At 53.5% G+C, this 278,759-nt stretch overlaps 9 protein-coding genes across 10 annotated transcripts in view; 6 read left to right on the top strand and 3 right to left on the bottom strand.

Moving 5' to 3' along the window:
* ATXN7L2 (ataxin 7 like 2) overlaps window positions 1-601 on the bottom strand; it is an 8,713-nt gene extending 8,112 nt beyond the window's left edge. The window contains exons 1-2 of the mRNA XM_058819390.1: window positions 568-601; window positions 347-451 (exon numbers count right to left, since the gene is read on the bottom strand). Of these exons, the coding sequence (XP_058675373.1) occupies window positions 347-451; window positions 568-586 (124 nt within the window). The 5' untranslated portion in view covers window positions 587-601. The remainder of the gene's footprint in view (window positions 1-346; window positions 452-567) is intronic.
* A 4,709-nt stretch (window positions 602-5,310) lies between these two features.
* On the bottom strand, window positions 5,311-11,637 carry SYPL2 (synaptophysin like 2). The gene is made up of 6 exons (XM_058819391.1): window positions 11,488-11,637; window positions 10,861-10,932; window positions 9,102-9,220; window positions 7,586-7,787; window positions 7,314-7,505; window positions 5,311-5,700 (listed from the first exon to the last, which is right to left on the bottom strand). The coding sequence occupies exons 1-6, from the start codon at window positions 11,536-11,538 to the stop codon at window positions 5,572-5,574; spliced, it is 765 nt and encodes a 254-aa protein (XP_058675374.1). The 5' UTR covers window positions 11,539-11,637; the 3' UTR covers window positions 5,311-5,571.
* A 159-nt stretch (window positions 11,638-11,796) lies between these two features.
* On the top strand, window positions 11,797-26,386 carry PSMA5 (proteasome 20S subunit alpha 5). 2 transcript variants are annotated; one of them, XM_058819376.1, is made up of 9 exons: window positions 11,797-11,819; window positions 13,472-13,538; window positions 17,698-17,824; window positions 19,069-19,136; window positions 19,692-19,799; window positions 19,880-19,938; window positions 20,609-20,711; window positions 21,648-21,734; window positions 26,109-26,386. In XM_058819376.1, the coding sequence occupies exons 3-9, from the start codon at window positions 17,776-17,778 to the stop codon at window positions 26,184-26,186; spliced, it is 552 nt and encodes a 183-aa protein (XP_058675359.1). In that variant the 5' UTR covers window positions 11,797-11,819; window positions 13,472-13,538; window positions 17,698-17,775; the 3' UTR covers window positions 26,187-26,386. The 2 variants fall into 2 exon arrangements, with proteins under 2 accessions (XP_058675359.1, XP_058675358.1); XM_058819375.1 differs by lacking the exon at window positions 11,797-11,819 and adding an exon at window positions 12,418-12,590.
* Window positions 26,387-52,629: 26,243 nt separating this feature from the next.
* LYZ (lysozyme) lies at window positions 52,630-55,060 on the top strand. Its single transcript, XM_058819381.1, has 4 exons — window positions 52,630-52,868; window positions 53,208-53,366; window positions 53,603-53,681; window positions 54,096-55,060. The coding sequence occupies exons 1-4, from the start codon at window positions 52,715-52,717 to the stop codon at window positions 54,154-54,156; spliced, it is 453 nt and encodes a 150-aa protein (XP_058675364.1). The 5' UTR covers window positions 52,630-52,714; the 3' UTR covers window positions 54,157-55,060.
* Window positions 55,061-62,626: 7,566 nt separating this feature from the next.
* On the top strand, window positions 62,627-123,986 carry CACNA1S (calcium voltage-gated channel subunit alpha1 S). The gene is made up of 44 exons (XM_058819289.1): window positions 62,627-62,865; window positions 68,485-68,590; window positions 77,475-77,614; window positions 78,617-78,750; window positions 80,860-81,012; window positions 82,148-82,353; window positions 83,420-83,523; window positions 85,322-85,470; window positions 86,924-87,005; window positions 87,555-87,715; window positions 88,617-88,842; window positions 91,071-91,278; window positions 91,537-91,657; window positions 92,066-92,180; window positions 92,305-92,398; window positions 93,107-93,176; window positions 93,419-93,551; window positions 93,810-93,939; window positions 95,326-95,385; window positions 96,269-96,375; window positions 96,779-96,866; window positions 97,093-97,200; window positions 98,009-98,061; window positions 99,118-99,264; window positions 100,274-100,475; window positions 102,601-102,759; window positions 103,047-103,157; window positions 104,304-104,387; window positions 106,707-106,763; window positions 107,364-107,492; window positions 108,430-108,495; window positions 109,404-109,495; window positions 110,337-110,496; window positions 111,731-111,858; window positions 113,513-113,609; window positions 114,121-114,223; window positions 116,995-117,096; window positions 117,223-117,347; window positions 118,854-118,982; window positions 120,292-120,491; window positions 120,919-120,983; window positions 121,848-121,942; window positions 123,186-123,302; window positions 123,537-123,986. Exons 1-44 carry the CDS (start codon window positions 62,705-62,707, stop codon window positions 123,792-123,794), a joined length of 5,535 nt encoding a protein of 1,844 aa, XP_058675272.1. The 5' UTR covers window positions 62,627-62,704; the 3' UTR covers window positions 123,795-123,986.
* Window positions 123,987-129,270: 5,284 nt separating this feature from the next.
* On the top strand, window positions 129,271-179,122 carry KIF21B (kinesin family member 21B). The gene is made up of 35 exons (XM_058819214.1): window positions 129,271-129,422; window positions 142,701-142,923; window positions 144,313-144,495; window positions 147,205-147,354; window positions 148,206-148,340; window positions 148,673-148,840; window positions 149,267-149,382; window positions 149,929-150,124; window positions 152,938-153,127; window positions 153,232-153,295; window positions 154,448-154,672; window positions 154,938-155,019; window positions 155,466-155,583; window positions 156,549-156,740; window positions 157,309-157,508; window positions 157,645-157,752; window positions 158,226-158,294; window positions 159,050-159,279; window positions 160,094-160,241; window positions 160,340-160,534; window positions 161,720-161,821; window positions 161,925-162,090; window positions 162,457-162,517; window positions 162,796-162,853; window positions 163,277-163,482; window positions 163,948-164,022; window positions 164,146-164,259; window positions 164,869-164,907; window positions 166,900-167,036; window positions 167,245-167,425; window positions 172,215-172,379; window positions 175,611-175,728; window positions 176,890-177,060; window positions 177,500-177,699; window positions 178,912-179,122. The coding sequence occupies exons 1-35, from the start codon at window positions 129,271-129,273 to the stop codon at window positions 178,964-178,966; spliced, it is 4,992 nt and encodes a 1,663-aa protein (XP_058675197.1). The 3' UTR covers window positions 178,967-179,122.
* A 10,699-nt stretch (window positions 179,123-189,821) lies between these two features.
* Window positions 189,822-195,081, top strand: ELF3 (E74 like ETS transcription factor 3). The gene is made up of 9 exons (XM_058819493.1): window positions 189,822-189,936; window positions 190,708-190,876; window positions 191,439-191,660; window positions 191,888-191,971; window positions 192,065-192,178; window positions 192,303-192,392; window positions 192,911-193,027; window positions 193,177-193,372; window positions 194,097-195,081. Exons 2-9 carry the CDS (start codon window positions 190,714-190,716, stop codon window positions 194,215-194,217), a joined length of 1,107 nt encoding a protein of 368 aa, XP_058675476.1. The 5' UTR covers window positions 189,822-189,936; window positions 190,708-190,713; the 3' UTR covers window positions 194,218-195,081.
* A 58,610-nt stretch (window positions 195,082-253,691) lies between these two features.
* On the top strand, window positions 253,692-259,112 carry GPR37L1 (G protein-coupled receptor 37 like 1). The gene is made up of 2 exons (XM_058819487.1): window positions 253,692-254,279; window positions 257,842-259,112. Exons 1-2 carry the CDS (start codon window positions 253,722-253,724, stop codon window positions 258,652-258,654), a joined length of 1,371 nt encoding a protein of 456 aa, XP_058675470.1. The 5' UTR covers window positions 253,692-253,721; the 3' UTR covers window positions 258,655-259,112.
* A 1,696-nt stretch (window positions 259,113-260,808) lies between these two features.
* ARL8A (ADP ribosylation factor like GTPase 8A) lies at window positions 260,809-278,094 on the bottom strand. Its single transcript, XM_058819385.1, has 7 exons — window positions 277,807-278,094; window positions 269,642-269,722; window positions 268,678-268,751; window positions 266,197-266,290; window positions 263,617-263,684; window positions 262,675-262,745; window positions 260,809-262,583 (listed from the first exon to the last, which is right to left on the bottom strand). Exons 1-7 carry the CDS (start codon window positions 277,927-277,929, stop codon window positions 262,534-262,536), a joined length of 561 nt encoding a protein of 186 aa, XP_058675368.1. The 5' UTR covers window positions 277,930-278,094; the 3' UTR covers window positions 260,809-262,533.
* Window positions 278,095-278,759: the final 665 nt, after the last annotated feature.

The raw sequence follows: 278,759 nt of genomic DNA, 5'->3' as shown, positions 1-278,759 counted from the left end.
ATGGGATGGGATCCATGGAATGGGATCGATGGGATGGGATTGGGATGGGATCCATGGGATGGGGTGGGATGGATCCATGGGGTGGGTGGGGTGGGATGGGATCCATGAGATGGGGTGGGATGGGATGGGATGGGATGGGATCCATGGGATGCGGTGGGATGGGATCCATGGGATGGCATGGCATGGCATGAAATGGGATAACCCCACTGTTAGCCCACACCAGAGCTCACACTGCTGTGAGCCCCCTCCCTGTCCCTGTACCCCCCCAGCCAGCCCTGGTGGCACTCCCAGTGCTGTTCCCAGCACCACGGGGTGGAACAGCCATTCCCCAAACTCCCTGGCTCACCACAGTGCTTCTGGAAGGCCTGGGGCTTCACCACCTGGCTGCAGTGGTTGCACACCACCAGGTAGAACTCGTCGTGTGCAGGGCAGTGCCCGAAGATGTCCATGTCTGTGGGGAGAGCTCAGTGAGCTGGCACACACCTGCTGCTGCTGGAAGCACTGCAGACAAGGATCCCAGCTCACACAGCCCCAAAATGCTGGGTTTCACCCCAGAGAGGAGCTCACCTTCCTTAATCAGGGTCATGGTGTCCAGTTTCTTGCTGCCATTCTTGCCATTCTCCTCCAGCTCTGACCCTGATCCTGCCAGAGACAAAATCCTGTCAGTGGCTGGCACACGGACGGTCCCGGTGCTCCCACACAGGGGTGGTGCTGGCATCCCTGCTCCTGGAACAATTAAACCAGACAAAATTAGCCCAGAGAGACAGAGCGTCCTGTGAGTGACGTCGCCCTGTGGTGTGTCACCATCTCCAGGGTCCCCATCCTGACAGCCCAGGGCCAGCAGGATGTTCCTGGGGACATCCCAGTATGGGATGTGACATTCCTAGGATGTGACATCCCTGGGATGGAACGTCCCTGAGGACACCCTGGTGCTGGGATGGGACATCCCTGGGGACAGCCCCATCCCTGAGGAAACCCCAGTGTGGCACATGGCACCCCTGGGAACATCCTGGTCCCAGGATGTGACACTCTGGGGTCACCTTGGTTCCCAGACAGTCGTGGCCCCACTGGCTGTGCCTGGGCTCTGTTCTGGGGGGCACTGGTGGCCACTGAGCCAGTGGCAATGGTGACCCGGCCAACTGTGCCAAACTGGGTGCCAAGTCCATCCCCAGTCCTGCCTGGCCATGCCATACTGGGTGCCCAGTATCATCCAGCTGTGCCATACTGGGTGCTCAGTGCCATCTAGCTATGCCATACTGGGTAACCAGCCCTGCCTGCCTGGCCATGCCATAATGGGCGCCCAGTGCCATCTAGCTGTGCCATACTGGGCACCCAGACCCATTCAGATGCACCATGACTGGTGCCCAGCCAGTCCCAGTGTTGAGAGCTCGCTGGGACACTCCCAGTAAGAAGCACCTGGCTCCCAGTGTGCCCTGCCCAGTTCCCAGGGCAGGATATCCCAGTGCCCAGCATGTGATGCCCAGTGCCCACCTGGGGCTCCCAGTACCTCCTGTCTGGTCTGGAGTAATGATGGCAACTAATTCCCAGTCCAGGCTCTGCAGTTACTGCTCTGCTCCCACCAGTGCCCACTGGACTCCACTGGAATCCAGGATGGGGCACCCAGCAACGGGTACAGGGCTCCCAGTGGGCTGCCTGGTGCCACATTGGTGCCCAGTTCATATTGCAGAGATCCTGCTGCCCAGTTCCTGAATCCCAGTGCCCAGCGTGGCTCCCTAGTGCCCAGTTCCTGGTGCCCAGTGTCCAGTGCAAGGTTCCTAATGTTTGGGCAACTTTGGTAGGATGCCCCATGCCAGTTCTCAGTGCTGGGTGCCCAGTACAGGATGCCCTGTGCCCAGTGCTGAGTGCCCAGCTCCTGGTACCAGGTGCCACGTCTGGCTGTGCAGTGCCAGGTTCCCAGTCCCAGTTCCTGGTACCAGATGCCCAGTGCTGGATGCCACATTCCCAGTGCAGGAAGTGCCCATTCCCAGTTCCCAAAGCTCAGTGCTGGGTGCCAGGTCTAGATGCCCAGTGTAAGGTTCCCAGTGCCCAGTTCCTGGTGCCAGGTACCCATTGCAGGATATCCTATTCCCACTGTCTGGTGCCCAGGGCTGGGTGCCCCATTCCTGTTTCTGCATGTTCTGGTGGAGGATGCCACATTCCCAGTGCAGGGTGCCCATTCCCAGTGCCAGGATCCCAGTGAAGGGTGCCACATTCCCAGTGTGTGGTCACCAGTGCTGGGTGCCCAGTTCCCAGTGCTGGCTGTCAGATCTGGATCCCAGTAACAGATCCCAGGTGCCCAGGACAAGGTGCCCCATTCCCAGTGCCAGGATCCCACTGCAGGGTGCCCATTCCCATTGCAGGGTGCCCATTCCCAGTGTCTGGTGCCCACTGCAGGGTGCCCATTCCCAGTACCAGTTTCCCACTACAAGGTTCCCATTTCCAGTGCCACGATCCCAGTACAAGGTGCCCATTCCCAGTGCCAGTTTCCCAGTACAAGGTGCCCATTTCCAGTGCCATGATCCCAGTACAAGGTGCCCATTCCCAGTGCCAGGATCCCAATGCAGGGTGCCCATTCCCAGTGCAGGGTGCCCATTCCCAGTGTCTGGTGCCCAGTGCAGGGTGCCCATTTCCAGTGCCAGGATCCCACTGCAGGGTGCCCATTCCCAGTGTCTGGTTCCCAGTGCAGGGTGCCCATTCCCATTGCAGGGTGCCCATTCCCAGTGTCTGGTTCCCAGTGCAGGGTGCCCATTCCCAGTGCCAGTTTCCCATTGCAAGGTGCCCATTCCCACTGTCTGATTCCCAGTGCAGGGTGCCAGCTCTGGCTGCCCTGTTCCCAGTGCCAGGTGCTGGTACAGGATGCTTCATTCCAGGTGTCCAGTTCCCAGTGCCAGGAACATCCTAGGACATGCCAGGACAACCTGCACCACAAACTGGGCACTGGGAATCCTGCCCTGGGCACCCAGACCCGGCACCCTCTGCTGTGCGCCCAGCTCCCGGTACTGGAGGTCAGGCTGGCAGGTCTTCATGCCCAGTACCGGGTTCCCAGTGCCCCGTTTCCCACTGTCCAGCGTAGGATGCCCCGTTCCCGGTGCTCCGTTCCCAGAGCAGAACGAGCCGGTGCAGAACCCGCTCCTCTCGGTTCCCAGCGCCCGGTGGAGGATGCTCCGATGGCGGTTCCCAGCGCAGGATGCCCCGTTCCCATTGCCCGGTGCGGGATGCCCTGCTGCCGCTTCCCGGTGCCGGACTCCCCTCTCCCGGTGCCGTTGCCCGCCCGCCGCGCGGCGGCGCTCGGACCGGGGGTCGGCGGGCGCGGCCCCGGTCGCGAAGCCCCCCCCGCCGCCGCCGCCCTCACCGGTGTCGGCGGGCGGCCCGGCCCGCTCCAGCCAGGCGCTCCAGCTCTGCCCCGCGAACTCGTCCAGGCCGGGCACCGGCCGCCGCTCCGCCGCCATCGCCGCCGCCGCCGCCGCGGCACCGCCGCCCCCCCCGCGCCGCCCCCGCCCCGCGCATGCGCCGCGCGCCCCGCCCGCCCCGCGGCACCACGGGCACGGTAGTCCCGGAGCGACCCCCGCCCGGCCCGACCCCGGCTGCCGACCGGCTGTACCCCCCCGAGCTGGGACACCCGGTACCGGCACTGCCGGGGGTCCCCAGTGAGCCCTGTGCCAGGCTGGGGTCTGCTGTTATCCCAGCACGGGGATGGGGTACCCGGGATCCCTGTACGGGGATGGGGGTACCCGGTAACCCTACACGGGGTGGGGGTACCCGGTGTCCTTATAACAGGTTAGGGGCACCCGGTGTCCCTGTACGGGGATGGGGTACCCGGTATCCCTATAACAGGTTGGGGGTACCCGGTATCCCTATAGCAGGTTAGGGCACTCAGTATCCCTATAACAGGTTAGGGGCACTCGTTATCCCTATACTCAGTTGGAGTTCCCTCTTGTCAACATACCAGACCCAAAACTCCAGTTATTCCTATAAGGGGCTGGGGTCTCCTGTTATCCCTGTATGGGGATGGGGGTGGGGGATGTATGGGGATGGGTGTACCCTGTATCCCTGTAACAGGTTATGGGCACTCAGCATCCCTGTAACAGATTAGGGGCACTCAGCATCCCTATACTCAATTGGGGTTCCCTGTTATCCCCATACCAGACCCAGAATCCCATTTACTCCCTTAAGGGGCTGGAGTTTCCTGTCACCCCTGTACGGGGATGGGGTTTCCTGGTATCTCTATAACGTGCTGGGGGTAGCTGGTATCCCTCTAACAGGTTAGGGGCACTCAGTATCCCTATAACAGGTTGGAGTTCCCTGTTGTCCCCATATCAGACCCAGAACCCCAGTTACTCCTATAAGGGGCTGGGGTCTCCTGTTATCCCTGTATGGGGATGGGGGTACCTGGTGTCCCTGTAACAGGCTGGGGAACTCAGTCTCCCTATAAGAGGTTGGGGTTCCCTGTTATCCCCACACCACACCCAGAACCCAGAACCCCAGATATTCCTATAAGGGGCTGGGGTCTGGTATGGTTATTTCTATACTGGCCTCTGAGCCCAGAGTATTGTGATACAAGGCTGAGGTTCCAGGTTATTCCTGTGTGGGGGTGGGGACCCCTGTTATGCCTGTACCAGCCTGGGATCCCCCATTATCCTTCCACTGGTCTGGGGTTCCCTATTATCCCTATCTGGACCTGGGACTCCTTGCCATTATTCCCATACCAGGCTGGGGGTCCAGATGATCCCTATACAGAACTGGTGCTCCCGATGTTATCCCAATACTGGGCTGGGGTCCCTGATTGTCCCTATACTAGAGTGGTGCTCCCAGTGTTATCCCAATACCAGACTGGGGCTCCTGATTGTCCCTATACTGGACTGGGGTTCCTGATTATCCCTATACTGAAGTGGTGCTCCCACTTTTATCCCAATATTGGACTGGTGCTCCAATATTATCCCAATACTGGACTGGGGTTTCTGATTATCCTTTTACTGGACTAGGGTTCCTGATTATTCCTATACAGGACTGGTGCTCCCAATATTATCCCAACACTGGACTGGGGTTCCTGATTGTCCCTATACTGGACTGGTGCTCCCAATATTATCCCAATACCAGACTGGATTTCCTAATTATCCTTTTACTGGTCTGGGGTCCTCTGTGACCTGTCTGGGACCCTCTATCAGCCCAATATTGGTCTGGGACCCACAGCTCACCCCATACCAGAGATGGGACGGGTTTATCCCTGCACGGACCGGGGGTGGTGCCCCAGCCGGGGGTGTGCTCAGCTCCGCACCGAGGCAGACACAGGAGCCCCAGTGCACAGCTGGTAGCCAGGACTTTATGCGCCCCACACAGACACGGACCCCGGGGAGCGGAGCCCCCGACACCGAGCGGGACCCCCGGGGTGACACACGGAGCCCCCGACAGCGAGCGGGACCCCCGGACTCCGTGTCCCCCTGCAGCTCCAAGCCCGGGGACAGCGACACCCGGTCCCCGGGCTGGCGGCCGGCGCGAGGTCCCGGGGGCCGGGCAGGGTCCCCCCGGGCAGGGTCCCCCTGGGCAGGGTCCCCCCGGGCTGGGTCCCCCCGGTCACTGCTTGTCGATGGCGCCCTGCTCGGCCGCGCTGTCGCGGGGCGCGGGCGGCCGCAGCCACGGCGTCTCCCGCAGCACGAACCAGCAGTTCCCGGCCCACAGCAGGAAGTTGAGGAACCCGAAGAGCTGCAGGAGAGGAAAGGGGAGAGGGGAGAGGGCAGAGAAAAAGGGAGAGGGTCCCACAGGGCGGCCTTGGGGGAGCATAGCACCCCACACACACCCTGTGCGCCCCATGAGCTCCGAGCCCCCCATGAACCCTGTGCATCGTGTGTGCCCTGTGCACCCCATGAACCCCAAACTTTCCATACATTCCATACACCCTGTGTACCCTGTGCATCGTGTGTGCCCTCTGCACCCCATACACCCCAAACTTCCCATACATTCCATACACTGCCTGCAGCCTGTATATAGTGTGTGCCCTATACACCCCATGCACCCCAAACTTCCCATACATTCCATACACCCCACACACCCTATACTTCCCATAAATTCCATACACTGCATGCATGGTGTGTGCCCCACACACCCCATACCTGCCATAATTCCCGTACATCCCACGCACCCCACTGCACTCCAGACATCCCACATGCCCCATGTGTAACCCACGCCCTGTGCCCCACACACCCCATACTCCCCACCCATGCACCCCAGGCACCTTGTGCACCCCATGTGCCCCACATGTGCCATGCAACCTGTGCACCCCATGGGCCCTATATGCCCCATATGCTTCATGCACCCCATGTGCACCGTGTAACCCCAATGCCAGATGCACCCCATGCACCCCACTTGACCCCACGAGTCCTTATACCTCAAGCACCTCATATGCCCCATGCCCACATGCACATCACACACCCCACACATGCCGAACACTGCCAGGGAATGCATCACCACCCCACACCCATCCTGGCACTCCCTGATGGCTGTGTGCCCATTTCCAGTGCCAGGATCCCAGTACAAGGTGCCCCAATCCCACTGCCAGGATCCCAGTGCACGGTGCCCATTCCCAGTGCAGAGTGCCCCATTCCCAGTGCCAGGATCCCAGTACAAGGTGCCCATTCCTAGTGCAGGGTGCCCATTCCCAGTGCCAGGATCCCAGTGCAGGATGCCCATTCCCAGTGCCAGGATCCCAGTGGGGGGGATACAGTGTGGATCCCCCATCCCGTGGTACCAAGGCAGGTGGCTGTGGAATGTTTTCACCCACATTTCCATGCTGCCCTCTCCTGGCTGAGCTCAGGAATCTGGCACAGGTGTGGCCAAACGTGTATGTACACCTGCGTACCCATGTGTGTGTCCCTGTGCCTTCCTGTGTGTGTGTGTGCCCATGTGTATGTGTGCCCCTGTATATGCCCGTGTATATGCCTCTGTGTGTGTGCCCGTGTGTGTCCATGTGTGTGTGCCTGTGTGTGCCTGTGTGTGTGCCCATGTGTCTGCCTATGTGCTTGTCTCTGTATGTGCCCATGTGTCTGCCTATGTGCTTGTCTCTCTATGTGCCCACGTGTGTGTGCCCACGTGTGTGCTCCTGTGTGTGCCCGTGTGTGTGCCCGTGTGTGTGCCCATGTGTGTGCTCCTGTGTGTGCCCATGTGTGTGTGCCTGTGTGTGCCTGTATGTGCCCCTCTGTGCCCCTGTGTGCCCACGTGTATGCCTATGTGTGTGCCCGTGTGCGTGCCCCTGTGTTTGTCTCTGTGTGTGCCCACGTGTGCCCGTGTCTATGCCCCTGTGCGTGCCCCCGTGCCCTCACCACCGAGATGTTGGCCAGCCCCATGGCGGGCGTGGTGCCAGCGTTGCAGAGCACACCGTCGGCCTGGCACACGGCCATGGCAGCGATGAGGGCCGAGGGGCGCGTGGCCGCCTTCACGTCGCTCAGCCCCTTGCCCCACGCCGCCGCTGCCACCAGCCAGAAGAAGGCAAAGCAGACGGTGACACAGAAATCCTGCCAGGACGAGAGCCTGGCATCAGCTGGCACCCTGGCACGGCGCTGGGCTCGCGTACCCCGGGGTGAGCCTGCCTTACTGTGAACGGGAGCTTCGTGTTCTCCGTGTACAGGGAATGGAAGCGGAGGTAGAGCACCAGAGCAGCCATGGAGTAGAGGAAGGAGAAGACCCCCAGGGTCACGAAAAACTCGGCGGGAGCGGAGAAATCGCCCACGAGGTACAGGGTGCGGGCTTCTGATTCATCCTCACAGTTGGGCATCCCAAAGGGAATCTGGTATAACCTGGGGGACGGAGGAGGTCAGGGGGCTGGGAATGGAGGGGAGGGTGGGGGTGGGTGGTGTGACCATGCTGGGGTGGTCCCATGGGAATGGAGATGGTGATAGGGATGGATAGAATAACCAGGATGGGGTGGTCCCCTGGGAATGGTGATGATGACAGAGATGGATAGAATAACCAGGATGGGGTGGTCCACTGGGATGGATGGATGGATGGATGGATGGATGGATGGATGGATGGATGGATGGAGTAAGTGCTGGGGTGGTCCCCTGGGAATGGAAGGTTTGATGGTGATGGCTACAATAACCAGGCTGGGGTGGTCCCCCGCGAATGGAGAGAGGGAGGGAGGGATGGATGGATGGATGGATGGATGGATGGATGGATGGATGGATGGATGGATGGAAGTGATGGGGTGGTCCCCTGGGAATGGAGATGGTGACAGAGATGTTCAGAATAACCAGGCTGGGGTGGTCCCCTGGGATGGGGGGGATGGATGGATGGAGTAAGTGCTGCAGTGACCCCCTGGGAATGGAAGGTTTGATGGTGATGGCTACAATAACCAGGCTGAGGTGGTCCCCTGGGACTGGAGATAGTGATAGGGATGTCCAGAATAATCAGGATGGGGTGGTCCCTTGGGAATGGAGATGGTGACAAGGATGGCTACAATAACTAGGCTGGCATGGTCCCCTGGGAATGTAGGGATGGATGGAGTAAGGGCTGGGGTTAGGGTTAGGGTTAGGGTTAGGGGAATGGAGGTGGTGACAAGGATGGACAGAATAACCAGGCTGGGGTGGTCCCCTGGCATGGGAGAGATGGATGAAGTAAGTGCTGGGGTGGTCCCCTGGGAATGGAAGGTTTGATGGTGATAGATAGAATAACCAGCATGGGGTGGTCCCCTGGGAATGGAGGGCACAGATCCACTGCCATAACCTGGATTCTTTTCCATGATCTAGTGCCCTGGCATAGGGCTGGCAGCAGAGGAAAGGGGTTGGAACTGTGACTCTCATCTGGCCCAACTCCATCATTGCCTTCTCAGATAAATCAGGATTCCCGTGGACTTCCCTGAGTACTGAGAATTTCCCTCCTTCCCCATCCGGTCTTTTGTGATTTACAAGAATCCCCCTGGGTGGTGTCAGGAAGTGACAGGGATGCCAGGGGATGTCCCATGGGGTCAGGGTGTGGGTGGTTTCCAGCTGAACACAGCTCTGCAGACACCATGGCTGCGGTCCCATGGAGGTCCTGCCAGCAGGAAGGGAATCCAACCCAGCCCAGCACCCCCAGCCTGTGTGGGGCAGCCTGGGGGGCTCAGCACCCCTCACCTGAAGGGGTACCCGAACTGGATGCTGATGGCTGTCATCCCTCCACCTTCACATTTCACTGTGGCTCCGGTCTCACCGCTGAAGGAGCCGCAGGAGCCGAAGGCGAAGATGGCAAAGAGCTACGGGAGAGGGTGAAGGGTCAGGGGGTGAGCTCTGGGGCCCCTTTCATCCTCGGGGGGCAGGCTGCATCCCCTGGCACTCAGTAATGGGCAAGCTGCCACCCCCAGAGGCTGGCCTCAGGGCTTCCCTCCAGCACTGGGATTCCAATGGCGCTGGGATTTGAGGGTGGGGTCATGTTTGGGGGGGTGGGGATACCAAGGCCAACCCCACCCCCATCCCCCTTTAATTTTGGGCAGGGTACTGAGTGCCAGAGTGGGTTTCCAGCCAGCTGGGAGCATCCCCATGGTGGCACCCCCGGATCTGTCCCCTCCCCAGGAGCCAGCATTGCCCTCTCTTGCTGTTGGAGTGACACTGCTTTCATCCCTTGGGTGAGGGTGCTGGGAAACATCATTCCCAAAGGGTTTTCCCACAGCTCCCCCTGGCTGAGCTCCCAACCCTCCCAGGTGAAATGGAGGATCATTGAAATTTAAAATAAACACTGCACTTTTTACAACAGCAGGACCTTATACAACCCACACTGGGACTCAAATAGTTCAGACTCAACCCAAACTTGAACCTGAAGTGTATGAAATAGGCTCCAACATAGTGAGGAATGTGAGTGAACAGCAACTGCAGTTCAATCCAGAATGGTCTCTCAAACGTGTTGAGTTGCTAATGCAAATTAACATCTCAAAAATCCAACCAGCCTGCTCCTCCTTCCTAAGAACATCCTTTGAGGGCTGGACAATGTTGTTACAAAGACAGGTACACCTCAGGAGCAGAATAAGAAAGGATCTAACTGGGATATTAGGGACAAGATTGGGAGTTTTAAATGGAATTGATTCAGAAATACTGATGAATAATCCCCAGCAGGGATGGGCAGCCCGCGTGTGGCACTGAGGGTGTAAGCAGGGGTTTCAGTGGATCCTCCAGGGATTTTCTGCTCGTTTTTGTTTTTGGGCTGTCTTTGCACATGAGGTCTGATCCCATATGGTGGCCTCAATGGCAGGGGGAGCCCAGAGCCCCCGTGGGTGGGATTATGCAAACCAAAGGATTGGGGGAAAGCCCCTCAAGCTGCCTTCTCCCTGTGGGAGATGACCAAAGAGAGCTGAGTCCCCCCCTGTACCTCAGTTTCCCCCGGGAGCCCCCCGGCCCTGGCGAGGCCGAGCTGCAGAAATGCCACCCTGAAACCCAATCTGCCAGGAGCCATTCGTGGCACGGCCAGCACAGGACAGAGCCGCGGGCGCTTGGCTGCCCCCCTGTCCCCAGGGTCCCCCTTGCTGGGGCTCACTGACCCCCAGTCCCCTCCCCACACACCCCCCCACCCCCCCAGTGCCCCCTGAGCCCCTGGCAGTGGCAGGGACCCGGCACCCCGATGTCACCGTCCCCTTTGGCATGGCCGGGCACAGCCACCTGCTCAAGGTCACCGCGAGGGGCTGGTGGCCCGAACCCGTGTGGCCCTGCTCCCCCCTTCCCCCGGAGCCCCCAAAACGAGGCCTCCCCCCCGCTGCTGATGGGGTGCAGGAAACTCTGCGGGCTCTGGGATTCCTTCAGGAAGGAATGGAGCCCCCCAAATGTGGGGGGACTGCGGGCTGTGGGGAGCAGTGCTGGAGCAGGGGCTGTGACGGGGGGTCTGGGGGGACACACGGGGGTCACTCACCCATTCCAGCACCTTGATGAAACCCAGCGGCTCCTGGAGGCGACCCCAGCGCAGCCCACGAAGGACACGGTCCTGCAGGAGAGAGCGGCGGGAGCACCGGGACGGCACCGGGACAGCACCGGGACAGCTCCGGGGGATTGGGGCGCCACCCCGGATTGCCACAACGGGATTGCCCCGGGCACGGGGCTGTAACGGGAGTCAGGGGGCTGGAAAGGGCCCTGCTCCGGGCTGGGGGTTGTCTCGGTGGAGAAGGGTTTACTCCGGGAAACCGGGGGGATTGCCCCGGCGAACAGGAGGGGCCACACCGGGGAACCGGGGAGCTGCCCCGGGGAAACGGGGGGGAGGCAACGGGACTGCCCCGGGCAGGGGCTGCCCTGGGGGACCGGGGAACGGCATCGGCCGCGGCACCAGAGCAGCGGAGGGTGCACCGCGGCACCGGGGCTCGCACCGGCGGCTACAACGGGACAATGTGCGCTGCTCCGGGGATCGGCACTGGAACACCACGGACTCCTCCGGGACAGCACGGGGACACCGGGAGCTGCCCCGAGAAACAGTGCCGGGACACCGAGGGGCTGCACCGGGAGCCTGCCGCGGTCACCGGGAGGGGGGGACGCACCGGAGCCCTACCTGGAGCCGGGGCGGTTTATCACCGGCCGCGGGGGCGCCGGGCTCCGACATGGCCGGGCCGGGGGCGGTCGGTGCTGCCTCCGCCGCCCGCTGGGACGGCTCCGCTGGGGGAGCCGCCACCGGGCAGCGCAGCGCCCCCGGGGCGGGCAGCACCGCCCCGCCCCCGGCAGCGCCCCTGGGCCGGGCCCCCCGGGCCTGCCCCCCGCCCCGGGCCGCCCCCGGGCCCGCCGGGCAGCGCAGCGCCCCCGGGGGGGGCCCGGCCGTGCATCGGACCGGGAATGAGGAGCGCTGGAACGGGACGGGAATTCCGCTGGGGAACGCTACCGGGGCTGGTAAGGCTGGCGGCGTGGCACCGTGTACCGGGCATTGGGGTGCCGGTATGGCCCGGGGAGCAGGGGCGTACAGCCCCTCCCGGTACCTCCTCCCCGTATTGCCGTCCGTCCTGGAGCCCCTTCCCCACACCGCCTCCCGAAGCTTCTTGCCGGTGTCCCCTTCTCAGTATCCCATTCCTGGTGCCGCCTCCCCGACCCCTTAGTCCCGGTCCCCCCTTCCCGACCCCCCAATCCCGGTTCCCCTTTCCCGGTTCCCCATTCCCGGGAACTCCTCCCGGCAGCGCACCGTGCCCGCCGCAGGCCCCGCCCCCTGCCGCTCTGGCCCCGCCCCTGGCACTATAACCACGCCCCTCTATGACCACGCCCCTCAAAGCTCGCCCGGCTCCCGCTCTGGCCTCGCCCCCTCTCCTCAGACCACGCCCCCATCGGCGCCCTAGAGATATGACCACGCCCCAGACGCTCAGGCCACGCCCATCGGCTGTAGCCCCGCCCACCATTCCAATCCCGGTCCCGCCCCTCCCCTCTGCACTGATCCCGCCCTCCCCGCCCTCCCATTGGCCGGCCCGCAGTGCCGCTGTCCAATGAGCGGGCGGCGCGGGCGGAAGTGCCGCTCGGGGCCGGAAGCGGCATTGCAGCCCCCGGTGAGGCCGCGGCGCTCCCGGTGCCCCCGGACCCCCCGAGCCACCCCCGGCCCCTCCGGAGTCCCCGGGATCTGCCGGCACCGCCCGGCCCTGCCGCCGCCATGTTCCTCACGCGCTCCGAGTACGACCGGTGAGTGCCCGCCCGGCCGCGGCTGAGTCACGGGCCTGGGCCCGAGCGGTCCGGGCCGCCCCCACCGGCGGCTCCCGCGCTGGGATCGCACCGGGAGCTGCCGAGCCCTGCCGCGGGACCGGGGATGCCGGGATGGGACAGACTGAGGGCGAGGGGAGCTCGTGGTGTGCGGGGATGTGGTACCCGGGGATGGGAGCGTGCCCGGGGGAGCGGGAGCGCTGGGAACGGAGCGGAGCACCGGGAGCGGCTGAGGGAGCGGGAAGGGGCTCAGCCTGGGGAAAAGGAGGCTCAGGGGGGACCTTGTGGCTCTGAACAGCTCCTGACAGGATGGGACAGCCGGGGGCGTCGGGCTGTGCTCCAGGGAACAGGGACAGGATGAGAGGAACGGCCTCAGGCTGGGCCAGGGGTGTTTAATTTGAATATTGGGAATATTTTCATGGAAAGGGCTGTCCAGCCCTCACACAGACTGCCCTGAGGAGAGATGGAGTCCTCATCCCTGGAAGGGCTCAAGAACCACGTGGAGGTGGCACTTAGGGACAGGGGTGAGCGGTGGCCTTGGCAGGGCTGGGGGAGAGGCTGCACTCCATGATCTCAAGGGGCTTTTCCACTCTCCGAGGACTTTTCCACTCTCAAGGATTCCAGGATCCCATGCTCAAACAGGACCTGTCTGGCTCCTGGTTCACCCTTTTCATTCCAAAGTGTTCCAGGATACCCCACCTGCTTCTCACCCCTGCCTTGACCTGCTGGCTCTCCTGCAGTCCATGACAACCCTGGGGCTGTGGACATGTCCCTGTGTCCCCTGCCCCTCCTGTGCCCGGGTGGCCTCACCCTTGAGCAAGATTTTGGTTTGCTGGCCTTCTCACTGTGTGTTCTTCTTGCAGGGGTGTGAACACCTTCTCTCCAGAGGGGAGGCTCTTCCAGGTGGAATATGCCATCGAGGCCATAAAGGTACTTTAAAAATGTTTCCTTCAGAGTTTCCCCCTCAGGATTTTCCCGAGTTTCCCCCTCAGGATTTTCCCGAGTTTCCCCCTCAGGATTTTCCCCAGTTTCCCCCTCAGGATTTTCCCGAGTTTCCCCCTCAGGATTTTCCCCAGTTTCCCCCTCAGGATTTTCCCCAGTTTCCCCCTCAAGGATTTTCCCCAGTTTCCCCCTCAAGGATTTTCCCCAGTTTCCCCCTCAGGATTTTCCCCAGTTTCCCCCTCAAGGATCTTCCCCAGTTTCCCCCTCAAGGATCTTCCCCAGTTTCCCCCTCAAGGATCTTCCCCAGTTTCCCCCTCAGGATCTTCCCCAGTTTCCCCCTCAGGATCTTCCCCAGTTTCCCCCTCAGGATTTCCGAGGTTTCCTTCAAAAATTTCCAAGTTTCCTTCAAAATTTCCTTTCCAAATCTCCTTCCAACCCCAGGCAGGGATTGCTCAGGACTTGTTGGAACCCTGGATGCTGAGAATTTTAAGTTTTCTGTGCTGAAAGGCACAGATCCACAAAAGAACACTGCATTTGACCTGAGGCTGTAAAGAAGGATTCCAAAATTGATTAATAGCACTGGAATTATGAGGGTGTAGTTAATTACAAGTGTGTAATATCACAGAATAGAAAACTTAAAATTGGGGTTTTAAAATATAGTAATAAATATGAAGGAAAATAGAAGTTTTAGGGTGGAAACAAATTGTTCTTCTTTACCTTCATCTTCATAGATTTGAGTGGTATTTTATAATTAAACAGAAAAGTCCACACTGCAAGCTTCAAGAAATCAATTATTAAGTTAAAAGACAAATTAATTTGAATAAAATTTCTCATTTGGATAGTTTAACCTTAAAAGACCTTATGACAAGAGATAGTTAACCATTTTGTACCTTACTACTGAAAAACTACAAAACTCACAGCTGTGAGACTGTAACATTGATAAGAAACAATGAATACCTAAATTTGAACACAAACTATCATCTCAAGTACCTCCAATCCCTACCCCAATAAAAATTAAAAAAAAAAGAAACAAAGAACCCACAAGGCCTAATCAGGCTGTGTCTGTTTCCTCCAGGCAAACATCCCACAGCTCTGCTCTTTTATGGGTCAGGAAGGACCAAAACCTGATTTTGATTTTGATTTTCCCCAAAATTCAGTGGAATGTTCCCTCTCTGTCCTACCAAGTGATTTATCCCCCAAAAAATGCAATCCAAAGCTGTTTATCCCCAAATCCAACCTAAACCACTTCTTGGGTGGATTTAAATGTAAACTGAAGGTTGTGTAAACTGAAGGTTGTTATGAACAAACCCACCTTTGCAGGGCCAAATGGCCTTTGGGGATTAAACATCCTTAATTGATAAATGTCCTTAATTGATAAATATTCCTGTCTGTTACATTGATAGAATGTGGGTGTTTTGCAATAAGTTTAAATTTGGAAAAAACAGGTCAAGTAGTGAGGGGAAAAAGCTCTGGGGTGTTTGAACAGGGCAAGAAGAGGAAGGGAAGAAGCTCTGAGGTGGTTGAACTGGGGAGAAGGGTCCTGACTTCGCCTTCCCTGTGTTGCTTTGGCTCCTTGGGGCACTAAAAAGAGGAATAAAGAAATAATGTAACAGAAAAAGTAATACAAGTATCAAGGACTCGGGAATTAAAGCTCCCAGGGGGATGTTGGTGGCCATGCTGGCTTGATTAATTAAAACACATCTCCTGCCGTGCCTGTGGCTGTAGGTGCAGCTTTCCAGGGAATTTTGGGGTTAAAATTAAACCCATGCCTTGAAGTGGGTGTTGGGAAGGAGCATTGCACACTGCAGCTGGGACAGTTGTGCCAGGAAATTCCCTGGGGTGGGAGGGCTGGGAGTGCTGGGATCCAGGCAGGGCTGGTGGGATCAAGGTGGGATTAAGGGAGGACCAGTGTGGGGCTTGGTGGGATTGAACAGGATTGAGGTAAGGGCTGGTGGGATGCAGATTAGGGGCTGTAAAATCCAGAAGAGCGTTGGTGGGATCATGGTGGGATGGAGGTAGTTGTTGGTGAGATCAAGGCTGGGTCGTGTTCAGGAGTTGGTGGGAGCAAGGTGGGACCGATGTGGGGGTTGGTGGGATTAAATAGGATTGAGGTAAGGGCTGGTGGGATGCAGATTAGAGGTTGGAAAAATCCAGATTAGGGGCTGGTAAGATCCAAAAAGCATTGGTGGGATCAAGGTAGGGTGAAGGTAATTGTTGGTGCAATGAAGGTGGAGTTAAGGTAGGACCAATGTTGGATTTGGTGGATTGATTTGGTGGAACAGGATTGAGGTAAGGCCTGGTAAAATCCAGATTAGGGGCTGTGGGATCCAGAAAAGCATTGGTTGGATCATGATGGGATGAAGATAATTGTTGATGGAATCAAGGCTGGGTCGAGTTCAGGAGTTGGTGGGATCAAGGTGGGACCAATGTGGGGGTTGGTGGGATTAAATAGGATTGAGGTAAGGGCTGGTGGGATGCATATTAGGGGCTGGTAAAATCAAAATTAGGGGTTGGTAAAACCCAAAAAGCATTGGTAGTATCATGGTGGGATCAAGGCAGGGCTGGTGTGATCAAGGTGGGATGAAGGTAGTTGTTGGTGGCATCAAGGCTGGATCAAGTTTAGGAGTTGGTGGGGTTTGGGGTTAAGGTAGGACCAGTGTGGGTTTTGGTGGGATTAAATAGGATTGAGGTAAGGGCTGGTAAAATCCAGATTAGGGGCTGGTGGAATCCAAAAAGCATGGGTAGGAACATGGTGGGATCAAGACAGGGCTGTTGGGATCAAGGTGGGATGAAGGTAATTGTTAGTGGGATCAAGGTGGGGTTAAGGTAGGACCAGAGTGGAGGTTGGTGGGATTAAATAGGATCCAGATTAGGGGCTGGTAAGATCCAGAAAAGCAGTCGTAGGATCATGGTGGGATCAAGGCAGGGCTGGTAGGGTTAAGGTAGGACCAATGTAGGGGTTAGTGGGATTAAATATGATTGAGGTAAGGGCTGGTGGGATCCAGATTTAGGGGCTGGATTGGTAGGATCAAGGTGGGATGAAGGTAATTGTTGGTGGGATCAGGACTGGATTGACTTTAGGAGTTGGTGGGATTAAGGTAGAACCAGTGTAGGGATTGGTGGGATTAAATAGGATTGAGGTAAGGGCTGGTGGGATGCAGATTAGGGGCTGGTAAAATCCAAAAAGCATTGGTAGGATCATGGTGGGATCAAGACAGGGCTGTTGGGATCAAGGTGGGATGAAGGTAATTGTTGGTGGGATGAAGGCTGGATTGAGTTTAGGAGTTGGTGGGGTTAAAGTAGGACCAGTGTGGGGGCTGGTGGGATTAAATAGGATGGAGGTAAGGGCTGGTGGGATCCAGATTAGGGGCTGCTAAAATCCAGAAGAGCATTGGTAGGATTATGGTGGGATCCAGGCAGGGCTGGTGGGATCAAGGTGGGATCCAAGCAGCTGTTGGTGTGCCCAAGGTAGGATCAAAGTAGGGGCTGTTGGGATCAAGGCAGGGATTTGTGGGCTCAAGGTGACAGTTTGTGCAGTTGAGGTGGGAACCAGGCAGGGCCTGATGGGATTAAGGTGGGATCACAGCAGGATCCAGACAAGGGCTGCCAGGAGCCCCTGGGATCTGTCCCTGTGGCCCTGGTGACACTGAGGTGTCCTGCAGTCCTGGGGTGGAATTGCTGCCTGGGACGCTGGGGAGAACAGGAGATTATGGAAAGCCACGTGCCCAAACCAGAGCTGCAGAGGGATTTGCACTGATGTGGGAAATTCTGTCACCCTTGAAGGTTTTAAAGAATTTAAAACTCTTTTCCCTCTGGCAGAGGAGAATTCCCAGAGCCTTTTACACTCAGCAGGCTCCACAAAGTGCTGTTGCTTGGAGGATGTGCAGCTGGGGAAGGGGCTGAGGGAGCTGGGAAAGGGGCTCAGCCTGGGGAAAAGGAGGCTCAGGGAGGACCTTCTGGGACCCACTGGGTTCTCCTGGAAATCCCATGGATTTCACCCTCCCCACAAGCTTGAAAATCCACCATGCCAAGCCGGAGTGGGTTTGTGTGTGGGTGACACAATTGAATCCAAACCAACTCACCTGCAAATAAGTCAGAGTTAGCAGTGAGATGGGTGTGAGCTGGAGCCTGTGGTGGTGTTTTGCAGCTTGGCTCCACAGCCATTGGGATCCAGACCTCAGAGGGAGTTTGCCTGGCTGTGGAGAAGAGGATCACATCCCCCCTGATGGAGCCCAGCAGCATTGAGAAGATTGTGGAGATCGACTCCCACATTGGTATGGAGGAGGGACTCACCCCTGTGCATCAGATCACCCCTAAATTGTGAATTATTTACGAGAAGAGTCCATCCCCTGGCAATTTGGGGAGTTGTGTGTTGGGATGAGCCCTCCCTGCCAGGAATGCTCATCCCTCCCAGTGCACACCAGCTCCTGCTCACTGGTTTTGCAGGCTCTGAGGCAGCAGAAGGAGCTCCAGGAAGCAGAAAGAGGCAGCTGAAGCTCCATCCCCCTGCCTCAGTAACCTCCCCTGTGAAAGTTCATCCCAAATTTACTGCTGGGAGGGCAGGGAATTATGGTGGGCCTGGCCGGGGCCAGTTTCTCCAGAATCACTGATGCCACCCATGCCCTGAGCAGCCCACAATGGGCTCATGACCAAATATGTCACCCTGAGGGGCAGGAAACCTCCAAAATTCCTGTGTTACTGCTCCATAGGCATGGGAGGAGCAACCTCCAAAATTGCTGTGTTGCTGCTCCATGGGCAAGAGTCCAATTTCCTCCTCCCAAGGAGCTTGTGATGCAATCCCCCAGAGGGATCTGTGCTGGGATTCCTGTGGGGCAGCCAGGGTCCTTCCCAGCAGGTTGTTCTGGAGCAAATCTGGATCAATCCCACAGACTCCTCAAGGCTGGAAAAGCCCTCTAAGATCATGGAGTCCAACCATCCCAACTGATCCATATCCCAAAGTGCCACATCCTCACTTTGAACCCTTCCAGGGATGGGGATTCCCCCAGTGTTCACAGGGCAGCTTTGCCAGGGTCTGACCATGCTTTCCATGGAAAAATAATGTAATATCTGACCTGAACCTGCCCTGGTGCAGCCTGGGGCTGTTCCATCTTGTCCTGGGAGCAGAGCCTGACCCTCCCTGGCTGTCCTCTCCTGTCAGGAGCTGTGCAGAGCCACAAGGTCCTCCCTGAGCCACCTTATGTCCAGGCTGAGCCCTTTCCCAGCTCCCTCAGCCATTTTTGGTGCTCCAGTCCCTTCCCCAGCTCTGTTCCCCTCTCTGTACATGCTCCAGCTCCTCATTGTCCTTCTTGTGAGAAACCCAGAACTGTTCCCAAGTGTGGCCTCAGCAGTGCCCAGCACAGGGGGACAAATCCTTTCCCCACCTTCCCACTCAGGGACCAGCTCCTCCCTGCACCCCTTGGTGGTTTTGGGCATTTTGGAGGAAAACACATCCCAAATAATGAGTGGAATGAAACAGGAATGAGACAGGAATGATTCCTGGTTGTCCTTTCCCTTGCAGGATGTGCCATGAGTGGCCTAATAGCTGATGCAAAGACTTTAATTGACAAGGCCAGAGTGGAGACTCAGGTAAGATCTGGCATCTCTCTTCTTAAATTAGCAGCACAAATCCCAGGAACTCCTGGAAATTCTGGGAAAGGGAAGATCATTCCATCAAAGAAGCTGGTGGGGAGCTGGAGGCTTGGTGGGAGTGTAGGGGCTGAGTGTTCTGGTAAAATATTGGATGTATTGGTTTTCTTTTTATCCCCTTAAATTTCCTGGATGCCTCAGGTGCTTGGAGATCCCAGGTACAGATCTGTGCTGCTGCAAAGGATTTTCCTGGGGTTTTCTCCTGTATATCAGCACTTTTCCACCCTCTGGGGAGCTGTAACACATTCCTTCCAAAGCAGATATTGGGATAAATCCCTTCAGCCTTGCATTTCCCTCTTGGCACCCCAAGCCTTGGTATCCAATTTTCTGTGGATTTTTGTACATCCCACTCTGCCTGATGCTTCCATGGGGGAACTGGCTGTGCCCTGAGTTCCACAGGGAATTTATCCTTGTGTTCTCCACCTCAGCCATGCAGGGGTGGGATATTTTGGGCACATGGGGCTAATGGGAATTTTTATTTGTATTTTCTTGCAGAATCACTGGTTCACCTACAACGAGACCATGACAGTGGAGAGTGTCACACAGGCTGTGTCCAACCTGGCCCTGCAGTTTGGGGAGGAAGATGCTGACCCAGGAGCCATGGTGGGATTGGGGGGGATTGGGGGGTGCTGGGGAACCCCCCTGTCCCACCTTGTCTGACCCATTCCCTCCTTGTCCTGCAGTCCCGCCCGTTCGGTGTCGCTCTGCTCTTCGGAGGGGTGGATGAGAAGGGACCCCAGCTGTGAGTTCTGCTCTCTTAATCCTGGGAAAAGACCAAACCTAATCCAGGGAAAAGACCAAACCTAATCCAGGGAAAAGACCAAACCTCCACTGCAAAATTCCCAGGCTGTTTTAAGGACTTGCTTCTGGGATTTTCCTTGGGTTTATCCCATTATGTCCCTGATAAGTTTGTTAAACCCTTTCCAGAGCCCCACCTGCTTGTTTGGCATGGAAAATCATCATATCTGCCCCAAACCCTTGCCTTTTTAAATTAAAAATGTGGTTTCCTGGGGAGGAGGGAAGTGTTAAAGCTCTCCTCATCTTGAGTGTATTTGTACCTTTCCCTAAAGGAGCGGCAGAGCCACCGGTAACATAATCCATGTGACATTCCTTGGGGGAGGTGTTGGAGCAGCTGTAACCTGAACTCAGTGCTTCAAATGGCCCCACTGGAAGTGGGAAAGGCTTGGCAGAGCCAGACCAGTCAGGGGAAAAAAACTTGCTGAATTTATTTAAAAAAAATGAGGATAAGATGAGGAATCCGAAGGGAAATGGTTCTCTGAGGAAAGAGCCCAGAAGCTCTTGGGAATGAATCCCAGCTCCAGCTGTTCAGGGAGCTCTGGGGGTTGGTGGGAGAGTCCCTGGGGTGCCGTGGGGAGGGATGGGGTGCAGGCAGTGACCCCCTGTCCCCACAGGTTCCACATGGATCCCTCAGGGACGTTCGTGCAGTGCGATGCCAGAGCCATCGGCTCTGCCTCTGAGGGAGCCCAGAGCTCCCTGCAGGAGGTTTACCACAAGGTAAGGGCTGAATTTGGGGTGGGGGTCGCCTCTGTGGGTCTGGGGTACCTCACCACTTCCCAGGATCCCCTCATTCCCTCCCCAGTGAGGATTTAGGGCTGGGCTGGAGAGGAGAGGAGGGGCCTGAGCTGCTCAGCGCAGGATCACTGTGAGTAGGTGCTGAGGATCTCTACTACTGAGAGCTGCTCCCAGCAGCTGCTCTCTGCCTGTGAGATAATTAAGGCCATGTCAGGAAGTTCTCTATAAATAAAAACTGAGCTCTGGGTGCTGCTGTCAGCATCAGGCTCTGTGTGGGTACAGCTGGAAGCATCCTGAGCTCACAGCAGCACCTTCAGAGAAGGGAGCAGTTTTTGTGCTGGAAGTTCTGCTCATGTTTGATATTAAATAGGAATTTTTTCCCCCATGATGAGAGAATTGCACATTTTGGGTGGTAAGAAACCAAACCCTGAGGAAAAGCACAATTAGTGATGGTGGCTGGGAAGACTAATTTGTTCACTAGAATCTTCAAATTACCCAAATCCTGGATTGTGAACCCTTTTTCAAGTGCAGAGTTAGGGAAACACAGCTGTGCTGCACATCCCTCTGGCTCTAGGGATGCCTGGGATTTAGCAGATTAAATGCAGCATGGAGGATTCTGCCTGGAGGGAATCTGACTTTTGGGAGGGAATTGGTGAAGAGAAACAGCCCCTCCTGTCCCAGATAAACCATTTTAAATTTACCAGATTTATGTCCCCAAATGAACCATTTTTAAACCTCACAAAGGCAGGATTTCACTGTCCCTGTGGATATCCCTGCCCTGCCTGCTCCAGGCTCCCAGGGATGCTGCAGATCCCTTGCTAAGCTGCTCCTTTGGCTGCCTGGCTCAGGGGATTTGGGAGAGGGGAGGGCCAGGGGCTGAGCCTGCAGCTTGTCATCCATCAGCCATTTGTTTTGCAGTCCATGACGTTAAAGGAAGCCATCAAATCTTCCCTGGTCATCCTGAAGCAGGTCATGGAGGAGAAGCTAAATGCCACCAACATTGAGGTGAGTCCTGCTGGAGTCAGGATTGCCCCTGGAGCAAGGAATGGAGCAGCTCAGGGCTTCCTGAGGTCCTGCAGGTGTTCCTGCCCTTTTCATCACATCCTCTGGGGCATTTTGGAAAAGTTGAAGCTTTTCCCCTTCCAGAGGTGCAGAACCTGGTCTGTTTTCATGGCTGATCCATGTGGTATTTGCACCTCCTCAGGATAAGATGAGTCTGACTCCATGTTCTTAGAAGGCTAATTTGTTATTTTATGATTATAAATAATTTTATTGTTATAAATATCATATTATATTAAAGAATGCTATACTAAAACTATACTAAAGAATAGAGAAAGGATTCAGACAGAAGGTTTAGCAAGAATGAATAATAAAAACTCATGACTGACTCCTCAGTCTGACACAGCTGATGGTGATTGGTCATTAATTAAAAACAATTCACATGGAACCAATCAAACAATAATCAGTTGGTAAACCATGTCCAAACCACATTCCAGAGCAGAAAACACAGCAGAAGCAATCAGATAATATTGTTTTCATTTCTCTCTGAGGCTTTTCAGCTTCCCAGAGAAGAATCCTGGGCAAAGAGGATTTTTCAGGAAATATGACAGTGACAGATCCAGGATGAGCAGAAGGGATTCTCTGACCTTCTCCAGTCAGCAGAACCCAACATACCACCCAGACTGCTTCCCCTGCATCTAACCATTCTTTTTTGCCTTGCTGCTTGTAATATTAGAAGGAATGAAAATCACCCAGCTCCTGGGCTGCTATATTGGTCCTGGGGCAGTGCCAAAAATCCCCTGGGCAGTGGGAGCAGCAAGGATCCTCCAGGAATGGCTGTGCCCTGTGCCCTGGGGGCAGGCAGCACCCACAGACCCCCAGAGCTGCTCCTCAGGCTCCTTTTTGGGTGGGAAAGCTCCAAACCCCCTGCACTGGGTGGGGTAAGAGGGAGATGAGAAGCCAGGCTGGTGTATAGAGTTTGCTTCTATTTTGGGTGGGTTATGAGACACCAGACCTTTGCAAAGTGTGGCATTCCAGCTCCTGAGCTGCTCTCTCCTCCCCTTCCTTCCCTCTGAGTGCTGGGAAACCTTTTCCCAAACAGCCCCAAGCTATTCACCCCCTTTTTGTGTTAAATTTTGCTGTGGGGCGACCATTCCTGGTGGGATTCAACTTCCTTTGGAGGGGAAGGCCAACAGCACATGGAAACTTGGATACTGTGTCCCAAAATCATTCCTTGGGGCTGGAATCTCCTCCCCAGGTGCTCTCCCAGCCCTTGGCCATACATTTTTTCCTGGTACAGTGCAGGCAGAGGAATGTGTACAGTATCCTGATGTCATGTCCCTGTTTAACAGGGCTTAACTGTGCTTGGCACAGCCCTGCAGTGGGGTGGCATGGTGCAGGGGGAAGGACAGCAGGAATGTGCTGAGGATTAAAAGGTTTCTGTTGACTCAAGGCACCCCCTGGCTGAAAATGTGCCACCTGAATAGCTCTTTGCTTCCTAGAAGTATGTGCCTCTCCCATTCCTTGGCTCTGGCCATGCTGCTGTGGCATTTTCCATCAAGGAACAAAGAGAAGAGGGAAAGTGTGGCTGTGCAAGAGTTAAATCCATTGGTGGCAAAGGTCAGGAGCCTGAAAGGACTTGACAATTTTAGATTAATGACTTCCCTGTGAAGCCTGTCAGGGAGGTGGGGAGAAGGTGAGGGACAGGTGTGGAGAAGCAAAGGAATTGGTGTCTCTGCTGGTTGTAGTGGTCATGAAGGGTTTTTTGGTATTTAGAGCTGATTTTGGTGCATAAATCTGGCTCTGGTTGGGCCCAGGATCAGTCCAGGGTGGTTTGGTGCCCACAGCAGCTGGGGCTGCCCCTGGATCCCTGGAAATGTCTGAGGCCAGGCTGGACAGGGCTGGGAGCCACCTGGGATGGTGGGAGGTGTCCCTGGGGTGGCACTGGGTGGGCTTTAAGGTCCCTTCCAAACTACTCCATGACTGAGGAGCCTAAAGTGGCATCTCCAAGAGTCTCCACCTTGTCTGAGAGGTCTGGGTGAAACCTGGGCTGGCAGCAGCTCTCAGGCTGAGTGTGGGGAAAAACACCTGGAAAACACCTCATGGTACCTGCCTGCCCTGGATCAGGGGTTCCTTGTGCTGGTGAAGGGGGGGATTGTGAGAAATCACCCTGGAAGAGCTCTGGGATCTGCTGGGATGCTCCAGAACTTTCCTGCAGGTTTTTGGTTGCATCCATACTTTGATCCTGGAGAGTCAAACCATGTGCCCAGTGCCTGAGTTCAGGGGCATCCCATCCCATCCCATCCCATCCCATCCCATCCCATCCCATCCCATCCCATCCCATCCCATCCCATCCCATCCCATCCCATCCCTGTCCCTGCTCCCATCCCATCCCTGTCCTGTCCTGATCCCTGCTCCCATCCCAGCTCTGTCCCTGATCCCATCCCATCCCATCCCATCCCTACTCTCATCCAAGCCATGTCCTGTCACAGACATATTTTATGAAAATTTTTATGAAAAAGCTTCACCTTCTCCATGTTTTGCTGCTTTGGAATGTGATTTGGAGAATTGTTTCCCCAGGATGTGAAATTGTTTTTATTTGATGACCAACGACAGCCACCTGTGTCGAGGCTGTGAGCAGTCACAGGATTTTATTATCATTCTTTTTCATTCCTTTCAAGCTTTCTGATGAAATCCTTTCTTCTATTATTCAATATAGTTTTAATATATATTTTCTTTTATTATAATATATATCCTAAAATAATAAATCAGCCTTCTGAAACATGGAGTCAAGATTTTCATCTCTTCCCTCATCCTGGGACCTCTGCAAACACCACCACCCTGTCCTGTCCCCATCCCAGCCTTGTCCTGCCCCATCCCAGCCTATTATGGGATACCCCAGCTCATTCCATGCCATCCCAGCTCTCTCTGGAGCCCTGGCATTTCCACTGGCACAGCTGTGCCTGCTTTGGGCTCCCATCCCTGAGCCAGCTGTGAATATTTCTGCTCATGTTTCTCTTCCAGGTTCCTTCTCTCATTCAAGTATCTCTCATCCCTGGTGCTGCCTCTGGAATGTTTCTGCTGTCTGCCCTGGCTCTGTGCTGTCCCTGTTTTCCTTAGAGACCTCAGCCTCAGTTTCCCTGAGCCCCTCAGCTCCCAGACAGGCCAGGATTTGTCCCCTTGGTTTCTGGAGGAGAAGAATCCTTTGCAGAGGCAGGAATTCTCTCCTTGATGGCTTTTCCTGACTCTGTGCTGTCCCTTTTTTCCTTAAGAGATCCCTGCCTCAGTTTCTCTGCCTCATTTTCCCAGTTTTTCTGAGCCCCCTCAGCTCCCAGGCAGGCCAGGATTTATCCCCTTGGTTCTTAGGGGAGAAGAATCCTTTACAGAGGCAGAAATTCTCTCCTGGGAGGTTTTTGATGGCTTTTCCTGACTCTGACTCTGTGCTGTCCCTCTTTTCCTTAGAGACCTCAGCCTCAGTTTCCCTGAGCTCCCAGACAGGCCAGGATTGGTTCCTGGAGGAGCAGAATCCTTTGGAGAGAAAGGAATTCTCTCCTTGATGGCTTTTCCTGACTCTGTGCTGTCCCTCTTTTCCTTAGAGATCCCTGCCTCAGTTTCTCTGCCTCAGTTTTCCCAGTTTTTCTGAGTCCCCTCACCTCCCACACAGGATTTGTCCCCTTGGTTCCTGGAGGAGCAGACTCCTTTGCAGAGGAGGGAATTCTCTCTGGGATGTTTTTGATGGCTTTTCCTGACTCTGACTCGTCCCTCTTTTCCTTAGAGATCCCTGCCTCAGTTTTCCCAGTTTTTCTGAGCCCCCTGAGCTCCCAGACAGGCCAGGATTGGTTCCTGGAGGAGTAGAATCCTTTTCAGAGGCAGGAATTCTCTCCTGGGAGTTTTTTGATGGCTTTTCCTGACTCTGACTCTGTGCTGTCCCTCTTTTCCTTTGGGATCTCTACCTCAGTTTCCTCACAGACAGGATTTTTGCCCTTCATTCCTGGAGGAGCTGAATCCTTTGCAGAGGCAGGAATTCTCTCCTGGGAGGTTTTTGATGGCTTTTCCTGACTCTGACTCTGTGCTGTCCCTCTTTTCCTTAGAGAAACATTTGTCCCCTTGGTTCCTGGAGGAGCAGACTCCTTTGCAGAGGCAGGAATTCTCTCCTGGGAGGTTTTTGCTGGTTTTTCCCCCATGGAGTGGGAGCAGTTCCCACTAAAATTCCCTGCTGCTGCTCCTCTTGAGGAGGCTGAGTCAATGCAAAGCTATTTGTGCAGCAGGCAGCTATTTTAGGGCACCATGGAGCTGGAATGATCCTGGCAGATCAGCACAAGGAACAGCTGCTCCCTGCTCTCCTCAGCCACATTTAACCCCTTGTTCCTTCTCTTGCAGCTTGCCACGGTGGAGCCTGGCATGAAATTCCACATGTACACAAAGGAGGAGCTGGAGGAGGTCATCAAGGATATTTGAAAAAGAGGGAGAAACCCCCCAAAAGCTCAAAGCCCTGCCCTGACCAAAGGACCTGGTGCAGCTCACCCAGCTCCTGGGATTTCCCTCCCCACAGCACCTGCATCTGCTGCTCTGCCAACTCCAGAGGTTTTTTTACCTTTTCTGGACAGAACTGAGCTTTGCCCAAGGAGGGAATGAAATAAATCATTTTGTTACTCTCACTGGGCTCCTCAGCAAGGGGGGAAAGGTGGGAAGGGAGGGATTTGGAGCCCAAACTGGGGGTGGTGGACTGGGACAGCAGCTGTGCCAAGGGCACTGCCAGGCCTGCTGCAGGAGTGAGTCTCCCTCTTGTGGTGCTGTCCATGGGGAAATCCAGGTGTTATTCCACACTTCTTTTAAAAAAATAGAGAGTTTTAAATCTGTTCAGTGCATTCCTCCCTCTTTCTCCAGTGTTTTTTATCTGTAAAAGAGTTCCTGGAGCTCCATCTGCTTCCCTGCAAAGAAATCTGCACTCAGCCTTGGGGTTTGTGTTTGAAAAAAATCCAGAACAACTGATAGATCAGAGCCCCCCAAGCAGAAACAGGGATAATGGGCTGAGATAACCCCTCACCACTGAAATCCTGCAGGTACCACTGGGGTTTGAGTTAACCCTGTTTTACACCAGAAAATTCCTGCTTATCCCACTTAGTTTTTTGTTCTCCAGCAAAAATCTCTCTGTGTGTCCTCAAAACAGTGTCTGGGAATCAAAGCTGGGTCTGATAAGGGAATAAATTAAGATTAAAAGAGTATTTTCCTATGAAGTCATGGGTGTGGGGAAAGCCAGCTCTGCCTCAATCCTGGCAGCTGGTTCTGAGCAGGGTAGAGGGCTGGAAATCAAATTCCAGGATAAATTACAATTTCAAATTACAATTTCAGGATAAATTAGGGTATTACCCTGAACCAAGCAGCACTGGCTGGTGTGGAAGAGCTGAGTAGAGCTGGGACAGGGGTTGCCCTAGGAAATAGGAATGCTGGAAATGAGGAAATGTGTTTCATCAAATCTCCCCCCATGTCCAGCTCTGCCTTTTCCAGAAGGAAGAATCTCTCTCCTGCTGGTTTTCCCCTCTTTTGCCACTGCCAGATGGATTCAGGAGGGGAAGCAAATCTGGAAAATCAGTTTTTGGATCACCTCAGTTTCAGCATAGCCCCCTCCCTCCTGGGAGAATTCCTGACTCCTCTCCCAGCGCTGTTTAAAGGGAACAAATTGGATCAGGTGCTGCCCTTAGAAGTGGGATCCAACACCTGCCCTGCAGGTGGAACCAAATGACCTAAATTACATTTTCATGGCTTTTTTCTTTTGGGAAGATGTTGGGAGTTCTGGATGCTGAGAATTCCAGACTTTCTGTGCTGACAGTCACTGACCACCAGGAGAACACTGCATTGACCTGAGGCTGAGGAGAAGCTTCCAAAAGGGAATGACAGAACTGGGATTGTGGGTGTGGAGTTTGAATAGAAGTGTGTGATATCACAAGGTGGGAAACTTGAGTTTAAAATTTTGGAATATAGAGATAGATGTAAAGCAAGATGGAGGTTTTAGCCTGAACATGAAATTCCATCTCAATCCTGACCTTGGCAGAGGTAGAGAAGGAAGGAAAAGAAACGACATTAAAGAAAGAAAGACATAAATAATTAAAACTTAAATTATTTAATTATTAAATTAATTTAAATAATTTAAAAATAATTAAAAATTATTTAAAAATTAAATAATTCCTCGGAGCCTGGACATGGAGACTCAGCCTGGCTTTGGCTCGGTGCTGTGCTGCTCCTCATCCCCCCTGTGCCCTGTCCATCCCCGGAGGTCACAGCGCTGTCCCCTGCGGGACCCCCGGCCCCGCCCGCGATTTGTGAATGGGTCGGGCAGGCCCCCTATGGCCTCAGCCAATCAAAAAATCGCTCCGGCGCTCTCCGCCAATCAGAAGCTGTCGCTGGGTAGATTTGAGATCGGAGTGGGGAGGGACGGGTTCAAGCGCTGCCAGCCAGTCACAGGAGGTGGTTGGCGGTGATTGACAGATAAGCGAGCCAATCACCTGGCGCGGATGTGCCTTCGGGGAGGAGGCGTGGGCGCGTTCTGAGCGACAGCTCGTCCAGCCAATCCTCGCCGCCCCGGCTGGGACACGCCCCGATAGACGGACAGCGATAGGCGGATGGACAGAAAGACAGGCCGATAGACAGAACGACAGACGGACGGACAGAAAGCGCGACAGATGAATCGACAAAGATCCCCGCCCCGTGCCCGCCAGCGCACGGGCGGACGGACAAAAAGACATCCCTACTTTCAACGCCTGGGACGGACGGACAGATAGATGACCCTCCCTGCATCTCCCGGGATGGACAGACAGACAGACAGACAATCCCCTCTGCGTCCCCTGGCATAGACACACAGACATCCCCTCTGCATCCCTGGGATGGACACACAGACAGACATCCCCTCTGCATCTCCAAGGACAGACAGACTTCTCTGGGCTTCTCTGGCACCACTCTCCTAACAGCACAGAAACTGAAATTCTCAGCATCAGGGGGGTTCCAGCAGTCACTGTCCTGACACTTCTCTGTGAGACACAGCTGGCTGAACTCTGTGTGAAAGTGATTGCAGCTGAATTGCAGCTGGCCTCTGCTCAGTGGGCAGTTTTCCTTATCTCTTCCACACCTAATCCTTCCTCCAGGGAGACACCTGCTGATAACAGCCATTGAATGTCCCTGCATGGCTGATAAGAACTACAGCATCCCACTGGGAGATGTGAGCCCAGAGGGAGGAGCCAAGCATTCCTACCCGGATATAATCTGGAGATTCTGGAACACCAGCACAGCTTCTGCACTGGATTGCCCAGAGGAACAGCAGCTGCCTCTTCTTCCCCTGGATCTTCAGAGGCAGAGACTGCACCTTTCTCCAGGATCCCTGCTCCAGCAGAACCAGCCCTGACACTGCAGGAGGGCTGAGCCACAATTCCAATGGGACTGCTGCCAACAGCCTGACCCACAGGGTGTCAGGATGGGTTCTGACTCTGGCAGTGTTGGTTTAGTGTACTGCATTGTTTATTTTATTGTTTATTTTCTTCCCTATTAAAGAACTGTTATTTCCTGCTGCCATATTTTTGCCTGAGAGCCCCTTAATTGAAAATTTATAGCAATTCAGTGGGAGGGGGTTACATTTTCCATTTCAGGGGAGGCTCCTGCCTTCCTTAGCAAACACCTGTCTGTTCAAACCCAGGCAGTGCCCCATCCCACCCTGGCAGTGCCCAAGATCCAGGACCCACAGCAGAGCTGCTCCCCCACAGGAATTGGGGCAGGGCCAGGAGAGCTCTTCCCCTTTCCTGGGCACTGCCAGAGCTCCTCACAGCAACCACACGGTGCCGCTGCCGCCCGAGCTGAGCTCCCAGCCCAGCCCAGAAACACCCCAGGGCACAGCCAAGATGCTCTCAAATCTGCTCTGCCAGAACAAAAATATTTCACTGATCTTCCCCTTCCAAGTGCAAATTCTTTCTATGCACCACGTTCAAATGGCAACACAAACTTATTTCTGCTTGTGAAAAATCCCTTGTTTTAAAATTTTAAAAGTAAAATAGTAACAAAATGGTTATAAAAAGAGTAAAACAAATTATAGCAATAAGAATTTGGACAATCAGAGTTAGGACCACAAAGGATAATAAAAGCAAAGAATTGGGAATGTTGGGATATTTTCCTCTTGAAAAGCACACCTTGCTAACAAAGGATTAACCCTTAAAAGCAACAGCCTGCTGCATATTCATTCATCTCATACATGATTCAAAAATTCTTTTCAAACAAAGGGTGTTCTCTGGTTATTGTCAACTTCCCCCCTTCATCTTGTAAATCATGGTCAGACTCCATGGAGTCTGCAAGGACTGGTTCTTCACAATAAGAAGGCAATGATTTTTCTCTGGGATCTCAGTGTCTTGTTGCTGTTATCTCTGTGCAAAGAATTTCTTGATGATCTCATCCCTTTCTTGAGCTAGTTAAAAAAAGTATCTTACATAGCACAGTTTCTATTTTAATATTATGTTATAACCTGGAGCTATATTTAACACACTACTTAAGAGGATTAATACAGCATAACTTTCTAACATGACACATATAATATTCATTTGAATATTTGCAAAAAGCCAATCATATAATACACATTTTTCACATGCTCATAAATTTTTTCATTCTTGCTGAGTGATGCTATGAACTTGAAAATATTTGTCAAAAACCTAGCTCACCAAAGTGTTTACCATCATAATCCTTCTGTCTGACAGGATCCAAAACTGAGCACCACCCCTGACTGCTCAGACACTAAAGGTAGCAGGACAAAAAGCTCAATAGTTTTGGCTTTTGCATTCTCACTGTAATGGTTCAACATGAGAGGAATATTGAATTTGTCTTTACAAACAAGCTGTGGGTCTGCTGGTAGATAAAACCAGCACTGGGAAATAAAAGAAACCATGGGAAGGATTCCACTGATTGATGAATGGAAAAAGATATTTGTTTTTACAAATAAACTTTAGGTTTGCTGATAAATGATATTAGACATTGAAAGATGAAAGAAATAATGGGGAAGAAGAGCCCCTAAATTTTGTAAGAATTAAAAATTAAAAGGGGGGGTTGTACATTAGAGGGAAATCTTTGGGAAATCTTTGGTATCAGGTGTTATGGGAAGTTTGTACCTCTCAAGTACCTCAGAAACGGGGAAAGAGAGAAGGGAAATGCAGCTGAGAAATTGGGATAAAAAGGAGGCTGCATCCTACAAAAATGTGAGAGACCCCAGGGGAATGCCCCATGGCCTCTGCCTTTATGGGAATAAAGCCAAAGGACTCCTCTGTTTCCTTTTTGGACATAAACCTCTGGTGTTTGTGGGTTAATTTTCCTAACAAACAGCTCTAACCAATGCAACATTGGCAAGAGTTTACAACAAATTATTAATTCTTGTATCCTCTAACTGCAAATAACCCTTATGTGTTTATTTATCAGTTTCTGTGCTTTCTTCCTTGCTATGGATAAACTTTTATATATTTATTACTATATTTATTATATATATAAACTTTTATATATTTATTACTGTTAGCTCAGTAGTTTGCCCTGCAGAGCAGCTGCTAAGCCCATCCACACTGCCCCAAGTGTGAGATGTGGATGTGGTGCCCCTCAGGAGAGAGAAAGGGAGTGCAGTGTTTCCTGGAGATTTTCCTTTGTTGGATCTTGGATTTACACACCCTGTCACAGCCCCTTGGCAGGACTTAAGCAACATTTAAAGCCAAGCCAGCTTTGCCCTCCTGAGGTGTGGCTGGAATCCACCTGTGAGCTCCTGCTTTCTCCACAATGGAGAATGCAATGTATTTTTTTTATTTAACTTAGTGATGAAAGCAGCTCAGGAGTCACACTGATGTTCAGCACCTGGTTTAACTCAGCTGCCACCACATCCTTTCCCAGGCTGTCAAATTGTGGGATCTCAGCACCTCAGGATGGAGGTGCAGAGTGGCCGAGAACACCCTTGGGGGGCTCGGGAGTCCTGGAATGTTGCCAGAAGTGTCTGGTGGCAGGATTTTGATCCGACACAGGAGACGACGCCTGTATGAGGACTGGGAAGGTTTCACTGGGTGAATGGTGAAGGGATAAGTTAGTTAAAGTGTAAAACACAGGGTTTAGGATTTTGGTACAGGGGGGTCTAAAGAAGTAAGATGGAGGAATTGGGGCGTGTCCTGTCCTTCTTCTTCTTCTTCTTGGCCTCCATCTTCTGTGGTGGTGGTGGCACTTTGGGATTGGTTATTACTAAAAGTGCACCGGTTAATAAGGGTAGAAGGTATTGGGGAAAAATGATAAATATTGTACACGTAACTTCGGGTATAAAGATAAGTGACCGCCCCGGGGGCTCGCAGTGTGCCCATGGCTGACTTGCTGTGCAGACCTCTGTCGGGCTGAAAGAAAATCTTTTAGATAAACAATTAATAAACACCGAGACCGAGAAAAGATCAGAAGTCTCTTCTCGTCCTTTGAAGCGTCGGCTCTTCAAGGCCATCCCTGGGCCTTTCCAGGCCACCTAAACAGCCGAGAAAGCGACATCAAATGACAGAAGGGATCCATCAAACAGCCCCATAAACTTATCCTGCACCTTTCTTTGACCTGCAATGGCAGCACTTGATCCTGCTGGGCCACCTCTGCTGCTCTGTGTGGGAACCACGCTGGTGCCTTTACATCCCAGGATAAAGATTTTGGTTTTTTTAAGTGACTTTGGAGCCACCCTAAGGCTGGCTGGAGGAAAACAGCACCTCCTCCATTTCCTCTGGTGTTTTCTCATTCCTGTGTATCCCATTTAAATTATATTCTCACAATTTGGCAAGCAGGATCTATCACTGAAGTTTGGGCTTTGTCTAATAATCATGAATATCAATACTGAAAGTCTTTCTGAGGTTTGGCTCAGGGCACTCTATGCATTTTATAAAACTGCTTCTGGCCACTGTTGAAATTTACTTTTTCTCATCCCCATTTATCTTGAGTGTTGAAACTGATAGGGATTGTCCTCCCTCCTTTGTGGGGTGTGTTAATGTTTGTTTCTTGGCTTTGCAGAGGAGAAATGCCATTATCACCCCACCAGACTTGCAAACCAAAGTAAATCTTCCTGCTGCATGACCTTGCAGGTGGCATCTGCTTCTCACTGCATGAGAAGGGTTTGTCAAATCCCTCTCCAGAACCCAAAATTACCCAAAGCAGAGATGCTTTAATAAATACATTTATTTATTTAATAAATACATTTATTTATTTAATAAATACTGATGTGTTTCAAACTCAGTGATGCTGGTATTGAGTCAAGGCTTTAAAGAAACTGAAAGAGTTAAAAGTTTAGCTAGATTTAGTTAGAAGGATAGAAACCATTTATAGTAATTAAAAGTGTACCAAGAAGAGTAGAAGTGATGGGGAATGGTTAATTATTGGCAGCTGGAGTAGTTAAGCTAAGATATAAATCACTTGCTTGTCTGACTGTGTTTGAAGAAGCAGAATAAAAATGTGGAGCTATTGTGGAAATGAAGAAACCGTGGCTTGTACCTGTGCCCTGAAACCAGCCAAGGGCAGGTGGGGAGCTTGGGCTGCAGCCCAGGGGTCAGAGAGCCTGAAAACACACGAGAGAAAAAAGGTCAAATCCAGGAAAACATCCTTGCCTTCATCTTAAGAAGAGCACTCCCCATTTGAAACCCACCCACCCATTTAAATGAAGGACTGTGCAAGCATGAAGGAACTTTGAACTCATTTAAATACATTTTAATACTAGGTGGGGCTAGGTAATGAATATGTTTAGGCATTACATAAATATGTAAGTCTTTTTGGTAAATAAGGTGTTGGATTAAGTCCTTTTCTGACCCAGAGATGGGGCAATTGAGAGGTGTTTTAAAAACTTTTATTTTATTTTCAGTCTCATGACAAGGGTGGGACAATACAGATGTTATAATTCACACCATCACAATCAGAAGCCACTATTTCCTAATTACCATACATTAAAAGGTTTTCTTGGCCTATCAGCTTTTGCCACACCATACCTTAAAACCAGTCACCTAAAATTACCCCTCATGGTCCTACTACAATGCATCTTTCACAGTTCTATTTGTCCAAAGTATTTAGTCTTATTTACAAAATCATCCTTTGAAACTTGTTTCTAGTTCCATTTCTCTCTCAGCAACGTCTGGCAGGTGGCACGAGTGCATTAAGCTTGGTGTTGTATAAGTAATCACTGTGTTCCATTTAAGCCTATTATTTCATATATAACCCCACTATTTTAGACCCCCTGGCTGGAATTGTCCCAGCTTTATTAATTTCAAGGTAAACCCTGCCCTGGGACTTGTCTTAATTTCATCTTGATGCCAATTCTGGCTTGGGTGTCTCCCCAACTTTTTTCATCCCAAGGTTGATTCCAATTCCATGTATCCTGTTTCTCACATGCAACATCCATGAAGACACCCATTTGCTTCATAACACCAATCACATGTACTTTTCCAATAATTTTCCCAAAATATTGATATAAATACAATTTAGTTAGCATGAATCACATCTATTTATCACAATCACATATACTTTTCCAACTATTTTCCCAAAATATTGATATTATTACAATTTACTTAGCACGAATCACATCCTTTTCTCACAATCACATATATTTTTCCAATTATTTTCCCAAAATAGGGACATAATTACAATTTAGTTAGCATTTCTCACAATCCATAAGCCCTGTGCAGAAATCACAGCATGTCCCCAGGGCTGCAGGCCCTGCAGGTTGTTATTACCCACAGCTGTTTCTGTGAATGCAGGACTTCACAGAGAAGATTCACTCAGTGCTGTGCTTCTTTTAAATGGAATTGTTTTTATTCTTGCTAGGTGGCAAGTGCCAGCTGATAGCTTGAGAAGGAAATGATAAAATCATGGAATCTGCTGAGCTGGAAGTCTCAGAGTCTCTGTGGTTGAGAAGACCCCAAGGTGTTGGAAAGTCTTTTTTTCCCAGCCCCACAATTGAAGAAGAAGTTGAGATTCCTCGGTTCTGCTTTTCAGGGTTTATTTTCTCTTATCCATTCCATTCTTTCTCTGACCTGCTGAGATCTGTCCAGCAGGTCGGGTTGTGGCACAGTGGCTGCCCTCAGGGCAGTGTTAACTTTTTATACTAAAAACAACGTGTACTTTATTTACAATAATTTTCCAATACCTATCACCTATGTTAGACAGTCTGTCTCTACTCCAAACCAATCCAAAAGTGTCACCATCACAGCAGGAGATGGAGGACAAGAAGGAGAAGAAGGACAGGACACACCCAGATTCCTCCATCTTGTCACTTGAACCCCCATTCTAAAACCCCAAAATTCTACTTTTTCATCTTGTGATAAATTAACTATCATTCTACTCAAACTCTTGTGGCTTGTAAATCTTTATACAAAGTTGGTAATTGTTTCTATGGGTTAAAATCAAAGGCACAGGTGTCTTTGACTCTGTGCCAAGGTCTCTGAGCCCCGTGCCAGGGTCTCAAATCACCCAGGGCAGCCAGAGGAATGTCCTGGGTTCTGACACATGGGGACCACAGGGATCATCCAGTGCAACCCCTGCCCTGCACAGACACCCCCAAATCCCACCCTGTGCACTGCTGAGAGCATTGTCCAAACCCTCCTGGGGCCCTGGCACCTCGGGGCTGTGCCCATTCCCTGGGAGCACAACCTGGGCTCCAGATTTGATTATTAGTTCAGGTTTACGAGATATAAATTTTGTAGTACAAAAGGAAAATGTTGGTAGCCGTCATATTTTCTGAAAAATCCTTTCCTTAGGATTTTTCCTCCTGAGAAGCTGGGAGGCCTCAGGAACAAAATGTAAACAATGGTTATCTGCTGCTGTGGAATGCAACAGGTGGATTTTGATTAGCCCATGTTGGTTGTTTCTAATTAATGGCCAATCACAGTCAGCTGGCTCGGACTCTCTGAGTCACAAGCCTTTGTTATCATTTTTTCTTTTTCTATTCTTAGCTAGCTTCTGATGAAATCCTTTCTTCTATTCTTTTAGTATAGTTTTAATATAATATATATCATAAAATAATAAATCAGCCTTCTGAAACCTGGAGTCAGATCCTCATCTCTTCCCTCATCCTCAGACCCCTGTGAACACAATCACAGATGTTGATTGATTGCATAGGGTGTTGTACTATGTTTATTAATTTGATATTTACAAAAATATTTTATGGACATCTGCAGTTGCAGGTGCTTCCATTCTTGTGGAGGAATGTACCAGCAGAGCTTTTTCTATTTAAATTGAGAGAAGCATGCTTTAATTTCACTTAAAATGTGCTCTTCTGCCCATTATAGCTTGGAGCTGTGGATTCTAAGTTTTTAAACATAAAAAAAAAAAAGGCAAAACAAATCTTTGACTGTAACTAAGTGTAGGTGGAGCACCTGAGCTGGTGAAAGTCAGATAATCTCTCACTGATATCCACAATTAGCAGAGCTGTTGCAATCAAACCTAGAAATACAGAGACATTAATATTAAACACAGGCAGCTCAAGAACCCAGCAGTCAAGATGGAGAATAATTTTCTTCACTAACACATTTTTAAAATTTTATTTTTGCATTTAAAAGTGTGTAATTTAATAAATACAGATGTATTTGAAACTCAGGTACTACCACATATTTTAAATTTTATTTTTGCATTTAAAAGTTTGTAATTTAATAAACACAGATGTAGTTGAAACTGAAGTCATATCCTGCCTGGTTTATGACAAGTGTGTGTCAGACAGGATTCTTCCACTTAGAGAGATGTTGAGCTGGAGTGGAAAAAAGATTTAATGGAACAAATGTGAAAGAATAAAAAGCAATAAAAGGGCTTCTCTTTTGCCTGTTGGGTGGTATGAAAATTCCAGCAATGAAATCCCTCCTGGCTCTGAGGGAGCAGTGAAATGTCCTTTATTTAGGAATTTTTGATGTATAGTTACAAAATAGAGGAGAACCTCACTGGAAAATGTTTCTCCTGCCATGGCTGTGATCTGTTGGGAGTGAGCAGGGACAGCTGCAGGTACAGGTGAAGGTGAATGTGGCACTGCAGAACCTCCCCTTACAGCTGCAGGGCTCAGGGGCAGCAGCAATTGTGCAAGATTCCCAATATTTCCTGTTTCTGCATCAGGAGAAAGCCAGAAAACCATCGGGGCCAAAGAGCTTTTTGCTGAAGCAAAGGGTGGAAGAAATATCTTGCGAGAGATGTAATTTTATTTTTTTTTAATTTTATTTTAAATTTAGGCTTTTTTAATTTTAATTTTATTTTAAATTTAGGTTTTGGTGGCTTTTTTTTAGGTTTTGGGGTTTTTTGGGGGTTTTTTTGTTTGTTTTTTTTTTTTTTTTAGAAGCTTAATTCTGCACTGAGGTGAAAGTCAGCTGGAAGTCACACCTTCTGGCCTTTTTCTCCTTAGTTCTTCCTCAGTTCCTTCTCCCCTCTGTCTGAAGAACTGCAGGGCTGACCCAGCCAGGGTGTCTGACCAGCCCAACACAAGGTGTCATTCCCAGACAGGTGGAAACTTCAACCAGAGCAAAAGCTGCTGAAAAAGTCATGAATCATATCCCATTCTGCAAGTCAAATTCTTGACTGTTTTCTCACTACTGTTGATTCAGCTGTAAATTACTTTAAAATAGCACTTAAAATGTGTAATTTTCCATACCAGCCATAAGAGAAACTTTGTGCTGAGAAGGCCCTATAAAGATATGTCAATGTTTGCATATATAGATTTTGTTTTCCTTCAGATGAAGTTATCTCTTTATTTCAAAGCTTAATGGAAAGATTTTTGGATTTATGATGATCAGGTGTACAACTGTCAGTCCTCTGCTACAGGTACAGCACAAGGACTCAAATTGTTTAAGCACTAAATTAAAGTTTACTTTCCATTTAGCTGTCATATTCCTCCTCCCTCTTTAATCTTATCTTTAAAATGACAATTTAAATATTTGCTTAGCAGTGCCGTGTTTATCCTGTTAAGATAATCTGCTTATCTGAGAAGGAGAAAGCTGAGATGACCAAGAAATCTGTGAGGAGCAGGAGGCCTCCAAGAGAGCTGGACTTTGAACAAGGACTGAGTGGACAAGGGAGAACAGATTTAAGCTGAAAGATGGCAGATTTAAATTGATTTTAGTAAGAAATTCCTCCCTGTGAGGGTGGGCAGGCCCTGGCACAGGTGCCCAGAGCAGCTGTGGCTGCCCCTGGATCCCTGGCAGTGCCCAAGGCCAGGCTGGACAGGGCGTGGAGCAGCCTGGGGCAGTGGAAGTGTACCCACCATGGTGGGGTGGAATGAGAAGGGCTTGAAGGTCCCTTCCAAGCCAAACCATTCTATAATAAATGCAAAAATCTGCAATATCTCAGAGCTGGCTGCCCCCAGCTCAGCCCATCAGGCCAGGGCTGCTCCTGGGCTCCCCTGGCAGGGGAACTGCTGTGCCCAGGGCTGTGGTGTCCCCTGAGCCCAGGGCTGGCTCTGGGCTCCCCGAGTGTCCCTGGGCTCAGCACCAGCACTGAGCACCCTCACACTGAAGGGGCAGCTGAAGGATTCACACCTGAGTGAGGGGAGCAGAATTTGGGGCCTGGCCACTGCTCCTGCTCCCTCCCGTGTGGGCCCAGCCAAAGAAAATCCTCTGAAACATCAAATAATAAAAGAGATATGAAATAACTCTCCCAAATAATGAAATATAGCTGGTTTAGATTAGATTTTAGGAAAAAATCCTTCTCTTGAGGGTGCTGAGGCCCTGGCACAGGTGCCCAGAGCAGCTGTGGCTGCCCCTGGATCCCTGGCAGTGCCCAAGGCCAGGCTGGACGGGGCTGGGACCAACCTGGAGCAGTGAAGGTGTCCCTGCCATGGCATCATCCCACAAGATGATCTCCTGTGGGAAATGAATTTGTAAAGATTCCCAACACCTGACAGAAGGCTCACATGGAATAGCACAGACATTGCTGAGAGAGAAATTGAACTACTTTCAAAGCATGGCCTTGCAAATAAGACCAGATACTTTGGAGAAATAGAACTATGAAAGATGCATTGTAGTAGGACCCACGAGGGATAATTTTAGACGATTTGCTTTAAAGCATTTACAGCTTTATATGCTTTATAATATATTGTAGTTAGGAAATAATTGGCTTCTGATTGTGATGGTGTGAATTATAACATCTGTATTGTCTCACCCTTCACATGAGACTGAAAATGGAATAAAAGCTTTTAAAACACCTCTTAGTTGCCCCATCTCTGGGTCAGAAAAGGCATAATCCAACAGTCTCCCTGGTCTCTTCCAACTCAAACTCTTCTGGGGTTCTAGTTTATATTTTTCAGTTGGCCAAAGCTGAGGAGGGAGAGAAGAAAGAGAAGCACAAGAGCTCAGCTCCCTAAGGAGGGTTTAGAGGATGAGGAAGACCATCCCAATGAGGTTCAGAGTGGACCCTTGTGCTTTCTAACCTCCACACAAATCCTGGATTCAGCTAGGTCTAATCTTAGCCTCAGACTATGACAATGGTTTATGTTTAATGAAAGTATCTATACAAAATTTATAGTAAATACTGAACAGCTACATGGATTTTTTTATTAATTCAGCATTGCTTCAGTCACTTACTGAGGATCTGTTGGAACTAAGATATCTCTCTTGGGCATGGAAGGACCTCTTATTTTAGGTAAGGGATCTGAAACCTTGAGTGGTGCTCCAGTTCAAGGGGAGTCACTGCTATGCAGCCCAGCTGCCACTCAGGGACAGCTCAAATTTGGCTTATCCTGGTGGCAATATTTATTGGAGTGAAATAGTTGGCTGCTAGTCAGTAGTTTAGAGAAGATAGATGTCTTTGTTTTAGCTCTGTTATCTCCTTCTGTACTTTAGTTATTTTCCACTTTGGGGCTTTGAAACCACCTTTAAAAATATTTTTGCTTCACTTCCTTGTACCTGAGCCAGGAGCATTCCAGGTCTCAAATCCACCACAGGGCGTGGGGCCCTTTGCTCCATAGCTGGTCTGATCCAAAGTACAGCTGAGGGTCAGGTGTATCCACGAGAGGCACCATAATATTTATAAAATTGCCTTGGGGCCTCTTGCCATCTCTCTCTCTGTCACTGGTTATGTTCCTGTATTTCCAAATTTTTTTTTAATAGACAGGAGAGTTTTCTTCTAATGACAAAATTCAGTGTCAGCACATGAATGGTTTACAAATGGAGATGAGAGCTGAGACAAGTCCTGCCTTGACTCAGATTTCTGGCAGTGGCTCTGTTTGAGGTGGTCTGCACCCCAAATGTCTCTCATTTGCAAGTTCTTAAGAATGGCCAGTTAGGGCTATTACAAAATAAATTATTTAGTGAATAGGCACAAGATTAACAGATTTAGGATTTTTAACAGACTGCTTACTGCACAGGATGAAACAAAACCAACTGCTAGTACATGAAAAGATTCCTACATTACAGCTAGTGAAGAAATAGTATAAATCAGGAGTCAATGTAATTTAGCATGGAATTGATGATGGACGACACATAAAGTCCTTTCAACTCAGTTCCTGGGAAAATATCTGCAGAATTTGTGCCCAAACTCTGGGAAGAAATCCTTCACATTTCCAAAGTGTGTGTAGTAGATTTCTGTCTCCATTAAAGTTTGTGCAGCTTTTATAGTTTGTAAATAACAAAGACCGAGAGTCTGAGCCAGCAGACTGTGATTGGCCATTAATTAGAAACAACCACATGAGACCAATCCCAGATGCACCTGTTGCATTCCACAGCAGCAGATAACCATTGTTTACATTTTGTTCCTGAGGCTTCTCAGATTTGCAGGAGAAAAAATCCTGACAAAGGGATTTTTCAGAAAATACATCAGTGACGGTGGTGGGATGAACCATCTCACCTTCAGGCAGAGCTCCCAGTACTGCCTTTTGCAAACCACAATGGGGATGTGCAGAGGCACAGTTCCACCCTGGGCACCCCAATTGTGAAAGCAGAGGCAGCACAGCTGTGAGGTCAGAGCCTGCCCAGCCCTGTGGCAGGGGACAGAACCCAGAGGGGCTGTGTGGCTGTCACACTGGGCACACACCACCTCCTGCTGCAGCTGGGCAGGCAGCTGAGCCCAGGGGGACAGGGAGGAGAAAAGCTCACCAGGAAAACCACTGGAATCATCCAAAGCACTGGCAGAGGTGACTGGAGCTCAGCGACTGCACCATGAGCTGGTACGAAGCGGCTGCTCCTGCCCAGGGTGTCAGGCTGGAGCAGCAGGAGGGATGTGATTGTCACAGGGGTTGGAGCAGCATGGGGAAGCTGACAGGTTTGCTGAAGACCAACCTCTGATGTGTGAAGTCCCCTTTCTGTGGGGATGGAAGAAGAGAAGAGACTCAGGAGACAGGCATAACTTTTCTCTGGTTTCTTTTCCAAGGGATGTTGTTCAGGCTTATCTGGCAGGTGCCTTTGCTCCTGGGGAAAAATTTTCCAAGCCCATGCCATCCTCATAGAGTGCACACTCCCTGTTTCTGCTGTGGGCAGGGGGCAGGATGGGAATGTCTGAGGGGCAGTGCAAGCACAGGGGAGAGCAGAGGGTGTCCCTCACTGCTTGTGCTATGGGCAGTCTCAGGCAGAGCAAAGACCCCTGGCAGTGCCTGGGAGCCTGGGCCTCCACTTTAGCTGCAGAAGCACAAACTGCTGTGGAGCCAAGCACTCAGGGGAGAGCCAAACATCTGCAGGGGAAGGGATTTCCCACCTCTGGCAAGAGACTGTGCAGGTGTGGGAGAGCTCTGGGACGTAAATCAGGCAAAGCTCCTGCGCTTCCTTGTGGTTATTAATTGTTGTGGTGTTGTGGTGGTCTCCAGGATGAAGTGAGAGATGAGAATTGACTCCCAAGTTCTCAGAGGGCTTATATTATATTACATTACATTACATTACATTACATTACATTACATATTACATTACATTACATATTACATTACATTACATATTACATTACATTACATTTACATTCTATTCTATTCTATTCTATTCTATTCTATTCTATTCTATTCTATTCTATTCTATTTAAAACTACACTAAAGAAAGAGAAAGGACACATCAGAAGGCTAGCAAAGAAAGATAATAAAAAACTTGTGACTGACCAGTCCCAACACAGCTGGACTGAGATTGGTCATTAATCAAAAACAATTCACATGGAACCAATCAAAGATGTACTTGTTGGTAAACTTCCAAACCACATTCTAAGCAATCAGATAATTATTGTTTACATTTTGTTTCTGAAGCTTTCAGGAGAAAAATTCTAGCGAAGGGATTTTTCATAAAATATAACAATAACACTTCCTTGCTGTGAAGGGGTTTGCCTAAGGCTGGGTAATTGACAGCCTCAGGACTCCCTCTCTTTCAGGCAAAAGATGCTGCAGCTGAAGAAGAGCATTAAAGTCATCTTGTTGCTCTCAGTGGCTCTTGGTGAGTTTTCATTGGCAAACAACTGAGAGTGACAGCCTGGCTGTGCTAGATCCCAGCTTTCCTTCAGGGCCATCATGTGTGGAAGGTCCTGTGGCCCAGAGGGTGCCCTTGAGTGGCTTTGGGACCACCAGCAAGACCCTCAGGCAGTCTCACAGCCACGCTCTGGCTGCTGGACTGAGCAGCTTGCTGCCAGGTTGGGAGAGAAGGGCGTGGGTACTTCCAAAGCTGAACTGGGGATGCCCAGAAGGGAGTTACAGTGCAAGGAGAGGGGTGGGCAGGTCCTTGCCCAGCCCCTACAGCCAGGTCCTGGTGCTGACTGAAGTGAGGGGAAACAGGGAGTGGAATTGGGGCCACAAGCACTGCAGACCACTCTGCCATGTCCCTGAAGCCTCTCAGCCAGAGGCACATCCTCTCTGCACCCTCACTCCTCACCCCTGAGCTCACCCGCTGCTGACCCCCAGAGCAGCAGGGAGCAGACAATGGGCCCTGGGGCTGGCTGCAAACCCCACCCCAGTGCCTGGTGCTGTGAGTTGCAGGTGGATTCTGTGGGACTGCCCTGTCAGAATGGTCACCATGGACAAAGGAACTCCTGGAGGTTAGTGACTGTGGTGGGACAGGCACCTCCTGCACGGGATGTTGCTGATGGTGGATAAATCTGAGGCTCTTCTGCTCCTACACACCGCCACCCAAAGAAGAAGCAGATTGTGTAGTCTGCCCTGGGAGCCATGGTGGCTCTGGCAGTGGATGTTCTAATCGCGATTTTGGTGGCTCTGGCAGTAAATGTTCTAATTGAGATTTTGGTGGCTCTGGCAGTAAATGTTCTAATTGAGATTTTGGTGGATCTGGCAGTAGGTGTTCTAATCAAGCATTTGGTGGCTCTGTCAGTAGATGTTCTAATCAAGCATTTGGTGGCTCTATCAGTAGACGTTCTAATCGCGATTTTGGTGGCTCTGGCAGTAAATGTTCTAATCGAGATTTTGGTGGCTCTGGCAGTAGATGTTCTAATCGAGATTTTGGTGGCTCTGGCAGTAAATGTTCTAATCAAGATTTTGGTGGCTCTGGCAGTAGATATTCTAATGAAGATTTTTCTCTTTCAGAAGATGCAAAGTCTATTTCCATCAGGACTGACAGCTTTCTGGTAAGAGAGATTTCCTGAACTGGAACTGTGTCTGTGTAGAATGTCAGCTGACCTTGTGCTTCCTGTGCTCAGTTTCCAAACACAAAAGGTTCCTGTCCTTCTTTCCTGCCTTTGCCTTGTGCTCATCTTGGGCTGGAAAGAAGCACAGCAAAGCAGGGAAAGCCCATGTGTCTGTTCACTGAGCTCAGGTGCTTCACAGAAGGAATGGGCTGCTTTGGCAAGATCTGCTTTTCTGTTCCTGCAGGAATTCACACACTTTGATTGAAACCCAAAAGTTGCAGAATCTGCTGGAAGAGGTCACTCAGCTGAGGGTGGAGATCAGTGCTTTGAAGGTGACCCTGCCATTTTGGGGAAAGAGAACAGAAAGAGCCATTTTGGTGCTGGGCAGAGCCCCCAAGAAAGCTCTCCTTGGTATTGTTGGTGGGGTCAGAACATTGTGGCCACAGACCCAGTTCCTCAACCCTTGTGGCTCCATCAGCAGCACAGTTTGCCAGCTCTGTGGGCATGGCTGGCCATGCTCAGCTGGCACTGAGCTCTGCCTCTGTGGGTGCTGGCAGCCTGCTGAATGTCCTCTCCTGTTTACTCATGGCTTTCCCAGGAGCTGAGCCAGATAGCTTTGGAACCCTGTGTCAGGACAAACTGGGCCCTCAAGAGCACTGGTAAGGACACAAGCAGCCCGGTCTCCCTGCCCTGTGCCTGTCTGTGTCCTGCCACAGCCTCCAGAGGGAGGTCTGGGGCTGTTCTGGGGGGATGGTACAGAAATGACAACGTTCCTGTGTGGATGGAGGGGCTCTCTTCCTCTCCATTGCACCTGGAGAAGGAATGGCTGGCTTGTGCTTTGCTTCCTCCCTGCACTCTCAGCCCTGTGGGAGAGGCTGTGGCTGCTGTCATTGTCCCCCAGGGCAGGGTGATGCAGGCAGGACAGGTGGAATTGGAGCTGCCCAGGGGCACCAGAACGGCTGTCTGAGCACCAAGCCCTGCCAGTGTGCAGCTGCTTGCAACCATTTCCTCTCCCTCCCTTACAGGAGCCACCATTGACACACAAAGAACTTCCCAGACCTATGACTGCAAAGAGAGTTTTCTCTGCAGGATTTTATGCTTCTTCTGGGCTGCCAGCCCTCCTGATACTATCCTGCAGGTATCTTAGCAGAAATCACCACTTTTCTTCTCTCCTGTGAGTTTGGGGACCATTCCTGGGGGCTCTCCCCTCAGCCCAGTGGTACTGATGGAGCCCACAGCAGATTGGATTCCTGAAACCAAAGCTGGAGCACGGGGCTGGGCTTCCTGAGAAGCAGTGGCTCCTCTGCAGAGGGGAGTGGAGCCAAACTGAGCTCTGCGGCTGCATTCTGACCACACTCCTTGGCCACAGCTGGCTGAAAGGATTTCTTTCTACCTGGTGAACCTGTCTCCACTGTCAACCCTAAGAAGTGCTTTCCAGGGTAGGAGGTGGGAGGAGGAGGGATGCCCTACAGAGTCCCTGGGCAGAGCCGTTTCTGCTGAGTAGGATGGTTTCATAACCAGTATTCTCTGTTCTGCCATGATGAGGCCACCTTGGTAGGCAGGGAAATCCTTCTCTTTCTGCCCATTTCCTCACAGCTCCTTATTTCCAAGCTGAAATAGAGCCCACAGACATGTCAGCCCCAATGCTTCAACCCAGGGTGGCCCACACATCACTGCTCTTGCATTCTGTTGCAGCCAAAGGTTTTCCCAGGAAACTGCTGGGCTTTCAAAGGCCATCAGGGCCAGGTTGTCATCAAGCTGCCAGCACGAGTCTACCTGACTGCCATCACACTGCAGCACATCTCCAAAGACGCCTCTCCAAGTGGGACCATCACCAGTGCCCCCAAAGACATTGCTGTCTTTGTAAGTCTGCTGGGCCCTTCTGCTGGGGTCTGGCCCTAGTGGGAGATCAGGGCAAGGTTTTGTTTTGGTGCATCCTCTGAGCTTTGTGACTGCTGTGCTCAGTGCAACACTTCAAGGGCTCAAGAGTCTCGGGATTTCTGCTGGTCGGAGTGACCCCAAGATGTGTACAAGTCTCTTCCCTCAGCCCAGCAGTTGAAGAAGGAGTCAGGATTCTTCTGCTCTCATTCTCAAGCTTGTTTATTATTTCTTACCTATAACATCCTTTCTCTGGCCTGCTGAGGGCTGTTCAGCAGGTCAGACAGAGGCTCACTGACCGCCCTCGGAGGCGGTGTTGTCTTTTATACTAAAAACTACATGTACAATATTTACAATAACTTCCCAATACCTATCACCTGTGTTAGATAGTAAGTTTCTACCTTAAACCAATCCAAAAGTGCCAACATCACAGCAGAAGATGGAGGCCAAGAAGAAGGAGAAAGGCTGGACACACCCAGATTCCTCCATCTTGCCTCCTGAACCCCCATTCTAAAAACCCCAAAAATCCATTTTTCACCCCATGACAAACTAACTATTATTCTACTTATTATCTCTTGTAATTCTTCCTATAAAGGTGGTAATTTGCTCCATGGGTCAAAATCAAAGTCTCAGGCATCTTGGGCTCTGTGCCAAGGTCTCTGAGCCCCCTGGCAGGGGCTGGAGCCATCCAGGACAGCCAGAGAGATGTCCTGAGTTCTGACCCAAGAAGTCCATTCTTCTTGAGACTCCTTCTGGCCAAGCACCTAGAAGTTCTTGACCAAAATGCAAGGCAGAGACTGAGCTCTACCCTGAGAGCTTCCCTAACCAAGTGCCAGAGGCCTGGGAGAGGCTGACCCAAGTCTGTACTTTCTCTCTTTGTGGGGCTGAGCCTGACTCACTCTCCTTGTGCTTTGCTGCCAAGGGAGTGGATGCAGACAGAGAAGAGGAAACTCTCCTGGGCATGTTCACCTTCAATGTGGAAAAAAACCCCACACAGACTTTCCCTCTGAAGGTATGCTCCACACATGGGGGCCAGGAGTAAAACAGGTTTGCTTGCAAGTCTGATGCTGGGATGGTGCCAATGTTTCTTCCCTGGGCAGAGAGTTCTGGGTTGCTGATGAAGGAGACCTGGTGTGGCTTGGAGGGCTGAGTAGGATGTGGTTGTGGTGGCTGAAGGACAGGGTCAGGCTCATGGCAACACAGCTCCTGAGAGATCCCTGGCTGCAGGCACTGCCTTCAGAAAAGACAAATGGACATGCAGCCACACCACCAAACAAACAGACCTTGTGGCATGGAGAAATGGGGACAAATGGTGGCAAAAGCCATCAGGCATCACTTTATTTACAAATTTTGTTGTTCCACTCTGTGCCCTGCTGACAAGCTGGACAATGTCACCCTGCACAGAACGCCCCTTCTCTCCCATTGCTGTCAGTCTGCCAGGAGGAAGGCAGGCAGAGGGCATGGTGGGGGCTCAGTGGGGTGACACAGCAGTGGAGTGACACTGCAGTGGGGTAACACACAGTTGGGGTGACACACCAGAAGGGTGACACAACAGTGGGGTAACACACAGTTGGGGTAACACACAGTTGGGGTGACACAGCAGTGGGGTAACACACAGCAGTGGGGTAACACACAGTTGGGGTGACACACAATTGGGTAACACAAAGTGGGGTGACACACCAGCCCCATGCACAGGAGCATGTCCCCAGCCCCTCTGTCAGCACAGAGCAAGGGACAGAGGGAAAGGAGGAGCTGGGTCAGCATGCAGAGGGTGCCAAGTGCCTTCCCTTGCCCCCACCCTCCCCAGCAGCCCTAGTAGCAGCTTTAGATCTCTATTGCTTCTCCCAACTTCTTTTGGGAGCTTGTTCCTGAGCAGAAACAGGGCTGGCAGGGTGACACTGATTTCATTGTTGATTTTAACACCCCCTTTTTCCCTCTTCCCAGAACATGCTGCTCCCCAGAGCCTTTTCACATGTCAAACTTCTTGTGAAAAGCAACTGGGGAAACCCGTGGTATACCTGCATTTACCGAGTGAAGGTTCATGGAAAAATGGAAAACCAGAAAGCCTCAACCCAGGGCCAAGATAAATAAGAAAAGACAAAAGAAGAAGAAAGGGCAGGGGGAAGAAGGGAAATGGGGGGAATGATGTGGCATCCCAATGTTGATTTTAGACTCTGCATGTGGGACTGTGTCAGGTGAGTTTTAGGTAAGATATAAGGAATTATAGAATCATTTAATCCCCTCTGTTGAAAGGGACCCACAAGGATTATCAAGTTCAACTCTAGGTCCTACACAGGAGAACTCCAACAACCACACCATGTGTCTGGCAGCTGGCTCAGTGCTGTGACCAGTTCTCTGGGAAGCCTGTTCCAGTGCCCAGCCATCCTCTGAGTGAAGAACCTGGGTAAAGAACCTTCTGTGTGAAGAACTTTTGGGTGAATCAGAGTCTGCTGAGTTAGAGGGGACCCACAAGGATCATCAGGAGTAAATCCTGCAACTCCTGGCCCTGCACAAGACAGCCCCAACAACCCCACCATGTGTCTGACAGCTGGCTTGGTGCTGTAGCCAATTCACTGGGGAATCTGTTCCAGTACCTGACCACGTTCTGAGTTCTGGTTCTTCACCCAGAAGGTTCTTCATTCAGAAGGAGAAGGTTCTTTACCCAAGGTTCCTCACCTGTTTCTTCTGGACAGTTACAGGCTCTTCAGGACAGAAGAGTTGCAGGGGTTCCTTCCATGTCAGAGGTTCCATGATTCTATGATTCTATGATTCTATGATTCTATGATTCTATATGACCAGTTGTTTCCAACCCATCTCTTGTAAACCCCTGACACAGTGCTGTGTATGTCTCATCCCAGAAGCAGAGTGGAAGCCACAGGTCCAAGGTTTTAGATAATGGCAGAATGCATGGGAACCTCTACTCCTTGCCCATGACACACTAATTTGTGCCAGAGTCTTGCACTATTGACTAAAACAAATAAAGCCATCGATCCTGGGAATTGAACTTCAACCTTTGTTTGATGAGTAGAACTGTAAGCAGTAAATAAGAAAGCAAAGGATGGGGATTCCACCACCTCCATGGGCAGCTCCTTCCAAGGCCTGAGCACCTTTCCATGGGGAAATTCCTGCTGATGTCCAACCTGCCCCTTCCCTGGCACAGCTTGAGGCCGTTCCCTCTCCTCCTGTCCCTGTTCCTGAGAGCCCAGCCTGACCCCTCAGCTGTCCCATCCTGTCAGGAGTTGAGCAGAGCCAGAAGGTCCCCTCTGAGCCTCCAGGCTGAGCCCCTTTCCAGGTCCCTCAGCTGCTCTTCATCAGGCTTATGGCATGTGACTTTTAGCTAGGAATTCTCTGCAAACCCCTTTGTAGCAACCTCGTACTGGTTTATTGTCACTTAGTTAATCCAGTACAGGGATTTAATTTTTTTTGTTACCAAAAATTCAGTAAAATAAAAAAAAAAAAACTCCTTAACACCAACATAGCATTAAAAAGCAGCATTCTTTATTCAGCCAGATGCACAGGGGGATAATTCCTCCCAAAGCTGTGCATGCTGAGTGCAGGAAAGTTTCTGTTTATATTCTGTATTTTTTATACCTATTCATTGATTGTCCCAGACTAAACATACATATGATACATATGATTATACATATGATTTTTATACATATATTTTTTCATACATGCATATGATTTCCCCAAAATCATTAACATATTTCCCCTTCATGCATTCATTCTTCAGTCCTGGGGGTGTCTCTGGTGGTCCCTGGTGGTTGTGGACCCCAATGTTCCAGATGACCTTGCTGAGCTGGCAGGACACTGAGGCTGGTGAATTTCCAGTCTCCTTACACAATGGGCATTGTGCAGTTTCCATAGGCCAGTCATTCTGGAACAAGCTTTGTGTTAGCTCACCAGGTGTAGGCCATTTATCATCTGCTAACAATTTTATTTATGGCATTATCTTCATCCTTCCCGTTAACTCACAGTCTCAAATTTAAAAAGGCAGGACTTTAAAGTGAGGTAATTACATTTTTAGTACTCCCATGCAATAAAAAAAAAAAAAAAAAAAAAAAAAAAAATCAACTCAGAGAAAAAATATTTTTCCACATGACCAATTTATGGAAGTAGCTCACTCTGCTCAGCTGAGCTTCAAGTCTAAGTTGCTGGGGAATCCCCTGGCAGCAAAAGCTCTAACAAGGGCCACTGTCACCGCCCTTATGAATCAGACAAGTAAAGCAATCCTAAAAAGCACCAGTGACTAGTAAGGAAGCCAACTTCAAACTGTGGCACAGAAAGAGCAGTGAACAGCTGAGCAGTGAACCCTGCTGCAACTAAAAGCTATTCAGGTGTTACATTTCCACAAAGAATTGCCACTGTTCCTTCAAATAATGTAGGAAAGCTATTGTTGTGAACGTTAGGCTCTTTTTTTCCATTTTAATTCTTATCTGACAGTTGAATCTCAAGTTGTGCAAAACTTTGTTTAGAAAGTCCAACCTTCTATACAAAGTGGGTCTTGGAAACAAATTCTGGACTATGCAAGGGTAAATAAAATAACAAATACATATTTCACAGTTATTTACAAATTTTGTAATACTTGTCACTCCTTTAAGAACCATTTACTCAAGTGTAAAGCCAAGCATTGAAATTTTACACTAAGCAAACTGTCTCCAGGAAACACATTCTAAAAGTGCCTTAGTAAAGGAGATCCCTTTCCCAGAAACAATAAAAAGTTGCCTGGAATAAACCACAGTTGTCACTAAAAATGTGGGAAAAACATAATTCTCCAACAAAATTTTTAGTGTTAGAGAATCAATGCATTACATCATTCTGGCCAGGATATGCAACAGAAATAATTTCATCCACACAGCCTGGGTTGTGCAGAGAAAATCCATGACATACAAATTTTACCAGATTTTTCACAAACTTTATACAGACAAAACCCATTGGTTCAAGGTTTATTGGTTCCAAGTTACACAGTTTGTAGTATTTGGTTTCTTATTGGTTACAGATCTCTCTGACTGATGCTAATTAGGTCCTCATTCTTATCTTTCTCTTATCTATCTTTTCTCAGACCAGGTGTCTCTGACCATGTTTGGAGTTGATGGTTGATGGAGGGTGATGTTTGGAGTTGATGGTTGTTAAGACAATTCTTGACTGTTGTTACCTTTTGTGTATCTTCTGTGCTACCCCCAGCCTGCTGAGATGTTAAGCTCATCAGGCCTGGAGTGGTGAAACATTTGAAAATAAACTTCAATTCCTTTCCATTTGGGCAAAGGCAAATAAAACCCCTGATTAATGTTATACAAAATATTTTAAACTTGGCATTATTTCCAACAAGAGGGACCCCCATAAGCTCCTCACTGAGCTAGAGGGTTGTAGAGGCATGGATTCCTTACCTGGAACTCATGGCAAATGTGAAGCCTTTGCACAATTTCCTCTAACTTAGGTGTGATGGCTGTTGATGTAATAATACATAAAGAAACCAGTGAAATGATTTCTTCTGCCAGTGTCCTCTGTGACTGCTAGAGAAGAAAAAAGAAGCTCTTATATTCAACATCTCACCCACAATCCCCTCTCAAAATACTCTGTTAACCCTCAATCCTTCCTTCTTCAAAGGTGTGTGGCATTGTTAGCATGAAAGGATAAAGAGCTTGCTTTGGAGCTAGAGGAGGAAATAAACCACAGAGGACCCTTTCAAGGACTGAGAACCTGAAAACATGTAGAGGAATATAATTCCTGCATCCTGAGTTTGTCAGCCAATGGTTGTTTAACTGCCAAGCCCCACACAGACACTCCCTCACTGCCCGCCAGAAGGATCAGGGAGAGAATTAGAAGGGTTAAAGCTGGAAAATTCATGGTTGGGATAAAGACAATTTAATATGGAAAGCAAAAGTTACACATGCAAGCAAAGCAGAGCCAGGAATTCACTCCCTATTTCCCATGGGCAGGCAGGTGTTCAGCCATCCCATGGAGAGCAGGGCTCCAGGACATAGCAGTGACTTGGGAAGGCAAGCACCATCACTGCAAACATCCCTGCCCTCCTTCCTTCTGCCCCCACTCTATGTGCTGAGCATGGTGTCAATGGCCTGGACGTGCCTTTGGTCACTTTGGGTCACCTGTCCCAGCTCCCCACACACCCCCAGCCCCCTTGCCAGCCTGGCAGTGTGAAAAGCAGAAAAGGCCTTGGCTCAGTGTGAGCACTGCTCAGCAATAACAAAAACATCTCCATCATCATCCCTGCATTCAGCACAAATCCAAAATACAGCCCCATGCCAGCCACTGGGAGGGAAATTACCTCAGCCACACCCAGTACAGTCATCTTTTGCTATTTCTTCATCAGACACAAAAATATGAGAGATATCTTGCTATTCAGCTGTGCCATATCTTAGCTTTATGTCTTTGATAGCCATTGCCTCTTTTTATTTTTACCTTTCAAGATCTTTTCTTATCCTTATTTTCTTGAGCTTTTTGATGCATACAGTAGGAGAAAGAAAACTGATGTCGAAGGCAGCCAATGTAGTGGTAGTGACAATCTTGAGGTAGTGACCAATGAAGTTAATGTCCAGTGATCAGCCATGGCTTGTAATATACAGTCCGTGCAAACAAAAACATAATAAATCAGGTTTCTTTCTGTTGTATGTAGTTCGTTGTTCAGAAATATTTTACAAGGGATAGTAGGAAGATGAATTAAGAATATAAAGCTGGCTACTCCCTCTTCACCTCCTTTGCAGGAGGTTCTATTCAAGGACATTTTTCATGGTTGATTCTTAACTCATTGCCATTCCCAGTAAATTCTTTTTATCTCAATTTAGGATTGGAGAATGTGAGAGGAGCAGCTTGTAGACTTTTTAATGGAAGTGCTAAATTGGGGAGTATTATTCCTTGACCATGACGAGGGATGCAGCCAAGACAGCTGACCCCCACTGACCACAGCATATCCCAGATCATGAGTAGTGTCCTGCTCAAAGTATAAACCTGGGGGAAGAAGAAGGAAGGAGGGGGACATTTGGAGTGATGGGGTTTGTCTTCCTGAACCACTGCTAATGTGGTGGAGCCGGGTTTCCTGGAGGTGGCTGACCATCTTCCTGCTGATGGGAAGGAGTTTTTCCTCTTTATTTCCTCTATCTTTTTCTTGCATGTGTGGCTTTTTCTTTCCCCATTAATCTGCCTGTATCCCAACCCAAAAGTTTTCTAACTTTTACCTTTTCCATCCCACCAGGGTGGGAGACCTTGAGTAACTTATCAGACTGCTGGGGTTAAGCCATGACACTCAAACAAGGGAACCATAGCCATGACATTTGGAATAATATCCAACTGAGGATTGCTGGGGTGTCTGGGAAAAACACATGCCCCAGCCTTGAAGGACCAGTGAAATAGGTACTGGCACCTTCCAGGAATTTTGGAGTTGTTTTGGACTTTGTTTTGGAGTTTGGCCCACTTCCTTATCGGCTTCTTACTGTAAAGACTGCCCAGACTTCCCAGATATGCTTGCTCAACCAGCTGATCCCTCCCCCTGAGAGCACGAATAAAAGGCTGGCATTGCCAACAGTCCTGGCAGACAGGCAGCTCAAGCTGCTTTGGCACATCTTGCTGTGGACTGCAAGATGAGCAAGTCAACGCTCTTCCTTGGTTTTCTTCTTGTTTTCCTTAGCCTGGCTCTGCCAGGCACCCAGGGAAAAATAATTCCCAGATGTGAGATGGTGAAGATCCTACGTCGGAATGGCTTTCAAGGCTTTGAGGGCACAACTGTTGCTGACTGTGAGTATAATGAGCTGCCACAGCACCTCTCTGCCTGTACCATCTTTGTCTCTCTCAACTTCTTTTTGATCTTCCAGCAGTACTATTCTGTCCCTCCATTTCTTTGACTTCATATTTTCCTCCTCCCCTTCCTTGCTCCCTTCTATAGTTCACACAGCAAATATCCATCTAGAGCTGTGTCCTTCCAAGAACTTACCCATCCAATTCTCAAGGTTATTCTATCACCAGTTCAATTATTCCTCCAGCACTTCATTCATCCTGGATACTTTCGTATCTTTCCTCTTATTTACCCTCAGCATTCCTTAATGTTCTCCTCTGGGATTTCTTCTCCTCCTGCAGGGATGTGCCTGGTGAAATATGAGAGTGATTATAACACAAAAGCATACAATAACAATGGTCCAAGCAGGGACTATGGCATCTTCCAGATCAACAGCAAGTACTGGTGCAATGATGGCAGGACCCCTGGCTCCAAGAATGCCTGCCACATCAGTTGCTCAAGTAAGTGGTAGGACAGAACAAAGAACCTTTATTTGTTCATTCCATGAAAGCAACGGCTCTGTCCATGACACCTGCCAACAGCTGCTCTGGGCATTTCTGCTGTGCTTCCTCCATCCATCATCTCAGTGTCCCACCCACCCTTCCTTCCTGATGGACACCTTTCCTTCTGCCTGTCTGTCCCTGCTCTTCCTCTGTCCTGCTTTCCTCCACACTGATGTTTTCTCCCTTCTCCACAGAACTGCAAGATGATAACATTGAGGATGACATTCGGTGTGCCAAGAAGATTGCCCGGGAGGCTCATGGCCTCAGCCCCTGGTAAGGATATTTGCAGTTGACACTGGGGCAGAACAGATCAAAGCCAGTCCTGCTACTGACTGAGGGAGGCAGGGGGATCAATGGGTGAGAAGCTGGATTTGGTGGAGTTTGGCACAGTCCTTCTCCTAAAGCTGAAAGGAGAAGATAGGAGTCCTGCCTTGCAGCATCTGCTCTAATTCCCTGAATTTCCCTCCTCTCCCAGAGTTCTCCTTTTTGTTCTCTTCTCTTTCCCCCAGCTCACTTAGATTGAGCTCCATTTATTAATTATACAAATAATTTTCATTTATTTGTAACTTTCAGAGGGATCATTGAGAGTCTTCACCCAAGACTCTCAAAGATTACCCAACTCTGTTGTCATAACCAATTCAATCATAACTTAACTCCTCAAATTACAGAATGTATTTGTTTTTTCAGGTATGGCTGGAAAAACCATTGCCGGGGCAGAGACCTGAGTTCCTTTGTCAGGGGCTGCTAAATCGCTGCACAGGTGTTGATTGTTTCCTCAAGACCACCAGAGATGGAGAATGACAGCGTTTGGAGAGAGGGCCAGGGAAATGCATGGGGTGTGGGGAATTAAAAGCAGTATATTATTAAGATAGAGTGGGTACTGGCTAGTGCTAACTCTGGATGTTTTCACACTGCTGCAATGCAAACAGAGAGCTTACAGCTCACAGCTTAATAAAAACATGCATAGCAACAAGCCACTACAGAGTTTCAGCCTTGATTTACTTGCATAATCCTGACTCAAGATTTTGTTGCCCTAACAGGGTTTAGCAACATTTAGGGTTCCTCTCTCCTTTTGCTTCTTTCTCTGTTCTCCTTCACCCCTCCCTTCCTCCTCTCCTTCCCCTTTATTTTTTTTTTTTTTTTTGCCCATTCTTATTGGAGTGTCTGTAGTGAGGAAATACAAAAATTTCATTAACATTGTGTAAGATGTGCAGAATTATGTTGTGTTATAACCAAGACAGTCACTGATTGAGACAGACTCCTGATAGAGAGAGAAAATTTACTCCTTAAATTTATCTTAGCATCTGCCCCTGCTGGTATGAGGGATAGGCACTGAAACATTTGGGCATCTGGCCTGAGGGAATACAGCATTTCTTATCATTTTTTGAGGAAGTCAATCAAACACAGCCTAGAGTGCAGGCAGCATCTCTGTGAGGAAACAATGGGTTGGAAAGGCTGTTAGGGAAGGGAAATATTTTGCTGTTTAGTTTACAAGTCCTTTTTCCAAATGAAAGCTGGATTCAGAAACAGTGCATGAATGAAAGGTGCTAACACTGAGAAAACATGTTTACTGCTTCATGTGCTTTCTGCTGCTGCTAGGGGAGCAATGACTTCTTTGGTGCTTATGAAATAAAAGGATGCTTAAACTCGTGTCTTGTGTGAGTGTATAAATCAATCATTAAAGTATGTTTGTTTAGATGGCTGCATCTTAAAAAAAAGCTCAAAGTATGCCTTGTCTGAAGTCCTTCTTCCCCTTTTCCCCAGTGTTGGAGGTTAGGATTTTTCCTTTTTATTTTCTCTCTCTCATGGAATTTTTCTCCCGTTTGTTGCCTAAGAGATGGGAGCACAGATTGTCCCGGGGTAACTCAAACTGAGACACAGATATTCAAGAGAGACAAAAGATGTGGACAAAGTGGCCAGGGAAGGGGTGCAGTTTCCAGTCTCTTAGCTGGGGGTTTTCTCTTGGGAAGGGCAAGAATCCTGCAAGATTTTGGCTGGGGGATTGGGGTGAAGCTTAGCTCTCTCCTGCTCTCTCTTGGCATCACAGTGGAGACAGGTGGAGTTTTGGTGCTGGATTTGCTGCCCAGAGGATTTGCTGCCACTGTGCAGATTTTGTCCTGCACTGCTTCTCCTTACCCTGGGTCAGAGTTTGCTTGCAAGAACTGGGACCTTTCCAACACCCAGCCTCACTGGGAAGGTGACCCCAACCCCATCTCCCTTAGTGTGATATATGTTATAAAATAATTAGTGTTAAAGGAAGTGAAACCCACAGCATTTTGTGTACAAAGCCAGTGTTGAGCAACAAGCAATAAAAGGCTTGTTGCAGTAATAGGGTATGTGATAAGAATGGAGATTGCAACACCAGGAGGACACTGTCTCCAGGGATGGGTATTTCAAGGGATTTCTTTCCATCTGACAAGACCCCAGCAGGAGGCATTTGATAGGCATCATCAGAAGTTTGTCCCAGAAAGTTTTCACCTGACAGGATTCCAGGAATTATCCACTGGTTCTGGGAAATGTAGCAGCAAGAAAGAAAAAACTATGATAATAAGCTAAAATATGCTAAAGAAAAGCCCCTTCAAGAGCCCAAAAGACTGTATGAAATAGACCCCTTAGAAATGACATTTTGGAGACCCACAGGGACTTTGGTGCAATAGAGGCCAAATCCCAAGTCTCCCTGACCCTGATCTCTCAGAGTCGAAGTTGCTTGTGGCTTTTTCCAAATTTATACTTTGATTTTCAAATAAATTTCCTTAATTATTAAATTGGAGTATTCCTTATAACACTTAACATCTCCTGGTTCCATGTGGCAGCTGTTTGCAAAGTCTGTTTGCTGCTGCCCAGCCCCGCTGTTTTCCGCCCTTGCTCTGGGTTTTTTCCCTACACTTTAACCCAGCATCCCGTGCCTGCCAGGACACCTGCGGCTCAGCTATGGCTCAGAGTTTCTGCCTCATTTCGTTTGCCACTCCGGGTGTGCCTCTGCTGCTCCAGCCACAGCTCCGAGGCTCCTGATACAGCCCCTCTGAGGGGCACCGGGCCCGGCTGTGCCATGGGTGTGTGAGGGAGCCCCTTCTTCATGTCCTCACCATCCAGAGGGGGGCACCGGGCTCTGCCCTATGGGTGTGTGAGGGAGCCCCTTCTCCCTCTCCTCTGCCATCCCGAGGGGCACCAGGCCCTGCCCCGTGGGTTTGTTTGTGAGGGAGCCCCTTCTCCATCTCTGCTGCCACCCTGAGGGGCACCGGGCCCAGCTGCCCTGTGGGTGTGTGAGGGAGCCCCTTCTCCATGTCCTCACCACCCTGAGGGGCACCGGCCTGGCTCTGTGGGTGTGTGAGGGCGCTCCTGCTCCATGTTCTCACTACCCTGAAGGACACTAGGCCCTGCCCCATGGGTTTGTTTGTAAGGGAGCCCCTTCTCCCTCTCCCCTGCCATTTGGAGGGCACCTGCCCCGTGGGTATGGGAGGGAGCCCCTTCTCCATCTCTGCTGCCACCCTGAGGGGCACCGGGCCCGGCTGCCCTGTGGGCTTGTTTGTGAGGGAGCCCCTTCCTCTCCCCGGCCCGCCAACACCACCTGAGGCAGATGAGCTGGGGCTGGGACTGTGGGGCAGGGAATGGGACTGGGACTGGGACTGGGAATGGGAATGGGAATGGGAATGGGAATGGGTAAGTGGGGCTGGGACTGGAGCTGGGTCAGTAGTTCTGGGTCACTGGATCTGTGGTTCTGGATCTGTGGATCTGTGGGTCTGTGGGTCTGTGGGTCTGTGGTTCAGGGTCACTGGGTCACTGGGTTTGTGGTTCTGGCTGTCACTGGGTCTGTGGTTCTGGATTTGTGGTTCTGGGTCACTGGATCTGTGGGTCTGTGGTTCTGGCTGTCACTGGGTCACTGGGCCTGTGGGTCTGTGGTTCTGGCTGTCACTGGGTCTGTCAGCACAGAGAGTCTGAAATTCTCAGCACCCAGAGTTCCAAGAGCAGGAGTCTTCAGTGACCACCAAGATGGATAACAAAGGATAACTGCTAACAGTTATCCCTGTTAGCCTTGGTAAATCATTTACCTGAGTTCTAACTTGAGTATAATGGTACCATTGTTCCCAACTTGGGTTATGGCCAGGATGAAAACTTGGAATTGATAGGAAAGAGAATTTAGTCATTACTTTATCCTGGCCAGGATGTGCAACAGAAATTATTTCATCCACACGTGCCTGGGTTGTGCAGTGAAATTCATTCTGTCACACATGCCTCTTTAGCATATTTTCACATATTTATACATACAAAGCCCCAAAGAAATTCTAGCTCATTGGTCTTAAATGACACAATTCTTAGTATTTGATCTCCTATTGGTTGTTGATCCCTTTGCCTTCAATGCTGATTTGTTCTTCATTCTTTTGTTCCCTTATCAATCCCCCATCCCTGACACCCCTCAAGGTGCAATCCCCATCTTTGAGAATCACTGAGGGATGTGACACATTTCACTGAATCTAAGGGGAATTTTTGGCAGGTTCCTCTGCACAGATCAGTACAGATGTGCACATCTCTGAATGTGTGTGCCTTGATTATGCTATGAATGCTTTTATCATTAGTCTGTTACTAAGCCACTGTTGAAGTGTAAAAAATGCTATTGAATGTTTAATTGTTAAATCAGTCCATGACAAAGTGCTGCTAAACGCTTTTGCACCCCTATCTTTTTTGTACCCTCACCCTTTTGCATCCTTAGTAAATGTAAAATCCCCTCCATGTAAATTATTCTAAATGAATTCCAATCTGTTTTTCCTACACACACTTCAGCCATGTAGTCAGCAACAGACTGAACATCATAATTCAACTCCCTTAAGTTGTATTTTCACAAATTTGCATTAAAATCAGCTTTTTGCCAGTACCTTTGAGTGCCCAAACCATTCACTGGTGACACCAGTGGGCACACACAACTATACATATGTGTGTGCACGTACAGACACATGGACATACCCATGTGAGAAAGGATACTCACTTCCAAAACATTTAAAAGGTTTATTAAAACCTTATCAAAAATACAACAGAAGACTGAATGGAGAAAATATTATAGTGTTGGGAGCAAAGGATTTTTCCCACCGTGTGCTCACCCACACAATGGAGGTTTCACTTTTTAACCCTTTAGCCCCTGCCAAGTTCTGTTCATCGATTCTTCCTTCTCTGTCCAGTAGTGGAGGTCACTTCCTTAAATTTTGATTGTAGGTCAGCTGTTGCCACAGTAACGATCCAACCCTCCCAAATGTCCCAAACCCAGGTCACTCCCTGATAACAACGCAAGGGTGGTGTAAAACATAACTGTAAAACTTCTCTTAACATATACATAATATTTGCCTTTAATTGTGAGAGTCACCCGTGGCATTCCTCACCTATCACACCCACATGTGTGTCCGGCCATAGGGATGAGTACAGGAGCACCAGCAGCACCAGAGCCTCATCCTGCTCCCCTCTGGCTAATCATGCCTCAGTCCTTGGGTGGAAAAACACACACACAGACACACACACGTGCAGGTCCGTGCACACACACACGAGCGGATCCGTGCACACACGGCTGCAGAGCCAGCCCAGCGCCTCTGCCTGCCCGGCCGCCCTCCCAGCATCTCCCCAGCTGCGGGCGCTCGCTGTCCCCTCACCTCGCACCCAGAGGCCGCCCGAGGCGCTGCTCCGCTCCGGGAGCGAGTCCCGGTGCGGGGACGGAACCGCTCGGTACCGCAGCAGCTCCGGGGCCGGGGGCGGGCGGAGCTGCGGGGCCGGAGAGGGGCGGGAGTGGGGCCGCCAGCGGCACAACGGGCCGGGGAGCAGCTTTTGGCTCGGCACGGCTCGGCTCGGTACGGCACGGCGGCAGGAGATGCACCTGAGGGAGTCAGACCCCCATCCCAGGGGTCCCCATCTCTGGGACCCTCCCCAGGCCATGCCCGCGGTGATGGAGCAGGAGAGGAACATGCACGCCCAGAAGTGTGCGAGGAAGATGAGAACGGCTGTGAGGGGGTTCCATGAGGAAAGAATCTCTCTCTGCCGGGCAGGTAGGGAGTGGCTCCATCGGGCAGAGCGCTGTCCCGTAGGTGCTGGAGCTGTGCCGGGTCGGGTTTGGTGCCCCGTGCCAGTTAGAAATTTGAAAACCTGACAGAAAGCTCACGTAGTGTGCACCTGTATGCTGTCCTTGAGATAAGAAATGCTGACTAAGAAATGCCATGGAATAGGACAGACGTTGCTGAGAGAGAAATGGAACTAGGAACAAGTTTCAAGGGATGGCCTAACAAAAAAAGACTAGATACTCTGGAGATCTAGAACTATGAAAGATGCATTGTAGTAGGACCCACGAGGGGTAATTTTAGATTATTGGCTTTAAGGCATTTGCAGTATAGTGTGGCAAAAGCTGATAAGCCAAGAAACGCTTATAATGTATTGTAATTAGGAAATAGCTGTCTTCTGATTGTGATGGTGTGAATTATAACATCTGTATTGTCTCACCCTTCACATGAGACTGAAAATAGAATAAAAGTTTTTAAAACACCACTCAGTTACCCCATCGCGGGTGAGAAAAGGAGTTAATCCATGTGCCAACAGCTCCCGGCGGGGCTCAGGGCGGCTCGGGGCTGGTTGTGAGAGCCCATGGAGCTGCGGGGATGCCCTGCCCTCCCCTCGGGTTCCAGAGTGTCCCAGGCAGATGTTCGTCCTGCAGATCCCCGCTAGATGGGCCCCGAGGCCTTGCTGGCCCTGCACCGGCAGCAGGGGAACAGGGCTCCTGGATTTCACTTGGGGTTTAGGGGAAATGACGGCTGAGTGAGAAGAGGGATCTGCCTCGCATGGAAACAGGGCTGGACCCCGCAGAAGAAATGATTTCACTCTGATTTGCACGGCAGAGTGGTGTAGAAGGGGGCAGATTGCTGATTTAACCCTAGTGGAAGCTGCTCTTGGCAGGGGCAGGTTAGGATAAAACGGCAGGGGGCTTGGGATGAGATAATTTTACAGATTGTTTAGGTGGGACTTTTTAGCTCCTGTCCAATTGTCTATGCTTAAGTTTGAGCTGAAGTCCCCAAAGTCTTGTGAGGTGTCTTTTCACTAATTGATGAAACAAACTTCTAGGCTTTTTTCCTTTTAAAAGAGACAAAAGATAGTTTTGTCACTTCATCAACAAAGGCTTGGCAGGGCTTGGCAGAGCACAGTCCAGCCTAGTGTTGCCTCAGGTTTAGCTTTTATATTTTTCAGATTCTGTCCTGCTTTAGTGTGTGGGTCTGGGCTTCATGTTTGGGGATGGTAAACTCTTTCCACAGAACAGGTAGACAAAACAATTCCTTCTCTAGCTGGGGACCCAAGGACACTTGATCCAGATCTCAGGCCCAAGAGCATAAACAATGTGGGCTGAAGATAGAAAAACAAGAAGGATGGGACTGCATGAGGTAAAGCTGTAACTGGACAATTAACTCCAATATGCAAATGAAACAAAAATTATAAAAGTTTGAGACCTCATGACCTGTCATCCATTTTATGGCCATTTTGGGTTGTGCTGCCCAAGGTGGATCTATTTGAGACCTCTTAATAAATCCCTACTTTATTTATTCTTTAGGGATTCTCTGTTCTAGGCCAGCCTTCCCAAGGCAACACCAGGCTGGTTGGGTTCCTGCATCCCCAGATATCCTCCACACCCTGCATGCAGGACTTACCTCTGTAAGGCTGAGCAAGTGGTTGTTTAAGTGACCAGTGCCAGCCAAGTGTTTCCTCTGTGCCTCCAGAAAAGCAAGCCTATAGGAATGTGCCTTTTGTTTAAAGAGTGATAAAACTATCTTTTGTCTCTTTAAAAAGGGAAAAAAAACCCCTAGTAGTTTGTTTCTTCAATTAGGTAAAAAGACGTCTCTCAAGACTTTGGGGACTTCACCTCAAACTTAAGAATAACCAATTGGACAGGAGTTAAAAAGTCCTGCCTGAGCAATTTACTAGAAAAAAAAGAGAACAAATAAACGAATTGCTTTTGTGAGTTGTTTTACCAGGAGCAAAAACCTCTTGCACTTAGCTCAGTTTTTCTATGTAAAGAGTTTTGTTATTTTGTCTTTTAATAAAACTTTTCTGTTTCCAACACTGCCACAGGAGCCATCCTGCTGATTTTATGCTTTCTAATGTAGCTGAGCTATCTTGGGTGTGATATAGATCTCCAAGAACTTACGAGACCTGGCTCGAAGAGACCATATATCACAAGCCTGAGAACTTTTTGGGCTCACCATGATTCCCTGGAGCTCAGAGACTGGGGTATCCTGAGTGAAATGGACCCAGCCTCAAAGGCCCTACATGGTCCAGGGCACAGGTGTGCACAGGTGACATCCTGCAGAGGAGGGCTGATGGGATGAGGAGGGAAACTGTCCTTGGGAGCTGGCTGGAGCTAGCTTCTCCCTCTCACCCTGCAGGATGTGATTTGGCAAATGCACATTGCCCTGGGCAGACCGGCTGCTTCCTGGGGCAGGTGGGGACCTGGGGTCAGAGCTGACCCGGGACATGGTGCAGCTGGGGACCTGGGGACAGAGCTGAGCTGGAACACGGTGCAGGTGGGTACCTGAGGACAGAACTGAGCCAGGACAGGGTGCAGGTGAGGACCCGGGGACAGAGCTGACCTGGAGACAGAGCGGAGCTGGGACACGGTGCAGGTGAGGACCTGGGGACAGAACTGACCTGGGGACAGAGCTGAGCTGGGACACAGCACAGGTGGGGACTTGGAGACAGAGCTGGCCCAGGACACGGTGGGGATGTGGGGACAGAGATGACATGGTGCAGGTGAGGACCTGGGGACAGAGCTCAGCTGGGACATGGTGCAGGTGGGGACAGAGCTGAGCCAGGACACAGCACAGGTGGGGATCTGGTGACAGAGCTGACATGGTGCAGCTGGGGACCTGGGGACAGAGCTGAGTTGGGACACGGTGCAGGTGGGGACCTGGGGACAGAGCTGACCTCGGGCACGGGTGCTGCTCTGTCGCAGACAGTGGCCAGCCCGGGCAGCCTGTCCCACCCCCAGCCCAGCCCGTGGCACGCCAAGCACTCGCCCAGCTCCCCATGTGCTGGGTAAAGAGGGAACAGCTGCAGGGGCCCTCAGGAGCCGGGACAGCACCCAGAGCCAGGCCGGGATCTAAATTTAAACTCATGCTTTGTGTGTTTGTACATGCGAGTGCAGGCTCCAGCCCCCACTCCCCCAGCGCCTCCCCTGCTGCACAGAGGGGACAGAGCCAGAGGAGCTCCAGCTGGCTGGGACCTGGGGAAGGGGGGCTCCACTGCAGGCCAGGAGGGGAGCAGACAGCTAGGGGAGCAACATCATGGAGCCCTCTTCTCCCCAGGGTGATGTGAAGAAGAGGCAGCAAAAGGAGAAGTCCAAGAAGCCGGTACCACCCATAGCTCCTCGTCCACCCAGGGCTCTGTTCTGCCTCACCCTGGAGAACCCCCTGAGGAAGGCCTGCATCAGCATCGTGGAATGGAAGTATCCTGTGGCTGCAGGGGCTGCCAGGGGTGTGTGTGTGTGCCTGTGAGCGTGGTGGGCTGCTGGGGAGAGCGGGCAGCCTGTTCCAGCTTGTGCTGTCTCATCAGGCAGCGAGGCACCCAGGGAGCCCTGCAGGATGCATGGCAAAGGCAGTGGCTGTGCTGGCTGGGGAAAGCTGGGCTGGGGAGTGGGTCAGGCCTTGGGTGGGGTGGGACAGGGACAGGCAGGGACAGCCTGGGCCAGGGGACTGGAGGGAGTGAATGTGTTGTGTATGTTGTGTGCTGGGAGCAATGGGGGACAGACTGCTGAGAGGGGAGGGGGTTTGGTGTGGCAGGAGGGGCACAGAGCCTATCCAGGGGTGGGGATGGGGTCAGGCTGGGGACAATGTGATACTCTGGAGGTTTGGGGGTGGTAGCAAGACCCTGGTGAGTTGTTTGGGGTGGCTCTTTGTGTGTATCACAATCTGATTCCACAGCTGTGCTCTGCCCTGATGGGGGGCCTCTCCCAAATCCTTGCTGACTCCATTGTCCTCTCAGCTCCCTTTCCTGGTAGTGCTGTCACAGGTGAAGGCTTTTTGTGGGTGATACTGTTCAGAGGGATAGTCTTTCTTTGTGTCTTTGGCTTAGTGTTGTAGTTTGGGTGTTACTTTTTGACCTTTTCACTGGGGCACTGCAGCTCAGAAATACCAAGATGTCATGTTTCTGCCATGCATCCAAGAACTAGAACTTTGCTCACCCATGTTTTATGTAAAGGAAGAGAATGGGAGATGAAATATTTCACTTTGATTTCAGCAAAACATTTGGGCTGTAGCAAAAATGATGGACTGGGGAACAGAATCGAGTTCTTCCATCACATCTTCTCTCATTTTAATTGCTGAACTTGATCTGAGTGCTCCTGGCTTGGCAGGATGATCCCACCCCTGGCCAGGCTTCACTCTGGGAGGTGGCTTGGTCACCTTAGGCTGGCTGTGTTGCTGTGGGGATACAAAACCATGCCCAGAGATGCTGCTTTGTCCAAAGCCCTGTTGGCAGGCACGAGGGCATGCTCACAGCTCTGGTGCTGCTGGAGGTTGAGACCTCATTCCTTTACTGCAAGGGGGCTCTCTGTCCTCCAGGAGTGGGAGCAGGGCCAAAATTGGGCAGTTCTCATTTTCTGTGCCTCTGGCAAGAGAAATGATGGCTCTGTGGGCACAGAAGGGAACTGTGCCTGTGTCCTAAATGGGCACTGAGAAAGGAGGAAACTTGTGTGAGTGCCTGAGTGGCAGGGGAGGTGTGGCATTCACATGCTCTGAACAGAGAGAGACATCATGCTCTCACAGGATTTTTCCTGGAGAAACGCAGAGAGAAATAGAGAAAATTCTTATCTCTATTCTCTGCTCCTATTGTTTTTACACATGTAAAATGTGTTAAGAAAATCGTTGACCTAAAGAGAATTAGTAATGAAATTCTACTACAGATTATTTTATTTCCTTAACCAATTAAAAAACCACTGTACCTGGCTGTCTAGAGAAGTAATGAGATTTTCCTTAAAATAAGTCTTTTATATAGTATAATATAACATAGAATAAAATCTCTTTAATATAATATAGTATAATATAGTATAGTATAATATAATATAGTATAATATAGTATAATATAGTATAATATAGTATAATATAGTATAATATAGTATAATATAGTATAGTATAATATAATATAATATAATATAATATAATATAATATAATATAATATAATATAATATAATATAATATGACATAATATGACATAACATAACATAATATAACATAGAAATATTCTGTTATATTTATTATATAATAAATATATTAAATATAATGTATTTAATATATTAATATTTTAATAAAACAATTATTCAACCTTCTAAATCAATATAATTACATACCAATAATTTCCTTACATCAGAGGCTCCCTAAATACTATAGGGAGGAGCAGGAAATAGGACTTACATCTTGCAGCATGCTCAGACACATCCTTTTTGCTGGGCCAGCACATGCCAGAGCAAGTGCTCAACACAGGGAGGGTCTTTCCTACCTCAGTGCTCTGGAGGGGGACTGTCACCATGATATTGTCTAAAAAATTCCTTTGCCAGGATTTCTTCTCCTAGGAAGATGAGAAGCCTCAGCTTCTCCATATTTTGCTCCTCTGGAATGTGGTCTGGAGATTGTTTATGCAAATATGTGAATTGTTTTTAATTAATGGCCAATCACAGCCAGCTGTGTCAGACTCTCTGAGTCACAGGTTTTTATTATTCATTCTTGTCTAGCCTTCTGATGTATCCTTTCTTTCTTTAGTATAGTTTTAGTATATAATATAATATAATATAATATAATATAATATAAATCAGCATTCTGAGGACATGGAGTCAATTTCTCCTCTCTCACCTCATCCTGGGGACCTCACAACACCACAGGGGACACAGAGTGGGTGCCCCCCAGCAGGGTGGCATGTGCAGGTGGCTCTGACCTGTGCAGGACAAACGATCCAGGGAATCAGGTTTCTGCAGTGCCTGCCTGTATTTATACCCAGCTGCACCTGGCTGCCCTCACTCAGGGCTCAGGGTATGTGACAGGGTCGGGTCGTTCCAGTTCCTCTGGGTTATTATGGTCTGCAGGGCCATGCAGGCTGCCAAGGGGAGATTAGCTGTGGCCCTCTGGTGTGGGGGTACCTGGGTGTGGTATTTTCTGGGACCCTGTTGTTGGAAGGAATGATGCATCTGATTCCATGTTCTTAGAAGGCTAATTTATTATTTTATGATACTATATTATACAAAAGAATACTAAACTATACTAAAGAATACAAAAAGGATACAGACAGAAGGCTAAAAAGATAATAATGAAAATTCATGACTCTCTTCAGAGTCCAACACAGCTTGGCCCCAGTTTCCTAATGAGTCAAAAAAATTCACAGCAGAAACCAATGAAACAAGTACCTGTTGGATAAACAATCTCCAACCACATTCCGAAGCAGCAAAACACAGGAGAGGCAAATGAGATAATATTGTTTTCCTTTTTCTCTGAGGCTTCTCAGCTTCCCAGGAGAGAAATCCTGGGCAAAGGGATTTTTCCAGAAAATCTGACTGCCACACCTGGGCTGTTGGTTCTGTTTGGCAGTATGTGCTCCTGTTCCCTGGGCACAGCACTGCTGTGTGGCTGCTGCTGTCAGAGCACAAAGCTGAGCCACAGGGGTGGGCTGGGGTCTTTCTCAAGCAGTTGAAGGGTGGGGAGCATCACTCCACACAGCCCAGGGTGGGTGAAAGACTGACTTGAGGCAGAGGATGTTTTGTGCTGAAATTTGCTCACATCTCAAGAAGTATGTTTATTAGAACGAGGGAATTGAATGTTCTGCAGCTTACTGGATGTTGTGTGCAAGGCAGTCCAACAGCCTGATGGTTGTTGGGATGTGTCTCACTTTGTGACACCACCCTGGTGTTTCAGGTCATTCTGTAGCCAGGAGAACCTCAAGGCAGATGGGGGAGGATTTTGGGGACCCTGGAGGACCACAGAGGCCTAATTCCTGCTGCAAGGCAGATGTGGGGACCTTTGGATGCTGTGTGGTGAGAGCATACTGGACAGAAAGAAGTCAGATTGCAAGACAAGGAGATGAGGAGGATGCTGAGGCTCTGTGGCAGGAGACAGAAACACTGTGCCCAGTTATCCACATGTCTGGTTTTGGTTCCCACTGCATTTCTGCCTCATAACTGTGCCAGAATCACAGGCAGCCAGTGGATTTCAGCTCCAGTTACAGGAGCTGCAGTGGAGGTCACCCTTCAAGGAGGGCTTGTCTTACCCTGCCCAAGCAGGCAGGGAAGCTCCAGGCCCTGGGCTCTGCCTCGTTACCTGGACACAAAGGGGAACAGCTTTCCCAGCTGAGTTCAGTTTTTAAAGTGTCATCAGGTTGATTGATAGAAAGGTTCAGAAAAGGAAGCAAAGGCTGTGATGGGCACAGGACACACTGACAGCACTCAGGCTGCTGTGGATAGCACGGTGCCCCTTTGCTCTGTCATACTGGGCTGGACCGTGGTGTGACCACCAGAGCCCAAGGCAGCCCTCAAGGGAGAATGCTGGGGGAAACAGATTGGGGATCCCTGGAGGGAGAGCCTGGTTGCAAATGAGGCCCTGGAGGCAGAGTTTGAGCTCTTTGGAGGCTTCAGGCAGGTCAGAGCTGAAGCTTGTCCAAGAGGGTTCAAGGCCCAGCAAAGCAGTGAGAGCAGCAGGAACCTGGGAGTGACCACGTGCCTGAACCAGGGTCTTCATGGGAAATAGTAAAGTCACCCCTTTCATTCTGAGGTGTTATAGGGCCCAAACAGTCCAGTTTCTATCTTGAAGGGGGTGGGACAGCCCTCAGGCTGCGCTCACTCCTGGAGACAGTCACAGCAGTACTGCCTGTCCTGGGACACCACGGCTGTGAGGACACTTGTGGGTGTTCTGCCACAGGAGCCCCTGGATGAGCTGCCCTGCCCCCAGACACCTTCAGCTGGGGCCATGGAGCCCCTGTGAGACCTGAGCAGCAGGATTCTCCCTCATGGATGCCAAGTGCAGAGGGAGCCAGGGCCTGCCTGCTCTGGGGGGGATGCTTGGGTTCATGTCATAGCAGCGACAGAGACAATACAAAGCAACGCTCCATTTTCATAAGGCTTCAAACTGTTTTTACTCTAGCATGCATGCTTTTTATACATTCTTACAAAATCCATAAGTTTACTCACGAGAGACAAACAAAGTGCTCATTGGAACAGGCAGTTGCAGGTTTTTCTTATTTATCCTTCTTTCTTGGTTTCTGTGGTAGAAAATTCTTTCAGGGGTAAACATCGATCCTCTTCTCAAACTTCCCTCTGGCTCACAGAAGTTGCTGTAAAACCTCTTCCACAGGTTCAGTGCCTACATTCTGCAAAAGGCTCCTGGCCCTTCAGGGTGGTTCACTGAAGGATGAGGAGGGGGAAGCTGCCAGCTCTCCCATCCCTTTGTCCTGTGACAAAGCTGACCTCAATGTCCTGGCCCTGCAGCCCCAAGGATGTGCTGAGGCTGAGCTCTGGCTGCTCTCTCTGTGCTCTACCCCCATGGTGGGGTTGGTTCTCCACACCAGGCAGGCATCACCTTCAATACTTGTTTTTGGTGTGCTGAAGGCTGTGTTTTTGGTAAACAGTCAGGCCTTGATGGGTTTGCCTACTTCCTTTTACAGGTTTTAATCTTTCTTAATGGACACTCCTCTGTTGGGTTAACAAGATATTTAATACTCTGCTTGTTTGATTTGTTGTATGTTGGTGATTTGTTAATAATGTACAGATGTAAGCTTGCTTCATAGAGGGAGGACCCTGGTTACTCATTCTAGCATTAACTCTCCTATTTAAATATAGGTTAGCCTGTTAATGGGGAGGGAGTCATAAAGTTCTTATATTTTTGTAGTGTAGAGCTCTAACACACTCTTTGTTGATGGCTGCTTGAGCCCCACAGAATAACTGGGAAATCAATATTTATCTGCTCATAGAGATTGTATTCTTTTTCAAAGGAGCTGTATCCCCTTTAAATAGCCTTAAATAGGACAGGACAGGGGTGGGGTTATTGTGCTTTTTCTTTCCTGTCTGCACTCCTTAACACTTCCTCCTAGACCCTTCGAGATCATCATCCTCCTCACCATCTTTGCCAACTGTGTTGCTCTGGCCATCTATCTGCCCATGCCTGAGGATGACACCAACATTGCCAACTCCAGCCTGGTAAGGAGCCCCTGGAGTCCTTCCTGCAGCCCTGAGGGCTCTCTGGGGCTGTTGGCTTGGGGTGACACGGCTGCAAGGTGGCACGAGCTGCTCTGGGGCCGTCTGCTGCCCCAGGGGGAGTCAGGCAGTGCAGGTCCAGCAAAGCTGCTGCAGTCAATGGCAGGCAGGGGTGGGGAGAAGTGACTGCAAAATGGGTTTTCAGAGGGGCTGAAAGCACATCTGGGTAGAGATCAAAGGCAGCAGGTTGTGTGTGGAGTAGACATGAAGGAAGAATTGATGCCAATGAAGGAAAAAATTTCCTCTGATTTTTTTATCACACTTTCAAAAAAAACCATCCTGTTCCAGAAAGGGTCAAGTAGTTTGTTGCAGCATTTTGGAATAAATTTTTCTGACCTTTTCTTTCAAAACTCTATTTTAATTTTGTTATTTTTATTTAAGAGGGGAAAAAACCTGTTTCTGTTAGGCAGAAAGGTTACTCCTTTCCAATCATTATTCCATATTCTTCCACAGCTGCTCTAGTTTTCCTGGAATATGATGTTTTGATGTGTCCCAGATCAACAACTTACACTATTTTTAGATTGCCACACCTTTCTACTCTTCAGATCCCCGCTGTGATTCAATCCACATAGATTTCCACTGAGACTGAGTATAATGACTGAATTAAACCATCTAAATCTCCCTTTTAATGAAATGGGGTTCCAGGACACTTCAGGGTGAATGCCCATGGTGGGTTAGATGCTGGGGTGTTCCTTCAGCCTCCTGGCTGGTCTGACCAGCCTCCCTGACCCCTTGGGCTGGTTTGGGGGGCACAGCACCTTTGGGAGGTGCTGTTACCTCAGGGGAGAGGAAAAAGGGGCAAAGCAAGGCTGGGGCAGGCTGACCATGGGGACAGAGGGGATGGAAATTCCCTCTGGGAGAGGGCTTGGGACAGAGCTGGGGCAAGCCCAGGTGTGTGTGGGGATAAGGGGTGTGTGGGTGATCAGAGGGGCTGATGCTGCCCCAGGAGCTTTCCCATGAGCAGGGACCGAGTGATGTAAATTCATTGTATAAATGAAATTCCATCTATTTTTATTTCTTGTCCATTGGATTATTTATGCTATACCCTACTGAGGGATGTTTCAGCCTGTTGCCACAGCAATAGGTGTCAAGAGCCAGGTAGCCCCAGGCTGCTGTTCTTTCGTTCCTGCTTGCTGTCCCTTTGTCACCATGTTCTGATGGCTTTGTAGGAGCAATGCCAGCTGACAATTTAGCCAGGCACCATCACCTGGGACATCAGGCTATGCTCAGCACAGGCCTGCTGCTGGAACCCTGGATGCTGAGAATTTCAGACTTTCAGAATTCCAGACTTTCTGTGCTGACAGGCACTGACCCCCAGGAGAACACTGCATTGACCTGAGGCCGTGGAGAAGCTTCCAAAAGGGAATGACAGAACTGGGATTGTGGGTGTGGAGTTTGAATAGAGGTGTGTGATATCATAGGGTGGGAAACGTAGAGTTTAAGGTTTTAGAATACAGTAATATAGATAAAGCAAGATGGAGGTTTTAGGGCAGAGGCTGCTCCTTCTTCACCTTCTTCTGCATGGGTTTGGGTGGTTTTGTGTAATTGGATAAAAATTCTGCATTGCAGGGCATGGGTGGTTGGTTATTGGGTTAAAAGTAAAAATAATTTAGGTGTCATTTCTTAATTGGACAGTTTATCCTTAAAAGGCCTTGTAGAGAGAGATGGGGCTCCATTTTTAGTTTGCAAGAGTGAAGTGCTGCAGAACTCAGGGTTTGTGAGACTGTGACAGAGATAAGAACTGATAAACATCTGAGTCCCAACAAGAAATACCATCTCACACATTTAATCCTGACCTTGGCAGAAAAAAAGAAGCAAAGAATCCTCAGCCTGCAGGTAGTGAAGAAAGGCTTGTGGAGGCATTTTCCTGCAGCAGAGAGGTGCTGTGATGTGTTTAATCTCTCCTTGTCCCTTTTCTGTGTCTTCATTGTCCAATCCTCTCTGGAGAAAGTTGATTTATAAAAATATTTTGAAATTATTGAGAAGGCAAAATGAGGGGAAACTGAGTCAGGGCAGTGAGGACCTTGCCCCACATTGTTTGTGTGTGGGAATTGGAAAACCAGAAACTTCCACAGACACTGAAGGGCTTGATTTGCAGCCTTGGGAGAAGCTTGGATTGATGCAAAAATACAATACACGGACATTAGGTAGAAAAATCATAAACTTATGTTTCTATAGTTGTAAGTAAGAATATGCCTTAAGTGAGAAACGGTATTGATATGATGGTGAAGAGTTTATAGTGTAGTAATAAAATAGTATGGAGTAGGCTGGGAGTTCAGAAGTTATAACAGAAGCATATGTGTACATGTGAGATAGAGGCCACTGGATAGAAGTATCCACAGTGCAGTAGAATTAAGTAAAGGTGGTAGGTTAGAAAAGCAAAATAAACCCTGTAACAACTGTCCATTGGTTTAAAAAGTTCTGTATTGCCTTGTAACAAAGAAACTTGTGATTGCTCTTGAGCTATGGCTGGCAGCTTGCTCTAAAATCTCACAGCCTCTGAGACTGATGTTTATCTGAGCAATAAATCATTCTTAGCCCCAAAACAGTCCCATCCCTCCATCAAAAGCAGTGACAGTGATATTGGGGAGGCAGGACTGAGGTTCCCTCTGGTCAGGGCTCAGTGCTGAGGGTGTGCAGGGCCTGCCCAGCCCCGGCCTCCTCAGGACAGCCCAGAGCAGGAACAGCCACTCTAAAAAGCTTTAAAGCTGAGAGCTCCACAAGTGATGCCTTGTGGGGCTCCCTAAAAACAGAGGGTGGAAAAAATTAGGAGAATGAAAAGCAGGTATATTTATTGAAGGGCCTTCAGGTACATTTTGGGCAGAGGAAACCCCTCAGGGGCTGCACCCAAAATGGAGATGGATTTTCACACTTTTATAAGTTTGGGCCATTTGCATGTTGGAGGTTAATGTGCTAATTACAGCTTCAGGTAATGAAGTTATTTACCCCAAGTTTGCTCCCACAACTCAATTTTGTTCAATTTCTTGGAGCCTGAGGCAGTGAGGTGTCCTTGATTGCCAGGCCTGGAGGGGAATTGTTATGTCTGCCCAAAATGGGAAAAAAACTCTATAAGGAGTTTGGAGTTATACACCAAAGAATTACAAGACTACAAATAGATGAAAAACATAAAAGCTAAAATCCTAAGACATCACAAGAAGAATCTCAGGAGGAGAGGATTCCTAGGAGAGTTCTGCTGCCGCTGCCTTCATCCAAGACTGGAAAACTGCAGAGCAGCCACACTCTGAGTTTCCAGCCAGGGAAGAGTTGCAGTCAGAGTCTACACTAGGTAAACTTAGAATTAGTCCCATAAAAGCTTGGTTAATCAGATCTCATTTATGAGGGGGTGAAAAAATGAAATACCATAAAAATGAAAATAATGAAATAACTATAACCGCTGAAAATAATGAAATAACCATAACCATTGAAAATAATGAAATAATCATAACCTTATTATTTTCTAAGAATCCATTTTGCTCTGTCCTGGTAGAAGTACAGTTGTTTCATTTTAACACATTTCATTATTACTCTTTCTATATTAGATTTCTTTTGATCCAGAAGGGTTTTTAAAATCCTGTTTGTATCTGATTTTGTCTTTTTCTAATGGAATCACAACATTTTCTTCAACCCTGATGAAATTATTTTGCCTTTTCAACTTGTTCAATAATTCACAGCATTTATTTTCACTTTTACTTGAGTTTCCAGAGTTTCAAATCCCACTGTTTTCCACTGGAAATCTTACTCCAGGAGCAAGCAAATTCAGAATGTGTTTAACAAGGCAGGTTATTCACAGGGATTCACCCAAAAAAATACAGATGGCTGTGTGTGACCTGGTTGCCTGACCTCTGTTGGTGAGCAGTGAGGAAATAAAGTCAAATTTAGAGTACAGTTCATCTCCAGGGCAGCTGAGCCATTTCTGCAGCCCTGGTGGGTGGTGTTTGACATGCTGCACACACTGAAATACCTGGTTTTCATAGAAACATAGAATTATGACATGGTTTGGGTGAGGAGGCTCATTCTATCCCCTCTCATGGCCAGGGACACCTTCCTAATATTTAAATGTACTTTTTGTCAATTTAAAGTCAACTCTCTTTTCAGTTTTAGTGGGACTCAAGGGTGACAGCTTGGAGGGAGGCCACTCTGTCAGAGCACCCAAAAGAGGCTGTCCTCAGCCCTATGGGCTTTTTAGGAATTTCAGGTAGGACATGGGAGTCCTAGGGAATGGGGGACAGAGCTGGAGCTCAAACTGTCAAGAAGACAATTTAGGTAGCACAGATGTGCTACTTATTTAAGTATTTAGGTATTTAATTTAAGTAGCCCTGTGTGCAGGCATGCTGCTGGAGTCACACATTGACTTATTTTTGGGGTTCCCTGTGGCAGGAAGGAAATGATGAACCTGACTCCATGTCCTTAGAAGGCCAATTTATTATTTTATGTACTTATATTATATTAAAGAATGCTATACTAAAACTATACTAAAGAATAGAGAAATTTTGCTTACAGAAGGCTTAACAAGATACTAATTAAAACTTGTGACTGCTTCCAGAGTTCCAACACAGCTGATGGTGATTGGTCATTAAGTAAAAGCAGATCACATAAAAACAATCAAACACACACCTGTTGGATAAACAATTTCCAACCACATTCCAAAGCAGCAAACACAGGAGAAGCAATCAGATAATTATTGTTTTCATTTTTTCTGAGGCTTCACAGCTTCCCAGGAGAAGAAATCCTGGCAAAAGAATTTTTCCAGAGAATATGACAGTGACACACATAATGGCTTTAGGGATTTTAGGTAGCATGAATGTTTGATGGCAAGGAGTGTGCTTCTGAAAACCCCATTTTGGGTTGTATCTCAGCCCTGGGGTTGGGGAATTTCTGTGTTTCCAAAGCCTGGACAAAGCCTCAGGTACAATTCAGTGACAAGAATGAGGATGTGTGATGCAGTTGTAGGGAGTCCCAGCTGTAATTAACTGTAATTAGCTGTGAGTGCTGTGTGATGTCTGTCACCCAGGGCTCTGCTATCTCAGGAGCACTGGAGCAGCTGTTTTTGGGCAGCTGAGTGGTGTCCCACAGTCCCTGAGCAGGGTTTGCTGTCCATTCCTGGTTTTCAGGAGTTACTGGGCTCTGTGCCTGGAGGTTGGCATGGAGCAGAGTCATGATTGCATGTGGCTTTCCTAGAGCTTGGGGTCACCCTGGATCTCCTGGAGTCTTCCAGGAGCTGTGGAAATGGACAACACTCCTGCATGTCTGCATGCACAGACTCAATAAAACTGCAGAAACTGCTGCTGCTCTGGTACTGGCACCGGGAGGGCTGCACATGCAGCTGTGTGAGCTGCCCCTGCCTCCCTGTCTTGGTTTGTAAAGCCAGGTGTCTGCTAAGGAAGGTAGGAGCCTGCCTTGAAATGGAAAATGTAAACCACTCTCCTCTGAATTATTATAATTTTGAAATTAAGAGGCTCTTAGGCAAAGATACGGGAATAGGAATAACAGTTCTTTAATAGGAAAATTAAAAATACAAATCTAATAGTACAAAAAAGAAAACAAACCACTGCCAGAGTCAGAGCAGTCCCTGCCCCCTGTGTGTCAGGGGGTGTCCCAGCCCCATCCATGGGGGCTCAGCCCTCCTGCAGTGCCAGCTGTGGCTCTGCTGCAGCAGGGATCCTGCACAAGGGGGGAGTTTTCCTCTGCAGCTCCAGGGCTGCTGCAGATGGGCCTGGGCTCCCTCTGGCCATGCAGGGCAGCAGAAAGCTGCTCCTCTGGCAATGCAGGGGGCAAAGGCTGCTGTGCTGTGCCAGGCTCAGATTGGATCCAGGTAGGAATGCTTGGCTCCTCCCCTGGGCAGAGCATCTCCCATGGGATGGTGGGATTGGATCAGCCCTGCAGGGACACTCAGTGGCCATGGACAGCAGAGATCTCCTGGAGGGAGGATTGGCTGTGGGAGAGATAAAGAAAAAACTGCCCCAAGAACAGCAGAGAACTGCCCCAGCTCTGACAGATGGTGACAGAATACACATCTCCAGCCACATCTTGCAGCCCAAGACAGGGCTTTATAAGAAAGATTGAGATGAACTTTTTAACAGGATTTGTTGCAATAGGACAGACGATGATGGTTTTAAACTGAAGGAGGGTAGATTTCAATTAGTTATCAAAAAAAAAATGATTTATACATTGATGGTGTTTATGCCCTGGTACATGTTGCCCAGAGAAGTTGGAATTTGCTGTTCTGTCCCTCCCAGGCTGGGGGAGGCTGGCTGGGGGCAGAGGGCTGCCTGCTGCCTCTTCCTTGGCCCAGGTTTGAACCTTGCTGCTCATCACTGGCTGCACCCAATACCCTTGAAGCGGCACTGTTCATCTGCTGTGGGCTTCTCAAAGAGTCCTCTGAGGAATAGAAATTTACCTTTTGATTCTAGGCAAGGGGTTTTCAGAGGAAAATCCCTTCTAGTGAGAGACGAGAGGGTTCTGCTGGAAAATCAGGGCACGGAATTGACTTTTGCAGTGCTGGATCCTGACATCAGCAGCCCAGCAGCTTCATCCCACTCCAGGCTGGGCCCTGACACTCACCAGCCCCAGCACTGCAGGGATGCTGCAGCTTGCAGTGGGCTTTTCTGTTTTCCCTCTGCAGTTTTCCTCACCCCACCACACCAGTGGCTGCTGGCATGGCTCTGCAGCCCCTCCATGCCTGAAATGATCCTCATGGCAGTTGTGTTTGCATGGGATTGCAAGGACAGGCTTTGGGGGAGAGTCTGGGGGGCATTTGTCCCCTCAGGGTGGGAGGTGAGCAGTGTTAAGTTGCTGTAGCTGAAACCTTGAAGACAGAGGCAATGCCAGGATCTCTGCCCTTACCCTGGCTGTCCTCAGATCCAACAAGAAATGGCATTGTGTGGGTGACAGTCATGTGGGGACACAGCACAGTCACTGCTTTTGGAGATGTTAATTGAGCCAGCAATGCTTCTCTCTTAAGCTCTAGCCCTGGCTTTGTAAAAGGAGAGGATTTTCCATTTGGCAGGGCATGGGGACCCCTCAGAGCACTGAGGGGTATTGCCCAGTGAAGATCCACTCCCAGTTTGGTCTCAGAGAGAGGTTTCTGCTTTTCTGAGGGCAATTCCCTGGAGATCCTGAGCAGTGATGCTCCTTGTCCTTCAGGGGGTATAAGCAGAGGAGAGAGACCAGGAAACACCCGAAATATCAATATCCCTCTCCACCTGGCTGCTCCAGGAGGCTTTTAGTCTGGAAGGGACATTGTCAGCAAGGGCAGTGAGGGCAGTGACAGGCAGGGCCAGCTGGGCACAGGCAGCTCTGGGCTGTGCTCCAGGGACAGATGAGCTGCCCTGGCCCAGCAGCTGCAGGGCTGTGCCAAGGCCCTGCCATGGGTGCCAGGTCCTGCCTGGGAGGGGGTGCAGCCCCTCTGCCCAGTGAGCCTCAGACCCATTTCCAGCTGGTCACTGTGAAATACAAAGCTGTGTTTAGTGTCAGGTACAAACAGGCCACGTGTGTATTTGTGATTGTATGTGTGGAAACCAACCATGGGACAGTTATAAAAATGAATTCTAATAATAACTGAGGAAAGTAAAGCATGGAAGAAGGCCTTTGAACCCATCTTTTGTTCACAATTAACCTTAGTTGATTTAGGAGCATTTGAATTAAAGTGTTAAGGATGTTGCATTTGCTTGTAGTTAATCCTTAAAGAGTTCTGCAATAATAACCTTTTGAAGTATAATTTTAGAATATTGCTTGCATCCTTGAAACTATAGCTTTGGAATATATATAAAGGAAACATGCTTATCTCACACCTTAATAAAACAGTGAAAAGCAGCTTGAGAAAGGAAGATGAACATCACCTCAAGGATTTATAGTTTTGACCAAGGGAAGCTGGACATCACTGTTATGAGATTTATAGTCTTTGCAATTAAAAGGTGGATCCACATCTGAAGAGCTGGACCTCACCAGATGGGATTCTTCTTCCTTCTTTCAGAAACCAGACCAGCACCATCTGGGGATGCTCCTTTTGGGATACATCCTGAGAAAAACTAAATCACAATAGTGTATAGAATTGTGACGTAAAAATTTGGAATAGAAACTGCTGATGAGTAAAAATTGGAATAGAAACTGCTGAGAAAGCTGATGAGTACCCCTATAAACACCTGTAAGCCCCAACTATGGGTGTGCAGTTGGAGGGAAAACTTCCCCCACTGCACCCAGCACTGTATTGCTCATACTTTACCATATTAATTAATAAATTGATTGCTGCTTGAATATTGGCCTAGTCAAACTTCTTATTCATAACATCACTTTGCCAGGCAAATGTCTGGCATTAAGCAGGAGCCCTTGAGCCCTGGGAGCTTCCTTATCATCCCAGGCAAAAGAAGAGCCATGGTACAGCTGTTTTGTCCCACAGTGACTGTGTGGGGACTCCAGGACAGACCCAGCAAGCCCTCAGCTGGAGAGGATGAGGAGGTGTCAGTGCTGCCTGTAGGAGGAAGGCTGTGGGGGAATGAGAGGCGAGCAGCAGGGAGGAAAGCCAGAGAGGAGCAGTGCCCTGGGCCAGGCACCTTCAGGTGGCTTTGCTGGAGCAGTTTGGAGGAACCAAAGCCTCAGGGTCCTGGCATGGGACATTAAGGGGCTGGGGGGATCCTGCTGGAGGCCAGAGAGTGGCAGTGGTGGCTCAGCATGCCACCCGTGTCCCCAGGGTCCCCTTGGTGTGTGTCGGGGTGGCAGCAGGGGCTGCTCCAGAGTCACCGGTGGGGATGACAGGATGAGGATGTCACCAGGGGAGGTGACAGTGTGTTCTAATGGAGCATTCTCTCCTGCTTGCCTTTGCAATCCCCAGGAGAAGATTGAATATGCCTTCCTCATCTTCTTTGCCATTGAGGCCATGCTGAAGATCATTGCCTACGGCTTCCTCTTCCACACGGACGCCTATCTCCGGAACGGCTGGAATGTGCTCGACTTCTCCATTGTGACCCTAGGGTAAGGGAAAATGGGATGGCTGCTGCTGTTCAGCTGCTGCCAGGCCTCTTCCACAGCCAGTTTTTGTGGTGATTGCAATGACTAAGTTGACTAAGTTCATGGGCCCCCTGTTCCTGCTCTGACATCCCCTGGGATCCTCTCTGTTAGGAAAATTAATCTACAAACACCAGAGGTTTATGTCTAAAAAGGAGACAGAGGAGTCCTTTGGCTTTATTCGAAAAAAGGGAGAGGCCATAGGGCATTGCCCTGGGATCTCTCATATTTTTGGAGGACGCAGCCTCTTTTTTATCCCAATTTCCCAGCTGCATTTCCCTTCTCTCTTTCCCCATTGGCTCAGGTACTTGAGAGGTACAAACTTCCCATAACACCTGATACCAAAGATTTCCCAAAGATCTCCCTCTAATGCATAACCCTCTCTTTTAATTTTTAATTCTTATGGAATTTAGGGGTTTTTCTTCCCCAAAGAAGTTTCTTCTTCCCCAGAGGTTTCTTTAACCTCTCAATTTCAAATTTTGTTCATCAGCAAACCTAAAGTTGATTTGTAAAAGCAAATATCTTTTTCCATTCATCAATCAGTGGAATCCTTCCTGTGGTTTCTTTTATCTCCCAGTGCTGGTTTTATCTACCAGCAGACCCACAGCTTGTTTTTAAAGACAAAATCCACTATTCCTCTCACCCTCTAACTCTAATTTCTTCCTGTCTTGACTCCTCTGTGCCTCGTAGGTCTCCTTGCCCTGGGGAAAGGGGGTGGCCTGGGGTCCTCCAGGGTTTGCACATGGGGTGGGAGCTCCCTGGCTGTCAGCAGTGGAGCTGGCCTTGCCAAGAGCTGCCCCTGGGCGAGGCTGAGCACGGCTGGCAGTGCTGACCTTGCTTTGCTGCCTTGCAGAGCTCTGAACCCTTAGCTCCAATTTCTCACTCTCCATTCTCACGCCCTTCTCTTTTTCCTTCTCCTCCCTTCTGCCTCTCCTCCTCCCTCCCCTCCCTGTGCCCTGGCTCTTTCAGGCTCATCACCATGACCCTGGAGCAGGTGAATCTGAAGCAGGCAGGGCCCTCGGGGGGCAAAGGCGGCTTTGACGTGAAGGCGCTGCGAGCGTTCCGCGTGCTGAGACCCCTGCGCCTGGTGTCCGGAGTGCCAAGTGGGTGCCAGGCCCTGCTGCCACCCAGGGCTGGGCTGGACAGACCCTCTGGGCCTGGCCAGGCTGGGGGGACATGGGACAGGCTCCTTGGTGTGGCTGGATTCAGCCCAGCCATGAGGAAGGTGTAGAGGATGCACAAGCTCTTGCTTGTTCCTGCAGCTGGTGGTTGGAATTTGCAGGCAACCCTGACAAGGGAAGAGATGAGAATCTTTACTCCATGCTTCAGAAGGCTGATTTATTATTATATTATATTATATTATATTATATTATATTATATTATATTAATCATATAATATTATATCAAAATGCTATACTAAAACTATACTAAAGAAAGGAGACATCAGAAAGCTAGAAAGGAATGAATAATTAAATCTTGTGACTGACCATACTCCCAACACAGCTGGGGAGCCCAGCCACGAGGAAGGTGGGAGGAGGCACAAGCTCTTGCTTGTTCCTGCACCTGGTGGTGGGAATTTGCAGGCAACCCCGACAAGGGAAGAGATGAGAATCTTGACTCCATGTTTCAGAAGGCTGACTTATTATTTCATGACATTATATTATATTAATCACATCATATAATATCAAAAATGCCATACTAAAACTGTACTAAAGAAAGGAGACATCAGAAAGCTAGAAAGGAATGAATAATTAAATCTTGTGATTGACCAGACTCCCAACACAGCTGGGGAGTCCTGCCACAAGGAAGGTGTAGAGGAGGTACTGATACTTGCTTGTTCCTGCAGCTGGTGGCTGTCTGTGGAATTTGCAGGCAACCCTGACAAGGGAAGAGATGAGAATCTTGACTTCACGATTCAGAAGTCTGATTTATTATTTTGTGATATGATATTATATGATAATTATTATATTATAATATTATATGCTATTATATGATATATTATTACATCCTATTACACTATGTTATATTACGTTACATTACATTACATTATATCTATCATATCATATTAAAAATGCTATGCTAAAGCTATACTAAAGAAAGAGAAAGGAGACATCAGAAAGCTAGAAAGGAATGGATAATTAAATCTTGTGACTGACCAGAGTCCCAACACAGCTGGACCTGTGATTGGTCATCAAGTAAGAACAATTGACATGGAACCAATCAAAGATGCACCTGTTGGTAAACCATCTCCAGAGCACATGCCACAGCCGTCAGATGATCATTGTTTATATTTCGTTTCTGAGGCCTCTCAGCTTCTCAGGAGAAAAATCCTGGCAAAAGGATTTTCATAAAATGTGTCAGTGACAGTTGTGAGCCCTGGGGAGCTGCAGGGTGGCACACACCTGGCTGCCTCCATGGCTCAGTGGCACTACCTTGGGGTGGTCAGGATCTCGCTCTGGTATCTCAGAGCAGGGATCTTCTTCTGTAACTCATGTGAATACAGCCAGGATGAGAGCACCAGAACAAGGGAGCAACATGAAACAGCCTTCAGCACTGCCTGGCTCTGTTGTGCCCTTCCACGTGCTTTCCTGTTGGGTAGAAGTGAAATAGGGATCTCCTTGAGTCAGGTCTCATGAGCTCTTGGAGATCTATATCACACCCATGATAGCTCAGCTACCTTAGAAGGCAGAAAACCAGCAGGATGGCTTCTGTGGTAGTGCTGGAAACAGAAAAGTTTTAATAAAAGGCAAAATTACAACACTCTTTACAAAGAAAACCTGAGCCAAGTGCAAGAAGTTCTTGCTCCTGGTAAAACACCTCACAAAAGCAATTAGTTTCTTTGTTCTCTTCTTTTTCTAGTAAATTGCTTAGGAGGGACTTTTTGGCTCCTGTCCAATTGGCCATCCTTAAGTTTGAGGTGAAGTCCCCCAGGTCCTATGAGGTGTCTTTTTTGCTAATTGAGGAGAGAAACTTCTGGGCTTTTTTTCCTTTTTAAGGAGACAAAGGATAATTTTGTCACTCTGCCAACAAGGAGCACATTCCTACATAGAATAAAGGATTGCCTCCTTCAGATATCTCAGCCTTGCCCATGCCCCTCTTCCCTTGGCAAGGGGCATTTCAAAGGCTGCTTGTTGGTGGGCTGGCAGGGATACAAAGTGCACCCAACTCTGTTTAGGAAGTGGTTGACCTGCTCTCCCTTCATGTTTGTGCAGGCCTTCAGGTCGTCCTGAACTCCATCATCAAGGCCATGGTGCCCCTGCTGCACATCGCCCTGCTGGTGCTCTTCATGATCATCATCTACGCCATCGTGGGCCAGGAGCTCTTCAAGGGCAGGATGCACAAGACCTGCTACTACCTTGGGACAGGTGGAGCTGTGCTGGGGAGGGCAGCAGGGCTGTCTCTGTGTGCTGCTGTGAGACCTCAGGGACTCTGTGTTTGGCAGAAAGTGTGCTCTGGCCAGCATCAGGCCTGGGAGTGTGGCTGAGGGGTGTTGGAAACAGGACCCAGCTGGGTGTGAGGGGTGCTGAAAGGGCCCTTTAACTGGTTTGAGCTGTGCAAGAAAAAAGCCTGGAAAAGTCATGTTCTTTTCCCTCTCTCGTTCTTCATCTCTTTTTTTTTTGTTGATTTTGCATGCTTGGAAGCACTGATCTGTGAGTTATTTTTGTGTTAGTGTCCATGGCTTTCTAAGGTTTTAGCCCAACTCCCAACACATCAATCCTTTCCCTGAGGCACAAGCAGCTGTGAGCAAGCCCAGCCCTGGAGCACATGGGCTGTGGTGCCTTCTGCCTGCACACAGAGCAGATGGAGCTGAGCAGGTCTCGGGTTTGTTGTTGCTGAAATGGCTCCTGAGGTATTAAAAAGTCTTTTTTCTTCGCCCCACACTCAAAGAAGAAGCCGGGATTCCTAGGCTCTTGTTTTCAAGGTTGATTATTTTCTCTTATCTAATACCTGTTTTTCAGACCTGAGAGCTGTTCAGCACCTTGGGGTGGTGTTAGCTTTTTATACTAAAAACTATGTGTACTTTATTTACCATAATTTTCCAATACCTATCACTTATGTTAGACAGTCTGTCTCTACTTTAAACCAATCTAAAAGTGTCACCATCCCAGCTGAAGACGGAGGACAACAAGAAGAAGAAGGAGAAAGACAGGACATGCCCAGATTCCTCCATCTTACTTCTTGAACCCCCATTCCAAAAACGTCAAAATTCTATTTTTTCAGCTTGTGATAAATTCAGTATTATTCTATTCAAACCTTTGTGGCTTGTAAATCTTCACACAAAGTTGTGTGGGTTAAAATGGGTTAAAATGGGTTAAAATCGAAGGCACAGGTGTTTTTGACTCTGTGCCAAGGTCTCTGAGCTTCTTGGCAGGGTCTTGAGCCATCCAGGGCAGCCAGAGGAATGTTCTGGGTTCTGACACAGAGAAGCAGTTTGGAGGAGAAGGTGTGGGCTGCTGTGTTTGACCTGACCTGCAGCTCACCCCATGTCTTTTCTCCCAGACGTGATTGCCACGGTGGGCTCGGAGAAGCCAGCCCCATGCACCAACTCAGGCCATGGGCGGCACTGCAGCATCAACGGCAGCGAGTGCCGCGGCGGCTGGCCCGGGCCCAACCACGGCATCACCCACTTCGACAACTTCGGCTTCGCCATGCTCACCGTCTACCAGTGCATCACCATGGAGGGCTGGACTGAGGTCCTCTACTGGGTACGTGTGGGCTTGGGAACACAGGGTCTGCTAAGGAGGGCAGGAGCCTTCCTTGAAATGGAAAATGTAAACCCTCTCCATCCGAATTATTATAATTTGGAAATTAAAACGCTCTCAAGCAAAGATATGGGAGCAGGAATTACAGCTCTTTACTAAGAAAATTAAAACACAAATGAAACAGTAAAAACAAAAAAACTCCACTGCCAGAGTGAGAACACAACCTGACCCCCTGTGTGTCAGGGGGTGTCCCAGCCCCATCCCATGGGGGCTCAGCCCTCGTGCAGTGCCAGCTGTGGCTCTGCTGCAGCAGGGATCCTGCACAAGGGGGGAGTTTTCCTCTGCAGCTCCAGGGCTGCTGCAGATGGGCCTGGGCTCCCTCTGGCCATGCAGGGCAGCAGAAAGCTGCTCCTCTGGCAATGCAGTGGACAAAGGCTGCCGTGCTGTGCCAGGCTCAGTTTGGATCCAGGTAGGAATGCTTGGCTCCTCCCCTGGGCGGAGCATCTCCCATGGGATGGTGGAATTGGATCAGCCCTGCAGGGACACTCAGTGGCCATGGACAGCAGATAATTAATAAATAATGGCCCATGAATAGCAAAGATCTCCTGGAGGGAGGATTGGCTGTGGGAGAGATAAAGAAAACTCCCCATGAACAGAAGATAACTGCTCCAGCTCTGACAGATGGTGATAGAACACACACCCTCAATTCCAACCTAAGACAACAGGAGATTGCTCCAGCTCCCACCCTGTGAAGGGGTATGGGCCAGGCACAGCAATGACTGGTGGGTGCTCCTCCAGCAAAGCCCATGTTTTGCAGTCCTTGGGAGGCAGTCATGCTGAAGCTTAAGCTTGGGGCTGATATTTTAATCTGCCCCCAAAATGTTTTGGTCTGGATGCAAGCCAGAGACAGAGTTCTAGCCAGCCAGGGCTTGGGGCCAGGTTTCTGTGCCACCATCCCAAGCACTCTTTTGGAAGGGGCAAAGATCCCACAGACTCTTCAGGGGCTCTAAGGGGAAACAGATGGAGGACAGTGCCTTCAGAATATTTCATCTGCATCTCTCCTTGCCAGGTAAATGATGCCATGGGGAATGAATGGCCCTGGATCTACTTTGTCAGCCTTATCTTGCTTGGCTCCTTCTTTGTGCTCAACCTGGTGCTGGGGGTGCTCAGTGGGTAAGTGCCGCCCTATCCTTTCTGCCAGCTGAGGAGTTTAACAGGTTTCAACTATACAAGAAAAAAGCCTGGAAAAAAAGCCTGGAAAAGTTCTGTTCTTTTCTCTCTCTCATTCTTCTTTTTTTTTTTTTTTGGGCCGGGGGGTATGGGGAAGGGGGTGTTTGTTGTTTTGTTTTGTTTTGTTTGGTTTTGTTGTTTTTGGGACTTTTTTGCACATTTAGAAGTACTGATCTGTGAGTTACTTTTCGTGTTAGTGTCCATGGCTTTCTGAGGTTTTAGCCCAATTTTCAACACATCAATCCTTTTCCTGAAGCACAAGCAGAGCACATGGGCTGTGGTGTCTCCTGCCTGCTCACAGAGCAGATGGAGCTGAGCAGGGGCAGGCACCCCATGGCTGTGGGTTTGGACATTACTCACCTCCAGCTCCCTCCTGCTGTGAGCACACACAGTTTTGTCATGGCCAGCCCAAGGAGAACATCTCTGATGAGTGCAAGGCATCCAAGGGAAGTATTGTTAGTCTAATTACTGCTACAGCAGTCTCATCCAAGTACAGCAATGAGCTGTCATCAGTCTGTTGTGACAATCTAGGCCAAATTCAATTAGTGTTAATTCCCCCAGTAGTACAGTTAAAACCTGAGATGTTACATTCAACCTACCATGCATTGCTGTGGGACTGCTACCACCCCAGTTTTGTTGCTGGGAAATACGTGTTATCCTGAGGAGTGACGGGGGCTTTTCTCCTCAGGCCTGTGTAGGGTCAGGGTCTTTTTTATGTGTTTCAGTCCTTGTTTTGCAAGTGGATCACACTAATCACCTCTTTTAGTTCACAGTGTTAGTTATACCCTAATTACTTGGATTTGCTAGGCCTCTTTTATGACTAGAACCATGCCAGTGTAACATTAAAACAAATTGTGTGTTGCTAGAGCTAAAACAAGTTTAAAGCACAAGACAAACCACAGGAACCTGATGCTTGTCTAGAGTTGACTGTAGCTGCAGGACAAGCTGGACTATAGTAATCTGATCCTGGAGTAAGTTGCTGGCACGGAAATGTTCTGAAATGTTTTTACCAATACAACTAAATTATGTTTGAGATCAAGAAAATTATTCTTATAGTGTCTGAAACCTGTTACTAACACATGGCAACACCAGCATGGCAAGGTAGCAGGTCTACAGTCCTGCCAGACCACAGTGGAGAAAAGAAATTCATTGAAAGAGAGCAGCAAGAGTGGGCTAGGACAATGGCAGACCTGTCCTTTCCATGTGACCATGACAAGAGTGTCCTGTTTACCTGTTTACCTGCCCTGTGATGAACTCACCTTCTCCCTTGGGGCCTGGGCTCCCTCTGGCCATGCAGGGCAGCAGAAAGCTGCTCCTCTGGCAATGCAGTGGGCAAAGGCTGCTGTGCTGTGCCAGGCTCAGATTGGATCCAGGTAGGAATGCTTGGCTCCTCCCCTGGGCTGAGCATCTCCCCATGGGATGGTGAGATTGGCTCAGCCCTGCAGGGACACTCAGTGGCCATGGACAGCAGATAATTAATAAATAATGGCCCATTAACAGAAGGGATCTCTTGGAGGGAGGGTTGGCTGTGGGAGAGATAAAGAAAACTGTCCCATGAACAGAAGAGAGCTGCCCCACAGATAGGAATAGAACACATACCCCCATTTCCATTTCTAAGACGTGGTGGCAGGGTGTTTCAGGGCTTTCCTACAAGGCCTGGCCTGGCAGTGAGCTGTGGCTCCCGAGAGTTCCTGAGCTCCTCAGGCCATTCCCTGAGTCTCTGCTGCTTGCCTTGTCCCAGCGAGTTCACCAAGGAGCGCGAGAAGGCCAAGTCGCGCGGAACGTTCCAGAAGCTGCGGGAGAAGCAGCAGCTGGAGGAGGATCTGAAGGGCTACATGGACTGGATCACCCACGCAGAGGTCATGGACAGTGACCGGGCCAGGGGAGAAGGTACCAGCTCTGCTTGCTCAGCCTGAGGGTTGGGTTTCTACTGCCTAGAGAGGCAAGGTGGGAGTCTTTGAAGAAGTCACAAAGACTCATTTTGCCTGAAAACCCACCAAACAAAATGCTTCAGCTTTTGCAGGACAGTTTCCTTCCTCCTTTTTTACATTTCCTGAATAATTTGGTTAAATCTGACCCAAACTAGCAATAATTTATCCCTGATGGTAAATCCATTTCAACCACAGTGTTTAATACTTGCAGACTAATATAAAAGCAGGCAACCCCTCGTCAAAGGGAAGAATGATGCATCTGACTCCATGTTTTCAGAAGGCTAATTTATTACTTTATTATACTATATTATATTAAAGAATACTATACTATACTAAAGAATACAGAAAAGATACTGATTGCTAAAAAGGTAATAATGAAAACTCGTGACTCTTACCAGAGTCTTGACACAGCTGGGTCCTGATTGGCCAAAGAGTCAAAACAATTCCCACCAGAATCCAATCAAACAATCACCTGTGGGTAAACAATCCCTAAACACATTCCACATGAGCAAAATACAGGAGAAGCAAATGAGATAAGAATTGTTTTCCTTTTCTCTGAGGCTTCTCAGTTTCCCAGGAGAAAAATCCTGGGTGAATGAATTTTTTCAGAGAATGTGAATGCCACAGCAGACCACAAGCAAGGCCTGAGTCTCCTTTGGCAAGAGGGGCTGAAAAGGCCATGAGGAGTGTGTCATACAATCAGGGCCACAAGCTCTCACACTACCAGATGCATTAATTTCTTGCCATCACTTGACAGTTTCAAGTGATTAAAAGTGGCCCAGGGAAGGAGGTGGATGTAGAGGCATCTAGCCAAAAGCTCAGCAAAGCCTGGGGATTTCTACCCCAGAGCCACAGGGTTTGCTGTGCCACCCTGCCTGGTGAAAGCACTTTTGATGCCTCAACCTGAGTGATGCATGTGTGCAAAGAGCTTTGGGAAACAGTGGGACAGACAAACAGCTCTTCCAGAGCTGTGGCCCATGTTCTGTTCATCCTTTGCTCAGATCCCAACTGGCCCCAGTTTTCTCCATGCTGGAATACTTGCTGCTGTCCCTCTCTGGGCTGCTGCTGCTCCTCCTGCAAGGCAGGAGTTTCTCATGCCTCGTGCTTGGTTTGCACCTCACCCTCAAAGCCCTCTGCCCAAACTTGGGTTGCTGACTCCCTGGGATGGCACTGTTTGGTGGGGATTATTCAATTCTGAACAATCCCACTGCTGACTCCCTGGGATGGCGCTGCTTGGTGGGGATTATTCACTTCTGAATAATCCTACTGCTGACTCCCTGGGATGGCATTGCTTGGTGGGGATTATTCACTTCTGATGAGGAAGCTCTTCCTAGTGTACTTCTGGAAGAGGTTCCCTCCCACGTGTTCTTCCCAAGGGCTCCAAGGGAAGCCTGTGGTGTCATTTCCTCTAGGTATGATGCCATCGGATGAAGGAGGGTCAGAGACAGAGAGCTTGTATGAAATTGAGGGCATGAACAAGTGGATTCTCTTCTTGTAAGTATGCTCTGAACCATCTGCTTGCATGTGCTTCCACTGTCTCTCACCAGCTGGGCCAGGCTTTCCTGGTCAGCCCCCAGTTTTTGGCAGGGACTGGTGCTTGGGGGAAGATGCAAACATTGGGGTAGCAAACAGGGAATTTGGATATGGTACTGGCAAAAACCTCCTCAAGGTGGACAATGTCTTTGCTGTGGGACCAGGCTCTCAGCATCCTCCCATGGCCTGTGCAGCACAGTGTGTAACTTAGGACACTGCAATTCCAATTTTCTCCTCAATTACAGTGTAATTTGCAATTACACTGTGCCTGCAAGCCCCCCTGTGAGAGGGGCTGGAGCCAAAACTGAGCCAGGAGGGTGAATGAGCTGCAGTGCCTGAGTGATTGCACTGAGTTCCAGGCACAGGTTATGGTCCTCATCCCTTTCCAGGGAGGGAGCAGGGGTGGCTTTGCCCTGCAGGCCTGGGTCTGGCCCACTGCTGGCTCTGCTGATCCTTTGCCATCTCTCCTGATCTTTTGCCATCTCTGCTGATCCTTTGCCGTCTCTCCAGCCGTCAGTGGAGGCGTTGGAACCGAATGTTTCGTAGGAAGTGCAGGGATGTGGTGAAGTCCAAGTTCTTCTACTGGCTTGTCATCCTGCTGGTGGCACTGAACACCCTGTCCATCGCCTCTGAGCACCACTTCCAGCCAGAGTGGCTGACACGGGTGCAAGGTGAGCAAAGAGCCTGAGGGAGGAGGAGGGCCCAGGACACCCTGGTTCCCCAGAGAGCTGTGTGAGCTCTGCTGTGGGTGCAAAGCCACACTGGCAGGGCACAGAGGCTCTCAGGAACACACAGAGCCTGCACTGAGCATGTGTGTGTGATCCTTGCTGTCATACAGCTCACACTGACCATGCTCTGTACTCTTAGGGACATGATCTTGCATGGTGAGCACACACAGAGTGTGTCCATTGGCATCTCTGTCCATGCACTCATGCCATGCAGCCACATGCATTTGTGCATGCAGCCCCAGTGACTGCACCTCCACACACCCAGGGGCACACAGAGCACAGGTGTGCACATACACACAGACACACAGACAGACACACACAGACAGACACACAGACAGACACACACAGACACACACACACTAAGAAGCACATGGTGCACAGGTAAATACACACACACACACAGAGGCACACAGAGCACAGGCTTGCACACACACAGAGCTCATACTCAGAGGCACATGGAGCACAAGTGTGCACACACACAGAACTCAGCTCCATGTACACACACACTCAGAGATGTGTGAAACACAGGTGTGCACACACACAGAGCTCACACTCAGAGGCACACAAAGCACAGGTGTGCACACACACACAGCTCAGCCCCACATACCCATGCACAGCCCACGTGCCCACCCTGCATGGAGTCATGTGCACTGTACAAATGTGTGCTCACACACAAGCATGCAGCTGCACATCACCCTCTCATCTTCCTCCCGCTGTGGTCCCCAAAAAGCTGCAGCTCAGGGCTTGGTGTGCCAGAGGAGGGTGAGAAACCCTGCCCTCCTTCCCTGGCTGTCCGGCCATGCTAGGTTGTGGTCCCTGCTCTGACAGGCTCATCTCCCCCCAGACAATGCCAACCGTTTGCTGCTGGCACTGTTTGTGGCCGAGATGCTGCTGAAGATGTACGCGCTGGGGCTGCGCCAGTACTTCATGTCCCTCTTCAACCGCTTCGACTGCTTCGTGGTGTGCTCGGGCATCCTGGAGCTCATCCTGGTGGAGCTGGGCACCCTGTCCCCCCTGGGCATCTCCGTGCTGCGCTGCATCCGCCTCCTCCGCATCTTCAAGATCACCAGGTCGGGGAGGGAGCTGGGTGGGTGGGGCTGAGCTGTGTGTGCGTACACACCTGTGCTCAGTGTGCTGCTGAGTGTGAGCTGTGTGTGTGTGTGCACACCTGTGTTCTGTGTGCCTCTGGGTGTGAGCTCTGTGTGTGCACACCTGTGCTCGGTGTGCCTCTGGGTGTGAACTGTGTGTGTGTGTGTGTGTGCATGCTTGTGCTCTGTGTTCCTCTGGGTGTGAGCTCTGTGTGCCTCTGGCTGTGAGCTCTGTGTGTGCATGCACACCTGTGCTCTGTGTGCCTCTGAGTGTGAGCTCTGTGTGTACACCTGTGCTCTGTGTGCCTCTGGGTGTGAGCTGTGTGTGTGCACACCTGTGCTCTGTGTGCCTCTGAGTGTGAGCTGTGTGTGTGTGTGCGTGTATGTGAGGCTGAGCTCTGTGTGTGCACACCTGTGCTCTGTGTGCCTCTCAGTGTGAGCTGTATGTGTGTACCTGGGCCTGAGCTCTGTGTGTGTGTATGTCAGGCTGAGCTCTGTGTTCACACCTGTGCTCCACGTGCCTCTGGGGGGGTGTGTGTGTGTGTGCGCACGTGGGGCTGAGCTCCGTGTGTGTATGCACACCTGTGCTCCATGTGCTGCTGAGTGTGAGCTCTGTGTGTGTGTGTGCACACCTGTGTTCTGTGTGCCTCTGGGTGTGAGCTGTGTGTGTACATGGGCCTGAGCTGTGTGTGTGTGTGCGCACCTGTGTTCCATGTGCCTCCAAGTGTGTGTGTTTTGTGGAAACAAAACTCCACGACTTTATGAAAGTTGTGAAGCTGGTATGTTTATTACAGTGCTGGATGCATTGGAGATAACTCTCCTTAAAAGACGTGTGTTCCTCTGGGAACTCCAGATCTTTTTTTATCTCTTTCTCAAATACATATGCATACGATTTCACAATAGGATCATACGTATTCATTTTTACAGATTTCTGTGACATTTGCCGCTAATTCTTCTTTATCAGAAAGAATTCTTGGGTCAGGTTGACTTGCTTTCATAGCAGTCTCTCTGTCTATTTGCCCCCCCCTTATCTCTGTCCTTCAACTGAAGCAGTCTCTCTGAGCACAGGCTTTTTACAAGAACATGCAGTCAGACTAAACAGCTATGTTTTTGAACTACAGACTTAACTCAAAGATGTACATTTCACCTAAATCAAAATGGATTTCTACTCTGGAAAAATTTTCACTCTGTCTCATGTGTGTATGTGGGGCTGAGCTGTGTGTGCATGCACACCTGTGCTCCATGTGCATGTGGGGTGTGTGTGAGTGAGTGCATGGAGCTGAGCTCTGTGTGTGTGTGCACACCTGTGCTCCATGTGCCTCTGGTTGTGGGTGAGTGTGTGCATGAGTGTGTGGAGCACGCTGGCTGCTGCAGCTCGGGGCGCCCGGGCATCCCTCACAGTTCTGGGGCATCACTGTCCCCAGGGGAGACTGCAGTAAACAGAGCTGGGAGCTGCTGGGCAGAGGGACAAGGCCAGGCTGGGGTTTGTGTGCAGGTTTGACTGGGAGGGGAGAGTGGGAGAGAGCTGAGGCCCCACTCTAGCTCTGGGTTCGAGGGTGTTGTGGGTGGGGCTGCTGTGTAATGTATTTGCTGAGAAATGTCCTTACAAAGGCAGGAATGATGGATCTGACTGCATGTTCTCAGAAGGCTAATTTGTTACTTTATAATACTATATTATGCTAAAGAATACAGAAAGGATACTTACTAAAATGCTAAAAAGATAATCATGAAAACTCCTGACTCTTTCCAGAGTCTCAACACAGCTTGGCCGTGATTGGCCAAAGAGTCAAAACAACTCACACCAGAACCCAATGAAACAATCACCTGTGGACAAACAATCTCCAAACACATTCCACAGGAACAAAACACAGGAGAAGCAAATGAGATAAGAATTGTTTTTCTTTTCTCTGAGGCTTCTCAGCTCCCAGGAGAAAAATCTTGGGTGAAGGGATTTTTTCAGAGAATGTGAATGCCACAGCTGCAGGCAGCAGTTTTATCTTGCTTGTCACACCATGCCTTCAACTTCATTTCTGCCTCCTGGAGCCTTCCTGGAGCAGTCCCAGAGCCCAGCCTGGGTCCAGAGTCCCCCTTTTTGGGCTGCTGGCACATCACCTTGGTCTGTTTGCCTGGGTTCCCTGTGCCTGCCTGGTTCTGCCCACAGCCTTCCCCATCTTTCACCTCCCACATGCCTCTGTCTCTGCTCTTCCCAGGTACTGGACATCTTTGAGCAACCTGGTGGCCTCTCTGCTCAACTCAGTGCGCTCCATTGCCTCTCTGCTCCTCCTCCTCTTCCTCTTCATCATAGTTTTTGCCCTGCTGGGCATGCAGCTCTTTGGGGGCAAGTTTGATTTCGAGGACATGAAAGTGCGGCGCAGCACGTTCGACAACTTTCCCCAGGCCCTCATCAGTGTCTTCCAGGTTTGGGGCAGTGGGAAGGGCAGCAGGGTCTGGGGGTGTCCCCTGGGGGTCCCCAGGCAGGAGTTGGGGCTCAGGGGGATGTGGGTTTGTGGAGTTTGAGACAGGAAAATGCAGCTGGAGTTATGAGCAATAATTCAGGTTCAGGCTGAGATGAAAGGAGGATCTGACCATGGAGCCAGAAGGGTGGGATCAGTCTGTGGGGTTCTGTCATGCTCTGCTGGGGATGCTCTTAAGTCTTCATTACTGCTCTGCTCCCAGATCCTGACTGGAGAGGACTGGAATTCAATCATGTATGATGGGATCATGGCCTACGGGGGCCCGTCCTTTCCTGGCATGCTGGTCTGCATCTACTTCATCATCCTCTTTGTCTGTGGGAACTGTATCCTCTGCCTGCAAAGCCAGGCCCAGACCCCATAGCATCAACTGCACAGGACTGGACAGGGTCAAGCAGGGGCTTCCCTCAGTGTTTCAGTGCTTGCCTGAAGCTTTTTGGTTGTGAAGAGCAGTGGAACAAACCAGGGCTTCAGGGCTGGCACTGGTGGTGGCTGAAGGCTGGGGGCTGGAGTAAATCACATCTGGAGCAGGTCTGGATGCCTGGCAGGCAGAGATTCAGCCAGAGAGGGCAGCCAGCTCGGAGCTCAGTGCTCACAAGGGATGGATACTGGTTAGGCATCACCAGCCAGGGTTAGCACAAGGGCTAAGCTCCAGGAAGGTTTCTAAGGCAGCCTGGAGACCATGGATGGCTCCAGACAGGAACCATGTCCATGTCCTTAGCACTTTTCCCCAGATATCCTCCTCAATGTGTTCCTGGCCATTGCAGTTGATAACCTGGCTGAGGCTGAGAGCCTGACCTTGGCCCAGAAGGCCAAAGCAGAGGAGCGCAAACGGCGGAAGATGTCCAGGTGGGTGCTGCCATCCCTGCCCTGGGAGCTCCCAAATGAGCTGTTTGGCTCTGAGGGGACACAATGAGCTCTCCCATGGCCCTGCCCAGACTTCAGTTCCTGCTCTGCCCTCTTCTCTGCTCAGAGGTTACCCAGAGAAGACTGAAGAGGACAAGCAGATGCTGGCAAAGAAGCTGGAGCAGAAAGCGAAGGGAGAAGGGATTCCCACAACAGCCAAGGTCAGTTCTGGTGGAGATGAGCCTTGGAGGGCTCCTGGGGGGATGGCCCTGGCTCCCTCCCACCAGCCAGGAGAGACAAAGGCTTGGAGCCAGTCTGGGTCTGGCCTCTTGCCCAGAATCACTCCTTGCTGTAGCATTTGGTGATGGGTGCTCTTGGTGATGGGTGCTCTCAGTGATGGGGCTCTCTGGGGCCAGGCAGGATGTGCTGAAACAGTTCCATTGCTGGGGATCCTTTTCCTCCAGCTCATTCCCTTGGCCACAGCCAGTTCCAGTGGCTGGTGCACACCAGTGTGGGGTGGAGCAAAGCAAGTCAGCAGCATCCCAGATCTCCCTTATGTCCACACCAGCACCCTCCATGTGCAAACCCCTCTGTTCAGCTGTGCTGGCTGTGCTGAGCTGCCTCGGAGGAGCACCTGGCCAGCAGCAACTTTGCTTTCCACTTTCCAGAGGTGCTCTTAGAAGCTCACTCAGGAGTTGCTCTCTATCTTATTCCCCCCTGGCCTATTTGCACAGCTCCAGCACACATTCCTATTTCCAATCCTCTTTGCAGCATCCCCTCACCAGGTTGCAGCCTGGGCCAGCACTCTGTGCTGCTGGATGGGCCCAAGGCAGAGATGCTGCTTGTCCCATGTGGCTTCCAAGATGAGAGGGTCTGGCCAGCTGGCACATGCAGCTGCACATCCTCCTCTCTGTCTCTCCTTGTTTCAGTTGAAAGTGGACGAATTTGAATCCAATGTCAATGAGATCAAAGACCCCTACCCTTCTGCAGACTTCCCAGGTAAGGTTTGTCCCTGGCAGGGCAGCAGGAAGGCTGAGGAGGCACTGCAGAGGGATGGTGTGTGAGGAGCAAAGGATGCAGTTGGCTTCCACCAGCCTTGGGGTGCTGGGGGCCTTCTGGCTTGCATGCCAAATCAGGATCATGGGATCATAAGATTGTCCATAAGATTGTCCATAAGGTCATATTCCCTCTCCCTTTCTGGATGATTCTTTTCTTTCCTCCTTTTCATGGTCACCCTACAGGTGATGATGAGGAAGATGAGCCTGAAATCCCCCTGAGTCCTCGGCCCCGACCCCTTGCAGAGCTACAGCTGAAGGAGAAGGCCGTGCCCATGCCTGAAGCCAGCTCATTCTTCATCTTCAGCCCAACCAACAAGTAGGCACTGCCCCTTCTCCCTGCGCAGACATGGCCCAGGTGTCTCTGGCACCAGCTGTTCACAGCAGGGTCTTGTTAGAGCATGACAACCAGTTCTGAAGGGAAGCAGCTTATGGGGAAAAGCCTTCTGTGTGGAAGGACTGGTACAGACATCCTTCCATGCCCAGGGCTTTCCTGTCCTCAGGGTTTGGCCATAACCATCTGCCAAGCTGCCATGCCCGTGTCTGATGCATCCCTTGGCATTTCTGTCCCTGGCAGGTTCCGGGTGCTGTGCCACAGAACTGTTAATGCCACCTGGTTCACCAACTTCATCCTGCTCTTCATCCTGCTCAGCAGCATTTCCCTGGCAGCTGAGGATCCCATCCGGGCCGAGTCCTTCCGCAACAAGGTGCCCACAGAGATGGGGGGTTTGGGATGGGTGTGAGAGTTTTGGAATTATTGCCAATATTGTGTATGGGACATGCCTGAGCTTGTCTGGCCCTTGGTGCTGAACCAAACAATGGCACTGTGGTGTTTCACCCCAAAGACACTTTGGGCTGGCTGGGTGTGTGGTGTTTCACCCCACAGACACTTTTGCCTGGCTGGCTGCTGCAGTTGGGCCCGTGGGGACAAGTCCAGGCCTGCAGGAGCTCTGGTGGTGCTGGGATGGAGCTTCCCCCCATAACAGGGGCTGCTCCTCAGGTTTCCCTCTGGCAGAGAAGCTTTAAGGCCATGGTGAAGGAAAGGAGTCGGTTCTGATGGAGGGTTTGGATGCAGAGCTTTATTCTGGCCCACAGGCCTCTGAATGCAGCACCAGCTCCAACAGAACTCCCTGAGCCCGTGGTTGCTGCTCCTTTAACCCCAGGAGAGGGGCAGGGAAGTGGTAGGGAGCCACCAAGCAGGGACAGGAGGGGAGGGACAAAGGGACAAAGGACACCTGGATGGCCCAATGCCCCCAGGGGTAGAGGGCATCCTGTGAATCTGCCAATCACTCTGTGCCCTTCTGGAATGCCAGGAGTGACAGACAGTGCTGGGAGGGGAAAGGAGAGGTGACTGACACACCTGGGAGGGAATGATCAGGTTCTGAGGTAAACCCTGAAATCACAACGCAACAGGGGAGACCTCATGGAGACCCCCAGCTCCCCAGTCAGCAGGGATTTACTTCCGAGATGCTGTTCCTAGGCTGGGATGCCAACCCTGCCTCTGTGAGGGCAGTGCACTCTGGCAGAAGATGCTGGATGTGCTTCCCATTCAGGATGCAGCTGGGACAAAGTTTTACTGCTCCATGTCTCAGTTTACTTCTGGGTGAAAAGATCCCCCTGATAGGTGTGCGGGATTATTTTGGTTTGAAACTGTGGTGGTTTATTGGGGAAGGGGACATCCTGTGAGGCAGCAAAGTGGACGTCTGGTGTGTACAGTGCCCTTGAATGCTGCTGGCATGCAGCCACGGGAGCCATAGCTCCTGTCCTTCAAGGCACCAGTGGGTCTGGCAGGGCCTGGGGGGTCTCACATGAGACAGCTTCCCAAGGCACTTGGGGTTTTTGGGGATCAGATGCTTTCAGGTGGAACTCACCTGGCAAGGGAGAGCTTTGTCCCAGCTGCAGGCTGGACCATGCACTGGAGAAAATCAGCAAAGCTGGGAAAAGTTCAGGAGTGTTCTTGTTGCTGGGTTTAGAGACTGTTGAGCTAGATGGCCTCCCCAGCCCACAGAATGGACAGCTTCAGGATGTTTGAGCATACTGAATATTTCTCTTGTCACCCAAGTCTCATCCTGTACTGGTGTCTCTGTCCCCAGATTCTTGGATACTTTGACATTGGTTTCACCTCTGTCTTCACAGTTGAAATCGTCTTGAAGGTGAGTCCCTGGTCTTGCCATGAGCATGGCCTGGCACATAGGTCTGTGTGGATGTCACAGGTTAATCAGAGAGAGAAACAGATAATTTTGCCAGGCATCATCCTAGGAAAGTTGTGAGAATGCTCAGAGAAGGAATTAAAACAATTCTTATCTTAATCTCTACATCTAGTGTTTGTGAACATGTAGAATATTTATACGTGGTGTTTATAAAAAAAATATTTTACCAAAAAGTGTTATTCCTAATTAACCAATAGTATAAAGAGTGTTATTTATAAACCAGTCAAGTTCTAAGTGAACATTCCTACCTATAAATATGCAAAGTTCCTAATAAATCTCGCTTTATATCTTCTAATCATAAGAGTCAGTGTCGCCTTTCCTCAACCATTCCTAACTCAATGGTGACAGGTCTAGACTTCTTAGGCATCCATGTTCCTGAAGGTCTCAGTGGGGAGAAACTTTCAGCTGATCCTCCTGGAGAGTTCCTTCATGCAGTCTGGGCGGTGTGTGACCTGTCCCAGAGGCCATGTGTCCTCTCCATTGAGGTCAGGCAGCTAAGCCAGCTGTGCTGTGACACGGGGACACATCAGCCATGGTACCAGCATTTTTATTAAGAAAAAGAGACAAAGAAATCAGTGAAAATCTGTGGACAAAAGTCACATATTGTTCCACTCCAAGGGTCTTTGCTATTCTCCTCTTTAATTTTCTGACTGTCTGGATGAGTTTTTTCTGCAGCCAGTGCTGCACAGAGGATTTCCACCTGAAGCCAGGTTCCTGCCTGGCTGCAGAGGTCTGAGCAGGACAGGGTCCCTTGTGCCCATTCCCTTGGAGGAACCATTCCCCTGATCCCTGTCCAGCCTCTCTCCCATCTCCTTCTGCTCCTCAGATGACAACCTACGGTGCTTTCCTGCACAAAGGCTCCTTCTGCAGGAACTCCTTCAACATCCTTGACTTACTGGTGGTCGCTGTCTCCCTCATCTCCATGGGATTTGAGTAAGCACCTCCATGTGCCACAGGGTGTGCACTGGGCTGGTCAGGCTGGGGATGGTGGGTGGAGGAGGAGCAGCCAGCCCAATGGCTGCCCATGTGCCCATCATGTCACGTTTCGGGAATGTGGGCACTGGGAGCATGCCCACAAACTGGTCAAGGAGGTCAAAGGACACTCCTTGAGTGTCAAACATCTCTGGGTAGAAATTCAGTTTGGATCTGCTTCCTCCAGCTGCCAGTGTCACTTGGCCTTATGTGGAGTGGTGGCTGGTGACATCTGCACGTCTGCCATCCCTTGTCCCTCACTGCTGGCCCCAGCCTGCCCTCCTTGGCTGCTTGGTGGGGCTGTGCCAGCCTAGCCTGAGCAGGGAAGTGGCCCCAGCTCAGCTGTGCCTTCCTGCCCATCCAGGTCCAGCACCATCTCTGTGGTGAAGATCCTGCGGGTGCTGAGGGTGCTGAGGCCTCTGCGAGCCATTAACAGGGCCAAGGGGCTGAAGGTGAGTGAGGGGCTGGGACAGGGGACCCATCCCATGGCAGTCCCACCTGGAGATTGTGTAGCAGGCATCGTGCCTGTTCCCAATTCCCATCACCCATCTGTGGAGTGGGTCTGGCCAATCCCTCTGCTCTGGCAGGCTCCCGCTCTTCCTGGAGAGGGAGGGTGTGGACACAGAGCAGGGGCTTGCCCCAGCTGTTGTCACATCTGCATTTTTCCCCCCTCTGCAGCACGTGGTCCAGTGCGTGTTCGTGGCCATCAAGACCATTGGTAACATCGTGGTTGTCACGACCCTGCTGCAGTTCATGTTTGCCTGCATTGGAGTTCAGCTCTTCAAGGTGAGCTCAGCTGGGCAGGAGGGACCTTCTGCTCAAGCACATCCTGGCCAGGCTCTCCTGGACATCACCCTGAGGATGGTGCCTGCAGTGCTGGGTCAGCACAGGCTGTGCTTCCATGGTCTGAGAGGGGAGCCACAGAGGAGCCTGCAGTGAGAGGAGAGCAGGAAGCACCCAAGCTACTGTCAGGTCCAGGCAGCACCTCTAAAGGGCTGCCTCACCTCCCTTCATGCCTCAGTTTCCTCTTTCTAGGGCAGGAGGCTCTTCTGGCTGATTTCCTCTGTGCTTTGGTTGTGAAAGGTTTCCTTTCTCACAGCGCTGCTCCTGCTCTATGGGCCTTGGCTGCTCTAAGGCAGAGCTGGCCCTGGCTGAGCTCAGTTTTGTTCCAATAACTGAGCTTAAACTCTGAGCTGATGTGGGAAGAGCTGTCAGGACAGCCTGCAGACTGAGCAGAGCTGCCAGCACACCTTAGCTTTTAGTTAATTCCCTGGGTACTGCTTTCTCCCCTGTTTCCCAGACAGTTGACTCCCAGGTAGGGTGAGCTGGGCAGGCCTCAGATCAAGGCTTTGGAAGGTTTGTTCCCATCTCCAGGGAATGTTTCTTGCTCTCAGCCTGGGATTGATCCCAGGTCTGCCATGCCTCAGGAAATGCCTTGTGAACTGGTTTGTTTGGCAGGGACAGTGGGGAGGGCCAGAGTCTGCATTGAAGTGGTGAGGGGGCATTGACTGAGGGCTGGGAAAAAGTCAAAACTCCCCAGGGCTTCTAAAGTCAAAGCAACACCATGGCCTTTTCTGGTGTCTGTTGAATGCAGGGCAAGTTCTACAGGTGCACAGACCCATCCAAGCTGACAGAGAAGGAGTGCAGGTAAGAGCTCCCTGCGGCTCCCAGCTGGGCAGTGACCAGGGCTGGGAGCTGGGGCGATGTGGTGGGGAATGCTTGTGTTCCTGCATGGGAATGCTGCATCCAAAAAGTGAACCTGAGGTGTCATCCTGTTCTCCTTGTCCCTGGGTATTGGAATAATACCAATCTAGCTGGACAGGACGTGCCTGAACTTGTCTGGCCCTTGATGCTGAACCAAACAGCAGCACTGTGGTGTTTCACCCCACAGACACTTTGGGCTGGCTGGGTGTGTGGTGTTTCACCCCACAGACACTTTGGGCTGGCTGGGTGTGTGGTGTTTCACCCCACAGACACTTTTGCCTGGCTGGGTGTGTGGTGTTTCACCCCACAGACACTTTGGGCTGGCTGGGTGTGTGGTGTTTCACCCCACAGACACTTTTGCCTGGCTGGCTGCTGCAGTTGGGCCCGTGGGGACAAGTCCAGGCCTGCAGGAGCTCTAGTGGTGCTGGGATGGAGCTTCCCCCCATAACAGGGGCTGCTCCTCAGGTTTCCCTCTGGCAGAGAAGCTTTAAGGTGATGGTGAAGGAAAGGAGTCGGTTCTGATGGAGGGTTTGGATGCAGAGCTTTATTCTGGCCCACAGGCCTCTGAATGCAGCACCAGCTCCAACAGAACTCCCTGAGCCCGTGGTTGCTGCTCCTTTAACCCCAGGAGAGGGGCAGGGAAGTGGTAGGGAGCCACCAAGCAGGGACAGGAGGGGAGGGACAAAGGACACCTGGATGGCCCAATGCCCCCCAGGGGTAGAGGGCATCCTGTGAATCTGCCAATCACTCTGTGCCCTTCTGGAATGCCAGGAGTGACAGACAGTGCTGGGAGGGGAAAGGAGAGGTGACTGACACACCTGGGAGGGAATGATCAGGGGAGGGACCCGGGGTTCTGAGGTAAACCCTGAAATCACAACACAACAGCTGGGGTAGATCAGGAACAAGCACAGGGCTGTGTTCCCTTCCCAGGGACCAAGGGGGCCCGACCAGTGGGCCTGAGGGGCCCTGCCTGTGAGCTCTGTGTCCCCTCTGCTGCAGGGGTCAGTTCATCAACTACGTGGACGCAGACCCCACACAGATCGAGGTGCAGGATCGTGTGTGGCTGCACAGCGACTTCCACTTCAACGACGTCTTCTCAGCCATGATGTCTCTGTTCACTGTCTCCACCTTCGAGGGCTGGCCAGAGTGAGTCTGCTGGGGAAACGTCTGTCCTGGGAGCAGGGCACTGCCATGGGGTCTTGGTTTCAACAGACAGGTGACTGCTAATGAGGGCAGGAGCCTCCCCTGAAATGGAAAATGTAAACCCTCTCCCTCTGAATTATTATAATTTGGAAATTGAGGGCTCTCAGGCAAAGATATGGGAATAGGAATAACAGTTCTTTATTAGGGAAGAAAATTAAAATAAAATAGAATAAAATAAAATAAATACATAATAAATAATATAATAAATAATATAAATAAATAAAAATAAAAAATAAAATAAAAAATGCAGTAATACAAAACAAGCCCAGAGGCAGAGCAGGCAATGTCCCCCTGTGTGTCAGCGTGGTGTCCCAGCCCCATGCCATGGGGGCTCAGCCCTCCTGCAGTGCCAGCTGTGGCTCTGCTGCAGCAGGGATCCTGCACAAGGGGGGAGTTTTCCTCTGCAGCTCCAGGGCTGCTGCAGATGGGCCTGGGCTCCCTCTGGCCATGCAGGGCAGCAGAAAGCTGCTCCTCTGGCAATGCAGGGGGCAAAGGCTGCTGTGCTGTGCCAGGCTCAGATTGGATCCAGGTAGGAATGCTTGGCTCCTCCCCTGGGCGGAGCATCTCCCATGGGATGCTGGAATTGGATCAGCCCTGCAGGGACACTCAGTGGCCATGGACAGCAGAGATCTCCTGGAGGGAGGGTTGGCTGTGGGAGAGATAAAGAAAACTGTCCCATGAACAGCAGAGAACTGCCCCAGCTCTGACAGATGGGGACAGAATTCACACCCCCATTTCTAACCTGAGACACATGGGCCTTGTCCAGGGTAAAGAAGAGCTATCAAGGGTGAGAAGCAGGACCAGTCCCCCTGGCTGTGGAGCTGGCAGGGTTACCCAGGCAGTCCCGTCCCAGCATTGTTGGATGTCCCCAAAGCTCTCTGTAACTTCTAAGAGGAGTCATGGTCTTTCCACCCCAATTAGGATTTCTGTTGCCTCAATTTCCCTCCTGTAGGCTGCTGTACATGGCCATTGACACCAATGCTGAGGATGCAGGCCCTATCTACAACTACCGGGTGGAGATTGCAATGTTCTTCATCATCTACATCATCCTCATTGCCTTCTTCATGATGAACATCTTTGTGGGCTTTGTCATCGTCACCTTCCAGGAGCAAGGGGAGAATGAGTACAAGAACTGTGAGCTGGACAAGAACCAGGTAATGGGGCTGCTGGAACAGGGCAGGGAGGACCAGCCCTGGACCTGGCAGTGCTGGGGCTGGCTGATTTGGATCAGCCCCTCTTTGTGGTGACACTGCTGTCACAGATGGGTTGAACCTGCCCCAGGCCTGTTTGCCGCTGGGGCAGGCCCAGCTGCACCCATGTCTAGCACAAAACAAGCCTGAGGGAAGGGCAGAGGGGACCAGAAAAAAGGAATGGGCTTCCCTGGACAGGTGGAGTGCCCAGAGGGAGCTGGAACAGGGCGTTGTACCCAGCTCTGGGCTCGCCAGTACAAAAACAGCATGTGTGTACTGGAGTGAGTCCAGCAAAGGGCCACTGAGATGATGGAGGGTCTGGAGCATCTAAGGAGGGTCTGGGAGTCAAGTCTGGTGCTGAGAAGGCTCATAGAAATCTGACCTATGGGTGTAAACACCAATGGGAAGGCACAGAGAAGACTGAGCCAGGCTCTTTTCAGTTGTGCCCAGTGACAGGAAAAATGTAATGGACACAAACTGAAGAAGACAAGAAATTCCATTTTAACTTTAAAAAACCCTTTTTTTTTAACGGTGATGGTGGCCAAGACTGGAACAGGCTGCCCAGAGTGGCTGTGAAGCCTCCATCTCTGGAGCTTTACAAAAGCCAACTGTCCTGGGCAGCATGCTCCAGCTGGCCCTGCTTTGGGCAGCACACTGTGACTAGAACATCTCCAGAGGTACTTTGTGCTGCCAGCCCTTCTGTGATGCTGTCATGCTGCCATTCTGGTGGGGGACAGCAAGGCTGAAAGCAGCAGAGGCACTGGCAGAAGATGTGGGACATGTGGGGGGGGACATTGGGGCACCCAGGGTCAGCTGCTGGCCCCAGAGTGCTGTCATGCTCCTGCACTGAGGCAGCATGGGCAGCTTGAGCTGGGGGTGCCAGGGTGATGTGAACCACACAGAAACCCAGCAGAGATGGCCCTGGGCTGCTGGGGAGGCACAGGCCTGTGCAGCCATCTCAGTGCCCCCTTCACCCCTCGTTCATGTGGTGTCTTCACAGAATTCACTTTATTAACTTGCAATATATAAAAGAAACACAGAACTCAGAATGAAAACTTTCTAAAAACATTCCTCCTCCCTTCCATCTTGCAGGGGTTTTCATCTCTTTTCTCTGTCCAAGGCCCCAGCCTATCTCACTCTGGCCCCCCTCTCCCACCCAGCCCACAGCTGGGCAAGGGAGCTCTGACCTCTTTCACCAACTGGAACTAAGAGAGTTTTCTTCATGTAGTTCTTTGCTTTTAACTTCCTGTGTTCCCAGAGGCATAGCTATGCCTTCAGTGGCCACACCAGGTGCCAAAATTCAAATTTCAGCACTGATTGGTTTGAACACAAACTCCCAAAAAACTGACTTCCTTTTCAGACTAAGACAGGGGGTGTGCAGCGTGGCTGGGGGTGCTGAGTGTGCCCTGCAGTGGCTCACAGCTGCCCTCTCTGTGTCCCTGTGTGTAGGAGTGCCAGGGGTAGGATGGTGGGGATGGATGGACATGAGAGATCTCTGCAGCCAGGGCTGGGAACTTGTGGGTTATTGCAAAGGGCCTGGGTGCAGGGCCCTGCTGGGAGCTGCCAGCCACAGCTGGAGCAGGGCTGAGAGAAGAGAGGGGCAGAGAGGATGAAAGGGTAAGGGAGTAAAAGGGGTAAGAAAGTGAGGTTCCCATTACAATACCATAAATCTTCTTCTGTGTTGAATATTCTAATTCTCACTAACCAAACAAGATACAAATCCTATACATACACCCTGTAAGAATCATTACTTTACCACACTGTGTTATATTTTAAACCCTAAAACTCCTCTTTGGGCCCCTTCTGCCAAGCTGTAGGGTCTGCTCTGACCCTTGGGCCTGTCTGCAAGCAGAGGGTGTTGTTCCATCAAAAGGGGATCACCTTCAGCTGGCCACACCATTGTTTTCCAGTTGTTCAGTAACTGAGGTATCTCAAAGCTTGCTTTCATTTCAATGTCACTTATAGTTTCCATATTCTCAAAATCTTTTGCCAGGCAATCATATTTATAAGGCTTTTCTGTTTCATCTTCCCCAACACCTGTATCCCTGTGTCCCCATGTCCCTGTGTCCGTGTGTCTGTCTGTCCCCAGCGGCAGTGTGTGCAGTACGCGCTCAAGGCTCGCCCGCTGCGCCGCTACATCCCCAAGAACCCCTACCAGTACCAGATCTGGTACGTGGTCACCTCCTCCTACTTTGAGTACCTCATGTTCTTCCTGATCATGCTCAACACCATCTGCCTGGGCATGCAGGTGAGGGCACAGGGCTGGTGGAGGGAGGGGGTGCCCAGGCTGGCTCAGCCCTGCCATCCCCACGAGAGCCTCTGCACAGGGGTGTGTTGTGGTGTGATGTCTGGGTCAGGGCCTCTGGACAAAAATGGGGCTGGTGGTTTGTGGGGAGCCCACAGAATGGGGTGCAGGGGGGAAATTTCCTTTGTACTGAGTTGTGGGAGGGGGCTCTGCATCCCGCACAGATCTCTGAGCTCACAATGGAGGCTGGATCTGCCATCAGCTAATGGCTCCTTCTGCCTTATCCTCAGCATTACAACCAGTCTGAAGAAATGAACCACGTCTCAGACATCCTCAATGTGGCCTTCACCATCCTCTTCACCCTGGAGATGATCCTCAAGCTCATGGCCTTCAAAGCCAAGGTGAGAGAAGAGCATGATCAGCATGGAACGCAGGCCAGGCCAGGGGGTCCATTTATCCTGCACTGGGCATCTCGAGTACAAGCACCCCCAGCCCTGCAGCTCCACAGAACTTCTCCTTACAGGACCCTTAAGGACCACCATGCACAGGACCTTGGAGTTTCTGGGGGGATTACTGCTTGTCGGGGCTACCTTTGCTGGCCAAATCCTGCCCATCCAGTTGGACATTATTCCCATCCTCAGTGTCAGGGCCATAGTGGGGTCATAGCTCCACTGCAGCCATCCTGATCCACCCTCCTCATCTCCCTGCAGTGCAAAACAGGACCAAATAACTGAGCAGAGGGTGCAGAACTATGACCACCATCCCTTCTTCTGAGGGGCAGAATCACTGAAGAACCTTCTGGTTCCTCTGTGTCCTCCTTGACTTACAACCTTGCATGTTCATTTGCCTTGGTTTGGAAAGACAGGAGTTTGCTAAGAAAATCAGGAACCTCCCCTGAAATGGAGAATGGAAACCCTCCCTACCCCTCCAAATTGCTATAAATTTTCAATTAAGGGGCTCTCAGGCAAAAATATGGCAGCAGGAAATAACAGTTCTTTAATAGGGAAAAGAAAAAAAGAAGAATAAAATAAAGAATGCAGTACACTAGAACAACACTGACAGAGTCAGAGCCCAACCTGACACCCTGTGGGTCAGGGTGCTGGCAGCAGTCCCATTGGAATTGTGGCTCAGCCCTCCTGCAGTGTCAGGGCTGGTTCTGCTGGAGCAGGGATCCTGGAGAAAGGTGCAGTCTCTGCCTCTGAAGATGCAGTGGAAGAAGAGGCAGCTGCTGTTCCTCTGGGCAATCCAGTGCAGAAGCTGTGCTGGTGTTCCAGAATCTCCAGATTATATCCGGGTAGGAATGCTTGGCTCCTCCCTCTGGGCTCACATCTCCCAATGGGATGCTGTAGTTCTTATCAGCCATGCAGGAACATTCAATAGCTGTTATCAGCAGATGTCCCCTCCCAAGGGAGGAGTGATTGTGGTCACTCAGAGAGAGATAAAGCAAACTGCCCACTTGACAAAGGTAATCTGCCGTACAGATGGTAATGGAAAACATCTTGCATGGCAATCTTCAACATCACTCTTCTTTGCCTCCTTCCTGACAGGGCTACTTCGGAGACCCCTGGAATGTCTTTGACTTCCTCATCGTGATTGGCAGCATCATTGATGTCATCCTCAGTGAGATTGATGTAAGTGTCCAGGGGCAGGGGGCTGTTCCCACCCAGGGCTGCCCTGGCACCTGCCCTGGCATGGGGCAGCAGTGCTGGGTGTGCCCAGCCCTGCAGGGGGATGCTGTCCTCTCCTCTCTCCCTGCTCTGCTTGGTTCTGAGGAGGGACAAGCAAGAATCAACACATGGAGAACACAGCTGTGGCCCTTTGAGCTTTAAAGCACAATTTAGATGTCCCCAACTGCCCAGCATGTCACGTTTACCCCTCTGCTCTGGTCTCCTGGATCTGTAGGCACTGGAATCCTGTGGAAAACAGGAACTCAGGACCAACCCATCAGCAGCAGGCTGTGTGCCAGCCCCTGCCCCACTGCACCGGCACCCACACATCCATCCTCAGGTCAATGCAGGTGGGACTAAAAGGGTTCCACAGCTCCCTGACCCCACAGGACTCTGCTGGCCCAGGGGAACCATCAGACCCATCAGATTTCCAGACATTTCCTTTGTGTGTGTCCCTTTACACAGCAGCCGCTGCACACAGTGGTGTGTGTGAGCTCCAGCCATCCCTGCAAGCTCTGGGATGGTGCCTCAGGCAGGGCCTGTCTGGGGAGGGCTCTGCTGAGAGCATTTCCAAAGCAGGGCCAGGAAGCCACCATGCCCCTGCCTTCCCTGGCACTGGCACATCCACCCCTGTGTCCTGTCCTGGAAATGCCCCTCTGCTGTGGGAGCTGTGTGCTTCCTTCAGCAGCCTGGTGGGGCTCCAGGGGCAGCTGTGGAATGGGGAGATGATGGATTGACCCTCCCCAGTGGCTTGGCAGTGTCTCCTCCAAGGGGCAGGGCTGGCTCTGGCACTGCTGCTGCCTCTGGGTCACCTTCCATGTTCTGTGTATGTGAGGTTTCCAGAGACTCTTGAGAGCAGTCACCTTCTCTGTAGGGTATTCCACCCTCACAGAGCTGGGGTGAGCAAAACCCACCCACCTTCCTCTCCTGTGAGACCCCTGTGCCCCTCTCTGCACAGCCCTGCCCACAGTGCAGCCACCCTCTGCCCTCTGGGCTTCTCAGCCTTCATGATCCCCCAGATTTCCTGCCAGTGCCAACAGCTTTTATCTGCCATCAGCTCCTCTTCATCCTTGCACAGTAGCTCTCTGCACCTTGGTTTCCACAGCCTGTCCTTCCCAGCCTGTTCTCAGAACTCAGAATTTCAGGATCCCTGGACTCCACAGTGCCTTTCAGTCCCTCTGGAGCAAGGGATAACTTGGCCATTCACCAAAATCCTGTTGCCCTTGGGGTGGGGATGCCCAGGAGCCACCACAGGCCCCAGGTGGATCCTGGTGCCCTGACTGGGCTGCAGGGGCTGCCCAGGTGCTGTGCTCTGTGCACTGCAGCAGGGCTGTGCACAAAGCCAGGCAGAATTTGGGGAATGTTCTCTGTGCCCTGAGCTTGCCAGGTCCTTTCCCTGTGTCTGTGTCCTTGAGGGTCTGTGGGTGTAGGAGCGTCAGGGGCAGGACAGTGGGGACAGATGGAGATGAGAGATCTCTGCAGCCAGGGCTGGGAACTTGTGGGTTATTGCAAAGGGCCTGGGTGCAGGGCCCTGCTGGGAGCTGCCAGCCACAGCTGGAGCAGGGCTGAGAGAAGAGAGGGGCAGAGAGGATGAGACGGTAAGAGAGTAAAAGGTAAGAGAGCGAGGTTCCCGTTATAATACCATAAATCTTCTTCTGTGTTGAATATTCTGATTCTCACTAACCAATCTAGTACAAGATGCAAATCCAATAGCATTTCCATACAGCCTATAAGAATCATTACATTACCACACTGTGTTACATTTTAAACCCTAAAAACTCCTCTTTGGGCCCCTTCTGCCAAGCTGTAGGGTCTGCTCTGACCCTTGGGCCTGTCTGCAAGCAGAGGGTGTTGTTCCATCAAAAGGGGATCACCTTCAGCTGGCCACACCATTGTTTTCCAGTTGTTCAGTAACTGAGGTATCTCAAAGCTTGCTTTCATTTCAATGTCACTTATAGTTTCCATATTCTCAAAATCTTTTGCCAGGCAATCATATTTATAAGGCTTTTCTCTTTCATCTTCCCCAACATGAGGGGATGCTCAGGACACACCACAGGCACAGGAGGAGTCTCATGGTCTGTGTGGTTCCTTGCTCACCCCAGGTGCTGCCTCTGCCTATCACCAGTCACATCAGTTTGTCCCTGAGTCTGAGGGATGCTGGGGCTCTGCCTGCCCTTCCCCTTCTCCCCAGTTCCATCTGTCTCTTTGTTCTGTGTCTGTGTTCTCTCCTTGTGTCCCTCCCTGCCTCCCCTGTGCTGACTCTCTTGTTCTCTCTCTCCACAGACCATCCTGGCACCCAGTGGTGGCTTGTACTGCCTGGGTGGGGGCTGTGATGGCACTGTAGGTACCAGCTGTGTGTGCCTGCATCCCTGCCTGCCCCTGCCAGCCTTTGCATGTGCCCTGTGTGCCACCGAGGCCACCACAGCCAGCTCCTCCCTCTGGGCTGAGGGGGATTGGGGTGACACCACACACACAGACATCCCTTCCCACCCTGCACAGCCAGGGGATGTGGGCAGCACCCCCAGAGACATCTCTCTTCAGTCCCTCCTGTGGTTAAAGTCCTGCTGTGACATTCCCCAAACTGCCCTTCCCTGCTTAAACAGCTCTCATTAACCCTTCCTGTGCCTGGAGCCCGCCCTACACCTCACCCTACAAATAGGGCAGGACTCTGGTGGGACTAAGGCTGTCTGTGGTGGCCCTGTGGCCCTCGGGGCTCTCCCAGTCCATGTGCCAGCATGCCTTCCTCCCTGAATCATCCCAGTGTGAGCGTGGGGACCTGGGGAGATGGGGAGAGGAGCCGGGGCAGAAGTGGCAGCACACTCTGCAGTCTGACCCTGTGTGCATGGCTGGTGCCTGGGGGTGGGATCTCTCTGCCCTTCCTCCCCCAGGACCTGGAATCCCTGCCTTGAAGGACCCCAGCAGTGTCTGTCTGTCCTGCAGGACCCTGATGACAACGGCCGCGTCTCCATCACGTTTTTCCGGCTCTTCCGGGTGATGCGGCTGGTGAAGCTGCTGAGCAGGGGGGAAGGGGTCAGAACCCTCCTGTGGACCTTCATCAAGTCCTTTCAGGTCTGTCAGGAGCTCTGCTCCCCTCCCAAACACACACATGCCCAGGGCTGGCAGCACTGGCTGGGAGCATGAGCAGCCTGTCCTCACCAGGTGTGATATATGGTCTCCTCCAGCCAGGTCTCATGAGCTCTTCGATATCTGTATCACACCCATGATAGCTCAGCTACCCTAGAAGTCATAAAATCAGCAGGATGGCTTCTGTGGTAGTGTTGGAAACAGAAAAGTTTTAATAAAAGGCAAATTAAAATATTCTTTACAGAGAAAAACCCAGCCAGGTGAAAGAGGTTCTTGCTCCTGGTAAGACACCTCACAAAAGTGATGAGGTTCTTTGTCCTCTTCTTTTTCTAGTAAATTGCTTAGGCAGGACTTTTTGGCTCCTGTTCAATTGGTTATCCTTAAGTTTGGGGTGAAGTTCCCCAGGTCCTATGAGGTGGCTTTTTCACCTAATTGAGGAGAGAAACTTCTGGGCTTTTTTCCATTTTAAAGAGACAAAGGACAGTTTTGTCACTCTGTCAGCAAGGGGCACACTCCTATACAGGCAGAGGAGAAAGCTCCAGTGCAGCTGCTGGCCTGAGGCTGGGCTGGGGGCTGCTGGTGTGCAGAACATGGCCCATGTGGATGGGAAGGTGACAGCTCTGAGTGTCAGAGCTGGGCCAGGTGCTGTCAGTACCTGCTGGGTCCATTTGTCCTGGTCCCAATGATCTGGGCTCTGCACCAGGGGTGTATTCAGGCATGCTCACAGCCTGAGCTGGGCACTGTCCTCAGCCCTGGGCTGTGCTGAGCACAGAGGGCACTGGGGGCTGGCAGGAGGGTGTGAGCGGAACAGGTGAGCTGTCCCCTCCCCTCACAGGGACAGGTCCAGCTCCTTCAGCACCTGCAGAGCCCAGGCCCTGTCCCTGGGCAGTGTCTCACCCAAGCCATGGTCCTTTTGTCACAGGCTCTGCCATACGTGGCCCTGCTGATTGTGATGCTTTTCTTCATCTATGCTGTGATTGGGATGCAGGTGAGGGGCACGGGGGCAGGGGGTGGGAATTGATCTTCATCAGGTGCCCTGAGCCTGATGGCACTGGGGAGGTGGGACAGGGAGGGACTGGTTACTCCCTTAGGCTCTTTCTGGGACTTGGCACATGGTGGGACCTGTTTGCCCTGGTCTGCAAGGGTGTTTGCCACCCCAGCAGCCTCCTCCTGCCCCTGGGGTGCAGCCAGGGCAGCTGGGGCACATGGCACAGAGCACTTTGGGGGTCAGTGGCACAATGCATTGACACAATCCATTGGCTGTCACAGACATCTTTTATGAAAAATCTTTTCTTTAAGATTTTTTCTCCTGAGAAGCTGTGAGGCCTCAGGAACAAAATGTAAACAATGGTTGTCTGCTGCTGTGGAACGCAACAAGTAGATCTTTGATTAGCCCATGTTGGATGTTTGTAATTAATGGCCAATCACAGCCCAGCTAGCTCAGACAGAGAGTCCAAGCCACAATCCTTTTTTATCATTCTTTCTTTTTCTATTCTTAGCTAGCCTTCTGATGAAATCCTTTCTTCTATTCTTTTAGTATAGTTTTAATACAATACATATCATAAAATAATAAATCAAGCCTTCTGAAACATGGAGTCAGATCCACGTCTCTTCCCTCATCCTCAGACCCCTGTGAACACAGTCACAATTGGCACCAGTGCTTGTCCTGGTTCAGACCTTGTCTCTGTGGCCCAGATGAAGTGCAGCTGTAGTCAGGGGTGTTTTCAGCACTGGCAGGAGTGTCCAAGAGCACCCACATCCAATCTCAGTCTCTTTTGGGGATGTCCAAAGCCAAATAAACCAGAGGAAGGGGAGCTCAAGCATCAGAGGTGCTCTGGAGGATATTTGGTGCCAAGGAAAGATGGCACACTGCAGACCTGCCACTGTCATTTACAGATGTTTGGGAAGATTGCCATGGTGGATGGGACCCAGATCAACCGAAACAACAACTTCCAGACCTTCCCACAGGCTGTGCTGCTGCTCTTCAGGTCAGTGTTGTCCTGCTATGTGAGCAGCTCCAGGAGGCTCTGAGCCTGTGGGAATGCCCAGCTTGCAGTGAGGCAGGACCAGCATTTCAGTAGCTGATTTAATTTGTCCCACAGGAAGATCTCCTGCAGCAGGAGAGTGTTTCAGGAGAGGCTGTGGGGTTTCTTGGTGAGGCTGCTGGACAGAGGGGCATTTTGGGGGTTGCTGTTCTGAGTATTTCCTTCCCAGACTAGATTTTAATTTGTGAATTGTGAGGAACTCATTGGAAGCAGGAGCTCAGCCCAAGGCTTTCCTTGACTCCAAACACTTTCTGAAACTTTCAGTGGTCCTATAGCAGCAAGCCCAGAATCCTGACTGCTCCTTTTTTTTTGTTCACAGCCTTTTGCAAGTGATTCAGTCAAAACACCAATTACTAATGTAAACCTGGGTGGCCTTCACCCAGCACTAGCTGTTCTTGTGCTCCACTGGTACCTCATGCCCTTACAGATTGCAGATTTTCCTCCACTCTTCTGGAGTGGATCTGCCATTGGTTTGCTCCAAGGGGCTGCCCACGTGCTTCTGATAATATGAACATTTTATGGGCAGTGTTACAAACCAAAGCTGCTCTTTAACTGGCATTCTGAGGCATTGTTTCACCAAAAGTAGCTGGTGGTTATTAGTTCTGCTCTCTACCTAGTGTTGTGCTAAGGTGGGAATCCTATTTTGTTGATTTTTGGAAATGTTATATATTATGCCAGCGGAGGGTTTGGGTTTCCTTACAAGAGCTTCTGTTTCCCATTCCTCCGTGTGCTGGGCTGGCCTGAGCCCTCCCTGCATGCCCAGGGATGTGTGCCCTGTCCCCAGGTGTGCCACAGGTGAGGCGTGGCAGGAGATCCTGCTGGACTGCAGCTACGGCCGGCGCTGCGACCCCGAGTCCGACTACGCCGAGGGAGAGGAGTACACCTGTGGCACTGGCTTTGCCTACTTCTACTTCATCAGCTTCTACATGCTCTGTGCCTTCCTGGTATGCATCTTCCATAGTTGTGTTTCTCCAAAGTGTCTGGTCTAATTTGTAAGGCTTTGAAACTTGTTTCTGTTTCCATTTCTCTCTCAGCAATGTCTGTCCTATTCCATGGCATTTCTCAGTCAGCATTTCTTATCTCAAGGTTTGCATACTATGTGAGCCTTCTGTCAAGCTTTGAGATGTCTCTACAAACCCATTTCCCACAGTGTGCTGGCTCCCATTGGCACCCCTATCCTGCCTGGGCAGCCATGGGGTTGGTGGCTGTGTGTGCATGGGGTGAGCCCCTGAACCTCCCCCTGGGGACAACACCCCCAGCCCACCTCTCGGGTTTTTGGTTGTTAATTGCTGCCCCGAGATGTGCAGGATGTCTCTGTTTTGGCTCACGTGTCCAAAGAAAGAGTCAGAGCTCTTCAGTTTTCGGTCTTGAGGTTGTTTATTAATTCTTATCTATAAAATTTTCTTTCTGCCCAGCCGAGATCTGCTCAGCAGGGCAGCCACAGGCACTCTGTGTTGTCCTTTTATACTACAAACTACGTATAACATATTTACACTTAATTCCCAATACTTATCACCTGTGTTAGACAGTGCACTTCTACTCTGAACCAATCCCAAAGTGCCAACATCACTGCAGAAAATGGAGAACAAGAAGAAAGGCTAGACATGCCCAAGTTCCTCCATCTTGTCCCCATAACCCCCCTACCAAAAATCCTAAAATCTACATTTTCACCCTGTCATAATTTTATTATTATACTATTTAAACTGGTGTGACGTTCAGGTCCTCATACAAAGCTGGCAATTTGCTCCAGGGGTCACAATCAAACCCCCAGGTGCTCTGGGCTGTGTGCCAGGGTCTCTGAGCCCCCTGGTGGGGTCCTGGCAACTCTGGACACCTGGAGGGATGCACTGAGCTCTGACACCCACCTACCCAGCCATGCTGTAAACTGACACTGCCCTCCTGGAGGACCCAGGATCCCCTTTTAGTGTCTTCCCACAGCCTCTGTGTGCTGCCTTCCAGATGTGTTTGTGCTGGCCTCAGCAGGGGTGGAGAGGGACGAGATGTTGATGTCCTTGTCCTTTCACATGACCTGCTTGGGCAGGAGGCTCCTCTCTGCATGGGAACACCCTCACTCAGCATCCTCTGACTGCAGGACATCCCAGGCACATCTGCCCTGTTTTTGTGGTGCTGCTCTCTCTCCCCTGGCTGGGTCCTTCCCGTGCTTTCCTCTGCCCTCAGATCATTAACCTCTTCGTGGCTGTCATCATGGACAACTTTGACTACCTGACACGGGACTGGTCCATCCTGGGGCCCCATCACCTGGACGAGTTCAAGAGGATCTGGGCTGAGTACGACCCCGAGGCCAAGTGAGTGAGGCTGGGTGGGTGGGTGGGTGGGCAGCATGGAGGGGGTGTGTGGTGTTTTCTGGGTTCCCCCATTGAAGGGAAGAAATGACGAATCAGACTCCATGTTTATAGAAGGCCAATTCATTATTTTATGACATATTTTATTATGTTATGACATTATATTATATTATGTTATATGGCATGCCATGCCATGCCATGTCATGTCATGCCATGCCATGCCATGCCATGCCATGCCATTACTACATTATTTATTATTACATTATTTATATTACATTACATTACATTATTTATATTACATTATTTATATTATATTATTTATGTTATATTATGTAATTGTCATTACATTACATTATATTACATTATATTATAGAATGCTATACCAAAAATATACTAAAGAATAGAGAGAGAATACAGACAGAAGGCTTAAAGATAATAACAAAAACTCATGATTGTCTCTTCAGAATCCAACACAGTCTGACCGATTGGTCATTAAATTAAAACAATTCACATGTTGGATAAACAATCTCCAACCACATTCCAAAGCAGCAAAACACAGGAGAAGCAAATGAGATAATTATTGTTTTCCTTTGTCTCTGGGGCTTCTCAGCTTCCCAGGAGAAGAATCCTGGACAAAGAGGATTTTTCAGAAAATATGACAGTGACAGGGGTGTTCCATAGAGAGGACACATGCAGGCAGGGTGAGCTGTGGCACTGCCTTCCAGCCAGCTCCCAGCATCTCAGAGGTTCATGTGGACTTGCCAGAGTTGATCCAGGTCTGATAAAGCCATCAGGAGATTTGGGAATGTAAGATTTTCAGTTCCCTCTCCATCCAGCTGTGGTGAGGCTGCCTGTGGGAACCCAGGACATCCCTCTGGCTGTTTAGGATGGCCAGGACCCCTGCCAGGGGGCTCAGAGACACTGGCATGGAGCACAAAACACCTGTGGGTTTGGTTATGACCCGTGGAGCAAATTACCAACCTTGTATGAAGATCTGCAAGCCGCAACAGTTTAGGTAGAATATTAGTGAAGTTATCATGGGGTGGAAAAGTAGATTTTAGTGTTTCTGGTATGGGGGTTCAGGGAGCAAGATGGAGGGAACTGGGCATGTCCTGCCTTTCTCCTTCTTCTTCTTGGCCTCCATCTTCTGCTGTGATGTTGGCACTTTTGGATTGGTTTAGAGTAGAAGCTCACTGTCTAATATAGGTGATAGGTATTAGGAAGTTATTGTAAATATTGTACATGTAGTTTTTAGTATAAAGGCATAACACTGCCCTGGGCACAGGCAGAGTGCCTGGAACTGTCCTGCTGGATGGACCTCGGCAGGGCAGGAGAAAATTTTTTATAGATAAGAAACAATAAACAACCTTGAGACTGAGAACTTGAAGAGCTCTGACTCCTTCTTCAAGCACCAGGCTGGGAAAAGAGACTTTCCAACACATCTTGGGGTCACTCTGAGCAGTGAGAGATCCCGACAGCTGCCAACCCTTCCCACGTCACTGCACCCTTCACCTGCTCCCCAGGGCCACAGGAAGCAGCTGCTTTCCCCAGGAGTAGCAGAGAGAAGGGTGGGGATTTGCCCAGGGCTCAGCCCCCAGAGCAGCTCCCCTGGGCACTGCCAGGCAGCTCTGCTGCCCCTCTTCTGTTTCCTCTGCAGGGGGAGGATCAAACACCTGGATGTGGTGACTCTGCTGAGGCGTATCAACCCTCCCCTGGGCTTTGGGAAGTTCTGCCCGCACCGTGTGGCTTGTAAGGTAAGAGCCAAGGTGGTGATGAGGTGTATGAGCCAGGGACATGTAGGAATGTGCCCCCTGTGGATGGGGGACCAAGAGATTGTTGGCCATTTTGTGCCTTCTAATGAAAAGCTGATGAACTCACAGCAGTGAGACTGTTTTACTGATAGAAATAATGAACACCTGAGTCTGAACATAAACTATCATCTCAAATGCCTTCAATCCAGGACCAGAGAAACCCACAACTGGTACCCCACAGTGTCCAATAACCAAATCACTCTCAGTAAACAATCTCCATAACACATTCCACATGTGCCAAACAACAGGAGCAGTGAATAGAGATAAGAATTATTTTCTCTTCTTCTCTGAGCTTCTCACTGCCTTCCCCAGGAGAAATCCTAGGAGGGAGAATCGTGTCTCTCTCAGCTCATAGAATGTGAATGCCACAGCTCCTGGGCAGGCCAGGCAGTGAGTCTGGGGGCTGCCAGGCTGCTGTGGCCCTGCTGACAGGGTTGGTTTGCTGTGTGTGCAGCGCCTGGTGTGCATGAACATGCCCCTGAACAGCGACGGCACCGTCACCTTCAACGCCACCCTCTTTGCCCTGGTGAGGACAGCCCTCAAGATCAAGACAGAAGGTAAGCAGTGATCCTGGTTTCCTCTACAGCTTGACAGAGAATCTTCCTTGTGAATTTCCCTTCTTTGACCTGCACATATGTCATGGTTTGGAAAGACAGGAGTCTGCTAAGAAAAGCAGGAGCCTCCCCTGAAATGGAGAATGGAAACCCTCCCCACCCCTCCAAATTGCTATAAATTTTAAATTAAGGGGCTCTCAGGCAAAAATATGGCAGCAGGAAATAACAGTTCTTTAATAGGGAAAAGAAAAAACTAAAGGATAAAATAAGCAATGCGGTACACTAGAAGAACACAGAGTCAGAACCCAACCTGACACCCTGTGGGTCAGGGTGTTGGCAGCAGTCCCATTGGAATTGTGGCTCAGCCCTCCTGCAGTGTCAGGGCTGGTTCTGCTGGAGCAGGGATCCTGGAGAAAGGTGCAGTCTCTGCCTCTGAAGATGCAGTGGAAGAAGAGGCAGCTGCTGTTCCTCTGGGCAATCCAGTGCAGAAGCTGTGCTGGTGTTCCAGAATCTCCAGATTATATCTGGGTAGGAATGCTTGGCTCCTCCCTCTGGGCTCACATCTCCCAATGGGATGCTGTAGTTCTTATCAGCCATGCAGTGACATTCAATAGCTGTTATCAGCAGATGTCCCCTTCCAGGGAGGTGTGAATGTGGTCACTCAAAGAGAGAGATAGAGCAAACTGCCCACTTGACAAAAGATAATCTGCCATACAGATGGTAATAGAAAACAACTTGCATTGCAATCTTCAACAACATAGATTGAGTTTTAAATGAATAACAACCATTCATTAAATTCAAATAGAAGACATTCAGTGTCAACATTGCAGTGTTGCCTCAAACAGGAGGAAGAGGAAGTGCACATTAGGTTTGGAAAGAAGGATAGAGTGATAGAGCATGATGAAAATTTTCCACTGTGCATGAAAACCAGTCACATGGCACCTTTTAATGGAAATCTAATTAAGCTAAAAGAGAGCTGAAAAGAATGCTTCATTCTTCCAGCAGCTGAGGATTGGCAGTGAAGATGTTGAGATTCAGGAAAATCTCAACAGGGTAAAAGTGTGAAATAGATTATAGAGAGTAGTGTAGGTGTATCACTTGGAAATTTAGGGCTTTGGGATTTTAGTATGTTGTGGATGGAAGCAAGATGGAGGGCACAGGGTGTTGTCCTGGCTTGTTTCTTCATGCTTTTTCTTCCTTCTTCTTCATGGGTTTGGGTGGCATTTTGTAATTGGGCACAAAAATGCCACCAGTGCCACCCCAAACAGCTCAGGAGTGGGGCTGGTCCAGCTCCCATCATTTTAATTTAGCTTAGGAGAGAAGCTGCTGCCCTGCACAGAGCTGAGGTGGTTCAGCTCCTGAAGATCAGGACCTTCCTGTGCTCACCTCCTGCTTCAAAGTGTGGCAGGGATGGGCTGGCTCTGCCCAGAGCCCTCATTGCAGGGACTCCCAGGCACCTGAATTAATCTATGCTGAGGAGGAGCTGCTTTCCTTCAGCAGAGTTTGCTGAGCTTTGCTGTCTGTCCCACCGGCTTGTTATGCAAATAAAACAGGCAGGACTCCATTTTCTTCATGGTGGAAAAAGCCAATTCTTTATTCACATAACTGGTTTTATACAGTTTTACAGACCTTGTGTGGGACTCCCATTGGTCAGGAGCTTTCTTGCCAATTACTTTTGTTGGTTAGTAATAAATTGCTACCCTGTATTAATAGGTCACTCAAACCCCCAGTGTGTACATGCAGGGAAAGTTGTTTGTGAGAGATAGTTCTCATTTTTCTATGTAACAGTATAAAAACAGTTTATAGAGGTGCAAGCTGTTTTTTACTCAGGAATAGATTATGTTAATCAACTGCTCACACCAGAATTGCTCTCACATGGGAACTTGCAAAGGGCTAGCCTGACAAGGCCAGCCACTGATTTTAGGAGAGCAAGCTTGATTTTATGAAGCCTTTCTTTATGATTTTACCTTACTGCAAGCCTTGTTTGTGTGCCTGTGCTGTGGCAGAGCCAAGGCAGGCTCTGGTGGGCTCCTGGGATCAGTTCTTGCAGCAGTGCCAAGGTGCTTCCCTCTGCCTGGGGTGGGAACCTGGCAGCCTGGGAGGAGCACAGCAGACCTTGGAGGTAAACTGGGATTCCCGGAATGGTGAATCCTGTGGGAGCACCAAAGGGGAGGTCAAAATCTGTGAAGTGTTCTGGCTGAAATCAAAGCCTTCCTAAGCTCACCTTTGTTGGGTGGGAGACAGAGGAGCTGCCACACCCTCCTGAGGGTGGCCAGGTGTTCGCAGGCTTTGTCTTCACTCCTGTTCACACCCCTGGGAACGAACTGCTCTGTCCTGCTGGCTTTCCCTGTAGGAGTGTGCTCTTTGTTGACAGAGTGACAAAATTATTCTTTGTTTTTTTAAAGATGTTTAGAAGTTTTTTCTTTGATTAACTGAAAAGACATTTCATAGGATTTAGGGGACTTCACCTTAAACTTAAGGATAGATAGTTGGAAAGAAGCCAAAAAGTCTTGCTTGGGCAATTTAGTAGAAAAGAAGTGAATAAAGAAACTAACTGCTTTTGCGAAGTGTTTTACTGGGAATAAGACTGTTTAGCTTTTGGCTCAGTTTTTTTGTTTGTTATTTTGCTTTTTATGAAACTTTTTTAACACTGCAACAGAAGCTATTTTGTTGATTTTTATGCTTCTAAGGGTAGCTGAGTTATTTTGGGTGTATTATAGGCCTCCAAGAGCTTAGACCTGGCTCAAAGATGCTATTATAACATTTCCTCACAGGTAATTTCGAACAGGCCAATGAGGAGCTCAGAGCTATCATCAAAAAAATCTGGAAGCGAACCAGTATGAAGCTTTTGGACCAGGTCATCCCACCCATTGGAGGTATGTCCCCAGGTGTCCCTCCCAGAGGGACACAGCAGCTCCTGCTCAGGGTCCCATTGCTCCAGCCACACGGACAGGCAGAACCTTCATGTTGGTTTCACCATCATGTTGGTTTCCTCCCTCCAGATGATGAGGTGACAGTGGGCAAATTCTATGCCACTTTCCTGATCCAAGAGCACTTCAGGAAGTTCATGAAGCGCCAGGAGGAGTATTATGGGTACAGGCCCAAGAAGAACCCCGTGGAGATCCAGGTTGGTGTGTGGGTGATGTATTATGGGTACCGGCCCAAGAAGAACCCCGTGGAGATCCAGGCTGGTGTATGGGTGGTGTGTTATGGGTACAGGCCCAAGAAGAACCCTGTGGAGATCCAGGCTGGTGTATGGGTGGTGTGTTATGGGTACAGGCCCAAGAAGAACCCTGTGGAGATCCAGGATGGTGTGTGGGTGATGCTGGAGGGGAGGTTCTCCCTGGAGGAGGCTTCCCCCAGCCTGGGGGCTCAGAGAGCTGCAGGGAGCCTGACCCTCATGTCTGGAGGTGAGGTGGCCCAGGTGAACCAGCACTGAGCTGGCCATGAGTCCCCAGCACTGAGGGGACCCCCAGTGTGACCTTGGTGTGCAGGCTGCAGGTGACCCAAAGCAGAGAAGGGCTTTGACACTCTGCTCTACTCACTCCAGTGTAGAGAGGGCTTGGCAGGATCTGGTGCCTCACCAAGGAGTTTTAACGCCTGGAAAGTCCCACCCCAGACCATTGTCTGTGCCAAATGCTGCTCATCCCAGCATGTTGTCATTATATTACAAAGGTTCTATTATCATTATTTTGTGAGGGTTCCACATTGCTAGAGTTTCATACCTCCTTGATGTTTCTCATTTGTTGTTATTATATTGCAGGAGTTCTACTGTCATTATATTGCAAAGGTTCCATATCACTAGAGTTTTTTACCTCCTTGGTGTTTCTCATGGTCACCTCCTCTAACACTGACTGTTCCTTCTTCTCACAGCAGCCAACTGACTCCAGTTCCCCTCAACCAACCAATCCACTCTTTTATAACACTCTTCTTATTATAGGCTACAGCTGTGGCCTGTTAAAATCAATAAAATGAATATAAATTAATATAAATATAAAATTAATAATTAACCCAGCTGCAACTCTTTAGGGGATAAGATTACTTTCTGTACTACCTTTATTTTTACTTATATTCTATCCCCCTACACCAGCCCTCACCCACCTGCTCTGCCCCAGTCCCAGGGCCTTGTCCCTGCTCTCCCCTCAGCTCCATGTTCCTGGTGTTCTCCCAGCCTCACAGAGCACCAGGGGAGGGGGGTACACGTGGCTGACCCTGAGTGGGACCCCTGCAGTCAGAGGAGCCTTCTCAGCAGGCCCAGGGGTGCTGGCAGAGGGTTTCTGTGCCTGGCCACAAGGCTGGGATGTCCCTTGGCTCTCCTGACTCTGTAGGGAGAAAATCACTGGTGGAGATAAAAGAGCAGGACCCAAAGGTGCAAAGCAAGGAAAGAGCCAGGGACAGAGGCCCAGCCTGCCCTTGGCTGTCACCTCCATCAGGGTATTCCCTTTCCCAGAGCCTGTGGGACAGCAGCAGCTCAGGAGCAGTGCCACCAAGCCCAGCCAGCTGCAGGCTGTGACCCATGGCCTGTCCTTGGCAGGACACCTGGCAGGGGCAGAGTGCCTCATCATGCTCCCCTCTCCAAAGAGCAAGGGGAGGGTGCTGGGCTCACCCAGCCCTGCCTTCCTGTCCCCCCCAGGCTGGGCTGAGGAGCATTGAGGAAGAAGCTGCTCCCGAAATCCATCGGGCCATTTCTGGGGACTTGACTGCAGAGGAGGAGCTGGAGAGAGCCATGGTGGAGGCTGCCCTGGAGGAGGGCATTTACAGGGTGAGTTCAGAATGCACAGCCAGTTTGGTGTCCCACCAGCCCTGATTTCAGAGTGCTGGTGGCTCAGCTTGGCTGCTGGCTCTGGGGGACATTCTGCAGGACATGCTGCTCATTCTCACAAGGATGAGCAGCACTTCTGTCCTTTCTGTGAGCATCAGGACATGCTGCTGGTGGCATCTTGGGCAAGCTGCTCTCTGCCTCAGCTTCCCCTCTGTGAAAGGAGCCAGCCCATGTGCCTGACAGGGCTGTGCTGGATATTTACCTGCTGGTTTGGAGGTTCCCACTCACACCTTCTGCCAGGCTCAGGTGGGATAGCTCTGGTGTCACAAGAACTGATTCATATCCCATGCCCGGGAGCCTCAGAGACAGGCTGGGCAGCTGTGGGGTTGCAGAGTTCCTTCTGTGTCCCCGGGTGCCACAGAATTTGTCATGGCCTGGCTTTTCCCAGTGCTGATGGTCTTGGTTTGAAAAGCCAGGTGTCTGCTAAGGAGGGCAGGAGCCTTCCTTGAAATGGAAATTGTAAACTGAACTCCCTCCCTCTGAATTATTATAATTTTGAAATTAAGGGGCTCTCAGGTAAACATATGGGAATAGGAATAACAGTTCTTTAATAGGAAAATTAAAAATACAAATGCAATAGTACAGAGTAAATCACAGACAGACTCAGACCATGCCCTGCCCCCTGTGTGTCAGGGGGGTGTCCCAGCCCCATCCCATGGGGGCTCAGCCCTCCTGCAGTGCCAGCTGTGGCTCTGCTGCAGCAGGGATCCTGCACAAGGGGGGAGTTTTCCTCTGCAGCTCCAGGGCTGCTGCAGATGGGCCTGGGCTCCCTCTGGCCATGCAGGGCAGCAGAAAGCTGCTCCTCTGGCAATGCAGGGGGCAAAGGCTGCCGTGCTGTGCCAGGCTCAGATTGGATCCAGGCAGGAATGCTTGGCTCCTCCCCTGGGCGGAGCATCTCCCATGGGATGCTGGGATTGGATAAGCCCTGCAGGGACACTCAGTGGCCATGGACAGCAGAGATCTCCTGGAGGGAGAGTTGGCTGTGGGAGAGATAAAGAAAACTGTCCCATGAACAGCAGAGAACTGCCCCACAGATAGGAATAGAACACACACTCCCATTTCTAACCTAAGACACTTCTGCATGGCCATCAACCCTCAGTGCCTCAGTTTCCCCACCTGGGCAGTGAAGCTTTGGGGACTGTGTGGTTCTGCAAGGCCTGAGCACAGCAATCACTGTTTCAATGTGGGAATGGCCCCAGAGCAGCCTGGAGCTCCAGGCTCCCCCTGATGCCCTCCCTGTTGGTTGCAGAGAACAGGTGGCTTGTTTGGCCAGGTGGACAGCTTCATGGAGCCCAGCAGCCCTCTGCAGCCCCAGGTGGCCAGCCAGAGGCCCCTGCAGTTCACCGAGGTGGGCACTGAGGACCTTGACTCTCCTGTGTTCCTCGATGACTTCCCCCAAGAGGCCAACACCAACATCAACAATGCCAACAGCAGCAGCTGGCTGCAGGGGTAAGGGGCTCAGCCTTGCTGTGCAGGTGAGGAGGGCATTGCTGGGCCTGCCACTGCCTGCCCTGGGGCTGTCCTGGCTGCACCCTGGCCTGGCCAGGGCTCCCCTCCCACCGCCCTTCATCTCAATGCCATGAGCATGGAAGTGGCAGCAGGGCTCCAGGGGTTGCAGGAATCTCCCCTGCCCCTCACCTGCCAATCTCTGAGAGCCAAGGGCTAGGCCGGGACCTGGGCAAGGGTAGAAGGGACAAAAATGACCAATAGGATGGACTTAGTCCTGGGTCTTGGGGTCTCCACCCTGTTCATCCATCCCAGTTGTCCCTATGGGTCTGTCCCTCCAGGCTGGGGAAGGTGGGAGGGCTGTTTCCCCAGGTGGAGCTGGCTCAGAGTGTGCCCCCAGCCAGGCTGACCCTCCTGCCTGCCTTGCCAGGGTGCACTATGAGGATGAGGTGCTGAGGAGGACGGTGCCAGCAGCGCGCAGGCGCCCGGCCTGGGGTGAGTCTGGGCTTTGTTCTTCTTCTGGGGGACTGGGGCCAGCCCAGGGCAGGGCAAGGGGAAGGGGCTGATGGTGCTGGGTGGAAGGAGGAGGTGCAGGCCCGAGTAAGGTTGCTGAGAGCGCTGAGCACAGCAGGATCTCTCTGGAGAGCTCCAGGAGACCCTTCTCCTTCCTTCCACCCTTTGAGGTGATGAGACATGGAGACAGTGCCTCAGCTTGGGGAGCACTGGCCATCCCAGGGCAGAAGGACCACCAGACCATGCTTGTTTCCTCAAACAGGGACTTTGGGTGCTGCTGAACTCTTAAACCCTTTGTTTCCCCCAGTCTAGTGAGCCTGGTCCCATCTCTGTCTGGCAGTGGTGTCCTTGCTCTTGTACCCAAATGATGGATGTTGAGATGCCAGAGGAGGGCAGAGGGCAACAGGGCTGGAGAGGGGCTGGGACACAAACCCTGTGAGGAACCACTGAGGGAGCTAGGGGTGCTCAGCCTGGAGAAAAGGAGACTCAGGGGTGACCTTATCACTCTGCACAGCTCCTGAAAGGTGGCTGTGCTCAGCTGGGGCTGGGCTCTTTCTCCAGCAGCACTGACACAACCAGAGCACACAGCCTGAAGCTTGTCAAGGGAAACACACGTTGGATATTAGGAAAAAGATTTTACAGAAAGAGTGATAAAGTTCTGGAATGGCTGCCCAGGGAGGTGGTGGAGTCACCACCCCTGGGTGTGTTTAACAAAGCCTGGATGTGGCACTGGGTGCCAGGGTTGAGTTGAGGTGCTGGGGCTGGGTTGGAGTCGATGATCTTGAAGGTCTCTTCCAACCTGGTCATTCTGTGATTCTGTGATATCCCCACCTTTCCCTCCCACAGAGCAGAACCGCCCCATCCCCATGGAGAGGCTGAGCAGGAGGAGAGGGGGCCCCTCCGGGGGTCTCTCATCACCAGGGCCACTTCTCCTCCAGCAGGTAAAGGGGGCAGGGCATGTCAGAGGGGATGTGTAATGTGGAGGACACAGGTGGGCCCCCCTCCCATCCTGGGACTTCTCCCTGCCGTCCTGGCACAGCTGGGCTGGGAAGGAGCCCCTCTCCAGGCTCATTGGGTGTGTGTGGCAGCCATCTTGCCATCTTCAGTGTCATGCTTTTTATAAGCTACAAGAACATGAAATTTGGTGGGTTGATGATTTATGATCATGGTTTATATTTTTGTTTGGTTTTTTTTGGGGGGTTAGTTCTATGTTTGTTTTGGGGTGGTTATGGAATGGTGATGACAGTTGGTTGTTGTTTTTGATACTAGGAAATATAAAGGAAGGTTAATTGAAAGTGTATTGATGATAAACCTCCAGCCTTGCTGGAGCTTTTCTCATGGATCAGCCTGGAGATGGAGCTGGGCTCCCACCCTGCTGCTCTAACAGCTGCATGGGGAGCTCCTCAAACAGCTGGAACAGCTGGGAGCACATGCCTCTGGCTGCCCATCTGCCTCCAGAGCCAGGGCAGAAGGGGTGCATCAGATTTGCCCCATGCTCCCTTTGCTGGGCACAGTGCCTCATGCCTGGCATGTGCCAGGACTGGTTCTCTGCTCTCTGTCCACATGGCCCTGCTGGTCCCATTTTGTTGTCTTATATGTAGCAAGAGTTCTATTATCATTATAGTGCAGGGGTTCCATACCGCCTGCACTGGGATCTGGCTCCCCAGGGCCCCCAGCCCAGCCTAACTGGGAACTGGGGGGCTCTTGATCACCTAATGTATTTTAATATATATTAAAATGCTGAGAATGGATGGGTCCCAGGGGAGGAGCAGATCTTCATGCCTCAATGGTTTCTCACAGACATCTCCTCTAAGCACTAACTCTTCTTGGTCCTTGCAGTAACCAACTGACTACCTTACTCCAGATCCCACCACTCCACTCTTTTATACCACTGTTCTTATTTGCTGTGTGGCCTGTTAAGATCAGGCCTGCTCCTAATCTTTAGTAATTGGTCCAGCTGCAACTCTTTAGGGGATAAGATTACATTCTATACACCTTCATGCTGTACCCCCCTACACTATTTTGGGGGTGTCCTGGAGCCAGGAGCTCCAGCAGGATGGCATTGCCTGTCCAAGCACAGGGCAGGGACAGGGACAGACCCTGCAGCCCCCACACTGACATGGGAGGGATCTTCCCTGGGCAGTGTCCCAGCACATGTTGCAGCTCTGTGCTGCTCTCACCCAGCTGCCCACAGAGGATGGCACCGTGACAGGAACAGCACCCAGCTCCAGGTTCCAGCAGAGAGAAACCGGTGAGCCAGGAGCATCCTCCACCCCAGCCATCACCTTCCTCATTCAGGAGGTAAGGCAAGGGCACAGCTTGGCAGGGATGGCAGGGAATTCCAGGGATGTCATGCTTGTGCCACGATGGGAGATTGGGGGGGCACAGCTCAGCCACAAGGAAAGCAGCAGGTGTGTGCCAGCACAGAGGGCAGAGGGAGGAGAAGAGGGAGCGAGGGAGGGAGGGAGGATGGGTGCCTGCAGCCAGGGCAGTGCCCAGGCTGAGCACCCAGGCTGTGCTCTCCTCCTCTGCCAGGCTCTGATCTCCGGAGGCCTCGGGGCTCTGGCCCAGGACTCGTCCTTCCTAGCAGTGACCAGGGATGAGATGGCAGCCAGCAGCCAGCTGCAGGTGGATGAAGTGGAGAAGGCAGCTGTGGAGCTGCTGAAGGGAAGAGAAACACCGCAGGGCACAAGAACTGCCTCTGCCCCTCTGGACACCTCAGCTGTGGCACCAGGCAGATCCCCAGGGCTGAGGGGATCTCCCTCCCAGAACATCGCTGCCACTCACCTCTGAGCTGCCACTGCAGTGCCAGGGCTGTCTCAGGGCTGCAGGAGCAGAGCCACCCTGTTCCTGCTTCTGCCTGGGCTCCTGAGCTGCTCTGCCCAGCTGTGGTGTCACTTTTGGGACAGGTCTGGGATGCTGGTGCAGAACGGGACAGTGCTGTTCCAGTGAGGTATTGCAAGAGCTGGACAGCTCATTAAAGTGTTCCTGCTGTGTGCCTCTGGGTGCCCATCCTGTCCTTCCTCTGCCACCCTGCCTGCACAGCCAGCTGTGTCACCAGAGCTGGCAGTGATTCACATGGCAGCTCCAGTCCACTCATTTTGAGGTTGCCAAGCTCTGGGGATCTCCTGAAATCCCAGCAGCTGGACCCTGCATCCTCGTGTCTCTGCTGGAGCCTGCAGCCAAGTCTGGCCTGCGAGGAGGAGATGTGCCAGGGCTGGGCAGCAAAATGGAGCCTGGGGCCTTTTTGGCTCCCTGTCCCAGCTGTGTGTGGAGCTGGAGATGGGGCAGAGGTGTGAAAGCCTCTGGGGCAGCAGCCCTGGGGCTGGCCAAGAGGAGAGCTGGACACTGTGAAGCCATTTCTGCCCCTTCCACACTGTGCTCTTGGGGTCAGGCATCCCTCCCTGTCCCTGGGAAGGTCTCATTCAGCCCTTGCCATCCATCCCACAGCTCAGTGGGGCCAGGAGGGTGTGAGCTCTTCCTGCAGTGCTCCCAGCTCTGCCTGTGCTGGTGCTGAGCAGGCTGCTCCTCTCTGGGCTGCCCAGGGGACCCACAGTGCCCTCCATGGGATTGGGGTGCTGAGCCCGGGGGCAGCCCCATCTCCCAGCCCAGCTCCTCACTGGGATCTGGCTCCCCAGGGTCCCCAGCCCAGCCTAACTGGGAACTGGGGGCCTCTTGATCACCTAATATATTTTAATATATATTAAAATGCTGAGAGTGGATGGGTCCCAGGGGAGGAGCAGATCAATGAGCCAGCCTGCTCCCCAGCAGGGTTTTTATTGACTCAATCAAGGGAGCTGCAGAGCTCCAGCTGCAGCCTGAGCACCAGAGCCAGGCTGGTGCCTGCACCTTCCCCCAGTGCATGCAGAGAGCAGAGATGGGCGGTGTGGGGGACACTGCTGCACCCCTTCCTCTTGCTTCTGTGCCCTGGGGCAGGAACTACACCCTTGACACTCACACCCTCACACTCACACCGTGATGGAGGAGCACGGGGGCTGGCAGTTCAGCTCTGCCAGGGGATGCCAAGGACCATGGGGTGAGTGATTGTGGTCTCCTGGTGGGTTTAGGGAGATGCAGGACTGCAGATATCACTTACCAAGATATCTGGATGGTCACTAGAGACTCTAAACATAAAGGGTGACACTATGCTGGGGACAGTAGCACTGTGGTGGGGACAATGGCACTGTGGTGGGGGCTCTGTACCTCTGGGGCTGCACAGGGGATGATTTGCTCCATCCCAGGTGTGTGTGTGGTGTGTCTGTCTTAAGCTGATCCTGGCTGAACTGGGGCACAGATGTGGTTTGTGGTGCAGCTGGCATGTGGGTGGGTGTAGGAAGAGAGAAACACCGTGGCACAGTCACTGCCCCTCTCTGCCTGGAGCTTCTGTGGGGAAGAGTCCAGCCTCAGGAAAACCAGCAGCTCAGGCTGGGAATGCACCATGCACCTTGCAAACATGGGACAAAGAAAAAGGAGCACCAGCTCCTCACATCCTTGCAGGAAGCCAGACAGGCCCTGTCCTGTCACTCCCATGATTCTGTACCAGCACAGTGTCCTGGGACTTACCCACACCAGCAGAACCGAGGAGCTCCTGCAGGATGCAGAGTCCTGTGAGGGCATGGCCCACAGGGTTTGGCTCTCCCACGGTCCTGGCACCTTGGGACGGGCAAACATGGGGATGGGGTGAAGGGACCCATACTGCAGAGCAAGGGCATGTGCTGGGCACAGCACTGCCTCACCAGCCATCAGTGCTGGTGTGTCCTGGCTGTTCCTTTCCCTGGATACAGCCTGGACTCCTCCAAAGAAACCTCTGAGTGCCTCAGTTTGCCCTTGTGCTCCTGACATTGACCCCAACCTGCAGAGCTGGGGGTCCCCTGCAGATCCCACTCTGCTGGAAGATTCTTCCTCTGCAGAGCCAGGGTCTGGCTGTGTCCAGCTGCCCTCAGCCCCAGCAATGGGAGTGCAGCTCAGGAAAGGCACAACAGGGACTCCTTCAGCTCCCCAGGGCTTGTCAGTCTCCAGCCCTGCTCTCTGATGGCCTCTGGATGTGTTTCCCTCCCCAGAGCAGCTCCGAGGATGGAGCTCTGTGGGCACTGCCCTGTGCTGTGTGGGTGCCCACCTTGCTGTGCAGACCCCGGCCCTGCAGTAGGGACTGAGCAGGCTGGGGAGCTCAGCTGGCACCTGGACACGCCATGTTCTCTTAGGATAGACTCTCCACAGCCTGGGACAGCCCAAAGGGCTGCCAGGCCCCAGTGCCAGGAGCTCCAAGCTCAGCCCTGCCATGCTCTGTGTCCTGCTGGTCCACGGTGTCACCCCCAGCACCAGAGGGGACAGGATCCACACTGTTCTCTTGGGGTCAGAGAGAGCCGAGGAGGAGCCGGAGCGATGCCAACCATGTGGAGACAGGCGGTGCGGTCCGGAGCAGCCCCGGTACATCCTGGTACATCCCGGTGCATGGCGGTACATCCCAGTAAATCCTGGTACATCCCAGTACATGCCGGTACATCCCAGTAAATCCTGGTACATCCCGGTACATCCCAGTACATGCCGGGGCATCCCGGTGCATGGCGGTACATCCCAGTAAATCCCGGTACAGCCCGCTACATCCCGGTACAGCCCGAGCAGCGCTGGCACAGCCCCGGTACATGCCGGTAAATCCCGGTACAGCCCGCTACATCCCGGTACAGCCCGAGCAGCGCTGGCACAGCCCCGGTACATGCCGGTAAATCCCGGTACAGCCCGCTACATCCCGGAGCGGCGCAGGCGGCAGCGGGGCCGCTGACCCGGCAGAGGGCAGCAGGGGCTGACGAGTGTGAGTGTGAACGGGAGTGAGTGCGAGTTGTGTCCGTGTGTCCCTGTACTCGTGTGTCTGTGTGTCCCTGTGTCCATGCCCGTGTCCGTGCCCCTGTCCATGTGTCCGTGTCCGTGTACCCGTGTGTCCATGTTCCTGTCCGTGTGTCCCTGTGCCTCTGTGTGTCCGTGTCCGTTTGAGTGTCCGTGTGTCCCTGTCTGTGTGTCCGTGTCAGTGTGACTGTGTCCGTGTGTCTGTCTCCATGTGTCCCTGCGTCCATGCCCGTGTCCGTGCCCCGTCCCTGTGTCCCTGTGCCCCTGTCTGTGTGTGCATGTCCATGTGAGTGTGTCCGTCTCCTTATGTCCCTGTCTGTCCGTATCAGTGTCTGTCATGTGTTCCTGTCCCTGTGACCGCGTGTTCCCATGTCCCTGTGCGCGTGTCTGTGTTCGTGTGCCCCTGTCCGTGTGTCCCGATGTCCCTGTGTCCGTGTCCCCGTGTGTCCCTGTGTCCCTGTCTCTGTGTGTCCATGTGTCCGTGTGTCCCTGTCTCTGTGTCCGCGTGTCCCTGTGTCTGTGTCCGTGTCCCCGTGTGTCCGTGTGTCCCTGTCCCTTTGTGTCCATGTGCCCGTGTGTCCCTGTCCGTGTCCCGTGTGTCCGTGTCCCCGTGTGTCCGTGTGTCCCTGTCTCTGTGTGTCCATGTGTCCGTGTGTCCCTGTCCGTGTCCCGTGTGTCCGTGTCCCCGTGTGTCCGTGTGTCCCTGTCTCTGTGTGTCCATGTGTCCGTGTGTCCCTGTCCGTGTCCCCTGTGTCCCTGTGTCCGTGTGTCCGTGTGTCCCGGCTCCGAGCGGGTTCCCGCGCCCGGCTCCGCGTGCTCGCGGTCCGGCCCTGTGGGCGTGTCCCGGCCCGGCCCCGCCCCGCACCTGGCCCGGCCCCGCCCCCGCCGCGGCCCCGCCCCTCCCGCCCCGCGGATGCTCCGGGGCAGCGGCGGCCGCGGTGCCGTGCGGGGCCATGGCGGCCCCGGACAGCTGCGTGAAGGTGGCCGTGAGGTGAGTGCGGGATCGGCGCTTCCCGCGGGCCGGGCCGCGCGTCCCGGAGCTCGGTGCGCCCGGCAGCGGTTCCGAAAGGCGGGGCGGGCGCGGCAGCGGCGGCTGCGAGGCGGGGGGTGCTGGGTGCCCGCTCGGCTCCGACCCCAGCCCGGGGCAGTGGGACCCCGCCGGGCCGGTCTGTGCCGGACCCCGCCGCTCCCCTCCCTACCCCCTCCGCACCGTTTCGGGGTGTCTCCCCCCTCTCCCACCGGCTCCGGCGCTGCCTTCCCGCCACCCGCCCCCACCGCCGGCGGAGGGCGAGGCCCGGGACCCCCGGCTCCTCCACCTGCAGAGCCGGCGGCCACCCAGCCTGGGCAGCTCCCGGCTGCTGCGCGGTGCCTTTGGCCGTCCGAGGTGTCACCGGGATGCCGGGCATTGTGGGGGTCCCTGCCCGCCCCCCCCGCTGGGTGGTGGGAAGCGATGCGGTATCGCGGTGTCCTTTGTGCTGGGAACAATGCGCCTGCAGCCCCGCACCTCTCAGAGGAGCTGCAGGCGGCCTCGGAGCCCGCCGGGGCTCGGGGGGCTGCGGAGCTCGGGGGGCGTGGGCCGGGCGAGGCCGAGCCCCGCGGGAGCGGTGACACCCCCCAGTGTCACCCGGTCTTTGTGAGCGCCATGCCCGGCCCGGTGCGGGGCTGCGCCTCTCTCTGCCGCCGGGAGGAAGGATCCCCGCCGAAAGAGGGGATCCCGATCCCACGGAGTAGGACCGGACCCTCTCTCCCGCGGGGGAAGGGACCGGCCGGGGCAGCCGCATCTGCCGGGCCGTGGTGGTGGCGGAGCGGATGGCACCCCGTGGGAGCCCGTCCCGCAGCGGACACACCGTGCTGCCCCCCGCTCTGAGCCCCGCCGGCACGGGCAGGGCGGGCTGGCGGCTGCGGGGGCTCGGGGGGCACTGCCCGCGCCCTGCCCGCTCGGAGCGGGAGCACAAAAGATGCTGCTGGTGCAGCGCAGTGATGGAGGGAGAGCGGTGGGTGTGGGGCTGTGTGTGCGTGTGCACGCGGGTGTGCGGGGCTGTGTGTGTGTGTGTGTGTGTGTGTGTGCACCGCGACACCTCCCCGCTCCCCCTGCCCCTCCATCCTGCCCGCCCTGGCTGCAGCCCCAGGGGATTTTTGCCGTTCTCCTCTGGAGAGGCCGAGGGTCGAGGCCAGGCTTGGCTGTGAAGGATGGGGGAGCTGCAGGAGTGAGGGCAGCCCCTGCTGCGGCTGCTGGGGTGGCTGCACAGGGCAGGGGGCTGTGCCAGGATAGAGTGGCTGTGCCAGGACACTGACCCGGGAACCGATTAATGCCGACTATGGGGGTGGGCATTTCCTCCTGGCCGGACTCTTCCCGTCTCCATCCTGCATTTCTCTCGAGATGATGCCTTTTAGCAGCATCCTGGCCATGGGGTGGGTGCCCCGCGGCATGGCGGCTGTGGAGTGCTTTCTGCGGGGCTCTCCTGATCCCTCCGGTCCCCTCCAGCACTGGGTTCCTGGGCTGGCTGGTGCTTGGCTAGGAGACCGCAGTGGGGAGGTGGCTGGGGTGTGCAGCATTGCGGTGGGGCTGGGGCGATCGTGGTGAGGATCCAGGCAGGGGGGAGAGCTCCAGCCCTCTCACACCCCTTCCTTGAGCCAACATCCCGCTCAGAGCAGCTGGTGAGCGCTGGGCACACGGCGGGATGTGCTGCTGGAGGTGAGTCGGGAGGACAAAGGAGCAGGGCTGGCAGCGAGGAGGCTGCAAACAAAGCCGTCAGGTTGTGACGCCGTGCAGGAAGGTGGCTCTGATGCTCAGCTGGGTGTGCCGAGGCTGAGCTGCTCTCCCTGCAGACCACCCACCCACCTTTTCTGCCACAGCAGCTCCTGGGGGCTGGGGCTGGGTTCCCTCCTGCCCCAGGCTTGGAGCAGAGCGAGGTTTTCCTTTGTCAGTGCTGGTGACACCCTGCCGGTGGAGCAGCCAGGCTGCAGGATTCTCTAAAACCCTTGAAGTAAACCTGCCTCAGATCCCACCTCTCTCAGGCATCAGAGCACAGAGGAGATTGAATGTTTCTGGGATGCAGCAGGACACGGATCAAAGCTCTCCTTTTGTCCCTTGATAATGACATGAATGGGCCAGCTGTGCTGTTTCTTTGGGGTCTCTGTGTCTTTCTTTGGGGTCTCTGTGTCTGTGCTGCTGGTGGGAGGGAGGTGGGACCTGGGGAAGGGCCAAGGATACTGGGAAGTGATGGTGGTGTTGCTGGGGGTGATCCAGCTGATGTCAGGAGCTGCCACAGTCATCAGGACCCATCTCTGTGGTCGCAGGGTGGGAGGATAGGGACAGTTGAACAGAGATACTGATCTGTGCATCCCAGTTCCTGCTGATTGCCCTGGTCTGGCAGGAGAAGGCAGGAGAGATGCTGTGGTGTTTCACTGTCAGCCTCACAGGCTCCCATCTTCTCCTGGAGACCCTCCTTGCCCCATTTGCTCTCCAAAGGGCCTGGGAGCTGAGCTGTGGGGACCTGGTTTAGGCTTCCCACGTGCTGGGAGGGAAATGGCTGGTACCTGCAGCAGTGCTGCTGTCAGCAGGAGGAAATGCAGGCCCAGCAGCTCCTCCTGGCCCATGGGCTGATTTCTTCCTGTACCTTGTACCTGCAGCTCAGGGCTGCAGTGTCTGCAAGGGCAGGGCTGGATCCTGTCCTGGCTCTCGCCCTCCCAGCCATCAGGGTCTACTTTGCTTGTCCCCTAGCCTGGAGTGTAACTTGTGAGTGTGTCCCTGTGTCTCCTGGGACAGGTTCTGAGTGTCATTGTGTCTCCTGGGACAGGTTCTGAGTGTCATTGTGTCTCCTGGGACAGGTTCTGAGTGTAATTGTGTCTCCTGGGGCAGGTTCTGAGTGTGTCTCTGTGTCTCCTGAGGCAGGGAGGAGCTGGCCGAGCCGGGCTGTGCCTCAGCCAGGCCATGCTGGGGTATCGGTGCCTGCAGGGAGGTGCCTCCTGCCATGGTGGTGCAGAGCAGGGCCTGGGGGCCAGTCCTCCTCAGGCAGCAGCCGCTGCTTCCTCCTTGGAGGTGACCTTCAAATGGGTGCCTGCAATGCAGCAGCTCCCCACTCCTGTCCAGGAGGTTTGGTTTGAGGCTTGGCACAGGAATTTGAGGCTGGTGCCCCTCAGCAGCCCCTGTCCCCTCAGCCCCTCCAGGTGCTGCCAGCTCCGGGAGCCACAGGGCGCCAGGCCATGGGACTGACTGTGCTGCTTGCAGGAAGCAGAGCTCAGTAGTTCTGCAGTGTCAGGCAGGGCTGATGGCATCTATTGACCCCCAAGCCATTAAACTGCTTGGCTGGAGGCCTGAGTGGCCTGGCTGGCGGCAGAGCTGCTCCCTCAGGGCACCTCCTGAGGGCCGCTTTGAGAGAGAGAGCATCCCCTGTGCCAGAGCTGCCATGGCACTGAGCATGCCTGGCCTGTCGAGGAGACGCAGGAAACGGAGCTTGTGAAATTGGGGAAGGAAGTTGAGTCGTATTTCAAGTTTATTTAAACTCTGCAACCTCCAGTGCTCTGCTGTTCTTGCAGCTGCCCCGCTGTGATGCTCTGTGGCCCTCACCAGAGCCCGTGTGGGGCTGGTGCCTCGGGGAGGGACTCCCAGCTCTTCCTCAGAGTCCCCTTCCCCTCATCCTCATACACCCTTGGGAAGGGACTCTCATCTCCTTCTCAGAGTCCCCTGGCCTCATCCTCATCCACCCTCAGAGAGGGGCTCCCAGCTTCTCCTCAGAGTCCCTCTCCCCTCATCATCACACACACTCAGGGAGGGACTCTCAGCTCCTCCTCAGAGTCTCCCTGCTCTTATCTTCATCCACCCTCCGTCCCCCTCCCCTCATCCTCATACACCTTCGGGAAGGGACTCCCAGCTCTTCCTCAGAGTCCCCCTCCCCTTGTCTTCATCCACCCTCAGGGAGGGACTCCAATCTCCTCCTCAGAGTCCCCCTCCCCTCATCCTCACACACCCTCAGGGAGGGACTCCCAGCTCCTCCTCAGAGTCACCTTCCCCTCATCTTCATACACCCTCGGGGAGGGACTCCCAGCTCAGTCCCCCTGCCCTCATCCTCATCCACCCTCGGGGTGCTTTGGCCAAGAGGCTGAGCTGGCAGAGGCCTGCTGGTGGGATCAGCTGGCTCCAGCCCTGCCAGGGTGCTGGCACCTCTGGTGCCCCATGGCTGGGGCTCTCTGCCTGCTGGGATGAATTCTGTGAGCCCAGAGTGTCTGCTGCCAGCTGGGGTCACTCACTGAGGAAGTGAAGCTGGAGCCCTTCCACATCAGCTGTTTTGGGGTGGATTTGGGCCCAGTGGAAAGGTGGTGTGAACCCAATTTGTGCCACTGTCCAGGGGCTGCAGTGGGCAGAGGGAGGGTGCAGCCCTGGTACCTGCTGCCCTCCATCCCCTCTCTGCTGCTGCTGCTGTGCCTTGGAGCCCTCTGGTGTGGTCTGGGGGTCCCTGGTTCCTGCCAGCTCTGGCTGGTGTTGTCCTGGCTTTGCTCAGCTGTTAGAGGCGTGCAGGGAGAGATAAGGCAATCAATTCCACCCCAAGGCACGGGATGTGACTGTCTCCTGGAGGGGGAGGGGAAGGGGGGAGGGGAGCAGCCCATCGTGGTGCTGGGCACAGCCCTGGGGTGCTCTGTCTGCCATCTACAGGGTCAGGGCAGCCCTGGGGTGCTCTGTCTGCCATCTGCAGGGTCAGGGCAGCCCTGATCCATGGAGAGAAAGATCCCAGGAACCTGTTCTATTCTTCAGGGTGCTGGGCACAGCCCTGGGGTGCTCTGTCTGCCATTTGCAGGGTCAGGGACAGCCCTGATCCCCTCAGGAAAAGATCCCAGAAACCTGTTTTATCCTCAGGGTGCTAGGCACAGCCCTGGGGTGCTCTGTCTGCCATCTGGAGGGTCAGGGGATCCCTGATCCATGGAGGGAAGGATTTCAGAAGGGTGCTCTGTCCTCGGGGTGCTGGTCTGGCAAACCATCACTGTGGGCAGCCCCTTCCTCTCCACCTTTTGCATCTGCTGAGGGCAGCTCAGCCATGGCAGAGGGCCCTGCCCCATCCTGTGGGTGTTTTGCTGCTGGGTGAAGCCATCCAGACATGCTGCTGCTCTGCTTTCACTTTGGGTTTTGCAGCCTGCTGTGACTCAGGGCTGTGTGTTTCTTCCCAGAGCAGGGGGACAGCAGCTCCCCAGCCTGGAGGGAGCTTTTGGGGAGCATGCTGGGCTCTGGGGGTGCTGAGCCCAGGTGTGGGCTCTGTGCCTGCCTTCAGCCAGGCTCTCAATTGGATTTACAGCGGAAATGTTCAGAAATGGATGAAGATGTGTGAGGGGGGAGCAGGGCTGCCCCCCCGGATGTGCCGGCGCCCACAGAAAGCAGCTGGGGCAGGGTTTGGGGCCCGCACACAGCACCCGTGGCAGGGGAGTCAGCTGAGCACCCTGCAGCCTCAGCAGAGCCCAGGGCCTCCCAAGGATCAGCCCGAGGACGGGGCCAGCTGCTGCCTCAGCACTGAAATTGGAGGCAGGAGAAAATTGCGGATGAAGCCCCAAACAAAGCTGTCAGAAACATGGCCCTGGCCCCCGGGGAGGGAAGGCGATATCCTCTGTGAATCACAGAGCCAGGCCTGGCCAGTGCTGTGCTGCTGTTCCTGCTGGGGCTGGGGGTGGCCCCGGTGGTCCCACAGGGCTGGTTCCTGCTGGAGGCTGTCAAAACACCCGATGGCACTGGTTAAACAGCCAGGTTTGGGATGTGCTGGATTGTGAGGGTGATGCTACTGGTTAAACAGCCAGGTTTGGGATGTGCTGGATTGTGAGGGAACTGGTTAAACAGCCAGGTTTGGGATGTGGTGGGTTGTGAGGGCACTGGTTAAACAGCTGGCATGTTTGGGATGTGGTGGGTTGTGAGAGCAGTGGTTAAACAGCCAGCAGATTTGGGATGTGCTGGATTGTGAGGACAGCTGCTGCTGGGGTCTGCTGCAGGAGATCAGTCTGCAGGGCCTTCCTCTGTACCCTGGGCAGCTGCTGATGGGTTTTACTGTGGCTGGGTGGAAAGGACAGTGCCTGGCACCCTTTCCCTCTCTGGGCAGAGCAGGAGGCAGCCCTGGTGTGTGCTTGTGTGGGTGCAGGTGCCTCCTCTTGCTCGGGATCTGCCCCTCTGCTCTCTCCATGTGGATGCCACTCAGTCACTGCCCCCATTGCCAGGGGGGAGCTCAGAGCTGAGCCCCAGCACTGGGGGATTCCCTTTCCCTGCCCTGCAGCTCCTTGGAGCCTGACATGGGTGGGGAAGATTTCTTGTCACAGCCTGCTGTAGTGGAGCCTGGTGCCAAGCTCCCCAGTCTGTGCCCCCTGGGGCTGTGGGCACCTCCCTGCCCGCTGGCCGTGCGAAGCTTTGGCAGGGAGATGTTCTCATCCCTGCTTTGCTTTGGGATGCTGGCAGAGAGCTGAACTGCTCCTCCTCTTCCCCAGGCCTTCAAGCACTGAGTTCCCTGGCCCAGTGTTGCATGGCTGGGAAACACAACCCAGCTGGTCCATGGTGCTGTGGTCTCTGCTCATCCATTTTTTCAGGCTGCACCTGCCTGAGGGAGACATTGGGTCAAAATGTTCTCTGTTCCTTGCCCAGGTGAGGGACTGGGTTTGTTCCTGGGTACTTCAGAGCATCCCCTGTCCTGCTGGCCAGGGGCTTGGCATTTATTTATTTCTATTTATTTATGTAATTTATTTATATAAATGATATCTATATTTTCATTTATTCTATATATAATTATATATATTATTTATATTTATTTTATCCATTTATTTATATATGTTATCAATTTATTTCTATTTTATATCAATTGTCTATATTAATAAAATTATATATATTATATATATATGATGTATATTATATCTATTCAATATATAGAATATATAGAATTTGATATAACATATAATGTATATAATATATATAATATACAATATAATATATTATATATATAATATATATTAATCAAATTATATATATTCTATACATAATTATATGTATTAATTTTTATTTATTTGTAATTTATTTATATTTATTTATGTAATTTATTTATATATATTTATTCTATATATAAATATATCTTTATTTCTATTTATTTTTATCCATTTATTTCCTTATATAAATATATATTATCCATATCCATTTATTTATTGATATTTATTTATTTATATCCCCTTATTTGTATTTTGGGAGGGGCTGGAGAGGCCCCTCTTCTGTACCACTTGCTCCCCTGTCTTGTGGGCAGTTTTGCTCTGGTGTTCCTGCTGGGCTCTGGGGCTGCAGAATCTCCTGCCCAGGTCATGCTGTTGTTTCCCCAGTGGCACTGGGTGCCCTGGGAGGTGCCAGCCCTGGCTCTAGGCAGCCTTATCGCCAGCATGGGCACACCTCAGTGGTGCTGGCCTGAACTGGGACATGGGGACCTTGCAGGGGCTCCTGGGAAAGGGACAGACCCTGTGGGTGGGATTTGGGAATTTGGCTCAGTGCTGGGGTGCAGAGCTGGGTTAGGGTTAGGGGAGGTGTGTCCCTCTGTCCCCATCAGACCTGGGGGTTGCTGTGCTTTGCAGGTCAGGCTGATGGCCTGGCAGGGTCTGCTGGTGAATGATGGTTTCCTTTAACTCCCTGTTCATTGCCATACTGCTGCTGAGGCTGCTTTGGGGCTGTTCTGCGTGGCTGGAGGGGAGCTTGGGCCCTGCTGGGGCGTGTGTCACATCCTATGTGCTGTCACACTGTGTTTCCCACCCACTGGGGTTTGGTGACACTGCACCAAACTGTGCTGGCTCTGTCGTGTGCAGACATCCTCGTGCTGCTCCCCTTGGGCTGATCCCAGGCTGGCCTAAGGCACTTATGGGGTGAAGCTGGAGTCCAGGGAGACCCCAGACTGGATTGGCTCTGCTCCCCTCTCCCCTGCATCCCCTGGGCCCTGCTGGGTGTCCCTGCCACGGGCTGGGTGTCCCTGCTGGTCCCTGCCACAGGCTGGGTGTCCCTGCCATGGGCTGAGTGTCCCTGCCACGGGCTAGGTGTCCCTGCCATGGGCTGGGTGTCCCTGCTGCTGTCCCATGCTGTCCCTCAGCCTGCCATGGTCCCAGCACAGAGCAGATGGTGCAGCTCACAGCCCCGTGCTCCTGCCAGAGCTAATGAGCAGCACATGGTGCCTGCCACGGCCTGATTTAAAGGTTTCCCTAAGCCTGGGAAAGTCTGGAGTGGTGGATTAGGGGGAGCCCAGGGGGCTGTGGGGTGTGAGGCAGGCTTGCCCTGCACAGGGGCAGGCTGGGTGCTGGTGGGTTGGGGCTCCTTGGGGGATGATGTGGAGGCATGTCCCCCTTTGGGCTGTGCCCAGTGTGGCTCTGGGTGCACCCCAGCTCTGTGGGGTGTCCAGGAGCTCTGTTTGGGCTCAGTGCTGATCCAGTTGTGCTGGCTGTGGCACCCTTGGCAGGGTTTGTCAGGGCACAGTGGCACAGGGGGCTCTGTGCTGTGCTCCCTGCTCTGGGAGGTGCCTGGCTATAGCCTGGCTATATCTCTTAATTGGACTGTTTGCTGACCAGATCTGGCAGTCTCCAGGGAGTCTGATTCAATTTTCTCTGATTGCTAAGCCACTTCCCTGCTGTGGTAATTAAATGCTGAACTTTGTCTTGGTTTGTGTCCAATATAACCTGGGAGCAGAGAGGCAGCCCTTGGCAGCCAGCCCTCTCCCTGGTCCCCATGCTCAGGCAGAATGGGGCTGGGACATCCTTTCGCAGGCAGGGGGACGATTCTCCTGTGGGATCTGAGCCTGGGCAGCTTCTGGGCAGCCCCATCCTTGCTTGAGGTGTGGGAAAACCTGGAGCCCTTTGTTGTGATCCTGCCATGGGGAGCTGCTTGGCCAAGCTGAGAGCCCCACACAGCTGGGTGGATGGTGCTGGCTCTGTGGTGCCTAGGCTGTCCTTGAGCCATGGGATGTCCTGGGAGAGCACTGGAGGATGAGAGAGCTGCTCCTGGCTGCCCTGGTGGGTTCACAGGGCAGCAGCACAGCTTGGGGCAGAGGAGGGTGAAGCTGGGGAGCAGAGGGGACAGCAGGGCTGGGCTCTGCAGCTCTGATGGAGCTGGTGCCCCTGGGAGCAGAGCTGGGGCCATGGGGGGACTGGGGATGGGAGCAGGGCAAGCACAGGGGTGTGGGGATGGCAGTGGGGTGGGGATATGGGGTGAATGCAGGGGTGTGGGGTGAGCACAGGGGGTGTGGGAACACTGACAGGAGCAGAATGAGTGCAGGCAGTGTGGGGAGAGGAGCAGGGCAAGCACAGGGGGTGTGGGAACACAGACAGGAGCAGAATGAGTGCAGGCAGTGTGGGGAGAGGAGCCAGGTGCTGTCTGGGCTTGCCCAGCCCACCTGTTCTGACAGGCTGACAGGGCTGGGCTGTGCCCCTGGTGGGCTCTGGCAGCCCCCAGAGGCTGTGCCTGGGTGAGGGGCAGTGCCTCAGCAGCAGTGCTGTGGGCAGCCTTGCCCCTCTGCTGACGAGGTGGACAAGAGGTGGTGGCTGTGAGTTCTGGGGCCTGGCACAGAGAGGGAAAATCCCATGGAGCTCTTCCAGCCATCACTCTCCAGCTCTCTGGCTCTGCTCCCTGGGCAGCCAGCCCTTCCTGGCTGGGCAGCCTCCTTGGGAGGGAAGAGGAATAGCTCTTTGTAGGGTCTACAGGCAGCCAGCAGAGAGGTCTTGCTGGGACAGGAGCTCTTTGTGATCCCCCAATCTGTGAGCAGCTGCCCTACAGCCCCCTGACAGCGCTGGGAAATGCTGTGGGGTGTGTGTGCTCAGGCTGCTGGGAGGTGGGGCACCCCTGTGTGACATGGGTGATGCTGGGTGATGGATCTGGGTGCCAGCTGTGTCCCAGCAGGGTGGTGTGGCTGCTGTGTGCCCACGGGCACTTTGGTGGGGCAGGGTGGGGCTCTCATAGCTCTAGCTCTGTGCTGGAGGGCTGTGGGAGTGTGCTGCTGGCTTTGGCAAAGTGCTGGGGGCCAAAGGATGCTCTGAGCCCCTTGGGGCTGCCGTGGTGCTGGGCTGTGGGACAGGAAGCTGAGACAGCTGGGTGAGGAGGACATGAACCCAGCAGTCCACGTCAGCCAGGCTGTGCTTTCCCATGCAGTGAGACAGAGTGCAGGAGGCTGGGGCTGCCATGGTGTGTGTGCCCTCACTGGGGATACTGGCAGTGCCCAGCTGACCCCATCCCTGTGCCTCTTGCAGGGCTTGAGATGCTGCAATGGGGACATCCCTGCCAGGAGGGATTAGAGACCTCCAGGCTGACCCTGCCTGTGGAGCTGCCTCTCAGTGCCCACCTGGCACTTGGCCCCCAGCCCCTCCTGCACCCCCCAAGGCTGGCACAGGGCTCGGCACAGGGCAGCAGTTGCAGAACAGCTCCTGCACCCATAAGGGCTGGCACAGGGCAGCAATGCAGAACAGCTCCCCAAGGCTGGCATGGGGCAGCAGTGCAGAACAGCTCCTGCACCCTCACCAAGGCTGGCACAGGGCAGCAGTGCAGAACAGCTCCCCAAGGCTGGCACAGGGCAGCAGTGCAGAACAGCTCCTGCACCCTCACCAAGGCTGGCACAGGGCAGCAGTGCAGAACAGCTCCCCAAGGCTGCACAGGGCAGCAGTGCAGAACAGCTCTTGCACACTCACCAAGGCTGGCACAGGGCAGCAGTGCAGAACAGCCCAGGCTGGCACAGGGCAGCAGTGCAGAACAGCTCCCCAAGGCTGGCACAGGGCAGCAGTGCAGAACAGCTCCCCCTTTGTGCCTCTCTGAGCTGCTGTGCCTCAGCTCTGCCCCTCAGTAGCAGGATCCTGTCCCCCCTCCCTGCAGATGCTCGGTGCCCATGGCAGCCCTGCCATGGAGACAGAGCTTTCAGAGCCTGCCAGCCTGGCAGGGAGGGCAGGGACAGCACTGGGGACGCTCCAGCCGGGCTCCCCTTTGTGTGTGTCCCTGCCTGGCTTGTGCTGGTGCCTTTGGATGCTGCTGCTGGATCAGACTCTTGCTGGGAGCCTGTCATCACCCAGTGGGAGCTGCTGGCTGGGAGGGGTGTTCTGCACCCCTGCCTGCCCCTCTGGGTGTCTATCCATCCATCCTTCCACCTCCTGCCTGCTGCCCTGCCTGCCTGGGAAGGTTTTCTTGGCAGGAGCGTTTGGCTGGGACTGTGCAGCTCTGGCCTGGCTCTCTGTTCCTTGTCACCATCAGGGCAGGGAGCTGAGGGCTTGATGTGCTCCTGCTCCTGCTGGATTTCTCCTTTGTAGGATTGAGATGGACAGAGATCTCTGCAGCCAGGGCTGGGAAGTTGTGGGTTATTGCAAAGGGCCTGGGTGCAGGGCCCTGCTGGGAGCTGCCAGCCACAGCTGGAGCAGGGCTGAGAGAAGAGAGGGGCAGAGAGGATGAGAGGGTAAGGGAGTAAAAAGGTGAGAAAGCGAGGTTCCTGTTACAATACCATAAATCTTCTTCTGTGTTGAATATTCTCATTCTCACCAACCAATCTAGTACAAGATACAAAACCTACAGCATTTACATACAGCCTATAAGAATCATTACATTACCCCACTGTGTTACATTTTAAACCCTAAAAACTCCTCTTTGGGCCCCTTCTGCCAAGCTGTAGGGTCTGCTCTGACCCTTGGGCCTGTCTGCAAGCAGAGGGTGTTGTTCCATCAAAAGGGGGTCACCTTCAGCTGGCCACACCATTGTTTTCCAGGTATCTCAAAGCTTGCTTTCATTTCAATCTTGCTTATAGTTTCCATATTCTCAAAATCTTTTGCAGACAATCATATTTATAAGGCTTTCCTGTTTCATCTTCCCCAACAGGGGAGCACACTGGGGACTGGCACGTGGGTCCTCCCCAGCCCCACAGGTCCTAGGGCGAGCCAGGGTGAGGGATGGGTCTCCGGGGAGCTTGGAGCTGGCTGGACAATGAGGTTTGGGCGAATAGGAATGGGGCCGATGTTAGTGTTGGTGTATGGGCACTGCAACAGCTCAGCATGGCCAGGCTCAGAGTGGGTTCTTAAATACCCTGTGGAAAATTCATGTGTGCACACCCCTCTAGCACTGCTGGTCCAAACTCCCCTTGCAGGTATTTAAACCCCCTGGGGGAAGTGGAGAGACAAAGAAATGTTCTGCTGAAAACCTGCTCTCGTTTTTCCTGAGAGAGAAGAAAATTCCCAAATGTGTTGTGGCTCCAGTTGGTTCCTCTGCCCATCCCCTGGGGCTGCTGTTCATGTCTAGGGCGGGGATGAGGGAAGCACATCATCTTGCTCCAAAAGTAATTAAAGTCAGGGATAATTCTTTCTGGAGGAGGGTGGAACCCTGGGAAGGCGACAGGAACGAGTCTGGGACTGAGCACATCAGAAGCTGCTTTTTATTGTGGCTGCTGAGCTAAATATATCCACAGAGGCACAGAGCAGTTCCCATATGTCTGCTGCTATGTGGGGTGAGGGGTGCAGGGTGCTGGGCACTGCCTGTGCCCCAAAAACAGACCAGGGTCCTCCTGGGCCTTGCTCCTGAGTGGGTGAGGATCATACATGAAGCTGTGTCAGGGCAGGGTCATGCTGGATCTCAGGAAAGGTTCTTCCCCCAGAGGGTGCTGGGCACTGCCTGCCCTGCCAGGGACCCCCTGTGCCCCAAAAACAGCCCAGGGCCCTCCTGGGTGGGTGAGGATCAGAAACTCTTGCACAGAGCTGTGCCAAGGGAGGGATGGGTTGGATATCAGGAAAGGTTCTTTCCCAGAGTATGCTTGGCACTGCCTGCCCTGTGCCCCCAAACACAACTGAGGGCCTTCCTGGGCCTTGTTCCTGGGTGGGTGAGGGTCAGACACTCATGCACAAAGCTGTGTCAGAGCAGGTTTGGATTGGATATCAGGGAAAGGTTCTTCCCCAGATGGTGCTGGCACTGCCTGCCTTGCCAGGGACCCCTGTACCCCCAAAAACAGTTCACGACCCTCCTGGGTGGGTGAAGATCATACAGTCATGCACAAAGCTGTGTCAGGGCAGGGTCAGGCTGGGTATCAGGGAAGGTTCTTCCCTCAGAGGGTGCTGGCACTGCCCAGGCTCCCCAGGGAATGGGCACAGCCCCGAGGCTGCCAGAGCTCCAGGAGTGTTTGGGCAGCACTGCCAGGGATGCCCAGGGTGGGATTTTGGGCAGGGGATGGACTGGATGATCCCTGTGTGTCCCTGCCAGCCCAGGAGATTCCTGATTCTGAGTCCCAGCACACTGTGGCTGCTCAGGTCTGGATGTGGCTGCCAGGGATGTGGTTTGAAGGAATTAATAGCTAAGTTTATGGAGCACCCGGGGACTGGAGCTGAGCACTCATTAGCACTAATGAGAGCTATCTGCACGGCTTTGGCTCCAAACTCCTTTTCCACGAGTCCCCTGGGAGCCCCCGGCTTCCTGCAGCCGGTGCATCAGCACGGGCAGAGCTGGGCAGCCCTGCAGAGGGGCAGCAGTGTCTGTGAGTCCTGCAGAGGGGCAGCAGTGTCTGTGAGTCCTGCAGAGGGGCAGTGTCTGTGCAGGTCCAGCTCTGCTCCCACATTGCCAGGCAGGGGTTGGGTGCACGGGATGGGATGGGATGGGATGGGATGGGATGGGATGGGATGGGATGGGATGGGATGGGATGGGATGGGATGGGTGGGTCAGGCTCTGCCCAAGCCAGGAGCCAGCTCAGCCTCGCCTGTCCCAGTCCCATCTGCAAGTCCAAGGCTGGGGACAGCTTTTGGGCTGGGTGGTGCTTTGCTTCAAACGGTGAGGACTGTCTTGTCTTGTCGTGGTTTTGCATTTTGCATTTCAAGCCTTTGTAGCTGTGGTTTGATGTGTCTGTGTCAGACTGAGCGAGGCTGTGCTGGCCTGGCTGCCCTGACTGTGCCAGGCTGGGGCTGATCCGGTGCCACAGCCCCTGTCTGTGCCCAGCCCTGCCAGGGCAGTGGGGAGGATGAGCCAGTGCAGCTGTGAGGGGCTGGGGGCAGTTCTAGGTGCAGGCTCTGTGTGCCCAGCCCTGCCTGTCACCCATTCGTGGAGGTGCCTGATGGTGTTTTTGGGATGTGTCACCTCCTGGAGGTGCCTGGTGGTTTCTGGGATGTGTCATCCTCTCTCCTCAGTTGCAAACATGTCGGGGTTATGGCTGGCTGCAGGAGCTGAAGCATCCCCTGCTCTCTATGCTCTGTGCTACAGGCAGAGCTGCTGTCTGTCCCCTGCCTGCATGAACACCAGCAGGGGTTGTAGGATGTCCTGAGCTGGAAGGGACCCACAGGATTCAGCTCCTGGTCCTGTGCAGGACACCCCAGCAATCCCATCCTGGGCATCACTGAGAGCACAGGGATGCTCATTGTCCATTGTGCAAACACTCCTGGAGCTCTGGCAGCCTCAGGGCCATGCTCAGCACCTCTGGGGGAAGAACATTTTTCTAATACCCAGCCCTGGTACAGCTCCAGCTGTTGCATTGGGTCCTGTCACTGTCACAGAGAGCAGAGATCAGAGCTGCTCCTTGAGAGGAAGCTGCAGACCTCAATAGGTCTGACCTCAGGCTGCTTTTGTCCAGTCTGGACAAGCCAAGTGACCTCAACTGCTTCTCCTATGGTTCCTCAAGGCTCTTCACCATATTTATGCCCCGATCTGGACACTCCCTGGTACCTTTCTGTCCTTCTTACACTGTGATGCCCCAAACTGCACCCAACGCTCGAGGTGAGGCTGCAGCAGTGCAGAGCAGTGGGGAGCAGTCTTTTTCCTTTGGTTGTGCTGGACTAGGCACTCTGGGACATGGCTCAGAGGATGGGCTGAGCTCTCATCCTCAGGGCCACACTGGTGTCCCCCAAGCCTGTGCTGCCCTCACCCTGCTTCTCTTCCCATAGGATCCGTCCTCAGCTCCCCAAGGAGAAGATAGAGGGATGTCACATCTGTACCTCAGTGACACCTGGCGAGCCCCAGGTTCTGCTGGGCAAGGACAAGGCCTTCACCTATGACTTTGTCTTTGACCTGGACACGTGGCAGGAGAGGATCTACACCACGTGCATGGGGAAGCTCATCGAGGGCTGCTTCGAAGGCTACAATGCCACTGTGCTGGCCTATGGGCAGGTATGGGCTCTGCCCTCAGTGTGGGCTCTCCAGGGAGGCTGAGAGGGCACCTGGGAGGCTGAGCAAGGTGGAGGGTGTGGAGTATTGATATATTACCAATATAGCCAGATGGGATGTGCCTGAGCTTGTCTCCCCTTGGTGCTGAACCAAACAATGGCACTGTGGTGTTTCACCCCACAGACCCTTTTGGCTGGTTGGGTGTGTGGTGTTTCACCCCACAGACACTTTGGGCTGGCTGGGTGTGTGGTGTTTCACCCCAGGGACACTTTTGGCTGGCTGGGTGTGTGGTGTTTCACCCCACAGACACTTTTGGCTGCCTGGGTGTGTGGTGTTTCACCCCACAGACACTTTTGCCTGGCTGGCTGCTGCAGTTGGGCCCGTGGGGACAAGTCCAGGCCTGCAGGAGCTCTGGTGGTGCTGGGATGGAGCTTCCCCCCATAACAGGGGCTGCTCCTCAGGTTTCCCTCTGGCAGAGAAGCTTTAAGGTGATGGTGAAGGAAAGGAGTCGGTTCTGATGGAGGGTTTGGATGCAGAGCTTTATTCTGGCCCACAGGCCTCTGAATGCAGCACCAGCTCCAACAGAACTCCCTGAGCCCGTGGTTGCTGCTCCTTTAACCCCAGGAGAGGGGCAGGGAAGGGGCAGGGAGCCACCAAGCAGGGACAGGAGGGGAGGGACAAAGGGACAAAGGACACCTGGATGGCCCAATGGCCCCCAGGGGTAGAGGGCCTCCTTTGGATCTGCCAATCACTCTGTGCCCTTCTAGAATGCCAGGAGTGACAGACAGTGCTGGGAGGGGAAAGGAGAGGGGACTGACACACCTGGGAGGGAATGATCAGGGGAGGCACCCGAGGTTCTGAGGTAAACCCTGAAATCACAACACAACAGTGGAGGATCTCACCCAGGTGAGGATCTCAACCAGGAACCTGCAATCCTTGGGTGACCCAGCCCTCTGCACTGGGATGTGGGTGCAAGAGTGACACTGGATGGTGGCAGCAGTGAGAACACAGGAGTGTCCCTCCAGCCCAGGCTGAGAGGGGCTGCAGAATGAGGATATGGATGGAGTCAGCTCTGGAGCAGCAGGGCTTTCCTGCTTGTTCAGCCTCTGCCAGTGCCATGGAAATTAGGAAAAGTGAACTTACTAAGGTAATAGTGGATGATGAGACAGAACTTATATTTGCACCCTGTAAGGAGGTGAGATCCTGGGTGTGGAGAGAACAGAGCTGTCCCTGGTTGGGTGAGAGCTGGAGGCAGGGGTGGCAGGGCTGGGAGTGTGGGGTTGATGTGTCACTGGGGGTCACGGTGGCATTTGGGGAGCCTGAAGTAGCAGAAGGAGAATATGGGATGTATTGGGCAGAGCTGAGCCAGCTCCTGTCCCTGTCTCTGCACAGACTGGAGCAGGGAAGACCTACACCATGGGCACTGGCTTCGACATGAGCATCTCCGAGGAGGAGCAGGGCATCATCCCGCGGGCCATCAGCCACCTCTTCAGCGGCATCGAGGAGCGGCGGCGCGCGGCGCAGAGCCAGGGCCTGGCAGCGCCCGAGTTCAAAGTCAGCGCCCAGTTCCTGGAGGTGAGAGGCTAATGGCAGTCTGGGGGGCACCATGGCCCTGCCCTGCCCTTGCTGCTGTGCCTTGGGGGCAGGGGTGGCCTTGCGTGGGAGGAGGGGGTGGCAGGGCTGGGAGTGTAGGGCTGGTGTGTCACTGGGGGTCACAGTGGCTCAGCACACAGTTCCTGGAGGTGAGAGGGTAATGGCAGTCTGGAGGACACCATGGCCCTGCCCTGCCCTTGCTCCTGTGCCTTGGGCTCCTCCAGATCTCCTGGCAGAGCTGGACCCTGTGACAAGCAGGGGGATGTGTGCTGGTGCAGTGGGGACTCGAAGCACCTACGCAGCTACAAACTGGGTGGAGGGAGCTCCCACCATGGGGAGGGGTCTTATGGCTTGGGCCCCTGGGGATCCAGGGGCTCTGGGCTGTCTTATCTCTGAGATCAAGAATAGCCCTCTGTGGGTTGTCTTACCCCTGCTTGAGGTCAAGGATAGCCCACTGCCTTGGGCCAGAGTTCCCAGTAAACAGGAGGAGAAGAAAGTGCCACTCTTGGGTGGGGAGGGGGTTTTGGGGAAGGACTGGGCTATTTTCCATGTCCTTTGTTGCATCTCTGACCTTGAGAATGCATCCTCTCCTGCCTCTGCCCAGGGTTCTCCTGTTCAAAACCTCTTCCATTAACTGCTTCATTCTCTGGAGAAGTTTGTCCTGGGAAGCACATGGACCTTGTGTGTTGGCAGCATTTTTATTGGGGGATGCTCCTGGGCTCAAAGAGCAAAGAGGTGCACGTGGGATCTGTTTTAAGGCCCCAGTGAGAAAGCACAGGGTGGTGCTGAGCAAAGCTGAGCCCCAAGCAAGCTTCATCTGGTTGAGCTTGAGGTTTTGAGAGGAGATGGGCGGGGAGGGGCCCTGTGCTGTGATCTTGCCTCCTGGTGGCTTTGTTGGCCATCACATCTGGGTGTCTTCAGATGCTGATGGCTTGGAGAGGGCCCAAAGTCACTTCCTTCCACTTATGTCTCCATCTGCAGAGCCCCTGTGGTGCTGTTGTATCCTCCCATTCCCATCACTTGGCCCATCCAAACTCCTGGTTTTCTGCCCAGGGGCTTCTCTTTAGGGATTCTTTGTGCTGGGGTGGAAATGGGGACAGTTTCCTGCCTGTCCTGAGGTCCTGCATGGCTAAAGCAGCACATGGCCACGTCAGGCGCTGGTCACCAGCTCTGCTGTCCTGGCAGGGGTGCAGAACTTGTTCTGGCTGATCCCTGTCTTGTGACTTTGCTGCTGGGAGCGGGTTCTGGGAGCAGATTTAGACCCTTGAGGAGCCTGGTGGCACCAGGGGCAGCAGGGATGGATTAGTCTGATCCCTTGTGCTGGCCAGGAACCCGAAATCCTTGGGTGACCCAGCCCTGTGCACTGAGATGTGGGTGCAAGAGTGACACTGAGTGGTGGCAGCAGGGGGACAGATGGGCAGGGGTGTCCCTAAACCCCAGGCTGAGAGGGGCTGCAGAGTGAGGGTATGGATGGAGTCAGCTCTGGCTTTCCTGCTTGTTCAACACCCCCTTATCCCCATTCCACCTGACAGAGATGCCTTGAGCTGTGATGAGGGTGGGGATTCACTGGCTCCTGTGGCCAGGTGAGCCAGGAGGGTCAGGGGGATGTGGAGCTCCTGGGTGTCTGCTCAGTGGAGCTGCTTGTGGGCACCAGGAACTGGACAGGTTTGGGCAGCAGAGACCAACCCAAAGCTCAGAGCTTTGCATGGCAAGCTCTGGAGCACCAGTCTGATGAGGAGTGGCTGAGGGGATTGAGGGGCTCAGCCTGGAGAAGAGGAGGCTCAGGGGGATCTTTGTCTCTACAACTTCCTGACAGGGGGGTGGGGGTGGATGGGGATCGAGCTCTGCTCCCAGGGACAAGGAACAGGAAGAGAGGAAACAGCCTCCAGTTGTGCCAGTTGAGGTTTAGGTTGGATATTAGGAAAAATTCCTTCCCTGAAGGTGTGGTGTGGCATTGGCACAGGCTGCCCAGGGCAGAGGTGGAGTCACCATCCCTGGAAGTGGTCAGAAGATGTGTGGGGACGTGGTTTGGTGGTGAACATGGCAGAGCTGGGATAAGTGGCTGGACTCAATGGAATTAGAGGGCTTTTCCAGTCTGAAGGGTTCCACGATTCTGTGCTTGTGCCTCCTCTGATACACATGCACCAAAGTCACCATCCCTGGAGGTGGTCAGATGTGTGGGTGTGGCATTTGGGGACATGGTTTTGTGGTGAACATGGCAGTGCCAGGGTAAAGGGTTGGACTGGATACCTTAGAGGGCTTCTCCAGTGTGAAGGATTCCACAATTCTGTGCTTGTGTCTCCTCTGGTGCACATGCACACACCCCAGCTCCCTGCTCAGCCTTGTAGGCAGTGTGAGCACACAGCTATGGGGGAGTGGCAACAGGGTGCCAGGGGGCAGCTCCTGCCAGCCCTGCAGTGCCAGGAGGCAGCTCCTGCCAGTCCTGCAGTGTCAGGGCAGCTCCTGCAGTGCCAGGGGGCAGCTCCTGCCAGCCCTGCAGTGCCAGGGCAGCTCCTGCAGTGCCAGGGGCAGCTCCTGCCAGTCCTGCAGTGCCAGGGCAGCTCCTGCAGTGCCAGGGGCAGCTCCTGCCAGTCCTGCAGTGCCAGGGCAGTTTCTGCCAGTCCTGCAGTGCCAGGCTGGAGCAGCCTCGTGCTTCCCCTGCTCACCCACACCCACTGCTGCCCTGCCCAGCTGTACAACGAGGAGATCCTGGACCTGTTTGACAGCACCCGCGACCCCGACTCGCGCCACCGCAAATCCAACATCAAAATCCACGAGGATGCCAGCGGGAGCATCTACACCACGGGGGTCACCTCACGCCTCATCAGCTCCCAGGATGAGGTGGGTGCAGCACGGGGCAGGCACAGAGCAGGGGGGGCAGCTGGGTGCCACTGGCCAGGGATGTGCTGGGTGGGGACAGCTTGGTGGGGGGATGTCAGAACTCAGTGCATCCCTCTGGGTGTCCAGAGTTCCTGAGGACCCTGCCAGGGGGGCTTGGAAACCCTGGCACACAGCCCAGAGCACCTGGGGATTTGATTATGACCCCTGGTGCAAATTACCAGCTTTGTATGAGGACCTGAAAGTCACAGAAGTTTAAATAATGTAATAATAAAATTATCACCAGGTGAAAGGGTAGATTTTGGGATTTTTAGAATGAGGGGTTTGGGGACAAGATGGAGGGACTTGGGCGTGTCCAGCCTTTCTTCTTCTTCTTCTTTACCTCCATCTTCTGTGATGTAGGCACTTTGGGATTAGTTTAGAATAGAAGTTCACTGTCTAACATAAATGATAGGTATTAGAAAGTAATTGTAAATATGTTATATGTAGTTTGTAGCATAAAATGACCACACTGCCTCAAGGGTGCTCAGAGTGCCTGTGGCTGCCCTGCTGAGCAGACCTTGGCAGAATAGGAGAAAAATTTTATAGATAAGATACAATAAACAACTTTAAGAACAAAAACTGAAGAACTCCAGCTCATTCTTCAGATGTGCAGGCCGAAACAGAGACTTTTCACAAATCTCAGAGCTGCAATTAACAGCAAAACTCCCGAGAGGGGGAGATCTTTCCCGGGGTGGGAGTGCAGTCCTGGGGATGTTCTGGAAAAGATCAGTGTGTCCACTGAGCTGCACAGGGTCTGTCCTGACTCCCTAGAAGAGTTCTTTAAGGTTTCCTTCTCCCTGGTGTCGTTGCAGCTGATCCAGTGCCTAAAGCAAGGAGCTTTGTCCCGCACCACGGCCAGCACCCAGATGAACGTGCAGAGCTCCAGATCCCATGCCATCTTCACTATTTACCTGTGCCAGACAAGAGTGTGTGCCCGCCCAGAGCTGGTGAGATGTGCTCCTGCCTCATGGCCAGGCTGTTCTTGGGTTCCATACCCAGCTGATGCGTGGAGTTCCCTTGGGAAGGGGAGGGGGTTTGAAATCTAAGAGAAGCAGAGATTTTTCTGTCTTCTCTCCACTCATAGCCTGCATTAGGATTTAATGGGAGCTGAGAGTGAGTTGATCCTGGGCAGGATGGCTCAGAACAAGCTGCTCTTGGGATGCTGTCCCTGTCTCTGAGGGGCTGGATATGGAGGGTGAACACTCAGACTCTGGCTGATGTCTCAGTCAAGGCCAGGGAGCCTCTGGGGTGCTGACCCCTGGTGTGTCCCTGGCTGCAGGTGAATGAGGAGGTGAGCAGCCTTCTGGATGGATCCCAACCTGCTGCTGAATATGAGACCTTGACAGCCAAGTTTCACTTTGTGGACCTGGCTGGCTCGGAGAGGCTGAAGCGGACGGGTGCCACGGGCGAGAGAGCCAAGGAGGGCATCTCCATCAACTGTGGGCTGGTAGGGCTGCACTACTGGGCAGGGGGGTGCCAGGCCAAAGCCTGACAGGAGAAACCTCTAACAGTGCTGGGTGTTGCCTGGAGCTGCCCTGGGCTGTTGGGGTGCTGCTGTCGTGGCTGGGGTTTGGGCTGTCTCACAGTACCAGTGGTGGGAGCACAGCTCTGCAGCCAAAGGACACTCGTGCTGTGGGCAGGGGTGCAGCTCCCAAAAGGGTGAGATCTGCTAATCAGAGCTAAAAAACCCCCTCTGGGGCTTGATGCTTCTTCTCAGTGCAGCATGGAGAGAGGCACTGCCTAGACTAAGGGGAGCCCCACGCCTGCCCCAAACTTGTGCAACCCAAACCTGTGCTACAGAGTGTGCCCCAGGCCTGATGTGCTGTATCCTCAGCCAGGGCTGAATCTGGGGGGCTTCCCTTTGTGTTGGTAGCTGGCCTTGGGGAATGTCATCAGTGCCCTTGGAGACCAGAGCAAGAAGGTTGTGCACGTGCCCTACCGCGACTCCAAGCTCACCCGCCTGCTGCAGGATTCCCTCGGGGGCAACAGGTAAGGGGGTCCCAGGGTGGGGGCTGAGCTTGGGCTGAGGGCTGCAGGGGCTGTCCCCCTGCCCATGGGGCCGAGGGGGCTCTGGAGCTATGGAGGAGCTGTCTCAGGACAGGGAGAGATGCCTTCTTCCAGGCACGGTATGACTTTGCAGATGTAAAGACATATCAGCCTCAGGTGCAATCAGCAGCTTTGGCAGAATCAGCTGATGCAAAGCCCTCCTGAGCCCTGACAGATCTGGGACTTGGCAAGTGTTGGTGCCCAGAATGGGATTGAATTCCCTGCCTCTTCTCCAAAGAGGGAGGCATTGAGGAAGGCCTGCCTTTCCCAGTGCTATGTGATGTGCTTGAGAGGTCTTGTGGCTGCTCTGGTTCTGGGAGGGATGAACCCAGTTCATACCTTGTTTTAAAACCCAGAAAGGCCCAGGATGGGCTCCCATCCAGGATGGGTGTCTGGGGCCACGTGATCTGTGCTGAGTCCTGGGTTTGTACCTGCTGGGTTGCTGAGCTGTGCAGGGACTGTCTTTCACCCTGCCCTTGCATCCCCAAGCCAAACCATCATGATTGCCTGCGTGAGCCCCTCCGACCGGGATTTCATGGAGACCCTGAACACGCTCAAGTACGCCAACCGCGCTCGCAACATCAAGAACAAGGTGGTGGTGAACCAGGACAAGACGAGCCAGCAGATCAGCGCCCTGCGCGCCGAGATCGCCCGGCTGCAGATGGAGCTCATGGAGTACAAGGCAGTGAGTGGGGCCAGGTCCTGCTGTCCCCAGCAAGGGAAGCACTGCAGCCAGCTGTTCACTGCCCCTCAGTGGGATGGGGTGTCCTTGCTGAGAGCAGGTTTGCCCCTGAGCAGGCTGCACGGGCTGGATAGCTCAGTCCTCTATGGGACAGACTGCCTGAAACCTGAGCAGCTCTCAGCTACTGGCTACCTTTAGCAAGCATAAGGGATATCAGCTCTTTAATGATTATCAGCTCTTTGAGTTCAGCTCTTTTGCTTGCTAAGGCACTGCTGGCAGATGCAGAGAGAGGAGAAGGCTGCTCTGGAGTTCCACAGCGATGTCTTTATTGGGGGTCTGTGAAGGGTTCCAGCGATGGCTCTTCTAACCAGAATGGGCTAAACCAGCCCGTTATATAATAGCCCATTGTACCCAGCAAGGGAAGCACTGCAGCCAGCTGTTCACTGCCCCTCAGTGGGATGGGGTGTCCTTGCTGAGAGCAGTTTGCCCCCGAGCAGGCTGCACGGGCTGGATAGATCAGTCCTCTATGGGACAGACTGCCCAAAACCCAAGCAGCTCTCAGCTACTGGCTACCTTTAGCAAGCATAAGGGATATCAGCTCTTTAATGATTATCAGCTCTTTGAGTTCAGCTCTTTTGCTTGCTAAGGCACCTCAGGCCAACAGATGTAGAGAGAGAAGGCTGCTCTGGAGTTCCACAGCGATGTCTTTATTGGGGGTCTGTGAAGGGTTCCAGCGATGGCTCTTCTGACCAATTTTGGATCCCCCTATACCCATTATATAGGGTATAGGGGTATCCAGAATTGTCCAATAGCAGGGGTTAAGGAAAAGTGACCTATGGGGTTACAGAGATAAGCTGGGGTCCAAAAGGTGGAAGACAAGGGCTTGCCATGACTTGGCATTTCCTATCTTTAGGCCTCTGCTCTCCACGGGGCCCTGTGACCGTGTTCACAGGGGTCTGAGGATGAGGGAAGAGATGAGGATCTGACTCCAAGTTACAGAAGGCTGATTTATAATTTTATGATATATATTATATAAAAACTATACTAAAAGAATAGAAGAAAGGATTTGATCAAAAGGCTAGCTAAGAATAGAAAAAGAAAGAATGATAACAAAAGCTTGTGGCTTGCACTCTCTGTCTGAGCCAGCTCACTGTGATTGGCCATTAATTAGAAACAACTACATGAGACCAATCACAGATTTACTTGTTGCATTCTACAGCAGCAGATAATCATTGTTTACATTTTGTTCTTGAGGTTTCTCAGCTTCTCAAGAGGAGAAATCCTAAAAAAAAGATTTTTTCCTAAAAGATGTCTGTGACAGGGCCCTTGCAAGTCCATGGCCTGCTACAATGGGGGAGAGAACTGGGAGAGTAACAGTGAGAAAACTCCTTGGTTTAGATACAGTTTAAGAAGTAAAGCAAAGCAAGGAATTCATTCCCCGTGTCCCATCACAGGGAGATGTTCAACCATGCCCAGCCCAGCAATGCTCTGTCAAGTGTAACAGTGACTTGGGGCAACACTCCAGGCATCCCCTGTTTCTTCTTCCCTCCCCCAGCTTTATATACTGAGCATGACATCCTGTGGTTTGGGATATCCCTGTGGTTAGTAAGGAACCACAGCTGTCCTGGCTGTGTCCCCCCAGCTCCTTGTGCACCCCTGGCCCAACGCTGGTGGGTCAGGGTGAGGGGCAGAACAGCTCCTGACTCAGCAGGAGCTGAATCATCCCTGTGGGATCAGTGCTGTGCTCAGCACAGATCCCAAACACAGCACCACACAAAAGCTGCTGTGAGGAAAATGAACTCCACCAAAGGCAAACCCAGCTGATGGAGCAACCCTGGTGAGGAGGCAGAGACAGGTGCAGAAAGGCCCCTCCTTGTGTTTGAGTTGGGGCAGGTTTAGTGGGACAGACCCATCCCCTGCCCCCTAGGAGAAACTGCTAGGAGGAGTCAGGAGGCTTAAGAAACAGGAGCTCAGCTTAGGACCTTGGCCAGGTTTTGGGGATGGTAAGGCAGGGAGAATCCCTGAAGCCTCTCTCACCCTCTGCATGTTCAGTTCAGGCTTTCCTGGTTCCTGCTGTCTGGGTGGGGCTGCCCCCAGGGGTGCAGTGGTGTGTCTGTGTGTGTCCCAGGTGGGTCTGTGTGTCCCAGGTGTGTCTCTGTGTGTCCCAGGTGTGTCTGTGTGTGTCCCAGGTGTGTCTCTGTTTTTCCTAGGTGGGTCTGTGTGCCCTAGGTGGGTCTGTGTGTCCCAGGTGTGTCTCTTTGTGCCCCAGGTGTGTCTCTGTGTGTCCCAGGTGGGTCTGTGTGCCCCAGGTGGGTCTCTGTGTGTCCCAGGTGTGTCTCTGTGTGTCCCAGGTGTGTCTCTGTGTGTCCCAGGTGGGTCTCTTTGTGTCCCAGGTGTGTCTCTGTGTGTCCCAGGTGAGTCTGTGTGCCCCAGGTGTGTCTCTGTGTGTCCCAGGTGAGTCTGTGTGCCCCAGGTGTGTCTCTGTGTGTCCCAGGTGGGTCTCTGTGTGTCCCAGTTGGGTCTCTGTGTGTCCCAGGTGTGTCTCTGTGTGCCCCAGGTGGGTCTCTTTGTGTCCCAGGCGTGTCTCTGTGTGTCCCAGGTGGGTCTGTGTGTCCCAGGTGGGTCTGTGTGTCCCAGGTGTGTCTCTGTGTGTCCCAGGTGTGTCTGTGTGTCCTAGGTGTGTCTCTGTGTGCCCCAGGTGGGTCTGTGTGTCCCAGGTGTGTCTCTGTGTGTCCCAGGTGGGTCTCTGTGTGTCCCAGTGGGTCTCTGTGTCCCAGCCTGCCCTGCCCTCAGGGGCTGCCCTCCTGTGCCCCCAGGGCAAGCGTGTGATCGGGGAGGATGGCACGGAGGGCTACAGCGACCTGTTCCGGGAGAACGCCATGCTGCAGAAGGAGAACAGCGCGCTGCGCATGCGCGTCAAGGCCATGCAGGAGGCCATCGACGCCATCAACAGCAGGGTCACCTACCTCATGAGCCAGGAGGCCAACATGATGCTGGCCAAAGCAGGTGCGGCTGGGCTGTGCGTGGCGTGGGGGCCAGCCCAGGGAGCAGCTGGGCCGGGGGCTGGGGCACAGCAGGGTGTGCCTCTCACCAGTGCCTGTGCGCTGCAGGTGACGGGAACGAAGCCATCGGCACCCTGATCCAGAACTACATCCGGGAGATTGAGGAGCTGAGGTGAGCGGGCACGCTGCTGGGGGTTCTGGGCTCCTGGGGGCAGGGGCTGGGGATGGGGGCTCACACAGCTCAGTGCTGTGTGAATGAAGCCATCGGCACCCTGATCCAGAACTACATCCGGGAGATTGAGGAGCTGAGGTGAGCAAGCACGCTGCTGGGGGTTCTGGGTTCCTGGGGCCAGGGGCTGGGGATGGGGGGCTCACACAGCTCAATGCTGTGTGATTTCTACTGCTACTATGCAGGGTTGAAGGAGGCCCAGCCTTGGTGGCAAGCAGTGCTTTGGCTATTGTTGTCTTTGGTATGGGCATTGATGGTGAGGCAGAGTGGAAATTTTCCAGGGTAGAAATCTATTTTGATTTAGGTGGAAGGTACATCTTTAAGTATGTAGCTTGTTGTGTAGTCTGGCTGCAAAAAGCCTAGGCTCAGAGAAACTGCTTCAGTGAAAGAGATAAGAGGGGGGCAGACAGAGAGTGATAGAGACAGAGACTGCTGTGAGAGCAAGTCAACTCGACTTAAGAATTCTTTCTGATAAAGAGGAACTACCAGCAAATGTACGCAAAATTTGTAAAAATTAATATATATAAACCTATTGTGAAATTGTATGCATATGTATCTGAGAGAGAGATAAAAAAGGACCTGAAGTTCCCAGAGGTATACATGTCATTTTAGAGGAACAATTTCCACATGCGTCCAGTGCTGATCCCGGCTTTACAATTTTCACAAAAGTTGTGGAGTTTTGATTATCTCTGCAAAACAATGGAGGGGGAAGTTCTATTTGAAGTGCCTGGGGTCTTTCAGGGACTGCTGCCAGTGTGGACAGGTAGCAATAGGACAAGGGAAAATGGCTTTAAACTAAAAGTGGAGAGATTTAAATCAGAAGTTAGGAAGAAATTCTTCCCTATGATGTTGGTGAGGCAGTGGCACGGTTTGCCCAAAGGAGCTGTGGTTATTCCATATCTGCAAGTTTATGGAGCTTGGAGCAACCTGGTCTAGTGGAAGGCATCCCTGCCCCTTCCACAGCAGGAATGTGGAATGAAATAAGGCTTAAGGTCCCTTCCAGCCCAAACCACTCTGTGATTCTAAGCCCAGAAAAGACCCCCTGTAGGGCCAGTGGGATGGCCCCTGTTGGACTGTGCTGCTTGCACTCCCCAGGACGAAGCTGTTGGAGAGCGAGTCCATGAACGAGTCCCTGCGGCGCAGCCTCTCGCGGGTCTCTGCACGGGGCCCGTTCCCCATGGGCTCCTCACCGGGCCCGGGCCTGGCTGGGATCTGCAGCCCCGCAGCCACCCTGGACACCGAGGCCTCCGACGTGCTCCGACGGGCCAAGCAGGACCTGGAGCGCCTCAAGAAGAAAGAGCGGCGGCAGCAGAGGAAGAGGTGAGGGGAAGGGGGAGGCTGAGTGCTGGTCTGTCCCTGTGGGGTTGGGTCTCCTCTGCTACAGCCAGAGCCCACACACCTGCATTCCCTTCCCTTCCCTTCCCGCCCTGTCCTACCCTTGGTCTCCTGTTCCCCATCACGTAATTCCAGAGGCTGTTTTCCCCCAAAGGGTCCAAAAGCAGCAGGGAGGGGAGGGTGGCCCAGCAGAAGCTGTTTCTGGCCTCTCTCATGCTGGGACTCACCAGCCCCCCTCTGTTCCCCCCAGCCCAGAGAAGGAGGCATTTAAGAAGAGGCAGAAACTGCAGCAGGACAATGGGGAGGAGACGGATGAGAACGAGGTGGAAGAGGTGAGTGGGCATTGTGTTCACGCTGTGGGGATGTCTGGGTGGTGAGCACTGAAAGTGCCATCCATGGGACAGGGAGCAAGCTCAGGCTGGAAGAATCACTCTGCTGAGGGCTCCATGCTGGAGCAGGGCAGAAGCTGGGTACTCCCCACTCAGCCTGGATGTAGAATGAGGAGTCCATGTTTTTGGGGACTTGGATTTAATCAGCATAGATGAAGAGGGGTCAGCTAGGAAGGGATGGATGGGTCAAATTGCTGTTCCTCTCAACAGGATGTGCTGGGGGTCCAGAAATGGTGCTGCAGCCCCTGGGCATGCTCTGTGGGAGGCTGAGTCCCACCTGGGGGCCTGTGGCCCTTTGCTGTAGGGTGAGCTCAGGTTTGGAGGAGGGAGAAGCTGTGGGGAGAAGGACAGACCATCCTGCTGGCTGAGATTAGGCACTCATCTCTTAGGAGGAGGAAGAACAGGATGAGAGTGGCTGTGAGGAAGAGGATGGGCGCGAGGATGAAGATGAGGACTCGGCCAGTGAAGAGAGCCTGGTGGACTCGGACTCGGATGCAGAGGAGAAGGGTAAAGTGGAGATCTGTGTGCAGCCATGGGCATGGAGGGCACTTGCTCGCATCTCTGGCAGTGAGCTCTGCTCTTGGGGAGGCACAGCTCACCATGCCCCAGCCATGCCTGCTCTGTGGGACTTGGGGAGCCCCAGGGCTGCTGCAGTGCTGCTTCAGTGCTGCTGCTCCCCAGCAGTGGGGGTTCCCATCAGCTCCTCTGCCCTCTCCATGTGCTGTGTGTCTCAGTTTGGAAAGACAGGAGTCTGCTAAGGAAGACAGGAGCCTCCCCTGAAATGGAGAACGTAAACCCTCCCCACCCCTCTGAATTGCTATAAATTTTAAATTAAGGGGCTCTGAGGCAAAAATATGGCAGCAGGAAATAACAGTTCTTTAATAGGGAAGGAAAGAAAAAGGATAAAATAAACAATGCAGTACACTAGAACAACACTGCCAGAGTCAGAACCCAACCTGACACCCTGTGGGTCAGGGTGCTGGCAGCAGTCCCATTGGAATTGTGGCTCAGCCCTCCTGCAGTGTCAGGGGTGGTTCTGCTGGAGCAGGGATCCTGGAGAAAGGTGCAGTCTCTTCCTCTGAAGATGCAGTGGAAGAAGAGGCAGCTGCTGTTCCTCTGGGCAATCCAGTGGAGAAGCTGTGCTGGTGTTCCAGAATCTCCAGATTATATCCGGGTAGGAATGCTTGGCTCCTCCCTCTAGGCTCACATCTCCCAATGGGATGCTGTAGTTCTTATCAGCCATGCAGTGACATTCAATAGCTGTTATCAGCAGATGTTCCCTTCCTAGGGAGGTGTGATTATGATCACTCAGAGAGAGAGATAAGGAAAACTGCCCACTGACAAAAGATAATGTGCCATACAGATGGTAATTGAAAATATCTTGCATTGCAATTTTCAACACTGTGACTCAGTGGGGCCATGCAAGTGATGCTCCCCGTGCCTCCCAGCCTGACTTTCTCCTCTGCCTCCAGCTGTGAATTTCCAGGCCGACCTGGCAGATCTGACCTGTGAGATTGAGATCAAGCAGAAGCTGATTGATGAGCTGGAGAACAGCCAGCGGCGGCTGCAGACCCTCAAGCACCAGTATGAGGAGAAGCTGATCTTGCTGCAGAACAAGATTCGGGACACGCAGCTGGAGCGGGACCGGGTCCTGCAGAACCTCAGTGAGAGCTGCCTCACCCTCGGGATCCCATTCCCAGACGCCAGTTCCAGCTCAAGCCCAGCTAACTCTAAGTCAAAGCATCCACCCCTTGCTCTGGTAGAGCTTTGCCATCCACCTGCCTCTCCTTGAATCCCTGGCACCCCCCAAGACTCTGCTTGTCTTGCTATGGGAGCAGCATCAGTGCGCTGCACAGCTCTGCACCCTGCTGGTGCTGCAGGAGGGTGGCAAAGCCTCTTCCAGCCTTGAGCACCACTTCATGAGCTGGGGGGACTCCTGGGGAAACTGAAGGATAAAAGAGCCAGTGGTGTGGCTGATCTGCAGGCTGAAATAGGGCAGGGTCAGCCCTGTGTGTGGCTGGGTGTCCCAGTGTGCAGCTCTGCTCAGCCCAGCCCTGTATCTCCACTCTGTGCTGAGCTCTTCCAGCAGATATTCCCAGACAGACCCCAGTTCCTGGTGGGTGAGGAGGCTCAGATGGGACAGGGAGGGATGCAGTGCTGGGTGCCTCCAGGCAGGTCTGTGGGTACAGGGGGGTCCCGGGGTGCAGTGTGAGCTCTCTCCCCACCCACCAGGCACCATGGAGTGCTACACCGAGGAGAAAGCCAACAAGATCAAGGCAGACTACGAGAAGCGGCTGAAGGAGATGAACAGGGACCTGCAGAAGCTGCAGGCAGCCCAGAAGGAGCACGCTCGCCTGCTCAAGAACCAGAGCCGCTACGAGCGGGAGCTGCGCAAGCTGCAGGCAGAGGTGGCCGAGATGAAGAAGGCAAAGGTACCTGGATGTGCCGGGGCGGGGAGGGATCCTGGCCAAGCCTGGAGCAGCGTTTTGCACTCTGGTGGCAGTGCAGAGCGCTGTGTGCTGGGTGTGGGGTGCCCAGGGGCGGTGGCACAGCGGCCCCTCCTTGCAGGTGGCGCTGATGAAGCAGATGCGGGAGGAGCAGCAGCGGCGCCGCCTGGCCGAGACCAAGAGGAACCGGGAGATCGCGCAGCTCAAGAAGGAGCAGCGCCGGCAGGAGGTGAGAGGCCGGCTTGCCATATGTGCAGGAGGCATGGAGAGGGGATACTTCAGAAGCAGGGGGAAGGACCACAAGGATCCCCAGCTCCCTGCTCTGGGTTATCAGCCTTTTTGGAGGTGTCTTGGGCTGCCAAAAGCCTCTGCACTCTGCCTCAAGATTGTGACTGGTCTGGCTGGGGAGGGGGTGTTTGTCCTGCTCTGGCACTCCAGGAGCTCACAGATAGCTGGGTGAAGCCTCACTGGAGGTCCTAGCGGAGCACAGCTGGATGAATGGCTCCCAAAGGATTCCCACTGCTCCTGTTGGAGTTGTGGGGGATGCTGTGGGAGGGGGGAATGTGCAGCCAGAGCCGGCTCAGGGCTGGGAGCCTGCTCGGTGTTAAAATCAGGAGTGAGACTATGCCAAAGGGAGCACTGGGACTGCGACCACATCTGGGCTGGACCTCAGGGGTGTCTTTTTCTTTCTCACTCCTGCAGTTCCAGATCAGGGCTCTGGAATCTCAGAAGCGACAGCAGGAAATTGTGCTGCGGAGGAAAACGCAGGAGGTGAGGAAAGGGGGTTTCCTCCACATAGCCCCCAGTTTCCATGGGGGTCTGGGTCCAGTGCTTGGCTCCGAGAAATCCCATCTTTCAGACAGGGCTGGCTTTGGAAATGGGGTCCCCAAAAGGCAGGGAGAGGTTTTATGGCTCAGGAACCAGGTGGGAAATGGGTGTAGGCAGCATCAGTGTTCCCCATCCCGAGCAGCAGAGCCTGGTGGCAGGGGTGGGCTATGAGGGAGGAGAGGGAGCCCCATGAGGCACAAATGTCCCTGGGCTTTGCTGCTCTCAGACCTGTGGGGCCTGGGGGTGATACAGATGGGTTTAGGCTGGGTGAGGCTGCCCAGCTGACACCATTTGCTGTTCCTTTGAGGGAGTCCCCCCAAAGCTGTGTGTGTTCCCTGGTAACAGCAGGCAGGCAGGGAGACTCCACAGGGCTTCTGACAGTGCTGATTAGAGGAGGGTTTATTGGGGATTCCACCCCCAGGAGCAGCAGGGTTTCTGAGGGAGAAGGGGGAAAGGGGGAGAGAGGAGAGAGAGGGAGAGCCTAGGGGGAAAAGGGCCAAGAGAGAGCCTGGTCTCCCTCACACAGGTTAATAGCAGGCACGGAATAAGCCTTGGGTCAATGGGATTACAGATCCATGACACTTCAGGGGAGGATCACAGGCTTGGAATAAACTGCTCATTTTCAAGGGTTGACACAGATCATACATTTAACTAAAATGCAACACCACAGATCCTCTCCTCTGTCCTCCCTGGGGCAGGTGTCAGCGCTGCGCCGTCTGGCCAAGCCCATGTCCGACAGGGTGGCGGGCAGGACGGGCCCCAAGCCGCCCATGCTGGACTCAGGGGCCGAGGTCTCGGCCAGCACCACCTCCTCCGAGCCCGAGAGCGGCGCTCGCTCCGTCTCCAGCATCGTGCGCCAGTGGAACAGGAAAATCAACAACTTCCTGGGAGACTCCTCGGCCTCCATTAACGGGGCTCGGCCTGCCAGGTCAGGGCAGGGGCTGGGTGGTCGGGCGTGAGACATCCCAGGGATCCCGTGCCTGGCTTTTGATGGGTGGTGGAGATTGAAGGATGGCTTAGTGTCCACTCGAGCCATACTAAATCACTGATCCTGTGATAAGCTGTGCTGGCAGAGTGTGACTGTCACCTGGGTTTGAGCTCAAAGCTGGCCCTCCATGAGGATTAAATGTTGTGGCACAAACTCTACTGGACTCATCTCTTGTCCCGCTCTGGACTCATCTCTTGTCCCGCTTTCCTAAGAGGAAAAGTTGGGTGATATATGGTTTCCTCAAGCCAGGTCTTATGAGCTCTTGGAGATCTATATCACACCCAGGATAGCTCAGCTACCTTAGAAGGCATAAAATCAGGAGAATGGCTTCTGTGGTAGTGTTGGAAACAGAAAAGTTTTAATAAAGGCAAAATAACAAAACTCTTTACAGAGAAAAACCAAGCCAGGTGAAAGAGATTCTTGCTCCTGGTAAAACACCTCACAAAAGGCAAAACCTTTTGGCTCCTGTCTAATTGGCTATCCTTAAGTTTGAGGTGAAGTCCCCCAAGTTCTATGAGGTGTCTTTTTACCTAATCAAAGGAAGAAACTTCTGAGCTTTTTTCCTTTTTAAAGAGAGAAATGATAGTTTTGTCACTCCTTCAACAGAGAGCACATTCCTACAGTTGAGTAATGCAGAAACAGCACAGATGCATCCTCTGTTTCTGGCCAGCCAGATCCCAGATCCTGGGCAAGCCTAGCTCTCCAGCACGGTGTGGCCATCTGCCCAACTGCCTCTTCTTCCCTCTGGCTGTAGGAAGAAGTTCCCCAAGAAGGGGTCGAGCCAGACCTTCAGCAAAGCTGCCCGCCTCAAGTGGCAGTCGCTGGAGCGGCGCATCTTCGACATTGTCATGCAGAGAATGACCATTGTCAACCTCGAGGCTGACATGGAGAGGCTCATCAAGGTGGCTGTGGCACTGGGGACAGAGGGGGCTGGGTGGTGGCTGCAGGACAGGGAGGTGGCCATGTGGACAGTGCTAATTCCCCTTCCCTTTTCCCCCAGAAACGTGAGGAGCTGTCGCTGCTGCAGGAGGCGTTGCTGAGCAAGCGGGCAAAGCTGCAGGCAGAGAGCCCCAAGGAGCAGAAGGGTCTGCAAGAGCTGAACGAGGAGATTGAGGTGCTGGGGGCCAACATTGACTACATCAACGACAGCATTTCAGACTGCCAAGCCACCATCATGCAGATTGAGGAGACCAAGGTGGGCAGCAGGACTGGGTATGGCTGGGAGGGAGGAAATGAGAGCATCCCTCTGTGGAAAGAGCATCCTTGGGCACAGCCAGCTGGGGCTGGGCTCTGCTCAGAGGACCCAGAGTCCTGTGAGCTGTCACTCTTGGTGGGGCTTCACCCACACAGTCACTCTCATTAGATGATTAATTATAGAGAGGAGTTCTGGCAGGTCCTTCCATGTCCATGGACATGCTGGTGTCCTGCTGCCCTGGAATTGTAGGGAGGCTGCAGCCCCCATTTGCCCACGGGGCTGGTGGTCACTTGTACCCATGGTTGTTGCTTCATGCACTGGAAACATCCCTGGAGGACTGACTGACTTTTTCCCAGCAGAAGCCATCTAGGTTTTGTGTCCAGTTGTGATACTGGCCATGCCACTGGGCAGCTCCCAACTCCCCTCAATGCCTGCAGCCTGAAATGGAGGCTGTGTGCTGTCCCTGGCTTGTCCCCAGCTGTCACCTTGATTGCAGGGAAGAAGGGCTGCTGTTAATTCACGCCAAGCTTTGGACTGTGGGTTTGGGTGAGCCTGGTGTCTGTTCATGGTCTGGTTTTGTGCTGGAACCAGAATTTCCTTAGCGGTACATAAACCCTTCAGCACTGGACAGTCCCATGGCTGGATCTGCCCAGTTGTGATGGTGTTCACAGGGGTCTTAGGATGAGGGAAGAGATGTAGATCTGACTCCGTGTTACAGAAGGCTTGATTTATTATTTTATGATATATATTACGTTAAAACTATACTAAAACGAATAGAAGGAAAAGTTTCATCTCAGAAGACTAGCTAAGAATAGAAAAAGAAAGAATGATAACAAAGGCAGCTCAGACTCTCTGTCCAAGCCAGCTCTGCTGTGATTGGCCATTAATTACAAACAAGCACATGAGACCAATCACAGATGCACCTGTTGCATTCCACAGCAACAGATAATCAATGTTTACATTTTGTTCCTGAGGCCTCTCAGCCTCTTAGGAAGAAAAAATCCCAAGAAAAGGATTTTCATAAAAAGATGTCTGCAACACCCAGTAGCCACTGGGCAGACTGGGGAGGGTGAGGGTTGGACTGGGCAGTGCTTGGAGAGTGATGGAAGTGCTGTGCTTGTCAAGGAGGCCCATCCAGCAGCAAAGCTACCCTGCTGATCCAGCCTTTGTCCCTGTGTGTTTCAGGAGGAGCTGGACTCCACGGACACCTCGGTGGTGATCAGCTCCTGCTCCCTGGCCGAAGCCCGGCTGCTGCTGGACAACTTCCTGAAAGCCTCCATTGACAAGGTGTGGGGCTGGCAGGGCTGTGCATGTGTGACAGGGCTTCTTCCTGGGTGCCAGGTGTTCCTGGTGGCCAGGACCTTGCTGAGTGCCAGCATTGCCTGTGCAGGGGCTGCAGGTGGCCCAGAAGGAGGCGCAGATCCGGCTGCTGGAGGGGCGCCTGCGGCAGACAGACGTGGCCAACTCCTCACAGAACCACGCCCTGCTGGATGCCCTGAGGGAGAAGGCTGAGTCCCACCCCGAGCTGCAGGCACTGATCCACAACGTCCAGCAAGGTGGGGCCTGAGGCAGGGGCAGCTTCAGGCCAGGTGTGCTGCTGTGGGCTGGGTGCCCACCTGGACTGGGCCTGCAGAAAGCACCTGGAGGTGGCTGGGACCCTGCCCAAAGGCCGTGTTGGGTGGGGGTGTGTGCCCTGGCCATGGACAAGGACAGGGTTATCCCTCATGCCCTTCTGGCCATGGATAACAGGGACAAGGACTGAGTCACTCCCTACACCTTCCTGGCCATGGATGACAGGACAAGGACTGGGTTATCCCTCATGGCTTCCTGAGATAACCCCTCTGCTGCAGGGTTTGGGGTAGCTGGTGACAGAGGTGTCCCCTCTGGGTCCCCCCTGCTGATGCACTGTTTCCCTCTCACAGAGAATGGCTACACCAGCACAGATGAGGAAGTTTCAGAGTTCAGCCTGGCCTCAGATGGGAGGTGAGCACCCAGCCTGGCACTGCCTGATGCCATTCATGGACCTCATAGATGGGCATGGATGAACAAAGCCCCACCTGAGCTTTTCTGTGGTGCCCAGCCCTTGCTGGGAGGAGCAGGATGTCTCTTGGACATGAGCAGGGAGTGAAGGCTTGGTCATTCCTTGGAGAAAGGGTACTGGGGGACAGAGGGTGACCCAAGGAGTCTGGTGGACCATTGGCACCAGCTTTCTGAAGAGAGTTTGGCACTGAAGATCCATCTTTGCTCCTTTCTCCTTGCAGCATCTCCCAGTCTTTCACCATGAAGGGCTCAGCAAGCCAGGATGACTTCAAGTTCAAGGTTAGTTGGCCTTTTTGTGTGTCCTGGTCAGGGAGGCTGGAAGGAGGGATGGAGGGATGTTCAGTGATGCTTCAGGCCTCTGCTCTGCAGCCTGAACCTTGGCGAGCCAGGCTTGGCATAAGGCAGTGTGGCTGATTTATGGATGGGCAGAACCAAGGTCTCCTGGTGCAGTGGTCCTGTCCTGGAGCACCAGAGACTTGGCAAGCACCCACCACACCAGGCAGTGCCTTCCAAATCTGAGTGGCACTGAGGATGTCCCCATGGAAGGAAGCAGCCACTGTTCTGTACATGTTTGCTGGAGGGGATCCAGTGGGATGTGGGGGAGCTGGTTTGTGGCCAGAGAGCACAAACTCTTCCAGCCCCCATTGCTGGCTGCTCCCACTGCCCTCATGTGCCCACCCTGAGCCCTCTGCCCTGCTCTAGGGGGAGCCCAAGCTTTCAGGGCAGATGAAGGCAGTGTCAGCTGAGTGTCTGGGACCCACGCTGGACGTGTCCACCAAGAACATCACCAAGTCCTTGGCGTCCCTCATGGAGATCAAGGAGGACGGGATCGGCTTCTCCATCCGGGACCCCTATTACAAGGAGAAGGTGTCACGGACCATCAGCCTGCCCACCCGGGGCAGCACCTTGTGAGCATGGGCCACCAGTGCCTGGGAGGCTCAGGGGGTCTGGGGAGCTGTGCCTGGCCTGTGGGGGTGCAGAGGGGTGAGGGGAGCCCAATCCTGCATCTGTCCATGCTCGGGTATAGCATGCCATGGGGAATTTCCTCAGCGGGGCTTGGAGAGTGTGTAGGAATGTGTAGGTGTTGCTTGCAGATGGAGAGGAGTATACTTCAAAAGCAGGGAAGGAAGGGGAGAAATGGTGAGGGGATACTTCAGAAGCAGGGAGAACAACCACAAGGGTCCCCAACTCCCTGCTCTGGGTTATCAGCTTTTTGGAGGTGTCTTGGGCTGGCAAAAGCCTCTGCACTCTGCCTCGAGATTGTGACTCCAGCCCAGTCTCTTGTTTGCTCTTCTGGGGGAGGACTGAGGTGTTCATTGTGGAGGGGTCCTGGGCAGGGCAGGCACCCACTGTGCTTTGTTCACTTGCTGCAGTCCCAGGCAGTCCCGGGGCTCGGACACCTCGCCCCTGACCCGGCGGAAATCCTACGACCGTGGGCAGCCTGCCAGGTGAGCTCGGGACAAACGCTGACATGGGCAGGGGGGCTGTGTGGCCCAGGATTCTTTCTGGGCCCAGTCAGGTGCCAGGTGAGCAGTTTCCAAGTCATGTGTCCCTCTGATCCTTTGGCTCAGGCCTGCAGACATCGGCTTCACACCGCCCTCCTCCCCACCCACCCGTCCGCGCAACGACCGCAACGTCTTCTCCCGTCTCACGAGCACCCAGAGCCAGGGATCTGCCTTGGACAAGTGAGTCCTGCTGGGGTGAGGGTGTCTGAGGAGGGGAACCCAGACCAGGATAGCACATGGTCTGTACTGAGTCCCGTGGGGGTGTATAGCAACACCAGGGCTTGGATTGGCTCCAGCCAGTGTCCTGTCACCTCTTCACTCTCTGCTCCTCCCTGTGATGGAGCAGCTGCTGTGCCAGGGCTGTGCTCTGCCCACTGGGCCCCTCTGAGCTCACAGTGCTGGCCTCTGCCTGCAGACAGACTTGGAGCCCTGGCAAGATGAGGGAGCAGGATGGGGTGAGGGGATGAGGGCTCAGAGGAAGCTGATGGACTGGCATCCAGCCACAAGTGCTGCTCCAGCCTCTCCTGGCAGCAGGTCAGGTGCTGCTCTGGGCTTGCTAGCAGCGCTGGTGTTCCCTGATGGAGACCTGCTGTCTGTTCCTCACATGCCCTCCTGCTCTTCTGCTCTCCCCTGGTTCTCCATGTGTGCTTCTCCTTCTTCCTCCTTCCTCTCCTTCTCTCTGTCCTACACTGGCTTGGATGCAATAACAATCTTCCACCTCTGACTCCACTGCTGCCTTCTCTAGTCTGGGTTTTCTCTCCCATAATCCTGCTAATTTTCTGCCCCTAGGTCTGATGACAGCGATTCCTCTGTCTCGGAGGTGCTGAGGTATAGACAATTCTATTTATTATCCCTTCCTCTGCTCCTCCTTCTCTCTGTCAGATGCCTGCTCTCCCTGTCCCTGCATGCTCTGCCTGCAGCTTGCTGCTCTCCCCCATCCCAACTGTGTGTCTGTCCCCCTGGCATGCCACCTCTGGTGCCTGGTGCTGTCAGTTCAAGCTGTTCTGCTTGGATTAGCCCTTGGTGCGTGGTGCTGGGCTCACTGGTGGGTGCTGGCTGCTTTGGGTTGGCAGCATGTTCTCCTCCAGCTCTGATGGGTTCTTGCCAGCATGAGGCCACCACGTGCCAGCCCTTCCCCAGCTCTCCAGCAGGATGGTGAGATGGTGGGGAAGGGTGCTTGCAGTACATGCTTTGTGCAAGCTTCTTCCAGGCAGTTGTCTCAGGTTCAGCTCGTGCCTGGTTGTGCTGCCCTGGTGCTGGAAAAGGTCAGTCTGTCCCTAAAGAAACAAAGTCAGATTGTGGCAGAGCTCAGCCTTGGAGTTAATGTTCTCCTGGGATTCTCTCCCTGCATCCACCACTTCAGAGGTTTCCCAGAACAGGGGCCACATTTCTCCCATCCTTTACAACATTGCAGCCTTCCAGTGCCTAAAGGGGCTTATTACAAAGAGGGAGAGCAACTTTGTACATGGGCAAATAGTGACAGGACAAGGGGGAACAGTTTAAAACTGAAAGAGGAGAGATTTGGAGCAGATGTTAGGAAGGAGTTCTTCCTGTGTGGGTGCTGAGGCCCTGGCACAGTTTTCCAGAGAAGCTGTGGCTGCCCCATCCCTGGGAGTGTCCAAGGCCAGGCTGGATGGGGCTTGGAGCGCCCTGGTCTAGTGGAAGGTGTCCCAGCTCATGGCATGGACATGGAATGAGAGGGTGTCGAAAGTTCCAACCCAAACCATTCCATGATTCCATGATCAGCTGTCCAGCACCTAGGTGTCCCCTCTGCCTGTGCCCTGAGCTCCTGCAGCCCCCCTGTGACAGGGAGGGTGACACCAGACCAGTCTGAGAGGGTCACCCTGGGAAGTTTGTGGTCAGGCAGCCTCTCAAAGTCCATGGAAGATGCAGTGCAGGGATTTCCCCTTGGATTCAGTGTTGCTTTGAGGCTGCTGGAAGCACTGGGGGCGAGGGGAGGGCTGTTGGCTTGGCTTGGTAAGTGCAGAGCTGAGGAACATCACATGCATGTGATTTCCACACCCAATTAATGAGCCTGTGCTTGTCCTCACAACTAATGCAAACCTTGCCCTTCTCTAGCCCCATGCATCAGTTTCCCTGCCTGTAAGAAGAAAACAGCACAACTTTGGGTGTTGTGGCTGTGCTTGATGACCAGGTCACACACAGGAGGGTCAGGCTGGGGGTGCTCAGCACCCTGAGCATGTCTGAAGTGGAGGGGATTGGCAGGTGATGTCCCCCAGGACACAGAGCAGTGCTCCTTGGCAGGGGCAGGTGCTGTCCTGCCCAGAGCCAGCACTGGGGGCAGGAACAGCCATTGCAGCAGGGATGTGGGGGGCAGATGCTGCTGCTGCCCTTTGTCACCCTTGGGATCTGTCTTCAAATGCCACCAGCCTGAGGGTGACAGCCTCCAGGGGATGGGGTGCTGATACTGGAACTCTGAAACATTATCCCAGCAGAGCTTCAGCTTCAGGCTGGACAGGGCACAGCTTGCCCCAAAATGGACCTGAGGCCAAAGGCTGAGTCTCCTGAGCTGTCCTGGGTCTGTGCTGGTGAGGCAGGAGAGGTTTGGGGGCAGAGCAGAGGTCACTGGGCAGCCTCCCCCTTGCCCTGTGTGATGGCAGGGGCAGAGGTGGGCAGGGGGTGCCCATGGGGACATTCTGGGGTTTCCACAAAGACCTCAGCTCAGACAGGCGAGGTTCAGGTGGAGCAGTGTCTCACTCTGGGCTGGGTGTGAGGCTGCTCATGTTCTTCCATGCCCTGGGGCTGTGGACACCATGCCCCTCCACCCCACACTGTACCTGTTCTCTCTCTCCTGTGAAGGGGCATCATCAACCCGGTGGGTGGCACCAAGAATGCCCGGACAGCCCCTCTGCAGTGTGTCTCAGTGGCAGAGGGACACACCAAGCCTGTGCTCTGCCTGGATGCCACCGATGAGCTGCTCTTCACGGGCTCCAAAGGTGGGTGATGGGCAGGGAGGATGCAGAGGAAGCGTTGGCATTACAGGGATGGTCCCTGTCTGCAGTGTTGAGCCCTGCCCCTGTGCTGGGCTGGCTGGCCCCTTTCCTCTGGCCCTGTGGGTGGGGGGACATGCTCAGAGGGAATATTGTCCCCATGTCCTTGGAGGAGACACCCCCAACACTCCTGGGCGTGTTCTTTCTCCCACAGACCGCAGCTGCAAGATGTGGAACCTGGTGACAGGCCAGGAAATCGCCTCTCTCAAGGGCCACCCCAACAATGTGGTTTCCATCAAGTACTGCAGCCACACGGGGCTGGTGTTCACCGTGTCCACGTCCTACATCAAGGTGTGGGACATCCGCGACTCCGCGCGCTGCGTCCGCACCCTCACGTACGTCAGCTCGGGCACCTGGGCACTCTGGGCTCCTCTGGCTCTGCAGAAGCCTTTACAGAACCTACATGGCCAGATAGAGCTCCTTAGTGCCAGTTTGGAGTGCTGCTTCCTGAGGGAACAGGGAGGGTGGGAGAGGTTGGGGTGAGGGAGTTCATGGGAACTCCTGCAGGAAAAATTCGTGGTCATAAAATCACAGAATATGCTGAGTTGGAAGGGACCCATCAGGATCATCACATCCAATTCCTGACCCTGCACAGACACCCCAACAATCCTGCCCTGTGCTTTGTCCAAACACTTGCTGGACTCGGACAGGCTCAGAGCTGTGCCCATTTCCTGGGGAGTCTGTTCAGTGCCCCAGCACCCTCTGGGGGAAGAACCTTTTCCTGACATCCAACCTAAACATCTCCCAGCTCAGCTCCAGCCATTCCTGTGAGTCCTGTCACTTGTCATGAGAGGGAAGAAGAGATCAGTGCCTGTCCCTCTGCTGCCCCTCATGAGGACATTGAAGACCCCAGTGAGGTCTCCCCTCTAGGCTGAACAAACCAAGTGCCCTCAGCTGCCCCTCATGAGGCTTCCCCTCCAGACCCTTCACCATTGTCATGGCCCTCCTTAGGATGCTCTCCAATGGTTTAATGTCTTTTTTTATATTGTGGTGCTCAAAACTGCCCTGAGGGCTTGAGGTGAGGCTACCCCAGTGCAGAGCAGGGCAGGACAATCCCCTCTGCCCAGCTGGCAATGCTGTTCCTGGTGGACATGGATGTCCCTCCTGGCTGCCAGGGCACTGCTGACTCATATTCATTGACCAGGATGCCCAGGTCCCTTCCCACAGCTGCTCTCCAGCCTCTGTTCCCTGCAGGGTTGCTGTGTCCCAGGTGCAGAATCCAGCACTTGTTAAGGGTCAGGAGCTTTGAGGAGATTTTGCAGCTGTTCTGAGAGCTGGCAGCTCCCATGGGGGGCACAGCCCCAAACAGCAGTGTCTGGGTAAATCACAGCCTCTTCAGTGGGAAACCTGGGGCTCTGTGAGGAGTTTGAGGACCAGAAAGGAGCGTGGAACAGACTGTAGCTGTGGCTGCCAGTCTGGAGTAGGGCTCCAAGGTTAGGACAGGATGGTAGGGAGTAATAGCAGCCTCCTTGAGCCAGGTCTCATAAGCTCTTGGAGGTCTATTACTCACCCAAGATAGCTCAGCTACCTTTGGAGGCATAAAATCAGCAGGATGGCTTCTGTTGCAGTGTTGGAAACAAAAAGGTTCAATAAAAGGCAAAATAACAAACAGAGAAAAACCAAGCCAAATGCAAGAGGTTCTTGCTCCTGGTAAAACACCCCACAAAAGCAATTTGTGTCTTTGTTCTCTTCTTTTTCTAGTAAATTGCTCAGGTGGGACTTTTTGGCTCCTGTCCAATTGGCTATCCTTAAGTTTGAGGTGAAGTCCCCCAGGCCTGTGAGGTGGCTTTTTCACCTAATTAATGACAGAAACTTCTGGGTTTCTTTCCTTTTTAAGGGGACAAAGGACAGTTTTGTCACTCTGTCAACAAGGGGCACATTCCTATAGCAGGTCAGAGCTACCCACTTGCTGTGGCACAGGTCTCCTTTCCCCATCCAGCCTCAACTCACCTGCCTTGGTTTCCCTCCTGGCCCACAGGCTGAGACCTCTCTGCCCTGTGCTGGATGCCAGTACTCACCAGCCCTTCTGTGGAAGCAGAGAGGCACAGGGGGAGAGCAGGGAACCTCAGCTGGAAGCCAGGGCAGGATGCTCTGAGACAGGCACAGAGCCTGATCCTTGGCTGCCTTTGCAGGCTGGGCACTGCCCTGTGGGACAAAGCTCCTGTTGGTCCCATTGTGGCCAGAGGGACAGGGACACTCCAGGGCCTTTCCTCAGTGTGGGACCCAGCTGTGCCAGCCTGGGGACAGCCCTGTGGTTCCTCAGTGGCTCTGGTCTCATCCTTCCTGATGCCTCAGTTTAGCTTTTCTATTTTTCGGATTCTGTGCTGCTTTAGTGTGCGGGTCTGGGTTCATATTAAGGGATGCTGAGCTCTGTGCACAGAGCAGGGAGACAAAACAATTCCTGCTATAGCTGGGCACCAAGGACAAATGATCCAAATCTCAGCCCAAGAGCACAAACAATATGAACTAAAAACAGAAAAACAAGCAGGATGGGACTTCATGGGTTAAAGCTGTAACTGGACAATTAACCCCAATATGCAAATGGACCAAAACTTATAAAAGTGAGAGACCCCATGACCTGTCATCCATTTTGTGACCATTTGGGTTCACCTGGGCTGTAGCCCTGGCTGCTGTTGGTACAAGCCCCTCAGGGCACAGGGCTGGAGCGAAATCTAAGCACAAGGATTGAACTGAAACCCCATGAGAAACTGAGATATATAAAGCTACAAACTGAAATAGAAATATAGATTTAGAATATAGATTTTAGCTTTTAGTAGAAACTTATACTAAGTGCCTTGGGTATCTAGAAAGCTGCAATAGAGAACAAAAGCTTTTTTGTCTTTAGGCACAATTCTACCACAGTGGTGATATGTTTATAAGGCTACTTTGCTTCAGACAAAATGTAAATTGCTCCATCCAAGGTGGATCCATTGAGGCCTCCTAATAAATCCCTACTTTATTCTTTAGCTCTGTCCAGCCTCTGTTCTAGGCTCTGTTCAGCCTTGACAAGGCACCACCTGTGGTAACCACATATTCCTGAACAGAGAGAGACAGCTCTCCTAGGATTTTCCTGGGAAGCTGGGAGAAAGCTCAGAGAAAACAATGAGAAACAATTCTTATCTCCACTTGTTGCACCTGTCATTGTGCACATGTGGAATGTGTTATGGAGATTTCTTTACCAAAGGGTGATTTTATAATTGGTCACTGGTGATGGTGTTTTGGATTCAAGGACCAGTTAGGTCAAAGCTGTATCAGACTGTCTGCAAGGGCAACAGGGGTCTGATGGCTCAGCCTGGACACCACAACCTTCCCAGAGAGAGATCCTGCAAGAGACAACTTTCTTGGGTCTCAGGCAGTCCTTCAGCTGCAGGGTAACCCCAGCAAGGGGCAGCCAGCTCAGCTCTTAGCAGTGATTTCAGCTCTCAGTGATTTCAGCTCTTAGCAGTGATTTCAGCTCTCAGTGATTTCAGCTCTTAGCAGTGATTTCAGCTCTCAGCAGTGATTTCAGCTCTGCCTGGTGAGGTGTCCCCAGGCCAACACAGGGACAAAGAGACAGGAGCGCCATGAGATTGTTCCACAGAGTTCCTTTATTCCAGCACCCTGCAAAGGACACCAGTGACAGCAGCTCCCTCCTGAACAGGGCAGAAACTGGGAGTTTTATGGGGAAAAGCAGGGGTGGGGAAAACCCAATCATTCCCAACAAATCTACATGGGATTCCAAAGCATGCCTGGGAACTGACCATGACCAAGGAGGATTTCTCAATCAAGAAGAGTTTGAGAAGATCTTATCACAGCCCATTCAATGGATAGCTCTCCAAGGGAGAGGGCTGGCATGCCCATCTGTCTCCACAGATGGGTTTTTTCTTAATAGGATAATGTAGTATTATAGTATAATATGGTATTATAGTAATATCAGAGCACCCTCATCACAGGAATGATTGAATATGACTCCAAGGCTTTGGAATGCTGAACACTCTATTATCCTATATTATACTATATTTATATTACAAAGAATGCTAAAGAATACTAAAGAAAACTCCTGACTGTCTCTTGACAATCAGGCAACAGCTTTTTGTGATGGGCCAAGGAAACAAAACAATCCTCAGCAAAACCCAATTACTAAATTCCTGCAGGTAAACAATATCCTAACACATTCCACAGGTGCAAAACAACAGGAGCAGAGAATAGACATAAGAATTGTTTTTCTCTTCTCTGAGGCTTCTCTCTGCTTTTCCCAGAAAATCATTGGCAAAAATTGTGCCTTGCTTTTCTCTGTGAAGAGAAACACGGCCACATAGTATAGGATAGTAGAATGAAGGTATAGGCTGGGGATGGTGTGGCTGGACAGTGCCCAGAAAGGAACCTGGGGGTGCTGATGGACAGCAGGCTGAACATGAGCCAGCAGTGTGCTCTGGTGGCCAAGAAGGCCAATGGCTCCTGGCCTGGATCAGGAATGGTGTGGCCAGCAGGAGCAAGGAGGTCATTCTGCCCCTTTACTCAGCACTGCTGAGGGCACACCTGGAGTGTTGTGTCCAGCTCTGGGCCCCCAGTTTAGGGAAGACATGGAGACATTGAGCATGTCCAGAGGAGGCACTGAGGCTGTTGAGGGGCTGGGAACACAAACCCTGTGAGGAACAACTGAGGGAGCTGGGGGTGCTCAGCCTGGAGAAAAGGACACTCAGGGGTGACCTTATCACTCTCTACAACTTCCTGAAGGGTTGTAGTTGGTGGGAGGTCAGTTGTAGTCAAGTGTGGCTGGGCTCTTTCTCCAGGCAGCACTGACATAACCAGAGGTCACAGTCTCAAGCTACATCAAGGGAAATATATGTTGGATATCAGGAAAAAGTTTTTCATGGAAAGAGTGATAAAGTTCTGGAATGGCTGCCCGGGGAGGTGGTGGAGTCACCATCCCTGGGGGTGTTTAACAAAGCCTGGATGTGGCACTGGGTGCCAGGGTTCAGTTGAGGTGCTGGGGCTGGGTTGGACTCGATGATCTTTGAGGTCTGTTCCAACCTGGTCATTCTGTGAATTCTGTGATTGCTCAGCCTCGTGCAATCACAGACTCAACGCTAATTACTCCCCAGCAGGTACAATCCATCACCCCTTTGAACTGTCCCCCTTCAGGTCGTCGGGCCAGGTGATCTCTGGGGACGCGTGTGCTGGGACCAGCAGCCGCACGGTCACCAGCGTGCAGGGCGAGCACCAGATCAACCAGATCGCGCTCAACCCCGCGGGCACCGCGCTCTACGCGGCCGCCGGCAACGCCGTGCGCGTCTGGGAGCTCAGCAGGTCAGGGATGGGAGCTGGGCAGGGCTGGGGGCTGAGCTGGGCAGGGCTGGGAGCTGGGCAGGGATGGGAGCTGGGCAAGGATGGGGCTGAGCTGGGCAAGGATGGGGCTGAGCTGGGCAGGGATGGAGCTGGGCAGGGCAGGGATGGGAGCTGGGCAGGGCAGGGCTGGGGCTGAGCTGGGCAGGGATGGGAGCTGGGCAGGGCAGGGCTGGGGCTGAGCTGGGCAGGGATGGGGGCTGAGCTGGGCAGGGATGGGGCTGAGCTGGGCAGGGATGGGGGCTGAGCTGGGCAGGGCTGGGGCTCAGCAGGTCAGGGATGGAGCTGAGCTGGGCAGGGATGGGGCTGAGCTGGGCAGGGATGGGGCTGAGCTGGGCAGGGCTGGGGCTCAGCAGGTCAGGGATGGAGCTGAGCTGGGCAGGGATGGGGCTGAGCTGGGCAGGGATGGGAGATGAGCAGGGATGGGGGCTGAGCTGGGCAGGGCTGGGGCTCAGCAGGTCAGGGATGGAGCTGAGCTGGGCAGGGATGGGGCTGAGCTGGGCAGGGATGGGAGATGAGCAGGGATGGGGGCTGAGCTGGGCAGGGATGGGGCTGAGCAGGGCAGGGATGGGGCTGAGCTGGGCAGGGATGGGAGATGAGCAGGGCAGGGATGGGAGATGAGCAGGGCAGGGATGGGAGATGAGCAGGGCAGGGCTGGGGGCTCAGCTGGGCAGGGCTGGGGGCTCAGCTGGGCAGGGATGGGGCTGAGCTGGGCAGGGATGGGAGATGAGCAGGGCAGGGATGGGGGCTGAGCTGGGCAGGGATTGGAGCTGAGCTGGGCAGGGATGGGAGATGAGCTGGGCAGGGATGGGAGATGAGCAGGGCAGGGATGGGAGATGAGCAGGGCAGGGCTGGGGGCTCAGCAGGTCAGGGATGGGAGATGAGCAGGGCAGGGATTGGAGCTGAGCTGGGCAGGGATGGGAGATGAGCTGGGCGGGGATGGGGCTGAGCTGGGCAGGGATGGGGGCTCAGAGTGGCATGAAATGATGCCCCTGGGGGAAATGAAATGATTCCCCTGGGCAAAACAAAATTATCCCCTTGGGCGAAATGAAATTATGCCCTTGGGGGAAATGAAATTATCTCACTGGGCAAAATTAAAGTGTTTTCCGCAGCAGGAATTGCCTGGAATAAGGGTTTTCAGGATGCTTTCCTATGGGATCCTAGTGGTTTTGGTTTAAAAAAATGTTAAAGAATTTTTTAAGATTTAAATTTAAGATTTTCTTAAATATTTTTGTTTTTTAAATCCAAGATTTTTTTAAATCTTAAGTTCAAGTTTTTAAATTTAAGATTTAAGATTTTAATTTTTTTAAAATTTAAGATTTTTTTAAGATCATAAATCTTAATTTAAGAATTAAAGATTAATTTAAGATTTTTTAAGATTTAAGATTTAAATGTAAGATCTTAAATTTAAGATTCTTAAATTTAAGATTTTAAATTTGTAAAAATTTAAGCTTTTTTAATATCATAAAACTTAGCTTGAGAATTGAAGATTAATTTAAGATTTAAAATTTATATTTAGGATTTTCTTAAATTAAAGATTTTTAAATTTAACATTTAAGATTTTCAGTTTATAATAATGTACCATTTTTTTAAGATCATAAATCTTAATTTAAGAATTAAAAATTAATTTAAGATTTTTTAAGATTTTTAAATTTAAGATTTTAATTTTTGTTTAAATTTAAGATTTTTTTAAGATCTTAAATCTTAATTTAAGACTTAAAGATTAAGTTAAGGTTTTTTTCAAGATTTAAGATTTAAATTTAAGATTTTTTAATTTAAAAAAATTAATATTTAAAATTTAAGATGTTAATTTAAAAAAAAATTTAAGATTTTTAAACATCATAAATCTTAATTTAAAAATTTAAGATTAATTTAGGATTTAAGATTTTCTTAAATTTAAGATTTTAATTTTTTCCTAAATTTAACATTTAATATTTTAAATCTGTAAAAAATTAAGATTTTTTAAGATCATAAATCTTTAAGGTTTTCTTAAATTTAAGATTTAAAAATTTTCTTAATTTTAAGATTTATTTAAAATTTAATATTTTGAATTTAAGAAAAATTAAGATTTTTTTATAATAACAAATCTGAATTTAAGAATTAAAGGTTAATTTAACAACCCTGTGCTGCAGCTTGGGCCCTGCCGCCAGATGTTGGCACACTCAATCTGCCCTCCTCCCCTGGATCACGGGCCATGGGCTCTGCCCCAGAGGAAGCAGCCCTGGCTGGGGCACCCAGGGCTGGGTGGGAGGATGAGCCCCAGCAGGAGCAGGGGCTGAGCTGTGCCCTTGCTGCCCTCAGGGGCTGAGCTGTGCCCTTGCTGCCCCCTCAGGGGCTGAGCTGTGCCCTTGCTGCCCTCAGGGGCTGAGCTGTGCCCTTGCTGCCCACAGGGGCTGAGCTGTGCCCTTGCTGCCCACAGGGGCTGAGCTGTGCCCTTGCTGCCCCCTCAGGGGCTGAGCTGTGCCCTTGCTGCCCTCAGGGGCTGAGCTGTGCCCTTGCTGCCTCTCAGGGGCTGAGCTGTGCCCTTGCTGCCCCCTCAGGGGCTGAGCTGTGCCCTTGCTGCCCCTCAGGGGCTGAGCTGTGCCCTTGCTGCCTCTCAGGGGCTGAGCTGTGCCCTTGCTGCCCTTGCAGGGGCTGAGCTGTGCCCTTGCTGCCCTCAGGGGCTGAGCTGTGCCCTTGCTGCCTCTCAGGGGCTGAGCTGTGCCCTTGCTGCCCTCAGGGGCTGAGCTGTGCCCTTGCTGCCCTTGCAGGGGCTGAGCTGTGCCCTTGCTGCCCTCAGGGGCTGAGCTGTGCCCTTGCTGCCCCCTCAGGGGCTGAGCTGTGCCCTTGCTGCCCCCTCAGGGGCTGAGCTGTGCCCTTGCTGCCCCTCAGGGGCTGAGCTGTGCCCTTGCTGCCCTCAGGGGCTGAGCTGTGCCCTTGCTGCCCTTGCAGGGGCTGAGCTGTGCCCTTGCTGCCCTCAGGGGCTGAGCTGTGCCCTTGCTGCCTCTCAGGGGCTGAGCTGTGCCCTTGCTGCCCTCAGGGGCTGAGCTGTGCCCTTGCTGCCCTTGCAGGGGCTGAGCTGTGCCCTTGCTGCCCTCAGGGGCTGAGCTGTGCCCTTGCTGCCCTCACGGGCTGAGCTGTGCCCTTGCTGCCCTCAGGGGCTGAGCTGTGCCCTTGCTGCCCTCAGGGGCTGAGCTGTGCCCTTGCTGCCCTCAGGCTGCAGCCCGTGGGGAAGCTGAGCGGCCACATCGGGCCCGTGATGTGCCTGACAGTGAGCCAGACCCCGAGCAACCACGACCTGGTGGTCACAGGCTCCAAGGATCACTATGTCAAGGTACTCTGCTCCTTGGGGAGCAGCACCCCCAGTCCTGTAGCATCTCCCCCCTTGGTCAATCCCCAAGCCCTGAGCCCTGGAAACATCACACTTACCATAGATCATCCCTCCCAAAGGGAAAACAGTCTCCCCCATGGACTTGGTGTCGCAACTTCCTCTGGTTTCTCCTTCCCCTGTCACTGGTTTGGTATCCCTGGTACCACCCCCCTACCCCTGGAGGCCAGGCGCCTCTGCCCCCCACCCCTTCCCCTTTATAAGCTCCTGCTCCTCGTGGTTCTTCCTCTTTGCCCGGGTTTGTCCTTCAGGGACTGAGTTACCCTGCTGGAATAAACCCTTGCAAAAGAGCCTTTCTTGCCTCTGATGCTGATCCAGCTGTTCTGAGTGTGAGTGGAGGTTTGACTGCATTGCCTGACTGTTAACTCAGCCTTGCCTTTCAACAGGAGAGGCTTGCTGGGGACAAGAGACAGGCAGCAGCACCTACCACGTTAACACTCACATTTTTAAAATCCTGTAGGGAAGCCTAGATGTTGGGAACCCCTCACTCTTCCCTCCTCCTGAGAGCTGAGCCCAGATTGTGTTTTCACCTCTGCATGTGAGGTTTTCACTTGTTTCCTATTCCCAAATCTTGCCTTTTGCTTGGTCCACAATGCACCTTTGATGCATAAGAGAAATGCAACTTCTTCAGACTCTCTGGCTGTGATTTGCATGTGAGGGCTGACCCAGATGAGTTCACCCTGCTGTGCTCCATAATTCCCCCCTGATAAAGATGCCTTGTGCCTGCTCAGTCACTGCTGCAGCACAGTAGGAGCCTTTCCCTTTCTTTCAGGTTTTAGCAGGTTGAATTAGAGCTGTCCCCAGGGAAGTGGGGAGGGGTGGTGAGATGGTGAGACAGGATCCCCCTCAGCTGTCAGTGTGGCTCCAGAGGAGTGTGAAGGCTCACCATGAGTAAAATGCAGCAGAGTGGGGCTGTCCCTGGTGTCAGATCTCCTCTGCTTGTGGCAGGACCCTGAGCCCCAAAAGCCTCCAGCAGCCAATGCCCAGTCCCATTCCCAAAATCACTCTGGGTGCCCTAAGCCTGGGACACAGAGCGTGGTGGCCAAACTGCCCAGGGGAGGGAGTCCCAGTGCCATCTGTGGTTTGTTACCTGCTGCTCTCCCCCAGGTGTTTGAGATCACAGAGGGCATGGTGGGCAATATCAGCCCCACTCACAACTTCGAGCCCCCTCACTATGATGGCATCGAGTGCCTGGCCATCCAGGGAGATGTCCTCTTCAGTGGCTCCAGGGACAACGGCATAAAGAAGTGGGATCTGGAGCAGCAGGAACTTATCCAGGTTTGGAGGGGAGCACAGGGCAGGGGAGCGTTGCTGCTGGGGCCTGGGGGTTGTCCAGGAACCTGGTGCCAGTGGAGCGGGCACTTACAGTCCTGACCATGAGTGGGTGAGGGTGTGCTGTGCCCCCATAATTTGTCCAGCAGGATGCTTGGGTTTGCTGCCTCTCTTTCAGACAGGCTGAGGCATCAGTTGCAGTGTGGGGGCTTGTGTTCCACCCTGAATTCTGGGTTGTTGTCTCCTGCCCAAGGGAGAAACCAAGCCATGATTTTGAGCCCACGCCCTTGGCTCCTAGCTGGGCACCTCCAGTTCCACCAGGTCCCAGTCAGTCTTGGGGTGTCAGTGAGGAGCTGAGCTCCCTGACACAGTGACAGGATGGGTGCATGGGGCTGCCCGTGGTGCTGCAGGTGAGGTTGGTCATGGCTGTGCTCTGTGCCTCCAGCAAATCCCCAATGCCCACAAGGACTGGGTGTGTGCCCTGGCCTTCATCCCCGGGCGCCCCATGGTGCTGAGCGCCTGCCGAGGAGGCGTCATCAAGGTGTGGAACGTGGACAACTTCACCCCAGTGGGGGAGATCAAGGGCCATGACAGCCCCATCAATGCCATCTGCACCAACTCCAAGCACATCTTCACTGCCTCCAGGTGAGCCCCTGATGTTCTGCCCCCGTGGCCCCTGGGAAGGGGGAGACCCTGGGTGTGAGCTGTCCCCACTGGGGCTGGGTGGGTGAGCAGGGAGCGGGGAGGGAATTGCAGCTTTTAGTCCCTCCTTCATCTCCTTGTGCCCACTGTAGCTGCCCACGGCCAAGCCTGCCCACTGCAGTGCCCAGAGCTGTCCCTGGCCACCCCCTGCCCACGCTCTGGTGATGCCCTGGGTTACTCCCCACGCAGGGACCCCTCTCCCTCGGGGCTGGGCATTGGCTGCTGCTCTCGGGGAGCTCTTCAGCAGCAAGACTCTGATATCCTCTTTTCGACCCTGTCCCTTTTCTCCCTTCCTTTTTCTCTGTCTCTCTCTGCCTCTCCTTCTCCCCCCCTCCCATCTGTGCCACAGTGACTGCCGGGTAAAGTTATGGAATTACGTGCCTGGGCTCACCCCTTGCCTTCCACGACGCGTCCTTGCCATAAAGGGCCGTGCTACTAGTCTGCCTTGACCCTCCTGCTCTTGACTCTCTTGCTCATATGCTCCTCTTCTGTCTCTCCTTCCCTTTTCTCTCCATCTCTCCCCTCTCTCTGTCCCTCTCACTGTTGCTTTTGCTCCTCTCTCTCTTTCCCTCCCCCCCCCCCATTTTTTCTCTGGTCTGAGCTGCTTCTTCACGGTATGAAACTATTCTGAGTTTTTCCCCACTTGATAAGTCTTTGTTAGAATGGACTCACCCCCTTGGCCCAGTCATCCCCTGCCTTGGTTTCACTTCTTTTTGGTTTTTTTTCCTCGCCAAGTGCCCACATCTACTTTGGCACCTCAGTGGGAAGCCATGGCCTGCCCGTGCCTTTGCATGGATAGTGGGTTGGGAGTCAGCAGCCACCCCCAAATCAGCCCATGCCCCAGGAGCAAAGCAGCTCCCTGGATTTCACTGCTGGAGCTCATTCAGGGCGGGTAGGAGTCCTGGTGTGGGGTCACCCTTTCCCTTTGTCCCCAGCTGCTGCCAGAGGGGTGAGCTGGAGGCTGAGCCCCATTGGGTTTGCCTTCTCCCCAAAGTGCACCAGACAATTCCTGCCAAGGGAGAAGGGCCTGGAAGCTTGGGGGGCTGCATGCTGCCGTGCTGGGGAGGGGAGGGCAGTGAGCACCCTGTGGGCAGTGCTGTGGGGCTCCTGCCCCAACCCCTGGGTCATGCTGTCCCTCTCACCTTTGCTCCTCAGCGACTTGACAGTGAAGCTCTGGAGTGGGAGGAGGTTGCCTGCGGGGTCAAACTAGGAACTGCACAAAGACTGCAAGGCGTGGGCAGGGTGAGGGGCAGGGCACCTCTGCTGCTCTCAGTGAGGACTCAGCCACCCACAGGAGCTCAGCCCAGCACAGGGGTTTCTTTGTGCCTGACCCAACGGGGTGGACAATGCTGCATCTGATACTCTGGTCAGCTCCTGTGAGGAAGCAGCTCTGTGGGGCAGCAGCAGCTCCACCTGCCCTCCTACTGAGGTTTCTGATGGTTCTCCAGTGAACAGGAAATGTTTCATCTCTCACCCATCCTGCTGTAAGGACTTTGGGGGTCAGAGGTCCCTGACTCCTCAGAGACACCCAGCTCCCTCCTGCCATGGCTCTGCCGTGCTGTGCTGCTCCTGGGCTGGTTCCTGCAGGAGTCTTCTCCACTCCACGAGGACATTTGGTGTCTGCTGGCCAGGACCACCACACAGAGGATGCTTCTCTGGAGCCATTACTTGTGAGGCACCTCTGCTGTGGGGACTGCAGAAGGATTTCCTGGTACTCCCAGCCTTCCCTTTCCTGTGTGGACGTGTCCCCAGTGGTTGGAGGGTGCTCTGAGCTCCTTTGCCATGTCCCATCTCATGAGGCACAGCAAGCCTGGGATGTTCTCCATTGGGCAGCTTCCAGACTGACCTGCTGCAGTTCCTTTGACATTCTCCAAACCCCACTTGTAAACTCAACTGCCCTATGGCTCTGGGCTCTCCCCCACATGCCCAGCCTGCTCAGCCCTGCTCTGGACATTGTGGTCCCATCAGGGCTTTGTGCTGGGTTCCTGCAGCCAGTTAACCCCCTTGGGACAGAGAAATGAAGCAAGAATGGAGGTTACAGGGCAAAAAGGCCGAGGCTGGATTTGGCACCCCGCTGCTGTGGCTCTGCCTGTCCTTCCCTTGGGTTCTGCCCTCACCTCTGCCTGGACTGGAGCTTGCTCAGGCTGGGCCTGCATGGATGCAAGGCTGGAGAGGAGCCAGCAAGGCAGGGAGCAACCAGAGTCACTGTGGCAGGAGCAGAGGGGGACAGGGTTGCACACTGACCTTGCACAAGTCCCTGACTCCCCCTGTGCTGGAAGGACAATCCTGCAGTGGATGATCTTGCACAATCTCATCTCCTGGAGGGTCTGGGGGCTCCACCCTGGAGTGTTTCCCCAAGGACATTCTGCAGGCTCTTTCCTCTGTCTCTCCTGTTCAAGAGGGGCTGGTAAGGCCCTGGTCTCACACTGGAGCTCCCCTCCATCTCTCCTATGGCCCACTGGACCATCCCCTGCTCTGTCCTGCCCTGTGGAATGGCCAAGGAGACCCCAGGATGGGTGTTCCTGCCTCACACACTCTCCTTTCCCCTTTGTCACAGAAGAAGCAGCACTTGAACTCAAATTTAAGGATTTCTCCATGTGATCCCACAGCACTGAACTGGGATCTTGGAGGCCAGGGGCTCCAGGACCTGCCCCATCAAGCACAGACCATTTCCCCTCTGCTCTCTCCAACCATGGTGATACCTTGAACTGCCCCAGCTCATCTGCCACCAACCCTTGCTCCAGGCACTCTGGCTGGAGCGAGGGGATCCCTCTGCATCTCTGCATCATGAAAGACAGGAATTTCTGTATTGATTTGGTGGGGGAAGGGGAGGGTTGCCTTTTTGTTTTGGGAAAATTCCATCCTGCTGGCTTGCCTTGTTGGAGGGTAAATGGTACATGTGTGTGAGTGTGTGTGTCTGTGTGTGTGAGAGTGACCCTGCCAGGACAGTCCCTGCTCCCTGGGAGTGTGGCTGAGCCCTGCACAGCCAGGACTGGTGGCTGTGCTGAGGAGAGGCTCCCATCCATCCTGTGTGACCTGTGCAGGCCATAAGTGCACAGAGAGCTCAGCACCCAGTGGCATACAGCCATGGGGGTCTGCAGGAGGTGTCTCCTACCCCCCAGGCCTGTCTTGGAGGGGTTTTTACACTCATTCCTCAGCTGGTTTGGCTGGAGAGGCTCTGTGTGTGTGGCTGTCTCTGGGAAGTGTTTGGCTGTAGCCTGGTGTTGCACCTGTGTGCTCTGAGATCTCCAGTGCCTGCCCTGAGCCTTCCCTGCTGCCATGGCTGGAGGGGGCACCCAGGGTCAGACCTGCCTTGCCTTTGCCCCCAACACCTCCCTGTGTGCAGGCTGAAAGGGCCTGTTCAGTATTCCAGGGCTGAGTGACCTGTCCTGAGCCTCTCCTGCTGCTGTGTCCAGGCTCTCACAGCCCATGGAGGGAGGGAGCTGGTGCTGCGGCGTTGCTGTCCTGAGGCAGGGGGTTTGAAGGGAGGGGAGCCCTGATTTAGGAATAGCATTCTCCCATTTAGTGCTCCTACCAAAACCCCCATGCCCAGCAGGGTGGAGAGAGGAATTGGAGGCACAAAAGATGAAGATCACAGGTTGAGATAAGAGCAATTTACTGCAAACAGCAGTGAGATAAAAAACAAACAGGAAGACAGCAGCAATGTTAATAATAGAAGCATATAAAAGAGAGAATGATTCACATGCAGAGTGCTCACCCTGACCTGACCACAGCCATATTCTACTGACCAGAGTAGACCTCTCCTCTGAGGAGAAGGAATGGATGCTCCCCTGTGTGTCTCCATGGCATCAGTACATTGTGACCAAGCCTTACACTGCTGTGGATCTGCTGGGCCAGCCTTGGATGCACAGCCCAGCAGAGCCCAGTGCTGCTGTCCCCCCCTGGCTGCAGGCAGGGCCCTCTGGGTGCTCACTGCTCACTGCTGCAGCTGTGGAGAGGCATTCACGGGGATCAGAAGTGACATTAGCCCTGTTGTTCTGTCTGAGCACGTGCCCACTGGAAGCTGGGCTGGCATTTATCCCTGAAGAATCCCTGCAGTTGTTGTTTTTCCTCTTAGCTCACACAGCCATGCTTCTGGGGCAGAAGTGGGTTTTCCTTCCCAATTCCTCCTGTCCTCTCTCTGTGCTCATGCAGGTAAAACCATAGGATGCCTTGTGGTGTGCCAGTTGCTCCCAGCAGCAGAGGCTCTGGTCTGTACTGGTGTGACAGGGCACATTTCCTCAGTCCACAGCCCTAGACTGGAGAATAAGTCCAGTCCTAAACTGGAACTGAGCTGCTCCAGTTTGGACAGTCATTTAACACAGCTGAGACACAGGTTGGTAGGAAGAAAAAACAATGATCTTCATCATCAGAGCTGGGGAGTCACCTTTAACACTGTTTGTTCTGTTCAGATCTCTGAAGAACCTTCCCAGAAATCTCTTTCTTGACTCCAAAGATTATGTGCACTGCACTAAGGACACCTGGCAAAATTATTTCCTTAACATCCTAAGGGAATTCAGAGCTTCAGAAGCTGTTTTAACAGAACTCAAGGGAGAAAAGTGGGTGAAAGTCTGGGGAAAATCATCCTCCCATGTTCCCCCATGGGGTGGTCATGGTTGTTATTAATGGAGTCCCAAAGGAAGTGCCCCAGGTAGGGGTAGAAGAGCAACACTCAAAACAGCCCTAATGACCCTTGATGTTATCATGTCATAAACAGAGCAATCCTGATCCCCCTCCCTGCTCTGAGCCAGAGGCTGTGATGGGAGCAGACAGAAATATATGCAGGGTTGGGTACCCACATGGGCAATGCTGTCACCAGTGGCTCAGTACCCAATACAGAAAATGTTGAGATCTAATTTGCTTCCAAGCCACTCTGGGCAGATCTGTTGTTATCTTAACTGTTCAAGCCCTACCTTGAATGCCAAAAAAAACACAACAAAAAACTGTTGTGGTTTAGGACTGCTATTCCCCAATTTGGTGTTTCCACTACAACTGTGTGCTGCCACAACCCTCACCTCCTTCCCTCCCTGTGGTGGGATGGAGAGGAGGATTGGAAGCACAAAAGTTAAAAAAATCACAGGCAGAGATAGGAACAATTGACTGGAAACAGCAATGAGATAAGAAAAATGAACAGCAACAATATTAATAACAAAAGTGCAACAATATTGATAACAAAAGTGTACAAAAGGGAGCAAATCATGTGCAAAAGCTCTCTGCAGTGTTACCCTGATTGGAAGAGATCCCTTCCCCCTGCCCAGCAATGATGTGAGGTGGCCTAAAAGAACCTCGGGGCTCTGGCCATGTCCCCTCCTGGCTACTGCAAAATTAACTCTGTCCTGGCTGGAACCAGGCCAGGGCTGACTGTGATCCCATAGCTCTGTGTGTGTGTGTGTATGTGTATGTGTGTGTGTGTAGCTCTTAGTTCCTGTGTGGGTTGATGTTTTTCATGCAGAAGAGCATTTCATTTCTTGCTGTTGATCTGGTTTAGCTACCTCACGGTGCAAGCTGGGTGCTGTTCTCATTTGGTTTCCTATTGGGGATGGGGTGGGGAGTTTGTGGTGTAAGAATTTTTATTATTTTTTTCTCTTAATTATTGTTATTGTTATGGTTTTGACACTTGAATTCATCCTGGGGACACGTGGCCTCGCTCCCACCTTGCTGCATGTCTGAGCCACCCCCTGTGTTCCCTCCCTGCTCCTCCTGGGCAGGGAGCAGGGCTGGGGTCCCTGCCCCAGAGGGATCCCCCAGAGCAGCTGCAACACTGAGATTTTGCTCCCATTCCTTGTGGGATTCTGAGGATCTGTGGTGTTTCATTGGTGATTGGCTTGGTTGGCAGCCTGGGGGTGGCTCCATCTGGTCCCTTGGAAAGGGGGCTCAGAAAGGCTCAGCTCAGCCCAAATGTCTCCCTCTGCTCTCACAGATACTCTGTGGATGTGATGGAGCTCTGGGCTGGGGGATGTCTGTGCAAAGCACAATGCTGGGGTGAGCTGATTCCAGCCACCTCTGCCCAGAGCCTGCTGCTCAGAAAGGCTCAGCTCAGCCCAAATTTCTCCCCCTGCTCTCCCAGATACTCTGTGATGTGATGGAGCTCTGGGCTGGGGGATGTCTGTGCAGAGCACATGGCTGGGGTGGGCTGGTTCCAGCCACCAGTGCCCAGAGCCTGCTGCATGTGCTGTGAAAGCCTCTGCCCAGGCTGGGCATGGTCTGTGAGAACCTGATTCTGCTGTGTGATGGATTTTTCACTCCCAAAAACTCTAGTTGTGTCTAGATTGAGTGCCAGGCACTGACCATAAGCCAGGGGAGCCCTGGAGCCCCAGCTCAGGCTGGCAGCTGCCCTGGCACAGGGGTCAGGGGGCTCTGAGCCAGTTTGGGGTGCAGGTCCTCCCAAACACTAAAGCACAAGGTCCCACATGCAGTGGGTCTAGGAGGGGTGGCCCTTTGGTCCCTGGCTCTCCAGAGCTCCAGTGGGACCATGGGCTGAGGCTGGAGGAGGAGGAGGACTGGGCTGAAGGCTCTTTGCCTGTGGGTGAGCTGTTCCATCCCTGTGCCCTGTGCTGGCTGCACACCTGAAGTCCCCTCTGGTGGTCTCAGAGTCCCTCCAGGGCAGGGACACTTTGGAGCTGCCTTTGTACCACATTCCTCATTTTCCTCTGCCCTTGGGCACCTCGATTTGTGACAAGGGTGTGCTCATACCTGCACTCCTGCCTCAGGCTGCTGGGTTATGCTTCTTTCCCCAGGGCCCAACTCTGGCTCTGGGGGTCTCCTCATCCCCAGCACACAGCTCCAGCCTCTGTGGAGGGAGCAGGGCTGGACCAGAGTCAGGAGCCTGAAAGCACTGGATCCCCAAACGACTGTGAGTCCTCCTGAGCAGGGTCCCCTCCCTGTCACCTACAGCTCTGCTGGCACAGGCTGGGCTGGGAGCTCTGGGGTCCCATCCTGTCCCCCCAGGTCCCCTCCTCACCACCTCTGAGCAGCTGCTTTGGGGTCTGAATTGCTGCCTCCTGCCTTGGTGCTGCAAACCCAGTGCCTGCTTCCCCTGGTGCTCTCCCAGTGCTCCTCACCCTCACCAGTCCTCCCAGTACTCCTCACCAATCCTTCCAGTGCCCCACACTGGAGAGTCCAGGTACGATCCCTGCCAAGCACAGGGCTCCGGTTTGCTTTCCACATTCTCCCTGGAGCTTCACTGTCTCCTGCAGGCTGCTCATCCTCCTGAGCCCCCCTCACCCTTCTGGGAAGGGACGAGGACCCCCCAGCCCCTCCAGGTGCTGCACGGTGCTCCAGCTGTAACTGGGACAGACCCAGCTCCCAGAAAAGCACAGCCCTGCACCTTCCTCCTCCTCCCCAGGGCTCATCCTGTCACCCACCACAGCCCTGCACCTTCCTCCTCCTCCTCTTCACCAGGGCTCATCCTGTCACCCACCACAGCCCTGCACCTTCCTCCTCCTCCTCTTCACCAGGGCTCATCCTGTCACCCATCACAGCCCTGCACCTTCCTCCTCCTCCTCTTCACCAGGGCTCATCCTGTCACCCACCACAGCCCTGCACCTTCCTCCTCCTCCCCAGGGCTCATCCTGTCACCCTCCACAGCTCTGCCCTGGTTCCTCCCAGCTGCTCCTCCTGGCCTGGCACCCCCAGGTGCTGCCCCAGCCTGGTGTGGGGCAGCTGCAGCACTGTGTCCCCTGCTCCATCACTCCTCCCTGCACAAGGAGCACAACAGCAGATGCCTTTTCACACTTTTGGGGCTTTTCCCAGAGGCCAGCTGCCCTGGAGGCTGGTGGTGTCTCTGTGGGGGCTGTGCAGCCCGGCCCTGGCTGGGTTTGGCAGAGCATGAGGGGTTTGTGTGTGTGTGTGTTTTCTACCTTGGTGTGTTCCTGTAAATAGTGTAAGTTATTGTGCTCTCCTGCTGTATGTTTTTCAATGGCTGTTTGTTTCTTGCCTTTTTGTCTTTGCAAATAAAATGTTCTTGACATGAAGGGATGGAGCACAGAGGTGGTTTTGAGGAGGGAAAGGGCACAGCCAGGAGTTTCCCATCCCCTCCTGTGCCCATGAGCCTGGCCCAGGGGCTGGGGGATAGATGGGGAGGGGGGACTGTGGCTGCATCTCTTCTGGATGGAGGGGAGAATGTCCCTTCCCATGGCAGGGATTACACGTGGTGGCCCTTAAAGGTCCCTTCCATTCGGTGATTCTATAATCCTCTTGGTTGGGAGAAGATTGGACAAGAGGAAATGGCCTCAAGTTGTTCCAGGGGAGGTTCAGGTTGGATATTGGGGGAAATTTCTGCACAAAAATGGTGCTTGGGCCTTGGCACAACTGCCCAGGGCAGTGGTGGAGTCACCATCCCTGAACTGGTCAGAAGACCTGTGGATGTGGCACTTGGGGACACGGTTCCATGGTGAATATGGCAGAGCTGGGGGAACTGTTGGTCTTGATGATCTTAGAGGGCTTTTCCAAGGGAACATTTCCAGGATTCTCAGGTGACCCTGCCCCTGCAGGCAGCAGGTGCTGGGGCAGATGGGGCAGAACTGATCTTAGGGGGGCAGATTCAGGGGCTCAGGTGGTGGAAGGGGCTGAGGGGCTGCCCCTCTCCTGGGGACGAGGAGGAGGAGGAGGAGGGGTGCCCACCGGGCAGTGCCAACCCCTCAGGAGTCAGAGCATCCCTGAGCCTGCAGCGTCACATCGGGAAGGGAAGGGAAGGGAAGGGAAGGGAAGGGAAGGGAAGGGAAGGGAAGGGAAGGGAAGGGAAGGGAAGGGAAGGGAAGGGAAGGGAAGGGAAGGGAAGGGAAGGGAAGGGAAGGGAAGGGAAGGGAAGGGAAGGGAAGGGAAGGGAAGGGAAGGGAAGGGAAGGGAAGGGAAGGGAAGGGAAGGGAAGGGAAGGGAAGGGAAGGGAAGGGAAGGAGCGGTGGCGCAGGGCCGCCAGCAGGGGTCAGCCCTGGCTGCGCCACCGCAGCGCCCGGAGCGCGGGAGGGGACACGGGGATGGGGGCGCAGGGTCCCGCCGAGGACGAGGGTTCTGCCGGAGGCTCAGGGTGGTCTGTGCCACACAGCCCTGCCAGGCAGCCCCCGGATTCCCTGGGGAGATGCAGTGCCGTGTCCTGCGGGATGGGGGGATGTTGGGGCGGTGCAGGGTCCTGCAGGTAGGAGGTTTTGGGGGCGGTGGGGAGGTGGCAGGGCCCTGCGGGCTGCTGCCGTGGGGGATGTGTGACACGGTGCCACCGTGTGGTGCCCGCTGAGCCCCCGAGGTGAGCGATGCCAGAGTCCAAGGACGCTGGGCAGCCTCCAGGGTGGGGAGGGGGACACCGAGCTGTCCCTGCAGCCCCTGGGGCCGGGCTCAGCTCCTGCAGCCCCCATTGCCCCTCTGCCAGGCAGCGCTGTGGGACTGGGCAGAGCGAGCAGCTCTGGGGGCTGCCAGCCCCGCGCTGTGCCCGCTGCCCCCGTCCCTCCTCCCGCACCCCCTGCCCTGCCCCGACACCCTGGGGCCGCAGCCCGGCTTCAAACGTGCCCGCAGTGCCGGTCCCGAGCAATGCCAGCCCAGCTCCGAGGTGTCCCTGGGGGCTGGCAGTGCCCAGAAGTGCCTCAGCCCCCAGCACCATGCCCTGTGTCACCCTCAGCCTGTGACACGGCTGTCACCTTGGCTGAGCCTCCGTGGTGCTGCCAGGACAAGCGTGGGGGTGTCATGGGCCCAACACCCCCTGGCAGGGCAGGTGACATCGCTCCTGCTCCCACCTGGTGCCTCACCCACTTGTGGCACCACAGACACTTTTTATTGCCAGTCATGGCACCATGTCACACTCATGGCCACCTCTTTCTTGCTGCAGTGCCCTGTGCCTGAAGGTGCACTGGGCCAGCAGCAAGGGGACAGCAGGGACACAGCCCTGGGAGCTGTGGCCATGAGATGCTGGCAGCCCCGTGCCACCCATCCTCAGGCTGAGGGAGGAATTGCTCTGAGCCCATCAGGGCTGGGGCTGCTTCATGGGCACCATTCTGAACCTTGCTGTGCCCCAGGGCTTTAGGGGACACCTGAGGAGGGGTTTATGCCCTCCCAAGCTACCAGCACAGTGTTTCAGCATCTCTGAGGAGGGTTGCCCATGGTGATCTCCCCATGGGCCATCACAGGGCCCAGGCTGTGGCACCTCAGTGGGCAAAGGGGCAGGAAGGGCATTCCTGCAGGCAGGAAAGTGAAGGGCACCTGCAGGGGTTGGGGAGGAGAGCTCAGATGCTCTGGCCTCCTGATTGCCAAAGGCCAGGGAAGGAAGGGGCAGGCTCAGGAGGACACAGAGGGCTCCCACTGTGCCAGGCACACATTGGAGGCTGAGGGTGTCACCCCTGGGAGCCCCTCCGCCATGGTGGCACTGCCTGGGTGCCTGGCCTGGCTGTGGTGCCTCCCTGAGGTCAGTCTGCAGGGAAGGGACACCTGGTCAGGGTGGTCTGTGCCACACAGCCCTGCCAGGCAGCTCCCAGATTCCCTGCCAGGGGCAGAGCTGTGGGTGGGTGGGCTGTGCACAGCTCGGGCAGGAGATTCCCAAATGCCACAAGGCCACCTCATCACCCCTTGGCTGGTGGCCCAGGGGATGGTGAAATCTTGGCACATCCCACCCTGCTCTAGGGACACCTACAGTGGAGTGGAGGGTGGAAAAACCTTCCCCAGGGGCAGCTTTCCAAGCACAGGCACTGCCCAGTGGGCAGCCAGCTCCTGGGCACGGGGCAGCCCTGGGCTCCATCCCTGGCTCTGGGTCTCTTTCCCTGGTGGCCCTGTGGCAGTGACAGACAGGGCTGCTCCCTGCCAGGGGGATGTCCCTGTGGGATGCTGCCCAGGAAACAGAAAGGCCTGGCAGCACCAGCTCTCGTGAGAGTGCTGAGGAGGAATGAAGCTGAGGTGGGTGATCAGCTGGTGGGACCTGGTGCCTCCTGGCTGACACACTGGGATGTGACACAGGGGACAGGACATGAGCCACCCTGCCCTTGCTGGTCCATATGCCAGGCTGGAGTATCCATGTTTGCAACAGCCTGCCAGCACAGTGTCACAGGAGATAGTTTGCTGCCAGGTTTGTAGTGATAAGGACCTGAAGTGACAAGGGGGTAATTGTGTGATGCCAGGGTCTGCTCTCCAGGACTGCCTCAGTCTGCATGTGGCTCAGCAAAGAACCAGAACCAGGCAAAGGGGTGCCCCAGCTTTGGCTGGGACTGGCCTGGCACAGGCCGCCATTGCCAGCTGGGCTAAACCCAGCACAAATAAACCTCAAAGGACCCCAGGTACCCCTGCCCAAGGCCAGAGAGGCAAGAGCCACCAAAGGTACTTCCCCAAATGCATCCCACGACCCTGCCTGTCCCTTGGCACACGTCCCTGGTGAGCATGTGTGCCTGTCAGTGCCAGGCACGTGTGACATGACAGGGCAGGGGCTGTCACAGCTCTGCAGCCTCACCCAGACCTCCCCCAGGCAAAAATTGACCCATTCTGACCGACAGAGCAGCAGTTCTCAGGCACCTCCCTGGTCTCTGCTGTAGCCCTACAAAAACCACCTGTCCCCAGCAGCATGTGTGCTGTCCCCAGCGTTTGTCCTGCTTGGTCACTGAGACCTGTTCCTGCTCTGGGAAATCTGTGCCACCCAAGGTACCCCCATTGCACCTGCTGAGTGCCAGGGCTGGCTGCCCACCTGGCCAGGTGTGTGCCCAGTTCCCCACAGTGAAGGACTGGGATTTAGCTCCTGGCTCCACTGCCCAGGCAAACCCCACAGGGCCCACCCGACCCCACGGGTGGTTTTGGCTGCAGTGAACCTGCTGCTGTGAGCAAACAAACAGGAGCCTGGCAAGAAAGCAGCCCGTGAAGGCAGTGTCGGTGAAACTCTGGGCACCGCTGGGGCACGGGCTCTAACAATGATTAAACTGGCCAGCCCAGATTTCCCGGCAAGGCAGCGCAGGGCCGGGACCCGGTGGTTCATATTATGCAAATCACCTGGATCTGGGAGCATGAACGTTTGGGGCTGGAATTCCCCTCGGGCTGCCAGATTGTTACACCGCCCAAGCTATAAAAGCAGAGGCACGGGCAGGGCTTGCCCATCGGCACCAGCCTCCCGGGGCCCATGAGCAGAGCCTAGGGCCGGTCTGGCCTCACTCCTCTCCCCGGCTCCTCTCCCCTGCCTCCTCTCTGGATTACCCACCGCTGCTGGATTTGTCACCACAGAAGGTACCAAAGCTTTTTTGCCGGGCCTGTTGATGTCCCCGAGGCTAGGACAGCTGCTTTGCTCTCTCCTTGCACCTTGGCTCTCAGCAGGGATGTGCTCTGGCCTTTTCTCCAGGCTCCATCTTGGCTGTCCCGCCTCAGCTGGGAGTGAGGGCCCTGAGGGGGCAGCGGGACAGCAGCCCCAAAATGGACAGCACGATTTGGCTTTTTGTGAGGGCTGGGCAGGGCTTGGTGCCCTCCTGGCTGCAGTGATTGGGATGTGCTTGTTGTGCAGAGGACTGGAGCTGTGGCACAGCACTGGGCCAGGGGAGTGCCCAAACCCTCACCCTCAGAGGGGCTGGGGGTCACTGTTCTCTGCCAGCCACCCTCTGGCTGTCACCTCTTGCTGGCTGAGGGTCATTGTTCTCTGCTAGCCACCTTCTGGCTGTCACCTCTTGCTGGGCAAGGCCAGGGTCACTGTTCCCTGCCAGCCACCTTCTGGCTGTCGCCTCTTGCTGGATGAGGCCAGGCTGCTGGGACAGGGCTGCTCACAAACAGTGACGCCACGTCCCCAGCTTGCTGTGGCTCAGCCTCCCTGTGTGCTGGCCCCCGAGGAGCTGTGAGTCAGCCCCAGCCAGCAGGTGCTGGGTGCATATTTCTGCAGAAGTGACCTAGAGGTGACGATGGGTGGAGGGAGAGACAGCCCGACCTCACCCAGCCTGGCTCTGGGGTGCTGCAGGTGCTGAGCCCAGGGCTCACTGGGCTCTCTGGGCTCACTGTCATCTCTTGGCACAGAGCTCCATGGCAGGATCTTGTGAGATCAGCAACATCTTCTCCAACTACATCAGCGCCATGTACCAGCCTGACGAGGTGCAGCCAGGCTTGGACATGCTGGGACAGCTTGGGGATGACAGCACCCTGGGGCTCGGCCTCCCGGCCAGCCAGCCCCCAGCACAGAGCACAGGTAGGAGCAAGGGAGTGGCACTGGTGGCATTGGGGAGCTGGCATGTTGGGGCAGTTGTGAGGCAGTGCCACTGGCTGGAAAGAGCGCTGCAAGATACTCGTCCCACTGGGACAAGTCGGCAGCTTCCACCATGCCTCAGTTTCCCCAGGGAAAGGCTGTGGGAGGACACCCTGGGTGGCACAAGGGAGCACATGTATCTGATTTATACAGGAGATGGGGGAATCATTTTCCTCCTCCCACAGCACAGCATAGGGGACAGGCTGCCAGGGCTTACCAGGAGCAGTTTGGAAGTACAGCCCTGGTGATGGGGGCTCGTGATGGTGCTCAGGGAGGCACCATGAGAAACCAGCAGAGCAGGCTGGATCACAGCACAAACAGGACAAATGGCACCGAAACCAGCCGTGGGGGAAGTGTGGCGTCTTTAGTCCCATAGCTCTTCAAGAGCAGGGCCTGTGTGTCCCTCAGGATTGCCACTGCCCCACACCAGGTGCCCAGTGCCACCCGAGGCACACGGTGCTGGCACAGCCACCCTGCTCTGAGCCCTGCTCTCCATCCCTTGCAGACAAGCCCCAGTGGTTCAGTGAGCTCCCATACCTCTGGAGCAAGGTGCAGGTGCTGGAGTGGATCAGCTACCACGTGGAGAAGAACAAGTACGATGCCAGCTCCATCGACTTCTCCTGCTGCAACATGGACGGGCGCACGCTGTGCCACTGCAGCCGCGAGCAGATGCGCCGCATCTTCGGGCCCCTGGGGGACGAGCTCTACGACCGCCTGCACGAGATCAGTGAGTGCACCAGGCTCTCCTTCTCCTGCAGGCCCAGCAGCTTGAAGAATGAGTTGGAGAGGCCTCCACTAGCCCAGGAGGCCAGAGCTTCCTGGGCACTGCAGGGGCTGCGTGGGAGGGTGTGGGGGCACAGAGCTGACCAAGCATGGCTGGGCTCAGCTCCTACTCTGCACTATTCCCCTTCGTATGGAACAGGCATTGCTAACCCCAGTCCTTCACCCCTGTAGCCTCTGATGAGCTGAACTGGATCATTGATTTGCTGGAAAAAGAGGATGCGACTTCCCAGACCTTCCTGAACTCCAGCCAGCTAGGTAAGACAGGGGCCCTGGCCAAGCCCTTTCCCCAGGGATCACATACTGATGGCAGCAAGGCTAAGCCCTTCTTCCCTTCTCTGCCCCTTCCAGAGTTGGGAAATCCCTGTGCCAAGGACTCCTTGGAGGACTTAAAGCCCACAAACCCTTTCACAGACTTCACCTGCTTGCCAGGCTCCATGTCCCCAGGCAGCTCTGATGTCTCAGGTCAGTGTTTTGACAGGGTGGGTTTGGGTCTCGCAGCAGTCTGGTGGCAGGGGAAGGGTGGGAACCAGGGGGAAAAGCCCACAGATGCTCAGAGGTCTGAACCCTGATCCTTTTTGCCTCTCAGGGCCTGTGATGTCCCACAGCCCCAACTCTCAGGACTCCGGTGGAAGTGACCTCGACCTCGACCCTGCAGAATCAAAGCTTTTCTCTAATGGTGAGTTGTTTCCTTCCAGACAGGAGCTGGGAGGGCAGGGCTGGCTCCCTGGCAGTTCTGCACTTCCTACCTGGCGATGATTTAGGGACAACACCTGAACACCCATCCTCACACTGAGAGGAGGGAAAGGCCTGTTTCCCTGGGTGCTCTGCTTCTGTTTCTCTCTGTTGAGCAGGGTGATGGGCAGGGCAGTGGTGATCCTGTGGGAAGGGCTGGGTGGTGGCAGATGGGTGAAGGCTGCAGCCAGGGATCCAGGGCACAGGAGTCAGTGTTTGGTGTTGAGCCCAGCTGGTGATGACACTGGGAACACCAGGAATGCAAGGAAGCAGTAGGGTCTGGGGAAGGAGCAGCATGCTGCCCTAAGCATAGTGTTGGGGATGAGGCTGGAGGAAATGGGGTGACCTTGCTCTCAGGGGATATTCCCCTGGTACCTGGGCCTGAAAAGAGGGTGGGAAAAGAGGGTCTGTAGCCCAGCATGTGCTGCCCAGCCTGACGTGCGCCCCTCTCTGTGTGCACAGAGCACTTTCCAGGCAGCAAAAAAGGCGACAGCAAACATGGCAAGAGGAAACGGGGACGGCCCCGAAAACTCAGCAAGGAGAGCAGAGACTGCCTGGAGAACAGGAAGAGCAAGCACTGTACGTGAGGAGCACGGACTGCCTCTCTTGGCTTCTTGGCTTTGTGGGGAATGAGGGAGGAAGGGCCTTAGCAGGGGGGTTTAGGGTGAGCCAAAGGTCCAAGGACCTGCAGGAGCTTCCCAGCTTTACAGCTCAATGTCCTCTTCCAGCCCCAAGAGGCACCCACCTGTGGGAGTTCATCCGGGACATCCTGATCCACCCCGAGCTCAATGAGGGGCTCATGAAGTGGGAGGATCGGCGCGAGGGCGTCTTCAAGTTCCTGCGCTCGGAGGCTGTGGCTCAGCTCTGGGGCCAGAAGAAGAAAAACAGCAGCATGACCTATGAGAAGCTGAGCAGAGCCATGAGGTGAGTGCCCTGCCCTGTCCTGGCGGGGCTCAGCCCCACTGGGGCTCAGCTCAGCCCTCCAGCAGCTCTTCAGTGTTGGCACCCAGGATATTCTTCTGGCTGTTGTGGGTGATTTGAGACCCTGGCAAAGGGCTCAGAGACCTTGGCACAGAGTCAAAAACACCTGTGCCTTTGATTTTAGTCCATGGAAACAATTACTAACTTTGTGTGAAGGCTTACAAGCCACAAGAGTTTGAGTAGAATGATAGTTAATTATCACAAGATGAAAAAGTAGAATTTTGGGCTTTTAGAATGGGGGTTCAAGTGACAAGATGGAGGAATCTGGGTGTGTCCTATCCTTCTTTTCATTCTTCTTGTCCTCCATCTTCTGCTGTGATGGTGACACTTTTGGATTGGTTTAGAGTAGAGACAGACTGTCTAACGAAGGTGATAGGTATTGGAAAATTATTGTAAATAAAGTACATGTAGTTTGTAGTATAAAAAGCTAACACCACCCCAAGTGCAGTCAGTGTGCCACAACCTGACCTGCTGGACAGATCTCAGCAGGTCAGAGAAAGAATGGAATAGATAAGGAAAAATAAACCCTGAAAAGCAGAGCTGACAAATCTCAACTTCTTCTTCGGTCATGGGGCTGGGAAAAAAAGACTTTCTAATACCTGGGGGGGTCATCTCAGCCACAGAAATGCAATCCTCAGAGCCCTGATTGCACCTGTGTCCCCCACAGATATTACTACAAACGAGAGATCCTGGAGAGGGTCGATGGACGGCGGCTGGTGTACAAGTTTGGGAAGAACTCCAGCGGCTGGAAGGAAGAGGAGGTGCTCAACAGGAACAAGGAGCTGTAGGAGTCCTGGATGAGCCAGGGGCTGATTAGCCCCTCAGGGCCAGCCCTGAGCTGGGCTCCTTGACAGGAAACTTTGCCTGCAGCTGTATCTGGAAGCTGCTGGCCCATGCAGCGTGTGGAATTGCGCCGAGGTGTGCAGAGCCCCTGTTTTGGCTCCAGTAGGTTATTGCAAACTTCCCTTGCTGGATCCATACCTCCAGCTGGAGCCATGGGGACTGTGGCTGTTCCAAAGCCTGAACAGATGCAACGGGGAAGAGAACTTCAAGCCCCACTGTGAGAGCCCAGCAGGTCTCCTGCTATCACCCACCTCCTGCCTGGGCAGAGGAGCAGCACATCTGTGTCACCTGTGACTGAACAGAGCTTGTCCCAGCTGCGGGGTCTTCCCTCTCACTGCTTGCACCGTGCCAAAGGTGCCCCCTGTCCTTTTCACTGCGTGTGGGTTGGGTGAGACCCCCTTTGTGTAGCAGCTTCTCAGTGTGGCACCTGCTGAGAGAAGATGGGAACATTGTGGAGCTTCACCCGGCCCCAGAAAGCCCTCAGTGAGTGAGAAGAGGATGTGGGACAGCAGGGCCATGCTGCATTTCTTGCCTGGCCTGTGTCTAGAGACAGGCATTTTCTCCAGAAGCAGCTTCTAATTTATGTGAGACCCAAACCAAGTACATAGTGAATGTACAGATCTATTTTTTCATGAGTGAGATGTTCCTGTGTGAGAGCATGTGCTGTGGGGCACACAGTGTGTGGTGGCAGGTGGTGATGCTCAGCTGGACTGATGTCACAGGGCACAGACTGGTGCTGTGCCAGCCACGTCAGACTGGTGCCACCCAGCCAGGCACCCACCAGGTGCATGTGGTTTTCTCCTTTTCGAGTGTGAATATAAGATGAATAAATTGTTTGGGGTTTTTGTACCTATCTGTAATTTCCCTTGTTTTTCTTAAACACATGGTGAGGTCCAAGGCTTGTGTTAGTTGGGATGTGCCATGGCATGGACCTCGTCTGCCACCATCTCCTGCCTGGTCATCCTGGCACAGAGGCACAGGGTGTTCCTCAGGGTGAGGTGGGCTTGTCCCAGCCTGGCTCAAAGCCACCCAGGGAGGGGCATCTCACACCCATTCCCAAAGTTTGGCCCTTCTCAGAGCCCTCTGGAGTTCCAGCCTTTCCTGGAGCCAGAGTTCACCAGCTGCAGGCTGGTGGGAAGCAAAGCCCTGGCTGATCTGGGCAGGGGTTTCTCTCACACCCTCACATTAATACCCAGTCACAGCGTGGGGGAGCACCTGGGGGAGCACCTTCAGCCTCTCCCTGGCCAGGGAGACATGGAGGGATGCCAAGAAGCAGCACAGGCACTACAGGATGATTGATGCTTGCTCATCTCTGAGCCTGGCTGTTTTCTGGCCTCTGCCAGGACCTGGGTGGCACAAGGGCCACATCTCAGGAGGGGGGACTGCAGTGACCTGGCAGTGTGGGCAGCCCAAACACCTCATGTTCCCCTCCTTGCCCAATGCCATGGTGCCTCCCCATCCAGCCCAGCTGTGAGGAAGGCAGGAGGTTGTGTCAGGGGTGCTGAGAGGATCTCTCCAACCCACAGGATCTGTCTTGGGGTTCAGGGTGCTGGAGGCCAAGCAGACTCTCTGATATGTTTCTGCCAGTGGCTCCTGGCTGGCACACACTGCATTTCACAGTGAGTGACACCAGATCTTGGTGCCACCCTGACCTTCTGCTGGTGCCCAGCACCTGCTGAATGGGGCACACAGGGCACTGGGCACTGCTCAGTTCCTGCTCACCCCCAAAGACAAAAGCCCCGAGACCTGTTCTCTGAGCTTGGAGCTGGACAAGGTCTGGGATACCCAGACAAAAGCTGTGCCACATCCTTTTTTATGGTTTCAGCCCTGCCTGGAGGGACTGAGGAAAGAAGCCAGAGCACCAGCAGGAGGGTGAGGGGAGGTTTTGCTGCCTAGACAGTAAAGGTGTTTTGCACAGCCTGAGATGCATTTTTGGCAGGGGAATCCAGCCATTATCATAGCATCACAGAATCCTAGAACAGTGTGGGTTGGTAGGGGACATAAAGCTCATTTCATTCCATCCCCTGCCATGAGCAGGGACACTTTCCACTATCCCAGGGTGCTCCAAGCTCTGTCCAACCTGGCCTTGAACACTTTCAGGGATGGAGCAGGCACAGCTGCTCTGGGTAACCTGTGCCAGGATCTCACCACACCCATAGAGAATTTTTTCCTAATATCTAATCTAAATCTCTCCTTGATTAATTTAAAACCATCCTCCCTGTCCTATCTGCCCACATTCCCCTACTGCCCTTCATTACTGCCAGAGACAGTTCAACATCCCCCCTCCAGCACTCTCAGGAGTGGGACACACTGCAAAGGAGAGCAGTAACCCTTCAAAGCAAGCTCCCAAACAGGCCATGTGGGCTGTGCCCCTGAGCAGAGCAGGAATTGCTCCCAGTCTGCCTGGCCTCAGCTTGACTGGGATGTTGGTGGCTTCAGCATCCTCCTAGAGATGCTGCAGCAACACCAAGGGCATGACCCAGCTGCTTTGAGGGGCAGAAGGTGCCCATGGGCCAGACCCATCTTCCTTTTTGTGGGTTGAACTGCTGTTTCTACATGGAGCTGCTCTGCTGGTCCACCTGGGAAGACCTCTTTGCCTTCCAGCATGCTGGGCTGAAGTTGTTCCCAGATACACCCTGGGCTGAGGAGATCAGGGCTGCCCTGTGGTGCAAGAAGAGGTCCCAGGCCCTGGGTGTGACCCTGGAGCCAGTCCATGGTCTGGGCTGCAGCCAGACCTCCATCAGGCTCCTTGCATAACCCTCCCCAGGGAACAGGTTCTCCTGCCTGGTGTCTGCTGGCTTCAGTGAGTGCAGGGTGCTCCAGCTCCATCCCTGACCTCCTGGAGCTCCTACAGGCCTGAGGGGTGGCAGGAGGGGCAAGGGGCACACAGGGGAGGTGCCAGGGCAGCGGCAGGAGGGCACACACATGAGGTGCCAGGCCAGTGGCACACACAGGAGGTGCCAGGCCGTGCCCAGTGCCCATCACTGTGTTTGTGAGCAGACACAACCAGGGGGAGTGGGGCAAGCCCAACCCCAGGCTGGGGCTCACAGGAGCTGGCTGTGCTCCTGGCTGCTGTCCCTCAGCTTTGGGGCTGTGGGTGAGGTGTTTATTCTCTGTAAATAGATAAGCCCAGCAGGCTGGCAGGGAGAGGGGAGAACTTTGTCACGCAGCCTGGTGCCCTGCCAAGCGCGCCTTGTTTGCTCAAGCAGTTTCATTTCTCTCCCGCTGCAGTTTGTGTTACCTAACTGGCCTGGGACAATGTTTAACTAGCAGGGAACCTGTCTGCCTCGCCTCTGTGCCCCCAGTGTCCCCAGTGCCCACCACTGCCACTGAGTGGGTGGCACAGCAGGCAGGAGCTTGGGGCAGAGGCGGGGTCTGTGCATCATAAAGTCAGAAAATGGTTTGGAAGAGAATTTATAAACCACCATGGTCCACTCCTTCTGCCATGGCCACGGGCACCTTCCACTGCCCCATCCAGCCTGGCCTTGGGCACTGCCAGGGATCCAGGGGCTCTGGGCACCCTGTGCCAGGGCCTCACCTCCCTCACAGGGAAGAATGCCACCTAAAATATCATCTAACCCTACCCTCTGTCACTGTCCCATTCCCCCTTGTCCCTTGAGGTCCCTCAGCTGTGGGGGTACCTTGTGAGAGAGGAGGAGGAGGAGGAGGAGGAGGAGGAGGAGAAGGACAAGGAGGAGGATAAGGACGAGGATGAGGAGGAGGAGGAGGACAAGGATGAGAAGGAGAAGGAGGAGGAGGCAGGGCTGTGTGGGCACAGACAAGGGGAACAGATCCTGCAGCCTCTCATGAAATCTGTGTGGGTCAGTGGGATGAAGAGCCAGGAAGGACTGGAGAGAGAGCAAGGCTAGAGAAATGCACACTCACACACCAACAGAAGTGCACAGCCAGCACACATTGGGGTAACCCCTCCAGCCCCTCCCAAGCCCACACTGAGCCACCCCAGGCAGGAAAAACAGCTGATTTTTTTATTTTATTATCTTTGGAGGCACCTGGATTTTATGGCTGTGGCAAGCCATGACAAGAACTGAAGAAAAAGAGGATTTTCCTCCAGGACAGCCTCCCCTCACACTTTCACCCTGGGGTCTGCTGGGAGACTTTTCCCATCAGGTGGTCCCAGGGTGAACAGGCTCACAGTTCTCATGGAAATGTCTTGGGCACACTGCAAGTCTCAGCATTGCAGTGTGTTTTGTCTTCCTCAAGACTTCCCAAAGGGCCACAGGGGCCATTGCTCAGCCCTGGTCCCACTCAGGGAAGAGAACAGCTTGCCCTGGCCACTGCTTCCCTAGGAGCTGTGACCAAAAGCAGATTATGGCTGAAATGTGCTGAGTGGGAGCAGAGAAATTGGGTGAGGGGAGAGGTTTCACCTGGAGCAGCACAAAGGTGTCCAATATCCCACAGGCCAGCCCATGAATCACAGAATCACAGAATTTTCAAGACTGGAAGAGACCTATAAGATCATCTAGTCCAGCCGATGTTCTAACTGTTCAGCTAGATCATGGCAGCAAGTGCCACATCCAGTCTTTTTTTAAATTCTTCAAGGGATGATGCCTCTACCACCTCACTGGGTAAATGATTCCAGTTTCTGACCACTCTTTCTGTGAAGTATTTCCTTCTTACTTCTAACTTACATCTCGCTTGACGCAACTTGAGACTGTGTCCTCTTGTTCTATCCGTTGTCGCTCGGAGAAAGAGGCCGACCCCCAGCTCACTACAGCCACCCTTCAGGAAGTTGTAGAGAGTGATGAGGTCACCCCTTAGTCTCCTTTTCTCCAGGCTGAACAACCCCAGCTCCCTCAGTCGCTCTTCATATGGCTTGTGTTCCAAGCCCCTTATCAGTTTCATTGCTCTCCTCTGGACACGCTCAAGTAACTCAACGTCCCTCTTAAAGTGAGGGGCCCAGAACTGCCCCTGAGCACCACAGCATGACCTGAATTTCCAGCCAAGCCAGCCTGCGGCCATCCTTGAGCAGATGAGAGTAGATGGGAATGCAGTGGGGATGGGGACAGCTGGTGGGAGGCAGGGACCCCTTGGAATAATCACCACAACAAGGACCATCTCTGCTCCTTCAAGCTCCCTGCTGGCTTCACCCTTCCTGACCCTTCTGCTCAGGGGTGGCAGAGCAGGGAAGCACAGTTGGAGCCATGCACACCTTGGGGACAGTGCAGAGGAGCTCCCAGCATGGCAGAGCAGGGTGTGGAGCAGCTGGAACCACTGCTGAGGTGTCAGGAGCCAGGACATCCCTCTGGCTGTCCTGAGCAGCCCAGACCCTGCCAGGGGGCTCAGAGACCCTGGCACAGAGCCCAAAATGCCCCTGTGGGTTTGATTATGACCCATGGAACAAATTACCAACCTTAGATGAAAATCTGCAAGCCATGACAAATTAAGTAGAATGATAGTGAATTTATCATAAAGCGAAAAAGTAGATTTTGGGGTTTTAGAATGGGGATCCAGGGGGACAAGATGGAGGGAACTGGGCATGCCCAGCCTTTCTCCTTCTTCTTCTTGGCCTCCATCTTCTGCTGTGATGCTGGCACTTTGGGATTGGTTTAGAGTAGAAGCTCACTGTCTAACACAGGTGATAGGTATTGGAAAGTAATTGTAAATATTGTACACATTGTTTTTAGTATAAAGACATAACACTGCCCCGGGGGCAGGCAGAGTGCCTGGAACTGTCCTGCTGGATGGACCTCAGCAGGGCAGGAGAAAGAATTTTATAGATAAGATGCAATAAACAACCTTGAGACTGAGAAATGAAGAGCTCTGACTCCTTCTTCAAGCACCGGGCTGGGAAAAGAGACTTTCCAACACATCTCGGGGTCACTGTGAGCAGCTAAAGATCCCAACACTGAGGGATGCAGTGTCAGGGGCTGTGCTGGGGGCAGGAAGGGGAAGGTTTGGGGGGCCAGGCTGTGAGGGATGGGGCTGTTACACACCTGCATTTCTGAGAGTGGAGCTGCAGAGGGGAGAGCTGCTGCTCAGATCAGATGTGGAGGGCAGAGCTGCTGCCCAGGGCACCACATCATACAGGAGCTGGCAGGGGCTGCTGTGGCAGGCTCCAACCCAGCCTGCTGCCAGGGCTGGGCTGGCATGCCCAGGGCTGGGCAGACCCCCTGAGCTGCTCCCCAGGCAGCAGCAGTTACCTGGGGGCCCTTACCTGGGCTCCCAGAGCACCCTCCCCCTGCCTGGCAGTTTCTTGGATACTTCCAGCAGAGCTGCCAGGGGTGCCTGCCTGGCCAGGGCAGCTGCCAGGAGCTCGTCTGGCAACCCTGGGCTGTTTGATTGTTTAGCAAGAGAATGGCTGTTCCCACTGCAGGAATGGGGAAGCTGCTGCAGCTGCCTGGAACCAGAGGCAGCAGGGAGCCAGTGACATCAGGGGCACCCCCAGAGCACGAGGGTACCCCCCTGGGGAACAGGGTACCCCCTGGGACACCCCACATGCCTCTGCCTGTGCCCTCTTCCCCTCTCCCTGTGCTCAGCACCTCAAATTGTGCCCCCACTCACCCCTTGCTTCCAGCCTGGGGGCTGTGACAGGACATCCTTGGCTTGTTCATGCAGGATGGGACTGCAGGGGCCAAGCTCCCACATGGTTGGCTCCTGGTTTGCCACTTGCTGATTCAACACCAGGCATTTTCCCTGCAGCCTGGTGTAAAGCAGAAGCTGCCCTGTCCCAGCCCCATGGCCCTACGCTGCTCTTGATGCTTCTCTGGGAGCAGAGCTCTGCTTGCCCTCCAGCTCCTGCTGACCACAGTGGTTGATCCCTGCTCCTCAGAGACAGATTCATGAACAGTTTGGCCAAAAATGTTGTGGCTGCCCCATCCCTGGAAGTGCCCAAGGCCAGGCTGGATGAGGCTTGGAGCAACCTGGGTTAGTGGAACATGTCCCTGGCCATGGCAGGGGGTGGAACTGGATGGGCTTTAAGATCCTTTCCAATACAAACCATTCTAGAATTCTGATTGCATGACCTGATTCCAGCCCAAAGATTTATTCTCACACAAGTTTGACAAAGCTGCATCTCTGCATCCTCCCCAGTTCCTGTTCCTGCTCAGATGCTTCCCCTCCTAGAGAAAATACCAGATCTCAGACTGCCCAGGTTGGGATACATGTGGAAGAGAATTTATAGACCACCAAACCTTCAGCCCTTGGTTTCTGGCACCCTTCTTGGGTGGATGTCTCCCAGCTTCCTTCATTCCCCTCTCTTCCTCATTGCCACCAAGAATTGCAGTGTTTCACTGTGGAATCAAAAGAAATATTCATTGCATTTTTGTTTCCTGGCCAGCCCTGCCCTTTGTTATCCACCAAACATGATATGGAACCTGGCACTCCACCAGCCTGAAATGGAGTCACTGGGCAGAGAGCACAAGCTGGGCACTCCAGGAATGGGAAAGCACCAACTGAAGGGGCCAGCTGAGCTCAGGGCATCCCTGGTGGGCTGGAGATGCCAAAGAGGCTGTCAAGGTCTGCTTCCATCACACAGACATTCCACTCCAACAGACCAGTGCCTACTGAGAGCTCCACCTTCCCACCTGTTTCAATCACACAGACATTTCACCCCAACTGGCCAGTGTCTTCTGAGAGCTCCACCTTCCACACAGACATTTCCAACTGGCCAATGCCTACTGAGATCTCCACCTTCCCACCTGCTTTCATCACACAGACACTTCACTCCAATTGACCAGTGCCTCCTGAGATCTCCACCTTCCATCACAGACATTTCACTCCAGCTGAGCAGTACCTCCTGAGAGTTCCACCTTCCCACCAGTGCCTCCTGAGATCTCCACCTTCCACACAGACATTTCACTCCAACTGGCGAATGCGTCCTGAGAGCTCCCACTTCCCACAGGCAATCAGGCCCCACTAGCTCTTCTCTCTGCTCCCCCCCGAGCAGGCCACATGCAAACAAGCCCAGAAGCTCATCATGATGTGGGGTCCTCAAAGCCCTGTGCTCTGGAGAGGCCTGGAACTGAGCCTGAGTGATGGGATGGGGACTGGGGATAGGGGCAGCTGCAGATGCTGGGCTGTGTGATGGGGACAGAGCTGTGTCCCCCACAGGCTGCAGCTCCCAGCTGGCATCTGCTGTGCAGATTCATTCCACAGTGAGGTCACCAGGAGCCCTGATCTCCTGCACTTGCTGCTCACCTTCCCACCCAGTCACGGCCACATGCTCCTCTGGGAGTTTTCACTGAGAGTACACATAGGAAATGAAGGTGTTTGAGCTCACCAGACCCTTTGGGGTACATTCTGATCCCCCTGAGCAGCAAGAGTTACTCTTCAAAAGCCAGAATGGTGAAAGGCAGAGTGGCCAGGGCCCTGCCCCAGGTGTGTGAGATGGGCTGTCCCAGCTGCACACCTTCCCCTGCTGCAGGATCCCAGCACACAGCATATCCCAGCAGCCACAGAGGAAGGAGAAGGAAGATGAGGGGCAATGGTGTCTGAAATACCTGGGAGGAGATGCAAGGGAGCAGTGAGAACTGGAATACAGAAGTTAAACCACTCTGCTGCATTGCAATGGTCTCTTTCTCCGGGCAACAACAGACAGAACAAGAGGACACAGTCTCAAGCTGCGCCAAGGGAGATACAGGCTAGAATTAAGGAGGAAGTTTTTCACAGAAAGAGTGGTCAAATACTGGAATCATCTATCCAGGGAGGTGGTGGAGTCACCATCCCTCAATGTGTTTAAAAAAAGACTGGATGTGGCACTTGGTGCCATGATCTAGTTGAGGTGTTAGAACCTGGGTTGGACTCGATGATCTTGAAGGTCTCTTCCAACATAGAAATTCTGTGATTCTGTGATTCTGTAATGAATCCACAGGGAACCCCTTGCTGAGCATTCCACTGTGTCCATGGGGCCTGAATGGAAAGGGAAATGTCTCTCTCTGGTGCTCCACAAAGGGTTCTGGGAGCACTGGGATGCCATGGAGGCTGCTGATGGCCAGAGATGTTCCAAGGGCATGCAGGGAGGAGATGGGCACAGCCACACAGGCAGGGTGTGACCCTGTGGCAGGCCAGGGAGGCCAGCACCACCATGGCCCTGGGCAGGAGCAACACAGCCCTCCTGTGTGCAGGATCCCAGGGGTCAGTGAGTGGAGACAGGAGACAGGTATAGTGAAATATCCATGCTGTGCCATGCACTGTGTCGTGCCGGGGTGTTTGCTGGATTTCCCTGCCTGCCTGCCCCTGAATCACAGAACCATTGGGTTGGGAGGGAATTTAGAGACCATCTTGTTCCACCTCCTCCCATGGCTAGGGACATCTTTCACTGTCCCAGGTTGCTCAAAGATCCATCCAACCTGGCCTTGAACATTGCCAGGGATGGGGCAGCCACAGCTGCTCTGGGCACCCTGTGCCAGGGCCTCCTCACCCTCACAGGGAACAATTCCTTCCCAATATCCCATCTAACCCTGCCCCTGGCAGTGGGAAGCCATTCCCCCTTGTGCTGGCACTTCAGGCCCTTGTCCAAAATCCCTCTCCAGCTCTCCTGGACCTCCTTTAGACACTGGAAGGGGCTCTGAGCTCACCCTGGAGCCTCCTCTTCTCCAAGATGAACAATTCCATATTCCCTCAGCCTCTCCTGTCACAGAGGTTTCCATGTGTCTGTTGGCAGGACAGGGCTGGCAGTGCCCTGAGAGCTGTGGGCACACCCTCTGGGCACAGCACAGCTTTGCTGTCTCCTGCTCAGCCCTGCTCCCTGCCAGAGCCCCAGGGCAAAGCTGTGCTTGGGCTGAGCTGCCACAGCCCCTCCACTGGCACTGGGATATTTTCTGAAAAATCCCTTTGCCAGGATTTCTTCTCCTGGCAAGATGAGAAGCCTCAGCTTCTCCATGTTTTCCTCCTTTGGAATGTGATCTGGAGATTGTTTATCCAAACAATCAAATCTAATTAATAACCTAAATTAATTACATTAATTAATTAATTATTCAATAATCTAAATTCTATCTAATTTTAATCAATAACCAATCACCGTCAGCTGTGTCAGACTGAGGAGTCAGTCACAAGCTTTCATCTTCATTCTTGTCCAGCCTTCTGATGTCTCCTTTTTTTTAGTATAGTTTTAGTATATAATTTCTATAATATGATATGATAATAATATACTAATATACTAATATACTAATGTAATGATACGATATATGATATGATATGATATGATATGATATGATATGATATGATATGATATAATATAATATAATATAATATAATATAATATAATATAATATAATATAATATAGCAGCCTTCTGAGAACTTGGAATCAATCCTCATCTCTCACCTCATCCTGGGGACCCTCACAACACCCCAACACTCCACCTCTGAAGGATGGTGTGAGCCAGGGAGGTGCAGAATGAGGATCTAGTCCTGGTCACCCCAACACAAAACCTTGGAAGATATTGAGCTCACTTCACACTGAGCTGGAAAGGGGCAGCTCCCCCTGCCTGGGCTTTCCTCATCACCTCCTGGCTGGGGGGGTCTCTGCTGCTGAAGCAGCCCAGGGCAAGGTGACCATGCCCACCGTGCCAGGCTGTGGGTGCCAGCCTCAGCTGGGCACAGGCGGTGGCCCAGGGGCTGGCATGGTGTGGTGGTGCCAGGTGGCAGCTCCTGGGTGATGCCCAGCTCCCTGCAGAGCTGGCGCTCCTCCAGCCTTGCCTGCAGGACTGCGGCTGAGCAAGCCCAGGCCTGAGCCTGCTCCTGGCCAAAGGGTGGGGCTGACAACATCTCATGGCTCCAGGCCTTTCTAAAAGCAGTTTCAGAGACTCTGCGGGAGCACAAACACCAGAGCCATTACATAAGGTGTGTTTGGGGGTGCACAGCTGGGTGAACTGACAAGAAGCCCGGGTCACAGTGGTGCTGCAAAAACCAGCGACTTTGGGGCCAGTCCTGAGGAATGAGAGTTGTGTTTTACCTGTGGAAAATCCCTGTGGGACCTGCATTATTCCAGCAGCAGGACAATGAGAGCCTTGGCTCTTTCTGACACAGTGGGCACAGTGTGGCTTGTGCCACTGGGAGCTTGCACAGGCTGAGGGTGTGGAGGTGCCTGTCCCAGTTTTCCTCCTTTACCTTCCCAGAGTACCCAGGTGAGCACAGCCAGCCTGGCTGTGGCTGGCACTGGGCTCCTGTGGTGCCATCTGAGCTGCTGGCCTGGCCAGAGCAGGGTGCACAGAAGGTGTCTGTGTGCCCCAGGTGTGCTGCTGGCAGTAGCCAGGGTGTTCTGTGTAGGATGCAGAGGGACAGATGGACACTGAGTCCCTTTGGGTTTACCCGAGGACGATCCCTTCACTCCTCCACCCCACAGGCTGGTGGAATCCGTGTGCAGGAAACCTTTCAACAACAACAGCACTAAGAGGGGGGTGTCCTGGCATGTGCCTCAGGGTTCTTTGGGCACAACAGGAGAGAAGACAGGTACATGAGGAACTGATTGTCTGTCCCCTTGTCGGGATCTTTAGCTTGTCAGAGTGACTCCAAGATGCATTAGAAAGTCTCTTTTCCCAGCCCGGTGCTCGAAGGAGTCAGGGCTCTTCATTTCTTGGTCTCAAGGTTGTTTATTTTATCTTATCTATAAAAAATTTTCTCCTGCCCTGCCGAGGTCCATCCGTCAGGACAGTTCCAGGCACTCTGCCTGCCCCCAGGGCAGTGTTATGTCTTTATACTAAAAACTACATGTACAATATTTATAATAACTTCCCAATATACTAAAAACTACATGTACAATATTTATAATAACTTCCCAATACCTATCACCTATGTTGAGCTTCTACTCTAAACCAATCTGTAAGTGCCAACATCACAGCAGAAGATGGAGGCCAAGAAGAAGAAGGAGAAAGGCTGGACACACCCAGTTCCCTCCATCTTGCCTCCTGAGCCACCATACCAAAACCCCTAAAATCTACTTTTCCATCCCGTGATAACTTCACTAATATTCTACCTAAACTGTTGTGGCTTGTTGATCTTCATCTAAGGTTGGTAATTTGCTCAAACCCACAGGTGTTTTGGGCTCTGTGCCAGGGTCTCTGAGCCCCCTGGCAGGGGTCCTGGCCATTCTGGACAGACAGAGGGATATCCTGGATTCCCACATCCCCTCTCCCTGGGCACCTGCAGGGAAGCCCTGAGGTTTCCCAGAGCCTCTGGTCCTGGCAGCCCTTCCCCAGCCATGCAGGGAGCAGTCCCAAGGGTCACTGCAGCCGTGGGCAGGGCCCAGCCTTTGTGCAGACCCATCCCTCCTGCATCCTCCCTTCCCAGCAGTGACGGTGGCAGGCGGTGGCAGCGGGCCAGCTCCACCTGTCTGACAGGTAGAGCAAGGGTGGGGGCAGTGGCTGGCACCCGCTGCCTGTCCCAACCTGCTGGCTCCTGCCACGAGTCACCTGCTGCAGGACAGGAGCAGTGTGCCCCCAGCTCCAGGGCCATGTGCAGGGACAGCTCTGCCCCACCACCGTGGGAAACCAGCACTGCTGGGTGAGGGGGTTCTGAGAAAGGGAGCTGGGGTTGTTCATACTGGAAAACAGAAAGATCCAGGGAGACCTTAGAGCCCCTTCCAGTGCCTCAAAGAGGCTTATAAAAAAGAGGGTGGGCAATTTTTACAGGAAGATAGTGACAGGACATGGGGGAAGAGTTTTAAACTGAAAAAGGAGAGACTTTGATTAGATATCAGGAAGAAATTCTTCCCCGTGAGGGTGGGCAGGCCCTGGCACAGGCTGCCCAGAGAAACTGTGGCTGCCCCATCGCTGGAAGTGCCCAAGACAGGCTGGGTGGGGTTTGAAGCAACCTGGCCTGGTGGAAGGTGTCCCTGCCTATGGCACAGGGGTGGAACAGGATGACCCTCAGGGCACCTTCCAACCCAGACCTTCCCACACTTGTGTGCTGGGTGACTCTGTGATCCTGCAGCATGTCCTGTTACCCACACACAGGGAGTCCTGGGGGTCAGACACTGCAGACACAGTTATGGGCACATCAGAGTGTGTGACACTGGAAATACTCCCAAACACAGACACAGAGTGCACAGACATACAGTTATGGGCACATCCAGGGTGTGTGACTCTGAAAACATCCCAAACACAAACACAGTGTGCACAGACACACTGCAGACACAGTTATGGGCACATCCAGGGTGTGTGACACTGGAAACACTTTCAAACACAGACACAGCTGATGCAGGCAGGATGTGAGGCTTACAGCCAGACACACAGACACACAGTGTGCACTGCACACACACAGGTACAGCACAGTGTGAGCTGCAGGCTGCACCCAGCATGGTGGCAGCCCAAGCCACACACGTGTCCCACCTCCATCACCCACAGAAGATGTCCAGGTGTCCCCTCACCCTCAGCCAGCCATACACACCCCAGGCTGTCTCTCTGCTCCCAGCTCCCTGGATTGAGAAGGGCTTTGGGATGGGCAGAAATCCCTCAGGGGAGCTGATGGGACCAAGGTACCAAGGCGGGCTGTCATGCCCTGATCCAGCCCAGCTTACCCTGATGATGCAGGGTAAGTGCTCCCTGTTGTGCAGCAGCAGAACCCTCAGGTGCCGGGAGCTGACCCCCAGCCTTGCCTGCTGAAGGTGCAAGCAGCCCATGGGGGGTTCTTGCCCATCCCTTATCAGGAGATGGCAAAGAGAGGTTTGTACCTGCTGGCCAGCACCCCCCCCTGCCTGCTCTGGCAGCCTTGTTCCCAGCTGTGTCCCCACAGGGGCTGTGCTGGCTGTTTGGGGACAGCTGGGCAGTGCCCAAGGCCTCTATGACCCCACACTGGATATTTCTGAGGTGGCCTCAGAGCTGCAGGGACAAGCTCACCTGGGGTCAGAGACCTCCAGCATTCCCAGCACCTCAGCACTACCTGAGAGTCACAAACACCTCCTGGATCTGGCTGGGCCACTCCAGCCCTGAGTGACAGCCAGCAGCATCTTGCCCAGCCACTTCCAAACAAGACAAACAGCTTGAGGTCCTGCAAAGGAGCTGCAGACATCTCAACCCCCTCCCACACCAGGCTGAGCTTGGGGCTGTGCCCCTCTCCCCCAGGCAGGGCTGGCAGTGCCATGCAGCTGCCCAGGAGCACAGCTGGGTGGGCCCTGGCAAGGCAGCCATGGTGGGGCACACACACCAGCCCAGCTGGCTGGCACCCAGCTCAGTGTGCACAGGAAAAACCAACGAGTGTCCCCTGGGGCTGTGGGGGCCACAACAGGGGGAACAGGGACAGGGGAACAGGGGAACAGGGACAGGGGACAGGGATAGGGGAACAGGGGAACAGGGACAGGGGAACAGGGATAGGGGACAGGGGACTGGGATAGGGGAACAGGGTTAGAGGAACAGGGGACAGGGAGCAGGGGAACGGGGATAGGGGAACAGGGATAGGGGAACAGGGGAACAGGGATAGGGGAACAGGGATAGGGGAACAGGGATAGGGGAATGGAGGGACAGGGATAGGGAACAGGGATAAAGGATAGGGGAACAGGGGACAGGGGAGCAGGGAAACAGGGGACAGGGGAACAGGGATAGGGGAGCAGGGATAGGGGGACAGGGGAACAGGGAAAAAGGGATAGGGGAACAGGGGACAAGGGGACAGGGATAGGGGAACAGGGTGATGGAGCTCCCTGGGATGAAAGCAGCAATCAGCTCTCCATGAGGCACACACACACACACTGGCCAGGGTTCAAAGCAAACTTCTGCCAGCTGAGGGAGGTGAGAAGGGCTGAGGTGGCAGCTCCTGGGTGATGCCCAGCTCCCAGCAGCACAGCAAGGGGGGCACTGTGCAGAGCTCCTGGTGCTCAGGGCTCTGGGGAGACCAGTTCTCCCTCTTGGGTCCACAACAGCAGGCTGGGAATCCCAGGGGCAGAGCCTACAGCAGGCTTTAGCTTGGTTCCCCCTCTTGTCCCCAAAGAGGGAGCAAATCCCATTTATCCAGAGGAAACAGGCACATGAGGCGTGCCACAGGGAAAGCTGGATGGGGAAAGGCCGTGGCTGCAGCTCGCTGACCCTGTGCCTGTCCCGCAGTGCCCCCGGGGTGGCGATGAGCTCACTCCCTGCGGTTTCCCTGCACCGCATGCCAGGTGCTTTGTCATGAGGCAAGAGGAGGAGGGGGAACAGGTTATTCAAGGTCTGCGGGGCCGGGGCACCCACAGGTGAGGGCAGGGGACGGGGCAGGAGGGCTGGGCCGGCACGCAGGGTGCAGCCCCCTCCCCGTTCCACAGCAGCGCCAGGAAAGGGGGGCTCGGGAGGGATTTAGCGCCAGGCACTGCGGCACAGCCACGGGGCACGAACGGAGCGGCAGCAGACTTTGCCCGCGCCTGCAAGGTGTGGCACGGAGAGCGAACAGACTGCAGGGCATAATTATCATCAAAGCCGGAACAGGTGGGGTGGGAGCAGCAGAGGTCATATCTGGGTCAGGTCAGGGATCTGACCTGCATGGGATCAACAGGCTGCCCTGGGATGGGGTTTGCAGCATGACAGCCTCCTTCCATGCCTGGGGCTCCTCAACAAGAGGGGAAGCCAAGCTAAAGCCTGCTGTAGGCTCTGCCCTGGGATTCCCAGCCTGCAGCTGTGGACCCAAGAGGAAGAACTGGTCTCCCCAGAGCCCTGAGCACCAGGAGCTCTGCACAGTGCCCCCCTTGCTGTGCTGCTGGGAGCTGGGCATCACCCAGGAGCTGCCACCTCAGCCCTTCTCACCTCCCTCAGCTGGCAGAAGTTTGCTTTGAACCCTGGCCAGTGTGTGTGTGTGTGCCTCATGGAGAGCTGATTGCTGCTTTCATCCCAGGGAGCTCCATCACCCTATCCCTGTTCCCCTATCCTTGTCCCCCTGATCCCCGATCCCTGTTCCCCTCTCCCTGTTCCCCTGTTCCCCTCTCCCTGTTCCCCTGTTCCCCTATCCCTGTTCCCCTGTTCCCCCATCTCTGTCCCCCCTCCCCCTGTTCCCCCATCCATGTTCCTCTATTCCCCTGTTCCCCTCTCCCCATTCCCCTGTTCCCTCATCCCTGTTCCCCTATCCCACTCCCTGTTCCCCTGTTCCCCTGTCCCTGTTCCCCCTGTTGTGGCCCCCACAGCCCCAGGGGACACTCGTTGGTTTTTCCTGTGCACACTGAGCTGGGTGCCAGCCAGCTGGGCTGGTGTGTGTGCCCCACCATGGCTGCCTTGCCAGGGCCCACCCAGCTGTGCTCCTGGGCAGCTGCATGGCACTGCCAGCCCTGCCTGGGGGAGAGGGGCACAGCCCCAAGCTCAGCCTGGTGTGGGAGGGGGTTGAGATGTCTGCAGCTCCTTTGCAGGACCTCAAGCTGTTTGTCTTGTTTGGAAGTGGCTGGGCAAGATGCTGCTGGCTGTCACTCAGGGCTGGAGTGTCCCAGCTGTCACATTCCCAGCCTGAGAACTGTGCCCAGATGGACCAGAACAATTCCACAGCCCTGGAGAATCCTCCTGCCCTCCCCAGGCTGTTCTTTGCCACCTGTCCACCAAACTGGGCAAACTCCTTTTGGAGAGGCCACAGAGCCCTTCTGCTCTGCCATGCCAGGGCACCTTGGAGACCTCACAGAGTGCTGTTCCTTCTCTTCTGCTCCAACCACTGCTTTTCCTGCTGGCAGATGCCACAGCCAGAGCCCCTGGGCCCCATGTGCTCATCCCCCATGCCTTTGGGGGGCTGTAGTGCTGTGCCCCCTTCCCACACACACACACAGATCCTCTTCTCACACACATCCCAACCCTGCACACTTTCCATCCTTGCCCCATCTTTCCCCCATCCATGTCCCTTCCTGCTCTACCCCTTGGACTAAAGGTTGGGGTCTTGGAGGGGGTCTGACACCAAGGGTTGTCTTGGAGAGCTCAGGGCTGCAAACTTGGTGCCACATGTGGTCTGCACAAAGATTTGGCTGCTGCCAAGGCCTCCAGAAAACAGAGGAGGGGCTGGGGATGCACCGTGAGAGGTGAGGATGCTCCCAAACCTGCCAAGCCCATGCTGTCCCAGAGCCATCTCTGTCACCAGCACACAGCTGGACACTGGCAAGGGACAGCTGGGGCTCCTCTCCTAGCCCAGGGCAAGAGCCAGCAGGGACCTCTGCTCCAAGGGCTGAGGGACCACAAGGTTCTCCTTCTTGTGGACAGGCCAAGCATTGTCCCCACAGAGCATCTGGTCCTTGCTGGACAGATGCACTGGAATTGCTGGACAATGGCTGGAAATTCTCTTTTTTCACGTTGAAGTATGACAAGAGACACTGTTGTGCAATCACTTCTCTTTCTGTGACCTTTGTGCGTGGCCAGAAGAGCTGTCCCCCACTCCTGATGGCTTTTGGGGGCCATCAGGCTGGGCTGCACCCACAGCCCCGGGTCTGGGGATGGAGGGGAGAGCAGAGCTGAGGGGAAACAGGGACAGGGGAACAGGGGAACAGGGACAGGGGAACAGGGGACAGAGATAGGGGAACAGGGACAGGGATAGAAGAACAGGAGAACATACCCACCCTGTATGGAGGCAGAAGGATGCCCTAAAGAAGGATGACCCCATGCTGGCACCAGTGCAAGGGCACACCAGCAGCGCAAACAGAGGGTTTGGGAGACCTGCAAACCTAGGGCATGGCTGAGCTGCACCATGCTCGGTGCCAGAGAGGTCCCTGGGTCCCTTTGTGACCTGGTGGGCAGAGGGACCCCCCTGCAGCCCCCCAGCTGGTGTTTGCACTGTGGGAGCTGTGTACGTGTGGGCACGGCCCCCGTGCATGGAGCTCCGTGAATGCCATGGCAGACAGGGTGCGGCACCACCCTGACATTCATTTGGCAAACAGTCCTGGGGTCATGAGCAACAGAAAGGGCAAGTGTAGGTAGTGCCAGCACCCATGCTGAGCCATGCCTGCTCACCCAGGGCACCCCAGGAGAGCCCACAGGCAGTGGGGCACACGCAGGGATGGAAGGGCACAGGGAAACTGCCCTGGGACAAAGAAAGCCCAGCAGCAGCTCATGCTCAGCCCGATGAGGGACTGAGGATTCCCCAGCCAAGGGCCTGGTGGGTCTGTAACAGCTGCAGCTGCATTCCTGGGCACCTCCCCAGCACCAGGCATGAGGATCTGGGGTTCCTGACCAGCTGGCTGGGCTCCCATGGAGATGTGGGAAGCCAGGGAGGTTCCTGGCACCCACCCAGATCTACATGGCAGCTGGGCATCCTGCAATCCTGCTGGGAATCCTGTAATCCTGCTGGGTCTCACAGGGCAGAAGGGGATCCTGCAATCCTGCTGGGTCCCAGGGATGCTGAGGATCCTGCAATCCTGCTGGGTCTCACAGGGCAGGTGGGGATCCTGCAGTCCTGCTGGGGATCCTGCAGTCCTGTTGGGGATCCTGCAGTCCTGCTGGCTCTCCCAGGGCAGCTGAGGGTGGCCAGGATTTTAGTTCAGTTTTGCCGTGGTGAGCCCAACACCATTTACCCGTTCCTTAGTGCAGTGGCCACAGCCAGGGCTGGATGTTCTGGAGCTCCTGTCCCTGCTGTCCCACAGTGGCTGGGGATCCCATTTCTGCTGTTCCACCTTCCAGCCCATCCCAGCAGGCAGGGACACCAGGGACCCAAGGACATCAGCCTGGACTGGTGGCTTCCCAGAAGGAGGATGTGGAAGCCTTGACACAGCCCTGCTTCTCCAGCACCTTGGTGGTTCTCTCAGCTGCAGATGGCATTTGGGGTGCAGGGGTGGCTCTGTGTGAATCTGTGGGGCTGCAGACTCTGGGGAGCTCTGGCTCATTGAATAGCAGGGTGCCCCAATGCAGGGAATGATTGGCATTGGACTCCAGTGATTCAGAAGGCTGAAAAATTGCTTTATTATACTTTTATATACATTATACTATATATATATTTATATACCTTGTAATATAAAAGTATAATATCTATATTCTACTATACTATATTAAAGAGATACTATACTATACAAAAGATACTGTGAAAAATTCCAATCACTTGTTGTTAACATTTTAAAAGTTTAATAGTAATAAAATGGTTATAAAAATGGTAGTACAATTAGAGTAATAATAATTTGGACAATTTGGATTAGGACAATATGAGACAATAAAAACAAAGAGTTACAGACAATCTGGGTATCTTTTCTGGGCAAAATAAGCCCAGAAAAGGACACATGTTAGCAGAGGATTAACCTTTAAAAACAACAGCCTGTTGCATATTCATACACCTCATACATGATGCATAAATTCCATTCAAACAAAGGGTTCTGTCTGGTCATCATCAGCTTCTTCTTCATAGTCCTAACAGCGTCATCCTGCCTGTGCAAGATGGGAAGAAGTTCATTTCTTCTGATAATGGAGCAATAAATTCTCTTTGTCTGAAAGATTTAGGTGTCCTGTGGCTGCTATTTCACTATGAGTCCTTTCTTTAATAAAGTATCTTACATAGCATAGTTTCTATTTTAACATTTTGTTATAACTTAAAACTATATTTAGCACACTTAAGAGAATTAATACAACATAATTTTATAACACAACACATATAATATTCATTTTAATATTTGCAAAAAGCCAATCATAAAATCTGCATTTTTCACAAAATATACTAAAGAAAAACCCAGGATTCTCTTCAGACAACCAGGACATAGCTTTGACACAATAGGCCAATTAATATAAACAATTATCACCAGAATCCAATTAAGAACTCCCTTCAGGTAAACAGTCTTCCACAGCTAAACATATTTCACATGTGCAAAACAACAGGAGCAGCAAATAGAGATAAGAATTGTTTTCTCTTCTTCTCTGTGCTTCTCCAGGAAAAATCCTGTGAGAGACAGGAAGGGCTGTCAGGGAGGGGAAGGGATGTACAAGAGGGTCTTGAATGTACAATACATATTGTATTGTTTTTAATATTAAAATAACTTTGCAATGTTAAAATAACTTTGCTTCTATTTCTACTAAATAACAAATTCTACTAAATTTAACATCAAAAAATAATTCTACTAAATTAGCAAAAAACTGACATAATTTAGACATAGTAGTAGTAGCTAATGGTAGACATAGACATAGTAGTAGTAGCTAATATAGTTATAAGTGAACTATTTAGTAAAAATAGCATCCAGTGAACATGTAATAAAGACCCTACTATTGGTATACCAACTATCAGCATCTACCATCAGAAGAAAGTATAAACCAAAGCCCAAACTAGAAGTGATAAAGAAAACAAACCAAAATCAAGCCAAAAACCACACATACTCTAAAAAAACAGACCCAAAGAAAAACCATACAAAATAGTTCCTATAATGTGTGCACTAGTTTATAGAAAATATAAATATGCATGAGAGTCTATGAATATGCAACAAGGTAATGGAATAGAAAAAGTATTTAAAGAGTATTTCCAAAAATAACAGTGTACTCTTAGCTAAATGCCAAGCACACAGCTGTTTTTAACCCTTTGCTTCATTTCTGCCTCCTACTCTCTTTTTATTTTTACCAAGAATGTAAACCTTGTTTTCCACACTCTGAACTTTGCTCCTGTCTGCCTGGTACCAGGGCAGTTCATGCCCCAGAGGCACTGCCTGGTGCTGCCACACGTGCCATGGTGTCTGCAGGCCTGTCCCCTGCCCCACACCTTGCTGTGGGCACCGCTGACATTGGGCTGGAACTGTGGCTCCCTGTGCCACTGGAAGGGCTGTAAAACCCCCTGAACTTTGCTCTTGTCTGCCTGGTACCAGGGCAGGTCACATTGACCCCACAGCCCCAGAGGCATTGTGTGGTGCTGCCCCACACAACATGGGGTCTGAGGCCCTGTCCCCTGCCCCACACCTTGCTGTGGGCACCGCTGACCTTGGGCTGGCATCGTGGCTCCCCGTGCCACTGGAAGGGCTGCAGGACCCTCTGAACTTTGCTTCTGTCTGCCCCACAGCCATTGCCTGGTGCTGCCACACACATACCATGGCATCTAGAGGCCTGTCCCCAGCCCCATCTTGGTGTGGGCACTGCTGACACTGGGCTGGCACTGCAGCTCTCCTTGCCACTGGAAGGGCTGCAGGACCCCCTCAACTTTGCTCAGGGCAGCCCATATGGGCCCCAGAGCCCCAGAGGCGTTGCCTGGTACTGCCACACACACCATGGTGTCTGCAGGCCTGTCCCCAGGCGCACCTTGCTGTGGGCACCGCTGACCTTGGCCTGGCACCGTGGCTCCCTCCCTGCACCACAGGATTTTCCGAGGGCCGGGCTGGGCTGAGCTGCTGTGGAAATTCCCCACCTCCTCCAGAGCAGGAGCTGCCCCGCCTCAGCACCCCGGAGCCCCAGGGCTGTCCTCAGGCCGGGCTGGGCCCCTCCCGTGCCCTGACTCTGCAGAAGGCTGAGCTGAGCCAGCCTGGCCGCGCTGCCGCCTGCACAGCACACAGTGCCCTCTTTGTCGTGCCGTGCTGCTGGGCCTGATTTCTATTTATTTATGGAGGTGAATGCCTAGGGCTTGTTTGAAAGGAAAACACAGCACCTGAGGGTGCAGGCAGCCGTGCAGGGGTGGCTCTGTGGCCCAGGGTGAACCCTGAGGGGCTGCAGGCAAGCCCAGGTACCCCAAACAGAGACAGACATCATTTTCTCTCACAGGATTTTTCCTGGAAAAGCACAAAACCCCCAATTCTTATCTCTATTTGCTGCTCTTGTTGTTTTGCACATGTAGAATATGGTAGGAAGATTGTTCACCTGAAGGGAGCTCTTAATTGGATTCTGGTGATGGTTGTTTATATTAATTGGCCTATTGGGTCAAAGCTGTGTTCTGGCTGTCTGAGGAGAGAGTAATGGATTTTTCTTTAGTAAATATAATATAATATAATATAATATAATATAATATAATATAATATAATATAATATAATATAATATAATATAATATAATATAATATAATATAATATAATATAATATAATATAATATAATATAATATAATATAATAATATAATATAATATAATATAATATAATATAATATAATATAAATCTCTTTAATATAGTGCAGTATAATGTAATAACCTCACCTGGCAAGCCCAGGCACTCCAAGCTGGGCATGTGTCCTGCAGGGTGGCAAAGCCCAGAGCACCCAGGTACCCCTCAGTGCCCATGTAGAGCCCACCCCAGCCCTGCTGCAGGTGTTTTGGGAAAGGGGACTGTGAAAAACGCCAATCACTTGTTTTTTAAAAAAAAATTAAAAATTTAATAGTAATAAAATGGTTATTAAAATAGTAATATAATTAGAGTAATAATAATTTGGACTATTTGGATTAGGATAATGAGACAATAAAAACAAAGAGTTATGGACAGTCCGGGTATATTTTCTGGGCAGCACAAGCCCAAAAAAGGACCCATGTTTACAGAGGATTAACCCTTAAAAGCAACAGCCTGTTGCATATTCATACACCTCATGCATGACGCATAAATTCCATTCAAACACAGGATTCTGTCTGGTCAGTGTCAACTTCTTCCTCTTAATCCTAACCTATGTCTTAAATTCTGAGTGAGGTGGGAAGAAGTTAATTTCTTCTAAGAATGGAGCAATAAATTCTTTTTCTCTGTTTCAGCCCGCGCAACTGAAGAACGAGTCTGGACTCTTCACTGTTCGGTCTTGAAGTTGTTTATTAATTCTTATCTATAAAATTTTCTTTCTGCCCAGCCAAGATCTGCTCAGCAGGGCAGCCACAGGCACTCTGTGTTGTCCTTTTGTACTACAAACTACGTATAACATATTTACACTTAATTCCCAATACTTATCACCTGTGTTAGACAGTGCACTTTTACTCTAAACCAATCCCAAAGTGCCAACATCACTGCAGAAGAAGACGACGAAGAAGACGACGAAGAAGAAGACGAAGAAGATGAAGACAATGAAGACGAAGAAGACGAAGATGAAGAAGAAGAAGAAGAAGAAGAAGAAGAAGAAGAAGAAGACGAAGAAGAAGACGAAGAAGAAGAAGAAGAAGAAGAAGAAGAAGAAGAAAACGAAGACGAAGACAGGGTGGACACACCCAAGTCCCTCCATCTTGTCCCCATAACCCCCATACCAAAAATCCTAAAATCTGTATTTTCACCCTGTGATAATTTTATTATTATACTATTTAAACTTCTGTGACTTTCAGGTCCTCATTCAAAGCTGGTAATTTGTTCCAGGGGTCATAATCAAATCCCCAGGTGCTCAGGGCTGTGTGCCAGGGTCTCTGAGCTCCCCGATGGGGTCCTGGGCAACTCTGGACACCCAGAGGGATGCACTGAGTTCTGACCACGGCCCTCATGTCTGGTGAGGCTGGGGCAGGGTCAGTGGGATTTACACTCATCACCAGGAGAAGCTGGTGGCCAACACAGCTTTAGGATGAGGTCCAGCAAGTCTGGAGATGTGGAGCACCATGACCCATTGCAGCTGCTCCTCTGAGCACAGCTGATGCTGCTGATGGGGTGGCCAGGCCAGCCTGGACCATCTCCAGCCTTCTCCACACACACAGCTGGACTTGGCTGGCCTGGGAATGGCCACAGGAGGGCAATGACCACACAGGACACCTGGACAGTGCTTGTAACAAACTCTGTCTATTCAGACTTGTCCTGCATGGAGCTGTGAGCCCACATAACACTGCGGGCCACTCTCCAAGCACAGAGCTGGGTTGTTTGTTCTTTTGGTTGTATAGCATGGGCTTTCTTCCAGTTTGGCTTCAGAGCTCACAAGGGACAGAAATGAGCACATCAACTGTTCCATTTCTGCTGAAAAACACACCTGCACCAATCAGTGCATAACTTCCCTGCTTTGAATTCATCACAGGCTGAGTCTGGAGAGGTTCTGCTTTGTCAGCAGACTGGGCTGTGGATGTCTCTGTGTTCTCCTTCTGAACAAGGAGAAGTCAGTTCACACCAGCCCATCTGATTGGCCTGTGCAGTTTCCCAGGGCCATATCTGGGAGAAGCCTCACAAGTCCCTGGGGTGCTTGAGCTCTCCCCACTCATTACCTGTGGACAGTCTGCAGCCACCAAACATGAGATAACAAACCCCAAGGGCAAAAAGAAGAGTTTAGTGCTCTGAGACCATGGGACAAGGATGGCATAGAGGAGGGTGCAGGTTCAGGTGTCAGGTTAGATTTGTTCAGACCCAGATTTGCTCCCAGCACCCACCCAGTCAGGGCAAGTTGCCTTTCCCATGTAGAAGTTCCTGTGCCATCCCCACAACCATCACAGGATAATTAATGCAGGCCTGTTCACCCCTGAGAGCATGCTGCTGAATCCTTCAACAACCCTCCTGCTCTGGAGTTGTGGCTTGCCAGTATCCCCAACCCTGCAGCCTCCCAGCTCAAACTGGATCTGTGTTTTTATTGCAAAGCCTGCCCTGAGGGGCACAGGAGGAGGCAGGGACACAGGGACACAGCCAGGGCTTGTTGGGGAAGATGAAACAGGAAAGCCTTATAAGTATGATTGCCTGGCAAAAGATTTTGAGAATATAGAAACTATAAGTGAGATTGAAATGAAAGCAAGCTTTGAGATACCTCAGTTACTGAACAACTGGAAAACAATGGTGTGGCCAGCTGAAAGTAATCCCCTTTTGATGGAACAACACCCTCTGCTTGCAGACAGGCCCAAGGGTCAGAGCAGACCCTACAGCTTGGCAGAAGGGGCCCAAAGAGGAGTTTTTAGGGTTTAAAATGTAACACAGTGTGGTAATGTAATGATTCTTGTAGACTGTGTGTAAATACTATAGGATTTGTATCTTGTATTAGATTGGTTAGTGAGAATGAGAATATTCAACACAGAAGAAGATTTATTGTATTTTAACAGGAACATTGCTCTCTTACTCTCTTATCCTCTCATCCTCTTTCCCACTCTCTTTCCCTCTCTCTCCCTCTTTGGGGCTTGCTCCAGCTGTGGCTGGCAGCTCCCAGCAGGGCCCTGCACCCAGGCCCTTTGCAATAACCCACAAGTTCCCAGCCCTGGCTGCAGAGATCTCTCATCTCCATCCATCCTGACCATCCTACCCCTGGCACTCCCCCAAGGGCTGTCCCTCCCTGCCAGCTGCTGGCTGTCCCCATGTGCTGTTTGCTCAGCACTGGGTGCCGTGTGAAGGCAAACACGGCTGGAGCAGAAAGGAGGGCAGAGGCTGTGCCAGTCCTGCAGCTGTGCCAGTCCTACAGTCAGGGCATGGTGAGAGCTGCCTGGGGCTTTCCAGGGCACAGCCAAAGCCCTGGCACCCCTAGAGGTCCTCACCTCTCTCAGTGGTGGGGACATCCTCTGGCTGCCACAGCCCCAGCTGTGTCCCCTTGTCCCCCCAGGTTGCTTTCACAGTGTTCAGATTTAACTGTGCCACATGAGCCAGGTGGGCCAAACTCCCCAGGACAGAGAGCCTGGTGGCTCCTGGGGACACAGAGGCAGTGCCCAGCAGCAGGGTGGTTAATGCCATCACACTAAATTTGCCATTGTTGGGCCATCCTGAGAAGCAGATCCTGGACTGGTGACCCTGGGCACCATCAGCAGTGTCCCCCACCCCACAAGCTGTGCCTGTCCCTCCTCTCTTATCCCCAGGCATGTCCTCTGCTGCTGTCACCCCTGAGCCCCATCCCCTCCACTGCCAGCCCCCTTTGGCTGCCCCAGTGCAGGGCAGGAAAGGGAGGAGGTGAAGCATCTTTCCAGTGCTGCTGGGGAAGGACAAACCAAACCAGCAGCACCTGGGGCAGACAGGGGGCCCCTCTGACCCAAAAGAGGCATGGTGACACCTTGCACATCTGGCTGCTTGGTGGCACCTTGCACATCTGGCTGCCTGGGAGCCCTGCAGCCCATGGGCAGAGCTGCCCCTGTGCCAGGCCAGGACCTGGCTGACCCTTGGCCATAGGAGACTGAGCAATATGTCACCTCCTCCTCCTCTAATTAGCACAGCCATTTGCTGGGGAGCTGTGCTAATTTTCTCCTGTGACATCTGAGGTCAGGGACAGTCCTGGTTTTCCTTCTAACACTGCTGAGCCTGACCTGCTGAGAACAGAGCAGCTCATCCCCCATGTGCCGCAGCAGAGCTCTCCGCTGGGTCTGCACAGGAGGGTCCCTGTCCTTTGGGAGCTATTTCTGAAAAGGGTACCCAAAATAACTTCTCACTCCCCTCATCTACCCCACCCATAGTGGCAGAGGGGCCACAGTGTCCCTGCTGTGCCAGGACCCAAAGGGATGTGGCCAGGGTGGCACAAAAACATGCCCTGGCATTTCCAGGACCACCTGTGCCAACTGAAAGCAGAGGGAGAAACCCAGCATTCCCAGGCTGATGGCTGTGTGCTCGAGGTGTGTCTGCAGATACTTTATCTGTCCCACGATGGGGTCTGAAGTCCAGGAGATAAGAGGCTGGGAGATCATTCTGCAGAGCTGCTGTGGGAAGGATTCCAGGCTCTGCACAGGGCGTGGAACAGGTCCCAGTGCACAGTGCTGGTGGTGCCAGCTTGTGCTGGGAAAGGGCAGGTCCCCAGTGGCACTGCTGCAGTGTGGGGCTGGCTGCCCCCTGTGTGCCCAGCTGTGCAGGGGGCAGGGGGCATCTCTGGGGTGGGATGGGTTGGGATGGGACAGTGGGAACTGCCCAGCCAGGGGGGCATAACTGGGATGGGATGGGATGGGGTGGGATGGGGTGGGGTGGGATGGGATGGGATGGGATGGGATGGGATGGGATGGGATGGGATGGGATGGGATGGGATGGGATGGGGTGGAGCAGTGGGAACTGCCCGGCCAGGGTGGTGCGAGGTGGGACAGGGCAAGAGGAATGGCTGGGGCTCACAGCAGGCAGAGGGGAGCAAATGCTGCTCTGTTCTGCCAAAGCTCCCTGCACCCAGCCATCCCCACACAAGAATCCTTTGTTCCTTCCAGGTCCCTGTCCCCCCTGCTGCTCTGTGAGTGAGGGACAAGCCCCACGGCCCTGGTGACTCTGGCAGGCAAATTAAGAATAATTAGGACGTGTGTTTATTACAGGTGTCTGTGAGGGCCTGCAGAGTCTGACCCAGAGAGCCCTTTGATCTCAGCTTTTGAAACCCTATAGCTTTGCTGACAGAGCTCCTCTGTATTTCCAGGTCACCAGGATGATCATTTCCATCTGGGAACAATGCAGGCTTTATGCTGCCCTGTGTGCTGGGCTGTCCCTGTGTGCAATGAGCTGCTGTGCAGGAGGATGTCCTGCTGCACAAGCCCTGGCAGCCTCCCCTCCTTCTCTGGGTGGGTAAGGGACAGCAGGAGAGCCCACCCAGATCTTCATCCTCACTACCAATGGAAAATGGGGGGTTCTTAGTGCCAGGAGGTTGAATTTACCCAATGCACAGCCCTGTGATGTAGGAGCATCGGGGGTGGGACAGTTGGGATGGACAGAGATGAGAGATCTCTGCAGCCAGGGCTGGAACTTGTGGGTTATTGCAAAGGGCCTGGGTGCAGGGCCCTGCTGGGAGCTGCCAGCCACAGCTGGAGCAGGGCTGAGAGAAGAGAGGGGCAGAGAGGATGAGAGGGTAAGAGAGTAAATAATAATATAAATAAATAAATTTAATTTAAAAAATTCTAATAAAACCCCCTGTAGATTTCTATTAAAAAATAAAGAACTGTAGATTTCTAATTTTAAAAAAAGTGTCTTTTCCTCCCTTCTAATAATAGAGCCTCTGTATCACCTTTAAGTGATACACCTTTAAGTCCCCAGTATCCCTTCAGTGACAGGGGAGCCATGCTGCAGAGCCTGGAGCCTGCTCAGGTCACCTGGGGACAAGGCAAGGACAGGGAAACACCTGGAGAGGAGAAGCCCCTCAACACCTCCTTGTCCCACGTTGGGATTTTGTGTGAACTGAAAAAGCAGCATCTGAAAAGCCCCAGGATTTTCATGATTGATGTGGTCTGCTGGGCCTTTTCTCAGCCTGGGAATCTGCAGTGACACCTCCCTCTCCCTCTCCCTCTCCCTCTCCCTCTCCCTCTCCCTCTCCCTCTCCCTCTCCCTCTCCCTCTCCCTCTCCCTCTCCCTCTCCCTCTCCTCCCAGGCTCCCTGGGAATCGCTCTGGTCCCAGTTTGGCTGTGTGGAGGCTGTGGTTTGCTTTTCCTTTGTCATACCAGGCATTGTTAGTGAGCAGCTGCAGGGTGGGGACTGGTCCTGCCAGTTCCCTGGGCTGGGAAAGCTTCTGCTGGGGCACAAGATAAAACTTTGCCTGGATAAGCTCCAAGGCTGGGTCTCTGGTGAACAGGGTGTCCCCACAGGTGCTCTGGGGACACCTTTGGATCCAGTGTGACCCCTGGGCTGTGCTTGGGGGGTGATTTCCTCCCTCTCTGGCTATTGGAGCATGAGGAATGAAATGAGCTGAGTGGGGGCCAGCAGTGTCAGCCTGTAGGAGCATCGGGGGTAGGACAGTGGGGATGGATGGAGAGGAGAGATCTCTGCAGCCAGGGTGGGAACTTGTGGGTTATTGCAAAGGGCCTGGGTGCAGGGCCCTGCTGGGAGCTGCCAGCCACAGCTGGGGCAGGGCTGAGAGAAGAGAGGGGCAGAGAGGATGAGAGGGTAAAAGGGTAAGAGAGCGAGGTTCTCGTTACAATACCGTAAATCTTCTTCTGTGTTGAATATTCTCATTCTCACCAACCAATCTAGTACAAGATACAAAACCTACAGCATTTCCATACAGCTTATAAGAATCACTACATTACCACACTGCGTTACATTTTAAACCCTAAAAACTCCTCTTTGGGCCCCTTCTGCCAAGCTGTAGGGTCTGCTCTGACCCTTGGGCCTGTCTGCAAGCAGAGGGTGTTGTTCCATCAAAAGGGGATCACCTTCAGCTGGCCACACCATTGTTTTCCAGTTGTTCAGTAACTGAGGTATCTCAAAGCTTGCTTTCATTTCAATCTCCCTTATAGTTTCCATATTCTCAAAATCTTTTGCCAGGCAATCATACTTATAAGGCTTTCCTGTTTCATCTTCCCCAACATCAGCCAGTGCCTTCCATGGTCCCACAGCACCTGCCTCCAGTGGCAGAGAGCGGCTCAGCCCTCCCTGCACCCATGGAGGCTTGGTGGGCACCTGGATGGGCTCTGAAGCCAGAGCAGAGATGGTGTGGGGATCTGTGAGGGTGATAATTCATCCTGTCTGATGGATTCACGGATAGCAGGAGCACACCAGCAGTGTGCAGCATCTCTGGGTGCTTGCTGCCCTCTCTGCATGTCACCTCCTGATTTTGCAAGGCAAATCCCGGCTGTGCAGGGCCAGTGGAGTGGGGACATCTGCTTTTCTGACAGGTAAACTCCCCAGGGAGCAGAGCCAGCACTCAGTACATCTGTCAGTGGAATGTGGGGACCCCCATCCTGCTGGAGCAGAGCTGTGTGTGGGCTCCCAGCCAGGACAGGGAGAGTCTCTCCCCTGCTGAGGTGTGCTGGTGCCACACATACCTCACATAGCTGCATGCAGGCATCACCAGGCACAGCACTGAGCATTGCTAACCCTTTCCTGCTCTCCAAGCAGCAATGCCAGCTGGGTGCTGGTCTCCCAAAGGTGCTACAGACCTCCAGACCCAGCTCTAGTACCCTGAGCATCCAGCATGGTGCAGGCAGTGCTGGCACCCACCTAGGCAAGGAGCCAAGCACCTCCATGGTGCCAAAAGTTGGATTTGCTGCCTTTGGGTTTTTTGGTGGCATTCTCAAAGCCTCACTGCCCCAGGCGTTCTGTGGTGCCTGTGTGGTTTGGTTTTGCTTGACTTGCTTGGGGTTTTTGGCCCAGGCAAAAAGCTTTTCCCGTGCCTGGCTCAGAGGAGCTGCAGCAGCAATCTTGCACTGCCTTGGGATGAAGTGAAGAGCTGCTGGCTGGGGGCTGGAGAATTGGGACTGGTGGAATTGTGCCACCCTGTTCCAGCCCCAAGCCTTGGGGAGCTGAGCTGGGCAGAGAGAGCAGAGCAGAGAACCCAGCCCAGCTGCTTGCTCTGCCCTGCACAGGGGGTGACGCCAGAGAGCCCTGCTGGAACTCCTCTGTGGAGCTGCACTTCCCTTGGGGTGACAGCCAGCACCGTCTCACACCTCGTGTTGGGAAGGGGTATTTATTTCTTCAATGTTTGCCCCATTCTCTGGGCATTTTGGGGTCTTTGTTCCTTTTAGGGGGTGAGGGGGAGGAGGGTGTGAGTTATGATAGTTTGGTGTTTAGCACTTGTTTCCTTTTCTTCCTTGCCTTGTGGGCACTATTGCCAATAAACTGTTGGGGGTTTTTTCCTCACTTTCCTCCATTAGCATTCATTTTTTCAGTGGAGGGGGATTATTGACACTCTTTAGAGGAAGCTGCTCATTGCAGAGTGTCTCCTCTTAAATTTGTCTCCAAATTGAGCCACCCACACCCCCAGCTACTCCTGCATCCTCCAGCCTGCTGTCTGCCTGGCTTGGAGCACACCCTGGGGCTGCCGCAAGTGATTTTTGCCCTGGAGCCAGCCTGCCCACCCTGACAGCACCCAGACACTCAGGCCATCCAGGCCATGCTCTAAGAGCTCTCTGGTCAAAGCCCTGCTGGCACTGTTGAGCCAGGGATGGAATCAAAGACTCTGCTCTTCATTAGGTGAATCAGAAGGTATAAGGTGTTTAATGAAGGTATTGGGTCTTTTTGTAATCTGGCTCGATTTGACTGGTCTCAAAGGAAAAACCTCTCACACACTTTTCTTCCTTGCCTTGTGTGCACTATTGTCAATAAACTGTTGGGTTTTTTTCCCTCCACTTTCCTCTATTAACATTCATTTTTTTTCAGTGGAGGGAGATTGTTGACACTCTTTAGAGCAAACTGCTCATTGCAGAGTGTCTCCTCTTAAATTTGTCTCCAAACTGAGCCACCCACACCACCAGCTTCTCCTGCATTCTCCAGCCTGCTGTATGCCTGGCTTGGAGCAGCCCATGCTGCAGAGTCTGACACCCTGGGGCTGCCTGAAGTGATTTTTGCCCCTGTGCCAGCCTGCCCATCCTGACAGCACCCAGACGCTCATGCCATGCTCCAAGAGCCCTCTGGCCAAAGCCCTGCTGGCACTGTTGAGTCAGGGATGGAATCAAAGACTCTGCTCTTCATAGGGTGAATCAGAATTTAATGAAGATAGTGGGTCTTTTCATAATCTGACTCAACTCAATTGGTCTCAAAGGAAAAACCTCTCACACTATTGGTGAACTATGAATAGCACACTCTGGAGAGCCATATCTACAAACAATCGTTACAGAAAGAGAGATAATAATTGTTTTAATTCTTTTATCTAAGTCCTGGGAGAAATTATCTCTGTTCTTTCTTCGACTGAACTGAGAATATCCACACCCAACCATCCCAGGGGTGTGGGGGTGGTCTGGACCCCTTCAGTCTCCTCACAAACCTGCACAGTGGAGCAGGAGGTCTGCAGGATGGGGCAAAACCACAGAAGGATGTTCTGAGCCTGGGAACAGAAAAGATTGTTGGGATGAGAGAGCCTGAGTGCCAGTGTTGGAACCCTGGATGCTGAGAATTCCAGACTTTCTGTGCTGACAGGCACTGACCCCCAGGAGAACACTGCATTGACCTGAGGCCGTGGAGAAGCTTCCAGAATGGAATGACAGAACTGGGATTGTGGGTGTGGAGTTTGAATAGAGGTGTGTGATGTGACAGGGTCAAGAGCTTGGAGTTTGAGATTTTGGAGTATAGTAATATAGATAAAGCAAAATGGAGGTTGTAGGGTGGAGGCTGCTCCTTCTTCTTCACCTTCTTCTTCACCTTCTTCTACACCTTCTTCATGGGTTTGGGTGGTTTTGTGTAACTGGACAGAAAAGTCTGCATTGTGGGACACAAGGGATTAGTTATTGGGTTGAAAGTGAAAATAATTTAGGTATCATTTCTTAATTGGATAGTTTATCCTTTAAAGACATTGTAGTGATAGATATGGGGCCATTTTAGTGAAATACTGCAGAACTCACTGCTTGTGAGACTGTAACATAGGTAAGGAAAAAATAAACATCTGAGTCTGAACACAAAATATCATCTCAAGCACTTTCAATCCTGACCCTGACAGAGGCAGAAAAGAAGCCAAGAACCAGCACACCAGGCCAGGCCTGGCTGCAAGCAGAGTTATTTTAAAGTCCTTGCAAGTGATATAAAGAAGGAAAGGGCCAGGCCAGCCATGAAGCAGCACATGAGATCATGCAGGTGCCTCTGGAGGACACTAAAGGTGAGCTACACACAGGCAGCACCCAGCACACACCGTGCTGCAGGTTTGCTGGATAGAAGGGCAGGATGGAGGCTGAGCTGCTCAGGAGGTTTTTGTTTGTTTGGAGAGGCAGATCCCTGGAGACTGGTGCGACTGCTAGCCCAGACTGGCACTGCTAACCCAGACTGGGACTGCTAGCCCAAACTGGGACTATTTTCATTGTTCTGGTAGTCTAAAATCTGGTTTTTATGTTTTTACATACAGTAGTTAGATATAATAATTCATGAGTATTAGAGTTAAAATCTTGTTTCCATTGGTAAATGGAATTTATATATGGATAAAATTATTTCACAGGGAATCAGAAGCTGTAGAGTGGCTAAAAAGTCTTCAAATTATTGTTGATACACAATATCATACATTTGTATTGAATCATGGCCCACAGATTCCCTTACTATTTACTAAGAGAGCTACACTTAACACTGCAGCCCATGGGTTAAACAGCTCCCTTACTGCTGGACAAGGGGAATGTGTAAACTCTGCTAGCCCAGACTGGCACTGCTAACCCAGACTGGCACTGCTAGCCCAGACTGTCACTGCTAGACCAGACTGGCACTGCTAGCCCAGACTGGCACTGCTAGTTCAAACTGGCACTGCTAACCCAGACTGGCACTGCTAGCCCAGACTGGCACTGCTAACCCAGACTGGCACTGCTAGCCCAGACTGGCACTGCTAGTTCAAACTGGCACTGCTAACCCAGACTGTCACTGCTAACCCAGACTGGCATTGCTAACCCAGACTGGCACTGCTAGCCCAAACTGGCACTGCTAGCCCAGACTGGCACTGCTAACCCAGACTGGCACTGCTAGCCCAGACTGGCATTGCTAACCCAAACTGGCATTGCTAACCCAGACTGGCACTGCTAGCCCAGACTGGCACTGCTAACCCAGACTGGCACTGCTAGCCCAGACTGGCACTGCTAACCCAGACTGGCATTGCTAACCCAAACTGGCATTGCTAACCCAGACTGGCACTGCTAGCCCAGACTGGCACTGCTAGTTCAAACTGGGACTGCTAACCCAGACTGTCACTGCTAACCCAGACTGGCACTGCTATCCCAGACTGGCATTGCTAACCCAGACTGGCACTGCTAACCCAGACTGGCACTGCTAGCCCAGACTGGCACTGCTAGCCCAAACTGGCACTGCTAGCTCAAACTGGGACTGCTAACCCAAACTGGCACTGCTAGCCCAAACTGGCACTGCTACCCCAGACTGGCACTGCTAACCCAGATTGGCATTGCTAGCCCAAACTGGCACTGCTAGCCCAGACTGGCACTGCTAGCCCAGAGTGGGACTGCTAATCCAGACTGGCACTGCTAACCCAAACTGGCACTGCTAGCCCAGACTGGCACTGCTAGCCCAAACTGGCACTGCTAGCCCAGACTGGCAGTCCAAACCCAGACTGGCACTGCTAATCCAGACTGGCACTGCTAGCCCAAACTGGCACTGCTAGCCCAGACTGGCACTGCTACCCCAAACTGGCACTGCTAGCTCAGACTGGCACTGCTAGCCCAAATTGGGACTGCTACCCCAAACTGGCACTGCTAGCTCAGACTGGCACTGCTAGCCCAAATTGGGACTGCTAGCCCAAACTGGCACTGCTAGCCCAGACTGGCACTGCTGGCCCAGATTGGCACTCCTAGCCCAAACTAGGACTGCTAACCCAGACTCTCCTCAGCTGTGAGTTCTGCCCACTGGTCCTGCAGTCCAAGAGGCTCTGCCAGGTGGTGGCTGGTCCAGCTGTGCCAGCCTGAGCCCAGCTCTCACCAGCAGCACGTTCTGGCTGGTGGGTATCTCACAGGTGAGTAATAGCAAGCACCCTGAGGGCAAGCTGGGATGACCTGAGCTGGGTGTCTCAGGATCTCTCGCTGCTCAGAATGACCCCAAGAAAAGTTGGAAAGTCTCTTTTCCCAGCCTGACGCTTGAAGAAGGAGTCAGAGCTCTTCATTTCTCGGTCTCAAGGTTGTTTATTGTATCTTATCTATAAAATATTTTCTCCTGCCCTGCTGAGGTCCATCCAGCAGGACAGTTCCAGGCACTCTGCCTGCCCCCAGGGCAGTGTTATGTCTTTATACTAAAAACTACATGTACAATGTTTACAATTACTTCCCAATACCTATCACCTGTGTTAGGCAGCGAGCTTCTACTCTAAACCAATCTAAAAGTGCCAACATCACAGCAGAAGATGGAGGTCAAAAGAAGAAGGAGAAAGGCTGGACATGCCCAGATCCCTCCATCTTGTCCATTCTAAAAACCCCAAAATCTACTTTTTCACTCCATGCTAATTTCACAATCATTCTACTTAATTTGTCATGGCTTGCAGATCTTCATATAAGGTTGGTAATAATCAAACCCACAGGTGTTTTGGGTTCTGTGCCAGGGTCTCTGAGCCCCCTGGCAGGGTCTGGGCTGCTCAGGACAGCCAGAGGGATGTGCTGGGTTTGACAGCTGGGGATGCAGGTGTGAGTGACAGAGCTCTGCTGCACTGCTGGGTGCTGGGGACAGGGCATGCAGGTGAGCAGGGAAAGCCTGGCAAGGAGCTCAGAGCACTTGGAGCAGACAGATCTGGCACATTTACCACATTTCCATCTCCTCAGGTGTTACAGCTGTTCCAGTGTTGCCAGCTCTGGAGTGAAAGGAGTTCAGGGAAACCCCAGCTTGGTGATGAGAGCAGATTTAGATCTTGTGGCTAAGGAAAGAAGCCTGCTCCAGGGCATCTTCCAGCACCAGCAGCCAGTGAGGAGCAGGTTTCCCAGCTGCTGGGCTCTCTGTTCAGTGCTAGGCAGCATGGCTCATGCTCAGCAAGGCTGCTCACAGCCAAGGGCAGCCCCGTGCTGGAGGAAGGAGTGGGTGGAAGTGCCCAGGGTGATGCACAGCAGCATGTGCAGAGCCAAGGGATGGGGAGATCCCCATGGTATGCAAACCAGCAAAGCAGAACACGTCACTGTGGGGTTCACCTGCCTGAGACAGAAATGCCTGGCAGCCCCGGGGGCTGAGCTGAGCCTGCCCACCCCCTGCACCTCTCCAGGCTGGTGGGCAGTGCCTGAACCAGATCCAGGCACACAGGAACGAGCCAGTGATTCACACCAGGCTGCTCCCCTGACGTGGCACAGGCGCCCTGGCCCTGCAGGTGCTGGGCTGAGCCAGGAGCTGAGACCCAACACTGTAGGAAGGAAAAAAGGTGAGAGAGTAAAAGAGTAAGAGAGTAAAAGGATAAGAGAGTGAGGTTCCCGTTACAATACCATAAATCTTCTTCTGTGTTGAATATTCTAATTCTCCCTAACCAATCTAGTACAAGATACAAATCCTATAGCATTTACATACAGCCTATAAGAATCATTACATTACCACACTGTGTTACATTTTAAACCCTAAAAACTCCTCTTTGGGCCCCTTCTGCCAAGCTGTAGGGTCTGCTCTGACCCTTGGGCCTGTCTGCAAGCAGAGGGTGTTGTTCCATCAAAAGGGGATCACCTTCAGCTGGCCACACCATTGTTTTCCAGTTGTTCAGTAACTGAGGGATCTCAAAGCTTGCTTTCATTTCAATGTCACTTATAGTTTCCATATTCTCAAAATCTTTTGCCAGGCAATCATATTTATAAGGCTTTCCTGTTTCATCTTAGCACCTGGGCTGATGGTCCATGGCAGGGCTGAGCCACAGCTCAGGCTCTGCAGCCACCAGCCCAGCCCAGACTCCCCAGCCTGTGCCACTCCTTTTGCTCATGGGTGCTGGGAGCAGAGCCACAGCTCTGATAAGCTCTGGAGCTGCCCAGGCTGGGAGTTTTGAGGAACTCCCAGCCCAATGCCCTGTGCCACAGGTTCTTGGAACTGCCAGCCCAATGCCCTGTGCCACAGGTTCTTTTGTCACCCTGCACCAGGTGGCTGCCAGCACCATCCTGCCATGCTGCCATCAGGACTTGTTTCCCTTGCAGGGAACTCCATTATTTCAAAACAAGTCCTCCTTCATGGAGGCTTGGCACAGCTGACTCTTTTGAGAGGTCCTGCAAGGTGTAGAGATCTCCTTGAGAGTCTCCCAGCACCAGTCCTGACTGGGCCAAGTGATGATGGACTGGGGACCAGCTGAGCACTGCTGCCACGGAGAGGGTTCCTGCTGGCTCAGAGAGGCAAATTCTCCATGCAAGCAGAGTGCCTGCATTTTATTTCCAAGCTGAGTTTGCACTGTGCTTGGATAAGAGTCATTTCCCTCTCCCAGCAGCAGTGGCTGGCCCTGGTTAAACATCCTGATGGAACCTGGAAGGGATGCACTGCCAAACCTTTGCAGGGTGCAGAAATGGCCCTCAGCTCTGAGACTCCCCCTGGAAAGCTGGTGCTGGTCATGCTGTCCTCCTCTCATGGGGGTAGAGCCTGATGTGCTGGGCCCTGTGGAGGATGGGTCTGATGGCTCAGTTCTCTCACTGGGAAACTGAGTCAGCTGCCTCCTACCTGGGAGCCCTTCTGCCAAGGATGGGGAACCTGCAGCAAGGAGAAGTTGTGACTGACTCCCATTTCAGGCATGCTGAGGGGGATCTGGGCCCCTGGCAGAAGAGGGGACCCTCACTGGTGGCACTGTGGAGAGGAGAGGGGCAGGATTGTTATAGATGGATAATGAGATGATTGGCTCTCACAATTAAGGGATGATTATTGTGTGAATATTAAGAAAAGCTTTAGTGATGTATAGTTATGTTATTGTAGTTTAGACATCCTCTGTTCTCCCCATAGTTCCCTTTCCCCCCCTGTATTGCTGCCATCAGACAGCCTAGATTATCTAGGACAGGTACAAAGAAGCTGCACAGGTGTCCCTTACCTGGGGCAGTTGGGAATGGAAAAGCTTGGGGGTGCTTACGGGGTGCAGCATGGCAACACCTGACCCCCAATCCAGTTACACAGCAGTCTGCACTGATAAATGGCAAAGAAGAGCTGACTGACAAACTTTGGGAAGGGCCAGGGCTGGCTGATGCAACCCCAGGGGTGTAAAACCCTGAGTATCCATCTTAAAGATGAACCGGCCACATGGTATCCACAAGGGGCAGTTCCCAGCTCTGTGAATTTTTCCTTATGTAGTCCATTGTTGTATTTTGTCAAGGTTTCACAAACCTATTTAAATTTCCAAAGTGAGCAGTAGTTTCTCTCGGGATGGCGGCGGGAGGAGCGGCCCGGAGGGAGCGCGGGGTGACTCAGCGCTGATGCGAGCGGGGTGAGGCTCAGCCCTGCCTTTCGCAATGTGTTTACAGCACCTGGGTGGCTGCTGCCTTCCAGGACACGCAGCCCATCCTCCCCAGCCCGAACCTGCTCGCCAGGCTCAGCACAGCTGGGCAGTGAGCTGTTCCCAGCCCGGGCTGGCTGGCTCATGGTGGGGAGCTGGGCAGGGTGCCCTCTGCTCCAGCAGTAACCCAAACTGAGGTAGTGGAGTGTCCAAAAACCACCGGGTGCACCAAAACACAGTCCCAAACCATGGGAAGGTGGTGGCACATTGCAGCAGTCATATCCACATGATGTCAGCCCAGGGAGAGGGACAGAAATTCCCCTGCATTCCTCACCCTGTGCTGACTGCCATCCCAGCCACCTGGGCACCTCCTGCCAGCTGCCAGGATACGTGTCCTGTGTGGGCAGACAGAGAGGCAGGGGAAAATCCCTTTAGATGGATAGTTTCAGAGCTAAACATGCTGTTTTGAGAAACTTTCCTAGAGGAAAGTCAAGGGCAAAATGTATTTTGTTTCAATTCAGCTGCTTGTGGAGCTTGAGATGGGAAATGCTGCTCAGAAGCAGAAACACCAACATTTCCTTCCACAGGGGGCTGGGAAGGAGGGTGTCAGGCTGGGAAGGAGGGTGGCCAGCCCATCTCCCTGCTGTCTGCTCTAGGTTAACTTGTTTTTGCTGTCACAGCCCTGCCAGGGATGGACACACAGCACGATGGGTATCAGTGCCCCTGCTGTGCCCACCTGGCACACAGAGACCCCAGACAAAAGTCCTGGAGCCTTCAGGCAGAGCTCAGGAGCTTTCAGCAGGCCCATGCTGATTGCTGCCACACTGGCCATGAGGCACTGCAGAGCTGTGTCACCTCCTGCTCATCCTGCTGGCTGCTGGCCAGCCCAGACCCTTTGTCACGCTGAGCATGACCTGCGTGCAGCAGTTAACCTCAAAACACCGTTGCCAGTTAACCTACTTTGGCTCTGGGCAAGGCTGGGCCCTCTGGAGAAAACCACGTGTGGGCTTGTCTCCTGCTGGCCTCTCTGCTGGCCCGTGTCCATGGCATGATTCAGGGCAGCTCCAGTGCCAAGGGCTGAGCAGAGCCCGTGTCATTGCATTGTCCCTGGGATATTTACTGCCTGTGCTCTGAGCAAGGTTCAGGCTGGCAGGAGCTGGCACCGCAGGCACAAACCGGTGTCCCCAGCCTGGCAGGAGCTGGGGCTGGGTCAAGGTGGGCAGCTGAGCTGGCCCCCCAGCATCACTGTGCTGTTTGGGGAGGGATGGAGAGAGGCACTGTGCAGTGCCATGTCCTGGCCTGGCCTGGCCTGGCAGCTCTCTCAGCCATCCTCGCTCCTGGCAGGCACTCGCTCCACCCTGACAGTGCCCCAGCATTCACCCTGACTGCTTTCCTGCCCCAGCTCCACAACAGGAACATCAGAGAGGGCAGGGCCCACACATGAAACAGAAATGTCTTCACCCACCCCATGCCAGGAATATCTGCCTGCAGGCCATGTGCACTCATGGGCATGGCACGTTCAGCCTCAGCCATTCTCCAGTGGGTCCCCAAATGTGTGTTCAGCCCAGCCCCTTCCTCTCTTGGGTTGAGCTGCAGCTCCCAGGCCCAGCAGTGCCTGGCAGATATCAGACTGCTGTCCCCATTCCCGGGTTCAGAGGGTGTCCAGGGAGCTGGGGAAAGTGCAGCACAGCACAGGCAGGAGCCACCCAGGCAGTAAATCAGGGACAGAGCAACAGCTCCCTGTGTGACTGCAGCCTGCAGCTGCTCCCCTTGGCTGGGGGCAGGAACAGCCAGTGGTGTGGCTGTGCAGTGGTGTGGCTGTGCAGTGGTGTGGCTGTGCTATGGTGTGGCTGTGCTATGGTGGGAGTGTTCAATGGTGGCTGTGCTATGGTGGGAGTGTTCAATGGTGGCTGTGCTATGGTGTGGCTGTGCAGTGGTGTGGCTGTGCAGTGGTGGGAGTGTTCAATGGTGTGGCTGTGCAGTGGTGGGAGTGTGCAATGGTGTGGCTATCCAGTGATGTAGCTATGCAACAGTGCGCCCATCCAATGGTGTGTCCATCCAGTGTTGTGTCCATCCAGTGTTGTGTCCATCCAGCGGTGTGTCCATCCAACGGTGTGGCTATCCAATGGTGTGGCCATCCAATGGTGTGCCAATCCAATGGTGTGCAAATCCAATGGTGTGCCAATCCAATGGTGTGGCTATCCTATGGGGTGACCATCCAATGATGTGGCTATCCAATATTGTGTCCATACAGTGGTGTGTCCATCCACTGGTGTGGTCATCCAGCAGTGTGTCCATCCAATGGTGTGGCTGTGCAATGGGGTGACCATCCAGTGCTGTGTCCATCCAATGGTGTGTCCATCCAATGGTGTGGCCATCCAAGGGTGTGGTCATCCAAGGGTGTGGTCATCCAAGGGTGTGGCCATCCAAGGGTGTGGCCATCCAGTGGTGTGGCCATCCAACAGTGGGGCTATCCAGTGATGTGGTCATCCAATGGGTAACCATCCAATGCTGTGGCCGTCCAGTGGTGTGTCCATCCAATGGTGTGAGCATCCATTGTCACACGTGCCAGCCCCACCTCCCTGCAGCACTGCTGTGACATGCACAGAGGGGAGGGGACAGCCCCTCTTCCCTGGGGCCATGCCCACCCCATGCTCCCGGTGCTGTGGGGCTCAGCTCTGGGACACACCTGAGCCTCTCCCAGCCCTTGTTTAGCAATGCCCCTCATGTGGGACCAGCTCTTCCCTGGCCACCTCTCATCACCTGTGCAGGTGTGACAGGAACTCATGGAGCCCCTTGGTGGTGTCTGGCAGATGACACTCCTGGGATCCATCCCTCCAGCAACCTCCAGGGGCTGAAATAAAATTCCATTTCAATTATCACATCTTTACAACAGTGAGAGACAGAGAAACCAAAAACCCCGGTTTCTATGGCAACCGGGAATCGCCTCCTTGGAGACTGCGCTGTTTCTGCCCCCGGTGTACCTCAGATGTACCCAGGTGTGCCCCAGGTGTACCTCAGGTGTACCTCAGATGTACCCAGGTGTGCCCCAGGTGTACCCCAGGTGTGCCCCTGTGTGCCCTGGGTGTACCTCAAGTGTGCCCCAGGTGTACCTCAGGTGTGCCCCGGGTGTACCTCAGGTGTGCCCCAGGTGTACCTCAGGTGTGCCTCAGGTGTGCCCCAGGTGTACCTCAGGTGTACCCCAGGTGTACCTCAGGTGTGCTCCAGTGTACCTCAGGTGTACCTCAGGTGTCCCCCAGGTGTGCCCCAGTTGTACCCCAGGTGCCCCCCGGGCGTGTCTCAGGCCCCTCACTTTCAGGTACGGTGACGTCATGGCTGGTGCGGCGCGGGAAATCCTGACCCCGGGTAACCCCGCGGCGCCGCCGCTCCTGATTGGCTGCAGCAGAACCAGGTGGCTCACTCGGCCAATCAGAACAGAGCCACCACTCCCTCAAGTGCGGCTGCGGCAGGAGGCCTCTGATTGGCTACCGGGCCTCTCCTGACGGATTATTGGCGGGTGCCTGGCGCTGATTGGCTGCGTGGCTGGGTGCTGAAGGCTCATTGGTTCCTTGTTGGGCGCTGTAATGGCGGCTGGGACCGCCCCTGGCGCTCGGGGCCGTGGGGGAGGAGGGCGGGACCGACACCTGCACCTGCTGCAGGCCGAGCTCCGACTCCTGTGCCAGCCCTTTCCCCTGTCCCAGCGGCTGTCCCTGTTGCAGGCCGAGCTCCAGCTGCTGTGCCAGCCCCAGCCCTTTCCCTGCTCCAGCCCCTTCCCCTGTACCTGCCCCAGGCTCTGCCCAGCCCCTGTCCCTGTCCCTGCACTGTCCCTGCCCCATCCCCTGCCCTGTTTCCTGCTGGTGTCTCCTGTGGGGCAGAGCCTTCCCCCGGCTCTCCCAGCAGTGCCCGCTCTGCTGGAGCCCAGCCCTGGTTCATATCCCACCCACAGGAGGCAGAGCCTCCCCTCAGCCTCCCTCATGATCCCTGTTTGCTGGCAATGGCCACCGGTGGCCAGCAGGGGCCTGGGGCAGGTTCTGAGTGTCAATTCCCAGTCCTTCTTACTCCAGTCTGTGGTCTAAACAAGCCCCAGAGCGTGAACAAACAAAACATTGCAGGTGGGAAATGATTGCTGGCTGCCATCTGAGAGCTTTGAACAGTATCTGGGTTCCTTAGGATAGTGGAAGGGAGGGATTCCATCTACAGCAGGTCCTGGAGCTGGCACCTGGGCAGGCAGAGGCACTGGGCATTGAGGGAGATGAGTGTGAGGTGCCACTTGTGTTCTTGTGCTTCAATCTCCTCTGGTGTCACCAGAGCCGTCCTGTCCTGCTCCATCCCACACAGGGGGTCCTGAGGAGCTCTGTGAGGCACCACCCTCACTGCTGATCCTGTGGCACCCTGAGAGCCTCTGGGGCTTTAATGCCACCAGCAGCACCAGCCCCAGAGAGGATCCCCAGACACCCAGCTGGTGAGCTCAGTCTTTGGGGAGCGCTTCACTGCCACCATCCCTGACTCTTAACACAGCTCTGTGATGGTGTTTGCTGGGGTCCCAGGATGAGGGAAGAGACAAGAATGTTGACTCCATGTTTCAGAAGGCTTGATTTATTATTTTATGATATATATGTTATTAAAACTATACTAAAGAATAGAAGAAAGGATTTCATCAGAAGGCTAGCTAAGAATAGAAAAGGAATGATAACAAAGGCTTGTGACTGACTGAGACAGTCCAGCCAGCTGGGCTGTGATTGGCCATTAATTAGAAACAACCACATGAGACCATAGACCCACCTGTTGCATTCCACAGCAGCAGATAATCGTTGTTTGCATTTTGTTCCTCTCAGCTTCTCAGGAGAAAAAATCCTAAGGAAAGGATTTTTCATAAAACATGTCTGTGACATAGCTCACTGCTAGGCCACAGGGCATGGATCCCCTGCCAGGCAGCAGCCCTAGCTGGGAGCTCCCAAACCTCTACATGAAGACATTTCTCCATGTGAAGATCCTGACATTTTTCTCTCCATTCATGCAAATGAGTGTGTTCTGAAACGTTCATCTCCTGGCACCCTCATATGAGGAACCCCCTGAACTTCTTCACTGTGCAGAAAGAGCACAGCCTGGGAAGCCCCTGAGTGCCTCAGCAGTGTGAGGAACCCATCTCACTTCTCCTTACAGCTCATTTTCATGAGTGGTCCTGTTGTACTCCACTGTTTGTTGACTTCAACCTCTTTGGCAGGCAACCACCTTTTGTCTACTCACAAACCACTTGGACGTTGGTTGTTATGCCTTTAGCAAGTTGTTCCTCAAAAAAAACCAACAAAAAGCTGGCTTGCCTGACCATGGTTTCACATTTCACTTGCCCAGCTTCCCCTCCTTGGTGTTTGGACACGGTTTTGGCTTCTTCAAAGATATCACTTTACCTCCAGCCAGCTCCCACGCTCGCTTTTCACAAACATTTGCTGTAACTCTGCTCCAACCTCTATGAACAGACAAACACACTCACTTTCTGCCTCCAGGGTCATATTTACACAACATCCAAGCATGTTATAAAGGCAAGAGATAAAGCTGTTAGAGAACAACCAGAGGAGGGCTAGCAGGGTGGTGGAGGGGCTGAGGGCATGGTCAGAGCCCACTGGGGGCTGCAGCTCGGATCTCTGCTCTCTGTGACAGTGACAGGAGCTGAGGGAACAGCTGGAGCTGGGCCAGAGGAGGGTTAATTAGATATTTTTAAAAAGGTTCTTCCCTCACAGGGTGATTGGGCACTGAACAGGCTCCTCAGGTCACAGCTCCAAAGCTGCCAGAGCTCCAGGAGGATTTGTACAACACTCAGGGACAGGGTGGGATTGTTGGGATGTCCTCTGTATGCCCACTTCCAGCTCAGAAACTCTTGTTGTTAATTTTAATTTCCTAATTTCCTTTTTTCAGTTTCTTAATTTTCATAGTGTCCCTCTTTTGAACCTAACTATTGCTGCTGGTTTTCCTGTCCTAGAGATCTTTGTGGTCATCAGAAGAACATTTTGGCCCAGGTTTGTTGTCCTGCAGGTAAAGTCAGGTTAACATGTACACTGAGCCTGGGATGAAGGAAGTGTCTGTGTGACTGGCTGGGTTTGGAAGTACCAGAAAGAACTTTAAAGAGGAAAATTATGAGTGTGGCTTGCACAGGGCACAGCCAAGACCAAGAAGATGCTGAGCAATCTGTTGTTTGCATCAGCCCAGATGGCTGGACTTTGATTTGGGCTGGGGTGTTGGTAACCCCAGCAGGAGAGCTTTGGTAGTGGGAGGATGGCCACGAGATACAAACATGTCCCTCTCATCATCATCCTCCTCCCCTGACACCATGATAGCACCTTCCACAGCAAGGAAACCCAGCCAGAGGCCATAATCCAGCCTGGCAGGTGGATCAGACACTCCATGACCTTGGTAAGTTCCTGCGAGGTGAATAAAGAGCTCTTGGCACTGTGTGAGTAAAGAGAACCCATGAGCCACAGTGAGAACCCAGCTAGCACCATCCTCATCCCAGTGCTGCACTGCTCACCTGGTCACACCTGGGCAGGTGAGTGTGAGGGACACTGGGGATACACAGTGACAGTGACTTAGGCTACTGCTGGTTCCTTTGCTTCTTTTCTGCCTGGGTCAGTGCTGCGATTGAAAGCGCTTCAGATGATATTTCATGTTGGGACTCAGATGTTTATTATCTCTTATCTCTGTCATTTTTACATTCCCACACATGGCTGGACAGGCTTCACCCAGGAGAAGATCCCTGTGGTGTCACCCCAGCGCAGGGCACAGGAAAGGGGCTGCTCAGGGGACACCACTGCCCCAGTAGAGGTGGGGCTCACTGCAAGGTGCAGGTGTGTGTGTGGGAATGTAAAAATCCCCTCAGAAACTTCCAGGCTTTGCCCTGTAATGATCTACCATGGAGTTTTCCCCACCTAGGCTGAGAGAGAGGACTCCCCCCATGGTGCTGTGCAGCACTATTGCCAATCTACATTAGATTGCTTCCCCCACTGGCCAGTTCATCCCTGCCCACCCCAAGTGTTCATCCCCCATTCCCCCTACAGGTTGCTGCCCTGCCCTGTGCCCTCAGGTCATTGCTGCTGACCCCACACTTAAACCTGTGCACAGCACATGGTGGTGTCTTTGTCCCTGATCCCTTTGGTGTGCTGGAATAAACCTTCACTGGAATTTATCATACAAAAAGCCCTTCTGCCTCCCTGTGCTGAGCTAGCCATGGTGAGTGTGGTGTGTGAACCTGCCTGCTCTGTCTGAATGTTTGCCCAAGCAGCTTTTCCACAGGAGATGCTTATTGGGAAATAGCAGCAACCACCATCCAAACCCCACGTTGCTACAGGTGTGAGCATGAGGGCTTGTGGCCATGTCACCTGCAGAGAAAGACATCACCCACAGCCTGGGAGATCCCCTGCATCGTGGGACGTGTTGTTGTCCTTTTGTTGTCCTTGCCTGCCACCCCATCCCGCCTGCATTCCTGCAGCCTGACTCAGGGTTTGCAGATACTGCCCACGCCTGCCCGGCCACACCGAGGGCTCAGCCCCTCCTCCTGGCACGGCAGCTGGGCACAACTCGGTCAGCCAAGGTCACAAAGGTGTTTGGAATCAGGGAAAGGGGAGGAAGGAGTATGGGAACCATCATGGAAAACCTGGAGCTACAAGAGATGGATTTTGCAGGGCTCCTGTGAGAGGGGACCTGTGCAGTGACACATCAGCATGACTTTGTCAGGATATCCCAGGCTCAGCAGCCCTCCAAAGGAGACTCCAAGGAAACCACAGCAACACTGAGTGACTGGCAGCCAGCAGTTAATGCTCTTTGTCACTTCTCCATCCCTGAGTGGGAAAGGACCAGTGGGATTGGAAAGGTCCTTCCCTCTTCCAGCCTGAGGTTAGAAAACTTCAGCATCTGTGAATACAGGACAAGAAGAAAAGTGAGCAAATAGTGATAGGGAAAAGAGAAAAAGTCATTCCAGCAAATTGTTCCATTTCAACAAAGCTCAGAGGAGGAGACGCCTGAAGATGGGTCCTCAACTTGAACAGGATGAGGGTCAGAGATGTCTCTGCCAGTGGCGCAGGAGATGAGATGGGATGAGAAAGGCACTGCAGGCTAAAGGCTGTGTTGGACAGCAGAAATTGCAGACCTTTCCCCAAGTTCCAGGGACTGTCTGTGTCTGATATTGCCCCTAAAAGCAGATATTGTCCCCAGTGAACTGGTGACCCCATAACTGGGGCCATGGCACTGATCAAATTGGGCTGGTGAACGTCAGAGCAGAAATGCAGGAGGAACAAGGACTTCCTTCCAAGCACGCACCAAAACTCAGGGCCAGACCTTGATGTCAGGGGGTTTCTATTTTGAGTGGAACTGACTCAGTCTCTCACACTTCTCCTGGTCTCTGTCAGCCTCTCTCCACCCCCAGCCTGAGGTGTTTGCACAAGGGGCACGGCTGGGCCTGAGGGCTGAGACACAGCACAGGGCTGCCACGTCAGGTCTGCTCTGCATGGGCTTCTCTCAACTGGCAGCGACAAAACAGAGCTGGGGAAGGTTCTGGATGCATCAGTTATTATTGTTATTACAGGATCTCTCACCTCCAAACATTGCTCTCTTCACCTTCCACAAGAGTCAGCAGAGCTGCTGCTTTTTAGCTGTTCATTCTCATTGTGGGTGCCTTTTCTGACTGCTGTCTGTTAAAGTGTTGGGAAAGGAGGAAGACATGGGAATCTGCTGACATCTCCTCATGCTGCAGGAGTGGGCTGGCACTCTGGGCTGGCAGCAGTGTCCTTGCAGCATTGGCACCACCTGGCAGCATTGGCACCTGCCTGGCAGCACTGGCACCTGCCTGGCAGCCTGTTCTTTCCCTGGTCCTGGAGCCTGACACAGCACTCACTGAAACACCTGCCCATGGTATCTTATCTGCCAGTCTGCTGCACACTGGGATGTCCCAGATATTCCATTCCATGGGTTCCCCACATCCACAGGATGCACACAGGGCAGGAGCAGCCTGGCTGTGCCCCCTGGCTCTGCTCAGCACTGGCTCTCTGCTCTCCTGTCCCTTTTTGGGGCTCACTCAGCACCCCACAGACACAGATGTGAGGTCCTGAGGTGCTGGAAGTCCTCCAGAGCTTTGTCATGTGGTATTCCTGGAGTATCAGCACTTGGATCCTACTCTGCTGCTGTCCCCTCTGACCTTGCTCCCTGCTGGAGCCCCCGGATTGCTCCTGTACAGGGAGAGCAGGGAAATGTTTCAGTGTTCTGAGTGTCCCAGACAGGAGAGAGAGCTGCCAGGCTGGGCAGGACATGGCCACCTGCATGGCCACCTGCATGGCCACCATCAGGACTTCAGAGAGCCTGGTGGAACCAAGGGACCTTCTGCCCCAAATACAAATCATCCCTGCTGGGTTTGCAGCCAGCCCTGGGCCCTGCTCCAATACAAAACCAGACAATCATGGAATCTCCTGTGCTGGAAGGGATCTACAAGGTTCACGGAGTGCAACTCCTGGCCCTGCACACACACCCCAAAATCCCATCCTGTGCATCCCTGAGAGCATTTTCCAAACACTCATTCGCAGAATTCACAGAACTCACATAATCACAGAATCACCAGGCTGGAATAGATCTTGAAGATCATGGAGTCCAACCCAGCCCCAACACCTCAACTCAGCCCTGGCACCCAGTGCCACATCCAGGCTTTGTAAACACCCCAGGGATGGTGACTGCACCACCTCCCCGGGCAGAACATTCCAGAACTTTATCGCAGAGCTCCTGGAGCTCTGGCAGCCTCGGGGCTGTGCCCATTCCCTGGGGAGCTTGGGCAGTGCCAGCACCCTCTGGGGAAGAGCCTTTCCTGCTCTCCAGCCTGACCCTGCCCTGACACAGCTCCAGCTGTTCCTTCAGGTGCTGTCACAGGAGAGGATGTGGTGCCTGGGGCTGGCTCTGTCCCCAGCTGGTGCCCCTGGCTCTGAGGAGCGGGCAGGAAAGGTTCCTGCAGGATTTGTAGGCAGCAGACTGTGCCCAGGCTCTGCTGTCAGGGACAGAGGGTGAGGAGCCTTCCTTGGAGCTCAGTGGCTTCTCCCAGGGAAGACGAACCCAAATCCTGGCAGGCATTGGACATGTGCCAGTTGAGTGATCTCTCAGCAGCTCCTCAGCAAGTGCCCAAAGCTGAGAACAGCAGAGACCTCCCCCAGCTGCAGTCACGAGTGCTGTCAGCACCAGGTGCAACTGCTGCATTGCCTCACATCACCCATGGTGCTGCCACACCTGGGACATTCCAGCAGCATTTAGTCACCTGGTGACTCAGGGCCTGGCTTGGCTCTGAGCTGGAGCTGTGACCTGACCCGAGGGACAGTCCGTGCATGGTGCTGGCCCCTGTGGCACCGAGGAGCTCCAGGCCCCTGTGGGCTGCTGGCTGAAGGCCCTGTGGGTCAGAGAGTCAGTGCTGAGCAATTCACTGATGGGGCTGAGTCACTGCAGAGAGGGGAAACTGCTCAGGAGGCCTGGGGATCTCTCCATCCTCTCCCTCTGGCTCTTGTGCTGCCCCAGCCATGGGTGACAGCTCTGTCCTGCAGCTGGCAGGGCGTGGAGCCTGGCATAGATGGTGCTGACAGCCCCAGGAACCCCACTTGTACCTCTGCTGATACTGCAGGTGTTGGGTAGAGCAGCTCCAACGCTGTGGAGCCCATCCTGCCCACCCCTGGACAGGTCCTCATGGCTGTCAGGCGGGATCCCGCAGTGCAGAGAGTCTGCAAGGTAAAAAGCTTGGCAGGGAGGTTTTCCCTTCCTGCATCATCCTTCAGGCTTCCCAGGCAGAAACAGGGCTGTTTAGGTAAAGGCTTAGGATGTTCCCTTCCTGTTCTGTGCCCTGCCCTGAGCCTGGGCTGTGCGTACCCTTAGAGCTCATGGTGTGAAGCTTTGGGCTGAGCCTGGATATCCTCAGAGCTCATGTGTGCAGCTGTGGGACCTCAGGGGGCTCCTGCCCCCCAAACCATGCAGCACCAGCACTGTGCAGTGCCCTGCAGTGGGCACAGGTGCCAAACTGCCAGGGCAGAGCACAGATGGATGCCTGTCTCCTCCCATGGCCTCCAAGGAGCCTGGCATAACCCTTCTCCCCACTTGTGCACAGCAATGGGGATGTGATCTGCTCCATGCTCTGCGCCCTGGCTGGATGTGGCTCCAGCAAAGCCTCTCTGGCCCCAGAGCAAGGGGGTCTGTGTGGCAGGGCCACATACTCATGCAATTATTAGATAATAATGACAATATTTAGAAATAATTACTCCTTTCTTGATTGTACCCAGTCCTAGCTGCAGACAAAGTAGGCAGAATGTTTCAGTCTATAACACCAGTTATCATTACAATTAATAAAATGTGGACATTTCTATGTATGTTATTTCTTATGAGCCCTCCCAGGTCACAACCAGGCTGGGACACAGCCATGCCCTGTGCCAGGACACCTCCAGGACAAGGACAGGATTTGGGGGGCCAATATTTGTGATGGTCAGAATGGAACCCCCCAGCCTGGCTGGGGCTTGGAGAAGGGAATGCAGTGCCAGGGTGTGGGCACAGCTCCCCACCCTCATTTGCATGTGTGCAAAGCAGGGAATTTTCCACCAGCCAGCAGCTGAAGTTTCTGCAGGGTGACCTTTGTCCCCAGGCAGGCTGGGAGCCCAGGGCAGCTGACAAATGTCACCGTGGTGCCCTGTCACTGTGCTCCCCCAGAGCTGGGCATGCAGGGCACTGTGTCCTGCCCCCACACCCTGGCACTGCCAGCTCAGCTCAAAACCAGCCAGGACCCCCCAGATCTCCCCAGGGAGGGCTCCCAGTGCCCCCTGCCCACCCTGTACCAGCCCCTGGTGCTGCCCCAGCCCTGAGGGAGGGCTGAGCTGTGCCACAGGCTCTGGGGGTGGCACATGAGGGACAGGCTGTGTCACTCTGGGGTCACTCAGTGCATCACAGCATCGGGGGCTGCCCGTGGGTGCAGGATCTGGGCAGGATGGAGAGGGTGAGCTGTGTGCTGGAGGGCTGCAAGTGGGACAGCCAGGAGAGGCCACTCAGGAGATGAAGATGTGGGATGGAGGTGTGGATGGAGCCCCTGCAGATGGGACACCTGAGGTCCCCACCCGAGGGGCTGGCAGGACTGCAGGCAGCGCTGAGGTGCTCATGGAGCCCCTGGAGGCACCTGGGCCCCTCCCAGAGCTCCCAGCCCACCTGGCTCAGTGCTGGGCACAGACCCCTCCTGCAGGGCAGGGTGTGACACTGGTGTGACACTGGTGTGACATTGGTACCCCTGGTGCCAGCTGTGCCTCCAGTGCCAGCTGTGCCCCCGGTGCCAGCCATGCCCCTGCATCCTTTGGAGGTGTGCCTTGCCCTGAGGGGCACACAAAGCACAGAGTGCCCTGCACCACCTCCCCTCACAGCATTCTGAGGAAACACAAACAACAGCGTTCCCAAAGGAAAGGACAGTGTCCCCAATGACAGAGTTCCCAAATGACAGTGTTCCCAGGGGACAGTGTTCCCAAACAACAATATTCCCAAACATCACTGTTCCCAAAGGACAGTATTCACGAATTAAAATACTCCCAAACAACACTATTCCCAAAGGACAGTGTTCCCAAAGGAAAGGACAATGTTCCCAAAGGACAGTGTTCCCAAGGGACAGAGCTCACAAAGGACGCTATTCATAAAGGACAGTGTTCCCAAACAACACTTTTCACAAATGACACTATTCCCAAAGGACAATGTTCCCAAAGGACACTATTCACAAATGACACAATTCCCAAAGGACAGAGTTCCCACACGTGTGTTCCTGGAAGCACAATTCACCTTGACTTTTGCCCAGAGCCCAGAACAGCCAGGGCAGAGCGTGGCTGGGCAGCAGAGCCGTGCCTGGCTCGGGGCTCCATGGGCAGAGAGCTTTCCACAGGGGCTCCATGGGCAGAGAGCTTTCCAGAGGGGCTCCATGGGCAGAGAGCTTTCCTGAGGAGCTCCATGGGCAGAGAGCTCTCTGCAGGGGCTCCATGGGCAGGCTGGTTCCACAGGGGCTCCATGGGCAGGCTGGTTCCACAGGGGCTCCATGGGCAGAGAGCTTTCCACAGGGGCTCCATGGGCAGGCTGTTTCCAGAGGGGCTCCTTGGGCAGGCTGGTTCCACAAGGGCTCCATGGGCAGGCTGGTTCCACAGGGGATCCATGGGCAGGCTGGTTCCACAGGGGCTCCTTGGACAGGCTGGTTCCACAGCTCCCTCAGTGCCAGAGCAGGTGGGGTGCAGCAGCACAGGTGACCCCAGCCCACAGCAGCTGAACGCAGCTGAACCAGCTCTGCCCCCAGAGCTCCCCCAGAGCTCCCCGTGGTTCTCTGGAGCCCCAGTGCCAGCAGGGCTGGGCCCCCATGGCTGCAGGGGCTCACTGAGAGCAGCCAGGGATGCTGCAGCACCCTGAGAGTGGTGCTGGAACAGGGAATGAGCACATCACCTCCAGCAGGATGGCTCCAGGGCTTTGGGGAGCTGCTGCAGCCCCCCCTGTGCAGCTGCCCCCCAAAGCCCAGCTGGCACAGCTCTGGAGGCCCTGGGCACAGAGGGGATGGCCAGAGGGGGGCACACAGCAGCCAGGGAGCAGGAGGGAAAAATGAAAGATTTCTTGCTAGAGACAGAGGGACTGAATTGACACAAATGGAGAAACCAAATGCTCATCCCAAAAGAAAGGTGGTGGACTTGAGGATGGTTTATTTTCTACACTTGAGGGTATTTTTGCTCCAAGTCACATTATTGCCTTTTTGACTTTTCCCTGACATTTACAGGGAGCTTTAAGGTGAACCACCAAAGGGAGAGCTCACAGCCTCTCCCAATGGCCTTTTTCTGCTTGCAGAGCACTGCTGGTTTAATTCCACGTGCAAACACTGCCTCTGCCTGAGCTGACCTGGCTGTGGGCTCTCAGTTCCTCCGGGAAAGCAGCGAGGCTGCCACTGCCCCAGGGCTGGGAACGCTTCCCTGCACAGCCCTGCAGTGCCTGGCTGGCCCTGGGCTGTCCCTGGGACTCAGCTCCTGCTGGGGCTCTGGGAAATCCCTCTGTCATTGGGGTTTGCCTGCTGTAAATGGGTTTGGGTGTTCCTGTGCTGCAGTGACTGCTGGGACACCCACGCATAGAGCGGGGCTGGGATCCCACAGAGGATCCCACAGAGGATCCCACAGAGGATCCCACAGAGGCCCTGGGGGCTCTGAGCTCACCCCAGCAGCGCCATGGGCAGACAGGAGCAGCTTTTCATCATCTCCAGGAGCAGGGGAGGAGAAACTGCAGACCCAGAGCCTGTGCTGGCTCCCGGTTGGCACCGGGGTGTGCAGGGCAAACACTGAGGGTGCTTCACTCCCCAAAACCTCAACATCCACTGCACACCATGCCCCATTGCAGGGAGCAGTGACAGAGCTGGGGCTGGAGGGGATGAGCTTCTCTGACCCCCTCCTTGCCTCTGCAGGGACCCCCAGGCTCCCCTCTCCTGTTCCAGGAGCCTGGTAGGGGTCAGTGATGGGCACCCCAGGGTGTGGGAGCAGTGATGGGAACCCAGGGTGGGTGTGGGGTCACTGATGGGCACCCCAGTGTGGGGGATCAGTGCCAGTGTGGGATCAGTGCTATGGGGACACTGATGGGCACAACCAGTATAGGATCAGTGCCATGGGGACAGTGATGGGAGACCTCAGGGTGTGGGATCAGTGCATGGAGACACCCCCAGTGTGGGGGATTAGTGATGGGGACATTGATAGGAGCCCCCACTGTGGGGGATCAGTGCCATGGGACACTGATGGGCACCCCCAGAGTGTGGGATCACTGATGGGCACCCCCAGTGTCCGTGGACAGGCTCAGCTTTGTGCCCCGGTGTCACAGGGCTGGCACAGACATTGGGTGGCCTCAATGCCCCTCTAGGCAGGACAAATGACAGAAATGCACAGGGCATATCCCTGAGGACCCTCAGTGGTGCCCGCAGCCCGGCCCGGCTGCTCCCTGTCTGTGTTTCTGTGTTTGCTGTGTCCCCTCCCTGCACTCTCGCTGCTTTCCTGGCAAACAGGCGCGGCCAGCCCGGTTATTGCCCTGCTCCCCAGCGCCGCTGTTTGCTGGAAACAAAGGGAGCCTTTTCCTCCTCTGTGTGCCCCACGTGCCCCGAGTCTGCGGCAGCAGAGGAGCCAGGGGTGACAGCTCACACGGGAGCGAGGGGAACAGAGCGCTGTCCCCTGTGCCACCGCTGCAGGGCCACCAGGACAGCTCTGCTGCTGTGTGTGTCACAGAGAGCTCTGGCTGCCATGGCAGAAGGCTGGGCTGGAGCCTCGTGGGGTTCTGACATTGATTCTGAGTTAAGAATAAAAGATGCGTTCACTGACTGAAGGAGTCTGAGCCCTGCAGGGCCCTGGGAGGGCTGAGCTGTGCTGGGTCTGCTCTCACTGCCAGGGCTGATGGGGGACTCTGCCAAGGGCAGAGGGGTGGGCAGCTCTGTGACATGGTAACCCCATTGGAGAGGAGCCTGGGGTCATGGACAGGAACCTCAGGGACAGGGTGACAGGTGCTGCACACCTGGGGACAGGGCAGCTTGTCCCAGCCCGAGGCAAGGGGCTCAGCATCACTGGCACAGGCAGCTCCTGGCAAAGATGCTCCTCATGCTGCACACAGGCAGCTCCATCTGCCCTCAGGGGACCCACCCACTGCCCATCCCCACTGCCATCCATTCCCAATGCCCATCCATTCCCAATCCACTGCCCATCCCATCCCACTGCCCATCTCATCCCATCCCATTCCATCCCATCCCATCCCATCCCATCCCATCCCATCCCATCCCATCCCATCCCATCCCATCCCATCCCATCCCATCCCATCCCATCCCATCCTAATGCCCATCCCACTGCCCATCTCAGCACCAGCATCACCCCTGCAGTCACTTCTACCTTATTTCTACTCAGCCTTTCAAACTTTCTCCATCTCAGCCATTCTTCTGGGCTTGGATTGGAGCAAATGGCCTGGAGAAACTCTCCTTTCCCTCAGAAATTCCCAGGAAAAACTCTTCTTTCCCCCAGAATCTCCCAGCTCAGTGAGCAGTGGCAGGGACCACGCACATCTCACCCCACTGGGCTCCTCCAGGAGGGAGATGCTGGAGCAGGAGAGCCCAGGGGGATCCTGCAGGACTCTGAGAAACCCCTCAGAGGGTTGGGGGTCCCAGCAGTGCCCACCCACTGCCCCTGGTGTCCTGGTGCTGCACCCTCATCATCCTCCCCACCGTGGATCAGATGTGGCCCTGTTCCACCTCCCCAGCACCTGGGGAGCTGTGGGGGTACCTGGGCATGGGGTGAAACAGATCCCAGGTGGCTTTGCAGATCCCCAGCTGGTTTTACACATTCCCAGGTGGTTTTACAGATCCCAGGTGATTTTACAGATTCCCAAGTGGTTTTGAAGATTCACGGGTGATTTTACAGATCCCCAGGTGGTTTTACAGATTCCCAGGTGGTTTTTGAAGATCCCCAGGTGGTTTTACAGATTCCCAGGTGGTTTTTGAAGATCCCCAGGTGGTTTTACAGATCCCCAATTGGTTTTACAGATCCCCAGGTGATTTTACAGATTCCCAGGTGGTTTTGCAGATCCCCACGTGGTTTTGAAGATTCTCAGGTGATTTTACAGATCTCCAGTTGGTTTTGCAGATCCCCAGATTGTTTTACAGATCCCAGGTGATTTTACAGATTCCCACGTGGTTTTGAAGATTCTCAGGTGATTTTACAGATCCCCAGTTGGTTTTGCAGATCCCCAGATTGTTTTACAGATCCTGAGGTGGTTTTGCAGATCCCCATGTGGTTTTACAGATCCCGAGGTGGTTTTGCAGATCCCCATGTGGTTTTACACATCCCCAGGCAATTTTACACATCCCCAGGTGGTTTTCCAGATCCCCAGGTGGTTTTCCACATTCCCAGTTGGTTTTGCAGATCCCCAGGTGGTTTTCCAGATCCCCAGGTGGTTTTCCACCTGCCCTTGGCTGCAGCAGAGCTCTGCTGTCCCTGAGAACAGCTTTGAAGAGCTCCAGTCTGTTGGGTGGTGCAGTGCAGGCTCAGGGACCCTCCTGGCCCGTGTCCCTGCTCCATCAGAGAGTTTGGAATGTGTTCCTGGTTTGGAATGTGCTGCTGGGGCTGTCCCTGTGGGATGTCAGTGGTGTATGATTTTTATGCAGACTTGTCCAAAGCACAGAGGAATGAATGAAATACCTGCAAGGGGGATGGAGGAAAATCCTCTCCTGGCTCCCAGGGGAATATTTGGGCTCTGGTAGAATATTTGGGCTCCCAGTAGAATCTGGCAAACACACTCTCATCTCCCAGGGAACAGCCTGACCTGTGAGAATCAGCTGGAGGAGATGAATGTGCCATTGCCAGGCAGTGTCAGGGCTGCTCTGGGCCAGCCTGGTTCCAGCTCATTGTGAGCTGCTGCAAACAGGGAGGGGAGGAAGAGGAGGATCCCAAAGGAGCAGCTTGGGCAGTGATTCCCTGGTTGCAGAGCCAGCCTGGGGTCACCCCTGTGCCTCTGCAGTGTCACCTTGCCCCAGTGACCCCTCCAGGCAGCTCCGTGACAACGCCTGGCCCTTGTGCAATGTCGCGGAATGAAACCAAAAATAAAAAAATAAAAATAGCTCAGCTCCTGCAGAGCACCTGGCTGCCAGCACCTGGCAGGAGAGCGCTGCAAGGGCTCCCTCCTCCGAGCTGATGGGGCACTGAGGGAGGGAGGGAGGAGCTGCTCATCCTGCTCCTCTCCTGCCCCTGCTCATGCCCTGCTCAGCAATCTGGGGGTGCTGGGGGGTGCTGGGGATGTTGGGTGGGTGCTGGGTGGGTGCTGGGGGATGTTGGATGGGTGTTGGGGGAGGTTAGGGTGGTTGCTGGGGGGTGCTGGGTGGGTGCTGGGGGGTGTTGGGGGATGCTGGGGGGTGCAGGGGGATGTTAGGTTGGTGTTGGAGTATGTTAGGTGGGTGCTAGGGGGTGTTGGGTTATGTTGGGTGGTGCTGTGGGATGCTGGGGGTGCTGGGGGATGTTGGGTGGGTGCTGGGTGGGTGTTGGGGATGTTGGGTGGGTGCTGGGGGATGTTAGATGGGTGTTGGGGGATCTTAGGGTGCTGCTGGAGATTTTGGGGGGTATTTGGGTGCTGTTGTAGGGTGTTCAGGGGTGTTGGGCGCTGCCAAGCTGCCCATCCTGGCCCTGGCACAGGGGTGGGTTCTGCCCATCCTGGCCCTGGCACAGAGGGTGGGTTCTGCCCAGGCCTGGCCAAGGAGCAGTGCCAGCCCCCCTGAGCCTGCTGTGGGCACTGGTGCCCCCGTCTCTCCTGTCTGAGCCTTGCAGAGGGAGCTGGGGCAGCGCTGGGGTTTGCTGAGCAGCAAGTTCAAGTTATTCCTCCTTCATTTAACCCTCTCTGTGCTTGGCTGGCCGAGCTGCCCCTGCCCTGGCTCTGCTGGCACCCCGGGCACTGCGCTGTGCCCCGCTCAAACTGGACCCAGTTCAGCTCTTTGGGGCATTTTTTCTCCTGGGTCATTTCAGGTGCAGGGCAGTGGATCAAGGGCAGAGCAGTCATGAACCCTGACTCACGTGAACTTTCAGATTCCCTGGAATCCTTGCAGCCTTTGAGTCACCTGTGGGGATAGGGACACACTCCATCCACTATCAGAGGGCTAAAAATGCATTTTTATTACAGTCTCATGATATTTATAACCAACATTGTTCACCAGAACCTGGCTGCTTCTCAATAACACCTGTAACCCAGTTGGTTAATCAAGGAACCACCCTTTGGTAAACACCTTACCAGAAAAACAACTTATTCAAAACACCAGCTGCAGATTGTTCACCATTTGTTTACCATTCTTTGCCTCCCTAAAACTTTGCAAACCAATTCATGGGAAGGCTTATCTGCCTTTCTGTGAGCAGGCAGTCACATCCACAGGCACACAAAGCTCACAGGAGTGCTGTGACATCCTTGGCTCTCAAGGAAACTCAGGCTGAGCCAATGATCCCTCTGAGGCTGCAGGGCAGGCCTTGGGCATTGCCAATCTGCTCCTGTAGAGCCCAGCAGGAGCCAAAATCCTCCTTTTCTCATGAGGATTTCCAAATGGTGCTCAAAACTCAGAGCATCTGAGAGTCAGAGGCAGCACGTGGCTGCAGAAGCAAGGTGAGAGATGCCTGGTGAAGGCTGAGCTAGAACAGAGGCTGGACAGAGCTAAAGAATAAAGTAGGGTTTTTTTAGGAGGCCTCAATGGATCCACCTTGGGCAGCACAAGAGCCCAGCAATTTACATTTTATCTGGGGCAAAGCAACCTTATAGAAATGCCACTACTATGGTAGAATTGTGCCTAAAGACAAAAAAGCTTTTGTTCTCTATTGCAGCTTATTAGATACCCAAGGCACTGAGTATAAATTTCTACTGAAAGCTAAAGTCTGTATTCTAAGTCTGTATTTCTATTTCAGTTTGTAGCTTTATATATCTCAGTTTCTCATGGGGTTTCAGTTCAATCCTTGTGCTTAGATTTCGCTCCAGCCCTGTGCCCTGAGGGGCTTGTACCAACAGCAGCCAGGGCTACAGCCCAGGTGAACCCAAATGGTCACAAAATGGATGACAGGTCATGGGGTCTCTCACTTTTATAAGTTTTGGTCCATTTGCATATTGGGGTTAATTGTCCAGTTACAGCTTTAACCCATGAAGTCCCATCCTGCTTGTTTTTCTGTTTTTAGTTCATATTGTTTGTGCTCTTGGGCTGAGATTTGGATCATTTGTCCTTGGTGCCCAGCTGGAGCAGGAATTGTTTTGTCTCCCTGCACTGTGCACAGAGCTCAGCATCCCTTAATATGAACCCAGACCCGCACACTAAAGCAGCGAAGAATCTGAAAAATAGAAAAGCCAAACCTGAGGCATCATGAGAAGGGAGAGCCCTCGGGCACAGCTGAGCCCTGGCTGACCCTGCCTGTGACACTCTGAGGAGCAGCTCCAGGGCAGGGGGGATGAGGGGTTTGTGCTTCACTGAGCCCTCTGATCTGGGGGCACTCACTCCTCCTGTCCCCCAGCCCCAGCATTTGTGTCAGCCCAGCTGTGGTGGCCCAGCACCAAGTGCCAGCTGAGCTCTCTCTCACAGCGTGGCTGTGAGTGGAGCAGGAGGCCATCCCACACCAAAACTCTGTCAGCATTGTTGGGATCTTTAGCTTGTCACAGTGACCCCGAGAAAAGTTGGAAAGTCTCTTTTCCCAGGCTGGTGCTTGAAGAAGGAGTCAGGGCTCTTCATTTCTCCTTCTCAAGGTTGTTTATTGCATCTTATCTATAAAATATTTTCTCCTGCCCTGCTGAACTCCATCCAGCAGGACAGTTCCAGGTACTCTGCCTGCCCCCAGGGCAGTGTTATGTCTTTATACTAAAAACTACATGTACAATATTTACAACTACTTTCCAATACCTATCACCTGTGTTAGACAGTGAGCTTCTACTCTAAACCAATCTGTAAGTGCCAGCATCACAGCAGAAGATGGAGGCCAAGAAGAAGAAGGAGAAAGGCTGGGCATGCCCAGATCCCTCCATCTTGCCTCCTGAACCCCCATACCAAAAACCCCAAAATCTACTTTTCCACCCTGTGATAACTTCACTAATATTCTACCTAAACTGTTGTGGCTTGCAGATCTTCATACAAGGTTGGTAATTTGCTCCATGGGTCATAATCAAACCCACAGGTGTTTTGGGCTCTGTGCCAGGGTCTCTGAGCCCCCTGGCAGGGTCTGGGCTGCTCAGGACAGCCAGAGGGATGTCCTGGCTCCTGACAAGCAATGTCCCACATCCCACCATAAACCCACTCAGAACACCCTGTGCTTCACCCTGGCAGCCCTGGCAGCCCTGTCCTGCCCACCTGGGGCTGTTGTGGAGCATTGGAGAATCTTGGGGGATGTTGGGGATGCTGAGGGAAGCTGGGGGTGTCTGGAGGTACTGGGTATTCCAGGATGGGGAATACCAGGGGGGATGCTAAAGGGATGTTTGGGGATCTTGGAGAATTTTTATTCAGGGGAGGATGCTGGAGGGACATTGGGGAATATTTGAGGATATTGGGAGATTTGTGGGGATGCTGGGGAGGGGTTTGAGGATGTTTGGGGGATGTTGCAGGACGTCGGGGGGATGTTTGGGGATGTTGAGGTAGATGCTGGAGGTGTGGAAATGCTGGGGAAGAGGTTTGAGGATGTTTGGGGGATGCTATGGTATGTTTGGGATGCTGAGGGGCTGTTTGGGGATGCTGAGGTAGATGGAGGGATGTTGTGGGATGTCAGGGGGATGCCGCGGGGCTGTTTGGGGATGTTGAGGCAGATGCTGGGGATGTCAGGGCTGTGGAGATGCTGGGGAGAAGTTTGAGGATACTGGGGGATTTGTGGGGATGCTGGGGATGGGTTTGAGGATGTTTGGGGATGCTGAGGGGATGTTTGGGGATATTGAGGTAGATGCTGAGGGTGTAGGGGCTGTGGAGATGCTGGGGAGAGGTTTGAGGATGTCTGGGGGATGTTGAGGCAGATGCTGGGGGTGTAGGGGCTGTGGAGATGCTGGGGAGGGGTTTGAGGATGTTTGGGGATGCTGAGGCAGATGCTGGGGGTGTCGGGGCTGTGGACCTGCCCAGTCTGGCCGCTGTCCCGTGTCCCGGGCGGTGGGTGACCAGCAGAGGGCTCGGCTCCCCTCCAGCCGCCGCTTTTTGCTGCCCAGCGCTGCCCGGGCTCGCAGAGCCGCGGCCGGAGCCGGAGCGAGCGGCGGTGCCGGAGCCGCGGGGGCTCGGAGCGGGCACGATGGCATCGCCAGCGCCGCCACCGCTGCTGCTGCTGCTGCTGCTGCTGGCCCCGGGGGCCGCGGGGATGCGGGGCAGGGCTGGCCCGGGGCAGGCTGAGCACACAGCCCCGGTAGCGGAGGGGATGCGGGGCAGCACAGAGCACGGGCAGGCTGAGCACACAGCCCCGGTAGTGGAGGGGATGCGGGGCAGCACAGAGCACGGGCAGGCTGGGCACACAGCCCCGGTAGTGGAGGGGATGCGGGGCAGCACAGAGCACGGGCAGGCTGAGCACACAGCCCCGGTAGTGGAGGGGATGCGGGGCAGCACAGAGCACGGGCAGGCTGGGCACACAGCCCCGGTAGCGGAGGGGATGCGGGGCAGCACAGAGCACGGGCAGGCTGAGCACACGGCCCCGGTCCCCGCGGACAGGCAGCGGCAGCGGCGGGGCACGGAGGAGGACGCGCGGGCCGTGCAGCAGTACGGGCCGGGGGTGCGGGTGGAATTCCCGCGGCCCCTCAGCTCCGGCAGCCTCCAGCCCACCCGGGCCCTGCTCCCCTCCAGCACCGACCCCGGGGTCCCCACGGAGCGGGACGGGCCCGAGCCCCGAGCCAACCTGAGCACCGTGTCCGACCGGCGGCTGCAGATGCACAACCCGCTGTACCCGGTCACCGAGGGCTCCTACAGCGCCTACGCCGTCGTGTTCCTGTCCCTCGTCGTGTTCACCGTGGGCATCGTGGCCAACCTGGCCGTGATGTGCATCGTGTGGCACAACTACTACATGAAGAGTGCCTGGAACTCCATCCTGGCCAGCCTGGCTTTCTGGGACTTCCTCATCCTCTTCTTCTGCCTGCCCGTGGTCATCTTCAACGAGATCACCAAGAAGAGGCTGCTGGGGGACGTGTCCTGTCGCATCGTGCCCTTCATGGAGGTAAGGGCTGCTCAGGGCCCCAGGGATGCAGGACTCAGCTCCTGTCTGTCCCCTTGCTCTGGGGCAGGCTGTGGGGCTGCTGGCCTGGCACAAGGACAGCCAGAGATCCCTAATGGGGCACAAGGAGCTGAGGGACAGTCCCCAGAGTGCCCTTCCCTCTGGCTCTGCAGCCAGCACTGATGCTGCCAGGGCTGGGAAAAGCCCATCAGACCCCATCCAGCCAGCACAGGGATTTCTGTCAGCAGGGTCCCCCCATCTGTCTGTTCCTGGCCCACCCAAGGCTGGGGGCTCAGCCCTGCAGTGTGCTGGACACTGTGGGCTGCTGAGGATGGCCCAGGGGGCTGCAGGTGGAATGGGACAGCCCAGGAGTGAGGTCTGGAAGCCTGAGATCTGTGCTTGTCCTCACACCTCAGGGAGAGCCAGGCACCCACTGAGGAGGGCAGAGGAACTGTGGGGACAGGGGATGGCAGAATGAGCAAAACTGCCCCAGAGGGCAGGCAGGATTTGGGCTGATGCAGGAACCCACCCCTCAGTGTGCTCATCTCCCATCCTCGAGGGAACCTTGGGTCCAGCTGTGCCCTGGTGAGACAGACAGAGCAAGCCTGCCTGTTCTCTGTGGTCAATGCCCCGTTTATCAAAGGGTGCAAACAGCTGGAAGAGTTCAGGGACAGGGTCAGGTCACTGAAGAACCCCTCAGGCTTGGTCAGACCAGGGTTCAGAACTTCCCCTCCCCTGGGCATCCACCCCAGTGCTCTGGGTTCCTGTCTGCTCCATGCCCTGCCCCAGAACAGTCCCCTGTGACAGTCACCTGTGACAGTCACCTGTGACAATCCCCTGTAACAGTCACCTGTGAGTCCCCTGTGACAGACCCCTGTCCATGCCCAGGGTCTGCACTGTGCAGGGTTCCCTGGGCACAGCCCTAAAGCTCCAGCAGCACCTCTGGCTCCTCTGGGTGCAGGGGGATGGCCTGGGGTGTCCCACTGAGCACAGCCCCAAACCTGCACAGCCCCAAAGCTGCACAGCATGGGGTGTTTGCTGGGGGAGCCCTGCAGCCCCCTTGTACCCCTGCCCTACAGGCATTGCTCCTTTCTGAGGTGTCCCACCCCATCCTCTCACTAACTGGAGAGTTTGCCCCATCCCTGTCCTCCACCTCAGGCTTCCAGCTGCACCTGGGTGCACTCAGAGGGGCAGGAGTTTGCCCAAGGCCCAAAACAGACCCTGTTTTGAGGAGGATCTGAGGAAGAGCTGCTGCTCATGGGTTCCCTGTCCCCTGAGAGAACCCTGGGGGTGGCACCAGCAGGTTCAGGGATTCAGGGTGTCCTGGGACAGCTTGGTCCCAGAGGAGTCAGGAAGGGACAGGAATGCTGGTGGGATGTTGGTGCTGCAGAAGGATGAGGGTGTCACAGGTCCTGGTGTGGGGGGTCCTGCCCTGCCCTCCTGCCCCCCAGAGCATGGGCAGAAAGGGCTCCAGGGCTTCAGCTGGGGCAGCTGCAGGAGCCAGGCCAGAGCCAAATCCCAGCAGAGTCAGCTGGGAGAGGGATCCTCTCTGGAGGCCAGGGCTCCTGTCTGTCTGTCTGTCTGTCTGTCTGCTGGGGCTGTGGCTCAGGCACTGCATGGATGCTGTGGGAAGCAGATGCATCCTCAGTGCTGTGGCACAGGGCCAGGCTTTGGGAGCAAAGCTGGTCACAGGGGCTCCTGGGGACAGGCTGTGTGCAGGGATGTGCTGCACTGACTGATGCCACCATCAGTGCCATCCCTGCAAACAGGGCACTGGAGATGGGTGCTCCACAGCACCAGGAGAGATGGAAGAGCCCTTGGAAGGGTGTAGGCAGCAGCACAGCAACACCAAGGGCTGCAGGTGCCAGCCAGGGTGCAGGTGCAGTGTGCTGGGTGCTGGCTCTGGGCTTTGGGCAGAGCTGGGACATGCTAGGAGATGGTGCTGGGTGCAGGATGCTGGTGCTGGGCTGGTGTCCTGATTCTGTGTCTGGGGAGATGCTGCTGTGCATAACTGAATGTGCTGCTGAGTGCTGGCATCACTCTGGCCATCAGCTGCTGCAGTGCCCAGCCCAGGGCCGAGGAAAAGCCTGGGGGGTCAGGGGGGGCAGTGTTCCAGGCTGTTCCAGGCTGTTCCCAGGGCACCACGTGGAGCCCTGGGAGGTTTCCTGAGTGCTGGGAAGGTCTTTCAGCACGGGTTTGATGTTTGATGGCTTCGTGAGGCCAGGAATGGCCCCAGCACTGGGACACCAGCATGTGACTCTGCCATCATGCTGGCCAAGGGCTGTGGGACTTGGCTCCCACTCTGGGGCTGGGAGTGCTGGTCGGTGCTGGCCACAGCGAATCCTCTCCCTGCCCTGGCCTCCTCCTCTGGCAGAGGGGATGTTTTTCTTGCTATTCTCAATGCAGCGGAAATTGCCCCAAGCTGATTTGGGACAAGGGCGCCTTCAACTCGCTTGGCCTGTCCAGGCAGGCCTTGGGAACCTGGGAACCCTGGGAACCCTGGTGGGTGTGATGGACCCTGCTTCTCCTCTGCTAGAGCCATCCAGGACAGAGCAAAAGCCTGAAGGACAACCCTGCTGTTCCCACCTTGGCTGGATGGACAGACAGACAGACATCCAGCTAAACTTCTCCCTTCTGCAGAAAAGGGAGCTGGGCAGGGACTACAGGGGCAGGGGACATTTTTATCCTTTCAGGAGTCACAGAAAAGTGACTCTAAACCTTGGGACACAGCCACAGGTGTGACCTCCCTACAGCCTTTGGAGGAGGGGTGGTGGTCTTAGGTAGCCAGGTGTCACAGACATGTTTCATGAAAAATCCTTTCCTTAGGGTTTTTCCTCCTAAGAAGCTAAGAGGCCTCAGGAACAAAATGTAAACAATGGTTATCTGCTGATGTAGACTGCAACAGGTGCATCTGTGATTGGTCCATTTTGGTTGTTTCTAATTAATGGCCAATCACAGCCCAGCTGGCTTGGACTGTCTTGGTCAGTCACAAGCCTTTGTTATTCATTCCTTTTCTATTCTTAGCTAGCCTTCTGATGAAATCCTTGCTTCTATTCTTTTAGTATAGTTTTAATATATCTATAATTTAATATATATATATAAATATATTATGATTTATATATAATATATCATTTAATACTATATATTATATATATTATTATATAATATATATTATAGTATATGATATATACATTATATATATTATTATATAATATATAATATAATATATAGTATATTAATATAACAGTAATAAAATATATAATGTCATATTGAAATTAATATATATTATAATAATTAGTACATAGTATTATATTAAAATTATATTCAATCATAATTGTATATATTATATATTATATATTATATTGATGAATAATGTATTATATAAGTTATATAAATAATATGCATTATAATCAATAATAATTTTTATATATTATATAACATATATATCATAAATCAAGCCTTCTGAAACACGGAGTCAACATTCTGGTCTCTGCCAGGGGTTTGCCCGCAGCCTGGCAGAGCCAAGCCCCCTGTGATGTCCCTGTTGTGCCTCCTCCCTGACCAGGTCTCGTCGCTGGGGGTCACCACGTTCAGCCTGTGTGCCCTGGGCATCGACCGGTTCCACGCAGCCACCAGCCCCCAGGCCAGCACGCGGCCCATCGAGCAGTGCCAGTCCATCATCGCCAAGCTGGCCGTCATCTGGGTGGGCTCCATGACGCTCTCGGTGCCCGAGATCCTGCTCTGGCAGCTGGCACGGGACACGTCGCCCGTGTCCGGCGTGATGAGCGAGTTCTGCACCATGAAACCTTCGTCCAACCTGCCTGAGTCCATCTACTCGCTGGTGCTCACCTACCAGAACGCCCGCATGTGGTGGTACTTTGGCTGCTACTTCTGCCTGCCCGTGCTCTTCACCGTCAGCTGCCAGCTGGTGACGCGGCGCGTGCGCGGCCCCGACAAGAAGGGCGAGAGCCGGGGCTCCAAGCAGGGCCAGGCCGAGGGCCACCTCAACTGCACCATCATCGCCCTGACCGTCATCTACGGGCTCTGCACCACCCCCGAGAACGTCTGCAACATCGTGGTGGCCTACATGTCCCCCGACGTGTCCAAGCAGACTTTGGATCTGCTCAACCTCATCAACCAGTTCTTCCTGTTCTTCAAGTGCTCCGTGACGCCCGTGCTGCTCCTGTGTCTCTGCCGTCCCCTGGGCCAGGCCTTCATGGACTGCTGCTGCTGCTGCTGCGAGGGCTGCGGCCCCGACGGCTCCTCCAGCGAGAGCAGCGCCGACAGCAAGCTCAAAACAGAGATGTCCTCCTCCATCTTCTTCGACAAGCCCCGGGAGACCCCCCCGCCCCTCCTGGCCCTGGGCACGCCATGCTAAGTGCCACCAGGGAGCCGTAGCGATCGTTTCACCACCTCCTCCCAAGACCAAACCTTGTTCTGCCATTAGTACTCGTGTCTGGACGTGGAACAAGAGAGACGGCTCAGGGGGCTGCGCCGTGGGCTTCAAAGCCAGCATGGGGCAGGTGGGATTGAAATGCCAGTCCCCATGGCTACCCTGGTGACCCTCTTGCCTCTGCCCAGAGGTCAGTGAGGACAGCTGCACCCTCCTGTCCCGGCTGCCTGGCCGGGCTCCCCGGGGCTCTGCTCTGGAGATGGCGTCGTGCCGGAAAGGTCTCACCTGAAACTACAGAGGCTGACCATGATGGCTCCCAGAGGACACAGCAAACACAAACTGCCCTCCTCCTGTCCCCTCCCCTCCTGCCAGCCCCTCCATAAGAGGAAAAGGTCCAACTGGTCGTATCCCACGGATCCAAGCCGTGCCCTGTATGAGCTCAATAAACCAGTAACCTAGAGCACGTTGTGCTTGCAGCCGCTGGCACTGCTGGGCTGAGCCCTGGGAGTCCCTGGAATGGTTCTTCCCTAAACCTGGGGGCACTGGGGTGGCCATGGGCAGCTGGGGGGCAGGAGGGCAGGGAGCAGCCAGGGGAGATGGGGAAAGGCCCCCAGCCCCTTTGCTGCCTCCCTCTGGGGTGATGCTGAGAGTGAGGGTGCCCTCTGAAGTGTTGGGTTTGGGGTGGTTTGTAGGACCTGAACTGGTCTCAGTAAAGTCCAGCCAGCCCAGCACAGGGCTGAGGTAGCCCCCAGCCTGGTTCCCCATGCACACTCTGCACAACCAAGGTGCTGCTGGGCAGTGCTGTGGGAAGATGTAGGACCACCACCCCCAGCACCCCTTGGGGTGACAGCATCTCCCCAAACTGCCCCACAGGGCTCCTGGCCCTCCTCCATGTGCCCATTGCAGGGCGGTTTCAGGGCACCAGGGTTTCCAAGCCCACATGTTCCCAGCAGGGCCGGGGGGTCAGGGAGCAGGGGGGTCAGCAGCAGGCGGGACGGATCTGCCCGAGGGCAGCCTGGCCACGCAGCCCCGTCCACCGGAGCTGTTAGAGCTCCTTGTCCCGGGGCTGGCAGCCACCCAGCCCCGGAGTGCCAGCGAGAAGGAGCCGGTTGCCAGGGGCAGTGAAAGGCAGGGGCTCAGTGCGGGCTTTGTGCGCAACACCCACCGGCCCCGCGCGCGCTTCGCTTTCGCAGAGCTGTTTCCAGGGAAACAAAAGGCCCAGTTTTCTTTTGAGAACACAAAACTGGGTTTTTCCTTTCATCCTCCTCGCTGCGAGCCCGTGCTGGGCCCCACGGTTTGGGAGAGGAGGGGTCTGGTCTCGGCCCAGGGATGCAGGGGGCTCATACCCAGGCCGTACCTTTGGAGTGCCCGTGGGGTCAGTGGGGTCCCGGGAGGGTCTGGGGGCTCTGGGCTGCTGGGGGAGGGCACCTCTCATGTGCCTGCTCCACATGGCTCCTCCTGAGCCTGGGCCAAGCGTGAACAAAGCCAGGCTTGTTCTGCAGGCGTGGGGAGGGGCAGGGGGTGCAGGCAGCACTGGCACCGTGCCTGTGGCAGCACCCCCGGGCCAGCCCTGCTCCCACCCTGGGGCAGCTGACAGGGCAGGGCAGGGCCACCCCCAGGACCCCAGCAGCGATGATCACCCCCTCCTGGGGACATGGAGGCACCTCCAAAGGACACAGGAGCCCAGCAGCAGTGGGAACAGCCCCCAGAGAAAGCAGGAGCACTGCAGGACCCAGACCCAGCAGGGCTCTGCAGCAGTTCTGAGACACAGAAGGTCCAGAGGAAGCTCCATGGATGGAGTGCCCAAGCTGGTCTTGGCACCCAGGCCAAAAAAACAAGGATCTGACACCATCAGAGGTGCCTGCTCAATGGCCACACAGTGCCCAGTGCCACCCAGGGGACAGGGACCTCCCTCCCAGGCAGGGCCCCCAAGGATGGGTGGCAGACATGGGGAGGAAGTAACGTGGCAGCAACCACAGCCGCAACGCAAAATTGTTAATTTATTATTAGGAGGCAAAAAAATTGTACAGTTACAAGAATCATTTCCCAACAGAGGTCAAATCTGAGTCAAAATATCTCTTACAAAAAAAAAAAAAAAGGGAGGGTGGGGGGGAGACAACACTTTACAAGTCGTTAAATTAAAAAAAAAAAAAAAAAACCAAAAACAAAAAGAAACCTCTCTTTGTGCAATTCTGCAAAAACAAGAACAGAAGGTAAATTCCCAGCCTGACACCCTGGAGCCCAGTGGGAAGGGGCTGGGGGGGCTGCAGGGCCCCCACCCTGTGCCCCAGCCCTGCACTGGCACCAGCACTGCCTCCCCTGCTCACCCAGCTCCAGTGCCAGCCCAGTGCCCCAGACTGGCCCCAAACAACCTGGGCAGGCTCCAGCCCATGGCACAGACATGGCACAGCCTTTGTCACCCCCTGTGCACACACAGACCTGACCACTGTCCCCACAAGCCCTGCTGGCTCTGCCCCACAGCTCCTGTGCCCCCCAGCCAGGGCAGCAGAGCAGGGGGGGCATGGGGAGGGGGCATGGGGAGGGAGGAATGAGGAATGGGGAATGGGGAATGGGGAAGGGGGAGAGGGGAGTGGGGAGAGGGGAGTGGGGAGAGAGGAGTGGGGAATAGGGAGAGGGAAGAGAGGAATGGGGAGTGGGCAATGGGGAGTGGGGAGGGAGGAATGGGGAGAGGGGAATGGGGAGAGGGGAGCAGGGAATGGAGAGCAGGGGATGAGGAGAGGGGCATGGGGAGCAAGGAATGGGGAGAGGGGCATGGGGAGCAGGAATTTGGTGCAAGCATGGGGAGCAGGAAAGGGGAAGTGGGGCATAGGGAGCAGGGAATGGGGAGCAGGCACAGAGCACACCCCTGGGTCAGTGAGCAGCACTGAGGGTGCACAGATATTTCTGAACATCTATCCAGGTGCCTCCACGTGTCCCTCCCTCCCTCCCTGGCATCCCAAGGGATGTCCCTGGCCAGGGCAGAGCCAGCAGCCCCAGCTGGGCACAGGTGATGCCCCTTGGCACGTGGGGAGCCAGCTCAGCTCCCCTGGGAGGTTACAGGTGGGAGGCAGGTGCCAGCCCCAGCTCCCCCGGGGCTGCTGGCACTGCTGAGCCCCCAGCACTGGCACCAGTGCCCCAGATCATCCCCCAGCAGCCAGGCTGGGCACTGGGCAGGATTTGGCCAGGCACAAGAGCAGGGGAAGGGGGACCTGGACCCCAAGGAGGGGTTGGGGAAGTGGAGGCAGCAGGGGGAGGCTGATGGCAGTGGCTTGTGACCAATCCCTGTCCCCCAGAGGGGTGAGGAGCCTGCAGGTGGCATTGACACATCCCCCCAAACCCAAGGCAGGCAGGGCAAGGTGGGCACCCCCAACACCCCCAGGGTGGTCCTTGCCTGGAGGCAGCAGCAGGACACCCAGAGAAGGGAAAGGGGAGCCCCAGGGACCAGCCTGCAGCTGGCACAGCCCCATCCCCAAGGGCTGCCTTCTGCTACCACCCTCCTCCTCCTCCCAACACTGACCCCTGGCTGGCCTTCGGGAGCCCCAGCTTTCCTACTGCTCACAGGGCCCAATTTAATAACAGCACTATCCCTTAAATTAAAAAATTAAAATATATATACATATATATATATACTGTATACACAGACAACAACAGAACAGTGCCAAAATGGAGGAAGAGAGGGCAGGAGAGGACAGGGGACAGGAGGGCAGTCAGACATCTTCTTTACAATAAAAACAAGGACTCTGCCCCAATGTCAGCAGAGCCTGGGGTCCCCTAAAAATACCCATCTAGAGAGAGAGCTGGAGGGACAGAGCAGGAGGGAGGGGATGGGCTGGGACAATGGCAGCTTCCATCCAGCCAGGGCCCTCAGCTCCGCCTGGACTTCGAGTGCTGGATAAGCCACTGTAGGGTGATGTCTGCAGAGGCAAGGGGACACTCAGAGCCTCTGTCTCTGGCTGTCCCCTCCCCCTGTACCCAGCTAACACCCCCCATGCCCCCAGCACTCACCAATGTTGTCCTTTTCTTTGCAGGAGATGGAATAGCAACAGATCTCTCGGTCCTGGATGGCAGAGAGGTTCCTGGGGGAGGGAGCAGGTCTGGCTGCACACTCTGGGCTGGGTGGGGTGGCCATGGCAGACACCCTGGGCAGCCCCTGAAGGGTCTCTCTGTGCTCTGAGACAGGGCACAGGGCAGGGCAGCAGCTCCCCAGGAGCTGTGTGAGGGTCAGGCACCAGGGCTCCATGCCTGGGGGTGCTCTGGGGGGGCTGTGTGACAGGGCAGGAGGGACCCGACCCCACAGAGACCCCAACCACCAAATTCCACATGTCCCCCCAGCCCTGCAGCCCTGCAGATGAGCAGGGAGGTTTTGGGAGGGCTGGCAGCATGGCAGCTGCACAGGAGCAGCAATGGCAGCTGCACAGAAGCAGCAATAGCAGCCCAGGTCCAGAGGTGCTCTGGGAGGTGGCTGAAGGGCAGGAAGTGCTGTGAGTCACTGCAGCATCCCAGATTTTCCCTGAGGAGGAGCCCAGTCCCACTGTCAGGGCAGTATCTGGGGCACACCAGCTCCAGCAGGCAGTGCCACGCTGTGCCAGGCCCCCACGCCACCGTGTGGCACCAGCCCTCGCACTGCTGCCTCCAGCTCCTCTGTGTCTCCACAAGGTGTCACCTCAGACATCATCCTCAGCCACTCGTGTCTGCCAGCCACCCCAGGCCCTCAGTGCCACCCCAGGCTCACAGTGCCACCCCACTGCCACCCCAGCCCACAGTGCCACCCCAGGCTAACAGTGCCACCTCAGATGGGCAACTGTTCTGGGGGGTACACGGCAGAATGGGGAGGGGTCACACTGTGTCACACCCCTGTGCCCCAGGGGAACACTGTGTCACCCACCTGTGCCCCAGGGGGACACTGGCACACTGTGTCACACCCCCAGGTGACACTGGCACACTTACATCTTCTCAATGAGCTCCTTCTCATCCAAGGCACCGGGCAGGTCCCTCTTGTTGCCCAGGACCAGGACCTGCAAGGCAGGACAGGGGACACCTGAAGAACCTGGCACCAGACCAGGCAGGGACCTGCTTGTGCCACCACACAGCCCTGGCTGCTCCACTGGGATGTCCCAGGCAGACAAACCCCTTCAGCAGCTCTCAGGAGGCAGAGCACTTCAATTAACTGCCTTAATTAGCCCTGCACAGCATCTCCTGGGCACTCCCTGCTCCCAGTGCTCATGGCCCCACAGTGTCACAGATATCTTTTATGAAAAATCCTTTCCTTAGGATTTTTCTTCCTGAGAAGCTGAGAAGCCTTAAAAAGAAAATGTAAACAATGATTATCTGCTGCTGTGGAATGCAACAGGTGCATCTGTGATTGGTCTCATGTGGTTGTTTCTAATTAATGGCCAATCACAGTCAGCTGGCTTGGATTGTGTGTCAGAGACACAAGCCTTTGTTATCATTCTTTGCTATTCTATTCTTAGCTAGCCTTCTGATGAAGTCCTTTCTTCTATTCTTTTAGTATAGTTTTAATAAATTATATGTCATAAAATAATAAATCAAGCCTTCTGAAACATGGAGTCAGATCCTCATCTCTTCCCTCATCTTGGGACCCCTGTGAACACGGTCACACCACAGCTCATCCTCTCTGGAGGGCACCAGCATCTCCTGCGCACTCCCTGCTCCCAGTGCTCATGGCCCCACAGCTCATCCTCTCTGCAGCATCTGCTGTGGCACCAGGACACCCTCCCAGGAGCCTCTCCTGTCTCTGAGCAGAAAATGAAATGTCTGGCACTGACTCCATCCAGCAGGAGCCAACCCTGGGTGCTGGGCAGACCCCACAGGGCAGGCAGACAGCCCAAAGCAGACCCAGCTGTTTGTGCCATCACTGGTGTGTCCCTCGGAGCAGCCGTGTGGCTGTCACCTGACAGGGGCAGTGCCAGCCTGCACTGGGCTCTGCAGCAGCTCAGGGTGAGCATCTCTCCCAGCCTGGTTCCATCAGGAGCCTCTGTCAGAGCAGAGCCTCCAGAGGCCTGGGACTGCAGCCTGGTGTGCCAGGAGCTGAATTTAGCTGGCAGGGACATTTGGGATCCATGGCAAGTCTTCAGTTAGCTCCTTCCAAAGGATGCTGATTTGGGATAGCTGGTGCACAGCCCACCCCTCAGGTGTGGAGACCCTGGAGGGCATTCCCTGGTCTAGGGAGACACAAGAAGCTTCCCTCAAAAAGCTGTTAGACCCCACTGGCTCCTTCCCCTGTTCCTATGTCTGTTCCTATGTTCCTGAGCCACACTTTCCCTATTTCCTGACTGGCCCTCACCTTTTGTTCCAGATTACAATGCAAGATGTTTTCAATTACCATCTGTATGGCACATTATCTTTTGTCAAGTGGGCAGTTTTCATTATCTCTCTCTGAGTGATCACAATCACTCCTCCCTCTGAGGGGACATCTGCTGATAACAGCTATTGAATGTTCCTGCATGGCTGATAAGAACTACAGCATCCCACTGGGAGATGTGAGCCCAGAGGGAGGAGCCAAGCATTCCTACCCGGATATAATCTGGAGATTCTGGAACACCAGCACAGCTTCTGCACTGGATTGCCCAGAGGAACAGCAGCTGCCTCTTCTTCCCCTGGATCTTCAGAGGCAGAGACTGCACCTTTCTCCAGGATCCCTGCTCCAGCAGAACCAGCCCTGACACTGCAGGAGGGCTGAGCCACAATTCCAATGGGACTGCTGCCAACACCCTGACCCACAGGGTGTCAGGTTGGGTTCTGACTCTGTCACTGTTAGTTTGATTTACTGCATTGTTTATTTTATCTTTTTATTTTCTTCCCTAGTAAAGAACTGTTATTTCTTGCTCCCATATTTTTGCCTCAGAGCCCCTTAATTGAAAATTTATAGCAATTTAGAGGGGTGGGGGAGGGTTTCCATTCTCCATTTCAGGGGAGGCTCCTGCCTTCCTTAGCAGATTCCTATCTTTCCAAACCAAGACATCTTTGTACTGCCCAAGACCAGGGTCAGTGCCCAGGCCCCTGGAGAAAGCAGAACTCTCCAGGTGTGTGTGCTGGGACCTGAACACCTCACTGTGCAGCTGAATTAAACATCTGTGGATATTATTCAAAACCCCTTTTTGCTTCTTTACTCTGGACTTTACTAGCAGCAATTCAGGCTGCAACACACAGGTACAGCACACCTGTGACATGTCCCACCTCCTGCACATGCCACAACCCCATGTCCCACCTCCTGCACCTGTCACAGTCCAGCTGCCCCTCTCACAGGAGACAGCCCCTTCCTGACACAGCACAAATCAGTGTAAATCCATGTGAGAGGGGATTTCACCCAGGGGGCCTGATCTGTGCTCTCTGCCCCAAAGCTCCCTCCATGTTGCTTGGCCCAGTTCTGCCCTAGGAAGTGTCACTGTCCCAGCTGGTCCCTCAGAGTGCAGCAGGGAGGTGATGGCTCCAAGGAAGGGGAGCCCTCCCTGGATGTGCTCTGCAGGCCCTGGCAGTGCCAGCCTGGGCAGCAGGACTGAGGCTCACCGGGATGCCCTGCAGCTGGGGCTTGTCCAGCAGGTTGTGCAGCTCATTCTTAGAGGCCTCAATCTTCTCCTGGTCAGCAGCATCCACCATGTACCTGCAAGGGAAGGGACAGCCCTGAGCACAGGTGCCCAGATCTCCATGCTGTGTCTGTGCCACCCCAAACCTCCTCCTATGGCAGCTCACTGGGAACAGGGCCAGCACATGGAGGGGGTTGATAACAGGATCCTTCCACCTCTTCACCTCTTCCCAAGGATGGCTGTGGAGCTGAGAGCCCCTCATGTCTCCCAGGGGAGTGAGGGAGCAGCTCATCCTTGTCTCTGCAGGTGACAGGGTGGGTGAGGGAAGGCCAGGCAGGAGCTGCAGGACACACTTAGTGTCCAACATGCACATGGAGCTGCCATGTAAACACCCAGGACAAGCAGAGCGGGCAGCAGAAGCTGAGGATGCAGAGGTGACAATGACCCAAGAAGGGGAAGGACCTCCTCATCTCATTGATGGGGTAATCTTGGGAGAGGCCATGGAGCACGAGGATGTGAAGCTGGTGGCCACCAATGCTTCTCTGAGCAGAACAGGAGATTTGGGAGAGGATTTTGTTCTTACAGGCCAACTTTTATCCTGCACATGATGTCAGTGAAGCCAAAACTTGGGTGAGGAATTGATCAAAGCAGCCTTGAATTCAAAGATCAAGAAGCTGGGAAAGAAGGGGTGAGAAACACCAGCTCATCAGGCTTTGGGGAGTTATTTAAAAATAGGAATACATTCCACAACAATGTCCTTTGCTAGGAAACTCTAGAGGCAGAGATAAATCCTAGCTAGTTTGTAAAAACCCTAAGACAGCTCAGTTCACTTTTGCTCAGCCTCCAAACTAATTAATAGAAAACTTTTAAAATAACTTTTAAAAATTATTTAAAAATAGGAAAATAGGAAAAGCCCTAACTACTAAAGTGCTTAACACAGGAAAATGGGAACATGTGCCAAGAGGGAAAAACACTCCCAGGGACAGCCCCAGCCCTTGGCATGTTGGGCGCAGGGGGGAGCTGAGAGCAAAGGGAAAGGCACCTGACACAGCTTGATGTGATGATGAGGGCAGACTGGAGTGTGGCATGGATGCTGACAGGTCCTTTTGTTTCCTGACAACCACAAAATGATGACATTATGGAAGGAGGCAGCAGAAGGGGTGAAAGGAAAGAGATTTTGTCATTTCCAGCAAAGCTCATTGTAATAAAAAGTGTAATAAAAACACTCTGCAGGTCCAAGGCCATGTCCCAAAGTGCAGAACAAGCAGTACCACACTCCTCCTCACCTGCTAAGGTTTAGAATTGGGAAGGGCAGCACAGAAAGCAGCCCTCCAAATCTCAGGGGATGGTCACTTGGGAAAGATCCCATAAATATTATTTTCTGTCTGGGTTTAAGTAACCCCAGTATGGTGTCCCAAGATCAGTATTTGTCCTTTGGAACAGGCAAGCTGCTTCCCATGAGTGCCTTGCTATGCTCTCCCTGGACTCCTTGGCATTGCTTTTCCTGCACTGTTTGCAAGCAGGGGACAGCCAGGGACACTCAGGTTTGCTGACTCAGGAGCAGGTGAGACTCCTGCTCTCAGCACAAGATTAATCTGGCAGCACACAAACATCCTGAGCTGGAAAGCAGCCTCTCCTGGGGGAAGGGCTGAGCCCCTGTGGTGAGCAGCCAGCACAGAGGATGCTGGAAGGGGGAGCCTGGAAGGGGGAGCTCTGAGGAACAGAGCTGGACTGAGGGATGCTGCAAGGGAAGAGGAGGGTCTGGCACAGCTGCAGGGACCTGTGTAGAGCCCATGTACACATCAGTCCCCAGGGGAACTATCTGGAAATGAGGAGGCTCAAGGGGGACTTTCTTGTCTCTCCAATTCCCTGACAGGAGGATGGAGCCAGGTGGGGGTCAGGCTCTCCTCCCAGGAAACAAGCAACAGAACCACAAGAAATGGCCTGAAGTTGGACCAGGGGAGGTTTGGGTTGGATATTAGGGAAAAATTCTCCCCTAGAAGGGTGGCCAGGCCCTGGCACAGGCTGCCCAGGGCAGTGGTAGAGTCACCATCCCTGGAGGTATTCAAAAAACATCTGGGGATAAATATGGTGGTGTTGGGTTAATGGCTGGACTTAATGATCTCAGAGGCCTTTTCCAACCTTCATGATAATTCAGTAATTCAGTGATTCCAGCTCCTGACACGGATTCCAGCTCGGGCAGCAAAGGCACTCCAGCAGCCCAGGGTGGGGTGATGGCCCAGCCCCTGGCAAGGCTCAGCAGCAGCAGCAGGGGGTGACAGCAGGGAGTGACAGCAGGGAGTGACAGCAGGGAGTGACAGCAGGGCTCAGGGACACTCACCATGGCACGGGGGCAGGGGGTGACAGGAGGGCTCTGGGACACTCAGAGGATGGCAGGGGGACGTAGCAGGGCTCAGGACACTCACACCATGGCAGGGGGACACAGCAGGCACAGGATACTCACACAATGGCACTCACTCCACGGCAGTATCTCTCCCACATGCTGCGGAACCGCGGCTGTCCCCCGATGTCCCAGAGCTGTGACAGGGACATGGCACTGTTAACTGGCACTGTTACCCTGGCACTATGCCCAGCACCCCACACTCCTGCCCCACACCCTTCCTCCCCACCTGGGGCATTCTGGCTCTGCACCAATCCTCAGGAGGAGGCTCGTGACCTGATAAAGAAGGGAGAACCCTCAGGCAGGGGAGCTGGAGGATGCTGAACCCCCCTGTGTGTGCTTGTGCTGGCACAGAGGGACCCCTGGACCACCTCCCCCCCATGCCCATCACACCTCCTGCCATTTCCCATTTAAGAACATTCAGCACACTCAAAAGTGTTCCTGCAGCAGCCAGAGGTCCCCCAGCCAGCTTTTCAAGCCTGTCCAACAGCTATTTCCCAGTATAACCCCAGCCCTGGAAAAATCTAGAACAGGTAGAACCCTCCTCTTCCTCTGCTCCCCAGGCAGAGACCACCACTGCAGGCCATGACTTGTTTTTCCCAGCACTGCCACCCTTAGCAAGGTGACCACATCCACAAGTTGCTACCAGCAAGCCAGAGATCCAAGGAAACCTCCACTGGCTCTCACTGCACAAGTCTGGATCCCCTACAGTCCTTCCACCACCTCCTCTGGTGGGTACCTGAAGGACCCTAACAGGGAAAATCTTTCACTTCCAGGTGGTGGAATCACTGGAAATGTTAACAAAACACCTGGATGTGGCACTTGGACACACAGTTTAGTGGAAGACATGGCACTCCTGGTTGGACTTGATCTTAAAGGGACTTTCCACCCTTAATGCTGCCATGCTTCTATTCTGTGAGCTGCAGCTGGGATCCCTGGAATTCTTCCACCTTCAGAAGAAGAATCACCAATCTTCACCTTCACCCTTCATCCCAAGAGCCCTCACCAGCAGTAACTACAATCTTACCTTTATGGTGACATTTCCTTTGGTGATCTTCCTCATGTTGAAGCCCACTGTTGGGATCATGTCCTCATTGAACTGTCCTGACTGCAAGAACAAGGTGGGACAGTGTTAGGAGGTGGAGGATGGGGCCAGGGCAGCAAGGCTGACAGCCTGGGATAACCCCAAGGCTCTGCCCTCCTGCAGGTCCATGCCAGGAGCACAGAGCCCAGAAGACAAGGTTCCACCATGACCATGGGAATGCTGCTCTTTTCCAGTGGGACAAAGCCTGGTGGGCAGAGGGAAGCCATTGTGTCATTGTGCCAGGCTTGCTGAGCATTTTGCATGTAAATCACCCTTTGTACACTTTTCTTATTAGCAGTGTTGCTCTCAGTGTCTTATCTCGTTGCTGTTTCTAGTAAATTGTTCTTGTCTCAACCCATCACCTTTGCCTTTTGTGCTTCCAGCTGGAGAGGAAGGGGAAGCAAGAGGCAGCCAACAGCTAACAGGACTGGGAGCACCAAACTGGGGAATACCATTCCTAAACCATGGGACACTATGGCTGCTGCAATGGCCACAGGTGCCCTGGGTGTCCCAGTGCAGCCCCAACCCTCAGCCAGCTGCCACCCCCATCCCTGGACCCACTGCTGTCCCCATGGGCTGGGGGTTTACCCATCCCAGCTCTCTCAAACCCTCTGTGGAGGAGGCTGAGACCTTGCTCCTCTGCAGGGACCTCTGGTCAGGCAGCCCTGGGGTTTCAGGCTGGGCCCCCCACCCAGGGAGGCACCTCCTGCCCCAGCTCCTCTCCAGCTGCAGGTCCTGGGGGCACCAGCACGGTTCATGTTTCTGCTTTGGATGGTTCATGGCCCAGCTCAAACCAGACTGACTTCTGCTTTCAAGTGGGAGCTGTCTGCACTGCTCCCCCAGTTCTGCACCCTGCCTGTGCTGGGTCACTTGGGGATCACAAAGTGCCCCCTAGAACTGCTCCAGGGCTGTGCCACTGTCTGCTGAGTTTATGCAGCAGATGAGGAGATCTCTGTGGGGCTGCAGCAGCCCAGCCTGCTGTGGAACAGGTCAGGCTTGCTGGAGCAGTGAGCAGGAGCCATCCCTCTGCTGGTGCTGGCTCACCAGCCCCGTGCCCAGCACACACCAAGGGGTCCTGTGAGAAACAACCCTCACTTTTAAAATGTTAATGATTTATTAAACCTTAACAAATACAACAAAAATACAAAATAAAGTAAAATTACAGCACTGGGAGCCCCCATGACTATCAACCATGTGCTCATCTTCAAAATGGATGCTCCCCCTTTTATATCTCTAGACCCCCTTAAAGTCCTGTCAGTTAACCCCTTCCTTGCTGTCACTTTCTCACACCTTGGGTGGAGCTCAGGTGTTGCCTTAGTAACAAGCCAACCCTCCCAATGCCTGGGTACCAAGGCCATCCCATGATAACAATGAAGGGGAGAATACATCACAGTAACACAACTCTGCATCTACAAAACTTCTCTTAACACACACAGAATGTTCACCCTCCATTGAGAGCCACCATCTCATCACTCATCTCTGAGAGTCTGGCAAAGCCCACCCCAAGTGTGCTGCTCAAATCCCAAGAGTGCAGGATGGGCCCAGGTGGAGCAGCACAGAGGGACATCACAGGCAGGGATGTGGCAGCTCTGGGGCAGGAGAGAGGAGCTGGCACAGCCCTTCACCTCAAACTAGGATTATGGCCTGTAAATGCATCCTGGGGGATGCTGGGGAATGCAGAGGAGCCAGTAGGGCAGGATGTTTAACAGCCAGGATAGTGCAGCCTTGGGGATTTCAGCCATCAGTGCCAGAAACCTGCAGGAACCACCAACCATGGCCAAACTCATCGTAGCAGGTCTTTACTGCCTTAAAATCCTCAGTTTCTTGAGGGCTTTTCTCTTAGTTAACACAAACCTCAAACAGGAAGTCAGTTTATGCTATTTTGGCATAAACAGATTTTTGTGCCTGGCTGAGCCTGTGGCTCCTCCAGATACACCACATCAGCAAGTCCCCAGGGATTTCCTGAGCTGTTCCAAAGGCTCTGCAATACCCCCTGCTTCCCTTTTTCACATCCCTTTTGCATTCAGCAGCACAAGCCAGCAGCCAAGGGGTGCTCAGGCCACGCTGCACCCACACAGAACTGTGAGGAAGGGCATGGGGAGAGGAGGGGAGGCAGGCAGGGATCCACAGGGCACATCTGCTATAGGCTGAGGTTTAACACACAGCTGAGCTCTGTGAAATTAAAGAATTTTCAGGCTTTGATCATTGGGCACAGAGAGCAGTAGCTGAGGAGCTCTTGGAAGCTGCAGGCACTTCCCTCAGGGATTGCAGACACATCATGGCATCTGCTGGCTGTGCAAAAGCCACACCAGATAAAGTTCCCATGTGACAGAAGTTTCTTCCAGGAAGGGGTGAGCTGCAGGAGCCAGGAATCACCTCTTCTTTCTTCCACAAGTGGGACAGAGCATGTCTGTGTGAGTGAGCACAGCCCTGCTCCTGCCCCAAACCCCTCTCCCACTGCAGCTCCTGCCTCCAGGCTGTCCATGGAGCCACAACAAAACTGCCTGAGCTGTCCAGAACAGGCTGAGCAGGGAATGCAAGGCACGATGCCCCAGGATGGCTCCCACGTGCTGTCCCATCACCCACAGAGGCATCTTGCTCCTCCTCCATCAGCTCATCCTGCATCAGCTGCTCTCTGAAAGCAGCTCCCAGTGCTGGAAACACAGTTTCCTCTTCCCTCTCCAACTACCCTGGTGCTGGTGCCTTCAACACATTTTCAACTCCCTGCAGGGTCCAGCCATCCACAGCTCCACTGCCAGGAGAGCAGGGAGCACCCAGATGGAGACAAGCAAAGGCTTCACTGGACACATTCTTCCCCCAAATTCTGGTTATGTAATGGACATAGCACCCATGCTCACCCTGAAGATGATGCCAAGCCACACCAACTGCTAAACAACAGAATTCAGAGAATTCACAAATGACTGGGTTGGAAGAGACCTTCAAGATCGAGTCCAACCAAATTCCACTGGGAAGCACAAAAATTGTTGCAGGCAAGATGGATTTTGTGGCCACAAATCCAGGTCAGGTCTTTACAGACTCCAGTTCATTGCTTGTTTTGCCAGGGTCACCCACTGCTCTGCCCAAACCACTCTGCCTTGGTGCCCTGCCTGGAAGGTAAGAGACCTTTCTGCCCAGCCCCAACACTTTCCAGTTGGGTCACTGGGAGAGGTGGCCAGAATTCAGCTTTTGCCAGGGCAAAGTGAAGGGATTTTATAAGTGGTGCCCCCAGGTCATGCTGAGCCCATCCTGACACATACACATGTGTCACTTCAGCCATCACCCCTGGCCCACACAGGGGCTGGCTGGGAGCTCGGCTCACTGGCACATGCAGAGAAGCCACCTCAGGCTCCCTGCTCCAGTGAGCAGCACACAGGGCTGAGGTGGCCAGGCCCTGCTCCTCACCATGGTGTCACCCTGTCCCAGCACAGGATGGCACTGGAGTGATGTGACCTGCTCTAGATCCATCACTGCAGGCTGCTCTGCAGCCCTGCTCCCCAGAGGGACGAGATGGCAGAGCTGGAACCCAGCCCTGCTCTCTGCAGTTGTGTCTCCATCACCAGAGTATGGCCCTCCCTGGAACAGAGGCAGGAGTCCAAAGCACCTTGGTTTGTGTCTCCCACCACTGTCTGGAGCATCCCCACAACTGCCCAGCCTGGCACTCCTGCCAGGTGGCACTTGAGGCCCTGCTAAACTCTGTCTCAGCTCTAAAAAGGAGGGCAAATTTTATATAAAAATATAAAAAAGAAGTCTTTTATGATGTGAGAGGTGAGGCCCTGGCACAGGTTAGCCAGAGGAGCTGTGGCTGCCCCATCCCTGGGAATGTTCAAGGTCAGGCTAGATGGGGCTGGGAGCAAACCAGTCTAGTAGAAGGTGCCTGTATGTGCCTGCCAATGGTGAGGGTGTTGGACAAGTTGATCTTTAAAGATCCCTTCAAACCCAAACCACTCTGGGATGCTATCTCAGGAAAGCCACACTGTCCATTTTCATTGGCTCATGTTGACAGAGCTTGCAGCAGAAGACAAGACCATGCCTCAGCCAGATTCTCCTCCTCTTCTAGGAATATGGAGAACCCCCCCTAAAACCTGAGACCTTCTGCATTATGAAGGTAAGGAGCACAGACACACCTGTGGAGGGCCCAGGTGTGCATCTGAGGCAGAATGAGAACCCACAGCCACCTCCCACCCAGTGGGGCATACCCAGAGCTCTTGGGAGAGGTGGGTGACAGGGCAGACTGGGCAGGCAAATATATCACGACATCTCCCTACTACCCCCTCAGCACCTCTCTGCTCTACCCCAGCAAACCCTGGGCACCTTGCACACCTGGAGCTGCACGTTCCCTCCCAGGCTCATCCAGCTGGCTGCCCAAGGGGTCAGTGTCTCTCTGAGGAGGGGTGGGAGGAGGTGCTGAGCTCTGCAGTGTTCTGAGCCACTCCCAGGCCATGCCTTCCCTGAGATCCCTGCTGGAGAGCTGGCACCTGCCCCACCATCCACCATCCACATCCTACCTGGAGCCAAACATGAGGCTGCTGTGGTTTCACAGGATGGGCCAGGCTGGAAGGACCACAGTGATCCAACCCCCCTGCTCACCCAGGATCACCCCACAGCTCTGGAATGTCCCCAGGGAGGGGGGCTCCACACATCTCTGGGAGCCTGTTCATGGCTCCATCACTGCCCAGGGATGAAGTTCTGCTTCATGTCCAGGTGGAACTTCCTGGGCATCAGTTTCTGTCCATTCCTCCTGTGCCAGTGCTGGGCCCCAGGGAGCAGAGCCTGGCACATCCTCTGAGCCCTCCCTGCAGACACTGACAGACGCTGCTGAAGGCCCCTCTCAGCCATTTCTTTTTGGCTGTTTGGCTCAACAGCCTCAGCTCCCTCAGCCTGTCCCTATAAGAGACATGCTCCAGTCCTGTCAGCATCTTCACAGCCTCCACTGAACTGGCTCCGGGAGCTCCATGGTCCCTCTTGCAGCATTGGTCTCAATCACTTTCCAGGCAGGGCTGGAACACAGGATGGTGCCCCAGAGCTCCCACGACATCCAACACCCTGGCACTTGTGCCCTCACTCTCTTGGAAGGCTCCAGCACAGGTAGAAATCACATGATAAAAAGCAGCAGTGCCCTCTTGTTCCAACCATGGCCTGCACTGACAGGTTTTGGGCCCCAGCACCCACTGAGGAGCTCTCAACACCCTTGAGTCATCCATGGCACCACCAGACTGGAAAAAAGGCAGCTAAAAGCCCACTGGCTTCAGGGTAAATCAACACCAGGTGTGTAGCTGCAGCAGGAAAGACTTCAAGCCTCAGCTATCAACAGCTAGGAAAAGAAAAAATAAGTCCTGGAAAATCAAAGTTCCCTCCCCAGGCAGGTGACCCAGGAGGAGTCACCCTGACCACAGCTGCCTTCAGCAAAGCCCTTGTGGGGCACAAGCACAGCCTGGCTGCTGGAGGGAGCGCCCACTTGCCAGGGAACCAGAATCAACTCCTCAGTCAGCTGCAGCTACAAACCCTGCAAGCAAAGGATGGTGCCAACCCCCAGAGCAGCTCTGGTCCCAGAAAGGACCTTCTGCCCTTCTTGTGACATCTCTCCAACACCCCAAAATCCCACACTTCTCCAGTTCAGGTTTTATCCCCTCACAAAACCCAAATCACAGCTATTTCCCCTTCCAACAACCCCATTGCAACACCCTAAAGCCAGGCACCTCCAGACCTTCTCAGACAGTTCCTGTTGAGCTGGCATTTCCTGTGCCATGCTCCTGTTTCACTGTGCCCAACAAATCCTTCTTTCCAGGATATCTTCTCAAAAGTGGGTGTCCCGTTTTGTGTCCATCTGCCACAAAACTTGAACTTTCCACATAACTTAAGAGGCCAAATTCAGCACCATGAGCCTGACTGCCATGTGAGGGTCTCAAAAACCCCAAAACAGACCCGCCAGACCAGCAGGCCACGGTGCCAACTTCAGCCACCTCAAGAGCTGCTGTAATTCCTCAAAATCCCTTTTCCCTGCACCAGCAATCCTGGCTGAGCAGAGAGAGTCCCAGTGCATGGGTCCTGCCAGTGGGGTCTTGCCCACAGTTAAATGTGGGTTAGTGCCCACATTTAAAGTGCCAGGTACAAAATATTTACTCACAGAAGCAAATCTCACAAAGCTCACACTGAGCCCTGTCTGCTCCAGATGTGGCTGGGAGAGGAGGAGACATGTGGGTAACACCAACCCTTGGGGTTTCCAGCCCTGTGCAGGCAGAACAGTGCAGCAGCTCTGGGATAAAGCTCCATCACCCTTCACAGCTTAACTGGGTGATTAAAACCAACAATAAATTACTCTGCCATTTTTAAGGTAGCCTGGGTGCTGTTAACAGGCAGCAGCACCCAGCAGACCAAGAGCAGGAGCAGCTCACACGTTGGCACCACCACGTCCCACCCTGCCATGGGATTGCAAAAATTGACTATTAAACATGCAAATGGCAGGGAGAGGTTCCCCAAAAATAGGACTGGTGTTCAGGGTCACTGCCCCAGATGCAAAATGCTTCCTGACCCCAGATGCTGGTGTTGGTCTATGGGAGGAACCAGCAGGAGACTGGAGCACTGAGAAGCGACTTCCAGCAAGAGAGCAGGAGTGCCACCATCTCCAGGATGAAAAGCATTTTGGGGTGTCCTCTCTCTGCCCCTAGACACTTCAGGAAGGACATTTATGTCACTCAGCATCTCCCAAAGAGCAATGCAACAGAGCGTCCATATGGGCTGAAAATCCCCTCTGAGAGCTCAGCAGCTTCCAGCACCCTGAGCAAGCACCAAGAATTTGCCCTGCTTTGGAGCCATGGCAGGCACAGACTTCAGAGCAACCAGGGGGCAGTGGGGGAACCAGGGCGGATCTGCATCCACCTCCCTCCATGAACAGTCCAAACCCACCCTTCAGGATCCTCCCGCCCTGCACCATCACTACTGAGAGGACCAGAACGCCCCGAAAAGCCGGCGGGGAGCCTGCCGAGCATCCATCCCCACGGGTGAAGCCACGCCCTGGGCTCGGGATCCAGGACAGCAGCTCCCGAAGCTGTGCTGGATGCAGGAGCCCGCGGATGAGGCAGCGCGGCCGGGGAGAGGCCGGGGCTGAGGGGCCCGAGGCGGGGTCGCTGCCCTGCCCTGCCCCGCTCGGGTGCAGCCGGCACCCACAGCACGGTGCTGGGTGAAACACCTCGTGCTTCCCGAGGAAGGAAGGCAAACGCCTCCACACCGGCCCCAAGGGAAGGATACCCGGCGGCACCGAGCGCGGCAGGGCCGTCCTGAGGCGGCGGCAGCGACCATGACAAAGCGCCCGCTGCTGCTACGGGACCGAGAGCGGAGCTCCCGCAGTGCCCGGGCGGCGCTGCCCGGCCCACAGGGCACCGACACCGGCACCGACCGCTGAGCACGGCCGGGGCTCCGGAACACAGGGCAGGGCCGAACCGGACCCGAGCACCCCCTCGGCTCCGGGGATGCGGGGAGCGAACGCTGCGGATGGCCTGGGCTGCCCCGGGCCTGCACCCTGCATCCCATACTGTACCCCACTGCTGTACCCCACCCTGTGCCCCACCCTGCACCCCACAGTGTACCCCACTGCTGTACCCCACCCTGCAGCCCACCCTGTGCCCCACATTTTACCCCACACCGTACCCCACTGCTGCATCCCGCACCCACAGCCTGCACCCCCTCCCTAAAAGCATTTTCAGGCTGGAGTGCGATAGGGTGGAGACGTTCAGAGAATATCCAGGGATGCAATGGGGACATGCAATGGGGATGCAGTGGGGTTACAATGGGGATACAACGGGGGTACAATTGGGTGCAGTGGGGGTACAATTGTGATGTAATGGGGGTACAATGGGGTGCAACTGGGATGCAATTAGGATGCAATGGGGATGCAATGGGGGACGGAAGGCGCGGGGATGCAATGGGGACGTGCAATGGGGGTACAATGAGGGTATAACGGGGGTACAGTGGGGATGCAATGGGGGTGCAATAGGGATGCAATGGCGGTACAATGGGGTTCAGTTGGGATGCAGTGGGGGTCCAAGGGTGAAGCCCTGGCTGGGCACGTGACCCCTCGGGGATGGGGCGATGCGGGGCGTCCCCGGGCTCACCGCGATAACGTTGACGAAGGTGGTCTTGCCCGAGTACTGCAGCCCCACCAGGGTCAGCTCCATCTCCTCCTTCCAGAACAGCGCCCGGAACCAGTCCAGCAGCTTGTTGAAAAGCGCCAGCATGGTGCCGGCCGGGCCGGGCCGCGCTGAGCGGGGCCGAGTTGAGCCGAGCGGAGCCGAGCCGAGCCGGGCCGAGCAAAGCGGAGCTGGGCCGGGCCGGGCCGAGCGGGGCTGGGCCGGGCCGAGCCGAACGGGGCCGAGCCGAGCCGAGCGCGGCCGGGCCGGGCAGGGCCGAGCGAGGCCGAGTGGAGCCGAGCGAGGCCGAGTCGAGGCGGGGCCAGTCGGGGTGGAGCCGAGCGGAGCCGATCGGGGCCGAGCGGAGCCGATGGAGGCCGAGCCGCCGCCGGTATTGTCCGCGCGCCCCGGGCCCTGCTGCCGCACCGGGTGGGGCCCGCGCGCCGCCTCCCCCGCCCCGCTGCCGCGCCCCCTGCCGGCCCGGAGGAGCCGCTGCACCGAGCGGCCGGGCCCCGGGACAGCACGGACAGACCGGAATATCCCACAGCCCTGCCCTGGTCACTGCCGGCATCCCCGACCCTTGGTAACCCAGATCCTGAGGCAGGGGGAGTGCACCCTCAGCCTGAGGGGAGGGGTGCACCCTCGTACCGCTGCCCCCCACAGCCCTGCACATCCCCCCGAGCCCACCCCTGCGCCCCGACACACATGGACCCCAGCTCCCCTGAAGCCACAGCCTTCCTGCAGCCCCAATATCCCCCAGCCTGCACTCCTGTGCCCCCAGCACCTCTTCACCTGGTGCCTGCTGCATCCAGCACCTCCACCTCCATCACCCTGTGCTGGTCACCTGCACCCGGCAGGTGCATTCCCTGCACCCCTGGCAGTGCCCTGGCACAGCTGGCACCAGCCTCTCCAGCCATGCCACGGGGCACACCCCAATC

Source organism: Ammospiza caudacuta, chromosome 24 (assembly GCF_027887145.1).
Source record: "Ammospiza caudacuta isolate bAmmCau1 chromosome 24, bAmmCau1.pri, whole genome shotgun sequence".
Classification (NCBI taxonomy): Eukaryota; Metazoa; Chordata; class Aves; order Passeriformes; family Passerellidae; genus Ammospiza; species Ammospiza caudacuta.
The sequence above is the reverse complement of the archived record's forward strand: the minus strand, read 5'-3'. Positions and strand labels throughout refer to the sequence as shown.

What these genes read in the sequence shown, in the direction of transcription:
- SYPL2 (XM_058819391.1), bottom strand. Translation starts at nt 11,538, where the DNA reads ATGTCGGAGCCCGGCGCCCCCGCGGCCGGTGATAAACCGCCCCGGCTC. An exon ending in CAGTTCGGGTACCCCTTCAG is followed by an intron (nt 7,788 to 9,101) that starts GTGAGGGGTGCT and finishes TCCGTCCCCCAG; the next exon opens with GTTATACCAGATTCCCTTTG. An exon ending in GGCTGGCCAACATCTCGGTG is followed by an intron (nt 5,701 to 7,313) that starts GTGAGGGCACGG and finishes CCTCTCCTGCAG; the next exon opens with CTCTTCGGGTTCCTCAACTT.
- PSMA5 (XM_058819375.1), top strand. Translation starts at nt 12,562, where the DNA reads ATGTTCCTCACGCGCTCCGAGTACGACCG. An exon ending in GGAGATCGACTCCCACATTG is followed by an intron (nt 17,825 to 19,068) that starts GTATGGAGGAGG and finishes TTTCCCTTGCAG; the next exon opens with GATGTGCCATGAGTGGCCTA. An exon ending in AGGCCAGAGTGGAGACTCAG is followed by an intron (nt 19,137 to 19,691) that starts GTAAGATCTGGC and finishes ATTTTCTTGCAG; the next exon opens with AATCACTGGTTCACCTACAA.
- LYZ (XM_058819381.1), top strand. Translation starts at nt 52,715, where the DNA reads ATGAGCAAGTCAACGCTCTTCCTTGGTTTTCTTCTTGTTTTCCTTAGC. An exon ending in GGGCACAACTGTTGCTGACT is followed by an intron (nt 52,869 to 53,207) that starts GTGAGTATAATG and finishes CTCCTCCTGCAG; the next exon opens with GGATGTGCCTGGTGAAATAT. An exon ending in CTGCCACATCAGTTGCTCAA is followed by an intron (nt 53,367 to 53,602) that starts GTAAGTGGTAGG and finishes CCTTCTCCACAG; the next exon opens with AACTGCAAGATGATAACATT.
- CACNA1S (XM_058819289.1), top strand. Translation starts at nt 62,705, where the DNA reads ATGGAGCCCTCTTCTCCCCAGGGTGATGTGAAGAAGAGGCAGCAAAAG. An exon ending in CTGCTACTACCTTGGGACAG is followed by an intron (nt 81,013 to 82,147) that starts GTGGAGCTGTGC and finishes CTTTTCTCCCAG; the next exon opens with ACGTGATTGCCACGGTGGGC. An exon ending in GCTGTGCTGCTGCTCTTCAG is followed by an intron (nt 109,496 to 110,336) that starts GTCAGTGTTGTC and finishes CCCTGTCCCCAG; the next exon opens with GTGTGCCACAGGTGAGGCGT.
- KIF21B (XM_058819214.1), top strand. Translation starts at nt 129,271, where the DNA reads ATGGCGGCTGTGGAGTGCTTTCTGCGGGGCTCTCCTGATCCCTCCGGT. An exon ending in AGCCTGGCCTCAGATGGGAG is followed by an intron (nt 162,518 to 162,795) that starts GTGAGCACCCAG and finishes TTCTCCTTGCAG; the next exon opens with CATCTCCCAGTCTTTCACCA. An exon ending in AGCAGCAGGAACTTATCCAG is followed by an intron (nt 177,061 to 177,499) that starts GTTTGGAGGGGA and finishes CTGTGCCTCCAG; the next exon opens with CAAATCCCCAATGCCCACAA.
- ELF3 (XM_058819493.1), top strand. Translation starts at nt 190,714, where the DNA reads ATGGCAGGATCTTGTGAGATCAGCAACATCTTCTCCAACTACATCAGC. An exon ending in CCTGAACTCCAGCCAGCTAG is followed by an intron (nt 191,972 to 192,064) that starts GTAAGACAGGGG and finishes TGCCCCTTCCAG; the next exon opens with AGTTGGGAAATCCCTGTGCC. An exon ending in ATCAAAGCTTTTCTCTAATG is followed by an intron (nt 192,393 to 192,910) that starts GTGAGTTGTTTC and finishes CTGTGTGCACAG; the next exon opens with AGCACTTTCCAGGCAGCAAA.
- GPR37L1 (XM_058819487.1), top strand. Translation starts at nt 253,722, where the DNA reads ATGCGGGGCAGCACAGAGCACGGGCAGGCTGAGCACACGGCCCCGGTC. An exon ending in GCATCGTGCCCTTCATGGAG is followed by an intron (nt 254,280 to 257,841) that starts GTAAGGGCTGCT and finishes CTCCCTGACCAG; the next exon opens with GTCTCGTCGCTGGGGGTCAC.
- ARL8A (XM_058819385.1), bottom strand. Translation starts at nt 277,929, where the DNA reads ATGCTGGCGCTTTTCAACAAGCTGCTGGACTGGTTCCGGGCGCTGTTC. An exon ending in CCTTCGTCAACGTTATCGCG is followed by an intron (nt 269,723 to 277,806) that starts GTGAGCCCGGGG and finishes TTGTTCTTGCAG; the next exon opens with TCAGGACAGTTCAATGAGGA. An exon ending in CAAAGAAAAGGACAACATTG is followed by an intron (nt 262,584 to 262,674) that starts GTGAGTGCTGGG and finishes TTGCCTCTGCAG; the next exon opens with ACATCACCCTACAGTGGCTT.